At 42.9% G+C, this 232,571-nt stretch overlaps 4 protein-coding genes across 13 annotated transcripts; all 4 read right to left on the bottom strand.

Annotated features, from left to right (window-relative positions):
* Window positions 1–18,660: 18,660 nt before the first annotated feature.
* c1qtnf5 (C1q and TNF related 5) lies at window positions 18,661–27,569 on the bottom strand. The gene is made up of 3 exons (XM_052039866.1): window positions 27,029–27,569; window positions 23,438–23,681; window positions 18,661–19,385 (listed from the first exon to the last, which is right to left on the bottom strand). Exons 1-3 carry the CDS (start codon window positions 27,029–27,031, stop codon window positions 18,868–18,870), a joined length of 765 nt encoding a protein of 254 aa, XP_051895826.1. The 5' UTR covers window positions 27,032–27,569; the 3' UTR covers window positions 18,661–18,867.
* Window positions 27,570–27,711: 142 nt separating this feature from the next.
* Window positions 27,712–63,432, bottom strand: mfrp (membrane frizzled-related protein). Its single transcript, XM_052039705.1, has 13 exons — window positions 63,294–63,432; window positions 62,704–62,853; window positions 61,894–61,996; window positions 60,027–60,155; window positions 58,725–58,907; window positions 57,309–57,537; window positions 55,932–56,062; window positions 38,485–38,561; window positions 34,101–34,249; window positions 33,455–33,585; window positions 32,096–32,230; window positions 30,591–30,718; window positions 27,712–29,445 (listed from the first exon to the last, which is right to left on the bottom strand). The coding sequence occupies exons 2-13, from the start codon at window positions 62,764–62,766 to the stop codon at window positions 29,221–29,223; spliced, it is 1,683 nt and encodes a 560-aa protein (XP_051895665.1). The 5' UTR covers window positions 62,767–62,853; window positions 63,294–63,432; the 3' UTR covers window positions 27,712–29,220.
* A 5,857-nt stretch (window positions 63,433–69,289) lies between these two features.
* On the bottom strand, window positions 69,290–188,109 carry LOC127583662 (ubiquitin carboxyl-terminal hydrolase 2-like). 9 transcript variants are annotated; one of them, XM_052039876.1, is made up of 15 exons: window positions 182,145–182,331; window positions 180,866–180,934; window positions 175,917–176,230; window positions 136,855–137,594; window positions 83,197–83,247; window positions 81,055–81,178; window positions 79,270–79,381; window positions 78,992–79,102; window positions 78,107–78,171; window positions 77,826–77,929; window positions 77,283–77,363; window positions 75,883–75,961; window positions 75,088–75,195; window positions 74,339–74,459; window positions 69,290–73,571 (listed from the first exon to the last, which is right to left on the bottom strand). In XM_052039876.1, exons 3-15 carry the CDS (start codon window positions 175,927–175,929, stop codon window positions 73,484–73,486), a joined length of 1,797 nt encoding a protein of 598 aa, XP_051895836.1. In that variant the 5' UTR covers window positions 175,930–176,230; window positions 180,866–180,934; window positions 182,145–182,331; the 3' UTR covers window positions 69,290–73,483. The 9 variants fall into 9 exon arrangements, with proteins under 9 accessions (XP_051895836.1, XP_051895837.1, XP_051895835.1 ...); XM_052039877.1 differs by lacking the exons at window positions 180,866–180,934; window positions 182,145–182,331 and adding an exon at window positions 188,015–188,109; XM_052039875.1 differs by lacking the exon at window positions 175,917–176,230.
* Window positions 188,110–202,046: 13,937 nt separating this feature from the next.
* Window positions 202,047–210,074, bottom strand: LOC127583754 (thy-1 membrane glycoprotein-like). Of its 2 annotated transcripts, XM_052040059.1 has the most exons (5): window positions 209,910–210,025; window positions 206,995–207,136; window positions 206,318–206,394; window positions 204,620–204,967; window positions 202,047–202,830 (listed from the first exon to the last, which is right to left on the bottom strand). In XM_052040059.1, exons 3-5 carry the CDS (start codon window positions 206,349–206,351, stop codon window positions 202,733–202,735), a joined length of 480 nt encoding a protein of 159 aa, XP_051896019.1. In that variant the 5' UTR covers window positions 206,352–206,394; window positions 206,995–207,136; window positions 209,910–210,025; the 3' UTR covers window positions 202,047–202,732. The 2 variants fall into 2 exon arrangements, with proteins under 2 accessions (XP_051896019.1, XP_051896018.1); XM_052040058.1 differs by lacking the exon at window positions 206,995–207,136 and having other exon boundaries at window positions 209,910–210,074.
* Between the last annotated feature and the right edge of the window lie 22,497 nt (window positions 210,075–232,571).

Genomic DNA, 232,571 nt, shown 5'->3' with positions numbered 1-232,571 from the left:
GGTGGTGTCTGGTGTCAGACATGTCGACAAAGTGGCCGGTTGGGTGTCATCAGACACCAGGAATATTGGCCTCGGAGAGGAGTCTGACATTGGCTCACTTGCCCAGACATTGGTACTTCTCCAGGACTGGGGGGGTGCTGGGTTGTGCACATCTCTGAGGCAAGAGTGCTGTGATCACTGGTGCTCGATAGATCATGAGCTTAGGGCTGGGTTTGAGGTCAGTCTTTGCACACACTTTTTCTCTGTTGGCCGGGAGCCATGGAACAAAAACTAGGCATGGCAGAGACGAGAGACTTGATGCATAGTAGGCAATGTCATAGAAAGCATCCTCTCCAGGTACATCACAGCTTGGTATGGCAACAGCTCCACCCAAGAATGCAAAAAATTGCAGAGTTGTGAATGCAGCCCAGTCCATCACGGAAACCTGCCTCCCCTCCATGGACTCTGTCTACTCTTCCCGCTGCCTCAGGAAAGCAGCCAATATAATCAAAGACCCCTCCCACCCCAATCATTCTCTCTTCTTTCCACCCCCCCCCCCCCAAGTTGGACAGAAGATACGAAAGTTTAAGAATACATACTGCCAGGCCCAAGGCCAGCTTCTATCCCACCGTTATCAGAGTCTTGAATGGACCTCTTTAACGATAAATTCTTAATCTCACAATCTACCTTGTTGTGGCCCTTGCACCTTATTGTCTCCCTTCACTGCACTTTCTGTATAACTGCAACACTATATTCTGCATTCTGCTAATGTTTTCCTTGGTGTACTTGTGTGTGGAATGATCTGTCAGAGTGGCATTCAAAACAAAGCTTTTCACTGTATCTCAGTTCATGTGACAACAATAAACCAATTACCAATAGACAAGGGGCAGAGATAAGGGTCTGAACACAAGGAATAAAGAATGAGTATGGAGCAGAGGGACAGGGTGGAGAACATCTCTCTCGTCAAACTCTCTAAAACCTTGTATGTCTCAGTGATACTGCAAATAGAATGGAGATAATGACCTTGAAATGGGTCCTGTGAGGTCTTGGTCATCTGTCAATGAAGAAGGGAAGAGAATTATTGCATCTCAAGAGTCACTGACATGTTGACGGGAAGGACTGCAGGATGATGTGGTGGGAACAATGAACAAGGAAAAGAATAATTTTGATGCTAAGGTTATATTAACAAAAAATCTACTGGAATTATTTAAATGAATATCAGGAGCAGCATGCAGTCCTAACAATGTTTCAAAGCAAGTTATTGGTGATGACTAGTGGGGGTTATGTGTGCTGCTTCCGTTATGGATCGCTTTTTGTTCACTAATGGACATTAATGGGCTGCTGGGCTTGTAATTGGCACAAATGGATGGAAACTAAGGTAAATAAAAGCATTTGGCAAATCAGCATCTCGTACAACAGAACAGGCTTTATGGGGGCTTTGTTGTGCATTCATTTTATTAGTGTTGCTCAAACTTCTGAAATTAGACCGAATCCAGTAAAAGGAGAACAATACAGGACAGCAGCAGAGTACAGTCGGAGTTGGTGACTGATGGTTCAGCTGTGCACACTGTCAGAGTACAGTCAGTGTTGGTGACTGATGGTTCAGCTGTGCACACTGTCAGAGTACAGTCAGTGTTGGTAACTGGTTCAGCTGTGCACACTGTCAGAGTACAGTCTGTTGGTGACTGATGGTTCAGCTGTGCACTGTCAGAATACAGTCAGTGTTGGTAACTGATGATTTAACTGTGTTCACACCATTAGAACAGGGAGGCCATTGAGCCAAGAGATTTGTCATCTGACTATTGCTTCCCTCATGGAACAGTTCTGTTCATGCCAACTGGCTGTGCAACTCAGCACCAGGTTAGTAACCACGTACCACCATGACAGGTTTCCAATCATGACCCTGACTGGCAGCAAATGAAAACCAGTTGCTACACTGGACCCAAGGCCAAGGAGCAGAAACTGGGCTGAAGGCAAATGCTGGACCCAAGGCAGAAAGGAAAAACTGGATCAAGGCAGAGTTAAGGGGGCAGAGTGGGGAGCAGTGTAGATGCACAGTAGAGAGTGGGCATGGAGCAGGATCTGGTCTAAGAGCAGACCACTAACTGGACATTGCAGAGAGCAGAAACTGGGCATGGGGCAGAGAGCAGAGGCCGGCATGACAGAGACTAGAGGTTTAGCAGGGAGTAGAGAATGAGTACGGGACAGATTGGTTTTGGTTCATTATTGTCACGTGCACTGAGATACAGTGAAAAGCTTTTGTTTTGCGTGCCATTCAGACAGATCATGCCATACGTAATTACATCGAGCTAGTAAAAAGGAAACAGGATACAGATAAAAGACTGAACACAAGGATCAGAGAATTGGTGTAGAGAGCAGAAAGAATCCAAGCTGTTAGTCCTGCATGGCAATGGTCTTGAAAGTTGTTGGCATTGCACTCATCCAGGTTGTATTGGTTTATTATTGTCACTTGTACCGAGGTACAGTGAAAAGCTTGTCTTACAAACTGATCGTACAGGTCAATTCATTACACAGTGCAGTTACATTGAGTTAGTACAGAGTGCATTGATTTAGTACAGGTAAAAACAATAACAGTACAGAGTAAAGTGTCACAGCTACAGAGAAAGTGCAGTGCAATAAGGTGCAAGGTCACAACAAGGTAGACCGTGAAGTCATAGTCCATCTCATTGTATAAGGGAACCGTTCAATAGCCTTATCACAGTGGGGTAGAAGCTGTCCTTAAGTCTGGTGGTACGTGCCCTCAGGCTCCTGTATCTTCTACCCAATGGAAGAGGAGAGAAGAGAGAATGTCCCGGGTGGGTGTGGTCTTTGATTATGCTGGCTGCTACACCAAGACAACGAGAGGTAAAGCCAGAGTCCAAGGAGGGGAGGCTGGTGTCCGTGATGCTTGATAGCACTGTCCATGACAGCTTCCATTACCTTGCTGACTGAAAGTAGACTGACTTGGTGGTAGTTCACTGGATTGAATTTGTCCTGCTTTTTTAAACAGTATATACTTGGGCAATTTTCAACATTGTCAGGTAGATGCCAATACAGTTGTATCTGTGAGAAGAGAAACAAAGGAGATGATGCTGGAGGAGCTCAGCAGGCCAGTCAGCATCCGTGGAGAAAAGCAGGCGGTCAACGTTTCAAGTCAGGACCCTTCTTCAGGACTGAAGATAGGAAAAGGGGAAGCCCGATATAGAGGAGGGAAAAGCAGAGCAGTGATAGGTGGACAAAAGAGGGGAGGTGGGGTGGACATGGTAGTGATAAGAAGATGCAGGTAAGAGATAGTGATAGGCAGGTGTGGAGGAGGAGGAGGATATCTGTGTTGGAACAGTTAGAATTGTATTGGCTCTACCTGACAATGTGACTGGAGGTGGAGCTGGTTGTGGAGTAAGAGTTTTCTGGACCCATTGCCTTTGCTGTGTCCAGTGCTCTTAGCCATGTCTGGACACCATGAGGAATGAATCGAAATGGCTGAAGATTGCCACCTGTGACGGGTTATTCTACACTTCCAGCGGAGCTTGGTTGCGAATACTTCAGCCTTGTCTTTAGTACTCGACTCGGCCACTGTTGAGGATGGGAATGTTCTGCGCCTCCCATTAGCTGTTAATTGTCCACCATCATTCATTCCTAGATGTGGGAGAACTGCAGAACTTCAGCCTGTTGTGAGATTGGTTAGCTCTATCTTTTGCATGCCTCTTCATTGTGCTCAGCAGGAATGTGTCCCTTATCACAGCTTCATTAGGCTGCCACCTCGTTCTGTTTAGGTATGCTTGCTGCTGCTCCCAGCATGCCCATCTGCACTCACTGAGCCAGAGTTGATCCGCTGGCTTGATAGTAATGGCGAAGTGAGGGATATGCCGAGCCATGAGCTTACAGAATGTGGTGGTGTACATTTCTGCTGATCCTGATGGTCCACAGAGCTTCACAGATGTCCAGTTCTGAGATGATACCTCTGTTCTGAGTTAACCCCATTTAGCATGGTTGCAGTGATGGAAGGTGTTCTCAGTGTGAAAACAGGACTTTGTCTCCATGCAATGTCACTACTACCAGTGCTGTCAGGGACAGATGTACATTGCCACGGGTGGATTGCTGAGTGTGAGATCAAGTAGATCTGTCCCTCATTGGTTCACCCATTACCCACCACAGACCCAGTTTGGCGGCTGTGTTCCTTCAGGACTTAGCCAACTGGTTTTTGGTGCTGTCAATGGGAAGCAGAAAGGTTTGTATAATATTGAGGCTGATGAACAGCCTGAAGAGCAAGCATTAAACAGGACAGAAACCATTGTCAGCAAAAAAAAAGGTACAAGAAAAACTAGTGACCAGTAAATTGATAGGACGACCATCACAGAAGTTGACTAATGGTCATGGATTATGAAGCAGAGCAAAGTGCCATTAGCAAAAAGGACACTGAATTTGAAGAAGTTCTCCAAAGGTTCACTAAAACTCCTAAGACACAAGTAATAGGCTGTTTGGTATAATTGTGAACATGTGAAGCTAGCAGCCATAGTAGCTGACTACACCAGCAAACATGATCGTAGTGTCGTACAGCACAGAAACAGGCCCTTCGGCCCACCATGTCTGTGCCGCCCATGTACCTGTCCACACTAATCTCATTTACCTGCATTAGGTCTGTAGCCTTCCATGCCTTGCCGATCCAGGTGCATAGCTAGATGCTTCTTAAATGTTGTGGGAAAATGTCCAAGGGAAAGATTGGCTCAAAGAATTAACCGGACTGTAGGAATGTGATCAGTATAAGAGCTTTGCACCTTGACAACTTGTGAAATATGCAGATTTATTCAAAATTATTGTGCAATGATATTAAGGGGCACATGATTAAGACAGAAGTCAAGCCAATTTAATGCAAACCTAAACAGAACTAAATGAAGAAAATGTTGAAGTAGAGAAAGTGTTGAATAACCTTGAATACAACAGACTTTTAGTCAAAACTAAACAGTGTGATTGAGCAACATCCAATGTTGTGGTGGCCAAATCAGACAGAACCATCCACTTTACTGGGATTATCAAATTATCCTCGACTGAGCTGTGGATGATGACCATGTCACGGAAGGCAAGGGTTGAGGATGGTGGTCTGATCCTGTCCCATCCTTGTGCAAAATTAAATGTGGATGAAGAAACCAACATTAATGGGCAGCAGTCTTTATCTGTGCGTTGTGGCATGATATCACCACTTGAAATATTTAAGGCCACAGGGACAAGATGTTGAATATTGCCAATGCAACCAAGATGATATTTTGATTGCAATTGTCAATAGGGAAATCTCTAAATACATGAAGAGGTGTTCAGGAGGCTTCATGAGCAGAACGTTGTTTATAGAGTCAGGCAGCACAGAATGGACTCCTTGTCCCACCTCGCCATGCTGACCGTGAAGCCTATCTACGTTAGTCCTATTTGTCTGCATTAGACCTGTGTCCATCTATGCCCTTCCTATCCATGTACCTGTCCAAATGCCCTTTAAACATTGTAATTGTATCTGCCTCCACCACCACCTATGGCAGCTCAAAAGATGATTTATTTGGGTTAAGCAACGATGAAAATGCTTGGTAACTGGCCTAAGAAAAGGTTGAGGTAATTGTTAAGACTAGAAAACTCACAGATGTCATTGAAGCAATTCTTCTTAAATACACCCAGGTATTTAAATCCATCCAGCCTAATGACATTGACAGTGCTGCATCGCCGGCTGAAGAAGGAGATGCAAGAGGTGTTTGTCCTCTGCTGAGCCTTCCTTGGTGACTACAACGTTACCTTTGCCCTGAAGCCCACATGCGATGAAGATGTTGACACGGCGCAGCTTGTAGAGTCATTGCCTCACGAGGCCGGAGACCTGGGTTCAGTACTGACCTCGGGTGCTCTGTCTGAAGTTTTCAGCTTCTCCCTGTGACAACGTGAGTTCCCCTCTGAGTGCTCTGCTTTTCTCCCACACCCCAAAGGTGTGGGTTGGTGGGTTAATTGGCCATCGTAGTTTTCCCCTCGTGTGTAGGTGAGTGGTAGAATCTGGGGGAGGTGACGAGAATTTAAAAGCTATGGGATTTATGTAAATTTGGTGATGGTCGGCACAGACTCAGTGGGCTGAAGGGCCTGTTTCCATGTTGTATCTCCCTATAAACCACATTATGAAGATTGGCCATTGCATTGCACATATTAATGAAGAGTGGGAAGAATTCTTCGCAATCAAAGAAGGAGGAGGTGAGAATTATATTCAGGGTCGTAAAGTTTCATCAGTTGTTGTCAGACAGACTCTGCATGCTGGTTACCAAGCTCAAAACGTTGTTGGCCATTCCTCCTAGACTCGTCCACATTTCCCTCAACAGTGGCCTCAAGGATGTTGTGGTGGCTGTACTTTGTTCTAAGTGCTTATGACATTGAATATCCAGATACAATGGATGCATTATCATGATTGCTGTATGAAAATGCTGACACAAATTTAGAAACAAATGATGTAACACACATTAGAGGATGACTTCCCTGTACCACAGTAGAAATAGTAAGACAAATATGAGTACACTTTGAGTGGCTGGATTGATTTGAATCCATGTTTGGGTGAGAATGTAAATCCTGTTGATCACGAATGTTACAAGTAGTCTACAAATCGGGGCTACTTCAAATGGAGTTGTAGAACAATTCTACCTAAAGGACAGGTGGAAGGAAAAAAATCAGAAGAACCTTTGAGCATCGTTAACAGGAAGGAGTAGCAACTTGTGGCCTTGTAAATTGGCCAAGGACAGACAGGAATCTGGAAGAGCTTGTGGTAAATCTACAATTGTCAAGACTTCATTGTACAGACACAGCACCACTTTAGGTGTAGAAGTCACTCATGGGACCATTCCAGAAAGCCCACATCGAATGCTGTGAGGGAGGTATTGGAAGTGACGCCTTTGAGGGGTCACACTATGGATGCCACACTAGCATCTGCTGGACTCCAAGGTCAACAGAAGTAAAACTGGTACAGTTCAGAAGTTGAAAAGAATTAGAAGATTGGTTAACCACATAAGTGTTATTAAATTAGCTTCACTCTTTGTATGGAAGTGTATGTGTGATGGTATCATTGTGTGAGAGTGCACTGTCTAAGATGAACATTGAATTCTCAAGCCTCTCTTCCCGCGCAGAACCTGCAAGTTACCAAATTAAGAATTCACAAGAGTCCTTATTTTATAATCACAAGTTGCAGAACTGAAGCCAGGTGCAGAGAAGTAAGCAGTGGACTGGAAAAAAATGGGAAAAGCTGATCAATTCTCAAGGGAGGAATGAGTCACAGGGTTTGTCAACCAGCAGTGTTACTCTAGTGCCACCTATCAGATGTTGACAGAACAGCAGTACTGAGATGAAGAATGGGTGATGTTAAGGAAAAAAAACTTTCCAGTCCTGATGAAGGGTTTCGACCTGAAACGTCGACTGTCACACAGAATACTGACTTGAAAGTACATCATCAGTCATTCATCTTCACTGGGTCTAAATCCTGCAGCTTCTAACTCAACAACACGCTGGGAGTACCTTCACCACAAGGGCTGAAATGTTTAAAGGTGATGTCTCATCATCATCTTTGTATGGGCTATCAGGGATGAGTACTAAGCACTGACTTGCCAGCGTACTCACAGCCATTAGTGCTAATTGGTGGTTTAACTGTAGTGGACTCATCTATCACCTGCCATCCTGTGCTCTCCCCCTCCCCTGACCTTATTCTGGCTTCTGCCCTCTTCCTTTCCAGTCCTGATGGAGGGTCTCGACCTGAAACGTCGACTGTTTATTTCCCTTCATAGATGCTGCCTGATGAGTTCCTCCAGCATTTTGTGTGTGTGTGTTGCTCCAGATTCCAGCATCTGCAGAATCTCTTGTCTAAGATAAGATATTTATTTATTAGTCACATGTACATCAAAACTCACAGTGAAATGTGTCTTTTTGCATTACTGGGAATGTGCTGGGGCCACTCTTCTGGCGCCAACATAGCATACCCACAGCTCCTAATCTGTACATCTTTGGAATGTGGGAGGAAACCGGTGCACCCGGAGGAAACCCACGCAGACACTGGGAGAACGTACAAACTCCATACAGCAGCAGGAATTGAACCTGGGTCGCTGGTGCTGTAATAGCGTCACGCTAACCGCTACACTACCATGTGTCTGTGAACATTGGCTTTCCTTCAAGCCAGCCAGAGGGGCTCTATCTGGGTCTTCCCAAACAATCAACCCCCACCCTCCTTGTTCCTCCCAAGCAATACTCTTGAAAGGCATAGCATAAGCTCTCAAAACTTGGACACTGATGATTCTCAGCTCTGCATCTCCAGCACTTCTCGTGACCCCTTCACTAACCCAGTCCAATTGGCATCCATGTTGAATGTCAAAGCTGATCAAGTTGGGACATTGTCCATTCAGCGTCAGGAAGAATGAAGCCTTTCTATGACCAAGATTGTCCTACCTCCTGCCTCTCCCTCAGATACTCCACAACTTATAATTAACCTTGCCTCTGGATGAAACTGTTCCAATCATTTCATTGCAGCTTCATGTTCCATCAATTCCACGTTACCCAAATCCCTAACACCCATAGCACAGGCTGCATTGTGCCCAACACTGACGCACACTGGGTTTCTGACCTAAAGTAGGAATCCCTGTCCTCGTCCATAATTCTCGCCAAAGTCTGCTTGCTGCTCCCTGCCCACCAACTCTAATCTCCTCTACCTCTGTATTTCCACCCTCCCTCCCATACTCACCTTGCACCCATTCAGTTACCCCATTCACCACCCAACCTACTTGAGGAAGGACTTCTTCAACACACAGGATGCTGGAGGAACTCAGCGGGTCAAACAGCATCTGTGAAGGGAAACAATCCATGTTTCAGGTCGAGACCTTTCATCTGGACTGGAAGGTATGGGGGGAAATGGCCAGTATAAAAAGGTGGAGGGGAGGGGTGGATCCAGATGGAGGGGGAGGAGAGAATGGGAATAGTGTCAAAAGCTGGGAAGTGATAGGCTATTTTCCAGTCCAGGTGAAGGGTCTCGACCTGAACTGTCGACTGTCCATTTCCCTCCATAGACGCTGCTTGACCCGCTGAGTTCCCCCAACTTGTGTGATGCTCCAGATTCCAGTGTCAGTAGTCTCTTGTGTCTTCATCTTCATTGTCTGGCACTGGGATTCCCCCTCCCTCAGAGCTTCTACGCACAGCATCAGCTTTAGTATCCCTTCAGGGGGTGGGTGCTCATTAGAAGCTTCACTGCTTGACCCTTGCTCTCGCAGGATGAGGGTTGACGCTGAGCAGCTACATTACCCAGGGAGAGGAGACCTACCCTTACCCATACACAAGATTCCATAATCCAAATTCCATCAGTCCCTGTTGGTTCAGCAGAGAGATGATTAGGAAACTATTTCTGAATGCCGTGTTGAAGAATCAGAGATAAAGGTCACATTGCAGTAGGACCCCGGTATAGGAGCACATTTCAAAATACTTTCTTTAAATAACTTGCATACTTTCCACTAAGTAAACACTGAGCATTGTAAAGAGTTCTGGAAAAAAACCCATATGAGGTGTTACAGCCTACTCTGTCAGCAGCAAGTTGCATGTTTACATAAGAAATGTTAATTATAGCCTGTGCCTTTAATGGAACTTTTGAAGAGGAAGGCTGAGAGTGGAATGGTTGATGAATTTGGGGCTGGGGATGTCATGGTTGACTAAAGGTGGGGGTAGGGTTGACCAGGGCCTGGTTGACTAAGGCGGGGCTGGGGGTGTGATGGTTGATAAGTTGGGGGTGAGAACAAAGAGGTAAAGAAAGTCAGGGATGTGCCCAAGCCTGTGGAACAGGATGATCCTGAGGTTAAAGCAGTAGAGGAAAGTAAAGACCAGCACAGCACACCAGAAAAGGACAAGGACATGTGCAGAATGACGGAAAGTGGTGCAGTGAGTAGGCAGTAGAAAACGTTGAGACAGATTCTATCAACAGAGAAAAGCAGCCATAAGATCAGAGGGCAGAAGTGATCAATAGTGGAGTGGCTGGGGAAGGTGCTTAAAGCAAGGAAGTAGTGGGACTGGCTATGTGTGGTGCAGTACAAGACTACCAGCTCACTGGCCCAGCACAAGAATGAGAGCAGGGCATAAGTTTCAGGAAAACATTTAATTAATTTAAAGCATAAATAAGTAAATGAAGTAACAATTATGCACATTTGATTAATTATGAAGTCTTTATTCGAGATTATGCGTGACTTGTGCAGTGATGTGCCATGAATGTAGCCTGTGGATTTATGTCGAGTGCTGTGATCCAAACAATCTGCAAGCTGCATCCCCAGAATTCTAGCTCTGTTCTGGAGAGATCTAAGGAAGGAAATGCTTGCCTCGGAAAAGAACGACTCTACTGATTTCTGGAATGCCGAACCTGTGAGAGAACGAGGGGGTGAGTCTGTGTCCCCTGGAGTGTAGAAGTATGAGCGATGATGGCATTGAATCATAGAGAATTGTAAAGGGGTGTGATGGGGCGGATGCTGGGAGGATGGTTCTGTTGGTTGGGGAATCTATGTGACTCAGTCTCAAAAAAAATGAGGCCAGTTCTTTAAGGCAGTGAAAATGCATAAATCTTTGTAATTTGGCACTCCAGTGAGCAGTAGGTGCTCATTTACTGACCTTATTCAGCTTCGGAATGGATAGATTTTTAGCTACTCAGGAAATCCAGCAATTTGGGATATCAAGAGAAGGTGGAGTTGAGGTGGAGGATCAGTCTCCATCCTATTAGATGGTAGAGAAAGGACCAATGGCTGACTCCTGTTCCTATTTCTTATGTTCATAATTGTCCCTGTCTTTCTAGATGCAAAATTGCAGACAACTGAATCTTCTAGTGACCTAATAACTCAATAATCACAATAATTAGTGACCTAGTTATTGTGATTATTGAGTTATTATGCACTTGAAACAGCAAGTTAAGTTTTGATCTGTGTTGTGTTGTAACTTCAGTCATCAGCATGATCTGAGTAATTGGGTAAAAGGCATTCAAGTCTGTTAAGAGGACGTAGGGACTGATGGCTGAAGCCACTCATTCATCTTTCAATGAGCCCAAAATTGATTCAAAGGCCTTGATTCAAAGAACATACTCGATGGGCTGAATGGCCGACTTCTGCTCCTTTGTCTTGTGGTGATGCCAAGCTGAGAGGGGAAATAAGTCGCTTTGAAGAAAGGGAAATAGTTCAGAGTGTTCACAAAAAGAGTTCACAACTGAGCAAAACCAGAGCCTTGCCATAAATCATGTTCTGATATGTGTTGCGCCTCAATAGTTTTCATGCCTCGGGGGATGTTGTGAAGATGATTTTTGAACACAACAAAATAAAATGCAAAACTTCTCGTTGAGGAAATGGTTTCTGACCCCATCATTGTTTTTGAACGGACTGGGAAAAGTGTTGGGGAAAGAGTGACAGAGTAATCACGGCAGTATCAGCCACAGGCTCACAGCACCACCTGTGGGCAGGTAGTGATAATGCAGCAACTATCCTGATTTTAAAATTAAAAAATTAATCAAAGTTAAACTTGCTTTATTAAAATATTCTTTCATGTCATATTAAATCTCCCCTTTGTCTCCTGAAGACTGTTCCTGAAATTCAGCTCTTTAGTACTATTTGCATTCCAGCAACCCCAAGCTCCCATCATTCACATAGAGGCCCATTAAGAGTACCACAGTAGTAATGTGCACAGAACCCAGTGCTGTCCTCTCGTATTGTTGCAGGGGTTAATGGAACATGCTTTATTATATCTGAAAAACAGCACCTTGCAAGTAGCACTGGTATGTTGAGAGAGTAGCAATGGGAAGGATACATTACTGATAGACCGCATGGGATCCATTAGTAGTTCATGAGTCATAGATTAATACAGCATGGAAACAGGCCCTTCTGCCCAAGTGGTCCACGCTGACCAAGGTGCCCATCTAAGCCAGTCCCATTTGCCTGCATTTGGCCCATATCCCTCTAAACCCTTCCTATCCATGTACTTATCCAAATGTCTTTTAATGTTATTGTACCTGTCTCAACCACTTCCTCTGTCAGCTTGTTCCATACATGCACCACCCTCTGCGTGAAGAAGTTGCCCCTTGGGTCCCTTTTAAATCTTTCTCCTCTCACCTTAAACCTATGCCCTCTAGATTTTGGTTCCCTTTCCCCAAGAAAAAGACTGTGCGCATTCACCCTTGGTCCAACTTGATATGAATGAGTTATTTCTGCTCTATGATGCTCACGGGTTTTTCCAGATTATTTCAGTTATTCTTGATGACAGTTTAAAAACAAGAAAAAAAAATGTTTGAGATTGAGGACAAGTTTCTCAGTTATGTGATGTGGAAATATATTTGGTCTGTCACAGAGGATATTAACAGGACTGGAGCAGGTCACTGTGATAGTGGGGTGGTAGGGGGAGGTTTCATACTTGAAATTAGAAGTCAACATTAGTCAGTGTGATGGGTGAGTGAGACCTGCACATTAGGGGGCTGGCAGTGGTGTGGGTGATGTGTCAGAGTTCAGGGAGGACAGAGTATGCACGATTGCTCAGAAGACCCTTGGAATTGTTGTCTGCGGGTGACAAACATCAGGACCAATTTCAGCAGCAGATGAACAGATACTGAAATTCAAAAAAAAGTGCAGATGCTGGAAATCTAAAATAAGAACAGAAAATGCTGGAAACACTCAGCAGGTCAGGCAGCATCTCTGGAGAGAGAAACAGTTAGCGTTTCCGGTTGAATACAAAATTCTAAGGAAGGGAAGTGTTGCCCCTGTTTTTTTTCCCCCACAGACACAGCCTGATTTGCTGCATATTTCCAGCATTTTCTGTTTTTATTTTAGATGGGCAGATGCTGGCCAGATTGTAGAGATGGAAGTAAGTGACATAACTGCCCGGAGTTATATGGGAACCCAGGGTTCTAGGCTGTGGGGTTCAGTCTGAAACAGTGCTAGCAGATGTTGGCATTGGTGACAATGGAAAGGAGTTTGTGGCAGAGGCTCAAGATCATGGCTTCAGTCTTGTCCTGGTCCAGTTGGAGACAATGTTGACTCATTGACATGTTGGACAAGTAGAACCCAAGGCAATGGCACCAGGGAGGTGGTCAGATAGAGCTGAGTCTCGTCAGTATTTGTGTGGAACGTGTTCTCGGATCAACCTGCTGAGCAGTTGCAGGGACAGGAGGAAGGTGAGGGGACCCTCGGTTGGGGGGGGTGGGGTGGGGGGAGGGAGGTTGAGGGAAGCAGCTGTTGCTGCAAATGCTTTGGTGATAACTAACTAGGTAGGAGTGAAATCGGGGGAGGTTGTTTCAATTACTGGCATAATAGAGGAGGATAATTGGCTTAATTATGTTATAGGCTACAGACATGTTGAGAAGCATAAGGAGATTTTAATTATAGTGAGAGTCACATTGACTGTTATTGTATGGAAATCTGATTGGGGAGAATCACAGGCAGAGATTTGGAAGTCAATGCAATCTCAGCACTTTGGTGAGGAAAGGAAGGTTGCAACAAAAAAAATTGGTATCTAAGAAGAAAGAGCTCTTTATCATATCAGTTGGCATGAAGGCTCAAAAAGAAGTTGTGTGATCAAAATTTCCACGTGAATAGGGTCAAGAGAGCACAGATTGGGGCCCATGGACAAGATGAGCTTTGAAGGGCATTGGGAAATGGTGCAGAAAATTGACAGAGATCTTGGATCAGGTGTAGAGCCAATGGGAATCTGGGAGTTTGGCTTGATGGCGGAGAGGAGAGGAAATCAGCGGAGGATGGCCCCAGAGATGATGGCAAAGATATCTCTGAGCTCCTCACACTTGTTATTGGGGGAGGGAAGGTGGTTAGTAATGGGGGAAAAAGAAGCTGAGATTTATTTCTGTTGAGCAGGATACTCTGGAATTACTGACATGTTAGCACAGAGTCTTGATAGTACTTTTAAAATCATAAAACTTAAATGGCTTGAGATCTGAAATACAAACAGAAACACTCAGCAGGTTGGGCAGCATCTGTGGAAAGAGAAATGGGGCTAAGCAGTTTAAGGTCAAAGACCCTTCAGCAGAACTGGGAAAGAGAGAAAGGTTGCATGGCATTAGGGAAAGGTGGATATCAAAGGGAGTATCTCTGGGTTAGTCCTGAGATGTTATGGGGATTAATTGTTGATGAGATTATGTGGTCGATTGGAGAGAGGGAGAGAGAGAGAGAATGAAATACAGGCAAAAGAACCTAAAACTGTGAAGGCAGAGACATGGGGCAAGCCCAGCAGGTCAGACTGTGCTTCTGGAGAGGGAGAAACTGAGCCAATATTATTGATGCATGAACTACAACAGATCTGGCCAGTTCTGATATAAGCAGAGAAAGTGAGTTACTGGAAGTTGGTGAATTCAGTTACTGAGTGCAGAAGACTGTAATGTGCCTGGATAGAAGATGGGGTGCAGTTCCTCAAGCTGGTATGAGGGAGCCTCTGCACTGAGCTTCAGTACAGGAGGCCGTGCACAGAGGAGTCAGTGTGTGAATGGAATGGAGAGTTGAAGTGGCAGATTGGGGTCATCCCTGCAGACTGAACACTGGTGTTCCTTAATGGAGTCATACAATCCGTGTTCAGTTTAACCAATGCAGAGGAGATAGTGCACTGGATTAGAAGAAGTGCAAGTGAATCGCTGCTTCACCTGGAGTGTGTGGGTGAAGGGAAAGGAAGAGGGAAAAGGGGTGGGTATTGTATGTCCTGCGGATGCATGGGAGTGCCATGACAAGGGGAGTGCTTGGCAGAGATGAAAGAGCAAACCAGAGAGTTATGGAATAGTGAAAGAGAACGAGAGAGGAAGGATGTGTGTGGTGGAGGAATCTTGTTGAAGGTGATAGAACTCGGGTCTCACTCTGTCATGGAGATTCCCTATGTTCTATCTACCCCTCCCCCACCTCGGCAACTTAAAACTATTTTCTTTGCTTCCTTAAGCAACAAACAATCTGCTGGAAGATCTCGGCAGGTTTGGCAGCATCTGTAGGGGGAAAGGAATTGATGACATTTCAGGTTGAAACCCTACATCAGGACTCATGCAGGAATGAACTAGTAGCTTTATTGTATTTGTTAACAATGCAAGCACTTATCGCTCATCTCGAATTGCTCTTGATGAGGTGATGATAAGCCATCTTCTTGAATGGCTTTTGATGAAGAAATTCCCACATTGCTGTTGGGCAGTAAGTTCCAAGATTTAGACTTGGAAACAATAAGGGAATGCCAATATTTTTTATGTCAAGATAACGTGTAACGTGGAGGGAGCCAAATCTGCAGGTGCTGGTATCCCATGCACTTATTTTGCTTGTCTTTGGTGGGACAGGTTGCTGGTTTGCTAGCCATATTTTAAGTAGCATTGGTGAGTAACTGCAATGTATTTTGTAAATGGTTCACACTGCATCTGTGATGTGTGGTAGTGTAGGGAGTGAATCTTGGGCAGGTGCTTGAAGTACTAATCAAATGCCTGGCTTATCCTAGATTGTGTCATGTTTCATGAGTGTTGTTGGAGCTGAAATCATTAAGGCAAATGGAGATTATTTTAACACACTTCTGACTCCTGGCGTTCTGGAGGTAGAAAGGCTTTGGAAGTCAAGGGGGGAAAGGGGAAAGGTTTGGGGGGAAAGGGGAAAGGTTTAGGGGGAACATTAGGGGGAACTTTTTCACTCAAAGAGTGGTGGGAGTGTGGAACGGGCTGCCATCTTATGTAGTAAATGCGGCTCACTCTTGAGTTTTAAGAATAAATTGGATAGATACATAGATGGGAGAGGTCTGGAGGGTTATGGACTGGGTGCAGGTAAATGGGACTAGTGGAATAAAGTTTCGGCACAGACTAGAAGGGCCAAATGGCCTGTTTTCTGTGCTGTAGTGTTCTATGGTCATTCATACAACAGATTACCCAGATTCTGACCTGCACCTAGAGCCACAGCTTTTATGCACTTAGTCATAGAGTTTTGCAGCGCGAATACAGGCCCTTTGGCCCAACTGGTCCACAATGACCAAGATGCCTAACTGAGCTGGTCCCATTTGCCTGTGTTTGGCCCATTTACCTCAAAACCTTTCCTATCCATGCACCTGTCCAAATGTCTTTTAAATGCCGTAATTGTACCTACCTTTACCACTTCCTTTGACGGCTCATTTCATATATGACCCACCCTCTGCATGGAAAAAGTTGCCCCCCAGGTCCCCTTTAACCCTTTCCCCTATCATTTTAAATGTCTCCTAGTTGAGTTCCTGGTTTATGGTGACTCCGAGGATCTTGATAGTGGGGGACCCAACAAAAGTAATGCCACTGAGTGCCAAGGGTAAGTGAGTGAAGTCTGCTGGAGATAGTCCTTGCTTGACGCTTGTGTTATAGGAACATTGATTACTGCTTATCAGCCCATGCCTGAACGTCTTCCTGGTCTTGTTGCTGGCTGGTCCATTTTCTGAGGAACTGCAATTGAAATTGGTCATCATGCAATCATCAGTGACCATCCTCACCTCTGACCTTACAATGTCAAAGTTGCTGAAGGTGGTGGGCTCTGTAGCACTACCCTGAGGAACTCCTGCAGTGATGCCCAAGGACTGGCTTATTTTTGAAGCGCATTTATTATTTTAATCAGAAAAGTCAGCAATGAATTTTATAAACATCAACGTAATGACCAGATAATCAGTTCCTTTTTGTGATTTTTTTTTTGTTGTTGGTGAGATCAGTATTAACCAGGATGGATGGGGAAAAATAAGTGTGATTGGATGGAGGTGCGAGGTTATGGGTAGTAAGGGATGTAAGAAAGTGGCCAGAGATTTAGTTTTTTAAGACACTGGGAGAGGAGGGATCATAAAGATAACATGTTCTGAGGGACATGAATGGTAGAGAGAACAAACCTAGTGGAGAGAGCTCAGAGGGAGAAATTTAAATCGGAAGAAAAGGAAATGATTTCAGAGGAGAGAGGTGAGGAAAGCAGAGATGGAGACTGAAGTTAGCAACAATGAGCTATTGCTTTTTTAAGAGGCTGAGGAGAGGAGGGAACGTGGCTTAGAAAAAACTGGGGCCGAGCATTCGAAAGATAATGAGGACTACATAAGAGATGATCTTGGAGGTGGAAGAGAATGTGACTAAACTGACATGGTATTGTGATGCAACTGCTGATGTAAATCAAACCACTGGGAGGAGCTCCTACCTAAAGAAGGTTGGTCTAACAAGCTTTGATTTTGTGAAGAATTGCAAGTTTTTGAGTTTGTGAATTTACAAGTTTCATTAGTTCTTTGACGTCTATGGCTCCACATTATCACTGTCATTTTCCCCACAGTGTATTCTGGACTGGTATCAATCTGGAGTGTTGGGGGCTCCCTAAATGCTCCTATTTGGCTCCCTTTTTGGAACTTGCAAAGAAGTCCTCACACTTGTTCATTCTCATTCCCCAGCTATCTGTCCCACTCTAACCCTCACCCAATACTACTGACTGTGTTTTCATTCCAGCTTTTCCAGTGCTATAAAGACCATAGAAAGACACACACACAGAGCACAGAAACAGGCCCTTTGGTCCACTGAATCCACGCTGGCTAACAAGCACAATGTACACTAATCCTGTTACTGATCCCATTTTATTCCCCCACATTCCCATCAACTGTCCCCAGATTCTGCTACAAATGAATGTGCACAGACTGCACCAGGGGTCAGGATTGAACCCTGGTCACTGGAGCTGTGAGGCAGCAGCTCCTCCAGTTGTACTGCCCAAAGAGCAATTTCATGGCTGGATATTGAACCTGGGCTGTGGCATTGACAACACCCAATCCTAACCGCTAGATTACCAGGGAATATACCTGGTTCTGTGTCAGTAAACCATAGAATCTTAAAGCACTGAAAGAAAATATTGTCCCATCTGCCTGTATTAGGACACTGAAAGAGCTCTCCAATAGACTCCCACAGTTCAACCTTTTTCCCTGGAAAATTAGTTCTTTTCAAGGGCTTTTTGGAAGTTCTTGCTGCTTATGATTCTTCCACCATTTCAGGCACTGTTCTTGATCTTGCCAATTCTCTCTGTGGAAAAATTGCTCCTCATTTCCCCCTTTTGTTGTTTTAAATCTAAGACTTGGTGCCAGAGAAAAATTCTTCCACTTATCCTCAATTCTTCCACCTTAGCTACCTCTATTGTCCTTCATAACTTTTTCTCCGTCCTAAGGAGAACGATCCCATCTCCAGTCTCCCTACATAACTGAAGGCCTTCGCCTTTGGTATCATCCTGGTAACTCTCCTGTGTACCCTCCACAAAGTGCAGATGTCTTCCCCCAATGTGGTGTCCAGAGTTATCCACAATGCTCTGACTGAGACCCAAGTAGAGATTTTTAAAAAGGTGAAGCACAACTTTCTTGCTTGAGAACAAGGGTTAGCAACCTCCAGTTATACTGCCTGCTCAGCAAAGAGAAGGTTCAGACCCACATATCAATGGGGAGATTGAGAAGGGATGACCTTACTTTGCCTTTTTCTAATCTCCTGGTTGTGTCTGAGAGGGCTGAGCTTGTAGGAACAGAAGTGTCTCCCTGCATCCCTGCTATGACATTACCAATCATGAGCCAGATGTGGACCCCAGCTTCCTCTTCTCTGAGGAAACACTAAATATCAGCAAGAACTCCCCACCTCCTTTATCTTTGTATTGAAACTGAGCTGAACGCTGCTGAGAATAACATCAGGACCAACATACTGAGACAATGAAGTAATTGGGATTATAAAGAATTTCATTATATAAACAGACTTCAAGTCTGATGTACATTTTGGGAAAATGCTAACCCTAAAGCCAAAGACATTATGAAGAGAGATGCAGTAAATCTCTAATGATAATGTATCTAATGATAGTGTCTTTAAAATTCAGTTTGATGTTAAGTACAATCCATGCAAGGTGCAGCAGTGAGCAGAAATACTGGATATTAAACTAGTAAATGAGCATTTTTCCAGTCAGAATAGAGTAAAAACCCAGTGAAGGTACTGTCTGTCTTTGTGCTGGAGTAAATTCCATTGTACTCCCCCACTGCCACCTGCACCCACACCTGGTCCTTGGGGTCCAGGTGGATGAGGGCTCCACCTGATAGTGAGACGGGCTTTGGCCAGTTGGCGTAGTACTGGAAAAAGGAGGAGACGGTCACATTGTTCTTCATGATGTCAAACTGCAGGCTGGTTCTGAACACTGTGGAGTGAACCACGAAGTAGTAGAGGCCCGGAATCTCACAGGTGAACTTCCCTGTCGCCGGGTTGTAGTGGTGCTGATCATTGTGCAGAACCACATCGAACTGCACCGGCTCCTCAGTCAGGGGGAAGATGTGAGTCTTGGAACGTTTTGCACTGAATGCTGAGTTGTAGCTGATCACGCTATCCCCTTTGACTCCCTTCTCACCAGCTTGCCCGGGCATCCCATCATCACCCTGCTCCCCCTTAGGCCCAGGTAAGCCTGAAAAACAAAATCATGAATTAGATTATTGCAATCAAACTCTCCCTTTCTCCCCCTCCACATCTATAGCCCCATCACCACAGCTCCCATTTCCATCACCACCCCCCCCCCCACCTCATCCACAGTAAGAACAGAACAACAGTGTAGAAAAGTTGCAACAATGTTCTGTTTAATTCAGAAAGCCCACAACCACCCTACTCCTGAGAATGTTCATTGAGCTCGGCTCACTCCTCGTGACTTGGGTTAAGGTGCATCATAGAACCTTACCTCGTACCAGGAGGACATTTGGTCCATCGTAACTATGCCAGATCTCTGACAGTGCTCTCTCCATCGCTTCTGTCCATCCTGTGCAACTTTTCCTTTTCATCCACTTCTTTCAAAAGATGTTAAGAATGCTTCTAGGATTGTTTTTGATTGGATGTTTTCCTAAATTCTCCCATAATTATATTTTATTCCATTTAGTTATTGATTTACTCTCTGCTCCAGAGGAGAGTCCAAGTACCTTTTTTTTTAATCTCTCCTCATCACTGAAAGGTTTCCAGCTCTGATGCCAAGCAGTGAATGCCCAGCTCCTTTTCTGTGACTTTGACACCTTCTCAATGTGGCCAGCCAACACCTGGTTTATCCTTTTGCTGCTTTATGATGCAGGTGTTGCACTGACAATCCTTGGTCACAACTAATAGTTGACACTTACAGGTGTAGCATCACTTCTGCATTCATACTCAGCGCCCCACTGATAAATCTCAGGTCATTTATTTTAACTACTTTATTTAATCTTCAACATAGTTAGAAAAGCAGCAATGGAATTTAAAGTGGAAGTGGGACTAGATTTAGGTGGCTGCATCTTGGTACAATGGGTGGCAGGTGGAATTGAAGAGAAAACAGAGGATTTAAGAGTAATTGTAAAAAGATGAAGGTTATAAATGAGGAGCATCATTGCAACAGCTCTGTTCGTGAAGGAACAAAAAGATAAATCAGGTAAGTAGAGATTAACGAACCTCAGATCCATTGCTTAAATACTTTCAGTTCGACTGCAGCACTTTCTATTGAGACTGTGGCAGATTTTGCCTTTATATTATTGCCAATGAGAACACAAGTTGTTGAATACAAAAAAAGTTCCACTGACCAAGTTACAGTCATTTGTTTCATTCATAATGAGAACATTAAACCTATTGGGCGTACCAAGATTATTTAATACAAGTAACCATGTGAAATATTTGGACTGCTGTCTCTTTCCTCAAGTGGATGAATATCAGAGGATAAGAATTCGATTAGTTCTACCCTGTAACTTAAGCAGTGGGTTAGTTGAACTGAACATGCCTGAAACTAAGTCTTTTACCACATTCATCACTTCAAATTAAAAGCCTAACTTCTTTTAAATGCTCAGCGACTAAATACTGTATACCAGTTAATGGAGCACTGGACTGTACAGAGCAGGAATTGATAACGTTGTGTTCTTGGCCCCAACTGAATTGATATAATTATCCTAGCGCTCACAGGATTGGGGTATAAAGAGTGATTCAGGTGTGTGGTTGTTGGATATGGCCTGGGACTGGTTGTAGTGAAAATGCATTTTACAGTCAAATAGCATAAAGAAGAAACTGCAAATCAGCAGTTTGGTCAGCATGTTTAGCTCAAAGATGCATAACATTATCAGGTACGATACTCTATTAGAAAAGGGGTTGGATGTTATCTAGATCCCTATATTCATTTAAGAGCTCTGTTCTCCTTCAATCCAGTGCTCAAGTATATTGCCACTCCCTTCACCCCACCAGCAGTAATCGTGCATTCAGCTGCCTGGGCCCTAAGCTTTGGAATTCTCCCTAAATCTCTCCACCTTTCTTCCATTTAGATGCCTTTTAAAACTGCCTCTTTGGCTGAGCTTTTGGTCACCTATTCTAATCTCACTTTAGGGGACGGTGGTATCAAATCTGGTTTTACAATGCTGCTGTTGTGTGCCTTGAGACATTTTACACCATTCAGGAAAAATTATAGTTGTTGAAGTGTTAACCTGGCTTTACTGGGACTTACTGGCTAGTTGTGCTGTTTCAGAAAACCTTATTCTTATTCCCCGCCAAGGACCCCGGTAGCAGTTATTGCCTGGACATAGTTAGAGTGCTCACTGGAGCAGGGCAATGCTTCTGGAGCCTGCATCAGCAGAAGTCAGAAGCTTCAACAACAGAGAGGAGAAAACTGTATTTTCTAATGTTTAAAGTCTCTGGTTCAGTAAATCAATGAAATGTACAAATCACAGCGTCCAAGTAAAGTGTGTAGCATCATTTGAAAAACGATAGGAGCGTTTGATCAGCGTAAAAATAAATCAGTCCCAGAGGCTTTTTCTAACTTCCTTTAGAAAATAAAATAAAATTCCAGAGTTACAGTAATCACTCCTGCCAGGCCTCAGACACTTCTGCCTACCCCATTTTAAACTTCCAGCTGAATTTAATTAAGAACAGAAGCAAGCAACCTAACACTGATCAAAAGTAGGGGGATGGAAATAAGGTTTTATTTACAGAAGCAAGCTGTGAACTTGTTATGAAGTGTGGAGATGCAATCTCTGCTAATGTGTTGTGATACATCAGCAAAATATGTCCATCTCCAGTATGTGACCTCAAGAAAGCTTTGTAATTACATTGACCAAAATGAAGGACTATAGTGTTCAGGACATGCCCCATCAGCAGTGGCAGTAATAAACAAATTATTGGAACCAAACAGCCAAGGCAAGAAGCATGTGGCTGGATGTTGCACCTTACTTTGTGGTTCTGCCTTTATTCTGGGAGGAAAACTTTGCAAGGTTAAATCCTTCCAGCCAGGATTCCACTGTACCAAAATGTTCACATCAAAGTCACAAAAGTAGCTTATGAGTGTAACGAAGGTAAACTGTCCCTCAATTTCTTGAAAATCAAAATAACTGCCAAATACTGAAAATCTGAAACAAAAACAGAAAATGCCAGAAATGTTCAGCAGGTCAGGCAGTATTTGTGGAAAGAGAAATAGAGTTGACATTTCAGGTCAAAGACCCTTCATCAACATCTTGACCTGCCCGCTGCCCTTCACACAACAGACCACTCCATTTATCCTCTAATGCCTAACAACTCTTGCCAATCTGAACAGAACTGCACCTCCTGGATTAATTCTTATTTCCTCTCTGCTTTTGCTCAGTTACTTCTGTATTTCTCATCTATATGCTGCACCTCAGCAACATTGTCTGAAAACACAGCTTGTGTTTCCACATGTACGCTGAAGGCATCCAGGTCAACCTCACCTCTCCAATCTTTCACTTGTCTCTAAATTTTCAGATCAGAACTGAATGAGCAGAAATTTCTTACAACTATATATTGAATTCATGATCTTTGGGCTCTATTGCAATATCAATCCCCGTGTGCAAAACCCATCCCTCTCCTTGGCAACTGTGTGAACGTGAACCAGGCTGTCAGAAACCTTGGTGTCATATTTGATCCAAAGAACATATCCATGTCATTACTAAGTAAACCAAATACCACCTCTGCAGCATCACTTGACTTCACCCTTTCTTCAGCTCACCACTGCTGAAACATTCTTTTTGCCTTTAGAGTTGACTATTCCTGGTTGTACCCTCTGTAAACTTATTCATCCAAAACTCTGCCACCCAAGACCTAGCTCACAAAGTCCTGCCCATCCAAGTCTCCCTTTGATTTTCATCTGTTGAGGAACTCTGGCGATGAAGGGTGAAAAGCAAAGTTCAACACTTAGAACACAAAACTAACTATGGCAACCCATTCTATAGACAGTTTGAATTTTGGCTTATTTCTCTGCTCTTAATCCTGGCATTCACAGACAGTATCGTCATGTTATCTTATTCAAATGCCCTGGAGCAGGAGCACTGGCATGCAACTCATTCATGGGAAACTAGACAACCATGTTGGTCTTCATCGAAAGAAAATTCAACTACTCTGAGCCTTGTCATCTTAAAATTAATTCCTAATTCCAATTTAGGTATTGATTGTAATATAAAAGTATGATGTGACATTAGCAACCAGGAATGTCACACAATCCTCATTACTGAGGCTTACCTGGTTTCCCTGTTTCACCTCTCTCTCCCGGTGCTCCAGGCATTCCATCCCTCCCATTTCTCCCATCCCGCCCTGCCAGCCCTGGATGCCCATTCCGTCCCGGAGTTCCTGGAATTCCCGGCTGACCAGGACAAAATCCAGTAAATACGTTTTCTGCACTGTTGGGTGACGCACGTGACAGCAAGCAGAACAAAAGGAACAAGGTAATAGGAGTCATTCCGAGGCTTGTGAAGAAAGTCTGGTCCTGTAGAGATAAAAGGAGCTACAGTTAGGCCTTGGCAGGTGTACTGTTTGAACACCAGCTTCAGGAAGGATGTCAACACCCTAGAAAAGTACAGTGCAGCTTTAGAGTCATAGAGGGAAAACAAGCCCAGCCTGTCCAATCTCTCCTCATAACTAAAGTCCTCCAATCCAGACAACATCCTGATGAATCTCCTCTGCACTCTCTCCAGCAAACTGCACACAATACCCCAAGTGTGGTCTAACCAGTGTTTTGTAAAGTTGCAACATTACATCCTAACTTTTATATTCAATGCTTCAACCTCTGAAGGCAAGGGTGCCATATATGCCTTCTACCACTCTGAATAAGGTACTGTATAACAGCCTTTCATCGTGTGAGACTGGGATTGTTCTCCTTGTTACACCAAGCAGATTGAGGGAAAATTTAATAGACATTTAGAATCATTAAGGAATTTTAGAGTAAATAACAAACAAAAAGATTTCTCTTGCAGGAGGGTCCGTAACAGAAGACACAGTTTTAAGAAACCAGCAAAAGAAGCAAAGGGTTGTTGAGGTAAAATATTTTTAGCTGTCAAGTTCTTATGATCTTAAATGTGCTGCCTAAAAAGTTAGTGAAACAAATTCAATAGTTACATTCAAAAGGAAATTGGATAAATATCTGACAAGAGAAAAGAATTACAATGTTATGGGGAAAGGGCCAGGACAATATTCCCGATGCATAGCTCTTTGAACGAGCCTCGTATGACCAAACTGGCAGAACAACCTCCGTGCTGTGTGATATTGCCTCTATTTTAGTTCATTTTTGAACATTTGTTCCACAAATGTGCATCTTCACTTCCCCAATTTTCCTGAAGAATTGTGGGCTGTCAGGGTGACAGCATTAGAGTGATGGTTTGTCATGTTGTCAGAGCAATGTGGTATTGGGGGTGATAGAATAATGAAGTGTCTGGGTCTTGTGATGATGGAACATCAGTGAGACTAATTGTCACTGAAGGAATGTCATGGTGACAAGATGTGTGTCAAAGTGTCAGGATGATATTGTCAGGGTGACAGCATGTTGGTATAATGGCATCATCTTCCTGGGGTAATACGGTGTCAAGATATTGGGGTGTAATACCAAAGGTCTGATGTGTGTTGGACTGACAGGTTGACTGGATGTTAAGGTAACTTGGATTTCTATCTTATTTCTGTCAGGCAGAAGAATAAGATTACAGTATTGCCTGGAAATTCAACTGCACACTTTAAGCATTTTGCAATTGAAAGTTTATTTTCTTGAGTGAAGCATTCTAACAATGAATTCTAGGTCATTTTGTGTCGATCAAAATAAGTCAACAAGCTCTTCCTATCATGAGTCACCATTGAGTACCTGACACCTATTTCCGTGCTGGGGATGCATGAAAATGACATCATTCCCTGTGGAGCACTGTTTCTGCAGGAGAACTTGGGCCATGTTTTCCAGGGGTACAGTCACTGGGCACTCCAGGGCAATATGATGTTAAAACTGTCATGCCAGACTACAAAGCTTGCAAGGTAAGTAAATTATTTAACCAAGACCCTCCCTTCCCCACTTGCACTAAAATGACAAGCTCTAATCGATCTCCAGGCAGACCCCAGCCCCTACCATCTCCTGGGCTGAAGGCTCCTTCAACCTTGAAGTCACCCCCAATGCTGCCAGTACCGATCCTCTGCATCTGAAGCTGCATCCTATTTACTGCACCCTCCATCATCCCCCTCACCCCCTCCCCCCAAGGTGCTGCCAGGCCTCCAGTTCTAATCTTTCCTTCTAATGATGCAAATCCAATTCCTGTCCCTGCCCTCACTGTCAAGCCAGTTCCCCCCCCCCACTTACAATTCTGCCAGTCCCAAACCAGTACCAGCCCTTCTCCCCACCCTCAATGTGGGAGCCAAGCCCTTGGATGCTGCCAGTTCTGGTCCCACCTCATCCCAACCAATGCTGCTGATCCCAATTCACCACCATGATGCTGTTGACTTGAATTGCTCCCCTTCCGAACCCAGTCTGTCAATCCCACTTTGCCCAACAATCTGACAATCTCAGTCACCTTCACCTGTTCACGCCTCCCCCTCCAAAATGAATTTCCTGTTCTGATATTCCACCCTCAACAACATTGTCCCAACCTCCGATCCCCTCCTCCTACCCACAATGAACTATCCCCGGTCCATTCCCCCTCCCCACCCTCTCTACCCCCTCCATTGTGCCTGTAGCCAATGACTTTTGAGCTTAGCCTCAGAAAAGGAGGATCAAGTGGCACATGTTTGGCTGAGCAAATATGCAATGCCCGTTTGCACCTCCATTACAATGCAAGTTCGTTGTAGTGGGCCAGTGTACAAGGCAGTCACCAGCACCTTGCATCTGTGCACACTCTAAAGGCCACTTTTGAATTTCTAGAAATATTTTCTTCCACTCTTTAAGAACAGGATGGGTGGGGTGAGGAGGGGGCAGTTGGGATTCTGAAGAGAGAAAATAAGGATACTGTTAACCCTCATCATGTCATCTAAGGTACCATCTGCTTAACTAGTAATGATCTTTGTTTTATCCCACAGGATACCAATTAGTGAACATTAACAAAACAGGTTTTGGAATGCAAACAAGCTGCTCCTCATTGACCAGGGAACAGAACTGGAACCTTAACCAGAAGTTGCAGGTTAGGAGTCCTCCATTAAATGAGGTAAATGCAGCTGTCCGACAGGAAAGCTGAGGCCCTTTAATGGAAGTTCAGGGTCAGCTCTGAGAGCCTCTCATTATTTCCCAGTAGTGTTTAGAAATGTTTTGATGAAAGCAATCTCATTTCTGTTAATATAAGTTTAAACTGGATACAAAACAAACAATTAACATACATCGGCCAGCAATGAAGTTTTATAAAAATCTAGAAAACCTTTTTAATCATCTCTTTACAAACACATGCAATGAGCGAAATAGATCATTCTGACAATGTGGACATCATCCCAGTCAACACTTTCTTTGCCTCAGAAATTTAAAGTAACCATTAAAATATTCTTCATGGTGCCAACTCCAAGTCCTTTAAAACATAAACTGTCATTTCACTTAATAGTTAAGCTCTTTTCATGCTCTCAACTATTTATTACAATATACAATAGCCCTATATGATGGGAGACCATATAAGCAAAAGTTAAAACCCTCCAGACTGCACTCTAATATCTCCACAGAAAATATTTTTAACTCGACACACAGCCAACATCTGGGACACGATCTCTAACAGCTGGAGCATGTACAGGAAGTGTTCATATTGTTAATAAGATTTAAAGTTCCAATCCTCTGATCCCATGGAAACAAAAAAAGAGACCCCTCAAGAAATACGTTAAGTAACTCACCATGAACGGGTACTGTTTTACTTCTGCGAGAAGTGTGAGTGTGATGATAGCTTGTTGATGCCCACAGCGGTGTCAGTATGGCTCTTAGCAGTCCCAAAGTCTCCTGATCAGACAGCTCCACCACTCGGCTCAGTTCAAAGGGAATGAGAAAACTCTCTTGCTCATAGGCTCTGACTCCAGGAAATGGTTGATGCGCTCAGAGGCAGAGCCAGAAACAGCAGGGCAAGAAAAGACAGAGGCTGGAAACAGACTGAGTAAAGAGTGGTGTTTCAGTCTGGAATTGAATGAATAAAGAAAAAACTATTCTCACAGGGACAGTTCCTCTTTCCAGATTAATTTTTTTAAGGGTAATGTGTATTAACTAAAACAGATAATTGAAGCTGTTGTACATATATTCTAAACCCATTGTTCTCTGAGTATTCAGTCCTACTCCAAGAATCAATAACAATATTCCAAGAGAACATTATATTCCAACATGGGAGAAGTGCTACATCAACCAAAATGTTATCCTTTAAATAATGTTAAACCAGTAACCTGGGCTCACCCAAGACTATGCAAGAATGAAAAAAGTATTATTTGAAAATACCTCCCTGTCCTTGGGTCAAGATGCCATGAAAGATAGACTAGGAGTCAAATAACTTAATTTATTATGCATGATGTGTTTCTGAGAAATGTGACAAGACCCTACATAAATGCAAGACAAACACAGAAAATGCTGGAAACAGCAGGTCAGAGAGCATCTGTGGAAAATCAGAGTTAAGGTTTCAGACTGAAGACCTTTCAGGTCTTTGTTTCAGAATTCCATCATCTGTAGTTTCTTGATTTTCATATAAATGTAAGTACTTTCTAAATTATTTTATTCTACTTATTTGACAGTACAAGGGATGTCAAAATGGACAGTAACTGAACCCCACTAAAATAAAATTCATTTATATACTTAAATTGAATCAGTTATACAAATTGGTAAAATTATATGTCACACAGCTAATTTTTACTGAATATTATTTGGTGTTAAAAGTAGTCTTTGTCAAGCTATCTTTCAGTTCACCATTTTCCACAATTTTCTTCTATTGTCTCCTGACAAAGCTGACTCCTTACATAACTAAAGATAAGTTATCACTCTTCATTAGCTGACTTTGTACAGGTTTTGCATCAAACCCAGAACCTCCCTGGTCTGTGTGGCTTGGTGCTGGACTACGTTGTGCAGTCATCAGCTGAATTTTGGGGGCAGTTGATTTCAGGGTTCTGAATGACACACAAGAGGCGATTTTAATGTAAGGCACCTTTTGGGAGACAATTATGCTGGCTTTGCACTCTATGCAAGTTAAAATCATAAAATATATGGGATATCACTTGGCCAAGAAGGTGTGTGTATAGGCTTGATCAGCATTTTTTTTCTATCAGAAAGTTTTGGGGATATAAAATGTTCAAAGTAAACAGTTTATACAGGGACTGGGAAAAACCCACAGCACCCAGTCAGATGAGATAATTCCAAACTAATTCCATTTACATCCTTGAGGTATCAATTCACCTCCCTCCCCGTGATCATTTTCCCACCCCAGTCTTTCTCACCAATCATATTTACCCACACACCACAACCATAGATTTTTTTTCTGTGATCGCCATGGGATCCAAAAATGATGGGAGATCACAGAGTAAAGGTCTTTGTGGATGTTAGGATATCACAGTCTGGGAGCCTAGCACAAACTGGCATAGGCCACCATGGTAAGCCCCACCTTCACCTGTGTTTTAACAACATATTACAAATTCCATCTCAGAGTCTTCATAACTGCAAAATATGTCCTTGTTTTGGATAATAATTGGCTTTCTGAAAACTCTTTTGCTGTAGTTTGCACTGCCTTGAAACAAAAATTATTGTTCCAACACAAGTATTCCCAATTTACAGTAGCTGTGATAATCCAGCCTCACATTCATCTATCTCCAACCTTAAGGCCACTCAGATAGTCAAGGGTCTTTGTCTTGGCAAAGATAGAATAAAACTTCACATGGAAGGGACTTTAAAAAATTTCAGAGTTCTTTACTTTAACAAAGAAATGTGTAGTTAGCATTTAACGAAACTTGTCCATGTGGTCTCCCAAACGTTGTGTTATTGAGTTGCAGTTAAAACAATTTCTCTTTCTGGAGCCAAAATGGATGTCGGTATGGATTGGATTAGGGTGTTATATTTTCATCTAAGGTCTCACGCATTCAATGGGGTCATCAGAATCCGGAAAAAGGTTGCAGTTAAAAGGCCACATTATGCCTAGAGACTCCAGTGAATGCTGGCATTGTTTCTCAGCGGATAGACAGAGAGACTGGCAAGGTGGTACGACACCGCCATCCCATGTGCATTTGGGCACAAAGATGCTGCAAGTCAGCAGGCGAAGATTCTCATAGCAAACCAAGCCCGTCAGGAGCTGTTAAAATGAAAGAATGGGCTGTTAGTGATATGACATCCAAGTCACAAATAGAGCAGATCAGAGTCATCAGTACTGGGATCCTGACCGACTGGATCAAACACCCAACCATCCAGCAGAAAGCTGACAAGAGTGGAAAGGAAATGTGAAACCACGAATCACAAATAAACAGCATGAAACAGTGATTTAGCAATGTAATTTACCCCACTGAAAGGATTTGGAATAAATATCAGCTTGGGAGCAGGATCTCACCACCTTAACACTGGATCTGTGTACCTCAATAATCTTGCTTCACTGATTGAGATCATTATTCATTAGCGCCTGAAGTTACAGATCCTTAATTTTCAACTTGATTCTGTAATTTACAAACCAAGATTAACTAATATGTGATTCACCTTAAAACTTGTTCTTAACCTGACACATGGCTCTTATCCAGTTTTCCCCAAGTGGTGTGATGCAGCAATACATCTGAACCTTGCACTTCCCCATGCCCATGGAGGGATAATGTTCCCCGTGAAGAGCAGCAGCACGCAAGGGAATAACTTCAGAGGTGTGAAGATAAGTGTCTTTGATTGCCTTTGGGCATCAAGGAGCATTTGCACTGATTTTCCAATGACATTGCATCCATAAGCAGGCAAGATTGAATATTTTATCCAAATTTCATATTATTCTCAAGGTAATAAATCTGATTCTGCAAGCTGCTACAACACTGGAAGATTTCATTATGTTCCTAGGCACTTGTTTGAACAGAATCTCTCACAACTCATTGTTCACAATGTGATGTTACTTTGGGATATATCCTAATTTATTTCTTCTCCCTGCAAAAGTAGAGCATCCTGGCTTTTCATTTTCCCCTGCAAAGATCTATTACCCTTTAACACTCAGATAATTCTAATGCACAACACATTTTGTATCTCTTCAAAGTGCCGTGGGAGCTAAAATGATCAAAACAGCATTGCTGTTCTACATCAAGCTCAAAATCAACTAACTCAATGTACTTCAGAAGTTAAAAAAAGAACTAAGAGCTGTGCACTTTGACACACTGTAATGGGACAGACTGGAGGACCGTTATTTTATATTGAGAATTCTGCTGAGCAGCCAGTGTCACATCAGCAGATATAGTAGGGATAGCTGTGCTCTCTCACCTTGTAGTCCTTCAGGGTAGAAATAGCACTTTTCTGATCTGGAATTCCAAGCCAGATATTAGGGAATGAAGTTTCATTATAACTGAGTCCTTGACACATCTCCACCTCAATCTTCTCACAGGCAGTTTCTGGAAAAGAGGAGCAAAATATTCACGGCAGGTTTTGATGTTATGAAACAGCTGCATTCATCTCTGTGACCACCTTGCTCCTGGGCATATATATACTGCTGAGTATTGCCATCGATGAGAAGATGCCAGGTTGACTGTGGTATCCATAGTCCTGTTACTAGGGTATCAGTGGATACTGCAGCTCCAAAGTATCGCCATTATGGATAACCTTATCATGCAGACCGACAGAGACAAGAAGAACAGCCAGCTGGCATGGGTACGAGAGAATTCTTGAGATGATGCAGAACCATTCAGATAAATTTCAGCTTGGAACTGTGGACCAGTAGGAGCCAATGACAAAGGGAATTTGAGACAAGGGAAGGATAAATATGTCCAAACTTCTAGGTACAAAGAAATAAGTGATAAGGTTCACCATATAGTTCAAAAATAGAGAACTTAAAAAAAAAAGATACTTTATCCAAGTCCTGCAAGAATCATAAGAGCCTGATGAAACTGTAAAAAAAACTATAAATGCAAGGTTAACCTCTGGTGACCAACGTTTCCACTTATCTCTGTATCCTGGAGGCACTTATACCTCCAGATTCCAGCATCTGCAGTCGCCTGTGTCTCCACTGAACACAAGTTTACAAACATTTCTCCAGACATTTAGCTTATAAAATACATTTATAAATAAAGCAGAGACCACAACCTGCACTTGAAGGGACATTTAAAATGAATTTGCAGAAATAGTATTTCAATGAGAGCACAGTCACCCTATAGAACAAAATGTGGAAGCAGTTAGTATTGATTAATTCAAGTCCAACTCATACAGGCTTTGTCCAGGAAATTATATTTTAGGATGAGTAATGAGTGATATGAGCTACATGAGTAATTTGCCTCATAGCGATGTAGTATTATGGGAAGAACTAGTGACTTTGGAAATATGAGTTTCAAATTTCCTGCTTCCTTATGACACCCCATCAATGCCATTCCCTACTTATTCCCTCATAACCTATTTTCTCTCACATGCCCATTATCTCCTCCCACCTATACCAGGGATAATTTACTGTAATCAATGAACCTCCCTTAAGGATGTGGGAAGAAACCAGGTCGCCCAGGAGAAACCCACATGGGAAAACAAGCAAACTTCATACAGAAAGCACTGGATGTCAGGATCAAACCTATTGGCTGGAGCTGTGAGACAGTGCCTCCCTTGTTGTATGCAAATTGATTGAGATTGATTTCTACAGTAGTTGACTACTCTAACATTGCATTAAACTGCTACCAGGAATATAAATATGAACTATATGGATCTCAGTATTTTCTTGTCCAGAAATTACTAAGTTTGTTGGGCAGTTGTGTGTCCTGGTTCAATTTAAAATCCTCGCATGCACATACCATAAGGCAGATGTGTGACATTAGTGCAGTTCATCTCGTCACTCCCGTCTGAGCAGTCACTCCAGCCATCACACACCCACTGCATCGCTTCACACTGCCCATTTATACAGCTGAACTCATGAGGACTGCATGCCACTGAGAAAGAATAACAAGGAAGAATGGTCAGGGTAAGTGGTTTAATTCAGTCTGACTTCCTGAGAGCCTCCAGGCCGAGTACATGTAACTTAATTTGCTCCAAATATCATAAAATTTGAGTCAATAAGAATGTTGGATTCTGAGTCAACCCAAGTAATAACAAATCACTGACACAAACGCAAGGGATTGATTCAAAGGAAAAGGGACTCAAACTATACATTTTGTATTTCTGTTCCTCCAGCTCCTTGAACTTTGAAGCCACCGTCATGTCATACAATGGTTTTAATGTCACAAGCCATCAGCCGTTTCATTCCTGGTGGAAGCATCCTGATGAAGTCTAGCCCACTCCCTCCATTTCTGAGAACAGACCTATGTTATAAGGATCCACACTTCAAATGTACTTTATGACTGAAGAATTCTAGAGCATCTTGAGATGGTGAAGTGCAAGAAAAAAAAGGAGCTTAAAATAAAATCTTTTTCTCTTTCTCCATTTCTATTTTCCCTCTTTGACTTTCTTTCCTTTATAAAAAGGTGGATAGATAGAGAAGGGGAATTTGTGGAAAATCAAAGGGAAGTCGAAAACTCTACACTGAAACAATGTGGCATGAAATAATGATACAACATGGCAGTGTTTGAATTCCATTTGGAAATTTTAATCTATGTCTCCACCTGAAGAAATTGCTGTGAAATGGTAAGCTAATAGCTCCTCACAAAAGGCTTTACCGACCTTAACTGGTACACATAGCTCACAGCTTCATCTATCGAACGGATATTAATAATCACAACAGGAGAGGGTTGCCAGTCTTTGGAATTCACTACCTGAGAGAGTGGTGAATGCTCAATTGTTGAGTATATTCTGGGCTCAGATTACTGTATTTTTGGACTCCAAGGGACACGGGATCAGGCAGGAACATAGCTTTGTAGAAATTCAGCCATGATCTTACTCAATGGTGGAGCAGGCTTCAGGGGCTGTGGGGCCCACATCTGCTTCTGCAAGGTATTAAAGGTCACCTTTGAGGGTAACAGCACACTTATTATTACACGTCATCAGTGGTGCAGAACACGAACAGTCCTGAGAGACTTGTTTTCTTTCTCAAGCACATTGCAGAGCCAAGAAGGAAAGCAAAATATATCAAAAATAGTAAATAGAATTGATTAATAAATATAATTGCACAAAGCTTCTTTGAATGCAAGAACAGATGAAGGGGCAGCAGCATTTCTTACCTTCACTCTTGTTGACAGCCTGATAGGTGGCAAAGAACCCCACATCTGATTGTCCCTCATCAGCCACAAAAAGAACCAACATCTCATGTTGGGGGGACGTCAGAGTTGGAGGGAGGGAGTCCCCACAGTATCTTTAAAAGAAAATGATCGGTTAAACTTGGGGCCTTTTGTTTCCATTTCTTTGCCTGTGTAGTCTTATGTAACCGAGAATTCTTAAACAAATAATGTTCCTCTCCACCACCACCAACCACTGTTCTGTACCTCCCCCTCCTCCACCACCACTCAGAGTAAGCGGGTATTATGAGGCTCTAGGACTATCCATATTTCACATCCTTCTGACCATCTTTCCCCCTCCTTTTGGCTGTAAGATACTGCTCAGGGAGGACTGAAACTGAATACAATTCTAACCCTCCTCCTTCCCCATTTGAGACTGTGGGTCAGCTCGTCTGTAGATAATCCATTCCCCGTCTGAACATGGAGAATTTCTATCAGTGGTCGATTTATAACTGGATCCCAAAAGGTGCAAGGTGCTTGTCACATTGACTTTCCCATGTTGAAGATAGTTCTCTGCTCCAGTGGTGATAGGTCACTATTATACTGAATTACACCTCTTAATTCCACCTTGTAGGTAATTTGAACATATTACCTGCCCATCAGTGTGCTGGGACTACTGCTGGCTTGGTCATGTACCTCCACAAAGTCATATCGACAGTCTGCAGCAGCCTCCAGGCTGAAGTTGTGAAATAACAACTGGATCACATGACCCTGAGGAACTGAGATGTGCCACACACACATCTACACAATGACACAATACAATTAACAAATTTGATAGCCTTTAGGATTAAACCATTAATTAATGATGAATGGTACATTAAGGCAATTCCAGTCACCACTTACACTTAGAAAAGGATGTGATGGGCTCTTAGACATTTCATTATATGAATTACCAAGGCACTGTGGGAAAACATCTTTTTCTTGAAGTTAAACTGCATATCGTCACGTACATTGGTGGCACAGTGGTTAAATTTGAGGACCAGTAATGCAGAGATGTGAGTTCAAATCTCACCACAGACTTTTTATAATTACTGTCTCCATGATGGTGATCACTAAACTACTGGATTGTTGTAAAAAATCCATCATGCCTTTCAGGGGAGGAATTAGTTGTAGAAATATGATCGACTCTTAACTGCCCTTTGAACTGGCCTCGGATGCCATTGGTTGTATCGTAACGATCATACTAAAGCAGAATAAGCGTAAAACCAGAGCGATCACTTAGCATCAACTGTGGCAATGAATTTGCAGATGGCAAAGTTGTTTCTAGCCCAGATGTCCTTGCAAAACATTCCTCATGAACATCTGGTCACTGGTGTCCAATCTGGGAGAGCTGTCCCACATATTAGTCATACTTACAGAATTGCACCTTACAGGCAATGTACCAAACTCCTCCATCACAGTCCCTTGGTCCCACCAGCAAGGCAACCCCCTCAGAGTGGTATACAGGAAGGAAGGAGCAGCCTGGGTGTTTCTCAACATTCCCTCCAAGCCATGTGAAGTTTCACGGTATCAAGGTCAAACACAGGCAAGGAAACCTCCTCCTGATAGAATACCCACTGTCTGTCTTCAGCTGATTAATCACTGTACTTCTATGTTGAACCATAGCACTAAAAATAGCACGGTCACAGAATATACTCTGGGTGGGGGACATCACTATCCATTACCAAGAGTGGCCCAGTGGCACCACCACATGACACAGTGGCTGAGTCCTGAAGAACTGCTGCCAGACAGCATCTGCCTGTAGGTAGTGAATAAAACACAAGGGATAAACAGAGAACGAGAGACTGCAGACAGTGGAATCTGGAGAAACAAAAAATACTGGAGGAAGTCAGCGGGTCAGGCAGCATCTGTGGAGGGAAATGGACAGTCGATATTTCAGGTTTTGACATTCTGGACTCTTCATCTTGGACTGAGTTAAACACACTTGAGCTTGTTCTCACCAATCTTCCTGTGACAAATGCATCTGTTCATGGGGGATCTGGTAGGAGTGATCACTGCACAGTCCTTGGTGAAGATACTCCAAGGCCACCCCTATTTCATGTTACATGGCACTGCCACCATGCTTAATGGGATAAGGCTCAGAACAGGGCATCCATGAGATGCAGCGGACTAGCAGCAACAGCAACAAATACATCTCACCACAACCTGCATCCACGTCACGTGGCAAACTTCTCAGTCTATCATAAAAATTGAGCCAAGGGATGCAACTCTGGTTCAGTGAGGAAAGCAGGAGGACATTATGGAGCAGATGCACTAAAAAATTAGGTAAAGCAGTAGCACAGGACTACATGCATCTTAAACAGCAAGTACATCATGCAATAGACAGACTTAAGTTCTGCAGTTCCACCATGTCTTGCAGTGATAGTGGTGGACAATCTAACAGCCAACAAGAGGAGGCAGCTCCAAGAACATTCCCATCTTCAACGATGGTGGGGCCAAGCCTGTGAATGTGAAAGAGAAGGACTGCAAATGCTTCATCCGTCTCCAGCCAGAAGCACCTATCCCTCTTTTTCCAAGCTATTCCAGTATAATTACAACTAGAATCTACATGACATTGTGGAAAATTGCTTAGGGGAAAAAACTGTTCATAAAATGTGCAGAAAATTTGATCAGTGAAGTGAGGGAGACATCAGTGATTTCAAATGACATTTATTCACCAAGAAATTGCTCAACAACCAGTTGGGATTTTGTCAGGATCCCTCAGGTCCAGACCCCTTTCCAAACTTGGTTCAAAAATGATCCAAAGAATTGAAATTTGAGAAGTGAAGGGAGAGCAACTGCCTTGACATCAAGGAAGCACTTGACTTAGCAGGGCATCAAGATGCTCTGGGATATCAAGCAAAAACAATACTCCAATGGTTGGAGTAATGGATATGGTTCGAATCTCACTACAGCTCCTGGGGAATTCACGTTCACAATAATTAAATAATTAGGTCTGGGTAGTAGTAATCGTGAAACCACTGGATTGTTATAAAACATCTGTTCACTATTGTCCTTCAGGAAAGGACATCTGCATTCTTAACTGTCTGGTCTATATATGACCCTCTGCCACAGCCCCAGGCCTCCTTGTCTGTGACATTCTGGATCTAGCTGCAACTCTCTACTTATTTGGTTACTTTTGCAAAGCCTTGTGCAAGACCAATTCAGTTGCTCCTGATGTTCTTGGGTCTCATGGGCTATTGAATTTCCAAGTGGTGAGCTCCCAATCAAAACCATTGTTGGCATGCTGCACTACAATGTTTTAATGCACCTCTGGAGGTAATGAGGAGATCATAGACCCTTGTATTTATATAGCACTTCTACCAACTTCAGGATATCCTAAAGCATTTTACAGCCAATGATGTACTTCTGAAGTTCTGTCACTGTTGTGACAGGAGGAAATTTGGCAGCCCATTTGTGGACAACAAGATCCTGCAAATACCAATGAGGTCAATTAATGATTTTAATCTAGATGTTGATGTTGGCAGATTACCAACTGAAGCTCCTTCCACCCACCACCTCTCACCCCACAACCTCAGCTCTTGTTCAAAATGGAATGAGAAGAATCTTTACGTTCATCTGAGGGAAGAATAGATTTAACCTCTAAACCAAGACAGTCATTGCCACAATGCAATGCTGAAGTGCCATCCAGGTTCAGATAGCTCATTTTATTTCCACCAGTATAATTGGGCTCGATATCTTTGAGATGATAAGGAAGAAGCAGTCCATTTCTTCTCTATATTAGCCTATAGCATCTCTAGTAGGATGAAATGAGGGTTGAATTGCCATGCCTATCATAGTTAAATAGCCTGTCCACATTCACATCTCAGGCCCACAAAGTGGCTGTTTGATTCTGCTTGCAAACTTTCCTCCCAAAAAAATCAATGACTTCAAAAGAGAAGGGGATGGACTCAGATAACAGTTAGATCGATGGGTAAATGGAAAGAAGAGGTGAGACATTTCGGTATGGAGTAAAAAATATTATTTTTATCTTTCCATTTAGTCATATACCAGAATTGACCAGTAAGAGAAGCACTATCCAACCACACACATACTAGACCAAACAGTATGCATTAATCAAACACACATGAACATCTGGAGACTGTTTTAGTAGCATACTCCATATTATAAATTGTCGTAGTTTGCTGTAAAGAATTTGCTTCTGTCTAACACCTCCTGTCTGTTCCACCGATGCTTAGGTTGTTAAAGGCAACTTGTAGTACAGGCCACAATACCCCAGAATCAGTCGATGACTCCTGGTTATTCTCAGGGTCTACAATTGGCCATGAGACTTGGAAAAGAGACTCACCTTTGGTGCACTGACAATCAAACAGCTCGACTACAGTCAGGGGTCCCATATAGCTAACAGGGCTGAATAGGTAATGCTCTTTCCTCAATATCGAGAGATTATTTTTCATGTCCCACTCCTAAAGTAAACATTTAAATCCGGCTGACACTCCCTGTGGAATACTGAGGAATTGCTCCAATGTCAGAGGGCTATTTTCAGATTGGATGTAAACTGAATGACATTCTGCAACATTATTTCAGAAAGAGTAGAAGTTTTCCTGTAATACAGATAAATATTTATCCCTCAAAAAAAAAAAGCACAGAATTATTTATCTGGTCGTTACAAACAGTGAGATCACAAATCCCTTAATGTGCAGCAAAGCACTTTCAGCAATGGGTGGATAAGGACTCACAGATCTCATTGCACCATTCAGATGGTACTGATAAGCTCAAGGCACCAAGAGCACACAGAGCTTGTGTGAGTGGTGAAGGAGCAACTAGCGCACAAAATACCCTCCTGCCTGCCAGCTTCTGTCTTGGTGGAAGGAGACCACAGTTCTCACATGGTCCTCAATAGCCACCTCAGAATCTGGAGTGGAAGCAAATCATCTTCAATCCCGAGGAAAGGGGGTTGTCGAGCCATGCTGTGATATTTTCAGCTGAAGGATCAGTGAAATGGATGTGATCTAACTTATGTCATGGTTACATACCTGCCTGTGTGGATACTGCTCAGGGTGTTTGGGAGTGGCCAGATATCCTTCCAGAGCAGTCAGAACCCCTCCGCAATCTAAACAAAGCAATGGGATACCGGGATAATTATTAGTTACATAACATCAGAATCTCTTATTAGGGATTTATATACTGAGAAATTCTATTTACATATAAAATGAATGATAATTATAGATACAGGTCCTCCCCAGTTTACAAACACCTGACTTATGTGCAGCCTTTACCTACGAATGAGCATTAGTGAGACCGGTGGGATGGATTTGTCGGCTGCTGTGGGGCTGCAGGCATCTTCTGCTGGGTGAGAACTCAGTTCGCGGCTGCATTTCCAACTTGCGAACTGTTTGGGTTACGAACCGTTCCCGGAAACGGAACCCTGCCATAACACGGGGAGGACCTGACTATCAAATTAATCAAGTTGCTGTTCTCAGACTTTCAATTTTTGTCCTATTTTGTTCCACTGGTGGATTTTTTTTTTTACTTAGTCTGCCCTGGATCAGCCTCATATGATAATGAAAATTCTTTTCCCTGTCTGGCATTCCCATTCCCTACCTTATTATCCTTGCTGGCTCTGAATGAAGTTGACAGTTCCCAATGTGAGCTACATCCTTAAAAACACACATAAAGGGAATGTGCATCTCTGCCTCTCCTCGTCCATTCATTAGGAACAGAATCTGCTAGACATGGGACGTGGGGAGAATAAGTGTCTCAATAGGTGTGGCCCTGCATGGGGAACGTCGGTGGAAAGTATCCCTTCCTCTTCCTTGGTAAAGTGGGACCTGACCATGCTCTGTAGGTTCTGCATAGTCTGAATAAAATATTACTTTGTACTATTTTACAATAGATAATCCTCACCCCTTGGACTAACAATATACAACTACATAATGAATGTTCATACCCTGAATATACATTGACTCTGGAGAATTACGCACTGAGTAGCCCTTACCTTTAATTAACAATTACTTTGTACAGTAACACAGTAAGTACTTGTAACCCTGAATAAACGATAACTGGACAATTATACTGAGTGGCCTTTATCTTGAAGATGCAGTGACTCCCAACAGTTATACTACAAACAAAGTGACATTGCAATAGTATAATCTGTAATGTCCACTCTCAATAACTCTTACAGTGATGTAACAGTGACTCCATGCAATTATAATGTTATCATTAACCCTTAATGAACACAGACTACCAGGAAACAGCTCATACTCCTCAACCAGTGAATCAGTACAGATAAAATGAGGAACCCCTAACCCCTTGAAAAAATATCCATTTTGCATCATTCACAATAAATTCTGTGGCCAACATTGATCTAATCAAGCTGGAACCAACCAATTTTGTTTTGCATGAGGATCAAAGTATTTCAGTGGCCTGGAAAATGACATATTTCTGACACCAAGTTTGGATATCCACCATGCCCTCTGTGGAGCTTTATATCAGAGCAGATGCAGAAGAAAGCTAGTTACCGTGACGGTGAGCACAATTCACCTCATCGCTCTTGTCCAAACAATCATAAAAATTATTGCAGTTAAAACTGGCAAAAAGACCACCGGCCCCCATCACACAGAAACTCATCCCAGGCACAGCTTCTGAAAGAAAAACGGAAAGGTCATATCCTCTGTTATCATGCTAGCGCTAGTAAAAGCCAGGTAACTTCATACCAAGTTGCTTAACATTGGTGGTAATAAACACAATTGAAATCTACTCAAGAATGTAACAGAACATACAAAGGTTTCTAGAGGCAAATGCCATGTTTGATCAGCTTTGCAGAAATTTTCAAAGAAGAAATTGAACAGCAAAATGAAATAGACATAATCAGGCAGATTTTCCATTGCTCCAAAAATCACTGGCTGCATGCCCTGTACTACACTGTCTGCTTCAGCCTAGTCCTGGCACAGTCTTCCATGGGCAGCCTGGCTCTCAGCACTTCAGAGTGGTCAGGTGAAGCAGAGGTTCATCATCACTATTGCCTGGGCCACTGAATGCTTCATCAATGCTGAATCAAAGACATCCTGTAATATGAGGCATTTTGGATTATAAAAATATTTTCAAATGTTAAAAATATTAGGAAATATGTTTGTACTTTAATACATTAAAACACACACACACACAAAGTAAATGACAGTTAAAAACACTGAGTAACTCTAATTGAATAAAAACATATTATGGAAACACTGAGTAATCTCGACCATAAATAAACAGTGATTCAGAACAGATACTATGAGTAATCCCTACCCTCCTGGATAAGCATTTATATTGTATCATAGATGATACAAACAGTAGCTGGCTGCTGAAGACTCAATGGACAAACATCCCAGCCTGAAGAGCACACAGATGGCACAGCAACTCTGCAAGTATCACACAACTCCAGCAAGCCGTGTTCAATTCTGACTTCTGGTGCTGTCTGTGTGGAGTTTGCTTGTTCACTCTGTGACCACATATGTTTTTTCTAGGCACTCCAGTTTCCTTCCACGTCCCCAGGGTGCTAGTTAGTAGCATGCAATAATTTGTCCCTACTATAGGTGGGAGTAGAAGAATCAGAAACGTGTTAATGGGCACATAGAAGAGAAATAAGTTACAGGGAAATAAGTAGGAAAATGAGATTGCTCCAAGGGCCAGCATAGACTCATAGGATGAATGGACTCCTGCGTCGTGAGGAAATACAAGGAAGCTTATAGAGTTCATGCCGTCCGTTTGCATTCCACAACGAGTCCATCTGTGCAGCATAGGGGCAGGTGGTATCACCAGGTAGCAGGGTAAAAGAGAGCACATATGTCTGAGGTGTTGGAAACAAGCATGGAAGTAATGGAAATTCAGCATTAGCACTGGTGCCGTTCAGAAGTTCCAGATCAATATAATTTGGATTTCAAAAGTTCTTTGGTGAGTAGAATCATGACAAGCATATGGAGACATTGGATAAGTAGGCAGAATAAAAAGTGAGATGGCCATAGAAGGGCAAAGAACAGGGGCTAAACATGGTCACAAAAGAATGGCAAATGGTAGGAAATAATATTTTGCAAGGATTGGTTTCAGGACTACTTAGTTTTCATTACCAAAAGGATTAGCTTTTCTATAGATGAGAATGTGAGTTTACAATTTTATAAGAAAAATAGGGTTAATTATTTTGTGGGGGTAAAAGTGTAAGTGGAATGGAGGAATAGACAGATCTAGAGATACAGGTAACAAAATGTTATGGCCATTAAAACCACAGGGGTTCATTTCTAGAAGGTTAGAACTAAAAAGAACTTAAGTGTTTGCACTTGTGTAAAAACATGGTTAGACCACATTTGGAATGCAATGAATATTTCTGGTCTTGGTATTATTTAAAGTAAATATTGAAGCACAGGAGAATGATACCCAAGAGTTACACCTATCAGGAATGACTGCAGAGATTCAAATTCACTGCACAGAGCCATATATGACTGTTACTAACAAATCCAATATGAAACTCATGACAACTTCTTTACCCAGGGGAGTGGTTACATGTTAAAATTTGCTACCACAAGGGACAGTTGGAATGAAAACCGTAGAACCCGAGGGAAAGCTAGATAAACACAAATGCAAAAGGAATTGAATATGTTGATAGGGTTAGCTGAAGAGGGACAGGAAAAGATTCAGAACACAAACTGTTAAGCCTGTGCTGTACATACAATGTAATTAGTTAGTTCTTCCTCAAGAGATGCAAGACCTGTCCCACAGAATCACATCTGCCAAAGTGCAAAGAATGTAGTAATCCATCGGGACTGCCAGAACCTTTGCTAGGAGTTGACTGACTCTTCAGCACAGCACACCATCAGGAGATGGTGAGTTCTCAGGATGGGGAGTCAGTGGAAGCATTATGGTCTTCGGGCTTTTCTGATACTATACATCCTCCAAGAAAGATGCATATGTTTCATGTCAATCGCCTCACTAATAGTTCACCAGTCGATCTTTCCCACTGTCAAAGATGACAGCGATTCTCCCCAAAAAAATTGCTCGCCTGTGGATACGATGACTTCTCCATGTACTGCCCCAGATGTATGGAGTGAATACTAAGCTCTTTTGATTGATAGACCACATTGCAAAAGGGGATGTAGTCTCAGATCTGCATCAAAACTATAATGTTGTACTATACGCATCGTGTGAAAATACTACATGGAAGGGGTGATTTGAATGTAACCTTTAACTCTAAATCCCCTGAAATCATACGAGAATTTCCTTCTAATTCTTTCCAAAGCCAAATTTTGTTCACATGGCCAAGCATTAAGGAAGAAGATTGAAGGTGTGAAGCCCTGATTGAGGATGACTCATTTCCACTCCAGTTTTGTGGGTTTTGAGGTGGCTAATAAGGCCAATGTGGGAACTACAGACCCTTGCATAGATGGGGCAGGTTGTGGCTGACAAAGCAAGCAGGTGGATATTTGTGAAGTGTTGTGCTCCTTCACCACTTACACTAGGCTTCTGTGCACTCCTGATGCGTGGAGTCAACGGTCTCAATGCCATCCCGAATGTTCCTTTTCCATTTAGAGCATACGTAGATATGACAGAAGTCAGTGGGGATGCAACATTCTGTCAAGGAGCCTTCGAACACATCTTTGTATCTTTACTGCTGTTCAGCAGGAAATCTCTTCCCATGGTGCAGCTCAGCATAAAGTGGCTGACTCAGGCATCTGGTGTCAGACATGCAAACAACATGGCATGCCCAATGCAGTCAGGTGAGTACTGAATGTAATTAGGGCCTAAAAGATGCAATTTTGGGACAGGACAGTGACATTGGCTCATTTATCCTGTGAATTTGGGGGATTTTATGGAGACAGCATTAGCAATATCTTTCCAGTGCAATAAGGTGCCTGATGCAAGTCTTAGAATACAGAAGGGCAGGGATCACAGCCTTCCAGTAGACCGCGAGTTCTGCACCAAGTCTGAGGTCTCGATCTTCAATGACCCTTATCCTCAACTGACCAAAGACTGCGCTGGCACACTGAAGGCAGTGGGGAATTTCATCATTAATGTCTGCCTTCAGCAAAATGCAACTCCGGAGAGATTGGAAGTGGTCCATGTTTTTCCAGAGTCTCATCGAGAACCTTCATTGTCATATAACATCCTCCTGTACAACTGCTCTCCACCCCACCATAACTTACACAGAAGTAATTCCTAGCCTCAATTTCCACTCAATAGATACTGATATCGATTTAATTGAATTAAGTTAAGGCAACTCCATCTCAGACTTGTTTGGAACTAATGCAAAAGAAAATTAAAAAGTGCAGAAAAATAATTAAAACCTCTGCAATATTGGTGTCTCTCAAAAAGTTACAACATCTCAGCATCTACTGTTGCTGCTTTTTGTCCACACATCATGCTGTGACCAGACCAGCCCTATCTGGGATTACCCTAACCCAAATGGGAGCACCTGCCTCTGTCTTCTCACTACTGGTTGCCAACCATATGCTGGAGTGGCATGCAATTCACGTGCAGACTGCCTGAGATGTCCCTACCAATTCCTATAGGTCCACAGACCCCAAGCTTGAGAACCACTGGCATGTAAAATATCACCTTATACAAGGAACCTTTCCGTTTGCGATGACTTGGGACTGACCAAGAACTCAACATCCCACTAATATAGCGTGACACTATTACAGCGCCAGCGATCAGGGTTCAATTCCCGTTGCTGTCTGTAAGGAGTATGTATGTTCTCCCGTGTCTGCGTGGGTTTCCTCCAGGTGCTCCGGTTTCCTCCCACATTGCAAAGATGTACAGGTAGGTTAATTTGGGTTTAAAATGGGCAGTGCGGACTTGTTGGGCCAGAAGGGCCTGTTACAACACTGTGAATAAAATTTTTAAAAAATTAAAAAATATATATTTCTAGGGGCTCCAGGGTAAAACCGGACAGTTCTCATCTTAAGTTCAATTAAAAGTATGAGACAAGTTAATCCATCTCGCCTGTGACAAAAGTAATTTCTCCTGAGGACCTTCAGACAGTGTGACTGTTTATCCTTCCTCGTGCAATCTCCAAGCCTCCATCAATCTACTTTAATTGGTGACATTCAAAACAATCTGATTTCCAACATGCTGTTAAATATTTCAACCCTAAATTACCCAGAAATGTGGGTATTATCCCTCCAAAATTCCGCTTCCAACTCAGTAACTCACCCCAGGGCCTGTTTTTACTGCTGCACCAAGGAGATATGTGGTTGCAGATGAACTGATGATCAGCCTGGCTCCTAATCCCTGACTGTGGAGCTCAGGCATTCTGGGAATGTGAAGTCTGTGGATATTAAAACCACATGGAAACACAAAGAAATACCAAGACTTTAACCAGGATTTTAACCCAATGGCTTGCCGCAATCTCATTGAAATCAAAATGAAGGGAACTCCACCTTAATTATCGTTACTTGTTGACTACATTTCCGATTACAATAGCATTTACATTTCAAAAATATGCTTCAATAGATGAAAAATACTTGGATACAACCAAGGGTCACAAAAAGCATCGTAAAAATGAAATCTTTCCTTTCTTTTGAAATGTTAAACTGTCTATGTCTGTAACTGCATTGTCCAGAATGTGTCATAACAACTGACTCAGTTTCCAGAATATTCAGGCCTGTCAATTTCTGGAACATTCCTTGTTCAGAATTTCTTTTATGTTGGCCTCAGACCTGATTTTCACTGATGCAGTGAGCAACAAGGCAGAGTCTGCTGGGCAGTCTGCAGACAATTATCCAGGTCTCATTAAATAAGTAACTGGGTTGCAAGTACTGAAGGGGCATGATTGGGAAAGGGAAGGGTTACCATTAAACAGGAAAGGTGGAGGCAATCTGGGAAGGGAGAATGACAGAGAGATGGGAATGATTGGGTAAAGGAGGATAAATGGGAATGATGGGGGGAGGGGCAACTTGGTCATGATGAAGCAGCAGCTGTGGTGGGAGGAACAGCAGTTTTTGGGGGTGGGAGTGATTTGATTTTACTCATGAACTCTTCTCTAATTCCTCCGAGCTTCCAAACAATTCTCTCCTTAGACATTTTTACCACTTTGCATCCTTGCTGGCTGAAATGAGGTTACGTCTCTTGCATCATTCAAGACTGAAAAGCCTTATCCCTTCCAGTCCTTTTCATGCCATCTTCAAGCATTTAAACAATCTGCTGGAGGAACTCAGTAGGGTGAGCAGCATCTGGGGGGGGGGGGGGGGGGGGGGCGCGAGAGAGAGGGAGGAAGAGAAAGGAATTGTCGGTGTTTGGAGTCGAGACTCTGCAAGGTCTCGACCTGAAACATCAACAATTCCTTCCCCCCACCCCCCCACAGATGCTGCTCGACCCACTGAGTTCCTCCAGCAGATTGTTTGTTGCTCCAGATTCCAGTGTCTGCAGCCTCCTGTGTTTTCAAGCTTTTAAGGCTCATCTTTGTGACCTCACTCGGTACTGTAATACTTTATTTGTTTTTTAAGCTTCACTGTTTATATCATTTTGTTGGCTGATCATGGGGTTTGATGGTGCTTTAACTCCCCTGATGGTTTTACTAATATGTGAGTCACACCACGGGAGTAACTAGATAAGAAAATTTCTACATTGGAATTGTGGTTTGTTTCACAAACTGGATAATTGCCTATCATTCTAAATTTACATCATGGACCCATGAATAGAGCTTGTTCTACATCACTCTTCCAACAAACATATATGGGAAGGTACTGTACAGATTAGACACAGAGTTAAGCTCCCGTTACACTTTCCCATCAAACTTTCCCAGGGCAGGCACTAATTAGGAGTTCAGCTTCACAGAGGTTACATTTCTCTGCATGAGTTTATACCTCTTTCAAGGAGCCGTCACCACAAACTTACTGGCACAGCAGAGAGCACATTCCACATAAGAAAAATCACTATGCTGCTTAGACCAAAACTAATAGAGGCACTTCCTGAAAAACTGGGAACATTCCCAGTTAAATTATAGAGCTGAACCCTCCCTTCAGTGCCCTGTTAACCTTTTTAAAACACTTGGATGAAGATAAATTTGATTGCACCACGTGTTCTCTGCAGTTACAAAGGGACACTTCACGTCAGCTGTTGCTCCCAACAGTGCTGCAAACCCCAACACTTTACTGCAGCAGCAGAACATCAAGAGATCCCTGTAGACAGACACTCAAGCATGGGAATGAGCAATTGTCACTCCAATCTCTCTGAAGGGGAGGTGCTTGCTTTTGTTGCGATGGGTGTGGTCAGTATAAGGGGAGTAGGGCTGTGCAGAGAGAATGAATTAAAGACGATCAATTTGTGTTTGTTGATATTCCCACTTCAGTAATTTCAATGCGGAAGAACATTTCATAAACAGACCACTTGGCCCATCCTGTGGACACAGCTCAGCACATCATGGAAACCCAGCCTCCCCTCTGTGGACTCTGTCTACACTTCTCACCGCCTCTGTAAAGCAGCCAGCATAATCAAGGACCCCACCCACTCCAGACATTCTCTCTTCTCCCCCCTTCCCATCAGGCAGAAAATATAAAAGCCTGAAAGCACGTACCACCAGGCTCAAGGATAGCTTCATCCCACTGTTATAAGACTATTAAACGGTCCCCTAGTACAATAAGATGGACTCTTGACCTCACAATCTACCTCGTTGTGGCCTAGCACCTTACTGTCTACCTGCACTGCACTTTCCCTGTAACCGTAACACTTTATTCTGCATTCTTTTATTGTTTGCCCTTGTACTACCTCAATGATCTACTATGATCTGTACGGTCGACATGCAAAACAAGTTTTTCTCTGTACTTCAGCACATGTGACAATAATAAACCAATTTACCAATTCCCTGTTCATGCCTATTAAAGAGCTAAGAAGTGAATTCCAATCCCCTCTCTTCTTTCCTCAAAAGCACTACGAAATTTCCTCTTCAAATAACTAACTTCCTTTCCTCTTGCACCACACTTTCAAGCAGTAAATTACAAGTTATAATAACTCTAAATAAAAAGAATACTTATCTTTTTATTCTGATTATCTTAACCCTGTGTTCTCTGGTTATCTATGGAAACTAGTTGAACTTTCTCATTCCATCAACAATCATAATAATTAACATCTCTATTAAATATCCTCTTATTTTATCCTGCAGAAGAAAAACATTCACAGCTTCTCTATTCCCTCTAGTGGTTTACTGGAAAAAGGCTGAATCATCCAGACCACAATGTCCCAGGATTAATTCTCAATCTGATCTGTTGAATGATCCCAGCCAAGTCATCTGCAGTACCTCCAGTGTAGTGGTGTTAAAAATTGGGCAGGTTTGTCACTTGTGTGACCTTTCATGAGAACTAATTGTACAGACAACAAAGACAAGATCCAACTGGAGTGTGACGCCCCCTCCTATGGCCTAATATCCAGCTAAATCTATTCATAGTGAATTTAGGCCTATAAATGGAAGCAGGAGTGGCCATTTAGTCTCTAGAATGTCCTTCACTACTCAGTAAGACCACAGCTAATCCTACACTTTTACTACTGTCACTCAGTCCCCATTTCCTCCTACTCCCTGGGTATCCAAAAATCTATTGATTTCAGCCTTGAATATACCTAATCACTGAGCATCCACTCAGGTAGAAGAATTGCCACTTGGGTGAGATAATTGTTCTTGAAATCTTGGGGATGAAAGGAAAAGAGAAATTGTTGATATTCTTTGGGATTAACAAAACTAATCTGCAGAGCAGGTAGTGAAGCCAAGGATTCAGCAGGGTACAAGTGTGAGTCACTCTTATATTAAAGAGTACAAATTTCATTGCACAGTCCAAGATTTTTGTTTACTCAAGGTATCCGCAACTTTGGGTAGGATCCACCACCAGTCTATTACGGCATGCCTTCTACATTTTGTAACACTGAATCATGAGATTGCCCAAAGTATGAATAACGATATTAATCTTCAAACAATGCTCATTAAATGTCTGTTCTGCCACATTGAGCTGAGATTCAGAATAGCAGGTGGAAGCTCTGCAACTGTGTTATATATTGTTTGGTAGCTTGTTGGCGATTCAGTTGCAGGAGGGCTCAGTATAGCTGTCTGAGGAGCAGTAAGAATGGTGGACTTTTTTCTCCAATTACTACAGTGAAGGCTGCAAAAACATTTGGAATAAGATGGCGATGAGAAGGGCTACAGGAGTGAGATAGATCAGCTGATTGAGTGGTGTCGCAACAACAACCTTGCACTCAACGTCAGCAAGGCCAAGGAACTGACTGTGAACTTCAGGAAGGGGAAGTCAGGAGAACACACACCAGTCCTCATTGAGGATTAGCAGTGGAACAGGTGAGAAGCTTCAAAGTCCAAGGCAGCAACATCTCTATCCTGGGCCCAACACATTGATGCAATCACGAAGAAGTCAGGCCAGTGGCTTTACTTTGTTAGGAGTTTGAGAAGATTTGGTATGTCACCAAAGGCCCTTACAAATTTCTATAGATGTACGGTGGAGAGCATCCTGACTGGTTGCATCACAGCCTGGTATGGAGCTTCCAATGCACAGGATCGCAAGAGGCTGCAGAGGGTTATAGACTCAGCCAGCTCCATCACAGACACAACCCTCCCCATTAGAGGACATCTTCAAGAGGCGGTGCCTCAAGTAAGCGGCATCTATTATCAAGGACCCTCACCATCTGGGACATGACCTCTATTTTTGTAATTTATAGATTTTATGTCCTTGCACTGTACTGCTACCACAAACCAGCACATTTCACGTAATATGGCAGTGATAATAAATCTGATTCTGATTGCAGTGGCTGTATCACACATCAGACAGATTTTAGCTCACTGCTACAATCACAACATCATGGAGATTCTCTGCATAAGCAGAGTGACATGCATCTCCTTTTCCTTGAGTAGAGTGGGGTGGGTGGGGATATGCCCAGATTGTAGGCTTCCCAAAGACTCACGGAATGATAGACTGCCCACATGTAGAATTAGACGCCACATGTAAACTCTAATCTGTTCATCAACAAAAAGACCATCACTCCCCAAATGTATGGATAGTGTGAGGCTATTGTCAATAAACCCTCATGGTTCATATTTTGTGCCCTGGATGCTTGCAAGACTTTCTTCTGCTGTGCCCACCAGATTTTAGTTGCTGTACCAGAATGAAGGATAGTTTTTGGATGACTCAGGTTATTTCTTGTGCCCATGATTCCTCACTTCTGGAAGAACTGGAGGGAGACTTTACAACCAGAGTTGAGGCCAATAAATACATCGAAATGAAGTTTGTTTTCTGGACTAGACAGGAGACAGCCTGAAGTAGAACACTTTGCCATTACCTGTTGCATGCTCCACAATCTTACCATAACTCACCACAGCCCTGGCCTGTTGCTCAGCAGTAGTGGGGAGGGGGGGGGGGGGGGGGGGGGGAGAGGAAGAAGAGCAAGAAACAACCTAAGCCCCATATGGTTGTCCTTTCAGGACATACTTAATCATGTTGTGGTTCAAATGATGACCCCACCTCCCCCACCCCACCCTCCAATCCACTGAATCAAAGAATCAGAAATAGTGGCAATCTGTGTTTGCATACGAGACTTTCCCAACAAGCAGAGGACAAGGGGCATGTTACCAATACAGCACATGTGCACTTGGCAATAACCTCCTGCAACAAAAGGAGGTCTAATCAGTTCTCCTTGTAATTCCATGAGATAACCAGCACCCAGTTCCCCTTTGACAATATTAGTGACCAGAAACTGACCTGTACCAGCCACTTACCGTGACTGTAAAAACACAGCAGCTGCCACCATGTAGAAAATGAATGTCAGAAACATATAGAGGCTCTATTGCTAGAAAAGATTCAAGCTCTACCAGCCAGAAGGACTGGGGAGTATTCACTTGGGTACTCTAGCAACCATAACCAAAAAATGCAGTAAATACTCAACAGATTATGCAGCATCTGTGGAGGAAGAAACACAGTTAAACATTCCAGGTTGATAACTTTTCATCAAAGCTAGAAGTTAGAAAACAAGCATGCTTTAAGTTGCTGAGAAGAGAAGGAATGGAGAGATCAAAGGAAATATCTGCGAGAGGACAGAGGCCAAGAGAAACTGAATGACACAAGTAGTACTGGTGTTGGTTGATGAAGACTGGTTAGTTGTAGCTGATCTGTCTGTAGGGGACATAAATAGAGGGAGATGGATGATTACCGAGGAGAGTGGAAGATGATAATACTGGAACCACGAGATAAACAACATAGTAGTTGTTGGAAACCTGAAACAAAAGAGAAAGCTGGAAAAACTCAGCAGATCAGGTGACATCTGTGGAAAGAGAAAAACAGGGTTAGTGCTGCATATTGATAACTTTACAGGTTGGCATAAGCTGGAGCAATAGCATTTCATCTTCCAACCAGCACATTACAGCCCTCAGGACCCAACAATTCAGATAGAGAATCTTTCCAGTTTGTATCAGAATTGGATAGTTCTGATAAAAGGTCATCAGCCTGTAACATTAATGACCTTTTATCAGAACTATCCAATTTCTTTCTCATTCACCTTCTTCTATCTACACCTCCGCCAGACAGATCAGCAGTGAATAACAAGCCTTCATCACCCTCTTCCAGCTGCCACCAGCACCACTTGTGTCATTAAGTCTCTTTTGATCTCCACCCCCACCTCCAGCATTCCCTTTGTTCTTGCCTCCTTTGCTGCAGCTAAACCATGACTGATTTATAACTTTTCCTATTTCTGGAAAAAGGTCATTGACCCGAAACATCATCTCTGTTTCTCTCACCTCAGATGCAGTCTGACCTGCTGACTATTCCACCATTTTCAGATTTCCTGCATCTGCATTTCTTTTGCTTTTCAAATAACTACAGGGTGAATGTGAAGTCACATCCCATCCTTACTTGGAAATATAAATCTCAGCCAGGACCTGCGCAGGTGGGATTTCTTGCAGACCTTAAATGACAAATACATGAGTGTATGTTGCTGTTGAGGAGAGGTGGCAAGAACAGGGGCCTCCTCTTCTAAACCACGTGAACAATAAGTGTGTTGCTAGATGGATTAGATATGAACATATTGTTCTCTTCAGTGTTCCCTAACTACTGATGACCACATGCAGAGTGATGGCCAACCTGATTATTGCCAGGACCAAGTCCTCAGTCCTACTTAGGTTGTGAGGACAACAGGACCCCTGAATACCAGCTGCTGTTGTCAGTAGTTGCTCACCACCTTATCCTGCATAAAGGGAAGGAGGGCTATTGGTGAAAGCCTTGTGATGAGCCAACGTGACGTGCCCATATCTTAACTAAAAAACCTCAAAATTAGATCACAATTATTTTAATGTAACGTAATTGTAAATGGACATACCACAGATTGAAAGATGATAACAACCACTTCTAGGTTGTTTATGTTACTCTGGGAATCCAGCCAGGTACTTCCCAGAACATGTCATGCTTGTGTTTCTGCCAAATGCGCATCAAACTCACTGCTTCCCGTGCAACCCTCCTTGTGGGGCAACATGCGAGGCAATGTTATCCTGGAGATGGTCATTGTTGGGGACACTCAGGACAGCGGGTCCACATGCCACAAGGAAAGATGTAACTTCATCATATCTCGGCCTTCAGGCACCCTCCAAACTGGACAGACCCAGTGCCCACCCAATGATTCCCCCCACAACTCACCAAGGCTCAGATGCTGGGCCCCTCCAACCTAATCCCCTCAAAATCCCTGATGTAGGCTCCAACTCTACCCTAACTTTCTGGGGGCCTGAGAGCATCACACTCTCATGACTATTGATCATTCAGGCTAACAAAACTTGTAGGCCGAACTGTGCTTAAAGTTTTACAAACCTAAGTTTTGGAATAGTGGTAAATTTGTGTGTGTCAATTGGGGCAGTGGCAACAGGCAGTGACTCACTCACCTTTAGGGCAGCCACATAAGCATGACTTGCATCAGAAGAGGTTACTTTGCATCAGAAGAAAAATGACTCCTGCTGTTGAGGGTGATGCTAGAGGGCAATGCTCAAACACTCAAATCATTACATGTGTGCACATGAATTTTCTCTGCAATTGATGTCAGCACAAACCAGAGGTCTCCTTGCATCACCATTTTTGTGTATGGTTTCCAGCATGAGCAAATTTCTACCAAAGTCACTTGACCATGTATTACAGCACTTTAGACATGATGGGAGTGGTTATGATCTTGTGCGATAGTGATAATGAATCAGTGGTCCTTTTTATATCATTCCCACATTCAATTTATGTTCCCATTAAATTAATTTAATGGCAGGACAGAAAATGAAAACAACAAAGAGTGGACTAAAATGTTAATAGGGAAGGAAAAATATTAGAGAACAAGGTTGAGCTAGAAATGTAAAAACAGATAACATGACATTATACATATATGTTTTAAAACAAAGTGAGCAGGAGTCTTATAGAAAGTGAATCTGGAAAAATAGTAATGGAAAATAAGGAGACGGAAGATAATTCAATCTTCACTGTAGTCAATCCTCATTTTACCAAAGGGGCACATTCTGGATAATGTTTTGTTCATCAAAATTTCATAAATCAAAAAGACTAGGTCTAGGTGAAATGCATTATGAACATTTAGATGCACGGACAGTGGCACGCTATTTGTTGGATGAAAACTTGCTTTGTAAGTCAGGAATACAAACCTTAGAGTCAATGGCCTTCTAGCAGAAATTTGTATATTAAATGTTCATAGATCAAGGAATTTCCCAGAAATTGCTGTAAATTGGGAACAGGAAGACAGGGTGAAGCTCAGGAAAATTACCGTCAAGAAAGCAGTGTTGAGCAAATTGTTGGAGTTTTAAGCTGACAAGTCTCCGGGTCCAATGGACTTCCTCTTAGGATCTTAAATGAAGTAGCTAGTGATGCATTGTTTTTAACTTTTCAAAATTCCCTGGATCCAGGAAGATTCCATCAGATTGGAAAATAATAATTGTAACTCCTTATTCAAAAAGGGAGGGAGGCAGAAAACAGGATTGTACAGGCGGATAGTTTGTCATAGGAAAAGTTGCCAGAAGCTATTATTTAAGACGCAATAGCAGAACACTTAGGAAAATCCAAGATAATCAGGCGAAGTCACTGTGGTTTTGTGAAAGGTATATTACCTGATCATCTTGAATCATACAGCACAGAAACACACCCTTCGGCCCATCATATCTGTGCTGACCATCAATTACCCACCTCCACTAATCCCATTTACCAGCATTTGGTCTGTAGCCTTCTCTGCCTTGGCAACTCAGGTGTTCATCTAGATATTTCTCAAATGTTGCTGCTTCCACCACCCACTCAGGCAGTCCTTAATAGATTCCAGTACCCTTTTGGTGCAAAATTCTTCCTCAGATCCCCTCTAGATTTCTTTCCTGCTACTCTAAAATCCAGCTTTTGGGGAGACATTTCCTCCTATCTATGCCCCCTCATAATTTTGCATGCCTTAGTCAGATCCCCATAAATCTCCTCCGCTTCATGGGGAACAACCCAGCCTATCCAGTCTCTCCTCACAAGTGAAACGCTCCATCCCTAGGCAGCATCCTGGTCAATCTCCTCTGCACTCTATCCAGTGGAATCATAACTTCCTATCCTGTGGTGACCAGAACAGCATTGTGCAGTAGTCCAGCTGTGGCCCAACGTTTGTTCTTTTCTGTTTTATCTTTTCTGCTCTTGTATTCTGTGGTAATGAAGGGTAGTATCCCTCACCCCTTCTTCACCATCATCTTGACATGTGCTCCCACTTTTTTGGACCCCTGGGACTTGTATGCCAAAGTTCCTCAGTTCTTCAATATTCCCTGGGGGCCTTACCATTCCTTGTCCACGTCCTACTCTTCTTACTGTTCCCAAAGTGCATCCTCTCACACTTAGCAGGATTAAATTCCATCTAATATTCGCTCTGCCCATTTTAATAACTCATCAATATCTTCCTGTAAGCTAAGGCTATCCACCTATCAACAACACCACATATTGACCAACTTACTGGAGTTCTTTGAAGAAGTAACACATGCTGTGGATCAGGGTGAATATACTATATTTAGATTTCTAGAAGGCATTTGATAAGGTGCTGCATCAAAAGTTATTGGGCGTAAAATAAAAGTTCATGGTGTGAGGGAACATCAGTGTGGATGAAAGATTGCCTGGCAAATAGGAAGGAAGAAGCAGTAGGCAGAAATGGGCATTTTTCTGGTTGGCAAAATATAAGGCGTTGTATGCCAATAGGATCAGTGCTGAGGCCGCAACTTTTTACAATTAGGATGAAGAATCCAAAGGTAATGTTGTTAAATTTGTTGATGACACAAAAAAATAGGTGGGAAAGTAGGTTGTGAAGCGGCCACAAGGAGGCTACAAAAAATATTATATTTTTATTTATACACACACACACACACACACACATAGACAGACAGAGGGCAAATATCTGGCAAATGGGGTACAAAGTTTAAAAATGTGATGTTACCCATTTTGGCAGGAAGTGTTTTAAAAAAAGCACATTATGTGTGTGGTGAGAGGTTGCCAAGGGTAATGGGTGTCCTAACGCATAATTTGCAAATGGCTAGAATGCAGCTACAGCAAGTAATTAGGATCGCTAATGAAACGTTATTGTCTATTGCTCAGGTAATTGAATACAAAAGTAGGGAGCCAGTGCTTCAGTTATATCGAGTGAAGGTGAGATTGCAGAGTACTATGTACTCTATTGTGTCTTTATATAAGGACGGATGAAAATATGTTGGAAGCAGTTTAGAGAAGGGTTACGAGACTGATACCTGGAATAGATGAGTTTTCTTGTAAGGAAAGTTTAATCAGGCTATTTTTGTATCCACTGGCGTTTAGGAGAATGAAAGGCAACATGATTGAAACACAAGATACTGAAGGATCTCGACTAGCTGAGTGTTGGGGAGGATAATTCCTTTTCTGGGACAATCTACGTTCGGGGTCACTGTTTAAAAAGGAAGTATCATCCAGTTAAGACAAAAATGAGGTAAAACTGTTGCAATCTTTGGAGCTCTCTTCCTCAGAGGGCAGTGAAAGTAGAATATTTTATTTCAGGCAGGCGTAGATATATTTTTTGAATAGGAAGGAGTTGAACGGTTATGGGGGTAGGTGTGAATGCGAAGTTGATCTGGTCCTATTTTACTGAATGGTGGAACTGGCTCGAGGGGCCGAGTGGTCTTCCCCTGCTCCCTAATTCATAGGTTCCTGATTGATATATGCAACCACTGTTCGGCTGTCAGCATGAACTCACTGACAAGAGTTCTGGTGTATAGAGGGTTGATTGAAAAGGAGCCAAGACTTGGGAGGACTTGAGATAGCATCTTGTGGAGTAGTGGCAATTCTCAGCTTCGCCCCTGGGCATAGGGTCGCGGTTTTGACAGTGAGAATCACAATTAATTGGTGGTTCATCCCCTTCCCAGGATTACTGGCCAGACGATGAAGACGAAAACTACTCCCAACCCCTAGCGGAGAATCTTCAGGCCCACCCGAACCGTCCACTTGTATATACTACTTACTCTCACTCGGTGCGATCATCCAGTATCGCGCAATAAAGCCCCGTCCCCCAACACTCGAGTCCGACACGAAAGAAACTTTGAGCCTGCTGGTGTTGGTATTGACAGTAGGAGGCGCAACGTTCCCGCACAACCTGTTGACAGGGATAGGCACATCACAGATGGAATCCAGACAACCCCAGCTTCAAACTGAGATCTGATTCCGATCGATATGGTGCGTCGGTCCCGATGGAGCGACTGTTGCTGACCTCCTGTTATTTTATAGACTGCAGAGAAGAGCCACACCTTATAAACAACGTTGCCTGTTGCTCCACTCGCTAGAGTTGCAATGAAAGGCCAGCGCTTATCCCCATGGCATCTGAAAGCTCACAGTCCGATCATTACCCTACCCTAGTTCTTCTGGATAGAAGTCTCAACCCTCCCCAGTACTCCCCCGGACTCCAGCTTTTCCTTACACAAAGCTTCTCTTTTTTTTAAATGCACCTCCAAGGAATCTACACAGTGACCCGACAGTTCACAGGACGGGGAGTGTTGTTGGAGGGACTGATGTGCACAAAAACTCTTTTGACAGGACAAAGTGGGGGAAGGGCACAGAGTGTTGCGAGAAAAGTGAGGATCTGCGCTCCTCAACGATCGCCTGCAGATTCATGTGAGCAGGCCAGGTCACGTGTGCATTTACTGCAGAAAAAGAGAGGGGGGGGGTAGAAGAAATAAATCTCCGTCTAGACTTTACATCTGTTTACCCTTAATGCTTTAAATAAAATCCGAGCAAATTAGAACCTGGAACTAGCCAGAATTAGCAAGAGGAGAGTGTTGGACAGGACGTGGATGTTCAACCGAACCCACCTGGCAGAGAACTGACCGGATCAAGAACAATGCGAGTTCTAACACCCCGCCCAATTTTGCTCGCCTACGAAGTTAGTTCTAACATTAGCTCCTTAGTCTCGGGAGATCCCTGCACAACTATCTCAGTTAAAATCACAACGACTGCAAGTTTAGTTTTATAATCGGAGTTTTTCATCTTCCTTGGCAAATTGACACCTGACTTTGTTTATATAATATAAAAACAAAATGTTGGAAACACTCAGCAGATCAGGCGCGTCTGTGTATTCTTTTGCACGACCTCAGTTTGCTCTTTGCACCATTCCTTTTTGCCTCGACACTTTTTTGTTGTATTTATCATTACCATTTACACTGTTTACTCTGTGAGCTTCACAGGAGCAAGGAACTTCATTGCACCCTGGTGTATATGACAATAAACTAATCGGAATCCAGAAAAAGGAACAGGTTAAAGTCTCTCTGCCAGAACCGGATAACAAAATTTTAAAAAGTTGCAGAAGGTTTGGGAGGAATGGAAAGATCAACAGAACATAGTCTGACCTCGCTATCTGATGCGTATGAAACCCGTTTTCTTCTTCTTCATGAAGATCCAGGCGGTCAAAATGGCAAGGTGACTGCCCCTCGATGTTCAAGGAGTCGACTTTAAACTGGATCACGTACCCTGGTTCCACCAAGATCCACCAAACACATATCAAGTTTGCAGGGTATTGTGCTGGGTAGCGAGGGGTAGAGAACGAACCCTCAGGGTTTCGAAGGATCCCACCGCACACTGCAGTCAGAGATCACAAGAGTCAGTCGAATAAAATGGCTGGAGTAGAACGGTGGAGAAGGCTCGCCACATTCATTAGACCAAACAAAAATAAAAGGAGGAGCTCCACACTGAGACTGTTTTCCATTATTCATATATAAATATAATTAGGAATTGGGGCTCGTTGGAAATTGGAGCAAACAATTGTTGTTCCAGATTCCACATCTGCAGAATCTCTTGTGTCTCCTTGTTGAAATTGGGATGTTTGTTAAATGTTAAGCAGGATGAAGAAAGATACGTGAACATAAGTGAGCAGGAATGGCAATTGAGCAGATGCAATTCCATACAGAGCGAAGCAAGGGCTTACCATTTGGAGGAAAACAGTTGAAATGTTAAGATTACAAGTGTAATTGGAGAACAGAGGGTGACCCAATTAACAGGCCAATTAAGGTGTCACAACAAGTCAATAAGCTCATAAGCACAATTGTAGCTTGAATTGTATCAGAAGATAGAAAATAGAAAGCCAAGGAGGAGATCTTCAGGCTTCATTCAGAATATTGAGCAGCTAATTACATCAAGGATGGAACTAGGACAGGGTGGGATGTTATCAGAGTTGTGGGGGATGCAGTTCTGAAGGGAGATTTAAAGTTTGCATATTTTCATTTGGGTTGAGAAAATTCAGAGGCATCCTGACGTTGTCTCCAAGAAGGTCAATAGATTGCTTCAATTGGTTTATGAGATAGTAATGAGAGATTACAAATTTAAGATGATTTCAGAAAGATTGGCATTGCAGAAATTTTCTTCAGTGAGGGAGGCATTCTTTGTCTCACACTGTGGTTGAAGTAAAGTCGATACATGTATTGAGAGAAGAATTAGATTAGTGCTCAAGATAGAATATTATTATTGATTAGACTGACCGGTGTAATAAAAGATAATGGACTGAGGGGAGAATGGGATAGGATGGTGGGAAATTAAAAGATAAAGGGAGTGAGCAGAACTGTAGAACTAGACTATCTGGGAGACTAGAATGGAGGTAATCAGGAGAGTGAGATTAGATGGAGACACAAGAAACTGCAGATGCTGGAATCTGGAGCAACAAAACAATCTGCTGGAGGAACTCAGTGGGTTGAGCAGCAGTGAGATTAGATTAAATGTGTTTAATGGCCTGTTTAAGTGGTGGAACATTATACAGGGGTGATGACACTCACGTGGTGACGACATTGAAGTTTGTGTTGCTGAAATACCAGGAGTGAGCAGGACTATATTCTCAGAGCTGGAAGCAGTAGCAATGGGAGAGGCTGTAAAGAAGCTGACAGGAGTCTTGTTACCGTTGTTGGGCACATCAGCCATCTCCCCAGAGTGATTATTTGTTGATTTCTGAATAACCAGTTCTACAGAAAGAAAGAAGAGCATTGGATGGTTTTCAGAAATGTTAAGTCTAGCGATTATTGTGACAGGCACTTCATCCAAGGTTAAGTGGGACATTGTATTAGATTGTGAGATGGGCTATGGTTGGAACAAATTAGATTCTTCCTTGTGTTCAGTCCCAGCTTCAGATTGATGAGTCTGTAAGCAGTAGGCAGAAAACTAGGGGAAAAGGAGTGTTGTTGACAAATTGTCACTGAGCCTCTCAGAAACTAGGGTAAAAAGTTACATTCTCAGGTCTGGTATGGGTGATCATAGGTCTAACCCCAACTCTGAGACAATAGCACAAAATCAGGCTGCACTGTTGGAACTGAGACCTATGTTTTCTCTCAGATGGATGTGAAAGGTTCCGCGTCAATGTTCACAGACCTGTAAGGGAGTTCTCTCCAGTGATTTGGCCAAAATTTATCCTCAACCAACATCTAAATCCAGATTACTTTGTTATTATCAATTGCTGCTTATGGGACCTTGCTCTGTGCAAATAGGGGGTCAAGCTACGGTAATTTATTGACCACACTTCTCCTCAAGGCATCCTTAACTGGAGTTCTTTCTTTCTAATAAGGATCTTGGTTGTCACCTGCTATTTTTAGTATTGATGGTGTGGAACCAATCAACACTTACAAATACCTTGGAGGGAAAGTTCTGTTGGACTTCTTTGAAAACTCTTGATCAGAAACCTGCAAACTATCACACATTAACTTTAATATTTGTTGTTGAAGCTAGTTTTGGAGAAATATAATTTAGTATGTGGTGGAGTGAGCAGTGATTAATGTTGTCATGTAGAACAATTAGAAAGACTGTATTCAATCACCTCCAATTGAGTGATCAGTGGTAGGTGATGTTACACTGTGTTTGCATAGGGCAATCGGAAGGGACGAGTTGCTGTTTTTTTTAAATAGTGACTTGTGTCTCATACAAATATAGCTTGGCATTCTTCCCCAGCATAATGTGATGTTTAATGCTCTGAAACTGCCTGCAGGTGATCAAAGAGATTCCTGGAGGTAAGTGTGCGTCACTTCCTGTGGTGACAGCCCAGGTTAAAGACATCACTGCTGCCTTCTGCTCAAGTAGATTCAAATACTTACGGATGGTGAAGGTGATCAAACTCCCTCCAACAGTCACGGTCAGAATTACAGCCAATACTATAACTAAGAGCCACATTGGACCTGGGCATGCACCAGCTCTTCCAACAAGTGTTTCCCAGGAACCGTGTACTGGAATTGAAAAAATATTCAGAAAAAAAACTTTTACTCCCAACTCATAGCTTGCTCCTTGGTATTATACTTTTCCTCTCTCACCACCCTCCCAAATTTCTAGCAGCATTGACCAAATGCAATGATGTTTCCACTTATGGAAGAATCTCAAACAAGGAAACGTTTACAAGATTAAGAAATGATCACTGAAAACTGAGGTGGATTGGAACTTCTTTCATTTGTTAAAGGTTACAGTGCAGAGGCTGCCAGTGTTAGATCCTTTTAGGTACAGAGATTCCTTGAAATCAAAAGGCCAAAATCTATCAAGTTCACCTTTGGTGTCCTGGTTGTTAATTAATGCAACAATAGTGGAATTATTGGCTAATCATAGCAGTGAACCTCTATCAATTAATGTACAACAAACCCAGATATGAGGTGAGAAAATAAAACAGTGGAACCAAAAGACTTGGCATGCCTTCAGCTACCAAGTTCCTAAGTTCTGGAATTCCCTCCCTAAAACTCTTCCTCTCAACCTCCCTTATTGCTTAAGACATTCCAAGCTTAAACAGGCTTTTGGACATCTACATAATACCTACTTACATGGCTCAGTGCCAAATTTTATTTGATGATACTTCTGAATTATCTTGGAATACCTCATTATGTTAAAGAGGCTATGTAAATACACTCCTCCCCAACATGTTATATTTATACATCAGGGCATAGTTCGCTCATTTACTATATCCCAAAAGAATTTTTTTGAAAGGATCTGCATGGGATGAATCGATACTTTCACAACTCCCTAGAGCGTCTATTCCTAGATTGACCACTTGTTCACTGAATTAATCTTTCTGCAGATTTATTCCCTGTCCCCACTGTTCATAACTTTCTCTTTATTTGGTCATTTCTATTCAGCTGAACAGGTTTTAATAACATAAAACCCAGAGCTGTGATTTTTCACTTCCTATTAAGTATTAATATTTATAGTTAGGATTAATATTTGTATAAAGTATTAATATTAAAACTGAGTATTAATATTTAAAATTCTTTTCCAGCAGCTGCAAACCATACACTCTAGAACTCTAGGCCCAATTCCATACTTCCTTCAGTCCCTGGGTTGACAGGTTCCGAACTTCCTAATTCAAGTTCGCCCTGTCAATGTGACACAAGGTCTACATTTATAAAAAGTTTAAGTATATATGGTGTGCTGAAATTATAATCTTTTCCCAGGGTAAGTCTTACTCCAGCTTGTTTCTTTCATGGCCTAACCCTCAACACCCCAACCATTAATCAATTGTTCCTTACTTGGCCCTGACTGACATAAACATAGATCTGACCACTGCCCTCAGGATGATTTTCTCTCCTTCTTAGTGAGCAACTTGGAAGGATGGTAAAATGCAGGTTCCTCAACACCCACACCCCACTGATCAATTCCTGTAGCCCCCATACCAGCTCATTCCCATTCCCTCCCTTATCCTTCTGCTTTGTTCTCCCTTCTCCTCATCTATGTCACGGAACCCCTCAATTCCCACACAACAACCCTCCCACCTACTCCCCATAATGTTCTTTACCTTTGACCCTGCCCTATAGTAGGTATAGGGCCTTTCCCTTCCTCCCCTGCCCCACTAAACTTCCCTGACATTCTCTCTCCCCACCCTACTTCTTCCACTCACCGTGCATGCCATCATGGGGAAACCCAGAATCAAAGCTGGTCAAAGCAGGATTCGGACTTGAGAGCATGGGTGCACTGAACTGCTCTCACCTGATTCATTCTGCAGGTTAGTTTTCAAGTAGTTTCCGGTTCCCTGATCCCCCTGGTCTTCACTTCCGTAGTCTGGCTGGTAGGCTGGGTTAATGAAATCAGTCTGAAAACAAACAGACCACGAGCTCATTTTCCCACCTTTTGACATTTTGCTCAGTTTTAGTCTTTACCTATTTCATAGTATCTCATAGGCCCCAGGCCCTTCCACTAGTGTGATTAATATTAGGTTTGATGGTTGCAATGCTTTTGAAGAGTCTTGTAAATAGCAATGCTAAGTGTTTATGTACATGTATTACAGTTGTATAACCATGAGTGGGTACTATAATCAGCCTCAGTTCTGCTGGGTTACAGAGTCATGCAGCATGGAAACATGCCCTTTGGCCCAACTGATCCATGCTGACCAAGATTCCCACCTCGGCTAGTCCCATTTGCCTGCAATTGGCCCGTATCCCTCTTAACCTTTCCTATGAAAGCAAGAATCAGCCAGGCTGCTGTTTTTGATATGGCCAGTGACCTACATAAGTACTAAGGGGGTGTCAGAACTGGGAGCTCAGCTGTGGTGAATTTCCACATGGAATTGTCTGGTGACACATATTCTTTGGGTGAACACAAAAAAGATGGCCACTGGTACCAGCTGCTATTGCAGATGATGTTGGTGGAATCATCTTGAGAGGGGGAACACCAGGGAGTCCAGTTTCACTAAGACTGAATCCAAGGGACCCAAAGTATTGAGATTTAAAAATGAGTTTATAGATGGATTCCTCAGTTTAAGCATCTATCATCAGTTTGATCCCGAAGCCTTATCCTCACCTTACTGTCCTCTCTCCTGGGGTCTTCCAAAGTGATTTCCGTGAACTCCACTCTTTCCCACATGTTTGAGGAAATCCACAAACTAGCAACAACAATCAGAAACTAATGCGATTTCCTGAAAGACATTGGTCCAGTAGGACATCAGTAGATCTGGAGAAAAAATATTTTGGTCAGTTGTTTAGATTCAAGACTCTCCATAGATTGTATATTTCACCCTTTTTCCAATGTATGTTCATTGTCTCACTTTATACATGCCATATTTTCTATACATATTTATCTCCTTCTCTTTTTTTCTGTTTCCCCTTTTCGTTCTTTTTCTTTCTGCCATTCCCACCTCTTCTGTGTACACTTCTCTGTGTGTCCTCCAGCATCACGTTTCTACATCCATGTCTCACTCCCATTGTCTGGTTGTCTCTCTGTCTCTCACCCACTCCCCTGTCTCTGCTGCACCCTCTCCCTCTCTCACTATGTCTGCTTCATTTTACCTTTGTCTCTGATTGTTTTTATCTTCCCAGTGGTTTTTCTTTCTCAGTCTGCCACTCTACGTACGTATCTCCCTTTCTAATAAACTCTATTTTCAGTTTACTCACAAGTTTTCAAGCATATTAAATCCTGGATCAGCTGTCCTCTTGTTCACGTCACCACAAATTCAACATGCTGAGTGATGAAAAAAATACAAGATTCTGGGTCACGTTAAAAAAGGTTCCCACCACACTGTGTGTGTGCCAGGTACGTCTGAGCTCTGCACTCTAAAACTGAGCAGCAGTCTCTCTTTATCCTTATTCCAGTCACATGTGACACTGCAGCCAAATACCTCGAGATTTATCTTCCCCCTTTCTGAATAGCGTGGAGTTTTACTTTAATCCGAGTCAAGTTTCTTGGAGTTAGCAGAACGTGATTAGGAGAGAATTAAGGAGAGAAACGGGCTGAGAACTTGACGAGAGAGAATCAGACTGGGAAATCAAATCAAAGGCGAAACAAACCGAGGAAGAGATAGAATTAAGGAACCAGAGTGGGAGAATATGAGAGGGAATCAGAATGACCCTGAGGAGTGAATCATCCTGACATATTTAAGTGAGAGGGAATCAAATTCTTCAATGAGTGAACTCAACATAAATCAGTATGGGAGGGTAGGTAAATTGTGCAAAACTGATTCTCTCTCATTTATTCTTATTATGTAGAATTGAAATGGGGACAAAAATCCTTTCCCCCATCACTCCCACTGATTTGACTCCTAATTTAACAGAACAATGGTTCATAACTCTGTGGCTCCCCATCACTGCTCTGTGCACCTCTGGTGGCTTGTGAGGGTGGGTGGGTGGGGGGGGGAGTGGGGCAGGAGACTCTGACCAATGAAAAGTGGGCCCCACCAGCAAGTAGCCAATAATACGCATCAGAGGGTGGTACATCCGCTGACTGCTGTTGTTAGGAGCTGGGTTCTGGCCCTAGCAACGGCCAGCCGAGTGGGACAGTCAGCGCTGCAGGTGAATGCCTCGTCTTTTACGCCAACTACCCAATCTGGGGGCCGTGTCTTTCCTGGGCAAGGCCGGACCTGGAGAGGGACACCCTCCCTCTCCCTATTTACCTGGCGTGAGGCTCCTGAAGCAAGGATGGAGAATAACAGTGAGGGAGGGGAAAGAGAGTCATAGAACATAGAACACTGCAGCACAGTACAGGCCCTTCGGCCCACGATGGGAGGGGTGTGTGGGATTACTTGGGGCAATTGGGGGCCAGTGTTGGATTTGATTTCTATACCCTCCACCCCTCAGATTTCCTTCAAATTTCTCTCCTCTCACCTTAAGATTATCCTAGTTTTAAACTACCCTAGGAGAAAGTGTCTGACCCTCTATGCCCCTCATGATCTTTTCAACCTCTCTATGGTCACCTATCAGCCTCCTGCGCTACAGAGAGTACAAACCCAGCTTATCCAATGCAACAAACAATCTGCTGGAGGAACTCAATTCTTATATTCAATGCCTCAGCATTTAAAAGCAAGTATACCAGTTGTTACCTTCACTTGCTTATCCACCTGTGTCACTATTATCACAGAACCATGAACTTGCAACCCAAGGTCTCTATGTTTCAGTACTCATAATGTCCCTGCCTTTCACTGGATATATCCTGCCTTTGATATCACAAAATACATTACTTCAGTCTTGTCTGGATTAAATTCCATCTGCCACCGCTCTGCCCAATTATCCCTCTGTGTTCTTAGAAAATCTTATTCACAATCTGCAACTGCACCAATTTTTGTATCATCAGCAAACATGCTAATCAGACCACCTACACTCTCATCCAAGTCATTTGTATATGACAAGCACAGAGGTCCCAGTACTGATCCCCACAGTATACCACTTCCAGTCAGAAAAGCAACCCTCGACCACTATGCTCACCCTCCTATCACCAAGCAAACTTTGGATCCAGTTTTTGTCAACACACCTCAGATCCCATGTGCTTTAACCTTCTGAACCAGCCTACCATACAACACCTTGTCAAAAGCCTTGCTAAAGTCCATGTATACTATGTCTACCACCCTGCCTTCATCAATTTTCTTAGTTACTTCCTTAAACTCAATTAGATTTTTAGAACAGGATTTTTCCTGCACAAAACCATGTTAACTCTGCCTACTCAGTCCTTGCCTTTCCAAGTGATCATAAATCCTGTCCCTTAGAAATTTTTCCAATAATTTCCTTGCTACTAATGCAAGGTTCACTGGCCTATAGTTTCCCAGCTTATTTCTACTGCTATCCTCCAGTCTTCCACTCATAACACAGGACTAACAAAGATGGAAAAATCTAAATTAAAGCCCCAGCAATCTCCTCCCAAGTTCTCATTGCATGCTAGGATAGATCTCCTCAGGCCTTGGGGATTTATTCACCTATGTATGTGCCAATATTTTGAACATTTGCTCCTTCCTAATACATGTTCCAGAATATCAGTGTACCCTTCTCCTAGCTCTCCATCCTTCTCCCTGGTGAATACCAATGAGAAGTATTAATTTACAACCCCACACATATCCCCTTGACTCCAATACGTAGATTTCCCTTTTGGCCACTGAGGAAACTTACTCTCTCCCTAGCTATCCTCTTGCTTCTATATACTGAAAGGTTTTGGAATTCTTCTTAGTCTTGCTAGCTGAGGCTATTTCATGTCCCCTTTTCACCCTCCTAACTTTTTTCTTAGGTTCTCTCCTTTTTCTCCTGTAATGTTCAAAGGACTAATTTGATACCAATTGCCTACACCTGACATAGACTTCCCTCTTTTTCCTGACTAAACATTCAACTTATTTTGTTAACCAGGGTTCTACTTTTGATATTTGAACATCATCTGTTGGTTGAGTTTGTGCCTCTATTGTGATTATTTGTACTCTCACCTGGGAACCAAAGCACCCAATTAGTCAATAAAGATTTCATATGTAGCCTAAATAATCGGGATTATTCATTGTTAAATCCATTCACATGCACATTCCTTTCTCTGAGCTATGCCCATGTTATTTCTAAATCAGATGTTAAATTGGAACCAATTGAAAAGTTTGTGTTTAAATGATAGAATATTCCTTAGTTACAAAATAGCTCAACAAATTAATACCAGTAAAGCCTTTTTGTGTGCAAGGTTTTCTCTCTTTATTGTTATTTTGGTATGAAATTATGTTTAACAATGCTCTTGTAATTTGCCCAGGCATGTTCTCCACCCTGACCTGAAACATCAAGAATTCCTTTCTCCTCATAGATGCTGTTCAGCCCACTGAGTTCCTCGAGCAGATTGTTTGTTGCTCCATATTCCAGCATCTGCAGTCTCCTGTGTTGCCCCAGTAAAATTGAAGTGAATGGAAAACAAGGATAAAACTCTCCATGGGCTAGAGTCATACCAGACACTAAATAAGATAGCTGTAGTTGTTGGAGGTCAATCACCCAGTCCTGGTCATTAATGACAGAGTTGATTAGGATAGTCTGCTTAAGCAAACCATCTTCAGCTGTTTTACTAATGACCTCTCATGAGGTCAGAATTCAGGATGTTTACTGATGAATACACGATGTTCATTTCCCTTTCCAACTCCTCAGAAAATGAAGCAGGCCGTTTTGTAAGCTGCAAGACCTAGACAATAGCTGTTAAATGGCAAATAATGTTCGTATCACTCTAGTGCCAGGTCATGACAATTTCTACCTATCCTTCACTATTCCATGACATTATCATTGCCAACTCCCTCACAATCAATAGCCTAGAGGATTACCACTGACCAGAAGCTTAATTGTAGCAGCCATATAAATACTGTACTGTAGTTACAAAAGCAGGTTGGTATCTGGCTATCCTATTGGCAAGTGGCTCAGTCTTTTCCACCATCTACAATGCAGCAGTATGATGAAATATTCTGCAGTTGCCTCAATCAATACCACTCCACCAACATTTAACAAGTTTGGCTCTATCCAGGACAAAGGAATCAACTTGAATGGCACCCCTTCCCCTATCCAAAATTCACTCCATCAATCCATCCCCGATGCACACAGTCTGTAATGTGTATCACCCATGAAATGCATGGCAGTTACTCACCCAGATGCTGTAACAGCTGCGACCTCCACCACCAAAAAAGACAAGGGCAGTGGGAGTACAGGAACAGCTCTACTTGCAACTTCACATCCAAGTCACACAGAATACTGACTTGAAAGTACATAATCCATCCTTCATCTTCACTGGGTCTAAATCCTGCAGTTTCTAACTCAACAACACGCTGGGAGTACCTTCACCACAAGGGCTGAAATGCTTAAAGGTGATGTCTCATCATCATCCTTGTATGGGCTATTAGGGATGAGTAATAAGCACTGACTTGCCAGCGTACTCACAGCCATTAGTGCTAATGGTAGTTTAACTGTTATGGACTCATCTATCTCCTGCCATCCTGTGCTCTCCCCCTCCCCTGATCTTATTCTGGTTTCTGCCCTCTACCTTTCCAGTCCTGATGAAGGGTCTCGACCCGAAACGTTGACTGTTTATTTCCCTCCATAGATTTTGCCTGACCTGCTGAGTTCCTCCAGCATTTTGTGTGTGTTGCCCCAGATTCCAGCATCTGCAGGATCTCTTGTGTGTTAACTATAATAGTGCACAGTCAAATGGTTACAGACATTACCAGGGAAAATAAGTAGGACAAGGCACAGCTGAGGTAGACTGTTGGTGTTTCTGGAATTGTTCTATTACAAGTTGTTACATCTAGGGTTGACAATTAAATATTTTCCTTGGGGATATGGTAGTGTAACGGTTAGTGCTTTACAGCGCCAGCGACCTGGGTTCAAATCCGGCCACTGTCTGTAAGGAGGTTGTACATTCTCCCCATGTCTGCATGGGTTTCCTCCGGGTGCTCCGGTTTCCTGCCACATTCCAAAGAAGTACAGGTTAGGAAGTTGTAGGCATGCTAATGTTGGCGCTGGAAACGTGGCAACACTTGAGGGCTGCTCCCAGAACACTCTATGCAAAAAGGTGCATTTCACTGTGTGTTTCGATGTACGTGTGACTAATACAGATATCTTTTTTCACAAAGGGGCTGATTTCAAGCTTGGGCTTAGTGCCTAAGATTGGTCATTACAATATTTCGAAGGAGTAATTTTGTCAATCATTTAATTAAACTAATTATTTTCTCAGAAATAAACATTTGGTGTGAAATGAATTTTATTCATCATTGTTTCAACTGCAATAATCATAGTTACCAATCCTTCCCAGACAGGGCCAAAGGATTAACCGTGAAGTAGATCTCCCTAAACTGGAGTGCATGCTCTTGTCTGAAATCACGGTGGCAAAGTGGGTCGTCCCTGCCTGGGGAAGGGGGCTCTACCAAGGTGGAGAGGGATGAGGTTTTACTGGAATGAGTGTGTGATGAGTCTTCTGGAATGGGAATGGGACTGGATACCCTGGGTTAGCATTGGTAACATTGGTTTATTGTTGTCACGTGTGAAACAGTGAAAAACTTTTGTTTGTGCCATCCAGGCAGATCATGCCATACATAAGTACATTGAGGCAGTAAAAACAATGCAGAATATAGTGTAGCAGCTACAAAGTTCAGTGCAGGTAAATAAATAAAGTGCAAAGGTTTAAAAGGATGAGGAGAGAAAATAGCTCTCCCTAGGAAAGTGTTGGTGTGTGTGTGTGGGGTGGGGCAGGGGGTGGGGGAGGATATTGGTGCCAGTGGATCCTACGGAATAGGTTTGAGCCCAGGACTTGTTTCCAAATGTTGGTGTCATTCCATATGTCCTTCCAGAAGTGGCCCTAACACCAACTGCGGTGCCTTTATGTGCGATGTCATGACTTAGTTTGCTCAGTCTGAAGCCATCGCTTTCGAGGCATCGTCCAGCAGCAGATGAACTTTAACTGTGGCTCCCACCTCAAGAACGTTACTTCAACATACAACCGGGACCACGGAGACTGAGCGAACGGCCGCACCCGCACACATCACGTGATCAGATATCACATGACCACGTGGCCCGAACGCCGGCGGCATACATCACGTGATCAGATGTCACATGACCATGTGATCAGAAACGTCAGATCACACCTCTGAAATAATCTCAACCAGGATAGAAACGAAAGGCGTTAGTTTAATATTCAGTGTTTTATTTTTATTTTCAAAAGTGGTCTTTAAAAAATACATGCGCACGCCCTTTAGTGACCTTAAACTTACCGCATTAAACTTACTAACCATCGGTGCACCGCTTTAATAGCAAAGGGCAGATTCCGCGATTTGTTTTTTGTTACAGAACATTCCAGTTAAAAGAAAACAATACAAGAAATTAATACCGATGGTTAAGGAGTGTGGCTGAGTGTGAGGAATCTGCTGACTGTAACTTGCATTAATTTCGCGGTAATCAGTCACTGTTCACAGCTCCCCATAATCATTGCAAATCCAAGCTCCAATTCTGAGCCCCGAGGATTATATGTTGCCTCTTTCCCCCCTTCTGCCACTGTAAGAGCTAGGCGACCAAGCAATTTACGTTCCTGGTGCTCTGTAACCAAGCAGGAATAAGTGACCATCACGGGGACCCCATCTACTCATTCCCCACCCCCCGCCCCCGACAGCCTATGGACTCGATTCAGTACCAACACTTTGTATTACTGGAACATAGGAGCTTTGGTGTACAGGGGAATTCTGGAAAATTTGAGACAGAGAAGGGGAGCCATTGGATCCATCGTGTCTCTGCCGGTCAAAAAAAGTGCCAATCGGCCCAATCCCACCTTCTTGCTCCAGGTCCCAAACTGCAGGCCACGGTTCTTCAATGTACAACTGGGTGCTTTTTAAACGGGATAAGTTACACTTGTCTGCCTTATATTACACTTTCCAGGCAGTAAATTCCACATGTCTACCACTCTCTTCGTAACAAAACAAAACTAATCCTCCTACCCATGCCTTTAACTTTAGAAGGTTTAGACATTCTCCGGCAGGACAGATTCCGATTGACGGTGAAAAGATTCACATCAACAGAGAAATAAAACCCTTTTGTTTTTACACAACAGTTGCGACTATCTGTAAACTTTCCCTGGGATTTGTTTATCCGGTTTCTTTAGGTCCAGAATATAGTTTTGCTACCAAAATGTAGATTGGTTCGGGACAGTCAAAAGTCCTCTGATCAATTGCTGCGGCCAAAGCAGATGAAATGTGCCACTGCATTGGTCGTCCGCGTTTTGTCTATTATCAAATGTGCACCAGTTGATTTTGAGGATACAAGATCCACCTCCATATTCCTGTTTTGATCTTTTCTAGAGAACTTAATTCTAGAGATGTTGAGGACAACGTTGAAACTTGTTATAATATCGTGACTGAAACAGCCCGAAACAAATCAATATATTTTTTCACACGCTATTGACCTTAGGGGGAGGATCGGAATCAGATCAAGGGGATTAAAACCAAAATCCATAATGCACCGAGAAAAGCAAACCAAGTTCAACGCAGAATGCATTACCTCGCTTGGGAACAGTGCCCACAGCTGCCTGCAAACTAGCCCAAGCCACATTCTTCTGAACCCGAGAGGGTCGAGTTTCAAGAGGAACATTCTTCTTTTAAATTACACAAACACCAAACAGGTTTTCATAGGGTATCAAGGTCAAAGATCGCTGTTTAGTACCCAATCACCAGGCTGTCATCCCAAAACGTAAGTTTATATATAGATATATTTATACTGCGCATGTACACACAGCTGTTCTTCTAGATACTATATATATAGTTAATTTTTTATGTACAACTCCTCACTGTACACAATATAAAATAAATCCAGTGCTTGTTTACACGGTAAACAAGATAAATCCATAAACCCACGACATATCAAAATAGAACAGTCATCACGTCTCCATGCATTAGTTTATAGAGTTAAAAATTTGGAAACTTGAGTCTTCTTTAATAAGATCCTTATAATTAAAAAGCCCTGTTAGATGATGACTTTTGAAGGGGAGTTTGAGTAACAGGAGGGCACATTGTGTTAATGTCGACCATAAATGTGCCCCCTCTCCGACTATGAAGTTTTGGGCGGGCAGACCACGACACGGGTGAGGAGAGCAGCAATACCGCTCTGGCAGACCTGTAGCAGCGGGCAGGTGTGATTCGGGGATTGTAGAACAATCCGGGAGACTTGGAGATGGGTGGATAAACATATAGAAAGTGGAAAGAAAACGGCCGGACACACATAGTCAGTCCGAGTACAGCGAGAAACAAGAAGCGGAGAGAAGTAAGTCAATGGGGTGAAATCAGTGGATATTTTTACCCCGTTCTCCCTGATTTAAACAAATAAGACCTAGTGCTTTCCACTGCGATGACTGCTTTCTTTCCTCCCCCTTTTTTTAATATAGGGAGGGATCAAAGTGCTAGTAAGTGTCACTAGGCAGTGAGCGGGTTTCTGAAATCACCGCGGGTCGGATCAGACCTCACAACTCGGGAAGAGCAGCAAAAAAAATCTCAATCACAGAATGTCATGGAAAGGAGATGCTTCAAATCACTTCCAATACCACAATCTCTGTAATCCGTTTTAGCTGAAACTAATCTCTCTGTGATTCCATATGACCACTTGCCTCACAGATCAAATCAACATATTCACCATCAGAACGGTAAGCCACTGGAAGCAGTCAAAACCAAAGCAAATCTGTTAGGAATGCAACATTTAAATCCAGCAAAAATGACCTGATGGGACATCTGTTGCGAGTAGTTGGTTGAAACAGGAATCACGAAGGTATGCAATGCCTCAGCCCCAAGAAGTCTTGGCATAGTTAAAATGCCTACAGGAGGCCAGTACTGGCCTAATGATGTACTGGATGGAGGATATAGTTAAATCCTCAGCCCAATGCCCTATTCTCCTGAACTGAGTTGTATATTAAGGAAATGAAACCTGGTGGGTGCATTGAGGGGGGTGAAGAGTGAGGAAGAGGTGTATATCAAACAGCAAGAAAGCAAGATCAACAAACATGCAATCCTGTCTTTTTAAAAATGTGGTGCTGCATATTCTTTTAAGTAGTATGGTGGCTGGGTAACTGGGGAATGAGGGCAGAGGAGAAAGAAGGCTGCCAAAATTCAAGAGAGAGTGTCACTGTTGAGTGCTTCCCGTAATACCAAACATAGGCTTGACATGAACAAAGAAAAACTGTTTGCTTGAATTCTGTTGACCAACTACTCAATATTCTGGCTGCCGAGCTTTTCACTGGGAAGAAATGACCAAAGCTAGAACAACTGACCCAATAAAGTGGTTGTCTTGGTACCAATTTCTTAACCAGAAACTCGGGATCCTTGTTTGAAAGGGCAAAGACTTGTTATCAAGAAGGATTCTCTCTGGGAAGAGGCTAGGTCTTTGTTAACTATAATCAACTCTGTGTGATAGTTCAGCTCCAAATAGGGATCAGAGAAAATTCCCTGCAGGATTCAGAGATATAAATGATTAACTCAGGCAAATAAATGTTACTCCTGTCAGTCCACATAGATAGTCCTCTTTAGGTAACACCTAAACTTAATTCAGAGATGGTTAATTCTAACTTAAGTCTAAAATGGTATTTCAATCAATGAAGTGTGAGAAATTTTTCATATTTTAAAATGCAGGTATCACAGAAACGGTGGGAGGGAGAATGTCCCCAGTTTGAGAGAGCAGATTGGGGGCCAAGGAACACTCATCCCTCAGATGATGATGGTTCTAACCAATGTGCCACAGGCAAGTCACTGCAACAGAACCAAAAAAAATAAATAAATTTAAATATTCTCCTGAGCCCAATTTTCTTGCTTGCAACTCGGAGGATTTGAAATACCAACAAACCGTCTTTCTCCCTCTCTGTAACAATTTGTGGTTTTAATGTTTCAAAAGACTTGCAAGAAAATTTTTGCTTCTGAAAATAAACATACTCCAAGACAGTACAGAGAGGAGAGACGCTGGTGCAGAATCAGCAGCTCACTGCTGTGGGCGGCATTTCTTCAGTAAGTTGTTGATCCGAGCTTGAGTTGCTCTGCATCAGATGCTGGTGTGTACTTTGAAAAAAACTGTCAATGGCAGCAGGACTGGTGATCCCCTAATTTCAGAAACAGCCCTTTTGTGTAGCCTTCCGCCAACACGCATCCCCACCTCCACCCACTCTCCCCCTCTCAGTCCTGGTGCAATCCATCTGGACATTAGTTGGTTCAGCATCTCCTTGGGGTGGTTGCTTGTTGTAGGCAGGAACTTTGTGTTGTTTACGATATCAAGGACACAAGAGATCACTTAAAAATATCGCCATTGGTGTGAGACAGTGCTTTTAAGCTGCTTTGCTTTCCCCATTCTTTCATGTCCGGAGATCGTTATATCCGAGAGGAAGGACAGGAGAGTTCATAGAATAAAACATAGGCATCACTTGTCCTTATCTGGCTCGATGACATTGGGGTCACCCTGCAAAAAAAGAGAAGCATCTATGAGTTACACCTCTTATTTTCCTTCCTCTCCTATTGACAATGCATCTACCGAGGAAGCTTGACAACTGATGTCAATCCTGCATTAGTATCGTTACCCAGAATATAATATTTTTAATCTATTTGGTCACACAACGTAGACATCACAGACAAGGCTCATCTCCGATTGCAATGCACCAATTGGTTTGCTCGACCATTTCAAAGAGAAGCTAAATGTCAAACAAATTACAATGGGTTACCAGTTACTAAATGGACAGATGATGCGAGAGTGACAGATTCCTCCTCTGAAGGACATTAGTAAATCAGATAGGTTTTACAGCAATCCACTATTTCCATACTAGTTTTCTTCCCCAAATTTATTTAATTACTTGGACTTGTGAGCTGTCATCGGATCCAAACTCACTTCTCGTAATCCAGGCCTCTGGATGCTCAGCCAGTAGTTTAACCACTACTCTACTGTACACTACGTTCTCACCCAGTGTGTGTTTGCTACTACTTTCCAGGGCCTGTCACTGCGAATGAGGTACTAAATATTTATTTAGTAAACTTGTTTGCTTCTTTCTCTTCATTTGTTATCAAGTCAATTGGCTTCTAGCATCATAACAGGCCAGGCTGGAAGTGTGGAATTTTGGGATTTATCTTTTGTAGTATGTTGTTGAATTAGTTTTGGGGAGGTGGGGAGGGGGCAGGGGTGGGGTTGAAGGGAAGAGCGATCATGAGGATAGATATGTTGAAGTCAGAACTCACCTGGAGTCATTGAAGTTGTACCATTCTCCAGACTGAGGGTTTTTGCAATATGCAGTGTAATGGCCACCCATGGTGGTGCCCGAGTGATTGGACACTGCATAGAGATTGTAAACTGCATGAACTGTGAGGAGAAAGATTGAAAGACAAAAAAAAAAGTTTAACTATATATTTTAGCCCAACCATTCCATAGCAACTGATTCAATTTAACTAGTAACTGTGGGAAAAATATATCAGAATATTCCATGACGCAACAGTGATGGGAATAGGACTCTCACTGCCAGCTAAATCCTTTCCTTTCATGTTCTTGATTAAATTTTTATCCTTTTTCCATCTACACACAGATTGGATTCAGCAAATGCTGAACTTAATCCTTTTCGCCTCCATTTGCTGTTTCCTATCCTTGTCCTTTTACTGATAGGATCCCAAAGTAGGAAGTGTCCATTTGAAGGGACAGCTCTAAAATCAACAATTTTAGTTGGCTATAGCAAGTTTTGGAAACTGGAGAATCAAGACTAATATGTGGGTCCTCTCCAGTCACCATGCTGCCGACTCCTGACCTGACACAAGTCTCTGAACAATTGGACAATGGCATTATCGTGCCGCTGGAGGTGTAGGATTAACATAATAACGTAGCTAAGTCATGTGGTGACATATTATCGATAGACCCACGTGATGACAAGTCAGGGCCATGGTGTAACAAGCATGGATTCGGTGCAAAGAATAATGATTTAACATGCTATACAACTCACCACTGTTCTCAGAACCAAACTCTCGAAGGTCAAGATCCTTCAGGGGAAAATTTACAAAGGTAGAAAGTTTACTAGTACGAACCCGTGCTTCAGAAAATCGCTTCAAATCTATAAGAAACATCGAGTTAAGGATCGCAGATTGAAAAAAAACTGTGATGAAAAGAACAATAAAGGAAGAATGAGCAGAACTAGAGCCAAGAAACAACATTAAGCAAAAGCAAACATAAACTGGAAACCTGGTCCAGCTTCTCAGTGACCCTGAGATGATCCAGAAAGTAAATTGATGCTAGTGATCAGTGCTGTCCGAGGTGTTAGAGCATTACATTTAGCTTCATTGCTGCTGGCTCAGGAAGGAAATGAGCTAGACCTCTGATCCATGATAACAGCTTGTGGATAGCGGGTGTGATTAAGTCGGCAGGTGGCTGGGAATCACCTCAAGCATAATTGCTCTGTCTCCAGTCTCAGGCAAACAATGGCCAGTTGGTTGAGATACCAAAGACTGCCTAGCACCCTTGCCACTGTACACACAGAAAATCAGTACCCAGAACTACTCAGTCTTATTATCCTTGGACTGTCATTGGGTAGATATCAGGACCAGTTCAGTGATGACTCGAAATTAATTGAGGCCATAAGAGATTATTCCAGTTCATAGTCAATTAGGCCCACATTCTCTCTGTTCTACATTTCAGTATATGGCACGCTAAATGAGCCGTGGCTTATTTAAACACTGTGCAGAGGACTTTTCAACTGGAATACAGAAAGAACATCATGGAAATTTATATATCACAAGGATACGAAGCACAAGGATCTTCGGGAATTTCTGGATTGTGAATTTCTTGGTACATTTTCTTCGGACTTTGCATCTGTAACATGTCTGGAACACAGAATGCACTGGAGTTAGAACCAGGAATATGGGAGGAGGCAGCCTGTGATTCACTTAAAACAAAGTAGGAATCTGTAACTGAAGTCCATTCGCCACCTTTGCGCCACGATCATCATTAATCTTATTCAACCAATTTCTGTCTTGGAAGTACCAAGTGTCCCTACATCCATGGACTTTGTAGTGGAAAAAGTACCAATTTCCACTAGCTTTTGTGTGAAAAAAAATGTTAGCTGATTTCACTCTTGAATGGCCTGGTTTTAATTTCAATGTGCTTTTCCATTGTTCTGTGCTCTCCTACCAAAGAGATATTTTCTTTCTATCTACCTCATCAACACCGTCTGACATTTAAAAATTTTGATCACATCAATTAACCTTCCATATTCAGGAAATATAAACCAGACCTCATAATTGACCCCTCTAAGCCTGAGTATCATTAAATCGAGTTATTTGATCTGCCAGAAAGGGCAATGAGAAACAGTAGTTAGGGAGAGGCAAAGGGGCTAGTCATGATTGGTCATTGTTCCATGACACATGATGGCAAGGGTGAGAAGGATTTGTACAAATCTGATGATGCCCTTAGGGTAGAACTTTCATTTATACACATTTTGCTCAGTAATGAGTAGATGGTGACAGCCATACCCCAATTTTCTCAGGAAAGAAGGGGAGAAAATTCAGTACCAGGTGGAAAGCTTATTAATTTTGCTAGGAAATATATAGAAGCAGATGCTTTTTTATGATAAGAAATTTTAACATGTTGGTGTAGAGAAGGATGTGGGAATACTGCTACATGAAAATAAAAATGCAGAGACAGATACACAGACATGTACATGGCAAGGGGCTTGGAGTACAAGAATAAGGAACTCTTGTTTCAGCTCTACAGGGCTTTGGTGATATGAGTATATTGAGACAAGTATTTGTACACTAAGTGAATCAATGGTCGTGGTGGAGTAGGAGAGTTCATGATCTTACTGAATGGTGAACACACTGAGGAATTCTTTTGGCTTCTGCTTGATTTTATTTCTTGTATTTCTTTTAGGATTGTATCAATGTATTCCAGCTGCTGTGAACTATTCCTCAGAGAATAGTTCTGATTACTCTGACACCAGAAGCTGTGGTTTGTGGGTAGAACAGATTTTCCCATTCTGTGTTCTACAAATTTATGTTTCAGAATAGCTTCTTATTTTGGAATTTTTTTCCTTTATAGAGATGAAATGGAGTTTAAGACAGATAATAAACGGCTATCTTTACTTCCTAACAAATCTCACACACAGTAATGAACTCCAAGTAACCAGAATATCAAAGATCAACTTACTGGTTTTTCATCTCCATCCAGAACATCCTCTTTGGTGAACAATCGTATACAATCCATCAACGAAACTTCACCATAGCCTTTCTGCAAAACCATCAAAAATTGGGGATTAATAAGTGACTCAGACCATGTTCTATAAACTGTTGATAATGATAAAATATCAGTACAAATGCTACAACGTGATTTTATGCAATCACCAAAATAAGCTGTTAAAAGTCATGAGGGGCTTTAACCCAGGATCTGTTGGCTATTGACAAAGATGCCCCCACTATGGTCAGATTGCATCTGAATATCTGATGGAGAGTAAGCCCTTGCTGTTGCCAGACAGTGTGACCTTCTTTGTATCCCCACTTTCCCTAGTGTAAGAGTTTGTCACATCTAGAAACCTGAATTTGAACCTGATGTAACTGAATCCTGTAAAAATCCCAGTAACTTTTGGGGAGGTTTAAATCTGCAGAGAAACAGTATTGGGGTAAATGTAGAATATGAGAGAATTTTCCATCTTGCTGTGAATTTGTGGCCTGGAATTGAACTCTAGGTTCTCACCTTTGAGATGGGTAGTGACAGGTCCCAGAAGGGGTCAAAGACTGTGGAACAGTAGCCGCACTCACTGCAGGTTAGAGAGCTTTTTAATTGGCCCACAAAATGATCTGAAAAACAGAAATCAGCCAAGTCGATACTTAAGTAAGAAAAAAAATCTGAATCCCTCCGCTGTGCCATCTCTCTATTTTCATAATCTGAACAAACGCACATATTTTTCTCATCCATATAATTGGATATATCAACTTGACCAAGTGCATGTGTAAGCCTGTATGTTCTGAACTCACCTACAATCCTACTGTCTTCTCTCTCGAGGTATTTCTTCCACATTCTTCTACCTTTTTCATCATCACTAGAGGGGAACAGCAATGTTTAAACTGGGTACTTCCATTAGGTAGCAACAGTTTTCAACATAGAACAACACTAAATTATATATAATAATAAACATGGTGTACCTGATGTCCCAAATTTTAAGTTAATTATAAATGTTAACAAATTTTTGAAAAACTTGTCAGTTTACATGAGCCCACACAAAATGAGACAGCAGCAACATCAGATGGCAGTGCAAGGGAGTTAGATTTGGGTGGTATTGTTATTCACACTACTAAAATACGGGAGATTTCTGAAGCTTTTCAATAACATCAGAGAACCAAGGGACAGAAGCACATTTTAACAGCCTTTCTGCAACTGAATGAAAAATACATTCAACTGTGAAGACTGCCAAGAGAAGATTGAGAGTGCATTGACTACACTGGGGAAATAAAAAAAAGGGAAAAAGTTGGGAGAAACCTGAGGGGGTACAGGGATGGAATGGATTATAGACTTACTGGAAATCATTATGACATGGAGTAATTGGGACAAATAACTGACGCTAGATAAACATGAGGAAGAAGTGGCTGGAAAGAAACTTAGAGAAGTCAAGTTGAATGAATGTGTAAGGAGGCCCATGTAGAGGACAGTTGAGCTAAATGGCTTGTTAGGATCTCAGGAGGGAATAAAAAAGACTACCCACCCACAAAGTGAAGCTGAAAGACTGTGAACAGCATCATGGGGAATGGAACTCAACAACTTGACTCAACCAGCCACACTGGGGTTCAAGTTACTTGAAGTAATTTGTGAGCAGGTGACTTGGCATAGTAATCCAAAAAGGCTTTAATCACACGGCCACCTACTTCAGATGGTCCAAGTCCTCCACCATAGCTTTGGATCGCACTGACACTCGGTTCACTTCATTGTGAAGCCCGTCTAGCAGGAAACGGAGAAATTCCTGGGCGTCCTGTTGACTGAGTGAGTTAAAAATTTACAGGTCAGATCTAGTGAGGAATGATGGACAAACTTGCATTTTTACAACACATTTCACTACCACCAAGACTTAGAGGAGTTCAGTACAAGGAAGAAAATTGTAGTGGCTGGTTTCAGTCCTATTGTTTATATTCTGAACATCACTTACTTATAACCCACAAATCGTGGGGCGTATTTCTGGATTTGTGTTTTGAATTCAGAAGGACTGATGGGGTCGTTGCTGGGGGATGTCCAAAGAGCCTGGAGCAGCTTTGCAAATTCTGCAAGAGAGAACAGAGAGCAATGAGATTTGGTGAGATTGGTCAGTGTAGTGACATACACTCAACTTATTCTACATGTGTTCATGGAATTACTGTATATAGAATGAGAAGCTTCGGCTCATAAGGCCTGCACCAATCCCATGAAAGAGCCTTCCAATAGCTTCACTATCCTGCTTTTTCCCTAGAGCCATGATAATGAAAACATTATCTTTTCAACCATCCCTACAGGCAGTGCATTTCAAGTTACAACTTAATGAGCCATCATGGTGCCTCCAGTCCCTTTCCTGATGACTTAAATTTGTTCCCTCTGGTTATTGACCCTTTTGTCTTGGAAACACTTTCTCCTCATTTACTTTGGGTTGCAAAGTGGTACAGCTAGTTGAACTGTTGGCTCACAGTTCCAATGATCTGGGTTCACTCCTGATCTCCAATGCTGTCTGTGCCAAGTTTGCACGTTCTTCCTGTGACTGTGTGCTCCAGCTTCCACCCCACATCCTGAAGGTGTGAGGGTTGGTCATTTAAATGCCCAATGTAAATTGTCTCCAGTGTACAGGTAAGTGGTTGAAGCAGGGAGTGTCGTAGGGTGTGTGCGGAGCATAAATGGGGTTAGTGTAGGATTGTTGTAATGGGAAGTTTGATGGACAGCCTGGGCTCGGTGGGCTGATGGACCTGCTTCTGTGCTGTGTTACTCTAACACTCTGTCAGAACTCCTAAGTTTGTATCTCCCATTAAACCTTCTCTGCTCCAAGATGAACAATCCCAGTCATTTTCAAAAGACAAAACAAAAGAATCAAAGCTAAACAAAACTCCTGCCCAACGGAAAGGTGATTTTTTGGGTCAGATTATTAATGGTATATTTCCTGGTAATTACCCCACTCATGAGGAAATCTAGCCTACAGACATTGAAGGGGGTTGGACCTTGCAAGTGAGGATTTAGAGGAGGGCAAATGGAGTCATTCCCAGGAAGCCAAAAGCAAGATGAGCCTGAAATATTAATTTTAAATAACTATTTAATACTGTTTCCTTCCTTCTTCTGTCCCTTTTATCTCAGTACATATTGCCAGAGGTAGTCCAGTCACTGTGAAAATCAGTGTCAGAGGATTAATCCACAGCCTCTGCTAACCTTCCCCACACCAGCCCCATCTCATTTCATCTTCTCCTCCTTGTCCAGCTTTCTGTCCAAAAATGTTTTCTGTGCTATAACCCCCTGGAAGTGGACGGTGATAACAGCATGACAAGGGCATCGCAGCATCTGGGACCTTCAAAATTCAACGCGTATATGAAACTCAAAAGGTTGAGTGTCAGCTGTCATTTTTTCAAAGCCAATGGTGCAAATCATGGTGATTTGCATCTAGTGGGCTAACTTTCTTTTGCCATAAGCTGCTAGATGGTAAAATTTTGGAAGTAAATATGCTTCAAGAGGTATCTTCACAGTTATGGTCGATAGGCAGTAATTACAACGGTATAACTGGGGTGCAGTATTCAAGAAACCCAGGGGCTGGGTTTAGAACTGCAACACATTTTGCAATACTTCATTGTATTTGTGGCATAAAAACAGAACATGCTGGTAAAACACAGCAGGTCAGGTGGCAATTATGGGATCTCCAACTGGGGAAGCAGAGGTTTAAGGGCATTCCCATTGCTCTCAGACAACATTCATCAGGAATGCTTACCTTCCATGAGTGCTGTGTTAGTGCGACTCCGGTTGTTGAGCTCTCGCCGGTAGGTGTTCTGAATACAATAGTCTCGCAGCTCCCGGGTGTTGCTCAGACATTGCAAGATAGAGTTCATGAAGCACTGCAGCAAAAGTGGAGGCGGGAAAAGGAATGCAAACGACCAGGCACATCGGAAGCAAGAACAGGTGGAATAGCTCTGGGCCATTCTGCAAAACAATAACTTGCACTCACTGAGGCACTGCTATGGATCCCAAGGGTAGGACAACTTTGCATTCTGCGGAGACACTGGCACCAATGACTTGCTTAACTCTTAACAGCAAGAGAAACAAAAGATGGGCTGCAGTTACTAAGTGATAACTACACTCAAGAGGTGGAACAGAAAGATAAACCTAATGCAACAAATTCCAGGATATTCAGAGCATTTCTATATCATGCACTCTGTCTTCCTGTTTTCTTCCCTTCTCCTGCTCATCAATCTGATTTCCTGCCCTATGGCACCAGCCTCCGACACTGTGACAGAAACACTGTCTCAATCAGAAGACCTTGGGTTTGAACACCAAACAGCCCCAGTGAATGGAGACTGCAGCACGTCTCTGAATGCCAGATCAATATTCAGCAGAATACTTACATCTGTAAGGGTTGAGTTTGCCAAAAAAAATCTCTCAAAGGAGTTAAATTTGCTTCAGATCAAGGGAGAGACATGCTGGCATCAAATGTGAGAAAGGATAATGACACCGAGAGGCAGGTCACCCCTCCCTCCACCACCCCAAGAGCCAATGGCAGTTTCCTCTTGATTTACTTTCTTTCATTACAGTTCACTAAGCCCCACCACCACCACCGCCCCACCACCACCACCACCCCACCCCCCCACAACCTCTAGCTGAGTTTGTGCTTTTAAGAGCTGTGTTAAACATAGTTTGAATTAGCAACCTTAGCTCGTTTATACAACAGAGGCAAAAGCAGGTGTCTTGGATTCAGTTGGGTGCCTGCAAATCCTGCACCACCATTTCCACAACATGGAAACACTCAACCAGTGTTTAATCAACAAGGGCTGTTTTGGGTTTGATTCACAAGCTGTTTCAAACTTTCCCTATTTCCTGCTGTCTCACCTTGTCCACCTGATGACACAGGAATGAGAATACCCTATCCACTCCACCACTTTACAACCAAATTCATAACCCTTGAATGTATCAAATAGCAAATATGTTACTCAGGGTCACTTTAAAGAAATCCCAGCCATTGATGCCCACTCTGTTAGTTGGTGTCGGCTGGAAAGAGTATAACAATGTTACAATGATCTTCAATGCCCACAGGCTATGGGGTGGGGGGAATAAAATCAGCCAAAACTCTTGCTCCCAATTGCATCAATGACCAGAACTGGAAACTGTGTGCACATTGAATGAAATCCAAGTTTGCCTGGGAAATTCTGCCTCCACCCGTGGTGCCTGTTCTCACTCTTGCCTATTTGGGGAAGGTTTGAGCAGTCAACCCATGATCTGAATCCTGCCGTCTTCACAATGAAAATGACATACAGACCCTAACTATTTCCCTGTTTACATGTCCATGAAATCCTGCAGATTTGAAAGAGAATCGCAAAAGGAACCTTTGTTTAACAGAAATAAATTCTGAGCTCTCAATGTACAGCTGTAACAACTAACAGCGAGCTCAGCTTCTCATCAAACACTAGTGGGGCAGTTACACCACAGGTTGGATACAAAATAAAGCTTCATTTACACTTTCCCATTAAATACTCCCAAGACTAGCACAACATTGGTTTGACAGATATGATGTTTGGCCGATTTGAGAGCATGTTAGAAGCAGTGTACTTGGGAATCAAACCTACTGGGAAACAGAAATGAATCTCACAAAAGCTTGGATCATCATGTCCAGTGGATTGCTTCATTATAGGCATTTAACTAAAAAGTTATTACACTGAGGAGTCTCTCTAACAGTGCCAATTCTCTAAGACTGGCCTGGAGTTTCCAAAAATTAACCTTTAGCCTACACCCCATGTTATCCAGCACAGCCCCCCCTTTAAACCAATACAAATAACTGCAAAACACATTCTTAAGTAAGTGCCAATTTCTGGAGATTACCCAGAATCAAGTTAGTCTGTTTTCTACTGAAAATAAAACTTACAGTGTTGCCCAGATTCCGAAGTCCCACAAGCCCCTGGCTGGTTTTAGAATTCTGTAAAACAAAAGCAGGAGAAAAAAGATTAAATTGGAGATCTTAAAGGTTATGAGAAATAATAGTCTCACAGATGGGAGTCCATTTGGGCTTTGAATTAATTAGAAGTGAAAAACACAAGGGTGGAACAAACACCTTAAATCACAGTTGGAGTAAACACTAATGCTAGTAATCCCAGCACTCAATGTCCTCAGATCCTTACACATAACAAAAGAAAGCCAATTAAACATGTTCTGACATGGGTACTTACTAACCTGATGGGTGCTGAACATTTAGTTTTTATTAAAAGGAAGTTCCCTCCTTCCCTTACCCAAGCTTGTGTATACCAAGTCTCCCCGGGATATAGGTACCACTTGGACTGATTCTCCTTGGGTTGCTGGCCCAACAAGTACCACCATTTCCTGGGGTATGGGTTCCCTGGTGAAATGAGGGTTGATGAAATGCATGCGTGGCAGGATTCATATCTTGACCAAGCAACCATTGCTAGTGTGTAAACCTACACTGTATGTCACCATCCAATATTCCCTGGCCTCTTATATGTTTCTGTGACCTGGACTACATAAAGCTGGCACCTCAAGGCACTTGAAAATACCATCGCACTGGAATGATAAGCAAACCAACATCAATGTCCTCTCCTAGGCCAACTTGACCAACATTGAGGCCCAAGTTGGACTTGGTCAATGATGTTGTTGTCATCTGCATGGCCAACACCAGACTCCTGAAACCTGGTATTCTGAGTTCTCTCAAGGGAACAGATTACCACATAGACAGAAGGAAGGATCCTAGGATGTGCTCAACGCTTCCTTCAAAACATATGACGTCCCCACTGACTCCTAGGAATTTCTGGCCCATCACTGCTCAAAATGGAGGAGAAGCATTTAGGATGGTATTCAGAACCTGCATGGCCCTGCACAGGGAGCACACACCGCCCCTGTGTTAGTGGCAGAAGGTGCACATGGTGTCACAAACTACCCACCAGGCACCCCGTCAGACACTTCCTGCCCTATCTGTGGAAGCATCTGTGGTTTCCACAGTGGCCACATTAACCTCTTCAGAACTCACTAAAACAAAGCGGAAGCAAGTCACCCTTGATCCTGAGGGACACCCTCAGAAGAACAAGAATCCTAATGTAAAACAGTTACAAGTAATCAAGTTTGGGAGAAATATCCATACAAATTACTTTTGAAGTCCTGTAACTAGATTTTGTTGCTACTTTATCTGCTGTGAGAATCAACGAACAACCTGATATTGGTTGTGGGAAGAACGATGGGCAAGAATGCTGCACTTCTTGAAAGTTCAATGTGATCTCTTACATCCACCTAAAAAGGGAGATGAATTTTTGATTTACTACATTATTTAAAAGGCAACACCTCTGACTGCCTCACCGCCCCTCCTCTAACAGTACAGCACTGCCTCACCACCCCTCCTGTGAGAGTGCAGCACTGCCTCACCATCCCTCCTCTAACAGTACAGCACTGCCTCAGTATTGGTCCACCACAGTGCGCTGGTCTCTCAGTCCCTTGACAGAGAAGCACTGCCTTTGTAGCATTACCTCATAACAACTCTGAGACTCTGTGTTCTGAACTCGAGTGGGATGAGAGCACATGACCTTCAGGCTAAGAGGTGAGAGTGAGCTGTGCTGGGCTATTCTGTTGTTGGTACAGCTTGTTTACTGAAAGTGCTGCACGTGATTTGAACAAATGGATCCGGTGAGTTGTGAATTTAGCCTTGCACCATTCATTCTGACCAACCAAGTTCTAAGGCTCTGAGCTGGTTTATCAATGCTGAATTTTAATTTTTGAAATAACCTGTAATTCTAGGAACTGGGATCAATGCCCTGTGAACCAAAGCTGAGCAAATGCTGAAATTCCTCTTGAATTTGTTCTATGAATGGGCCTGATTATTCCTGCTTCTATTCCCTTTAATTCCATCTGATAACTTTCTGCACTGGCATTTTATTCCATTAACTAAACCCAGGAAATACTAATCCTTCTGTAACCAAACCACCTGTGGTGTAAGCCTACAATCCCCAGTGCCCTCTCCTGAATAAAATAAACTCTGGAGATTGCCAGGCCCTGTGGCCATTCTCTAAACAGAAGGTTCTGAAACATTGTTCGACCACATGAACATCATGACCAAGCCCAATTCTCTCCCCACACAGCAAATGTGCACAAAGCAGGAGGAACAATTTGCTTGGAGATCAGGTACAAGGACTCTGGCCAAATTATCCCCATCTGAACCATGGGAGCTGAGAGTAACTGCAATAGGGTTGACCGACTCCAGGCAATTCCTGTTCCAAACCCAATTAACCTGGTCTTAGTTCAAACTGGCCCATTCCTGATCCAAGCCCGATAAATCCTGAGTCAGTGTATAGGTTTCCAGCAGAGATTGACAACGTACGTTTTCATTTGTGAACTGATCAGGACTATGAAAGTTCTGCTGAGACCTTCACTAACCTGGGAGCCAAAGAGTTTCAGAAGACAGAAACATAACTTGAACATGTAGCTGTACCTCTGCGGCATGATATCAGTTTAAGCTTATCTATGTCCCTTGATTAGGGTGACCCTAATCTTTGTTTTCAGTTACAGGCATCTATGTGGACAGCTGGTCAGCCATAGAGGTCATAGCTCCATGCAGAAACAGATATAATGGTGTCATGTCAAACCAGGGCTATGTCTCAAAATCTATAGGAAGGGGAGCAAACTACTGCTCTTTATGGGTAGTCACCAGCAGTGGAATGATTTGGAATGAATTACCCAACAAAAAGTAAATTCCATTATGTTTACAACACCCTCCAGATGCTAGAAATCTGAAATAAAAACATGAAAAGGTGGAACTGCTCAGCAGATCATACCTGTGGGTGGAGAGAGAACACAGTTAATGTTTCAGGACAATGTCCTTTCATCAGAACCAATGAAACGTAATTGAATTTCCAAAACTAGACAGCGATTAGCATTCAAAGGATTGAAGTGGAAGTTTGTGGGTTTAAATCCTTCTCCTGAGGCCTGAGCATAAAATCAAGGTTGATGCTTTCTCACCAAGGGAGCACTGTGTGGTTAGAGGGCCAGTAGTGAAGGGGTGCTGCATTGTTGGAAGTCCAGAAGTTCTGAGGAAAAGTCATCAACCTGAAACATTCAATTTGTTTAGTCCCCATAGATGTTGCCTGATCTCTCGAATATTCCAGAAATTTCTGCTTTTATTTTAAAATTTCAATGAATGCAGTTTTTTTTACTTTTGCCCACTTCTGTTTTACTGACCTGCTGATTATTTCCATTGAGTTAAATGTTTTGGGCCAAGTGTGATTTTCCCTGCTGACAATTCAGTCAATAAACTGGTGATAGACCTTGCATCTCTACGCCCCTGGGGCCAATTTGTGAAGCTCTCTAAAGGAGATAAAAAACTGAACTTTTCCTCTTTCTCTCTGTTTGATTGCTTCTCTGTCTGCCTTACAATTGGTTTCTGGCAAATAGTAAATTTGCAGCCTGTTATTGGAAGCTCTATCCAGCGTACACGAGCTGTGTGAAAGTGATTTGCTGCAATTGCTCACCTTTCAAACAATCTCTTTAATTGCAGTTGGCCTTCCAAAACACCCCGACATCTCAGCCCTTTTACATGTCACGGAAAGCCATCAAATGCAGTTTATCACAGGTTAAAACATTACTGTGAAGTTCACTGATAAAACAACAGGCTTTTATTTTGTGAGAGTTGACTCAAGCACTTCACATTGAAGCACCTTTTATAGTTAAAAATACAGGGATATTCTTGAAGTCTATTGCCAGAAGCGTCACTGACAATATGAACATACAGTGTAAGTAATAACAAGCATACAATCCTCTGAGTTGAAGCTTGAGTTCAAATCCCACTACAGAATCCTGAGCATAAAATCAAGGCTGACACTTCTGACTAGAGGGCCAATACTCAGGGAGAGCTGCAGTGTCAGACTTCCAGTACAGAGGGTGCATTGTGCTGTCCTTCAGATGACATGTCATGTTCAAGTCAGGGAGCACCCATTCAATTCTTTTCCCAACATCATAGTGTGTTGGCTACCCTTAGCATGGATATATTTTTTCAGTCAAATGGACGAGGACAGCTGGAGAAAGAATGAGGGGCAGAGAAGACTGCAGCTGTGAGAGGGGAGGGCAAAGCAGTTGCTGGAAATCAGTAGGCCATCCACCTGAACTCAGTTTTTCTCTCTCCACAGATGCTGTCTGTTCTGCTGAGTATTTCCAGCATTCCTTTTTATTTCAGGTCGCCAGGGACTGCCCTGTTCTGCCTCTCAAGGTTCCAGTCTGTTCTTTTGGCTTTTTTTTTCGCTCTGCTTGCCCTCTCATCTATTAACCAGACAGCCCCGAAGCACTGCATCATCTTGACAACCTTGGTCCCCACTTTCCACAAACATTCCCTGTGTTCGCTCCCCCACCTCTCAGCAATCTCACTTTTCCACTTCTGATGAAGGATCACTGAACCGAAAGATTAACTTTGTTTCTCTCTTCCCACAGACATTGCCCAATCTGCTGAGTATTCCCAGCATTTTCTGCTATGTTTCTTTAGTCCCACTCCTCTTTGAATAATAAGTCCTGGCGATCGTTCTCGATTCCTACTGTCCATACAATCACCCGGGTAATGTTCACCACCAGTTTTCCCGTTGTCCCTTCTTATTTTGCTCAGTCCTGGTCCCAGAAGGGACTCTCCCATTAATCCTGACGTTCTATGCCCTGGTTACTGTCCTTTCCCATTCACAAAAGAGGCGACATCCTAAATCTGCCACCTTTAACAAATTGAATTAATCCTGGTTAGGAGATTCTTCTGTTAATACACACACCCCTGTAAAAATATGTACCTATGCCGGTGTTCATTCTTCACATGCCTCCTCGCACCTTATCCCATTTCACCGTATCAACATATACCTCCATTTCCTTCCCTCTTGTGTGTTTTTGTGGCTTCCCTTTCATTGCATCTATGCCATTCGCCTCAACCCTTGCTCCGGGTAACGAGTTCTACATTCTGATCATTCGCGATAAGAAGAAAAGTGCTTTTATTTTAAACTACTTAATGGTAGACGGCGGAAGGTCTGGAAAGTCAAATGTTATGAGGCAACCGGGTAGATATTGGACGGAGGTCAGACTGCTTCAGTCACAAGCTCCCAGGACTACTTGACCGTATCTCGCTGGAACTAAACGTGGCACATATGCACGGAACCATCACACTGGTTATGAAAAGCCACTGGCTTCTCTTTGATACCTACACAGGCAGGACACACTGCTAACCAGGCCAAGGAGATCAGAAATAGCCACCGAGATAATCTGTCGAGTGCAACTCGGCTGAGAATAGCAACACAGCCTGGATCCTTGGATAAGATGACAGCCGGCTGCAATGACGTCTCCGAGCCTTTGACGTTACACCATTTTCATTAATCGCTGTTCGCCTGCCCCTGGCTCCGTCTGGCACCATTACACCGAGCGTGACGCGCATTGCAAGGGATTTGTTTCTTTCCCCCCAATGCAAGGTGACGGACGTGGGAGTTTAATTTTTATTATCGGGTGTAAAGCGTGCTCCGGCCACCAGATCTCCACCCCACCCCCCAAACGAGTGGCCGGTCCGCTATCACCCGCTTTTCGCTCGGTGATGACATTCCCCAATCCTGGATGTGCCTGGCATTCTGAAACCAACACGGGAGAGGAAAGAGGAAGGCACACAGCCCGAGAGAAGAAGAAATAAGAGAGAGAGAGTTTCCTCGCAGGTGAATTGCTCATCGACTTCCTCCCATCACCTGCAGATGCTGCCTGATAATAGGTTGTAGGACAGAGTGCATCTCCCTCTTTAAAGTCAAACAGCAGTGAAACTTGATGCCGACCACCCGACACCTCTCTATATTAATCCTATTTAGCAGCACCCTCCTCTGAGATGGTCTCACTCTGCGGATGGGATGGGAATATGTCCTGACAATTATCCCCCAGCCGTAGAGGAAAGCGAGACCAGCGGCTACCCACATCTGTAAAATACGGCGGGTCTAATCCTCTTTGGACTGAATCTGCTTCCTCTGATAGGAACTGATTAAACCCAGATTTAGGATCCAAAATGTTCCTGACAGTATTTTGAGTGGTCCGAATTCAGATGACTACAAGAAAAGCAGCCAGATAACACATTCCCCAGATGCCTCTGCAAGTGCATATGAAAAACACACTGGGAGGGAATCAGTGCAGAGGTGTTGTGATCACTTACAGCATCCCTTTCATTTCCCTGGGAACAAGGTCAACAGTTACAGGTACACACAGGTTTTGCTCCTAGTCATGTCTGTATAGTGAATCATTTATGCTTCTTATTCCTTTTGGAAGTGGGTGAGGTACAGATTTACCTGTTTAATCTAGCTCATAAACTACAACACAAATCATCAGTCTCAAAGCTTGCCTAGTATTAACATTGCAATTGTCAGAGTGATGAATAGGAGGTGGAGTAGGAGGGCTGTGACTGGGCTTACACCTGGAATAAAAACAGAAAATGCTGGAAACACCCCACAGTTCCAGCAGCATCTGTGGAAAGTAAAACAGAGTTAATGTTTCAGGCTGAAGACCATTCATCAGAACTAGAAGCTTCAGTTTATAACTTTGGGTCTACAATTGAGCTGAGCATGTTTCTACACTCTGAGAATGGCCACATAGTGAAGCCTCAGAGCGCAAATAGTATGTCAATCTGAAATCCGCTGAGAATTTGTGCCTTCAGAGAGCAAGGTGCTTAGACTCTTGATGATTTGCCCTAAACTGGGACCAATTACTCAAGGTTCCAAGCTCCAAGGTCTCACACAGTAAGCTTTGTCATATCAGGCAGCATTCTTTTTTGGGCACATCGACATGGCCCACAGGTCTCTCAGAGGCAGGTGCAGCCTGAAGGAGAACAGGAGACCTGTACCCTATATGGAGCTGGCACTGTCGATAGAGGTCTCACAGTATGTTTGAATTAGGGTCTGCACATCTGCATGTGAACTCAGGATGGAGGAGGAACACAAGATATCCAATTCAGCGCACAAATCGGCAGAAAACAATTGCTTGCACACACAGGCTCCTTAGATCAATAGCCAGATCTCAGAGTTATTTCAGAAATGTGAACATCAACCCTACCAAAGAATCCAGCTGTACTATCATGGAACCTGCCAGCCACTGACAGATCTGCTGATCAAACACTTCAGTTCACAATTAGTGTAGAGAGAAGTGTGGGGACTCTTGAAAACCAGAATACAAGTTCCCCAAAGGGTTAAAACTATTTATCTGACTTCTGATATTAGATCTTTATGAAAATGTTTGAACAAAAATGCAGATGCTTGAAATCTGAAATAAAACAGAAAATTCTGGAAACACTCAGCAGATCAGGCAGCGGCTGTGGACAGAGAAACAGAGTTCATGTTGCAGGTTGCAGACCATTCATCAGAATTGATAATGTGAAAGAACAAGTTAGTTTTAAGTTGCAGAGAGGGTATAAGACCAAGGGTGTCTCTCCAACAACGTGAGGTCATGGGTCCTGAGGTGATCCCTATGTTTATAGAGCTACCTGATTAATAAATTGAGGGAAATTAGAGTGAGAGAATAAGGGGGGGGGGCGTATGTCAAAACCATGAAATACAGGTCCAAGCTGTCTGAGATCTGAAACCAAAGAAAGCTGGAAATGTCCAGCAGATCAGGCAGCGTCTATGGAGAGAGGAAAACTAAAAGTGAAATCACTTTATTACTTATTACACAAAATAGTAGATCAATCTTGGATCATTTAAACAGACTATCCCAATTTGTTTAGGCTGCTCTACTTTCACTAACTATTGGCAACACGCCTTATATTAAAAGTGGCATCTCTGGCTGGCTACCCACTGTAACTGGACACATGAGCAAAACTAGACTGAGCTACACCAAAGCATCAGTTGACCCTTTAAACTTAACACAAGAACAGGTTCATTGGAAGTGAGTGAGGGGGAGTGAAAAGGTATACTGTATGTTCATATAATGGAACCTACATTCATACACGGTCAGAGCTGGTGGGGGGGGGGGGTGGATAGAGATATAGAGAACAAGGGCTGGAGAGGAAGAGGATAAAGGAGGGGGCAGAAATAAAGTTAGGACAAAGATAATAGAGGAGGAAGTTACAAGCCTGGATACTAACATGTATTGATTTGCCCTAACCCAGACCTTTCCTCCATGGGATCACCAAAATGTAATGTGGGACCAATTAATCAAGGTTCCAAGCTCTAAGTAACTGTTAGGTCCATCTCACATTGTTATATCAGGCAGGTTTCTTTTTGTTTTGGAACATCAGCACCACACACAGATCTCTCAGAGGCAGGTGCATGGTGAAGCAGAGCTGAGCAAGGACAACTGAAACCAGGTTCCCCTAACCACTGAACTCAGGTGAATCAGACCAGGTTTGACCAGTTATCACCATCAGCAAGATCTGGAACAGCAGTGCGAGCAATAACAACATGGATAAAGATATCCCGCAAGGAAGTATATTCTAGGAGGGAAAGACTGGCTTCATTTCTGAAAACTACCTTCTCTGAGAATTTCCACTTCTATCCAGTCTAGTTTTGCTCCCACTTGTGTCGCCTCCTCCTCTCCTGAACGTGGGTGGCTGATGACTTTCCACAGTCTTATCGACAAACCAACAGCCGGGTTAATTATAAAATGCCAGTGTAATCGATGATGTTAAGCCAGCTCCTTGCTTCAGCTCACTGGCTCTGGATATATCACCTCCAGGGATGGGAGGTGGACGGGGATGGGGCGAGTTATAGAAAGACATACAATTTCAGAAGGTGATTGGAGAGGGGATAGATGTTTGAACTGGAAGAACAATCTCAGAGCCACGGAGAGACGGTAAGGACCAGAGAATAGTACAGACACAGTGGGACCAGCGGCCACCTCCTGGGCTATAACACTTTAATCTAATCCAAGAAGGCTCGGAAAATGGATGCATCGCAGGCATTTCACAGTCCCCAAATTCAGCGCCCACTGACAGCTTCTACCCCGTGACGGCGGCCAGGTCTCCCTGACGCTCACCTGTGACCCTACATCTCCTAATAGCAACCCGCACTGCTCTTTCGGAGGCTGACCGATCTGCCACGTTACTGGGGATGGGGAAAAATACGATTTAAAACAAAAACATTGCCACACTACTGATATTACGGTGCTGCTATAACTTCACCCGAGTGTCTCGGAACGCTGACCCCTGTCCGCAACCTCCTTACCTTAGCCTGGTTGATGAGGAGCCCGACGAAGGTAGAGACCAGCATGGATCCAGAGACGCTGGGGCTCTTCCTGCGGAGCTCCTTGCTGAAGAGACTCAGGACCGGCTCCTCGGGTACGGTCACCGTGTAGGACTGTCGCATGCTGGGCATGAGCTCGGCCGGGTGCCGCTGCACTGGAATTACTACTCCCGTCCTGGATCCTGGGATCTTTGAACACTCCCCTAAGTGGTTCCGAGCAACAAGCAGAAGCAGCCCGGATCCCAGGTTATATCTGGCCGGCCGGCCGGCCTCAGACGTCAGGTGCCAAGGCAGCCAGTGTGTGAGGGAGGTGGAGCTTGGCTCCCGTCCAATCCCTGCTCTGCACACACACTGCCCCGGCACCTTGCTTCGTCAATTTAATGTATGAAGTACAAATATCCCAACAGTACGCCAAACTGCCCGACCACCACTGAGCAGTGAATACTGAATACAACAGACAGATTACTTCAATCGTCTCCGGACAAGTGTAACGACGCTGCTGTCTCCAATCCAGTGGTTCCTGATGCAGGGTTTCAACCCGAAACGTCGACAATTCCTCCACCCCCCCACCCCCACCCCCGACCCCGCAGATGCTGCCTGACTCCGTGTTCCTCCAGCAGGCTGTTGCTCCAGCCGTATCATTCACTCCAATTCCCAACTCTAACCTCCAACGCCAACTACCAACTGCAGCATTAGCCACTAATCCTAAACTCAACCACCAACGCCAAATACAACCCCAACAACCAGCTCTCACCATATAACCACTGACATGAACATGTGGACTCCACTAACTCTACCCTGTACTGTGTCACAAGACATTGTGATCCTGTGGATATCCTGGATTGATCAACACATTGAAGCAATCATGAAGACGGCACACCAGCGGCTCTACTTCATTAGGAGTTTGAGAAGATTTGGTCGTCGTGGCTATCCCTCGAGGTCGAGAATGATGGTCTTTGTTCCGTTGAAGTAGCCCACAGAGCGAAGACGCCTGTGCGTGTATTTGTTTAATGTGTACTTGATGTTGCACTACAAAAAGCACACGATACTTCACAGATCAACCAACTGATTCCAATGGCATGGAAACCACGACAATTGGAGCTGATGGATTTGTTGCAGCCTTCATCCGCCTTTACAGCCATTGAGTTTGAAATAACTTCATCCACCTGTTCCACCATTGAGATCTTGGTTGTATTGTTCTTTGTCAGGGGCCTCACCATCGACCTCACCGCCATGGGTGACCCTACCAGGAGCATAGCTCCAGACGGCATTGTTCTCGGGATCTCAGGACCGCACAAGCTTCTCCACCACGACAAGGTGACAATCCACAGAGAAGAGGAGATTTGGTATGTCACCATGGACTCTTGCAAATTTCTACAGATGTACAGTGGAGAGCATTCTGACTAGTTGCATCACCGCCTGGTATGGAGGCTTCAATGTGCAGGATCGCGAGAGGCTGCAGAGGGTTGTAGACTCAGCCAGCTCCATCATGGGCACAACCCTCCCCGCCATCAAAGACATCTTCAAGAGGCAGTGTCTCAAGAAGGCACGGTAGCGTAGCAGTTAGTGTAATGCTATTACAGCACCAGTGATCAGGGTTAAATTCCTGCCACTGTCTGTAAGGAGTTTGTACATTCTCCTTGTGACTGCGTGGGTTTCCTCCGGGTGCTCTAGTTTCCTCCCACATTCTAAAGACGTATGGGTTAGTAGGTTAACATGGGTGTAATTTGGTGGCACGGACTCATTGGGCCAGAAGGGCCTGTTATCATGCTGTACAAATAAAATTTTAAAGGCTGTATCCATCATTAAGGACCCTCACCACCCGGGACATGCCCTCTTCATGTTACTACCATTGGGGAGGAGGCACAGGAGCCTGAAGACCCACACTCAATGTTTCAAGAAAAGCTTCTTTCTCTCTGCCATCAGACTTCTGAACCGTCCATGAACCCATGAACACTACCTCATTAATCCTCTTTTGTACTATTTATTTGTTTTTGTAACATAGTAATTTTTATGTCTCTATGTCTTGCACTGTACTGCTGCTGTAAAACAACAAATTTCACAACATATGTCAGTGATAATAAACCCGATTCTGACCCTCGATGTGATCAATCCTCATTGCAATATTGGGTGGGATCTTGCTGAATGTGGTCGATGGTTCTACAGTCATATAGTACCTCCGGCCTGCATGTCCCTGCTGACTATTATGTCTCACCTATATTATTCCCATTTATTATCACTTAGGCTACAGCCTCCTATGCCTTGGCAATTCAAATGCTCATACAGAAATTCTAATTAAAGGTTATCAAAATAAAAGTTTCTCTCGCCACAGACACCACCTGACCTGCTGAGTATTTCCAGCATTTCCTGTTTTTATTTCAGATTTTCAGCATCTGCAGCATTTACTTTTGGTTCTAAACATTCTTCCATTTAGATTGCAGCGGGTCCCACATTTACAGCATTTCCAAATAAGTCTGGGATTTGACCGATGCTGCTGCATCTGTCACTACCCGCCTTTGTTGGATATCTGGTGGAGTTCAGTGGCAGGTCCCATGGAAGCTGGGGTCCCTCAGCATCAAGTCAGACCTCATATAGGAAACCCAAGTAAAAACTTCAGATGCTGTAAATATGAAATAAAACAGAAAATGTCAGATCAGAAAATACAGGTCAGGCATGTAAACAGAGGTAATGTTTCAGGCAGATGTCCTCGCATCAGAGCTAGGAACGGTTAGAAATCAAGATTCTACTAAGCTGCAGAGAAGGCCAAGGGGTGGAGAGAACAAAAGGAATGTCTGTGAGAGAAACTGAACAACAAAAGTGGTGGCAGTGCCAGCTGAGAGCACAGTGAAGGTTTGTTAATCACAGCTGTTCTCTCCGAAGGAAATGCAAATAGATGACTGGAAACAGAGAAGGGAAAAATACTGTGGGAACCACGAGAAACAAAATTCTGTTGTTGCTGGAAATCTGAAGAGGGTGCTGGGAATACCCTGCATGTCAGTTAGCAGATATCAAACAAGAATGAACTTAGTGCTATAGGCTGATAACTTTTCAATAGTACAGTATGAGCGATGCAAATATGACTGGTCAGAAGATGGGGTGTGGCTTCATGGGCTTATGTTGGTTTTTACTGGATCACTGTAAGAGGCCAGAGGCAGAGAGGTCAGAGTGCAAGTAGGATGGAGAATTAAAGTGAAAGGCAATCAAAAGCTCAGTGTCGCCCCTGTGGACTGAACAATGATGATCTGTAAAGCCACCATCCAATCTGTGTTTGGCTTCTTCAGTGCCGAGGAGACCACATTGTGAGTGCTGAATGCATTACCATCAACTGGAAGTACAAGTGAATCGCTGCTTCACCTGAAGGAACTGTTCGGGTGCCTTGATGGTGGGAAAGGAAGAGCTAAAAAGGGCAAGTTCTGCATTTCCTGCAGATGTGTAGGAAGATGCCATGGGATGGGGAGTGTGGTGGAGATGGTAAAGTGAACCACAGAGTTAAGGAGCGAATGGTCCCTCCATAATGAGGAAGGGAAAAGTGTGTTCAGTGATGGCATCACCTTAAGAGTGATAAAAATTCTGGAGGATGTAAGGAAAAAGACCACTGGCTTCATTCAGTCTCCACCCTGACACAGTCTTTGTTCTCTCCACCCCTCTCCCTTCTTGACAAGTTAAGCCATGTTTAAATTATAACTTTTTCTTCAAAACTTTAAAAAGTAATTTCTGTTTCTCTCTTCACAGCTGCTGCCTGACATGGTGAGTATCTCCAGCATTTTCTTGTTCTTTATTTCAGAGATGGTGTAGGATTGAAGACTCTTCATTTCAACGCAGAAGCTTGGCCCATGAAATGAGATTTTTTTCCCCAAAATTATTTTACTATAATTTAAGGTTTTAGGTGATTTCTAAATGTTTTAATGAACTCTTTTCAAAAATTGTTAATAACTTTAATTTTTAAAAGTTATTTACATCAATTTTAATGGTTTTGAAATGTATTCGATATCAGACACTGAAAAACTGTGAAAAAGCCTCCAAGCTTTGACTCAGGCGCCAGCTTTGCCTTCTGTCGAAGCCTGTTTGGGGGTTCTAGGCCATCTGATGAACAGCACCTTAAGTTTGCTTGCAAGGGTGAGTGCTGCCAGGCAGTGATTGGGATCAGCAGGCTGGGTCCAGGTAGAACCAGCTGAATAGGTTCTGGGATATCTTGAGCTGGAGTTTGAGTAACAACGACATGATATAAAATAGAAACCATGACCCATTTATTGGCATCTTTCACAATCTCATCAAATCTCAAAGCACTTTGCAACCATTGGAAATGATTCAATATAGGAAACTTGGCAGCCAATTCGTGTACAACAGGATCCAATGACCAATATTGCTTAAGGGATAAATATTGGCCAAGATATCAGGAAAGACTCTCTTGCACTTCTTGGGATATAGTTCATGAAATCCATTATGCCCAACGAAGAAAGCAATCTATACTTCAGATTAACATCTCATCCAGAAAAAGCACCACCCTCTTAGTGCTACAGTGGGAGAGGCAGCCTAGATAATGTGCTTAGAGATAGTATTTTGAGCAGGATTTGAACTCGCAACCTGCTGAATTGGAAAGAATTTTTTTCTTTTTTAATTTGAACACAGAGAGTACCAAAAAAAAAGAAAATCGGTACTTTATTACGTAAATGGTACTTAAAAAAATCTGGAAATGCTCAGCAGTGCTCTAGGTCTTAAGGAGTGAGTTCTTGTGGATGGAACTTAGAAATACAGAACCAACCATTTCCACAGATACTGCCTGACTTGGTCAATCACTTCAGTGTGTCCTGTTGCTGCTTTCCACTTTCCAACCTCTGCAGCATGCAGTTTTATTTGTGCATAGCACAGTGTTGGTTAAGGCTGCAGGAAATGCTGTCTCCCCTCAGGACCTTTGCCAACGAATCCTTCACACAAGAGCTCCAGGAGGTTTGAATCTTCTGTTCTTCAGATATAAAAGTCTAATTGGTGACAGCCTAGGTTTGACCCCCAATCAGTGATGAGAACAGAAAGCAGTCAGGGTTCCTGCTCTTGAGTACTAGCCTGTAATTCCTGCAGTTGTTCATATTTGCAAGCCCTTTTAAGAGAAGATCAGGGTCAAATGCAAAGAACAACCCATTGATACCTGCTAGCTGAGTTCAATTACAATGAAAGGCTTTGGGTTAGACTTGGGGCAACAGAGGGTGGTGCTGAATTCCAGGGAAAGAGAGGACAGAAAATCAGAAGGAATGAGGTGGCAAAAGAGACTGTTTTATTACATACTAAAACACTGGCAGAGATCAAGTGGAGATAATACAGAAAGCATGCAGATACTACAATTAAGGAAGGTCCAACATCTTATGAAATGAATCAGTTTTTAAATAGAACCACATGTTATCACCCAAAACTGTCACCTTATCTATTCAAAATGTTAATCTCTTTCTCCTCACTCTTCTGCCTGTCAGTCATCAAAAGTGAGCATGTTTGCTGGTATTGTATGGTTGACCTGCTGCTGAGGGTGCTGAATGACTGGTGATTTAAAAGAATCGCTGCAAAATATACAGCACAGGGGAAGCCATTTTGTCCATCATGCCTGTGTGACCATATAAATCTATGTAAAATATACCTCGAGATCCCTTGCTCCTTTACCTAATTTAGAGTAGGACAGTCTTGAGAGGGTAAATTACTTACTCCTGTTCCTCCAGTCATGGGGACTCTAAAAAGAACTGAAAGTGTTGGAAATATTCACAGGAACTATGAAACAAGAGAAAGAGTTAATTGTTCAGGTCAATGATCTCATCTAAGAACTGGAAGGTGTTGGATCTATAACAAACTTTATAATGTAGGAGAAGGGGGAAGGGGAAAGATCAAAAGGAATGGTCTGTGAGGGAGTGGAAGACAGAAGATATTTAATGGAATTGTTCTCGTTATTTTGCAACTATATTCTAGTTTTGCAACAGTTCCAGTGTATTTCATCAAGTGATTACCTCTCCCTATTTCTCAATCTCTGAAAATGAAGGTGGCAGCAGCAGCTGTTCTCTGCTATGGTTGGGCTACATTTGGTAATGGAAGTTGAACCTTCCTTGTGCCTCAGTTGAGTGGGTTTTCTTCAGGGAAGTTTGACAATGTGGGATATCATGCACAAATTGAGGTCAGTACAAATTTACCATTCACAAACCAATAAGGAGTTGGGATTCTTGATGATTTACCCATTGGTTTGGAATAGTGATACCACCTGTGCCATCGCAAAATGCACTTAAAAAGGGCTCAGTAAGGACAAGGGATGGAACTTGGAAGTTCTTTTGTGTTTGACCTACTTTGGCTCATGGCCATGCTTTCTAATGCATCTCAAACACATCTTGTGAGTAAACAAATGTGTTGGATTCAGAAATTTGAAGTACAATTTCTAACTCTGCAGACAATACTGAACTGGAGGATGTGGTAAATAGAAAAGTTTATTGTAACAAAATATAGGAAGACAGTACAGGCGACCTCTATGTTACGGCTGTTTGGGTAATGCAAATTCATCCTTACAGAATTCACAAATCAATACACCAAAATTTGAGGCACGATATAAAATTCACTCTTACAGTTATGTGAAAAAGGTGACTAAATAACACAAAATCTAGTTTTTTTTCCCAACTCGTTTCTTGACACATGGCAGATGATGCAGCTTCACATTACAGAAAATCGTAATACAGACCATTTTCTAGGAAAGCAGCACCCCTTAGTGCGGGGGTCATCTGTAGTAGTTTGAGAACTGGCATTTCATTGGAAAATTAATTTCAATATAGGCAAGTTAAAAGATGGTATATTTTGACAAGAGGAAAGGGAGCCACACCCTCTTCAGAAAATAAGACTAAATTTGGCAGAGAAACTTGAAGATTCTATGGGTAGGTACAGATGCAGAATTGACTGAAGCCAGCAGTAGAAATCAGTAAGGCTATGAAAATAGTAAACAAACTGTTTTTGTTTCCATAGGGACAGAAACAAAAGGCAAAGAAGTTACATTGAATTTACAGAGAATTTTCACTGTACCACATTTGGAATACTGTGCATAATGCACAAAGGGAATTCGAACTATCAGGGAAATGCACAATGAGCTTATGAAGATTTTGGATGGAGAGATTATCTCCATCAGGAAATACTACAAAAAAGGAAGACCTGGTTGTGGTAGAGGAAGCAGTGGTGAACCAGGAGAACTCTTTAAAATGGTGAAAGGATTTGAAAGGGTAGATAGAGAAATTTTATTTATACATGCAAAGGAGTCACTAACTAGGGGCTATAGATAGTGGATTGTCATTAATAATTCCATCTGGGGCTTCAGATGAACCTTAACATTACAATCAAGCGAAGAACTCAGTACTGCATGGTGTATTTGCGATTAATGGCAAAGATGCATTTAAAAAAAAGCTAGCTGTACGGGGGGGAAAGGGATAGAAGTACATGTTGATAGTGTGAGATGACGAGGGCTGGGAGAAATATTGCGTGCAACACAAATGTCAACATGGAGCTGTACGACCTAATCGCATGAATTGATTTATTTGATGAAAATCCTCTTTGAGAGATCAATAGCTGATAAGCATGAGTATCAGTCTGTCTTTCAAAAAATCAGTTAATTCACCAAACAAGCATAAAAATCTTTGCTGTGGAAACAGATTCTTTTGTGTATCCAAACACCACGGCGACAAAGAAAGAAGAATGGGCTTGCTTTTATATAGTACCTAGCACAACCTTGGGATGTCGCCAACCCTCTGTAGCCACTGAAGTACTTGAACTTAATGTTGTAACAATGGAAATGTTGCAGCCAATTTGCATAGAACAAACTTCCATTAACAGCAAGGTAATGATGAGCAAATAATCTGTTTTGATGATAATGGTTAGGGAATAGATAATGACCATGGCATTAGGCACTTATGACAGTGCAACATTCTCTCTGTACTGCATGGGAATAAGAGCCTGGATTCACAGAATCACAAGAAAGTACAGTATAGAAGGCAACCAGATCTGCAGGAACTCTTTTGAAGAGCCATTGGTCCCTCTCTATCCCTCTTTTTCAATCAATTTATTCAATTTCATTCTGAAAACCACCATTGAATTGATATCCACTCTCAAGCAGGACATAACAAATTATAATCAACTGTTGCGCAGAAGTACGTTTCTCGTGATATTGTTCCTAGCTCTTTTGCTAATAATCTTAAAGCTGTGGCCCCTGCTTATGGACTCTTTATCCAGTTGAACTAGATATTCTTTATTCATTTTTCTAAATCCTGTAAGATTTTAAACATCATCAAATCTCCTCTTAGTTCTCTCTGCTCTAAGATGAGCAACACTAGTTTCTACAGACTCAGATCTTTGGAGTGATATTTGAATACACAACCAGCAGACTCAGAGATTCCCCTGCGTTTGCAGCTATTGCATGAGTGAGACTGGATTTAAACATGAAGCACAACACTGATCTTTAGACTGTCCAAAGTCCTTACTCCCATTGCAACATAATTGCACTGGCACACTGCTGACTGTTGAACTGGCAAACTATCATACAAAGGGAAATTTTATATTTAAACCCATAAAGAAATAAAACAGCCAAAACAATTTGCTGAGAGAGAGAATTTCAGCAGCCGAGCCCTGGAGGTGAAATTCCTCTCTGGCAGGTGATTGCTTCAGGGTCTGCTGCTCTTGAGCCAGAACAAAGTCAAAGATCTCACACTGGCTTGGATGGCATGTGCATTCTCCTTGTGAGCACCACCACACCACTACTGTTTCAAAAGGCTCCATGTTCCATAACCAGGATGCGATGACGTACCTGACCATGGTTGCAGGCAGTGGCATGGCTTGGGTGCTCCCAGGGTAGTGAATGGCTGTCTAGCAAAGCCAGCCTGTAACTCAGCAGTTAACATTCCCACCTCCGAGTCATAAGGTCCGGAGTTCAAGCACTGCTCCTGGCGGTCCTGCTGAGTGGAGACTGGAGCTCCAGCTTGGAATTCCACATTGACCTCATCAAGCCCACTGGTTGTGGGAGTGGATGAACTTTCCTGCTCACCCATCCCACCATCCCCATCATGTGAACTGTAGGAGGTCATATAGCCCTCCTTCTACATCATACTGCTTTGCAAGGCAAGCACATTAAGGCACAAAAATGACAACCTTGATTATAAGGACATTAAGTATGGGCAGCATCAGGCTCGACTGCAATCCAGGAAGACAGCAAAATGTCAGCAACAAGAAGTGCTTTATAACCGTTACTCAATGTTTCTCTTTCCCTTATGAATCTTGTTTTCCTTTATCAAAAAATTAGAAATTATCTTATTAAAAAAGCAGATTTACCTTCTAGAATTTAACTGTAATACCCATGGGGAGAGGAAAGGAGGAGGAGAACTTGAAGGCATTGTTGGTGATGGTGAAACAAATCAGCAAAAGTTCAAGACTACAGAATTAAAAAAAAACAAGCGGTTGTTCCAATTACACTTGCAGATGCGGCACTGGGGTTGGGCACATTTTCATTGCCTTTAATACCACCAATTCCATTCTTAATAGCAAACCCTCACGTGCACAGATTGTTAGCAGCTGAAGGGTTAACCTGAAGAGTCTGTTCTTATCTCTTTAAAGTTTTGTGGTCAAAGATCTCTTGTGTTATGTTGCAGAGTTTCAGCTGATGCAAGCAAAGCCAATGTTGGATTAGAGCAAGTTGAATAACTGGTAGAGCACATTCTCAACATTTTTTTTAATGTCTTTGTTTAAGTGATGCTCTTGGAAAATAATAAGACACAGGCAGTTGAATGACAGGGAAGTTCACGAGTTAGGCTTAGCCCCAAGGAATGGGAATGATGGTAACCTTAAGAGTTGCAGTGGCATAGTATGCTAAGATACTTTAGACTAGTGGTTTCTCCTATCCCAGGAGAGGCTACTAATGAGAAAAGGTCATCGACCAAACATATTAACTGTTTCTCTCTCCACTTATGCTGCCTGACTTGCTGAGCATTTCCAGTACTTTTACTTCCAATTTTAAGAATCTGTAGTGTTCTGCTTTTCTAATAATGATTTGATTGCTTGCCCTAATGTCTAAAATGACCAGCAGCAAGAAGACACTGCCTCTCTGCCCTTGTTCCTGCAGCATACCAATTCCACTCCTTCCTACCCGCAGTTCACGTTCTTCAAAATGTGCCTCAATACCTCTCATTCCTGAGGCAGAAGAATCTGGGTTCCACTTCAAGAATTTGAGCTTATCATCAAGGTTGTCATTCTAGAATTAAGGTAGTGCTGCACTCCTTGAGGTACACTCCCTTGGATATTAAATCAAGGCCCTTATGTGGATGCAAAATATCCCTCGGCACATTCAAAGAGAAACAGGGCAAACCTCCCTGAATCCATGCCACCATCTATGCTTCAACCAATACCACTGAAACATTATCAGGTCATTAATTACATTGCTTTTACTGAAAACTTGCTCTGCAGAAATTGGCTGCCAGGTTTCCTATATTCTAACATTGACTACACCTCCATTAATTAATTGGGTATAAGGCACTCTGGGGTGTTTTGAATAAATGACATACTAACGAAATGCAAACTCTTTCTCAAGTTTCTCTGGCTGACATGCTGTTGCCTTCACTGGGATGATGCACTCGTTCCTCCCATAAAATGTAGAACAATGGGAGTAGACGAGGGCGATAATGCTCTAGCTGTTGCTCAGAGTGGTTATTGTGTAGACAGCACTCCCATTGTGGAGTAAGGTTGGTATTTCCCAGGTTGTGACCTGGTATCAATCTCACAGTGGCAACAACATGAAGCACAGGGAAGTGGTTTTAAAACTAATCAATTGCAATCTGATTAGGGAAAGGCCAAACTGGCTGAAGTCTATCATCTTAAATGGCCAAAAAATAATAGTTATGATTTACCTTCATTGTTGGTGGAATTTGTGTAATGTTTTGGAACCCATCTTGGGAAAATAATGATTCTCAGGATATGGGTACTGCTAGCAAGACCAACATTTATTCCTGGATTTAACCAGATTGCTTGTCAGGCCACTTCAAGGATCAATTGAAGGATAACAATGCTATTTGCGGTCACAAAGGCCTACCCTGTAAGGACGGGTTTCCTTCAATAAGGGCAGTTAGGATTTAACAATAATCGGGCGGTTTCAAGGTCATTTTAATGTTACCATTTTATTTCTAGGAGGATGTGAACTCCTACTCTACAAACCACCCACTAATGTCCCGTTCCCCGGGTAGGCTGAGCCGCCTCCAAGGGCTGCAGATCTACCTCCCGCACTGCAAGCGCTGCCCGGGTTTCCAATAGCAACAGCAGGGAACCTACAACACCAGATGACAAAGTGGCTCCGATTCTTGTACCGCAGCGTCCATTGTAATGCGGCTTCCAGCGGCGGAGGCGCAGACAATTCAAAACCTCACTGGGGGCGGGGGAAAGGGGGAGAGAAAGGTAGGAAGGAGGGGGAGAGGGTGGGGAGGAGAAGCGAAGTGCACAAGGTGGGGGTGGACGGGGACGCGCGGGTTAGGGGAAACGGGATACACGAGGTGGGGGTAAGAGGGGCCGCGCAGGCGGGGGGCGGGGAGACAGCTCACGTACATCTGGGGAAAGGTGAATAGGGGCGAAGAGGGAGTGCGTTGGATTGAGGGAACAAGGCAGGGATGGAAGGGGAAAAGCAGCGAGATCAGGAAACGGGGAGAAGGGTCGGTGACTGATCCCAGTGTGCTCCCAGTTCCACGGTTGGGCCTGGGGGAACATTTGAAAGACGAGTAAAATGGTAGCAGAATGGTAGCAAGGTCAAGCAGAATGACACTGAATGGAAAAGGAAAGAGTTCCCCACTAATGCAAGAGTGCACCCTGCTGACTCCAGCAAAGACACTAATGCAAAAATCCAGATTTTTTCTTTATTTATTTAAATTTCACACTCGGTATCTCGTAAGCAATACGTCAAACAGCAAGTCTCAAGGATGCCCGAGAGAGGACGACAAGGTGATTAAAGCATCATTTAATAGGATATTTAAATTTAGTGCATCTGTCTCGAATCTTCTAATTTTGTTTAGAATCTCATACAACATACAGCCCTAAAAAAGGCCATTTGGCCCTACTCTATCTGAGCCTTCTATTTTACTACTTTAATCCTTTCACCATATCCTTTTCCCAAATGACTTATCTCCCTTCCCGTATACACCTCGTTTCCTCAGCATAGATTGTAAACTTGAAGTTTTTTCTTTAAATTTGCTTTACAGTGCCATTAGAAACCAAGAGATTATAGTTTGCTCAATATAGGGTCACTGATTCATTCTCATCACCTGGGTCAGTCCTTGGCTGCAGAATAGAGGTGAATGTTATTGTAGAGGGCAACCATAAATTAGCTGAGAAACTACATTTTTGCTAATAAAATAATGCAACTATTAGACTCTACAGTAATCCCGAGGCCAGGACCAATAATCCAGAAAGACTATGTTCAGTTCCGTCTTGAGCAGATTAAGAATTTACATTCAGTTTAAAAATCTAAAAATAAAAATCTATTATCAGTAAAAGGAGACCACAAAGCTGTCAGATTGTCATAAAAGTCAAACCGGGTTATTGATACATGAGTGTTGGACAATGTCAAAAGTCTATAAACCAGAGAAAGTTAATGCAAGAGTATTGGACAGACATGCGGAAAATACACAGGAAAACATTGAAGGCTTCCACTGCCAGCATGGTCTTTGGTCCCTGAAAATAAACCATATTCTGGAAGGAATAAGCCCAATGGCTACTCAGATCAAGAAAAGTAATAGAACAAGAATTATGGAAAACTTACAACGCAGGACACTCAGCCCATTATGTTCTTCCTCAGATCCCCTCTAAACATCTTATTCCTTATCTTAACACTATGCCCTCCAGTTTTTATGCCTCATACTAAATGAGGTTTCTGCCTCTACCATTCTTTCAGGCAGTAAGTTCCAAAAACCTATCTCCCTCTGGGTGAAAGAAACCTCCATTTCCCTTTTGACTCTTCTATCAATCACTGTAAATCAATACCCTCCTGGCTTTTGACCCCTTAGCCAGGAGAAACAGATTCTTCCTATTTAATCTGTCTAGGTCCCTCACTGTTATACAAACCAATTAGCTCTCTCCACAATCTCCTCTATTCCACCCCCCCTCCACCTCCACCTCCCCCCCCCCCCCCCCGCCCCCCACCCACCCCCCAAAATCTACCCAGTCTTCCTTCATGGCTAAAATTTTCCAGTCTGGGCAACATTTTTGTAAATCTCCTCTGTACTCTGTCCAGTGCAATCACATCTTACGTGGAAATACTCCTGAATTATATTCCTAAAAACATCAAATACAATTCTAGTTTAACCTCTCTGCTCTTTTACTCTCTGCCTTGGCTAATAAAGGAAAGTATTCTGCATGCCTTTTTAACCATCTTATCCACTGTCCTGCTAACATCAATGAAAATGTACCCCTATCCCTCTATACTTCTCAATCTCCTCCTATTAATTGTACATTCACTTTCCTTGTTGCATTATCTCATTCTTCTCTGGACTAAATTCCATTTGCTATTTTTCTGCCCAACTGACCAAACCACCCATATCCTCCTCGATGCTAAATCATTTGATATATTCAAGAAGGAGTTAGGTATAGTTCTTATGGCTAAAGAGATCTAGGGATATGAGAGGAAAGCAGGAAAAGTGTATTGAATTGAATGATTAGCTGTGCTCATATTGAATAGCTTAAGGGGGCTCGAAGAATTAAACGGCCTACTCCTACTGCTATTTTCAGTGAAGTTGAAAGCTTTCATCTTCCCTATCAACCACGTGGCCAATTCTAAGCTTTGTGGAAGCCCATAGCCTCCCATTCACAAAAACACCTGTCAATCATTATTCTCTGCTTTAGGACACTGAGCCAACTTTGGATCCAACTTGCTGCTCTCCCATGAATCCAAAATTTATTTACTTTTCTGTCATGTGAAGCCTCATCAAGAACCTCACTGAAATCCATCTGGACTAATGAAATATTGGTTGTTAGCTTAGAGGGGACTCTAATATAAAGAAGAGTAGTTCAATAGTAGGGGAGCCTTGGTCAAATCACATCTAGTATTCTGGACACTGCAGCCCAGGAAGGTTAAATTAGGCTTAGAGATTGAGTGGATTCACCAGCATGATACCCGAGGGGATGATATGTAACCCTTTTATTCTCTGGAGTTTAGAAAGTTGAGGGGTGATTCAATGGAGGTTTTTATGAAGATAGAATTTGATAAAGGAGATACGGTGAAACTATTTTCTCTGTTGAGGGAGTCCAGCTAAGGGGCTGTAACCCTCAACTTAGAGGCAGACCATTCAGAAATGAAATCAGAAAACATGAAGCGTAAACTCGAAAGACAGTGAGTGATTTTTGTTAGGGAAGGGCATCAAAGGTAAGCAGATAGAGCTGACGGACAGAACTAATATTATATTGCCATAAGTTGCTCTGCACAAATTAGACTGATTTTCTTACATTAGAACTGTGACAGCAGTTCAAAAATATTTCATTGGCTATAACCTTTTCATTGACGGTGAGCATTTCCAGAGGCACAAGCTTTAGTACAAGATTCAAAGAGCAGGGAGCAACATTGTGAATGTCACCTTGCAAAGTACACAAAGAGGGACAGGAGAGGGTAAAATATATGTATACAAAAACAGGAAAGGAAATCAGCTGCTTTATAAGCATTTCACTCTGCTTAGCAACACAATGCAGGAAAAATAAAAGGAATGGTCTGTAATTTCAATCAGAATTTTAAAGAAAAAAAATTCTTAGCTTGCAGCAGTTCAATTCTACTTAAAAATGAAACCCTTACAGCTACACTGATAAGTAAGTTCTATACATTGTGGAAATCAGGTTATTGTTTGTTGCATTCCTCATCTCTAAATGTACCCAGAACTACATGGTCAACTTTGATTTGCTTTTGATCGGATGATGGGTTAAATAAGTGGTTTACGTCAGTTGCAGTGAGCTGAGGTAATTAGTGCAGCAACTCAGGAGCAGGTGACTGATTACAGCAATGATTCATAGAAACACAGGATCAAGTGCTTTGCATAAGGAACATCCGCACAGAGGGCAACCTGCAGGGAGCAAACCTGTTCAAGGCAGAGAGAGAGTGTGTGTGTGCCTGGAGTGGAGATGGGGGTGGGGTAGTGCAGTGAGTGAGTTGGTGGAGTGAGACAGAAAAAAATAAAAATAAAATTGAAAGGCAAGGGCAGAAAGAGAGGCAGGAGCAGGGGATGAGGGACGAGGTCATAGCAGAGGAACTTCATGGGAGGCAAGGAAGAAAGTCAAAGAGAGATCTGGGAGGGGACTGGAAGGGGGTAAAGTGGGGAGGAAGGGGCTATAGAAGGGGGAAGGAGGGAACCAAAGGGGAGAGGTGTAGAATGGGGATGGTGCAGGGGGAGTAGAGTGGAGAGGACGGAGGTGGATGGGAGAGTGGGGAAAGGGGATAGGGGAACATTGGAGATGGAGGTGATGGCATAGATGGAGGAGAGGGGAAGCTGGAAAGGGGGATGTGTGAGTGGGAGGGAGGAGGGAATAGGGAGGGCAGGAAAGATGGTTGGGGGCAGAGGATTTTGGAGAGGGAGAAATGGGGGGAAAGGGGGCAGGGAAGAGAGAAAAGGTCAGAGGGAGAGAGAGAGTGCGAGAGAGAATTCATGATAGGAAAGAGAACAAAGGAAAGGGGATCCCCATGGAGTGTGGGTGGAGGAGGTTGAAAGGAGTGTAAGAGGATAAAGGTGGAAGGTAAAATTGAGAGATTACGCCACATTGAATAAGAAAGTGAGAACGAGTGAATTTTTTTGTCCTCAGACTTCCAAGCTATTGCCAACGAATTAGTTTTTGTAGACAAATTCACGTGAGGTTGTGAGGGACACTATATAAATGTAAACTTAGGAAAAGGTCATGCTTTGGATTGATACAGTAAATATTAAAGCCAAGAGGTAATGAAAACAGTAAAGCTTTTAGATCTCAGTTAACAGATCTTGTGCAATACTGACACTGTGATACAAGCAGGATATTGGGACACTACACAGGGTTCACTAGAATATAAAGACAAAAAAACCACTGGAGTCTATTGTTTCATTTATAGAAGGTGATTTCTGTTGGTGTTTGTGAAAAGGGACAAAGTTGACTGAAACAGACTGTTTCCAATATATGGGGGAGTGGGTGGGTGGTCACTTAAAGCTGAGGTGCATAGGGACTTCTTTTTGCAGAGGGTGGTGAATCTCTGGAGTTCTTCACTCCGGAATATTGTTGGAGGCTGGATTATTGGGGCTACTTAAAGAGGAAGAAGATATTTATTTTGAAAGATGAGGGAATTATGGGGTATGGGGTAATTGTACAGAATTCCCACCCCCCCTCGCATTGGGCAGAAGATACAAAAGCCTGAAAGCACGTACCACCAGGCCCAAGGATAGCTTCATCCCATGTTATAAGACTATTGAACTGTTTCCTAGTATGATAAGATGGACTCTTGACCTCACAATCTACCTCATTGTGACCTTGCACCTTATTGTCTACCCGCACCGCACTTTCTCTGTAACTGTAACACTTTATTCTGCACTCTGTTACTGTTTTAACTTTTACTACCTCAATGCATGGTTGTAATGAATTGATCTATATGAATGGTATGTAAGACAGGTTTTTCACTATACCTCGGTACATGTGACAATAATAAACCAATTTAACAAATTTACCAATCTGTGGCCTGGGGCAGATCAGCCATGATCATATTGAATGATAGGACAGGCTTGAGGGGGCCGAGTGGCCTACCCTTGGTCCAATTTTCTTATGTTCTTATGATTTATGGTTGAGGCAGAAATTTCTGCATTAGAATAGAGATGGAGATGGAGGGAATGCAGTTGAAGTAGGGCAGGGAATCATAAATGTATTTGACATGTGGAAAGTAAATGCCAAAGCGACTCATTGAGGCAAGTGACCTCTTTCTGTACTGTAACTAATGTATAATTGCACTCCAGTCACTCCTGAAATGACAGGAAGAAGACTGGAAACATATTTAAAGCAAAAAGTAAGCCACACATATTAGAATTCCTTCACCTTACTGCACTGGCACCGATTCTAGCTCCATCCAGTAAGTCTGGTGCATCAGATTGATGATGTGCTATGTCAAGAGATTTCTTTATTCATCCTGGTACAGACCACTAGAAAGCAGTTTTGCCTCTGAGCCCAGCCATTGAGTAAAATCTTCATTCAGCACAGGAAGTGGCTATTGGCCCAGAATGCCTATGTCAGCTCTTTCAAAGAGATATCCAATCAGTCCCTGATCTAATTCTCTGGCCCAAAAATATTTTTCTTTTTTTAGGATTTATTCAATTCTCTTTTGAAAGTTATTATCCTCTCTTCTGAGCACTTCATTCCAGGTCACAACTTGCTCCAGAAAAAAAATTCTTATTGTCTCAGCATTGAATGTGTGCATTCTGATTACTGATCCTCTCTCATCAAAAGGAACCTGTTTCTCCTTACTTATTTGATCAAAACTGTAATTTTGGGCATCTCTATAAATCTTCTTATAACCTTCTCTGAGCCTAGGAGAATGCAGCTTCTCAAATGTATCCACAACTGTGATAGTTTTAATTTTAAAGAAAAAATAGAAAATATTTCATTCATTCCTGTAAATACAGGTATTTCAATCACATGAAAGGATAGGAATTAGAAGGTGACTCTTAGCACTGTACTCAGCTGTGGTCATTCAAAAACTGTCACTCTCCTGCTACATAATCACTCCAGTATCAGACACACAAAAGAGTACGATTTGACATTAAAAGCTAGAATATTTATTACAATTGAAAGTTAGAATGATAATCACAATGTCCAGTATCTCATCCACATGAGTGTCCAGACAGCAAATGTAGGCATACTATTCAAGTCTGGCCTGGGGTGGTTGGACGGCAGCTGAGTCCAATCTAAACACATCTGGTACAAGGAATATCATTAGAGTGATTTAAAAGAATAGAATAATTGCAGGACTTGACTTTGAAACAAGGTTCTCACGTGACCCAGTGAACAATTCACAAAAAGGGAGAAAGGTACTGGCACCATTGAAGATTAAGAGGCATGCTCCATGTAACTTGTTCAGTCCTTTGTACAGAGACTATAGGTACAGTACCTTCACTTCCCAGCTCATTGTACTGACTGTGCTGGCTCAGCTCCATTATGTATAGCACTGACCTGTGGTTAGACTCTGCATGGACAACTGCACTGTAAACAAACAATGCCACACAAAGACACTGCAGACTTGCACCACAGAACACTGACAGAATCTCCCAGAGTATAGAAACTTGGAAGTATTTTTAATGGCTTTGTTGAGCACTTCCTTGGTAATCTCCCCTCATTTCTCTTCACCTGGAACTACTGACTCTGGCTGAAACACATCCTCATGCTGTCCTTTTGTACCCCACACAATAAACTCTTCATGTTTAAGATTAAATGAAGATGTTAACAAGCTATTCATTTGTGGAGGATCTCATAACTGACCCCCACCTTGTCCCTCACCTGTCATTCATCCATGGCTACTTTCACAGGGGTGGAGATCAAGAAACAAATAGTAGCTAGCATTTTCACATCCTTTAACCTGGGATGCCCAAGCCGACTGCACCAACCCTAGTGCAAATCCTTCCCATGCTATGTTATGGTGCTATCACTGGCTCAGTGGACAGCACACTTAATCCCAAGTTAGAAAATTGAATTGAAACTCCAGTGATTTGACCATAGTATCCATGCTGTTCCAGTACTTTACTGAGGAATTCCTTTTCCAACTTTAAATGGAGGTGAGGACAGCTGTCACATGTGGATGAAGAAGACCGAAGGTCACTATCCCAGAGGAGTAAATCTTTCCTGGCTAACATTTATTCATAAACTGAAACTTCTAGTTATATATATGTTTAATATATCAAAAATGTCCCAAGGTACTTCACAGGAGCATTACTGAATAAAAATTGATATTTACCAGTAAAATATTGGGTCAGATCTACAATCCAACACCAGGAATTATGTCCATTAGACGCAAAATTTCCAAATGTTGTTGGCCCAAAGCATCCTGCAGTCCAGTGGTGTGAAATGGATGGTAGTTGGGCCTCTGGAGCACCCACTTCCTCTCCCCTTCACATCCCCACCTCCAGCCCATCACTGAAAACTGACAGCCAGCAAAATCCAGACATGTGAAGGCTGAATATTCTTTAATATAGAGATACACATGCACATTTAAAAATTCTTAAAATCCAAGCGAATAATTTTTGCAAAGTTAATATCTTAAAAAGAAAAATATAACTACAAAATATAATTACAAACTACATAACTACAAAATATAACTACAAACATCCAAAAACATAATTAGTTAAAACGTGAAAGTGAAACAATTTTTTTAAAAAGGAACTTTCCTTCTCCTTTGCCTATTAACTTGTAGACCCACTATCCCCTTTGAAATCAACAGGGTCTCAGATCAATCAATTAGATCTAAGTGGCCACTCTCCAGCATTTTGCTGGGATTTCTCAGCAAGGTTGGGCTTTGCTACTGAACTTCATGTGGAATACAATGATAGAGCAAACTGACAGATTTGGTACTCTGAATAAAAGTCTGAGACTTCCCCATTAGTCAGGACATGGATGGAAATCCTGAGCTGTTTAAATGACTATACACTAGGGTTCCACATGAAACCATAAGTGAGGTGTAGCTAAAAGGGCCAAAGGGCCTTGTTCAAAAAGGTGATCTTTATGGAATCTCTTAAAGGAGAGAGAGACACACAGAGGTCCAGAAGATTGGGGAAAACATTCTAGAACTTAGGGCCTTGCCAGCTGAAGACCAATTGTGGAATGGTTAAATTTGCGGATGAACAGGAAGTCAGAATAGAAGAGCACAGATTACTTAAGGTTTCAAGGCTGGAGGAGACTACATAGGCCCTCAGAAAGTTGCAAGAACTAGGAAGGATTGGAAAGCAAAGGATTTTAAAATTAAGATGTTGTTTACCAAAATGCCAGTGTGAGTCAATAAGTATTGGTATGACAGAGGAATAAGATGGTCTAAGTTAGAATGAGGGCAGCTAACTTTGTATATCTAGATGTTTACAGTTAGTAGAATACGGGAGTGGACTGGAATTGTCATGTCCAGAGTAACAAATTTACGGATGATGCTCAGCAGCAGACAAGCCAAGGCAAGGGTTAACCTGACTATATTCTGCAATCAACATCATTAAGAAACAGATTATGACATGGAATTTGGTGGGATTTTGCCATGTAAATTGGCTGCTGAATTTTCCACATTACAACATTAAGGATATGAAAGGCAGTTTATGGGGCATCTCCACAATCCACCCTGCCACTGATGGCAATGTCTTCAGCTGCTTCTACTATTCTGAAATATTGTGCTTAAACCACTGCCTATCTCTCCTCCTTTGATCAAGCTCTCAGTTGCCGTTTCTCATATTTGTTTTTATTTCAGCACCCGCATTTCTTATTATTGCAGGCTGCCCCCAGAACACTCTACGCAAAAGATCTATTTCACTGTGCTTCAATGTTCATGCAACTAATAAAGATATCTGTTAGATCATCTGAATCCTGCTTACCACCAATTATATTATTATAGCTGATTCTTTAAAATAATTGGCAAAGCCCAATGCTGGAAGGTGTTTGGACAGAGAATTGGGGTTGCTGGACAATTTGGGATGCTGGCAGATGCTTGTGCCAAAAATCTTTTATTCATAGCTGCTCCACTTATGATTTCTCAGGTAACTAATACAATCCCTTCCTCCAGACTTTTACATACGCACTGCATTAACCATCCTTTTCCCCCGTCAATTGCCCCCTTGCATTCATCACCTCCCAGCCATGATTTGGTCATAGAAAACTGAATGATTATGCACCTGGATTTATGCCCTAGGTCTAAGGAAGCCAATGCTCTCTGTTAGCCAAGGACGGATAACTGCTCAGCAGAGAGTGTTACGTCATTGAGCATACTTGAGCCAAGGTCAGCGCAAGGTACTAAAGCCTCACTACTGGCCATTGCTTCCATTACATCATAGGGAAAATGTTCTGATTGTCAAGTGACAGTAAAATTCCATTCCATGTGGGGCCGATTAGGGAGCAGGAAAGACTCCTGGAATCTGTCTGGTCTCGCAGGACATTAATACAGAGTTCCTCATCACAGGCAGCAGGAATGTTTTATACTTGCGTCAAGTATATTTCCTGCTGTCCACACTTTAGAAATGTGCAGGGTAAAGCCTTGTCAATGCTGCAAAAGAGAAATAGCAGATGAATAGCTTTTAACCTGAAGGCTAGATAATAACAGCTCATCACGCTGCTTCCCAGTAAACCCTCTCAGAATCTCATTACTCTTCATTTTGTTTCTGCACCAGCCATGGTTCAGTGGGTAACATTCTTATCTGGATCAAAAGGTTGCAAGTTCAAATTCCATTCCAGATGCTTGAGTCTACAATTTCAGCTGACACTCCACAGCAGCACTGAGAAAGTGCTACATGGTCAACGATGTGGCCATTTGGATGATACATTGAACTGAGGGACCAGCCTGCCCTCAAGGGGATATACAAAAGCCACAGATGCTATTAACAGAATGGTGTGTAGGCTAACAGAATCTGTTTGGTTCAATGTTACACCCAGGTAGTTATACCAAGAACTCCCATTAATGCAAAGCAATACAAAAAAAATACAAAACAAAGAAAATATAACAATCCACAGAAAGAAAGTAAAACCATGTACCAGAAGAGTAACACAACTGGGAAGTGATGTCTTGGCACAGTTGAGGAAGTGAAGGGTTAAGAATTGCAACCATACCTATAACTGGCAAACAAGATGTATATATATGCATTTATATTTCTTTAGCAAGGACTAGCAAGCTGCTGACCCAATAGTTAGGTTGGAATGTTAAGTATGTTAACTGCCTTTGTTTCGCGTAACGAACCATTCCGATATGTCAGATGGTGGCGATACTGAGTGTAATTAACATCGAGGTGAAGACTTGGTCTGAACAATGAAGGGTGATACCTGCCTTTGAAAGCCTTGATTATAACTCAGTTATACTAAGACAAAAGGTGTGATAGCTGTCTCGGGATCTCTATAGCTTGACCAAAACTCGCGGCGCCGTTTGCATGGGATGTGCGTGACAATTCCTGTATAAATGTCTGTCTGCTCTTTGTTCGGAGAGAACTCGGGAAGCGACTCTTAGTGAGTGCTGAAGAGAATTCTCCTAGCGGTGCACTGCTAATAAAGGTATTTGTTCGAATCGACCTTGTGGCTCTGTGTTATTTACAGCGGACGGAAAGGGAAATTGATTTCGGGACGACACAGTGATGTCAAGAGGTTACTGAAGAGGTTACTGCTGGACTAGACCACCTCATTAAGCAATAAGCCTGGTTTTGGCTGGTGACATTACACCATAAAGTTAGTTCCCATGTCGCTGCCCTCCCCTCCCCCCACCACATCTGCTGCCCTCACTCATCCATTCCATAATCCTCTTCAAACCCTCTCATCTCACCTCCTTTTCCCCCTTCCTCCTTCCTGTACATGTTTACTGATATCCCCAATGCAGCTTCAAAATAAAATGAAAAGTGGCTCAAGAATTATTTTCACTGTGAGGATAAAGAGGATCAGGCAGTGAGGAATGTCTCAACAGGTGCCCCTGATTCTGAAATTTTGGAATCATTCTGTTGCATGTGTAGTGGGAATGAAGCATACTTTGCCAGCACCTTACTCACAGTCTGTGACTAATTATCTAATGGCTGCGATATAGAAACATAGAAAACCTACAGCACAATTCAGGCCCTTCGGGTCACAAAGTTGTGCTGAACATGTCCCTACCTTAGAAATTACTAGCGCTCTTACCCATAGCCCTCTATTTTTCTAAGCTCCATGTACCTATCCAAAAGTCTCTTAAAAGACCCTATCGTATCCGCCTCCACCACCGTCGCTGGCAACCCATTCCACGCACTCACCACTCTCTGAGTAAAAAACTTACCCCTGACATCTCCTCTGTACCTACTCCCCAGCACCTTAAACCTGAGTCCTCTTGTGGCAAATATTTCAGCCCTGGGAAAAATTCTCTGTCTATCCACACGATCAATGCCTCTCATCATCTTATACATCTCTATCAGGTCACCTCTCATCCTCCGTCACTCCAAGGAGAAAAGACCGAGTTCACTCAACCATGTATTCAGGCTGGGTCGAAAAATCAGCCTGGACATGGCACTTCGCGAGTCCAGCCTCTGAGGTAGTCAGAGGAGATACTTAGCAATTGCTAAGAAGAAGTACCTGTCTCCCCATTCTACCTGTGGCACCGTGATATATTAGTTCTTTTAGTACAGAACAACATGTACCATTAAGCACCAAGACTAAGCAGCCTTTACAGTGAGTACAGCTCAGGTTAAACAGGAGACTGCTGCATGATTTCATTATCTCAAAGCATACAGAGGAAAATAGCAGCCAATAAATAACATGGAAGTATAAAGACCAGGCATATATCATAAGAGAATTACTTCATAATTAACAAACAACAATGGGGCCTTTGCATGCAGCTTTAAATTGATCTGATCCCAGGGAATAACAGCCTAGTTTAATTTAAGAAAAAGGCATCCTCTTTTGTCTCCTGGTTCTCTATCACCACCTACCACACTCCTTTCCCTAATCATTATATAATGCAGCATAGAGCAAGGCCACTTGGCCCTTCAAGTCTGCTCTGGCTTCTGAAGAACATGCCAGTCACTCTCCCCTTCACTCTTTTCCTCCATATCCCTATAAGTTCTTATCAATTCCCTTTTGAAGGCCAATATTGTCAATCAGACATACCATCAGGCAGTGCATTCCAAATCATAATCACATATTGTATGTAAAGATTTTCTCTATGGTTCTGGTTCTCTAACCTTTACATATCAATGCAGTCTGAACCCTGAAGTAATGTCCTTTCTTAAAGGTAGTTATTTATTATGTATTAATGGATATTTTTTTAAATGTTAATTTTGACCTACAGTGCTACATGTCAAATTTTCTTCCCAACTCACTTCAGTTAACTCACTCACCATTTTCTCAAAATCTGTCCTCTTCTAATCTGGTGACCTTGTTTTGTACTATAATATTATTCTTTCTACTTGGACCTTAAATCTCAGCATAATACAGTGGCTGCTCAAAAAAGGCTCTTACATCTTTTGGATCTGTTACCCAAAATTAGGTGCAGCAACATCCCTCCCCTTTCAAGTCCTTATGGGCTGTTTAAAGGAAACTCTTGGACACATTTTAGGATTTTCCCTGTTCACACCATTCTCGTTAAAGTTTATTTCCAACTTTTCTACATTTCCAACTTTATTTAACAAGGTGTAATTTTGGACAGCAGTCCAAGCTTCCCTGAATACCCAGGCCCTCTTTAAATGTTTCCTTTGCCAGCTGTTTTTGTGCTGAATCTCACTGCTTTGCATGTTCTCCTGGTATTAACTCTCACTGGTGCACAGGTTTCAATTCTCACTGTGGTAATAGTGGTACCAGCACCGATTATCATTGAGGTACAGTTTCCACCAGCACAGACTACAGGCTCTCTTACTCCCCTGTCCTATTAACCTTGGTTTCCCAAGATTCTACCATAGTCTCCTTTTTCTCATCCACATGCTAGTCAATGATGTCAGAATTTACTCCACCAATTCTCGACATTAATCTGTAACTATATAGCACTGTTAACATAGTAAAAAGCTTCTGAGATAGGTTGCCAGAGCATCATCAAACTTTGACTGTGACTTAGTTAAAGGAGATAGAAAGACAGACAATCAAAAGCTTGGTGAAAGAGGTGGGTTTTAAGCAACATCTTAAAGAAACAGAGAGGGATAGAGAGACAGAGAAGTCTAGGGAGGAAATTCCAGAAATTTATGATCTCAACAGCTGACCAATAATGAGAGCAATTGAAGTTGCAGAAGCACATAATGCCAGAAGTGCAAACTGTAGAAGGTTACTGAGACAGATAATGGATAGTGGGCAAGCCATAAGGGAATGTTGGAACAATATCAAAAATTTATAAACAAAGGCAAAGAGTCAGTACACATCAATGGAGGTATGGACAATGAGTGACTGGGACTTGTTGTGAGCTAAGAAATGTGCAGCAGACTTTTAGATGGACATCTATGAGGATGGAAGAGGCGAGCCTATCCAAATGTGTGAGATCTGCAAGTAGCAGATAACGTGTGGCAGAGGTAGAGACAGGCACCATTACTTAGGTGAAAGTAAGCTGTCTTGGTAATGGCCCGGATATGTGGTTTCATGCTCACCTTAGATAAAATGCAAGATTGCAAAGAAGCTGGTTCACCCTCAGGTAGTTGCCAGGGAGAAGGATGGATTTGGTGACCAGGAGATGAGTTCTATGGCTGGACTAGAGATACTGGCTTTGGCATTCCTTAGACTTAGATGGAGGAAATATTTGCTCTTTTAATCTCACCTGTCAGACAAGCAGTCTGGGTTAAGGACAGTGGAGAGTTTGAGAAGGATTGTGACAAGGTATAGCTGGTTGTCATCAGCCCCCTTGGAAAGTGATGCTGTGTTATCAGTGATATTGTTAAAGGACACTATATTTATTTGAGGATTAGGAGGGTTCGAAGGGTAGCCTCTGTAGACAGGCTGTAGAGATAATGGTGAGAAAAATAACTGCAGGTATTTCATTTGCTACAACGGAGGCATGCTGTACTTTCAAAGGGGCAGGAGTGATACATAAAAAATGCCGGAGGAACTCAGCAGGTCAGGCAGCATCCATGGAGGGAAATAAATGAAGGCCTACTCTCCCAAGTGGGCTTAAAAGGGAAAATTCTTTTCCTGCCAAGTAACTGGCATTACTGCAGATTATGAATGAGCATGAGATATTGAGGAGATGGACAATATTTGGTATAGAATTACAGCTCATTAATGTTGAATTTTGGTGGATGATCCACAACAGGTGATTGTGTCTATTATAGAATTTTACAGTCCTAGAAATCTGTAATTAATCATTAATAAATTTTTGAAATGTAGTTAATGTTGTTTTGTAAGAATGGAAACTAATCATTGGAGACCAAGACCTCATTAACACTGATGGGAGTGCTGTATTTTGGAAGCCAAGGCCTACTCTCCCAAGTGGGCTTAAAGGGAAAATTCTTTTCCTGCCAAGTAACTAGCATTACTGCAGATTATGACTGAGTATGAGACACCAAGGAGATGGACAATATTTGGTATAGAATTACAGATCATTAATATTGAATTTTGGTGGATGATCTACAACAGGTGATGGTGTCTATGATGGAATTTTACAGTCCTAGAAATCTGTAATTAATCATTAATAAATTTTTGAAATGTAGTTAATGTTGTTTTGCAAGAATGGAAGCTAATCATTGGAGAGCAAGACCTCATTAACACTGATAGCTTTAAAGGATTTTAGGAGTTTTATTGACTAGGATATTGGGAAGATTGCCTTTACCATGTCGTCAGCCACGACCATGATCTAATTGTGCATCCTGAAGATGACACCTTTGATTGTGCAGTGCTTCCTTAGTAATGCCCAACAGAAGTGCTCATCTAACTGAGCTCCTCTGGCATTGTTGCACTCTTTCACAAGTGCTCCTCTGATTGTGCACCCTTGCTTTTGTCCCTCTGATGGCGCATTGCTCTTCAGTAATAAACTAATGACAGTAAAGCACTTTCTTAGTAACTGCCCTCTGCACCTATAGCACAATCCCTCATAACTATACTTTGAGTATATCAGAGACAATGTGGGGTAGACAACAAAGCCATCCTTGCCAGCAACCCCCTCATCACGCAAATGAAGAAAAAAAGAACCACCCAGGTTGAGCCTTAAACCAAAGGTGAGAGAGTACAAGAAACTGATCCCAACTGACATTTATAAGCATACTTAAATGAGTTCATTAACATCAATCTCTGCTATTAATTCCCCTCATCGGAATTATGAATGGAGATAAGCAAATATTGATTGGGAGTTTATCATGCACAGGAATATTCCTCACCTTCCCTCCCTTACCAACAGTTTTTGAGCCCATTAAACAGCAGTAAGTTTACTGAAACCCTGCAGGCAATGCAAAGTCTGCAACTCATTCTCTACCAGGGTGTGAGTTAATAAATAACAAGGAGCCTTGAACTCTGAGCAGCTTCACAGAAAGTGAAGCACATCAAAGAACATCGTATTCATTTAAAGTCAGCACAATTGCATATCAATAAACGATTACACCACTACTGACACACTGCCATTTCTCACCCTCGCACCCCCAAAGCTTCCAATTTGGCACTGGCCTCACAATGTGCTGTACAGCACCTGGGGCGTGAAGGACTCTTGCTACAACCTTCCAAATAGCAACTTCAATCGACCTTCACACCACATCAGTCATTTCCCCACCCAGTTGATCTGGAATGTATTTCTTTGGACAGCATCAGATGGATGGAATAAAGGAATAAAACAACCAAAAAAGAAACACAGTTTTGACCCAACTGTCTGGAATAGGAACAAATGCAGAGTGGGAGACTGTTGGTGAAAATCTGGTGCTTTGGGCTGGCTCACTGACAGATTTAACCAGTAACTGGTCTGAGGATTCTGCCTCAAACCAGATGCTGATCTTGCACAACAGTGGAAAGCAAGTTCAGAGGCTGATTTAAAAAAAAGCTTACATTTCAATAGTGTCTATCATGACCTTAAATTTATCAAAGGGCTTTACAACTAATGAAATACTTTTGCAATGTAATATGTGAAATTTGCACACAGTAAGTTTCTACAAAACAGGAATGTAATAACAACCTATGATTTTTTAATGAAATAAAAACAGAAAATGCCCAGCATATCAGGCTGTATGTATAGAGAAAGAGAAAAAAATGAGTTAACATATTAAATCTTTCATCTCTTTTAATGATGTTGGTCAGTGGATAAATATTGGCCAAGATATTAAGAGAACTCATACGACTCTTCTATGACGTGGCTTGGAATCTTTTATATTCACCTGCGATCTTTTATTTTCACCCAGAAACAATCTTAGTTTAACATCTCAAATGAAAGAAGGTCTCTCCAACCTGATTCCCTCCATCAGTACTGCCTTCAGATTAAGGGGCAATTTCACAGTGTTGGCCAGATTTTACGCTCAAGACTTTGGAGCAGAACCATGACCTTTAACTTAGAGCCACAGCTGGGACCATTGCCAAGGGCCTGCCACTGATGATGTGAAACAGATGTTTAAACATACACCTGGCTTTGTAGCAATGACAAGTCATCGCCAATAATCGGTGCTCTTCAACTTTCATTCTGGGATGTTTTTAATCCTTGCTCCAGCCAAAAATATTGATTTTGTTTTGCTTTTATTAGAAAGAAATGTGCAATGGATGAGCTTTCCTTTACCAATATCTCAATGGATTGGATCTCACTAGATCCAGCCTGCATCCCATGGGATGCCTGAGGTAGCACTTACCTTTTCCAGCTGTGCAGTTCTGAATGTCCTGCTGGCCTTGCTGCAATGACCATTCCACAAAACAAAAGCCGCAACTAGACCACAGCAGCTACCAGGCCACAGGCAACAGAAGCTATAGCTCCTCTCATGGACCACACTGATGGTCTGACAGCCATAAGCTGTGGGGCCAGATACAATTCCATTCTGCCCCTTGGATCAGTACATTATAGAATGTCCTGAACAGTAATGAGTAGAGAGGCTCAGTGGGGTCACATCAACCCAGATCTGCCCTCAAGCATGCAGGTGCAGAAATCCAGAACATGCTGTCGTACACACGGCACTTGTCCAGTGGTTCCATGGAAAATTGCCAGCTAACGTCAGCACGATCTAGTTCAATATTTGTTATTTGCACAACAGTGCAATATGGCCACTACAGACGAATTACATAACACAATCCTAGATTGATCCAATAACAAAAAGGCAATGCGTTCCCTGCAAGCCTCACCTTTATGCCATTTTAGCTTACCCAGACAAGACTGGACAATCTCAAATTGATCCACTGCTGTTTACCTACTTTCATTTGGATATTTTTGAAATAAAGTCTTTTGTCAACTATAGTTTAGTTAGACTGAACAAGTGAGTTTCATATTTGAACCTCACTGGGGCTTGAGGTTTATACACAGAATAACAGATATTCATGAAATGATTTACAAGCCTGAATATGAGATTATAGACAGTGATTACAAGCCAATGTTTTCTGCTCTCATGCAGTTTCCCATGGGCGCTCAATGTTGAACAGTCTCGGTGACTGTGTCCAGGCATTCATCGCTCAACAGTGCATGGGTGCTTACTAACATGTACGTCCATACCCTGCATGTCTATACCCACATAGCAGGGCTATGTGAATAGACACATGTGCATGAAAGATGCAAGCATGTATTTTAGGGCTGTTCGGGTATCTAGGACGTGCACGTGTGTGTGACTGGTTCACGGAATGTGCTGAATATCTTGTTCTGTGTCTTTCATGTTCCGAGGAAAGGCAGCAGGTTGTAAAATTCCACTCAAACCAAAACTGACTTAGTAAAGTTCCAAGCTTTGCGGTGCATATTTATCACCACCAAAAAAACTGAGGAAAATTTCCACATGGGTGTGGGCTTCTCCAAGTTTCTAAAATGTTGAATTCCTCTCTGCATCAGTCAAACACGTCCAAATAGCCAAATATCTTCAGGGAAAGTATGCTTGAGATGATAATCAAGTTAAGAACTGTTTGTCTCTGACACATCACATACCAGCAATCAAATGATGTATCTCAAAATTCTTGACCCAGTGTTCCATGAGTGTGCTGCATAATTTCTGAAGGTTGTAATATTTCCAAAGAGGGTGAATCTTAATAATGGGCCATCACTCTAAGTGACATTTTTGTTACATAAATTAGTTAACTGCTTCTATCATGCATCATATTGCCCATAAAAGTAACCGTCACATCTGCTGCACCATGAGGTGGATGTCTGATACAGTATAAAATTAAAACACAACCTGAATGCCATCCTGACTACAGCCAATCTCAATCTGACCCAAGCAGAGGACTTGTAATTTTTTTATATCTGATCTGACAATGCTATCCAGCTTCCCATCCTGACCCAGACACATAGCTCACACACTACACAACCCAGTATTGTATGGCATTTTAAGTCTCCACATCATGTAATAAAGTACTAATAAAGTAATAAAGTTAGAGATCTGGACGAGTACAAGGCTAAAAGGAAGGAACTTAAGAAAGAGATTAGGAGAGCCAGAAGGGGACATGAGAAGGCCTTGGCGGGCAGGATTAAGGAAAATCCCAAGGCGTTCTACAAGTATGTGAAGAGTAAGAGGATGAGATGCGAAAGGATAGGGCCTATCAAGTGCAGCAGTGGGAAAGTGCATATGGATCCGGAAGAAATAGCCGAGGTACTTAAATGAATAGTTTACGTCAGTATTCACCACGGAAAAAGATCTGGGGGATTGTAGTGGGGACTTGCACTGGCGTGAAAAGCTTGAGCCTGTAGATATTAGAAAAGAGGTGGTGCTGAAACTTTTGGAAAGCATCAAGTTAGATGAGTCGCTGGGACCAGATGAGATGTACCCCAGGTTGCTGTGGGAGGCGAGGGAGGAGATTGCAGAGCCTCTGGTGATGATCTTTTCATTGTTGATGGAGACTGGAGAGGTTCCGGAAGATTAGAGGGTTGCGGATGTTGTTCCCTTCAAGAAGGGGAGTAGGGATAGCCCCGAGACTTATAGACCGGTGAGTCTTACCTCAGTAGTTGGTAAGCTGATGGAGAAGATCCTGAGAGGCAGAATTTATGAACATTTGGAGAGGTAAAATATGATTAGGAATAGTCAGCATGGCTTTGTCAAGGGCAGGTCCTGTCTTATGAGCCTGATTGAATTTTTTGAGGATGTGACTAAGCACATCGATGAAGGGAAAGCAGTAGATGTAGTGTATATGGATTTCAGCAAGGCGTTTGATAAGGTACCCCATGCAAGGCTTATGGAGAAGGTGAGGAGACATGGGATCCAAGGGAACATTGCAGTGTGGATCTAGAACTGGCTGGCCCACAGAAGGCAAAGAGTGGTTGTTGAAGGGTCATATTCTGAGTGGAGGTTGGTGACCAGTGGTGTACCTCAGGGATCTGTACTGGGACCCTTATTCTTTGTGATTTTTATAAACGACCTGGATGATGAAGTGGAGGGTGGGTTAGTAAGTTTGCAGATGACACAAAGGTTGGGGGTGTTGTGGATAGTTTGGAGGGCTGTCAGAGGTTACAGAGGGACATAAGTAGGATGCAGAGTTGGGCTGAGAAGTGGCAGATGCAGCTCAACCCAGATAAGTGTGAAGTGGTTCATTTTGGTAGATCAAATATGTTGGCGGAATATAGTCTTAATGGTAGGACTCTTAGCGGTGTGGAGGATCAGAGGGATCTTGGGGTCAGAGTCCATAGGACGCTCAAAGCGGCTGCACAGGTTGACTCTGTAGTTAAGAAGGCACATGGTGTATTGTCCTTCATCAATCGGGGAATTGAATTTAGGAGCCGTGAGGTATCGTTGCAGCTATATAGGTCCCTGGTCAGACCCCACTTGGAGTATTGTGCTCAGTTTTGGTCGCCTCACTGCAGGAAAGATGTGGAAGCCATAGAGAGGGTGCAGAGGAGATTTACAAGGATGCTGCCTGGAATGCGGAGCATGCCTTATGAAAGCAGGTTGATGGAACTTGGCCTTTTCTCCATGGAGAGATGGAGGATGAGGGGGGACCTGATAGAGGTATATAAGATGATGAGAGGTATTGATAGGGTAGATAGTCAGAGGCTTTTCCCCAGGGCTGAATTGGTGGCCACAAGAGGACATAGGTTTAAGGTGCTGGGGAGTAGGTATAGAAGAGATGTCAGGGGTAAGTTTTTTTACTCAGAGAGTGGTGAGTGCGTGGAATGGGCTGCCGGAAACGGTGGTGGAGGCGGATGCGATAGGGTCTTTCAAGAGGCTGTTAGATAGGTACATGGAGCTGAGTAAAATAGAGGGCTATGTGTAAGCCTAGTAATTTCTAGGGTAGGGACATGTTCGGCACAGCTTTGTGGGCCGAAGGGCCTGAATTGTGCTATAGTTTTTCTATGTTTCTACTTGTTTGCAAAGCAGTGCAATTTTTTCTTAAATCCTAAGCATTAACACTTTTATCTGTAAAGAGTTGGATTTGAGTCCGAGGACTTTTGCTTTACCAAGACCAATCCGACATAAAGCTGACACACATTGTCAAGCACCACTGGTCTTGGGTCAGGTAGCCAGGCACTAGAAAGGAAGGAGGAAGCAAAGACATGGATAGCACTGGTCAGGCGAGGACTGAGTGTGTGTGGGAGAGAGTTAGAGGAAATAGAGAGAGTGGACTTGAATAGATTGGTAGGGAGCCAATGCCTCACTTATATCGGGCATTGGTGAGACCACATCTGGACGACTGTGTGCAGTGTTGGTCTCGTTATTTAAGGAAGAATGTTAATGCGTTGTAAGCAGTTCAGTTCAGAGAAGATTTATTAGAGTAATAGTTAGAATAGTTGTGTTGGTCTTATGAGGAAAGTTTGGTCAGGCTCAGCTACTGGAGTTTTGAAGAATGAGAGGGAACTTGATTGAAGCATACAAAGAAATTCCTGAGAGGTCTTGACAGGATGGATATCGAGGGGACAAGTCCTCTTGTGGGAAAATTTAAAACTTGGGATCACTGTTTAAAAATAAGGCATTGCCTATTTAAGGTAGTGATGATGCAACACTTTTTCTCCCAGAAGATTGTAAATCTTTGGAACGCTTTTCCTCAAAGTCAAATGGAAAGAGTGTCTTTGAATATCTTCAAGGCAGAGATATGTAGATATTTGATAAGCAAAGGTTACTTTAGATGTACAAGTAGTGAGGTCTTGCTACAACTCCATAAGACACTGGTGAAACCACATCTAAAGTACAATATGGTCTGCTTATTGAAGGAGAAAGATATTATAATTGGAGACAGTTCAGGGAAGGTTCACTAAGATGATCCCAGGTATGAATGGATTGTCTTATGAAGAAAGGTTGTATAGGTTTGGTCTTTACTCATTGGAGTTTAGAAGAACGAAAGGTGATCTTATTGAAACCTATAAGCTTGTTAGGGGGTAAGACAGAATGTTTCCCCTCAGTGGAGAGCCCAGGACCAGATGTCATAGTCTCAGAATAAGGAGTACCCATTTAAAACCAAGAATTTCTTCTTTCAGAATGCTATGGGTCTTTGGAATTTCTTACCTCAGAAAGCTGAGGAAGCTGAATTCCTGAATGTATTGAAATCTGCCAGATTTGTAATCAATGAGGGAACCAAGGATTATGGGGATAGGACGAGAGAGTGGACTTGAAGAAAGTTGGATCAACCACAATTTTGTTTTGAACGGTGGAGCAGGCTCAAGGGGTCAAGTGGCCTCTTACTGTTCCTATCTGTTGATATCTATGGGTTGACAGCAATGTGGAGCTGTAGATAACGTTTAGATCAACCATGATCTTAAGATAGACAAGATACCTTTATTAGTCACATGTACATCGAAATACACAGTGAAATGCGTCTTTTGCGTAGAATGTTCTGGGGGCAGTCCGCAAGTGTCGCCATGCTTCCGGTGCCAACATAGCATGCCCACCACTTCCTAACCCATACGTCTTTGGAATGTGGCAGGAAACCAGAGCACCCGGAGGAAACCCATGCAGACACGGGGAGAACATACAAACTCCTTACAGACAACAGCCGGAATTGAACCTGGGTCACTGGGGCTGTAAACTGTTACGCTGTACAGCGCCTGGGGTGTGAAGGATTCTTGCTACAACCCTACAAATAGCAACTTCAATCGACCTTCACACCACATCCATGTGGCTGGATGATCCGGCAGTGCTGACAGCAGACTGGATAGCACCTCCAGACTCCTGATGGAAACTGTAAAGGATGCCAAGTTGTGCGACACCTTCAGCACCCCTGCAGGCAGAGTGCAGCCTCAACACACCTGGTCGAGATCGGATGGCCCAGCCTGGTGCTGGATCGACTTGCTCTTCGTGTCGGAGCCAATCACGGTCAGATCCACCGCCGCCACGCCAGTGTTCTTCTCTGACCACCATCTCCTTCGGGCCACCTGTCACCTACAGGAGGACCAGAAGGCAGGCAGGGGGACATGGAAGCTGAATGTCAAGCTGCTGACCCCAGAGAGCACTGAGGAACTAAAGAGGGATTACGCAGGTTGGAGAACCGCGAAACCCCTCTGACTCCCCTATGCACTGGTGGGAAGCGACAAAGGAGAACATCAAGAGGTTCTTCATCCGCAGAGGGGTCCAGAAAGCAAGACAGAGTCAGAGAGAACTGTGCCAACTCCAGACAGACCTGCAGCAACATCTCCTTCTGCAGTCGAGGGGGGTGGATGTGACGGAGGAACTCCGAGAGGCAAAGAGCCGGCAAGCCGAGCTCCACGCCTCTGAATCCTCCAAGATTATCTTCTGATCCAGGGATCGCTCTGTGGAGCAGGATGAGACATGCTCACGTTTCTTCTTCCAAAAGGTGCACGGGGGAGCTCTATGATCCACAGCCTTAAGGAAGAGGACGGCTCAGTAACATCCTCGCAGACGGACATATTAAGGATCCTTCTATGCCAGTCTGTACGACAAAAAGGCCACAGACAGCACTGCCTCCCAGAAATTCCTGTCCTCTATCACAGAGGTCTTAGATGACAGCAAGCGGCAGAGTCTGGACCAACCACTGACCCTGGAGGAACTGACTGGCTCCGTCCGTTCCTTTGATTTGAATAAAACTCCTGGAAGTGACAGCTTACCGGTGGAGTTGTACTCGGCTCTGTGGGACTGGATGGGCCCGGACCTGCTGGAAGTGTACAATGCTATGCTTCTATCTGGCAGCATGTCAGAATCCATGAGGAAGGGCATCATTACCCTCATTTACAAGCAGAAGGGGGAGATGGCGGACATCAGAAATTGGAGACCCATCTCACTGTTGAATGTGGATTATAAGATCCTGTCCAAGGCCATCGCCAACAGGGTCAAGTCTGCTCTGGGACAGGCGATGCACCCGAACCGAACCTGTGTTGTACCTGGCAGAAAGATCTTCGACAGCCTTGTGCTGCTCAGGGACACCATCGCCTATGTGCAGGACAGAGGGATGGACACCTGCCTGGTCAGCTTAGACCAGGAGAAGGCCTTCGACAGGATATCACACACGTACATGTTGGATGTGCTCTCCAAAATGGGCTTTGGGGAGGGAATCAGGAATTGGATGCAACTGCTCTACACAGACATCAGTAGCACAGTCCAAATCAATGGGTGGGAAACAGACAGCTTCTCCATTAAGTCCGGTGTCAGGCAGGGCTGCCCTCTCTCACCTATCTTGTTCGTGTGCTGCATAGAACCCTTTGCTGAATCCATCAGGAAGGATGAGAGCATCAAAGGGGTGACGTGGCCAGGCAGTGAGAGCACCCAGGTGAAAACCTCCCTGTATATGGACGATGTCACCGTCTTCTGCTCGGACCCAAGGTCAGTTCGCAGATTGATCAACATCTGCGACCAGTTTGAGTTGGCATCAGGGGCCAGAGTTAACTGCACGAAGAGCGAGGCCATGCTCTTCGGCAACTGGCCCGACCGATCCAACATCCCCTTCACCGTCAGGCCTGACTACCCGAAGGTGCTGGGGATCTGGTTCGGAGGAACTGGGCCGTGCAACAAAAATTGGCGGGAGTGGATTGGGAAGGTGACAGAGACTGGGACAGTGGGAACAGTGCTCCCTCTCAATAACTGGGAAGAACTTGGTCATCAGGTGTGAGGCACTCTCAGGGCTGCTATACTTGGCGCAGGTGTGGCCTATTCCTCACTCCTCTGGCTCAAAAGTCACCCTTGCCGTCTTCCAGTTCCTCTGGGGATCTAAGATGGAGCGGGTCTGACAGGTCACCATGCACAAGTCCCCAGTGTCGCCCTCATCCTGATGACCACCTTCATCTGTGGCTGCATCAGGTTGTGTGTGGAACCAAAGTACGTAGGCACCAAGTGTCACTATGTGCTGAGGTTCTACCTGTCCTTGGTGTTGCGAAGGATGGGCCTGGCCCCGTTGCCGCACAACACCCCAATCAGCTGGATGTTGTCACACTACCTGTTCTTCGTGGAAAAGTTCTTCCAGACCAACACCTTTGACCACAAGTCCATCAGGCAGTGGTCAGCACGGAACATCCTGCTGACACTGCAGGAGGAGGACTTGATGGATACTGTGGGGTAGTTCCCTGAGCAGACTGTCCAGACCATCTGGTAGAATGCCTCCGCCAGAACTCACCAACAAGTACGAAGACCTCACTTGGCTGGTGGTGAGAGGAGCCCTCCCAGTCAGATCCTTCCTGCATAGTTGGAACATCACTCCCAGCACATGCTGCCCTCGGGAGGACTGCGCTGGGGACGAGACAATCGCCCACCTCTTTGCGGGCTGTGGGTTTGCGAGGAGGGTGTGGCGAAAGATGCAAGGGGTCCTTGTCACGGTTCATCCCCAGCAACTGCGTAACAGAGGATTCTCTGATCTATGGGCTGTTCGCGGGGACACACAGAGAGATGGACATCAACTGCTGCTGGAAGGTCATCAACTTGGTGAAAGACGCCCTTTGGTCGGCCCGAAACCTGTTGGTCTTCCAGCACTGCGAGATGTCCATAGGGGAATGCTGCTGACTGGCACATTCCAGGCTGCAAGAGTACATGCTGAGGGACAGACTGAAGCTGGGTGCAGCCAATGCAAGGGCTTGGTGGGGAAGCACTACAGTTTAGGGTTCTTCTGCCACTGGAGAGGGAGGGGCGGGGTCAGGTAAGAAAGCCCCTTTTAAATATTGTAAATATGGAATTGGGGTAGCACCCCAGGGAGCCACACGAGTGGCATCGGTGCTGTGTTTTTTTTATATAAAAAGGTAACACTAATGATTGATCTGTACAAGAATGTCAAGGCTTGCACTGTTTTATTATTGTATTTAGTTTGTCCTTTATTATGAATAAAGTTTATTTTGGATTAAAAAAACAAAAAAAAATACATCAGTCATTTCCCCACCCAGTTGATCTGGAATGTGTTTCTTTGGACAGCATGAGATGGAGGGAATAAAGAAATAAAACAACCAAAAAAGAAACACAGTTTTGACCCAACTGTCTGGAATAGGAACAAATGCAGAGTGGGAGACTGTTGGTGAAAATCTGGTGCTTTGGGCTGGCTCACTGACAGATTTAACCAGTAAATGGTCTGAGGATTCTGCCTCAAACCAGACGCTGATCTTGTACAATAGGGGAAAGCAAGTTCAGCTACCGATATCAGAGGCGGATTTAAAAAGAAGAGCTTGCATTTCAATAGTGTCTATCATGACCTTAAATTTATCAAAGGGCTTTACAACTAATGAAATACTTTTGCAATGTAATATGTGAAATTTGCACACAGTAAGTTTCTACAAAACAGGAATATAATAACAACCTATGATTTTTTAATGAAATAAAAACAGAAAATGCCCAGAATATCAGGCTGCATGTATAGAGAAAGAAAAAAAATGAGTTAACATATTAAATCTTTCATCTGTTTTAATGATGTTGGTCAGTGGATAAATATTGGCCAAGACATTAAGAGAACTCGTATGACTCTTCTATGACGTGGCTTGGGATCTTTTATATTCACTTGCGATCTTTTATTTTCACCCAGAAACAATCTTAGTTTAACATCTCAAATGAAAGAAGGTCTCTCCAACCTGATTCCCTCCATCAGTACTGCCTTCAGATGAAGGGGCAATCTCACAGTGTTGGCCAGATTTTCTACTCAAGACTTTGGAGCAGAACCATGACCTTTAACTTAGAGCCACAGCTGGGACCATTGCCAAGGGCCTGCCACTGATGATGTGAAACAGATGTTTAAACATACACCTGGCTTTGTAGCAATGACAAGTCATCGCCAATAATCGGTGCTCTTCAACTTTCATTCTGGGATGTTTTTAATCCTTGCTCCAGCCAAAAATATTGATTTTGTTTTGCTTTTATTAGAAAGAAGTGTGCAATGGATGAGTTTTCCTTTACCAATATCTCAATGGATTGGATCTCACCAGATCCAGCCTGCATCTCATGGGATGCCCGAGGTAGCACTTACCTTTTCCAGCTGTGTGGTTCCAACTGTCCTGCTGGCCTTGCTGCTATGACCACTCCACAAAACAAAAGCAGCAACTAAACCACAGCAGCAAGCAGACCACAGGCAACAGAAACTGAGGTTCCTCTCATGAACCACCTGATGGGCTAACAGCCATAAGCTGTGGGGCCAGATACAAGTCCATTCTGCCCCTTGGATCAGTACATCATAGTAATGAACAGTAATGAGTAGAGGGGCTCAGTGGGGTCACATCGACCCAGATCTACCCTGAAGTATGCGGGTGCAGAAATCCAGAACATGCTGTCGTACACACGACACTTGTCCAGTGGTTCCATGGAAAATTGCCAGCTGATGTCAGCATGGTCTAGTTCAACATTTGTTATTTGCACAACAGTGCAATATGGCCACTGCAAATGAATTACATAACACAACCCTAGATTGATCCAATAATAGAAAGGCAGGACATTCCCTGCAAGCCTCACCTTTATGCCATTTTAGCTTACCCAGACAAGACTGGACAATCTCAAATTGATCCACTGCTGTTTACCTATTTTCATTTGGAGATTTTTGAAATAAAGTTCATTGAAAACAATAGTTTAGTTAGACTGAACAAGTGAGTTTCATACTTGAACCTCACTGGGGCTTGAGGTTTATGCACAGAATAACAGACATTCATGAAATGATTTACAAGCCTGAATATGAGATTATAAACAGTGATTATAAGTCAATGTTTTTTCAGTGCATGGCCCGACTCAGATCCAGGGGCCTTCTTTCAGGAATTCAATTTTCCTTGCTGCCACTAAGTTAGTGCTGCCTTCTTTTACAGTGTCACTTCATTCTCGAGGCAGTCATCCTCCCTCCCTTCCATGTCTTTAATTAAGTTTTAAAACTGCACTGTTGAGTTTGAACCTTCAGTGTTTAATGGGTTGTCATTGATGTTTTAGATGTATAACTGTCCCTACCTGGTTCATCTATTAAATCATGGTGTTGTATTTTCCAGCAGTTTTGCCCTTCATCCTTCAGGAAGCATATTGTTCCAAAGAGTTATCAGTATCTCATCCAAAAAAAAATTGTGCTTTGTGTGTAAGCTCAGTGTTACATGTAACCACTGCTTTATAATGGGCCATGTGCTTGCCATTGGTGTGGTGAAGAAAATCAGGGAAGCACAAGAGGCTGAAATTGGAGGAATTGTGGAGACCAATTATTGGACTGCAGACGATTAAAGAGACCGGGAGGAGTAAGTCCATGCAGAGATATGAACGCAGATGAAACTTTTAGGTTACATCATTAGAGGTTATAAAGGCAAAGCATTCTACGTTAGATATTTCAAAAATATTAGTATGTTATTTATTGTTTACAGCTAGTAACATGACTCATTTTTAAACCTAGCAATTAATTGTGATTTTTCAAAAATTCTTTAGCCCTACCTGAATTTGTTCCCACTACCTTTCTAAGAAATGCATTCCAAGATTTCCAAGTTGCTGCAGAGAAAATTTCTCCTCTCTTCTCTGCTTCCTTTGCAATTTAACTTAAATCTGTAATCAATAACCATCCTGCCATTGGAAATAATTTTGCCATATTTAGCAAATATTCTTGATCAGCTCTGTCACATCTTCCCATAACCTCTCTAAAAAGATGTATTTCTATAAGCACCTTTGACATCCCTTTTAGGATAGCCCAAGAATTTTACAGCTTTTGAGGTACTTTTGAAGTGTAATTACTTGTAATATAGGAACCCCTGCTTCTATCATCTCTCCACTTGGATGAAACCAATGTCACTGGTTTCATTTTAGTAAATCTCTACAGTCTTCCTTGCCTTAACATCCTTCCTGAAGTGTGGTGCTAAAACTTATTCACAATATTCCTGCTGAGGCTAATCAATTAACAGAACTTCCTTGCCTTTGCACTCCATATCCCTATATCTAAAGCCAAAGATCCCAAATAGCTTCTTAAACAGTTTTCCAGACTTAACAGTCCCCTCCGTGACTTGTGTACATGAAGAATGGGCTTAGCATTTGCAGACACTTCTGTGCCCTGGACACTTCAGTAAGAGACAGACAGGCATGTTTGGCCTAGTAGAAATCCGTAGTTTGGACACCTGGCAGAGATCCACTTGAGTGATTGCCACTCACAACCCTTTGCTGTGTTTGTGTTTTGAAGCTCTCTGAAGTTCAATCTTTCAGAGTGAATAAAGAGGAGGGAGCTCAGTCACAGGATTTCACTGGAGGATCTCCAGCTGAAGGCAGTCCAGTCTGAAGGACCTGGAAGCCACAAGCTCTCATTTAGCCAGGATATCTGTGAAGAGGGGCAAGTCCAGTGATCAATTTCTCACTCTTTGGGCCACCCAAAGCCAAAATAAAATTTAACTGAAGGTTTCTTTCTGATTAAACCTGAAAGTATGCATGTGGTGGGGGGGGGGGGGGGGGGGGGGGGAGTGGTGAGATGGTTGAGGGATAGAGGGAGAGAGCTGCAGTGAACAAAACAGTCAATGCGTGGGGCCCACGTGACTGGTAAGATAATAGAGCAAGTGGATTGACATCAGCAGAGATACAGTTAATGAAACAGGGCACTAGAGGTATTTCTACTGATAGGCAGTTTGAGGGAGCAGGATTACATCAAGAGAGAAACAGTTAAGGTTCACAACTTGTGGGGAGGAAGGGGTTAACTATGAGGAAGATGGACTAACTCAAGTGAACGTTGTCAGGACGCACGCAGCATGTGGGATGGGGGGGGGTGGTTACTGGGTGAACAAGTAATTTTACCCTTATAGGCTTCAATGCATAGCATTGAAGGCTTTTTTATTAATTTGACCACAGTTAAAATACAGGGAAAACAGTCACCGAACTGGAGATAAGCAGCAGCTTCATGCTCCTCATTGCAACATAGCGACCTCTACTGGAAAGTTCCAGCGTGTCACCCACCCAGACTCATCCCTTTCTGAACTACCCTCCCCAGCAGAACCAAGAGAGGACAGAATCTTAAAGTTAGAACTAGGCCATTTAGGTTGGCACCAGGAAGTATTTTTCCACTCTAGAACATTCTCTCCTCACAAAAAGATGCTGTGAATGCTGGGGATTTATTGGAGATCAAGTCTGAAATTGATAAGAAGGGTATTTAAGAGACCTAGAGCAATGCTGGGTAAATGGAACGAGGTGGCATCAATCATCATCTAAATGAATGATGGAACCGACTCAAGGTGCTAATGCCTTTCTTTTGTTCCTTTTTGATCAAAGTAATAAAAACAGGCTGCATTAAAAGGGGTGAACAGGACTGGTTTGAACAGTTACATCTTAATGCAGTACTCAAGTCAGTGTTGGGAACATGCAGTGACATTGTAACGTCCTGCCGGTCAAACCCATATCCCTTTCCTCCCTGCTAATGAGAAACTGTGGCTGTTTTAGATTCATCAGATAGCATGCTGGAGGCACAGCTGAATGTTTAATTCATGCATGGCCATTACTGGCAGGTGAGTGATTGCCTGGAATGTGGAACAAATCAGGACAAACAGAAGCAAGTTAGATAATGCCCTTATGTCCCACACACCTGGTCACTGTCCCGCCTCCATGGTCAGAGGGAACAAGGTCTGGCTCACTGGGCAACATTTGTCTCCATGTTAAAATGCCCAGGTCACAACGCTTGAACCTGTAATTCAGGCTGACGGTAGTGCAATACTGGGAAGTGCTATGCCACTGAGATGCCACTGTGCAGGTAAGAGGTTCATTTGTGCCTGTCTGGCTTCTCAGGTGGTGTTAAAGATTCCATGCGGCTACGTGAAAAATGGGGCAGTTCTATCCAGCACCCTGACTACATTTTAAAATCCAGAAAAACAGAGTAACTTTTCTTATAAAAGAGTTTATATCAATATAAACCGGTTCACATGCACCAGTTTATATTGATATATATTACTTCTTGGTAACCCTGCTTGGAACCTCTTCCAAGGTGTTTGATTCAAAATCGAGGAATTCCACCATCTACCACATTCCCGTGGTTGATTATCCACGACCCACCCCCACATATCAGGCACCTGGGAGGAGATGCTGGAAGCTGGTGATCATGAAGTATGTAATAAAGTATGCAATTCTTTCTGTCCGGTATTCATCAGCCTATAGAATTTGGAGTTAAGGCAGAGTGGCCATGGTTGAATCTCTCACAGCAAAGCTAAACAGGAATTAAAATTTGAAATTGAAATTTTATTTCATTTTGGCAAAGATATGTCAGGATGGTTTTGAGCATTGTCCATAATATTTCTTGAAGACCAACTGCTCAGGAAGGACAAATCTGACCTCATGGGACTTTTTTCTAGGGCACTACTCAGAGTAAAATAGTCTTAGTCATACAGCATGGAAGCAGGCCCTTCAGCCCACCAGGTCTGCGCCAACCATCAACTACCCATTTACGCTCATCCTACATTAATCCCATTTCTTATTTTCCCCACAGGTAGGTAAGGTATAACATTCTGCACAATTCTCACATTAAGTACCTCAGCAAAGAATACCAAACTCCCCAGTCTCACACTTAACACTGGTCTGGATTATTTGTTTGTTCGAAGGACTGGTTTAAGTGATGGGAACACGTAACATTATGGAATAGGTCAGCCGGAAGTTACCACACAGGCAGAAGGTACCATCGGGCAGGAGGTACCACATCAATAGGTTCAAGAACAGCTACTTCCCTTCAACCACTGGTTCTTGAACCACCGTGTACAACCCTAATGCCTACCTCAGTACAGCAACACCGTGACCATTTTATCACTTTGCACTAAAATGGACTTTTTTTGTTTTTAATTGTGTACTTTCTTGTTAAAGGAACACTCATTCATCCTTGTTAAGTAAATGATTCTATTCTGTTTTGTGTTCTTCTGCTTTTTATTTATAAAAATAAATACATCTCCACATGTTGAGCTTGGCATGCAGTATAGCACTGTGACTGATTACATTCCCAACTTTTCCCTACAACTCTTGTTTGATCCTAGTTGATCTAAGCTTTCAGTCACAGTATGGAGGCCACAGTGAAGGCCACATTATATTTTGAACTTTTATGGATCCTGGAACACAATTCCCTCAATTGGAGTTAAGGACAAGTAACCCATAGACAGACCACGCACATAATGCAGGCCAGTGCAATAGAAGTCAAAGATTGTACTTTAAATTGGGCTTTATTTTGACTGTCGATGTGCCAGCTACAAGGCCAAAGCCCTGTTGAGGAAGGGAAATATTTGACAATCAATCTTTAAACTGTAACACGGTACATGTAATGAAAGACAGACTTGTGTTTATATACCACCTTTCATGTCATCGCAGGGCACTTTAAGTATAGTCACAGCTGTAATTTGGAAAGCACAACAGCCAATTTATGTATGGCCAACTCCCACAAAATGTAACAAGACATTGATTAGATAATGTTTTTCTGGTGCTGGCTAAACATTGTCAAGACACTGGGAAAATACGTTCTCTCCTCTTCTTCAACATTGTGTCATATGATCTATTACATCCACCCAAGGGCAGAGATAGCCCTGTCTTTAATGTCTCAGCCAAAAGACACCACCCCAGAGTGCAGCACTCCCTCGGTATTTACTGAAATGTCCACCAAGACTTTTATGTCCAAGTCTTTGGAATAGGATTTGAACCTACAATCTTCTGGCTAGGAGGTAAGAATGACAGCAATCGTATCACAGCTGACGAGAGCATAATACTACAGAGAGAGTCATAGAGTCTTAGACTCATACAGCACGGAAGTGGGCCCTTCAGCCCAACTGGTCCATGCCGACCAAGATTTCCACCGAAGCTAGTCTCATTTGCCCGTGTTTGGCCCATATCCTTCTAAACTGTTCCTATCCATGTACCTGTCCAAGTACCTTTTAAATGTTGTTAATGTACCAGCTGATGGAAAACAAAAATGTTGGAATTACTCAATCTGGAAGCAACAGGTTGATGTAAGGTCTCTCCACAGATGCTGCCCAACTTACTCAACATTTCAAACATCTTTTGTAGGCCCTCCTCTATGAGTCTGGTATGCCGCAGGTACACTGACTGATGGATGCCCATGGGTGCACCACTCACTCCCAGACACACCAACTTTCAGAGTGCATTCTGTAAACTGCCGAACAAAATTTTACTTTGCAAACTTGTAGGCTTCCCTCCTCCTGAAGATGTCACCTCCTAATGGAGGTAACATCTGGAATACACAGGGCAGTGAGTCCAGATTCAAAGGGGGAATCGGATGTATAGTCAAAAGGTGAAAAGTAAGAGCTAACCACATCCAATCACCCTGTGACCCTTATGCTGACCCCAACTTACTGGCGACTCTCGGACAGGTGACCCACAGCTGCTGCTGCTCCCGCTCCTCTCCCACGCTGGGCTGAAGCGGTCCGTGTTCTTGAACGAAGCTGTTATGGTCTCCTGTGTCACGCTGCGGGGCAGGGCATAAGCACCAGAGCCCTTGGTGCAGTAAGCATCTGCAGCATCACTCCTACGGGAGCCCTGGTGCGGGTCTGCGTTGTGTCGAGTAAGCGGGGGGCTCTTCACAGTGTTTATCTGGTAGGTGTCCACCATGTGGAGGTTCAGCAGGTCCCGGTTCAAGTCCGTCTGACTGATCGACTTCCTGCGACTCAGGGACCATCCAGGCGAGGTGTAGGTGGAATGGCCGCTCCCTGTGCTGTAACCGTAGGTGCTGGAATATCCACCACTTAACCCACTAGGAAAGGCCTTGAAGGGAGCCCGGCTCAAGCTCTCACTGCGCCGACTCAGTGCCTCGGGGCGAGGGAGCTGCCGGCCCCGGTCCACCTCCAAGGTATATTTGTTCGCTGCCCTCCCAGAGGTGGCGCGGGGGACGTAGCTAGTGTACCCCGGTTTGTAGAGGAGTTTGTCCTTGTCCATGTAGGTGGTGCCCAGACTGGGGTTGTAGCTGTGGTACGAAGAGCCATAGTGTGGGCTGGTGAAGGTACTGCTCGAGTAGTTCCCGATTCGCTTGGTCGTAGATGACGAGACTCGTGACATGTCCAGCTCGGCCTCACACAGAAGGCCACACCTCGCATTTACTATGGGTGAAAGAAATACACGTCAGACATTCAGAACAATTTCCCCTCACTGCCCCCACTCCCCCCTGCAGGGACCAATATTTTCAGGGTGCAGATTGTGCTGCAGCTTCCTAGGGAATGCCCATCATCTTAGAGCTTGTTTGGGGTGTTTTTCCACATCACTGTGGCAGATCTTGACCGCTCCAAAGCACATAGGTATTGAGACCTACCCAGTAATTCCCTCACAGGTATCAGGGATAGGAACATTATAGGAAGGATGTGGAAGCTTAGAAAAGGGTGCAGAGGAGATTTAAAAGATGCTGTCTGGATTGGAGAACATGTCTTACGAGGAGAGGTTGAGCAAGAGGGTTGGAAGATGAGAAGCACAGGATTAACAAAATGCTCCAACTTTGTGTGAGATTTAAAGCCCATTCAAAGGTTTCCTCTTTGGAGTGATGGAGGATGAGAGGCAACTTGATAGAGGTGTATAAGATTATGAGAGGCATAAACAGAGTGGAAACCAGCACCTTTTCCCCAGGGCAGTAATAGCTAATACTAGAGGTCACCCATTTAACGTGCGTGGAGCAAAGTTCAGGGGAGATGTCAAAGGCAGGCTTTTTTTTTTACACACAGACAATGGTGGGTGCCTGGAATGCACTGCCGGGGTGGTGGTAGGGACTGATACAATAAGGTCATTGAAGAGACTCTTCGATAAGCACATGGATGAAAGAAAAATAGAGCATTATGGGAGGTGGAGAGGGGGATAGATTGAATGTGGATATGGTTTATATAGGGCGGCACGATATCATGGGCTGAAGGGCCCGTACTATGCTGTACTGTTCCATGTTCTATCATGCTGGGTCCTCTCTGCTCTGCAGGGCTCAGCAAACAGGAGTTCATAGCAGATGGGGAATTCCAATTCAAATAATTTAATGTCTGGAATTGAGCAGTCTAACAGGGACCACGTCACTATCAGATTGTTGCAAAAACCCTCACTAATTTCTTTCAAGGAGGAAAACTGTCATCATTCTTCAACTTGGCCTTTGCGTCACCCCAGAACCAAAGCAAAGTAATTGACTCCCAACTGTCCTCCGATAGGTCCTAACAAGCCTCTCAGTTGTGAGGCAATTAGGAAGGGGCAAAAAATGTGGGACTAGCCATTGATGCCCACATCCCCAACCAAATTCAAAAACTTAGCAACATGGCGCCGGAGCGTGGCGACTCGTTGCAAGCTGCTCTCTGCAGATCGACTCATTATTTTTACTATAATTGTTCTACTCTTTTAAATTTAAATTCTATGTCACTATGTATACCTCAATGCACTGTGTAATGAATTGATCTGTACGAACAGTATGCAAGGCAAGTTTTTCACTGTACCTTGGTACAAGTGACAATAATAAACCAATGCCAATACTTCCCACACAACCTGAAGCAAGCGAGTGTTTTTGAGCCGCACAATCTGTGTGATCTTTTATTGGAGCTCCTTAAATTTCACACTGAAGTTGGAGTAAGATTGCTGGAACTAACTTTTTTTTAAAAAGAGAACATTGCAAGTATACAGAACCACAGCAGCAAGGTGACCCTCTTGGTCTATTTACTTTATCCCTCCAGCCAATCAACTTCGCTAAAGCATGGTTCGAAAACCTTTGAATGGATTTTAAAGCTCACATGAAGTTGGAGCATTTTGTTAATCCTGTGTTTCTCATCCACAGGCTAGCAATTCCAGCCCTCTCCTGGCACTAACTAGAATGCTTCTTCCCCCTCAGATGAGCTGACATTCTCCATCACAAAACAGCCTTTGCAATTTCACCTACTCTCAAAACTACCGAAACCTTTCTCCATGTTCCCCGGCTGAGCTATTCCCACATTCTCATACTTGTCTCCCACCAGCCACCTTCCCTAAACCTGAGCTCATCCGAAACTCTGCTGCCAGTCTCCGAATTCATATCAAATGCTGTTTACCCATTGTCCCTGCGGCCAGGGACCTGCAGTGGCTCCCAGATTACCAACACCTCTGTTTTAAAATTATTGCCATTGTGTTCAAATCCCGCCACAGACAAACCCTTCTAACATCAGAAGTCTCCTGCAACCCTTCAACCATATCTACACTTTCAAATTTTACCCTATGATGCATGCTGATCTTCCTCACTCTACTGATGGAAATGGAAGTGAGGAAATGGATTAACGCGCCCTACTGGATGGCTAGGATAAAAAAAATCCCAATATTCACATTTCCTTTTACATTTTGCTATTTAAGCTATCTGACAAAGTTCTACATAATAGCCTGCTCCAGAAGGTTAAGGCACATGGGATCCAATGGGAGCTGGCTAATTGGATCCAAAATTGGCTTGGTGATAGGAAGAGGGTAGAAGTGGAAGGATGCTTGTCTGATCGGAAATCTGTGACCAGTGGTGTACCACAAGGATCGGTGCTGAGACCTTTGCTGTTTGTGATAGATGTTAAAGACATGAATGTGAACCGAGGAGCTATGGTTAATAAGTTAGCAGATGACATAAAAATTATAGGAAGGATGTGATTGTGCTGGAGAGAGTACAGAGGAAATTCACCACATGCTGCCTGGGATGGAAGACTTTAGTTAGGGGAAGAGGATCGAATGGTATTGGTTTCAAAAACAAGGTTTAAGGTGAGAGCAAGGGAATCCAGGGATAATTACTTTTTTTTGACAAAGAGTGTGATATCTGGAATGTCATGCCAGAGGAAGTGCTGAAATCAGGTACAAATACTGTGTTTAAAAGGCATTTAGACAGACATTTAAATAGGCAAGGCACAGAAAGATCCCGTGCAGCCAAATGGGATTAGTATAGATGGGCAAAAAGGTGAGCATGGATGTGGTTGGCTGGAGGGCCTGTTTTGGTGCTGGACAATTCTAGGACCTTTTCTTATTAAAAGTGGGAGAAGAGCTCCCCCTGACAGCCAGATGGAGAATTGCAGCAGCCAGAACTACACTTACACTTAATGCGCAGGAGGCACTCACAGGAACAGAGTACAAATACAACTATAGCTAGAGTGAGAGAGCAAGAGAGAGAAACAGCAAGAAAAAGAGCAAGAGAGATCGAGGGAGGGGGCGAGAGAGAGAGCGAGACAGACATAGAGCAGGAAAGAGAAAGAATGAAAAAGAACGAGAGAGAGAAAGAATGGCATTACTGTCAGCACCACTGCCAGACAACTGCTGTGAATCTAGCAATGAATCATGTTTTGGTTTGTATGGAGAGTCTTGGCTACCTGAGATTGCCGATGTCACGTATTCCAGGACAAATTTGTATGATCACTCAGCGCTGAGATTTTGGGCTCAGAGCTGCACCCTGGTCACCATGGAGAGTGCGGGCATAGCTATGGACTAGCAGTACGTGCTCCATGTGTTGACAGATCACCCGCCACCTCCCTGACTGGTGTGGCCGCTTGAATACCTGGACTGCTCAATACTTGTTGCTGGTCATTGAGCTGGTTACCACTGAAAAATCTCTGGGCTGAGGAGAATGTGCATCCAAATGGAGAGAGGTGGAGACAGCATCTTCTGTAACATCCAACAGCTGGTGGTGAGAGAGACCATAGGATTCAGGTGGGCTGACACAGTGATGAAACATCTGCACACGGCTTCCCTTCTACCTCAGTGGACAGAGCCCTTGAACACATCGCACTTATTTCTTGGGCCTCAGCTCTCATAGTTCTCCTTGTGGACAATGCAAGGACAGTGTTTCCCTGGTCTTCACCTTCTTCCCACCAGCCTCTGCATTCAACAGATCATCCTTTTCCCACATTTCTGCTAACCAACAAGAGTCCATCATCAGACACCTATTTCCCCTTACTCTCCTTTCAGCAGTTCACTATTCCCTTCATGGCTCCCTGGTTTGATTTCCATCCTCATGAGCTACACCCCATATTATTGCACTTTCCCAAGTAGCTGCAGGAGGTGCAATATGTGTCCTATCACCCCTCCCCCTCTCACTATCCAGGGACCCAAACAATTCTTCCAGGTGAAGCGGTGATTGAGTTACACTTTTTCTAATCTAGTGTACTCAGCAGATTCTCCAACTCTAGGTAGCTTGGTTTCTCAGTCTGTATTGGAACTGGCCATTTCTGCTGTAAGTCATCCATCTGCGATTTTACCTCAGTTTTTCCTTCCTCATTAGTATAGCTTGCCCTGCTGGACATGTCCCACAGCCTTGCTGTTAGCAACACATAACTCGGACAAAACAGCATAATTAGATTTTAAATGCCCCTCTAACCTGTTTGACCTGGTCTCATCTCACCACAGATACTCCCCTTGTCCCATCCATTCCTCCCACCACCTTCTCTGCAACTTAAAACTATTTTTTTTCCTCTATCTTTCCAAGCAGTTCTGACAAAGGGTCTCAAACCTGAAACGTTAACTCTGTTTCTCTAAACACAGATGCAGTCTGATCTGCTGTGCGTGTCCAGCAGTTTCTGTTTTTATTTCAGATTTCCGGCACCTGCAGTATTTTCATTTCCATCACCTTTCAGTAATGCATTGGGAATGTTATTCTAGATTATGCATGCAGGAATCCAAAGTGGATCTTGAAAGCAGAACTACCTGACTCAGAGGAAGGAAAGCTACCCACCAAACCGCAGTAAGCATCTTAATAAAAATCCCCATTTGGAAACTTGGATGGCTTGGCTTGGCTTGTCTTGTCAAATGGGCAGTCAGAGAGAGGCACATGAACAGGAGGAAGGAGGAGTGTGTGCAGCAGACTGCATTTCGTTCACAGAGTTGGGAAAGGATACAGAGTTCTTTTCAAACATCCTAGATATGCAAATTTATTATGAATGGGAATGGCACATGAAGTTTCAAAATGATTATGTACAAATGGCCACTGTTACACTCAGAACTCTATGGACGACATGAGATGTTTGTAGCTCCTTCAGTTGTAGAAAAGGACTAATTCTACTCAGAGCAAATGTGCCCCCATGTGTTGGTTTAAAGCATTAAAAATATCTCTTCAACCACCAAAAAAACTGTCAAATTTATATGGTTCCAGCAATATTTTTCATCCATTTATGTGCATTGAGAAGTTTATCACAACTGTGGGAACATAGCAGCCAACTGCCTACAACCACTATCCACAAATAGCAACTTGCAAACAATGATACAATTTTTTGTGTGATGTTAAGTGAGGGCACATTGCCCAGAGCCCCGGAGATAATTCTCCAGCATTTCTTGGAAGTGGTGCTGCAAAATCTCTTAAGCCTGTCTGAGAAGGCATAACAAGCCTTAATTTAACAATTTAGTTGATGGTGCTGCTGTCAGTGCAACATTCCCTTGGATGGACAGGCACGTCAACCTAGATTTTTATGTTCTGTTCAAGTGGGATTTGAACCTTCAGCTTTGAGGGAAAGATATTACCAACTAATACATGCCCGACACCAGCAGCAAGTTCAAGTACCACAAGATAAAAAAAAAGGACAAAGGAGGATGTCAGACTTAGTTTAACACATTCGCAATGGAGCAGTCATCAGACACATCATCATAGTACTGGTTTTGATTCCCACACCCAAATATTCACCAGATGAAACACTTTTCATTAAAGTACTGTAACAAATCCTTTTAAACACCAAACACATCAATTACATCACCTTCCAATCTTCCAAGTTAACACAATTGTTCCCCACAATTTAACCCTTAGCTATCATTGCCCTGCCTGCTCACATCAGTATCAGTCTGACTTGGGGGGACCACAGAAGAGGAGAGGCGATTGATCCACTAACTTCCAAAATACAGCTGGCCAAAGAATTAAAACTCCAATGAAGCAGTTGGATTCAGGGATGAGAGGTTCAATATTTGCTGTGAGGGATCAGTGAACCAATCTTCTGAAAGCACCTTCCATCTCCAAATGCCAGGCAGACAAAGCGAGACACTATCTTGTCTTTCCGGGAATTCAAATTCACTGCTAACCAGATTGTTCAGGGAAAGGTCTCCCGTGTTGGCTCTGTGAACCAAGTGTACACGAGGGGAGCCAAGGGAAGACGACAATCAAGGCATATGTGCTGAAACCTGCCCCTTTTTAGCTGTAACATACTATGGAAAATGAGGTGAGTGGAAATACTACTAGTGCATTGGGAAGCACCAGCCTGGTGTTAGGACCACAGTTGGATCAGCGCTGATAGTGCTTTAATTTACATCTACCCCATGCTGCACCTACCCTGTTAATGTTTCTTGGAATAGTGTATCAGGAAATTTTATCTAATCTTTGTGATGTCTGCCACGAGGATGCTTAATGGGACAGTCCAGAGGGAGCTTGAGTCTAACTCAGGCTGTACCTGCCTTGGGGAGGAGTACTGGCACTGGTAAACACAGAGAAAGAATCATGCAATACAGGGCAGGAAACAGTCCTCTAGTTAATATGGAACTCTGCAGAAACACAGCACAGATTAGAGAATTTGCAGCAAGCATAGAGAGAACAAACTTCAGGATAAGGAAAACTGAACATAACAAAAAAAACCTACTTCTATTTCTCATTCTTCTCTCGATATCAGGCAACATGTTCATTATTCCCAACATAGCTGAACAGCTTCCTCTGGTCACTATGGCAACTACTTTGATTACAAATATCCCAGACTACACTGCAGGACAACACAGCATCTAGAGCTTGCAGAGAGAGGGAGTCATGTTTACAGGCAGGTCTGGGCTTGTTTGCAATAACAAAATGACCTTCTAAACATGCAAACAGAGCCAAAGACATAGGTAAATAAAGATACAATATTCAGGTATTGACACACACACATAGTAAAACAAACACAGACATGTCCACAGATACAGTATATGTACCCATGCTGTTTAAGAATGCAGATGGAGAAACAGTTTTTCTCAATATCTTCCACTCCGATGGCCTGTAATAACATATGGGTAGTGGATGAATACTGGAAGCAGCCATCTCTCCAAAGGAAACAATATAAAAGAAAAATTACTACTCACGTTGGAAATAAATAAAGTCAAATTAGCAGGAACTACCCCATGTGGAAAGAAAATATTTCAATGCAACTCAATGTCCTTTCATCAGAACTGTCACTGATCTGAAGCGGTAACTGTTTTGCTGTACATGCTGCCTGACCTGCTGCATCCTGTCAGCCTTTTCTGTTTTCTCCCCATAATATGGGTGCAGCCAGCAAAACAATCATCAAGACAGCGATTGACATCTTCTTAGCGGCGCTGCTGTGACTAGACTTGGTAAATACTGGTTTGCAAAGGGAAAGACTTCAGCTGGGCTTTTACCCCGACCACCATCCAGTGGTTCCTTGCCTGCGCGTGGAAGTATGTGAATGAACGATACAAGGTGGAAGAGCATGTGTGGTGGAATTCTGCTGGGCCTGGAAAGGGATGGGCTTTTGATATTTATTTGCAGAATATGAGCGAGATCAGACAGACTGCAATTATTGCACATTGTTTCCCAGACACTATTCAGAGTTAACCACATAGTATTTGTCTGGAGTCAAAGGCAAGCAGCATGTTCCCTCCCTTTCCTGAAGGACCTGAATGAAACAACAATACAGCCACTTCATGGTTATTTTACTCTGGTGCCATACTTGTATATATTGTTATTGAAAATAAACAGCTTTTCGGAAGTGACATTTGAAATCATGAGCCCCTGGTTTCATGACTCAACAACAAATAGACCCTCTCACAGTAAATCAGAACATCGATAAAGGCAATTTGAAAGCTGTCGGATGGTCATAAAACTCCAACTAGTTCATTAATGTATTTGGGCCTCCACTTCCAGAGCGGAGGCCAGACGCAGATTAGAGGAACAGCACCTCATATTCCACTTCGTAGTCTCCAACCTGATGGCATGAACACTGATTTCTCCAACTTCCGGTAACCACTCCCCTCTTTGTATTCCCTTGTCCTACCGGCACTTACACCCCTTCTCTTTCCCCTCCTCCACCCTCTCGATCTGCCCATCACCCACACATTCCTCCCACTGGTTCCCCTCTTCACCTCCTTCCCTTTATTCCATGGTCCATTGTCCTCTCCTATCAGATTCTGTCTTCTTCAGCCCTTTGTCACTTCCATCTATCACCTCCCAGCTTCTTACATCATTCCCACTTCCCCCCTCACCTGGATCCACCTATCACCTGCCAGCTCTTGCTGCACACTTCCCCCCGCCCTTTTATATTGACCATCTCCCCTCTTTCTTTCCCATCCTGAAGGAGGGTCTTGACCCAAAATATCGACTGTCCATTTCCCTCCAGAGATGCTGTCTGACCCGCTGAGTTCCTCCAGGATTTTGTGTCTTGCTCCACTACCAGAGTGACATGGCTGACTCAAAAGTGACCCCCGAATTGGCCAAGCAAGCAATGTAATACATCAAACTGTTATTGAGAACTATATTGCTCCCATTGTGCCTTCAAATTACTGGATTTGGAATGAGAAGGCGATTGATTAGGAGATAGGAATTCAAATTCAACCATGGCAGTTGGACCTTTAAAATTCAAGCAATTAGTTAAACATGGAAGCTAATCTTAATTTTTTTTTTCCTTTAAAAACTTGCTTCACTAATACCCTTCAGAGAAGGAAGTCTGTGAACCTTACTGGTCTATATCTAATTCCAAGGCTGAGATATAAATTTTTAATTGACAAAGAACTTAGAAATGAGGATTAGGCCAGTGGACCCCTCAACCCTGCTCCATCACTCAATAACATCACAGCTGATCTAGTCTCGACTTCAACACTACTTTCCCTTTCTCTTGCCATACTCCCTTGTATTTAAATGTCTGTCCATCATTACCTTGAATACGTTCAATGACCCCAAAAAAGGACAGGTAACCAAGTAAGAGCCGATGGGTTTCAGCAGAAAGAGAAAAGAATACATATGTCTTTTGATTACAAATTTAAACAGTTGTCACATCTACCCTGTCAAATATCATGGCCATATTCAACTTTCCTAATGATTGGGCAGCACGGTGGTGCAGCAGTTAGTGGCGCTGTCTCACAGCTCCAGGTTCAATCCTGACCTCAGGTGCTGTCTGTGCAGAGTTTGCACGCTTTTCCCCCATGACTGCATGGGTTTCTTCCCACCTCCCAAAGATATACCATTAGGTTAATTGACCACTATAAATGGTTTAGATTAATGGTAATAAGAATAAAAAGGGCATTAATGGGCATGAGTGAGAGAGAATAAATTGCAGGAATTCAATAAGGAGAGGGAGAATGGGATTAGTGGGATTGCACGGACCCAAAAAAGCTAAATGGCCTCCTTCTGTGTTGTTATAAGACTTCATTGCTGCTGTGGGTCTTTCTGTACACAGACTGGCCACCAAGTTTACTGACCACAATGGAAATCACACCTCAGACTTTATCAGCTTGACAATATCAATGTCCATTTATGGAGCAGCTTTCAGGTATTAAGCAGGATCACAGGCCTGCAAGCAAACACAATTGGCACCACACCACATGAGATAGTAGCCAGGTGACCAAAATCTTCATCAGTAGGTACGTATTAAGTAGAACCTCACAAAAAGAGAGTAAGAAAAGGAGGTTTAGGCAGGGAAATTCCAGAGGCAGCTGAAGTCACATGGTGGTGTGCAGAATGGAATTGGAAGGGCACAGATCTCTTTGACAGTGACAGGGCTGAGGAGGGTAGCAAGATAAGGAGCAGCAAAAGCCAGGGAGATGGGCGCAGGGACAAGGGTTTCAAAATTTATGGGAATTAACCTGTGTTTCAGGAGCCACCCGAGCAGCTTCAGCAATCCCATGACAACTTGAAGCGAGTCAGTCATGGCACAGGCTATCACAAGTGAAACTGAATCTTGGCATTGCCCTGGTTTGATGGAATGATATTCAGCTTGATGTTAGTGGAGCCCAGGAGTGAGCTGCAGCCAATGGGAATGTGAAACTGGAGCTTGTTCCTTTTAAAACAAGATAAGAATGATACTTCCTTACAATTAGAGGCACTGCCCAATCGATTATTGTCCAAAGAGCAACACAAAATGCTGGAGGAAGTCAGCGGGTCAGACATCATCCATGGAGGGAAATGGACAGTCGACGTTTCGGGTCGAGACCCTTCGTGAGTCCATGATCCAAATCGTTGACTGTCCATTTCCCTCCACAGATGCTGCCTGACCCGCTGACTTCCTCCAGCATTTTGTGTGTTGTTCCAGATTTCCAGCATCTGCAGTCTCTTGTGTCTCCATTATTGTTCAAAGAGTTTTTACTTTATTTTCCCAAATTTGCTCACTGTCCTATGGATGCTTGTTGGCACTTCCCACTCACTGCCCGAGGGGTACTAATGGTCAGTGGGGTATGGGTTTCACTGCTGTTTAACCCAGCTAAATATTCACTGTTTTTCATGGCATTGTACTGCGGATGGCCTAATCTTGTCCCAGACAATGGCCAAACTGTCCAGCAGAGGTTGCTGGATAACCACATTATTGTGGCATTAAGCAAAGTATAGATCATGCATCAAACCTGGGCCTGCACTCACACCACCTGATTCAATTCTTCATCTGAGCATTTAGTTTCAAGGTCCAGTGAGGGAGCTAAAGAGGAATGGATTGCAGGCATCCAAAGATGTACAGGTTAGGAAGTTATGGGCATGCTATGTTGGCGCCAGAAGCATGGCGACACTTGCAGGCTGCCCCCCAAATCACTACGCAAAAGATGTACTTCACTGTGTGTTTCGATGTACATGTGACTAATAAAGAGATCTTATCTTATCTACTCATGGAGGTTTAGTCTGAGACAATCACCCTCCCTCCGCAGGAAACACGACTGCAGAGAGTAGAGTGGTTCTGACCAGATATGGGATTGGGGTTGGGTGCCTAGGACACTCACCAAGCAAGCCCAGGGGAAACTGGTACTGCGTACAAGATTGAGAGGACAATGCGACTGTCCTTTTGAAGGTGGGGGGGGGGGGGGCTGGGGAGTACTGAGTGCTGCAAAAGAAGGGAGCGCTATACCGTGGGGTGGGACGGGTGATACTCTAGGTGAGGGGTGTGTTGGCTTTTGATGAGGGTAGAGCTGAGCTGACAACCGCTGCATTGTAAGCAGGGTAGTGCTGAGGAGCGCAGCGCTGTCAGAGGAACAGAAGTGAGAGACGTCACTTTTCCCTCTGCACCACATTACACTGACTTTTTCTCCTCCACGAGTCACCACACCCTGGAACCAGATCGTGAATGCCTGGTGACTTAGTGACCCAAGAGTGTTCTGCCTTAACCAGTGCAGCACAAACACAGTGATGCAAGTGCCCCCTGCGCAATTTCTAACCTTGATTTCACGGTGCTGATATTTCTACACCTCCGCACAGCTCCAGGACTCTGCAGTTTCCCAGCTTTAAGTAGCACAGTTTCCCTAGTTGCCGAATGCTTACCAACAGGGGAGCTGCAGCCGGCACAGGCCACGTAACCTTGGAAACAAGCTGTTGCACAGAGAGCGCGAGTCAGAAGCCAAAGTAAAGCTGCCGAAAACTGTGCACTATTGTAACACAGCCAAAAGGCTGGCATGGGACCTGGACCTGAAGTGAGAACAAACTTTTGTCAACAAGGAGACAGGATGGTGGCTGAAGACTGAAATTCTTCCTAGAACACTCCAGAAGAAAGAGCCAAGAGTCCATGCATGATTTTCAAAGGGTCACACTGGTTCCGACTGGAATTTCAAACACAACCAGTAACTGGAAGTACAGCTGAAACCTCTTGAGTGAAACAACCAGGTTCAGCTGCAAGAAAGAGCAAGAGTCTGGACGAGGCCAGGGTGCAGTGAGAGAGGCAGAGATTAAGAGAGAGAAGGCCAGAGAGTTGTAGCAGGGAAAGAGGACAAGAGAGGTGGATGAGGCAGCTGGGGAATCAGGAGTGAGGATGGATGCGGAGGAAAAATGTTGCAAGAGGGACACATGGAGATGGCAAGAGTGGAGATGGGGGAAATGGTGAGAGAGTAGAGATAGAGGGACGGTGAGCGTGGAGGGGGGAGCAGAGCAAGAGATTTTTGCCTTGCCCTATAGCCAAGAGAAGAATTTGTTGTGATGGGAGCTTGGAAGAGGGCTAGGGGAGGGGGGAAACATGGGGAGTCGGGGGAGAGACGGGGGGGGAAGGAGAGAACGGGGGAGGGGGGGAGGGGAAGTGGTAGAACGAGAGTGTCAGGGTGTGAGTGGGAAAGAAAGTGAGCGCGAGAGGGAAAGAGAAAAAGAGAGAGGGAGAAAGTGAGGTGAATAAGGAAGATGCAGTTTAAAAATAACTTCAGTGGGAACTTTTGAGTTGAGAAATAATACTGAATTCCATCATCATCTCCCAATGCTCTGCTGCAAAACATTACCTATTAATTATAATGGCTAATCCATCTCAACAAAGCTTTTGGCAATGTATCAATCTATCACTATAATAAACCTGAATATGCTGGAAATACTCAGGTGGTTAGTCAGCATCTGTGGGGGAAAAAAAAGAGAAACAGGGTCAATGTGTCGGGCTGAAAACCCTTCATCAGAACTTGGAAAGAGAGAAAACAGACACGAGACTGCAGATGCTGGAAATCTGTAGCAACACACGAGCTGGAAGAACTCAGCAGGTCAGGCAGGGCGCCCCTCCCTCACCTGCCTACCACCTTCCTCACCTGGATCCACCTATCACTTGCCAGCTCTTGCTCCACCCCTTCTCTCCACCTTTTTATACTGGCTATCTCCCATCTTTCTTTCCCGTCCTGATGAAGGGCCTCGACCCGAAACGTCAACTGTCCTTTTCCCTCCACAGATGCTGCCTGACCCGCTGAGATCCCCCAGCTGCTTTGTCTGTTGCTGCGAGAGAAACAGGTTAGTTTTAAGTTGCAGGCAGAACGTGGGTGGGATGGATAGGACAAACAATTAAGGCGAGGCCTAGGTTGCCATGGTGATGCACTATTTACAAAGCTGTCTGATTGATAGATTCCTGAGGGCTGGTAGAGAGGGAGAAAGACGAAGGACACTGAAAACTATGAACTACAAATCAGTGCTGTTGCAGAGAACAAAAACCAAAAGGAACCAAATAGAAATGGACAAGGCTGATGCTTTTGTGATTTAGTGAACAGACTTCTCTCTAACAGACCCCAAACGCCTACTCTCAGTGATCTCCTCACACGATGACCCTATCATTGAACATCAGGCCATTGTCTTCCAGATGGTCACAGATCTCATTTACTTAGGAGACTTTCCCTCAACAGCCTCCAAACTTATAGTCTCCCAACCCTGCACAGACTGTTTTGACCTCCTCGCCAAGATCCACAAGCAATACTGCTCAGGCAGATCCATTCTTTCAGCCTGCTTCTTCCCTGTCAAATTTGCTCTTTCCTACCTTGAATCCATCCTTTTTCACCTGGCCCTTTCCCTTCCCACTTACATCTCTGACAACTGTTGATTTCCTCACTAGTTTGAGTTTCTATTTTCCTGGCCCTAACCAGATCATCTTTATCATGATCATACAACCCTTCTACACCTGCATCCCACACCAGGATGGTCACCTCTGTATCTTTCATGAACAGAAGCCCAACCAATGTCTGTCTACCAACAAACTCATCTGCCTAGCTGAACTTCTTCTCACATTGAACAACTTCTCCTTTAACTCTACTCACTTTCTCCTGATCAAAGGTATAGCTTTGGGGACTTGCAATCAACTGTCTTTTTTGAGATATGTTTTCATTATATTGCTGCCAAATTTCCGCCCTGCTCTCACCTTCACATGGTTCACTTCTAACTCTTCCGTTTATGGACCTTTTCATCTCCATCTCAGGGATAAGTTAGCAAAAAACTTTCATTATAGGTCCACAAACTCCAAAAATCATCTTCACTATATTTCCTCCATCCTGAATCTGGTAATGACTTCCATTCTCCCAGTCATACTGCCCTCAAGGTATCTGCTCTGATGATGACATTTGCCACCCAGATGCCTCCAAGAAGTCCTTTTACTGTAATACGGCTTCCCCTCTACATTAGCTGACAAAGAATTCAACTGCGGCTCATCAATTTCCTCCTGGCCAGAGCAACAATGAAGTTCCCCACTCCACCAGCCTCAGCATTCAAAAGATGAACCTTTTCAATTTCTGTCACCTTCAATGAGATTCCATCACCAGACATATCTTCACCCCCACTTCCTTTCACAATTCTAAGGGACAATTTCCTTTGCAACTCCCTGGGTTCACTCTTTTCCAACAACCATTCCCCTTCTCATGGCAGGAGATGACACCTGCTCTTTTACCTTGTTCATTCCTTTCCAACATCTAGGGATCAAACAGGTCCTTTCAAGTGAAGCAATGATTCATTTTCACTTCTTCCAATTTAGTGCATTGCATTTAATGTGGTCTCCTTTGCACTGGAGAAAGCTTTGAAGCGTACCGTTGTTTAGTTCACAGGGACAACCCTGAGCCTCCAATTCCCCATCCCACTCTGGCCTTTTTTCTGTGGTGCAATTTAAGTGTGACAACAGCACCTCAGCTTCGACATGGGCATGTTGCAGCCTTCTGGACTCAAACATTAAATTCGACAAATTCAGATAACTATTCTGTTGGTTTCAGGACTGGCCAGTTCTACCGTAAGCTTATCCATTTGTATTATTAAATTGGTTTTTCCTCCCTCCACAGACACTGCCTGATATACTGTTCATTTCTAACATTTTCCTTTTGGTTTCAGTTCACTTGAAAAGCTCTGACTTTCATTTCACTGCCCTCAATAACCTATAGCCACATGGCTTTGTAAACAGTGCATCATCCTATCAAATATATTCCCTCTGTCCAATGCATCCCTCCCCCACCCTCTTCTACAACTTCCAACTAACTTGTTTTCTCATTTTTCCAGTTCCGTTGAAGCGTTTTTGACCTGACATTTTAACTGTTTTTCTTTTAACAAATGCTGCCTGACCTACTGAATGTTTTCAGAATTTTCTGTTATTTCAAATTTCCAACATCAGCAGTTTTTTTTTAAATTTAGAACTTGTTTTCTATGATAAATTGTTACCATTTTAGTACTGACATTAATATCTGCATGTTGGAAGTCATCCATTGTCGCCTTTGCTATTACTAATCCGGTTTATTTCCACATTTTAAAACACCATTCTTTAAGCAAAATGTATGTTTGATATTATAAAATATATTGCTAACACCAATTTTATTAATGTGAAAAAACCTAGATTCTGCAAGCAGATATTTGGGTGGTTCTTTGGTTATTAATATAGTTAAGACGTATTAAATTAATACAGTTGATTATAGCAACAGATCTGCACCTACTGGTAGCACTATACCCTACAGTACACCAGTTTCAGTAATAGATGTACCCCAGTATCATACAGGATAAACTCATGTTGACCAGTAAAGTACTTTAGCATTCTAACAAAAAGACCTGTATTTGCAAAGATCTCCAATCACAGCTCAATCACCTTCCCTGGCAACTGTCTTGAGGCTGAATCAGATTGTTTGTAACCATGGCATCCTCTTTGGCCCCAAAATAAATTTCAAACCACATACCTCCACCATTTTAAAACAGTCTTTTCACATCTCCAGGACCCTGAACCATTCGACCCCTCTTTTTTCCCATAAGGTACACATTTAAATCTCTCTCTCTGATCTAGCTTTTAATTAACTAATTGCTTTGGGATTTTGTATGAGTGTATGTTGCTTTACTCACTAGCACCCAGGGTTACATAGTGAATCCCCAGTACTTTACTTTAGTGTAATGCAGTATCAGACCTGCTCCCACCAGTACTGCATTGCAGTGCTGCAGAATGACTGATCAGTGTCTAACTGTTCTAAACGCTCCCAGGGCAGGTACAACATTGATTAGATGTGAAGTTAAACTTCCTCTTGATTGTACTTCTGATTCTCAGATTTATGTTATTCGTCAAATCAGCACTCTCTGCATTAATGAATAGACAATGGAGGATGTGTAGATTGAGCGAAAACCAAAGTATGAAATTAAGGAGCAAAGCAAGTTTCACAGTGGGACATACAAACTCTCACAGCTCAAGTACTTTATGTTGCGTCAAGGTAACAAGTACAAATTAAAGGGTTCTACTTATATTCCTTTTGGGGACCCGAGCAATGGTTCAGTGTCAGACTTGAGATTTCAGAAAACCAGTAACACTGAATGCAACTAATGGTGAAAGGTGTTACAGGTTGCAGCCCATCACCAAGGGACGGATATATTTATTTGTTCTGAACTCTATTTAGAGTAATTCACAGACAGCTTGTACATAAGTGACAACAGAAGTAAGTGCTGATAGGCTGGCATAGCAGTTAGTAGAGATCCAGAGACCCAGGTTCAATTGTGACCTAGGGTGCTGTTTGTGTGAAGTTTGCATGTTCTCCTTATGACCACTTGGAACCCCCCCCTCCCAGGTACTCTAATTTACTCCCACATCTCAAAGGCACATTGGTTGGTAGGTTAATGGCTACTGCAAATTAACTATAGATGGGTGTCAGGAGAATCAGGGGAAGTTGGTGGCCATGTGATAGGGAATAGGTTATAGGGAAATAAGTGTGGGAAGAGGACTGATGGGAATGCTTTGAGACCGGGCATAGACTCCATGGGTAGAATGCCTCCTCTGTCCTAAGGGAGAATGTTGAGATTACCAGGAGCAAAGCAACATAAAACAAAGAATACGATTGCAGTGCATGTTGGCCAATGATGCCCAATCCCACAGCATCAAGACATGTTCCACAAAGTAAACAAGAGGAAAGGAAATATTAGGTGCTGCAAACTACAACAATGACATCAGTTTGATTTTTTAAGTTTCCCAAGAGAGTTCCTAACTGAAATATTTAAAACTGCAAGGACACAAAAGAGTTGGGTAAAATCAGAACACGAAAGTAGTTCAGTCAGACCAACCATTCAATTCTCTTTTCTGGTTCAAAGTCTTAGTATTGACTTTGGACTGGATTTTTGTGGGTTGTTCACTGGTGATAGCTGGATATCCATACTTGCCAGGAAAGTTTGTCAGGGAAATAACATTACTGTGAAGCATTGGATAAAGACATCTACTACAGTACATCTGATCAATAACTCTGCTCCAGACAACAGGAACTACTTAAGAAAAAGGATATTTATATCTAACAAAGTTAACTTTAGCACTGAAACACAGCATCAACTCTACGTGATATTTGATTTTGAGCTCAGTTCTCATGGGTGGGCATGACTAAAGGACAGTCATCATTGCACACAATGACAGGCAAGTGGGGACATTCTGATCCAGTTTTCAGAAAATGTTTAAAGCAGTTTGATACTGATGCTTGCTTCACTCCTCTTGCTCTATTTGACACAATATAATACAAGGGATACGAGTAGCTCAAATGTCTTCATTTTTACATCGGGGACAGTGATTTTATGACCTCCCTCTCCTGCCATCAATCAAACTTCATCTGGAACAGATTGTTCAGAGAGATCCGAACAGATGTAGCTTTAGGATTCATTCCAAATCAGGACAAACATCCCAGACACATTAAACTGCAGAATCTAAGACATCAGGCAAGGGAAGGATATATTCAGATGGCTTTTAGCATCCTGTCTGATTCTTTATTTACATCAGATATGAGATTATAAAAGCACTAAATTCAGAATGCTCAGATCTAATACCAAGTATAGTACTCAGGAGCAAATTCTTGGCTCACCTCAAATCGCCTGTGCCTATTGAGACTCCAATCCTCACCAACAAAACAGGGAGTCAAGAATTAGAAGTCAATAATCACATCAAAATGGGTAAATGAAAAATAACTGTGGCAATTAAAATTTCACCAGACTCACAACCCAATAGTAGGTGAAGCACAATGAAAAGCAGGGATTCTGTCAGATTAGAGTTTGGATTCTGCAGATTGTAAACTCCAATTTAATTTTTATAAATTCAAAGTGCGCACCCTTTTTACAGGTAGAAAATAAGCACTCTATGTTGAGCAAACAGAAACTAGCTGTTTAAGTAGCCAAGTACCTTGGTTTTGAAGTCGTTACAGATATTATGATTCCCTGCATGTCAGACACCCAAAATCTGAGGTGACTAATAGCCAGAAGTGAAATACAGGTTGGATTTATTTTTAAGGGGTCTGGGTGGTTTACATATAGAATCATAAACACCCAAAGAATTAAATAGTCCGGCATTATTTGGGAAGTTTATAAAAGGATACTCTGCAGTTACACACTGGAATTTAATTGAGGAACTTTAGTAACTTACAGAATAGTAGTTTTCTGGAAGTAAGTTACATACTGTAAACAAAGAGTTTGGTTAGTTTATATTTCAGAATAAAGATAATCCAGGATATTTTGAGACCTTTATGTAGTAATCTTGAGGTCCATAATATTCATGAGATTACTCCGTCATTAATAACCTGCTGCATTTGATCACTAAGAAATCTGCATAAATCAATAGATTCAGATAAGGGGTAATTTCATTTTCCACACCTACGCTTAGAGCCAGAACAGTTCAGGGTTAGAGCAATGGATGGAAACAGGCTGCAGAGAAATAGACTGCGTGGCACCAACTGTATTATGTGCATATCTGATCAACTGTATTGTGTACACAGCCCACCAACTGTATCAGCAAAGTTAAAAATACAATCATGGTTTATTAAACATTTTTTTGAACAATTACTAGATTGTAAAGTGCAAATACAGGTAGAATCTACATCCGTTGGTAGTTAGTTCAAATTTACATTCCCTGGAGATGCACTGAGTTTAATACACCATGAGGTTTCTACTTCAAATCCCAACCTATTCTAACAAATGGATTTAGCCAAGTGACAGGAACATTCCAAGAATGATTAAAATAAAAGCTAAAAGTGACAGAGATCCCTATTGCAATGCATCAGGAACACAATTATTTGTTATGCAATAATTAATCTGATTTCAGACCAACTCAAAAGCCTACGCACAAAACCAATTCAAAATATCTCTGAATACTCCCGTATCATATCCCAACCTCTATAGTACGTCAAAGGAGGGGCAGTTAATCTAATCTCATCACCAAAATCTCTCACTTTCCATTCCCTTTTTTTAATTAAAGGGAATCCAGTAACCTATATCTGACTCACTGAACTAGTAAGTTTCTCAGTTGTGTTAGATTGCTATAGATGGCATATTGCCATGTCCTCAAGACAATTAAGGTTGGATTATATTACTGTGCAGCACAGAAGGGGACCATTCAGTTTATTACACTGTGATGACTTTTTGAAAGAGCATTCCAATTCACTTCAATTCCCTGCTCCTTCCCCCAGTCCTGCATTTGAATATACTGTATATCAGATTTTATTTTTAAAGTTACTATAGGATCTGCTTTCACCACTTTTACAGGCAGTGCAGTCTGGATCTGCACTGCCTGTAAAAGATTCATTGCAGGAAAAGAAATTCTGATCTTCTCCATGACTTTGTTTAGCAATTATCTTGCAACTGTGTCTTCAGCACTCCCACCACTGGAAAGAGTTTCACATTTACACCATGAAAACACCCCATAGTTTTGCACACCTTTAGGAAATGGGTTTTCAACCTACTCTGCTTTAAGGATACCAATCCTACAGTTTCCAGTTTCTCCTCATAATTTAAATCCTTAATTCCTGATATAAATCTAGTAAAGCTCTTTTGCATCCTTTCCAAGTCATTAACATTTTGTCTTCAGGTCTTGCTAATAATGGCCACATCACATGAATTTAGCCAAAAATGGCAATAGCTTATCAGGTTAACATGTGACAAAGCTGAGGCTAATTCCAGGTCATGGCCCTTGTCACATGCAATTTGGCCTAAGCTTCCAACCAGTGCCAAATTTGCTGGCTCACAGATCCATAATGGGCTGAGGAGATGTTCTTTGGAACAATTCATCAAACAATACCAGCACATAAATAAAATGCAAGACTCCTTCAAGAAGATTAGATTCAGTGTTATGTGCCCTTTCGCTTTATGCTTTAAATGATCAAAGGCAGAACCAATGCTTGGGCAGAGAGATAGTGACCCAGAAATTCCTTTGCAAAATTCTTTCTAAAGTTCTTCTGTGCAGCTGATAATTAGCTTAATCAGGAATAGAGCAATTTTATGCTTGTTTCCAGCTGTCTTAGTGCCCATTGGGAAATTTGATTCTTGACCTTTCATCTGCTGTAGCACCATTTTCCAGCACAGAACTCTCCCAAATGATATCAACAGTAGAGTAACAAGCAAAATTCATTTCCAGTAAAAATTTCAAGCTCACTGATCTGAAAAATAACTCACAGAACAACCAAGTTTTACTAACCCTATTTCCCCTGCTATTTAAAAGGCCAATATTCAAAACTATATTCTGAATTCTCAGTGAGATCTGACTTCCTTCAACTGCAATCACATGTTTCTTGACAGCTTTGCCCATGAAGGTCAATGTTATGGCCACTCTCAGCTTCCTAGACTTACAATGATTCTACATGCTGCTGCCAATGACTATTGCCATATTTCACAGTTTGCTGTCTAAGGGAGGTCACCAAAGTCCATATTCAGGTAGAGTAGACTTCATCTACTACTTCTTCTTCAGCATACAAGAGCAGGCAGAACAGCACAGACACTTACCTATATTGCAGACTTCTCAAAATGCACTCATGTCCTTCTAGGAATCCACCTAGCAACTTCCTGCCAGATGAGCCTGGGTGGTATCCCAGAGAATCTCTATGGCCCCCTTGCACAAAGAAGTACCTCCTGTGGGTACAGTTATTCTCCAGCTTGTTCCATTCCCTTTGACCCCTTGGGAACACTTTCTCACTACATCCTCCATTATCCAGCATCCATTCATCCAGAAGCAACACTTCCCACTAGTTGGAAGAGCCTTGCTTGCATTGTAGCATGTCCCTTTAGGAGCTGGCAGCATAGATCATACCAGCTAAGCTAAGTGCTGGCACCTGTGAGAACGTGCAATAAATCAATAGAAAGCAGTGTTGAAACTATTAACATTGCACAGGAAACAGAACAATCCTGTCACCTGAATGTTTCGGTCTTTATGTGACTTTCACCATGTTCGGGTGACCCACAATCCTGCTTTAACACCATTAAAAGTCAGTAAAGTTATTTCTTGACTGGTTTCTGTTGTCCCTCACCCTGCTCTCTTGTATCTCTCTCTCTCCATACAGCCCTCCTCTCTGCATGTTTCTATCAGATAAGAATGACATTAAAAAGTAGGGTTTGTTTTAGTAGAACTACACAAATTTATGGATGATGTGATGGAGTTTCTAAAAGTTCTGGGATCAGATAGATATAAACTGATTATTTCTGATAGTGGGCGGCCTTTCACAAAGGGGAGAGATTTGGATTACGTGTAAAAGATTTTTAACAGTGTGCAGGAGGAACAATTGCTTACAGGTTGTCGAGAACCCATATTAGCAACTGGGGACAAAAGCACATTAATATTCAAGGTTAGATTAGATTGGGAGTTAGAAAGGCGAGATAGGGAATAGGGCAGGTAAGTGTAATTAGAACTATTTGTTAGCCTCAATGTCGACATAAACTATTCAGCTGAAATAAAAGGTATTTCTATGTATTTCATTCCATTCCTTCCCCAAGTGAAATCATGATTGGGAAAACAGAATGTGGGAAAACCCAGTGTCCGTAATGCATTAATTTAAACTGTTGCACCAGTATGTGGGGTGTGGAAAAGCACCACAGTAGATGTGACAAATAGCAGACAGTGGGTAGGCTCTGCCTTTAAGTGGCCTCCTCAGCTGCTAAAACCAGTTTGTCAAATAGCCAGTCCACAATATCATTTTCTGCTTAATGATCACTAACCCAGTAAAAAGACCAACCATGCATACAGGACGTGGACGACAGGATAAAACAGATGATAAGTCTGCAGGAATCATTGCCTGCTATTCAATGTCCAGATGGTGAACTAACAGGATTTTTACTGGGCAATACAGCAGGCTCAACCACCGTTCTTTATTATCTATGTCTATTCCCTCCAAACAAGAGGTGTAATTTTATCAAAATTGAAAAAGAGGCTTTTCACTTTCCTCAGAAGAAATCCCCTTTCTTTGGTTTTGGTCCTTCACTCATAATTTGCAATATAGATCATCATAAAAAAGGGTTAAATAGAAATTATCCATGAAGACCCCCTGCATTACTGGTTGGCATATTCATGAATTCGGTTGAAATTATGAAAAGAGCATGCATTCCTAGAATGCCCTTCATGTTAGGATGTCCAAAAAGCTTTCACATCCAACAAAGTGCCTTTGGTTACTGATGTAACGTAGAAAGGGGTCAGCCCAGATAATATAGCAAGCATCCACATTAACCAATGAGGTGAATTACTAAACAATTTGTTTAAATGATAAATATTAGTAAGTTCAGTGGTTAAAATTTTCCTTCCTCTTTAAAATGTCATAAGATCTTTTAAATTCACCTGAGTGGAGGTGAATCCTCAGTTTGATGATGATCTGAAGTCAACCCCTCCAAACACCAGTTCTTCCCCAATGGATGACTGGAAATATCAGCCTGAACCTTAATATTTCCTCTGAACAGTTGACTACTCCTGCATCCTCTGTATTGGGTTCTGAGCTGCACCTTAACTCCATCATATTTCAAGAGGTTTCAGACTTGAAGAATGTGTGAATTAGATCCATCTGATACTCTGCCTTCCTAGATTCCTCCATCGTGCTACCCAACTTCCCACACTTAGTCCTCTCACACTCCCATACCCTCCACCTTCTCTCATTTTTCTTTGTACCACTCTACCCTAACCATCAACTCCTCACAATTTTCCTGGCTCCTGACTCCCCACACTTCTCCGTGGTGCCCCCATTTCCCCCACACTCTACCCCTGATTTTCTGCAGCATTCCATTCTGCGCCAGCTTCCTGTGCACCTTTACATTTCCCCGCCTCCTCATGCCTCTCCATCATGTCCCTTCATTCCTCAAACTCTTCCATTCTGCCTTCTTGCTCCCCTGCCCCCCACTCCCTAAACTCCTTTGTAACCCAGCTCATATTTACTGCTCACCACCATCTTGTTGTTGAAGAGTGTTGTGTTAATGTCATCCCTCTGATGCACACTGTTCTACAGCTGCAGCTTTGGAGAGGGGTAATGTGATGCCCTGGGTGGCTTGAGTTTTCCCCGAGATCCTGTCCTTAAACTCCATTATAAACTTAAACAAAATAATCTTTAAATTACAGCCATTTCTGAAGTGCATTTTGCTGTGTTTGTTTTGCAGACCCAGTGCATCTTCAGAATATCCGTGTTCGCACAGATATGCATCCTAAGCTCATGCCACAATTGATTTAAAATTTAAGGTTGCATTCATCCTTACTAATCCTGAATCCCCAAACTGCACAGGCATGAACAAAGGTGGCAATTTCATACAGGTTCTCTGCAGTATTCTGGTGTCAATGCTGATACTCATGTGCTTGGCAGCAAATTGAAGCCAATCAGTAACCCGAGTTCATCAATATTTTATTGGAAGTTTTTAGAAGACTATTGTGTTGCCGTTGAATCGAGGTGAATGTGACTTTCAACAGAACTCAGAGTAAATGGCAACCGCCAAAAAGCCTCAAACAGACTGGGGAAGAAAAACAACTTGCATTTATATGGAGCCTTCCAAAACCTTAAGACATCCCAGAGCACTTGAGAGGCAATGAAGTATCAAAAGATGTTGTCTGTATCTCTCATTGCCCAAGTGAAGCACCAGTGGCTTTAAATAGATTTGTGTACAGCAGGTCCAGTTACAGCAGTTAAATCTCTCGCTATTTCTTTACAAGCAGGTTTGGAGGGTTAACACTTTAAGTGCTCTTTGTATCATCCTAATAACAAGCTGACATTCTACTGCAGTTAGCACAACTCCAAGTGTGGATTGGAGCTGAAGAAGTATTTTTAATGATTAATAGCATTCTCCTCAACAAGGTTTCTTTTTCAGTCCAGTGTGCCAAGCTTGTGATCTCACCCCTGGTGCTGAAACTAACAGAGGGCAAGTGACTTTGTATAGGCAAAGGTAAGAGTGTGAAAGAGAGGGAAAACAGGAGGAGACAAAAGCAGGGCCAGTGGAGTAAATACACAGCAAAAACCTTTGAAGTACCATTTACTACAAAATAGAGTCAGCTTGGCCCGTAGCTCCTTCAGAATTTACAAGATGTGTGCATCATTTGCAACAATCAAAGGTGATGTTACAGTTTAAGCTTCAAACATAGTGCTGAAGGACTGGAGTCACATTTAGGTGAGACAGAATAAGGATCGTAGATTTCCTTCTTAAACGGACGTCATTGATTCAGATGGTATTTTATGACAATAAAATCTAATAGCTTCCTTGCTATTATTGCTAACCACAGCTATTTATTTACAAATTTCTTTTCCAAATTGAATTCCAAATCTGAATATGCCCCAGTTCACACTCTCTGGATTACTACCCTAGTAACAAAACTGCTAAATGAATGGCCATTTTTTGTGTGCCGATTACAGGTGAATACTGGCCATAACGTTTTGGTGAATGACCCTTGAAATGAGCAAAGGGAGAAAGCAAAACCTTGATTTCAATTGAAACGCTGCACCTTTGACTGGACAGTTCTGCCTCTATTCTGCACTAAACTCTCTCAAAATTATGTACTTGGAAAGTGATGTGGTAATTGAAACATGTGGTAATATCTCCTTCTGTGGCCGAATATGTGTTTAATAATCTTATGAACCACCTTGGGTCATTTTGCAATATTGCGGTTTAAATACAAGTAAAAAGATACTTGTATTTAAACCGCAATATTGCAATATGACCCAAGGTGGTTCATAAGATTATTTAACACACATTCGGCCACAGAAGGAGATATTCGGCCACATGACCAAATGCTTGATCTTAGAAGCAGGGTTTAAGGAGGAATGACATGAGGCAAGAGGTTTAGGAAGACTATTTTAAAATCTAGCACCCTGGCACCTGAACACATGGCCACCAATGGATGTTCCACCATACATTAATTAGGTAATTTAGCATAGGTTTATAGGGAACCGACTATGTGAATCAAGTATGGGTCAGGTCGAGTATACATTTTGACAAAACATTCGAGTTCAGGTTGGATCAGACCATAGTTTGTCATGCTGGCTCAGTACTTCACTTCGGTCAGGATGATATGCTTGGTAGGAAAGTAACGTTCAGGAAGTTGCTATTTTCAGTTGCACTTATTTGATATTTGATCCTCAAACAAATTAACAGACTTTTTTAGATTGTGGTATTTACAGTGATGACTGCATTAAGTATGGAAAAAATGGTAAGCTCCAGGGTTCGGGACAGATTTGGATTGTCTATTGTCTGGTCAGGATTCAACTTTATATCTCAGCAGACTACAATCTTCAGACTCAGGCTGAAAATGGTCCAATGCAACCACGCCAATTCTGTGAAAAATAAACTACAGAAAGAAGTGCAGCAAGTTTGACAGGGCTAAAATGTGAGTTTAGTATTGTCAAACTTGCTGTAATTCTACCAAATATTAGTTAAAGGAATGAAATGTAATCTCTTACTGAACAGACCCACACTGGCAACATGAGCAATGGGTTGCCTAAGGGACCTGGTGTGCAATGAATTAAACACTCACTCCTCAACCTGAAATCAAATTCTGGCATGACTAATGGACCCAAGGTATCTTCAGTCCGTTGGACATTTAAATGGAATCAGCAGAAATAAACCCCATTCTTTGCCCTCTTCAGCAGCAGTAAAAAAAAAACAGCCAGAATTTCGCATTAGATTGGTAGGGTCATAAATAGAGTCATACAGCATAGAAACAGGCCCTTTGGCCACCATGTCCATGAAACCATTGAGTACCCATCAATGCTATTCCCATTTACTGGTACTTGGCCCATGGGCTTCTATGATTTGGTGATTTAAGAGCTCTTTTATATATTTCTTAAATATTGAGAATACCTGCCTTCGGCACCTACTCAGGCAATATCTTCCAGATTCCAACCATCTCTAAGCGAAAAATTCTTCTTCATATCCCCTGTAAACTTATGCTAAGAGGAAAACTTTTCAACAAGATCCTCCTCATAAACTTCTATACTTGTGTCAGGTTCTTCTTCAGCCTCCTCTGCTCCAACAAAAGCAAATTCAGCCAACCAATCTCACCTCATAACCAAAACGTTCCATCCCAATCAACGTCCTGGTGAATCTGCTCTGCACCCTCCCCATTGCAATCGCGTCCTTCCTATAATGTGGCGACCACAACTGTGCACAGTGGAATAACCAATGTTTTATAAAGTTGTACTATGACTTCCTTGCTCTTGTATTCCATGCATTGGATAATGAAGGCAAGTATTCTTATCCACCTTATTTACCTGTGCTGCCACCTTCAGGATTCTTTGGACATACACGAAGTTCCCATTGTCCCTTGCTACTCCCTAGGGCCCTACCATTCACTGTGTATTTTCTACCCGTATTAATCTTTTCAACCTACACTTATCAGGATTAAATTCCATCTGCCATGTTCTGCCCATCTTACCAAATAATTAACATCATCCTGCAGCCTACAACTATCCTTCTCACTATCAACAACACCAACAATTTTCATGTCATCTGCAAACTTACTAATCAAACCTTCTATACTCAGGTCCAAATTGTTAATGTGTATAACAAATAGTAACAGTCACAGCAGCAATCCCTGTGGTACACCACTGGTCACAAGCTTCTAATCACCAAAGGAACTCTCCACCATCACCCACTGTCTCCTTTATCAAATGAATTTTGGATCCAATTTGCCAAATTGCCTTGGATCTCATGGGCTCTAACTTTTTTGAGCCAGTTTCCCATGTGGAACCTTGTAAAGGCCTTAGTGAAGTCCATGTAGACTACATCAACTACACTGCCATCATCAATACAAATTCCAATCAATTGATCAGATGGATTGCCCTCTAACAAAGCCACGCTGACCATCTTTAATTAATCCCTGCCTTTCCAAGTGTACATTAATCTTATCCCTCAGAACTTCCTTCCAATAACTTCCCTTCCACTGACGTCAGCCTCACAGCCCTGAATTACCTGGCTTATTCTTGATGTCCTTCTTGAATAAAGGTATCTGTCATCCAGTCATCTGGCACCTGTGGCCAGTGAAAATTTTAAAGTCTCTGTTAGGGACCCAGAAATCACTTCCCTCCCCATTCCCTCCACCACTCCCCAATCCCCCATAGCAGCCTAGGATAAACCTCATTAGGTTCTGGGATTTATCCACCTTTAAGCCCTCTAAGGCATCTAATATGTTCTTTTTAATTATTACATGTTCTAGAATTTCACTGTCCCTCTCCTTAGTGAATACAAATGAACGAGAGAAACAAAGGACTGCAGATGCTGGAATCTGGATGAAAAACACTATGATGCTGGAGGAACTCAGCAGGCCAGGCAGCATCTGTGGAGAAAAGCAGGCGGTCAACATTTCGGGTCAGGACCCTTCTTCAGGACTGAAGATAGGAAAAGGGGAAGCACAATATATAGGAGGGAAAAGAAGAACAATGATAGGTGGACAAAAGAGGGGAGGTGGGGTGGGCACAAGGCAGTGATAGGTAGAAGCAGGTAAGAGGTAGTGATAGGCAGGTGCAGGGGAGGAGGGGAGAGCAGATCCACCAGGGGATGGGTCAAAGGTAAGGAGGAAAAAAGGGTAGAAAAAAGAGATAGGCTAGGAAAGGGAAGAAAAGAAGAGGCATGGTTGGGGGGGAGGAGGGGGTTGAGGGGATTACTTAAAGTGGGAGACTTCAAATTTCATGCTGTCAGGCTGCAAGGTTCCAAAATGGAAAATAAGGTGCTGTTCCTCCAGTTTGCGCTTGGACTTCTCCTGGCAGTGGAGGAGGTCAAGGACCGACATATCAGTGATGGAGTGGGAGGGGGAGTTGAAGTGACTGGCAACGGGGAGATGCAGATTGCGGTTACAGACAGAGCGCAGGTGTTCTGCGAAATGGTCATCTAGTCTGCGTTTGGTCTCGCCAATGTAGAGGAGGCCACACTTGGAGTACCGAATGGAGTAGGGGTGGGGAGGGGAGGATGTGCTTGGAGGTGGGGTCCCATTGGAGATGGCGGAAGTGGCAGAGAATGATGTGTTGGATACATAGGCTGGTGGGATGAAATGTGAGGACAAGGGGACCCTACCCCTGTTGGGTCTAGGAGGGGTGGGGGTGAGAGCAGAGGTGCGGGAAATGGCAGAGATGCGGGTGTGAGCTCTCTCGACCACAGGAGGGGGGGGGAAGCCATGATTAGTAAAGAAGTTGATGTCCTGGAGTGGAAAGCCTCATCATGGGAGCAGATGCAGTGTAGGCGGAGAAGTTGAGAAAAAGGGATCGCGTCCTTGCAAGAGACAGGGTGGGAGGAGCTGTAATTGAGGTACTGTAGCTGTGGGCGTCAGTGGGTTTGTAGAAGATGTCAATGGATAAGAAATTTCCTGAGATGGAGATGGAAAGATCAAGGAAGGAGAGAGAGGTGTCAGAGATAATCCGAGTGAATTGGAGAGCAGGGTGAAAATTAGTGGCGAAACTTATGAAACTGTCAAGTTCTGCACGGGTGCAAGAGGTGGCACCAATGCACTCATCGATATAGCGGAGAAAGAGTTGAGGAATGGGGCCGAAATAGGCTTGGAACTGAGACTGTTCAATGTAGCCAATGAAGATTAAGACATTGCTAGGGCCCATGCGAGTGCCCATGGCTACACCCTTGGTCTGTAGAAAGTGAGAGGAATCGAAAGTGAAGTTGTATAGAGTGAGGACAAGTTCAGCTAGGCAGAGGAGAGTGTTAGTGGAAGGAGACTGGCTCTGTCTCTGGTCAAGAAAGAAGCGGAGGGTGGTGAGGCCATCATGATGGGGAATGGAGGTACATAGGGACTGGACGTCCATGGTGAAGATGAGGTTGTGCGTACCGGAGAACTTAAAGCTATGGAAGAGTTGGAGAGCATGTGATGTGTCACGGACGTAGGTGGGAAGGGATTGGACCGGGGGACAGGATAGTGTCCAGGTACAAGAATACAAACTCAGCAGGGCAAGAGCATGCGGAGACAATAGATCTGCTGGGACAATCTTTTTTGTGGATTTTGGGGAGAAGATAGAACCTAGGGCAGTCCTAGGTTGTGGGACTATCACGTTGGTAGCTGTGGGGGGAGATCTCCCGAGGTGATGAGGTTAGTGATGGTGTGGGAGATAATGTCCTGGTGGTCCTTGGTGGGGTCATGTTCAGGGGTAGGTAGGAGGAAGTGTCCGAGAGTAAATGAGTATTCTGGGTAATTTCCATATTCTATATGAGTAAATAGGTATACAAGTATTCATTTAAGCCCTCACATATATCCTCTGGTTCCTTGCACAGACTGCCACTTTGGTCCCTATTGGGCCCTACACTTTCCCTGGTTACCTTTTTGCCCTTAATATACTTACAATATGTTTTGGGATTTTCCTTAATCTTTCATTAATTAATCTCCGCCAGTGATCTTTCACGCTAGTCTTTGCTTTCCTAATTTTTTAAATATGCTCCTACACTTTAACTTGCCCCTATTTTTAGTTCTCTATACCTGCCATATGCTTCCATTTCTTCCTTTATTCAGCCCTTGATATCCAGTGTTCTTTGGACTTAATATCCTTACCTTTCACCCTTATGGGAACATGTTGGCCCTGATCTCCCATTATTTCACTTTTGAATGATTCCCACTTGTCTGATGTAGACTTACCTGCAAGCAACTAATCCCTGTCTACTTTTGCCAGGATTGGTCTTATAACAATGAATTTGGCCTTCTCCCAAATCAGGACCTTAATTTTCAGACAATTCTTATTCCTTTCAATAACTACAGAGTAATGACCACTTTCCCCAAAATGCTCTCCTAGTGATACTTCCACCACTTACTTGCCTGAATGCATTCTAGTTCAATAAGCTCTCCTGGTTGTGTTTGAAAAAATTGTACCCCAACTATGCTTTTCACGCTAAAGAGATCTCAGTTAATATCAGGGAAATTGAAAACCCCATACAACTATAACCCTATTACTTCACATTTCCCTGTGATTCGTTGACATATCTATCTCCTGACTGTTAGGAGGCCTGTAGTATACCCCCAGCTAAGTGATCATCTGCCTTTTTACCCCCAAGCTCTATCAATATAGCTTCATTTGAACAGCGTCCCAGGATATCTGCCCTCATTACCACAGTAATGGACTTCTTAAATTAAAATATTTCTAAGCTCAAATATATACATCATTCTGTAGCAAGATTGTTCAGATAATGCAGCAAGCAAAATGCACTTTGCTGTACTAATCGCTGCAATAACTACAATTTGAAGTCCGGAAAAGAATTAAAAGAATTAAATAGAAATCAAAACTTAAGGTAACTTATGATTTCATCAAAATGTACAATAAAAGAAGCACTTTTAGTCAGAATTTGAGAGGGATATTTTAAATGTCTTGCCACAGAACATATATGAAATCATTCTCTCTAAATAGGATTCTGATTCCACGAACTGCATAACATAAACTCACCAGCTCCACGTTATTCTAAATTCATGACCATTACGATGTCAGATGCCGTGAAACAAGAATGGAGATGAAGAGACTTTGCCATCTTGGATCCTCAATGCACATGAATGGTATTTTCAGCAGAAGCAACATACTTATGGGTGAAAATTTCTCTGCTGCTGACCCCCTCAGAATATGCACACAGGAATCCAACCATAAGAGTTCAAATGACAAGCACATGCCACAGCAGTGATATCACCTGAATCTGTAGTTAGAACTGTAGGATTTAGCTTAAAGAGTAGCTTTGCTCCTCTCTCTACCTCCCTACTGCTCCATGTTTCCAGCTCCTAAAGCTTGTGGTATTGCCTGTTGATTCTAGGTTACATTAGTCCCAGCTGGCTACGTAGAGAAGAGTTAACTGGGGCTTAGCTATCTCAACACAGAAAGGAATGTGAATCTAAAATTATCCTCTTCCTTCATTTCCTGATAAGGAATGCAAAATACGATGAGCCCACTCAGTGTGGCATTAACCACCAGCAGGTTCCAGGGGCAACAGCTAGTCACTCGGCAGCAGCTGGTCATTCAGTTTCCAGTCACTGTTTGTACTTGACCACATGAAGAGGCAGTGCATGGCAGACTGCCAGAGTTTGTTAATAAAATCACAGGTTTCTCCCTTCTCCTTTGAGATTTGCACAGAATAATGTAGTTGCCCCATGACTTTTTATAAAACATCTAACCAAGACTTCCAATATATAGTCACTCCCAATACTTAGTCACTATTTGTACAGTTTTAGATTCAATAGCCGAATTTCAAATATTTAACACTATAAACCAGACAAAAATATTTGAAGTCATTCAATCTTTTCCATATTATTTGATTTGTAATGTGGATTGTCCAATATTGATTCAATCAATTCCCACCAGTAACTAAGCAATCCTAAGAATAGATTTCAGGTTAAATTCCCAAACACAATCTGTACTGGCAAAGTGAAACAAGACAGAACACAAATGTCCATTGTAATATTAATTAAACTATAAACTGTCTCAACTTTCTCCTGGCTGTAAAGCAACAACCTGATTCTGCTTCCCGCACCCCCCACCAACCCCCCCCCCCCTCCAAGTACAAAGGAGGGGAGTAAATTAGATCATGGGTGATCATCTTAATGCCCGAGTTCAGTACCCTGAATATCCTTAATTAGCAAAGATCCTCAAGCTGAAATTTTAAGGAAGTTTTGAACTTCCCCATCAGAGAAAAGTTGGTACATCTAATTTCAGCCCCAGTTATTATTTTATTTATAGGGATATAGGCATTGATGGCAAGGTCAGTATCTAAGGACCTTGAGAAGGTAGGCAGTGGTGAGCCACCCCCTTGAATTGATGTAGTCCTTCTGATAAAGAGATACCCACACTGCTGTTGGATAGGGACTTCCTGGATTTAGATCTAGTGACAAGAAAGGAATATTTTCAAGTCACAATGGTGTACAACTAGGAGAAGAACTTGCAGGTGGTATTATTCCAATGTGCTTGCTGACTTTGTCCTTCACGATGATAAAGGTCATAGGTTTGTGAGGTGGCGTAGAAGCAATCTTGCTCAGTATCTGCAGTGCACTTTGTAGGTGGTACACACAGGACCATGAACATATGCATCCACAATGTGTAGACTGGCAAGGGTGAAATGCTTGTCCTAGTTCTCACTACCTGTCACAAACTCAATGTGGAAGCAAGTCCTTCAGGTCAATCAATGTTGGTGCTATCAAGCCAGTCTTGGCAATGAACAATGAAGTCCCCAAGCCAAAGTACATTTGTGCTCTGTTTCTCAGGGCTTCTTTCAAGTGTTGTCCAATAAAGAGAACAGATTCACTGATGGCATGGGACATCATGGAGTTCAGTGTAAATGCTAAGTAAGGATTTGCAGGGTCACTCCTTCTCAACTACATACCTATGTGCTCCCACAAATGGTGGATCTATCTGCCTTACTGGTTATGGCAGAAGTTCCCAGAGACCATGAATGAAAGACAGAAAGACAGTCTGCGAGGTAGCTCTCTCAATTTCGACACCAGTCTTCAGATGTTCATGTGGAGCTCTTTCTGTGGTTGATTGGGTTGAGAGTGCCTTTGCAATGTCCTAATCTAGTGCCTTAGTCAATGCCAGGTGATCTGACCAGTTTTCTTCTTATTGTGTTTTAAGGAGGAAAAAATTGATACAACTGAATTGCTTGCTAAGACATCTAAGAGTTAACCAGATTATTGTGGGTCTGGAGTCAGAAGTGGGCCAAACCAGATCAGGAATACAGATTTCCTTCTTTGAAGGACATTAGAGTAAATCAGATGGCTTTGCAAAAACCCAGTAGCTTCATAATCACCATGACAGAGGCTGTTTTTTTTTTAAACTCTAGATTATTTCACTAATCTGAATTTAAATTCCCCAGCAACCAAGGTAGGATTCGAACTAATGCATTCGAATCATTTGTTTTCACTTCTATGTCACTGCTCCCAGCTATCAAATCCTTTAATTACCTTAAAGTTGACGGCCCTTTAACCTCCAACACTCAAGGGAATACAAGTTATATATAAAGGAATATAGCAATTCTAATGTAGTAAAATATCCTAAACCTTCTACAAATCCACGCCCCCTTAATATTTCAGTGTCTGCCAATTGTCAAAAGTTCTGGCAGAACCTCACCCAGCTCTCCTCAAGTAAAACAGAAAACAGCTCACGGTTATGTGATCGAGGAAGTCCAGTTAGGTTTAAAACCGACCAGCTCGAGCCAAGGAGATTGGAGGGACCCGGGGTGCCGGCACATGAATTTACGATCATTGTCTGGAGTTACAGATTCTGCTTGGTTGTTTCTAAGATGTATAAACAAGTCAGCCTCAGAAGTAAACGTGCAGAGGCGGGAATTATGTTAAGGTCACACCCTTCGATTCAGTTCCCAGGCTACAACATCCAAAAATCTGATTCGATACCATCTCACAAAGAGCCCAAAGCTAGCAAATAAATTCCTCCATACAGCCACATTACTTTATGTTGTCATCACGTCATACAGCTCCAGGCAACCACTCCTTGGGTATCTATGCATTACTGACACCCTAGGAAAGTATGAGTTTGCCATAGAGGGAGTGGACAAAGAAGCCTTTTAAGAAGCCTTTGGATGTTTTAAACACAGTGGGAGGAACCTCAAGACTTCCTGCTAAGGAAAGGATGAAAGTCAGGCCAGGAGGGTTTGGGTTACCTGCGGTACAGATTTGAGATTTGCAACAATCAATTCTCAGAAGGTGGGGATAGTTGACTTGGAATATAGAAAGGGGGTCCTGATGATCTACATCCCAGAGTTTTGAAGGAGGTGATTTTAGAGATAGTGGATGCTCTGCTTGTCATATTCCAAGGTTCCATAGGGTGAGGAATTGTTCTTGTATATTGGAGGGTAGCAAATGTGACATTTAAGAAAGGAGAGGCAGAGAGAGAGGAGCAAAGAGGGAGAGAGGAAAAAACCAGGGAACTACTGACCTCTGAGGCCAATGTCTGTGGTGGGGAAAATTCTGGAATCTATAATCAAAGATGTAATAACAGAATATCTTAACAGCATAGTCAGGATTTATGAAAAGCAAATTGTGTTTTGACTGGCCTACTGTAGTGCTTTGAGGATGTAATTAGTAGAATAAATAAAGGGGAATCAGTGGATGTGTGCATTTGGATGTTTGAAAGGCTACCGATTAAGTTCCACACAGGAGGCTGGCCAACAAGGTTAGAGCACGTGGAACCGGAGGTAATGTACTGACATGGATAAAGAATTAGTTATCGCACAGGAAGTAAAAGAGTGGGAATGAACTGATTGTTTTTGGGTTGGCAGGCTTATAGGGATCAGTTTTTGGGCGCATTCACAATCTATATTAATGATTTAGCTGAGGGGATCAAATATATATCATTTCCAAGTTTACTGAAAATACATAACTGGGTGGAAGTGTGAGTACATAGGAATACGGAGAGGCTTTGGGGGATATTGACAAGCTGAGTAAGTGGGCAAGAATATGGCAGATGGAACATAATGTGAAAAAATGTGAGGTAATTCATTTTGATGAATGTAACAGAAAAGCAGAGCATTTGTTAAATGGTGAGAGATTGAGTAGTATTGATGTTCCAAGAGGCTGGATGTGCTTGTACAAGTCACTAAAGACCAAAAGGTGATTAGGAAGGCAACTAGTAGATTAGCCATTATAATGACAAGGTTTGATTATTGTAGTAAGGGAGTTTCATTGCAATTGGTACAGTTTTGGTCTCCTTATCTGGGAAAGGATGTATTTGCCATAGAGTGAGTGCAGAAAGGATTTACTAGACTGGTTCCAGGAATAAGGAGACTGGGACTGTACTCTCTAGAATTTGGAAGGATGAGAGGATAACTGATCAATGTTCATGTAATTGTTAAAGGGCTTAACTGGCAAGATTCAGGGAGAATGTTCCCTCTGACTGAGAAGTCCAGGACCAGGGAGTACAGTTTTAGGATAATGGGTATGCCATTTAGGACTGAGATGAGGAAAAATTTCTTCAATTAGAGAAATTGAAATTCTGTATCCAAGGAGGCTGTGGAGGCTCGGTTATCAATTTCATTCAAAACTGAGATCGATAGATTTCTGGATACTAAGGCAATCAAGACATTATGGGGACAGTGGTGGGAAATGGTACAGATGTACAAAATCAGCCATGACCTGAAGAATGGTGGAGCAAAAAACAGCCCACTCTTCCTCCATTTCATATGTTCCTATGTTCTAATGTTCTTACATCAGAGCTCTTACTTAGGGGTCACTCTCCTTTCACTCTACAGTTGGTTTCTTCTTAGGTTTTTTTTAAATCTCCTTCCCAACTTATCCTGCGGCCTCCAGTTATTTGTACACAGACATACTCTGTTTCTGCTTTAAATTGTATCCTTTACATAATATTGCTTTTCCTTGTTTTTTTTAGTATACCATAATGTTTCACTATCTTTACAAAAATAACTCTTTTTGGTATGATCATTAAGAGATATGGAATAAAGTAAGTGAAATGGAGTTGTTCTACAAACCACCCACAAGCTAATTAAATGTTCCCATTTTCCTTCCATTTCATCTGTAATTGGGAAATATTGACTGTGCATGCAGGAACCCAAGAGCTGAGACATGTCAGTGAGACAGTGATGCTAGCTATCCTTACAAAGTCAAAATAGCTAATGACTGATCCTGTAGGTGTTGAAATATTACTTACAGATCTTAATGCCCTGAAAAATGGCACCACTCAAAGAACACAGATGCTCTTGCAGAATCCAACTATTATTTATCCCTCAACTAACATAACTAAAACAGATTATCCAGTAATTATCAACTGAATGCTGCATTTCGTACATTACAGCAGTAACTAGAAGTCCTGAGATCATGAAAGGCACTACTGTATGTAACTGCAATTCTTTCTTTCACTAATGCATCACACAGCATACTACAATATCCCAAAATTTCCTCAGAAGGCTCTTTTCAGCAGTTACAATATCTAAGTCTCTCTCCTGTTGATATTTTCTGTTTACTCCATAATTGGTTCCAGGTGAAGAAAATCCCAGTGATCTTAAAATGTAGTGTAGAACAATTCAAACTGGTAGCAATCAGAATGCCCCTGGACTCTGAGAAGACCCAGCTTACCTCTCCCCACACAGTCATCACACCACAACGCACCCTACACAATAATATCCCCACAGCATTCCCTGGATTTAGCACTCACTGAACACTCTGGGTAAATGCCCCCTTTACAATGAGTACCCCAGAATACTCCAACACCATTTATAGCCCCAGGAAGGAACTCCATACAATATGAATACCCACAGTAAAGTACCTTACAACATGTGCCTCCAATAATGCAAGAGAATGTTGACAGATTGATAACCTTTAACATGATTTACAATGTGTAACACTGTGGGTGCTGTGTTTCATATAATGGGGTAGGAACGGGATGCTCTACTAGGTCCTGCATGGTGGGATTGGGGTTATCACTCTCTTCCACAGGGATAATTCAATACCAACTCAGTTTAAAGAAAAAAAACACTTGAGAAAATATCAATCAGTCCATTGCAAAAACACAAAAAATTCTGAACAGTCTAGTATAATTATCTACCCCCTACATCCTCCTCCCTGCAACCAATATAATCACAGTAAAATGGGTCAGAAAGCTAGTTGCTATAAGAGCTGAAGGCTATAAGCAACATCACTTTTACTGGAATGAATTGTTTGCAAATTTAATGCAGACTAGTTCACTTCACACTGATAATGTGCAAGTTATATACAGAAACTGTCCAGGATTCTGGTTATATGCAACAAATAAAGATCATTTCTCAATTTGTAAATTAAATCCACAGAGTCTGTGGGATATGTTTGAAATATTTTAGTTAGGATCCTATGGTTCAAGCAGGCACATTTGCACAACAAATTTATGGTAGTTATTGTAGTTAACTGTTTATACAGATAAATCCTATTTACATTGTGTTGTTTCTGCATGTATTAATTTAAATAATATAAAGCAAAGTTAAACTTGTCTGAATTGCATTATTTGATCATTATAAAGAATAAAGTTATGAAGTGAAATTCGACAAGAAATGCACAGTGATATCGCTTCATCTCTGATTAAAATTCTTTTACAGGGAACCTTGCATCTCACAGCTCTCATATTGGCCCTTTGTCTTGTTTATACTTGAAGAACTATAGGGGATAAATATTTATAAACACAACAACTACTAGAACAGCACATTCATGGCAGAACATTACCAGCCTTCATGAAGCAGCAAACATTGGTTTAAAAAAAATCCCTACTCTATAATCTATCCATACATCTTGCCTCAGACCTTCAATTACATTCACAGTTAAAGATCATTTTAAAATAATTACATTTTTGTTGCATTCCCAATACTGTAGATTATTTACAAGCTCACCCAGCATCATACAGCATTCCCCTTCTAAGTTGATGGTCATACAACTTGGTAAAACTCCATCAAATCAGGTGCTAGGAGTAACAGAGACAGCATAAAATAATTGTTTAATATACACTTTTCCAGCTGTTTGTTCATAGGAGCATTTCCACTTAGATAAGATATGTTTATTAGTCACATGTACATCGAAACACACAGTGAAATGCGCCTTTTGCGTACAGTGTTCTGGAGGCAGCCCGCAAGTGTCGCCACACTTCCGGCACCAACATAGCATGCCCACAACTTCCTAACCTGTATGTCGTTGGAATGTGGGAGAAAACCGGAGCACCCGGAGGAAACCCACGCGGACAAAAGTATCTCAGCACTTCAAACTTAATCATAACATATATCATGGTAGCTTAATATTTGGGAATCACAGAAATTTTGCCCACATTTATATGAATGCTAATTGGATTGAAAACTATCTAACACTTCATTGACACCATATTTTTACTTTATTCTGTAACAACTTCTACTAGTGCCAAAATCCATGAAAATGTGTCAGAACATTACACAATAATGAGATGCATCTTAAAAACAAAAAAAATAGATAACACAGGTATCAAAAGCTTGATCTAATTAGTAACATAAATTGCATAGATTTCCTTTTGACTTTCAGCTCTAAGGATACACATTGCTATTTGTCAGCTGTCTTGATTCATTTCATGCTGTTTCAGTCTAGTTTTGTTTAACCCCGGTTTATTTCATTCCCACATTTTTTTAATAATAAATGGAATTCAGGTGCAGGCCTTGTCTGTGAGGTTTTATTTTGGAAGGGGAGGGTGCCTTAACAATGATGTTGTTGGTCCATGTAAGGGCTGATCATACCACATCCTGTGCATGTCAATGAGACTTGCCATTGTCAGGCAGTCTCTACCTCCGTCAGGATTTCTGCAGGGTTGCCGAGGTTTGCTTAATCAGTGTGCACTGCAGCCATCACGTCTGGTCAGCAGCAAGTGAACAAGTTGGTTGTTCTGTCCCATTTTTTCTGATGGTCCATGGTCAACCTGTAATTGCTAGGTTAATATACCTTTGTTACACATCAGCAAGTGGTCCAGGGCTGCTCACTGACCTTCCAACAACCCATTCATTGTTACCGAGGCATTCTAATTCATCAGCTATCCAGGCTCTGCTGAGATTTCTCAGCACACCTAAACCAGTGAATGGTGGTAGGCCTCTGGCTGAGAGACACGCCTGGAAGGACTTGGATCAACTCAGTCTACGATTTGCCATGTGAACTATATTACAAGGCCAGATGACGTGAATTGCACCGGATCTGGATAAGGAGATCAGCCGTAGATCGGCACAAGCTCGGAAAATCAAACGGTTGTAGATGCTGGAAACCTGAAATAAAAACAGAAATTGCTGGAAACACACAGAAAGTCAAGTAGCAGCTGTGCAAAGAGAAATAGAGTTAACAATTTAGGTTGAAGACCTTTCATTAGAACTGGGAAAAAGAATTTTAAAAAAAAGTTAGCTTTGAGTTACCAAAAGGGTGAGAGAAGGGTGGATAGGACAAAGGCAATATCTCTGATATGGTGACACCAGGGTTGCAAATGGGATGAGCTACATATGAAGTAATATGGTTGATAGCTTAATGAGGACAATTAATGAGAAACATGAAACAAGGGCAATTAAAGGGAGAGACAGACAGAGGGGGAGATGGGTGGGGAGGGGGAGATGGGTGGGGAGGGGGAGAGGACACAAAGGAATGTAAATACTGCAAAATGCAGAGCAGTAGCAGATGTCTAGCAGGTCTGGCCGTGCAAGTAAGAGAGGAAGATTTACAACAGAAGTGGCCATTTTGATACAAGAAAGCAAGTTACCAGAAGTTGTAGAATTCTACACCAAGTCCAGAAGGCTGCACTGTGCCGAGACAAAATGTTGGTTGCTGTTCCTCAGCTTATGTTGCTTAATATTGCTGGAGGCCACAGACAGGTCAGTGGGAACGGGATGGAGAAATGAATTAGTAGGCAGCAGTAAACTCAGGGTCACTCCTGTGGACTGAATGCTGGTGCTCTGCAAATCAGTCACCCAATCCACGTTCAGTTTCTCCAAAGCATAGACCACATTGTGACGACTATTGCAGTACAGTAGATTCAAAGAAATGCATGTGAATCACTACTTCACCTGGAAGGACTGTGTGGTCCCTGGATGGTGAAAAGGAAAGAGGAAAAAGGAAAAAATGCATTGCAGCTCTTGCAGATGCATATGCAAGCAAGGGAATAGTTGGTGAAGTATCAATGACTGACAAATGTTATGATCTATTAATAAAGCACCTTCCAATTCAGAAGCACTGCTCAAATGAAGAGGTCTTAATAAACAATGACTGAGTACAACTTAGAGGTTAATATGACTAAGTGAAGAATAACCTTCCAAAAACAACATAAATTGAAAGACTTTTCACGTGTTCTGCAAATAGCATCATTCATTCCACTGAGTTATATATAATGAAATCGTGCAAAGTTATGAAGAATTCTTAAGATAATGAAACAATTACCCAATGGAAAATGAATTAAATTGCAAAATATTCAAAGAATTATATACTACTTTCCATTGAATTAAATCTTTGAATTTGAACAGAGTTATCCATTCACAAAAACAGAATTAAACATACATTATGATAATTATCCAGTCAATTGCTTCTACAGGCAAGCACAGGACTAAACTTACAAAACATGTTTTTTTGGGGATATGCCTTTAAAGTGGTGTCATTGGTATTTGCAAGGGCCAGTCACGTGAACGCCAATCTGTTCCAATGAGACCAGCACAGAGCATAGTTTGTCACTATGTGAACTGCCGAACTCCTAGTTCACTGTGGTCAACAGACTTTGCCAAGTGAAACACAAGACAGCTGTTCCAGCCTGCTAACAGGACTAATAATGCTAGTATTTATAAAATGGAAACAAATGTGTTTGACAATGTTATGACAATTATTGATTGGTCCCCTGCATGTCTACAAATATCCTTTCTGGCATTCAACAAGAGCACACCACCTATCGACTTTCTGTGACTCCATTCAAACAGGGAAAGTCTCATCTTCTAAGGGACCAACCATTTACTCTAATATTCTTCCTTTTTATATACCTGTAAGAGCTCTTACTACATGTTTTTATATTATTTGCTAGCTTACTTTCATAGAACCATAGAACAATACAGCACAATACAGGCCCTTCAGCCCACCATGTTGTGCTGACCTTTAAACCACGCCTAAGACTACCTAACCCCCTTCCTCCCACATATCCCTCTATTTTAAATTCCTCCATATGCTTATCTAACAATCTCTTGAACTTGACCAACGTATCAGCCTCCACCACCACTTACTTTCATATTCTATCTTCTCCCTTTTTGTAATTTTTAAACTATTTTTTGCTGCTTTCTAAAACAATCTCCAATTTTCTGGTTTATACTGACCTTGACAACATTATATGTTTTTTCTTTCAATCTGATACCATCCTTAACTTCATTAGTCAGCCACAGATGATGCATCCTTCTCGTAAAGCTTTACTTTCTCACCAGAATTTACCTTTGCTGAGAACTAAAAAACATCTCCTCAAAATGCGTGCCACTGCTGATATCATCCTGGGTTTTAATCTATTTCCCCAATTTATTTTAGCCAACTCTGTCCTCATTATAATTGCCTTTATTTAAATTTAGAATACAAGTTTATGACCCAAGTTTTGCAGTCTCAAACTGAATTTAAAACTCTACCATGCTATGATCACTCTGTCCCAGAGTATCCAAACTTATAGGATCATTAATTAATTCCATCTCATTTCAGAATTCCTGGTCTAAAATGGCCTAGTCCCTGGTTGGCTCCTCAATATTTTGCTCTAAAAAAAAAATTCCAAATACATCTTTGAGCTTGTCTTCATGGCTACCCTTACCAATTTGATTTGTCCAATCTAGACGACAATTAAAATCACACAGGATTACTGCAGTGCATGCCCCCATTACTTTTAGATTTGTAACCACTCCTATGGTATAGCTATTGTTAGGGAACTTTTATATTACACCTACCAGTGACTTCTTTCCCTTACTGTTTCTCACCTCCACCCAAACCAATTCTACATCCTGAGGTTCTGAGCCAATATCATTCTTCACCACTAGTGATCTCATTCTTTATTAACAGAGCTATCCCATCTCCATTCCCTTGCTACCTATCCCTCTCAGAAGTGTCAGATACCGTTGGATATTCAGATCCAGCCCTGGTTAACGTGTAATCACATCTCCAATAGCTATCAGATCATTACCATTTATTTCTATTTGTGCCATCATCTCACCCGTCTAGTTATGAAAGCTGCATGTATTCAGATAAAAAGCCTTTAACTTTATCTATCAAACTTCTATTTTCTGATAACAACTATTTTCTGGTGTACTCTTATGGTTGTATGATGTTCCCTTCCCATTACACACTTGTTATCATCATCTCCATCTCTGCAAATGCACAAATGTCTTTTCTTTTCCCTTTCTAAGTACTCCTTCACTGGAATCCCTATCTTCCATTTCAAATTAGCTTTTCTCCCTTCTGATACTACCCTTGGGTTCCCATCACCCCTGTCAAGCTGTTTAAATCCTCCCCAACAGCACTCACAACCCACCTCCCACCATTTTGTGAGGATATTAGTCACTTTTCTGCTAAGTTGCAACCTATCTAGCTTGTGGGGAATCACACTCCCCCCCCCCCCCCTCAGAAACAAGCCTAGTTCCTCCAAAATCTAAAACCCTCCCTTCAAACCATCTCTCCAGCCACACACTCACCTGTTTTCTCAACATACTTCTGTACTCACTAGCTGGTGGCACCAGCTGCAATCTGGAGATTTTTTAAATCCACCTGAGAAATGGTTTTAGCATCTGATCTGAATCTCATAATTCAGGAGTGCAAAACTGCAAGCAAGTTATGAACTGGGATTTGAACTCCCTAAAATCTTTCGGACTCAGAGGAGAGAGAGCTACTGCTAAGCCAGTCCCTTTCGTAATCAATCCCTCCCCTCCTATGATTCACAAGAGATCAAGCTCAGAAAGATAAGAGTTTAATATTTGAGCTGTGCCAGATCCAGTGAAGTGGCCCAACCCAGACATGATTTTTTTTCCTCAGATGTAGACAGGGCTCTGGTACATTTCTAATGTTGCTATTCACTCACACTCACTCTATATATTTGATGCACCAGCAAGCATCAACAAAAAACTTTAAATCAAGGCCAATCATTTATCACCAGCAAGCATCAACAGAAAACTTTAAATCAAGGCCAATCATTTATCACCTGCAATCAGTGGTAGAAAACATCATATCTGTGTGGCTCAAACAGTACTAAAGCCCAAAAATAGAACATTATAAAAATCCCTTCATTGGCCTTTCAAAGTTTATAGAGGGTATGAAACTCAAAGGACTTAGACTCAAGAAATGAGCAGCCACATAGCAGCAAAAGCCTTAACATAAAGGAAGCAGAAGTTATGCATATTAGGAGGAAGAAGAGGCATAATGAACCAAGCTGATAATTAATGAACTAAATATACAAACTTAAAGAGGGTGCAGGAACTGAGAGCTGTAGGGGTAAATGACCACCTATCTTTGAAGCCAGCAGTAGAATTTGTGCATGTAGTATCCATGGCATTATTAAAAGAGAAATTGAGTATTAAATGAGGGAAGGTGTTTTAAATGTTTATTTAACACTGGCAAGCCCCTTGTTTCATAAAGGTTTAGCAAAAATTATTTATTTCAATTTACAATTTGGAAGGATGTCCAGGTCTCAAAGGTGCAGAAAGATTGCCCAGCACGATGAGAGACTTCAGATACATAGAACAGTACAGCACAGGAACAGGCCCTTTGGCCAACGATGTTGTGCCAACCTAATTAAACTAGTAATTAAATGCCAAACTAAATTAACCCCTACTGCCTACACAACGTCCATATCCCTCCATTCTCTGCACATCCATGTGCCTATCTAAGAGCCTCTTAAATGCCTCTATTGTACTTACCTCCACTATCACCCTGGTTACGCATTCCAGGCACCCACCACTCTATAAAAAACTTGCCTCGCACATCTCCTTCAAACAAGGATAAATTTAATAGTGATTTTAAAATTAGCAACAATTTTAATGGGTTAACTAAAGGAAAACATCTCCATGGGCAGGCACTTAAGTAGCCAGAAGTTAGACACTTCAGTGAATTTACAAAGAACCATAGGCAAAAGGAGAAAAATAAATAACAAAGGTAAAAGCAACATGCACACATACATTTCACCCAAAAAAACATGCAGAGACGCTTTCTCAAATCCACCCCCACCACCCTGCATACACAGATCCATCCACACACACATTGCCAGGCAAACATATCAGCACATACACAGACAACTCCACGCACATACCCATACATGTGTGCAGGCACATACAACAACTCCCCTTGTCACAAATACAAACCAGCCCAAGCATGCAGAGATCGTCCCACCAAGCTCAGTACATCACAGAAGCCAGCTTCCCCTCCATGGACTCTGTCTACACTTCTTGCTGCCTCGGTAAAGCAGTCAGCATAATTAAAGATCCCACCCACGCCAGACATTCTCTCTTCTCCCCCCTCCCAAGGGACAGAAGACACAATAGCCTGAAAGCACATACCACCAGGCTCAAGGACAGCTTCTATCCTGCTGTTACAAGACCATTGAATGGTTCCCTAGTACGATAAGATGGACTCTCAACCTCACAGTCTACCTCATTGTGACCTTGCACCTTACTGTCTACCTGCACTGCACTTTCTCTGTAACTGCAACACTTTATTCTGTATTTTGTTATTGCTTTACCTTGTACTACCTCAAAGCACTGTTGTAATGAATTGATCTGTATGGATGGCATGCAAGACAAGTTTTTCACTGTACCTTGGTACATGTGACAATAATAAACCAATTTACCACCCACCACACATATACGTATACATAGGTGTCTTTTAACATATCTAAGTAGACATGCCCATATTCCCCCACACTCCACCAACATACACTTGTAACCAAAATGTACTCATCCCCACGTACACACTACACACACACAGGCACACCTAACATATTCCTGCAAACTCCATCTACTGGTGTGAACACCCACACAAACCCCTACTAATCGTACATCCCCACACCCCTTCCCATGCACACCCACCCACACTGAAAGCAATGAAATTCCATCACTAATTTGAAATGTTACATTAGACCTGATTCCATACAGGTTATAATAATACAAGGTTTGAAAACAAAACTGTAGATTTTCTACTTACAGCTTTGTTCTGTCTCTCTGCAATCATGGTTGTAATCTGCCTGGAGAAACTGAAATAAACAGTTGTGGAGAGATTCTCCATTGAGCTGGAATTAAGATCAGGATTTGATCTGCCCAAGGCCCTGCTCCCCTCCCACCATCTCCTCTCACACCGTCTTTCAGTCACTGAGCGGTTCACCCGTTCCCTCTCCTGTAACTTGATCCAGACTGAAAAAACCAAACGCTGCTAAAACTGCAGCTCTGCGTTGGCAAGTGGTCACCAGACACCGGTGTCAAGTGACCCATTAAAGAAATGAAAACCTGGTCTCTTACACTCTGGAACAGAATTTGTGGAGATCATGAACCCCACTATCACCCAGAAAATCAGCTGAGACGAGGGCTCATAAACAAGTTGTGATAAATAACAGTCTCTCAATTAAAATCCTATCCTCTGTAGCTCTGCTTACAGCCTGGTCAAAACAAATCTCCATGGCCTGTACAATTAAATTGAATTCACAGCCCAAGGTGATCCCAGACCAAATTCAACTCTACGCCACATCTGTCAGAGAGACACGAGAGACTGCAGATGCTGGAATCTGGAGTAACAAACAATCTGCTGGAGAAACTCAGCAGGTCGAGCAGCATCTGTGGGAGGAATGAATTGTCGATGTTTCGGGTCCAAACCCTGCATCAGGATATTGTAACGTAGGGTGGGGGTTATTATAAATTGCCTACAACTGGAGTAGGTTTGAAAATGATTCCTATTTCTAATCATACAAAAAAAAATTAAGTGTACAGGCACCTGAGCAGTTTCTATGGTCCCTTGGCTCTGCTCTGCCTTCAATAAATTCAAGGCTCAACTTTAACAGCCTCTCACACCTCAGTCCCATAACTCATTACTACCTGGTCATTTATCACATTGATGTTTCCTATGTGCAAAGGGCTATCACACTTCCTACAACAATGATTATATTTCAAAAGTATTCCAATGTCACCATCATGCTCTGGGCTATTCTGAGGTTGTGGGAGCCGTTTAATTGTAAGCTCTTTCTTTTTTTAGCTGGTGGCATCTTCTGGATTATAACAGAAAGGTGGTTGCAGCAACAATCTACTTGTTCAAATGTACGTCATTGTATCTGGGAGTTTGAACAGTCTGAGATACAAGGGACATCACAGACAATTCATTAACCCCAGCAAAAATCAAAGCAAGAAGGCGGCCAAAAGTATTCCTGACAAATTTTGGGAGAAAACAAGAATTCCTGACTTTTACATGAACTGGATGATATCACTAAATAAACAGCAGAATGTTGACCTCTGATATCAGTAGACCAGTTACAGGAACAAGGTCATCAGCTCTTGCTCATCACCACATATAACCTTATGAGTCGCACAAGAAGTGGGACAAGAGGCAATGGCCGAGAAATATTCCAACACCTGAGCCTGTTGACTAGATTCTAACCAGAAATTCATTCCTGGGAACCTTTTATTCTAAATGCATATATAACCCCAAAATATTTAATTAGATTCCAGCTCTGGGGTATCTATTATTTACATTTTAACCCTTCAAAGACCTTGCTCAGTTTTCAGTCAATAACTCTGTCTCTGTTAATAATCATAGAAAATTGATAACACAGGAACAGGTCATTCAGCTCTTCAAATCTGTGTTGGTTGGAAAAAAAGGTTATCCAGCCTAACCCCACCTTCCAGAACCAGCCATAGCCCTACAAGTCACAGATCTTCAAGTACATATTCAAGAAATTTTTAAAAAATGTAATGACAATTTCTGCCTCTTCTATCCTTCAGGCAGTGAATTCCAAACACATACCACCTTTTCAGATCTTTGGAGATGGAATAAGCGTTACTTCACTTGGTTCCTTCACTCAGAACATTCCACACAGATCCCGTCCAAGGCTGAGGTGATAAAGGATAAAGCATCTTTCAGGTGCACTGGATCAGCTCACCACCCTTGACTCCAGAACTGAGTTGTAGGCAACTAAAGCAATGGGAGGAAATCTATTCCTGCCAGTCAGCTACAGGAATCATACATGAAAATCATACATGTTGGGTAGTCTTAACACTGGACAAAACTGCATGGATTCTGCAAGGTCAGTCAGGAGTCACAGGAAAGCTGTAGTGAAAAGTGGAATATCAAGCATAGCGATCTGGAGTTCAGGCTGTGGGCTATAGGAAATTTTCACTGTTTAAAGCACTCAAACCAGAGCAAAAAAAAACAAGCTGCTGGAGGAACTCAGCGGGTCAGGCAGCATCTGTGGAGGGAAATGGACAATCAATGTTTTTGGTTGAGACCCTTCATCTGGGCTGAACAAGTAGAGGGGAGATAGCCAGTATAAAGGGGTGAGGAGGAGGGGTGGGGCAAGATCTGGCAAGCGATAGGTGGATCCAGGTGAGGAGGGGCTGATTGGCAGATGGAGTCAGGTGGGGTAGGGGAGGGTGGAGACAGCGACAGAGGCTGGGAGGTGATAGGTGGAGGCAACAAAGGGCTGTAGATGGTGAAATTTGATAAGAGAGGAAGACAGAGCATGGAAGCAGATAAGGGAGGGATGGAGGGCGGATGTGAAGAGTGGGGACCCAGTGGGAAGAGTGTGTGGGTGATGGGCAGATGGAGTAGGTGGAAAAGAAACTGGGCGATGGGGTGCAGTGGCTTGGAAAGAACGTATGAATACTGAATTCTCCAAGGTCAGCTAACCCACTCCCCCTCAGTCCCTTTCTCTCTCCTTCTGATCTACCCTGGCCCATCACCCCTCCCCCCACTGTTCCCATCTGCCCACCATACATCCCTTATTTGGTTCCAGTTTAGTGTTATTATTCCATAATCTGCAGCTCTTTGTTGCCTCCACCTATCACCTCCCAGCCTCTGTCATTATCTCCACCCTTCCCTCCAGCGCCTGACTCCATCTGCCGATCAGTCCCTCCTTACCTGGATCCAACTATCGCTTGCCAGATCTTGCCCCACCCTCCCCTCCCTATACCAGCTATCTCCCCTCTACCCTTTCAGTCCAGATGAAGGGTCTCAACCCACAACATTGATTATCCATTTCCCTCCACAGATGCTGCCTGACCCACTGAGTTCCTCTAGCAGCTCATTTTTTGTTCCATTTTCCAGCACCTGCAGTCTCTTGTGTCTCCAAACTCAAGCCAGATCTGAACTCACATCCAATAAATTATGTCCCATATCTTCAATTTGATGGGAATCAAAATTCCCCAGAGGTCACAATTGTAAAACTGCTCAGTAACTCCCTAAAGGGCTTATTTACTCCCAACAGAGAAAGCAGATTCAGATTGTTGCAGGCAGCACTCCCGTGAATCAGCACATCCTGGCGTAAAAACCTTGCCAGAATATAAAATATTGCCTCATGCCATATTACCTCATTCCTGCCTTGCCCCATTTTTAAACTCTAAATTGTGTGATTATCTTAAAATGTGATTTACTTTCCTTTCTCACCAACCGTGGAAACAATTTCTCATTATAGCCCACACTGTAACCGTGGAGACTTGCATCAAACTATCTGTCAACCTCCTCCAACATTCAGCACAAACAAGCTTCATTTTGGAATCTCCCTTTATTTTTCATTTTAAACTCTGGCAGATGATCCAGTGAATTCACACTTTGTTCAAAAAAAATCTACACATAGTGCTCCACCTGCAGGGTAAGGTCTAAAAAAACATTTAATGTTACAATTCCAGATCATCTCCTACCAAACTTGCATGATGTATGGAGGACATTTTTAGCTCTATGACATCTGGTTAAGCAAAGTCTGTTATTGTACAACACTAGAACACAGTACAGATCTGACAAGTTATAACATTGGGGTACAATACAACTGGGTACAGGGCTATTACAGTGTTACACTGAAGTACAGGTCCCCTGTCTGGTACAAACTTGTCCTTGTGTAGCATTGGGGCATTATGGATGCAGATTTGTCACTACAGGTTCTGAGTAGCTGTTTGAAGAAGGTACAGTACAAGTGGGTGGAGGTCTTTCACTAATACCTTGGCATGTAGGTCTATCGCTGTGCAACAATGGGGTAAAGTCCTGGTTGTTATAGGATTATCGGACCAGTCACTCTATAAAATCAGAAAATACTGCAAATACTCAGATCAAGTTATATCTGTGGTAAGGGAAACAGTTTACATTTCAGGTCAATGACCTTTCCTCAGTTAACATTCTGTCTGCATGTATGATGTGCTGAATATTTAGTGCTTTCAGTTTTTATTTTACATGTCCAGCTTTTGCAGTATTTCACTTGTCAGTGAATCATATTGAAGTGAAAATAAATGGATAGCTTTCAGTAAGCGAACACATATTCAATGGGTCATTTGAATGAGCTGCAAGGTTCAATGATGATGTTTCGGGAGAGGAGCTAGGTTTCTCAGATCATCATAACATTATTTTTATCATGGATTCAGAAAAGGGCAGGATGGCAGATTCAGCGAACACAGAAGGCACCTGCTATTGGGGTTCCATTCCAAGAAGTATCACAGCACCCAAAAGGCAGCAAATAGAAACTTCCAGACCCTTCCAACTGCAGCGAATTAATGTCATAGTCGCACATCAAAGTCATACAATTCACTTCGGTGCCAGTAAATTGGAAAGGTAAACACCAATCTGTCAGTCCACCCAAAAGGCATTGTCCTGTATCACTTTATGGAAAGAGCAGTCATAGATGGCAGATTTGGTCAGTCTCTGTTAGAATGCCTCTCATAATTAAATATCCTGATCTTACATAGACACAAAAAATTCTGCAGATGCTGGAATCTGGAGCAATACACAAGAAGTGCTGGAGGAACTCAGCAGGTCAGGCAGCATCTATGGCAGGAAATAAACAGTTGACGTTTTGGGCTGAGACCCTTCAACAGGACTGGAAAGGAAGAGGGCAGAAGCCAGGCGAGTCCAGGTGCCAGGTGGAAGAAGCCCTTTGCCTCTTCTATCTATCACCTCTCAGCTTATTACATCTTCTCCCCCACCCACCTACCTTCCCCCCCTCACCTGAACTCACCTATCACCTGCCTGTGTGTGCTCCTCCCCCTCCCCCCACCTTCTTTATTCTGGCTTCTGCCCTCTTCCTTTCCTGTCCTGATGAAGGGTTTCGGCCCAAAACGTTGACTGTTTATTTCCCTCCATGGATGCTGCCTGACCTGCTGAGTTCCTCCAGCAGTTTTTGTGTACTGATCTTACATAGTCTGGTTTATGCAAGAAGAACTACCACTTGGGTGAGATGCTTACAGCAGCTAAGGCAGGGGAATGTGTACAAACAAAAACATTAAGTTGACTGAGTAACTACCCCTGGGACTGACGACTTTCTACCATCCTGTTTCTTCTTGAAACAACTCTAACTCTGGGCACCTCCTGATCCTCATTGTGTGCCCAACCCTGCACAAACTCCTGTTCCTTGGGATGGGAATCAGGGGACATGGGGATCAGTACAGGAAAGTGGCACGATGATAAACGATCAGTTATGATTTTACTGGATGGTAGAGTAGATTTGGAGAAGCCCAATAACGAACCCCGCTCCTATTTCATACCTCCTTCCCCCCCCCCCCCCCCACTTTAGACCCAACCGTGGACACACAGCGTGGCGACCACCTCATACCCATGGCTGGACACGGACACAGACACAAGTTCCCCTCCTGTACCCAACACTGGACACGCTCCCCTTATACCAACACGGGGCAACACACCCTGTTCCTAACTTCGCCCCTTGTAGCCACCCTCGGGCACACCCCCTGTTCCCAGCCCTGAGTGCATCCCCCCCGGCCCATCTGTGTCAGGCTCGGGCTGCGTCTCTGTCACTGGCCCGGGCTCTGTGTGTACCCGGGCCCGAGTTCAGTGCACCTGCAACTACACCTGGGCCCAGACCCGCCTGCCTGTACCTGGACCGGGTCCACCTCTCGCCGTCGCCGCGCCGGCCGCTATCATGTTCCCATTTCTGCTCACTGTCACCAAATAACTGGTTAATTCCACCGTGACTCGCCTGCGGCCCGCCCTCGGAAAGCCGGTTGGCCAAAGGTGATGCCAATCAACCAGCCGGCCGCCACCATTGGCTTCGCGGTCCCGTCTCCGGGCAACACCCACAACTTGGCGGCAAAAGAGAGCCGCTTCGAATATGAGCCGGTCCTCCGCGGACACCGCCACCCGCTGGAAGCAGCGCGACACCGTGGCATTGCATCCGCGCAGGCAATCGCAGGAATGTGCCCGCATAATGAACAACTAATGAACATTAATCTTAATGGATTGGCTAGTAAATGCAGCACGTGTAATGCTAAGTTGTACCACACTTTGGAATCATAAATGTCTTTAACTGAGAAAAACCGTTGCATTTTACAGGGGTAAAGCAAATTGGACAGATTTTAGGATTGATAACTGCCCTGTGTTCAGTTAGCTAATCTCAGTCGTAATTAAGTTCTTTGCTGTTGCATTTTTATTTAGGATATTACCATATTGAGATGCCGCTGAGCGAAAACGAGGAACACCACAGCCCCCAATATAAGTAATTCAATTTAGCCGGCATGGCCCCGATAACGCTGCATTGGTAATTTCTGGATATCGCCAATTCGCAACTGCTGGGTTCAGAAAAACCGTTTGTTCCTGGCAATACGTGCGACCTCTGTTCGAAGGTACAACCAGTTGAAAGTAAAAAACTGCTATATTTTCCATGATCATTCAATGATTCAGTCCCTGCATTAAACAGTGAAGGAACTGAGACTGAATTATTAATGAGCAATTGAGAAAAAAATTTGCAAGTAATGGCCGTGAAGGGAATCTCTCCGCTAAGTTCTGAGCAATGAGACTGAACTTGCACACCACATCCATTACAGATACATTTCACGCCAGGACAACAACACAACCTGGATTTACACATGAACATTAAACAAAAAAAGCTGCAGATGCTGGAAATATGAAATGAAAACAGAAAATGCTGGAAACGCTCAGCAGGTCAGGCAGCATCTGTGGGAACAAAAACAGTTAACGTTTCAAATTGAAAATCCTTTGTCAGATCAGGGAAAGAGAGAAAAACAAAGTAGTTTTAAGTTGCAGTGAAAATGAGTGGGGGGGGGGGGAGCAGCAGGATGGATGGATGGGACAAAGGGAATATCACCGATAGGGTAAGGTCAGCAGGGTTGAATTGGAGAGGTCCTCTGGTCCATTGGGTTAATGGGGACAGTTAGAGGCTGATAATCAAATCTCAAGTCGAGTTTATGGTCATGTGCACAAATACAGTGAGGTATGGTACAATGAAAAATGTGCTTGCAGCAGCATCACAGGCACATAGGTGCAGACAATACACAAAACATAAATTATACATACATTATACAAGACAGTGAGGAAGAAAGTTTACACAAAGAAGTGTAATGTGTTGCAAATAGTAGGGCTTTGGGAAATGCCTAGAAGATCACGCTGTAATAACTGAACCAATATCACAGTATAACTTGCCGGTTCCGATACAAACAGAAAAAGCGTATCACCTTAAGTTGCTGAATTTCATATTGAGTCCAGAAGGCTGCATTATGGCCAGATGGAAGATGAGGTGCTGTTCGTCAAGCTTGTGTGGGGCATTGTTACAAGAGTGCAGGAGGCCGAAGACAGATAGGTCATAGTGGGAGTGAAATGGAGAATTAAAGTGGTAGGTAACAGGAAGCTTAGGGTCGTTCCTGTGGACTGAATACAGGTGCTCTGTAAAGCGGTCATCCAATCTGTATTTGCTTCTCCATTGCAGAAGAGACCACCTTGTGAACACCGAATCCAGTACGCTAGATTGGAAGAAGTGCAAGTGGATCACGGCTCTAACTGAAAGGACTGTTTGTGTCCCTGGAATGTGGGAAAGGAAGAGGTGAAAGGATAGATGTTGCATCTCCTGTGTTGTAAGATGCAGTGTGGTTGATGGGGATGGAAGAGCAGAGCACAACTCATGTGGAGAGGCCACCTGTGCACGTGTTGACACACCACCAGGATCCTATGGTCTCTCTCCTTACCTTATTTTGGAAATGATAAAAGCTGCTGCCTCACTCTCCCTAGCTCTCCCCAACCTGAAGCTTTCTCTATGGTAACAAGCTCAATGGCCAGCAACCATCATTGAGCTGGTTACCATAGAGGGCAAGGTTTCATGCCAGGTTCCCAGCAAAGCAGTGCTGTCAGTAACAAGTTTCTATATATAATTCTATAATGACACCTTTTAATGTTGATTCAGTTAATGTTGTCATCCTGAGCATTAAGTGAGGCTCCAGTGTACAGCAAGTAAGGAGGCAAACACTATGCTATGCCTTATTGCAATAAGATTTGATTAAAAGTTATGACATCTTACTGGAGTTATTTAGGGTTCTGAAGGGAAAGTACCTGGAATATTATGTACAGGTCTCAGCTCACAACCTAAGAAAGGATATGCTTGCGGTGGAAGACGTGCAGCAGATTGATTCCAGACTTGTGGGTTTTGTACTATGAGGAAAGATTAAGGAGACTGGATACATATGCTTTTGAGTTTAGAGCAAGGAGAAGAGATTTAATTGAAACATAGAAAATTCTCAAGGGCTTGACAGTGTAGTGGATGTTAATATTTCCCCTGGCTGGGATATGTAGATATGTCTTAAGATAAATGGTCAGCCATTCAGGACTGACTTGAGAAAAAAAAATCTTTGTACAAAGGAAGTGAATGTTTGGATTTCTCTACCCATACAGGCTGTGGAATTGCTAAGTACATCCAATAGATTCTTGGATATCAAGGGAAAGGGGGGTAGTGCAGGAAAGTGGCGCAGGGGTGATAGATGATCCATGATCTAACAGAATGGAAGAGCAGACACAAGGGGCTGAATTAAATCCTCTTGATTCGGTGTCTTCTGGTCTTATGTTTTTATGTACATTGAACAAAGTAGGACACCCCAAGGCACTTCACTGAAAGTTTCATCAAACAAAATTCGCCACCAGGCCATTTGAGAGGTGGTGTGCATTCATGCTGGTCTCCAGAGTGAAGCCTGCCATTCTGCACACTCATCCTGTCTCTTCTCCTCATCACTTGTGCTTGCGTCACTGAGAATTTTTCAGTATTGGATATGCACACATGGTGATGTCATTCACTGTGAAGTACTTGTTTAGAGTGTTATAGAGTCATGGAGGGGTGGAAGCAGACCTTCAGTCAACAGAGGCTGCACCAGCCCTCAAGTACCCATTTAACACTAAGCCTATCCCAACCTATTTTATCCTTCCCATATTCTATCAACTCCTCCCCAAATTCTACCACTCATCTGCACACTAGGGGCAATTTAGAGTGGCCAATTAATCTGCCAATGCATAAATTTTTGGGATGTGGGAGGAAACCTGACCTCTCCCCCCCCCCCCCCCCCCCCCCCCCAGAGGAAACCCATACAGTCACAGAGAGAATGTGTGAATGCTACACAGGCATCACCCGAAGTCAGGATTGAACCTGGGTCACTGGGGCCGTGAAGCTGCAGCTCTACCAGCTGGGCCAATACGCCACCCAGTGTTGTCAGGAAAAACTAATTCATGTCATTCTGTAGTGCACTAGTGATTGAGCATTCCTACCTCTGGAAACCTGACATATTTACTTACCTGCTCTCCTTGGATGATCCCAAACCCTTCACAAGGTAACAACTCCACACCTGGCAAGCACATGACCTTCAACGAACATTACCCCGACCCACCAACCTCCCAACCTGCACACCCTGATTCCATGGGCCCAGACCCCAGTTACCTAATTTGACCCCCAACTGCTGCTCTTGGGACTTGCTCAGTGACCCCCCCACCCTTTACAATTTCCCCCTCCACTCCTCCACTCACTGTTACTAAATTCCTTTTCATCCTCCCATGTTGTAGACTTAAAATATTTGTTTTGTCACCTTCACCAAGATCTGTGTTAGGTGCCACAATAACATCCTGAATGCCTTGCAATGCCCTCTGCGGTTAGTTGTTCAGTTTATTTTGCACGGTCATGGAATTCAATCTTGCTCAATTTTAGTAACTACTTCCTTTACCTCTCGTTCATGTTTTCCTTACATTTCTGTGTTTGAAAAGAAGTAGGAAACAACATATTACCATCACTGTTAGATAAATGGTCAAGAAGCTTTGGGCAAGTAACTAAATCTTGTTTATTGATCAATACAGAATCTTCACTGGGGTTGGTTCTAGGATATTATTGGAGGAGACATTCTGTACAGTCTCTTGAGGTATAAGCGGCTGAAGAATTGGTTGCTACTGGTAGAGAAGAGGGATTTGGAGGAACCAAAGACCAATATTAAAGATGCACAGAAGGATCACAAAGAACTTGTAGTGTTGTTGGAGAGAAGGAATTTAGAGACATTGGGAGGGGCAGAGCCTGTGGAAGGATTTGAATGAAGATGGGAATCTTAAAATCTATGCATTAGTGAAATAGGTTTAAGGCTCGATGGGCAATGGGGGAAATGTATGGTCCTAGTACATGCTTAAATTAGGTGATGGAGTTGGAAGCTCAGCATTGGTTGAAATATGAGGCAAAGGTTGCACACGATCCAGTGCTGCCTCACACAGGGGATGGGGTTGGTGGCAAAGGAATGGAACTTCCAATAGAGGTAAAGATAACTCCTTTGGAATTCCTGATACTTAATTGGAGGGAATTGCCCTGCTTCCTGGACTGGATGTTGGACAAGCAGCAGACAGGATCAGAAGCTGTGCAAGTATTGATAGAGGTCGTGCTAAAGTGGAGCTGGGAATCTTCATCACATTAGTAGAAATTTTAACCAACCCACACTCCCTGCACCCCCTCCCACTCCACTCCCCCGAGGGATGGGAGAAGGATAGGTGTGTTAAAATTTTCAGAAATATGAAAGTCTACACCAACGCACCTAACTCCAGGAGGTGACTTGTGGAGGAAGGTGATAATTACAACATACTAATGTTTCTGTGCTTCAAATTTTAAGAAGTATTTCAGATTTAAGATCTTCTTGCTGGGTTTCTTAGGGTTAAGTATCTAAAGAGAAGGAAGAAATACTAACTGCAGTGGATGCACTTCTCCAGAACTGCTGGAAGACCAGAAGGAACTGGAGGCCTTCTCTCCAGATCTTACACAAGGCTGTTTTCCTCCTCAAAAGCTTTCAGCAACTAATCCAACCCACAATAGTAGATTTCCCCACATCTCCATTTCTCCAGCTAGTTCTTCCAAATGTAGGCTAACTCGTCTCTCAGTTGGTATGGCTGTTATTCTGGAAAAGTGTTTTGGCTGCCACATTGTCCATCAATTTCCATCACTAATTCTCTCTTTTTTTACAATTTTCCTCTGTAGTTCTCCTAGAACCCTCACTCACTGTCTATACCTTCATTCAATTCCCCCTTGTGTACTCTTGTGTTCTCTGCCATCCCAAATCCCAAACCCAAACATTCACTACCCATCAACTTTCCTACTTCTCTGCCATTGTTCTGGGCTTGAATGAAACTGGGATAAACCTCTGGTTTCCCTTTTCACCTCTCTTGTTATCTTCTGACGGGTCCATCAAGACACTATTCACTATCTTGCTATGAGCACCAACTTCAGCGGTTGCATCTTTTTATTCACCTTCTGAACTAAATACGATCTAGGAATAATCTTACCAGTTTTCTTCACATCCAACTTATCCCTTCTATGTTGATCCTGTGAACACTTCCAACACTGCTAATTGCCTCCATGGTCCTTAAGCAGGGTCTCGACCCGAAATGTTAACCGTCCCTTTGCCTCCATGGATGTTGCTTGATTTCTGAGTTCTTCCAACAGTTTATCTTTTACAGCCAATTGCTGTTGAAAACAGGGCTGAGGGGAATAGAACCCTTCCTTGCATGAGGCTGGAGAAGTTGAACACAGCACCTAACTATTACCATTTGCCTCTGCAGACATCCCCTCATTTTTTATCTTGCCACGTTTCACCCTTTGATCCATCATTTAAGATACTTGTTCCTTAGCAACCACCTTTGTATATAAAAATATTCTGGCTGAGATAGCTTCACTGCTTTCCTCCCTCAGCCTCTGCACCAGGCAAGTTTTCTTCCTTGATGATTTCAGCATTGATCTCAATTTGCTTGTCCAATGTTCAATTTCGTTCACAGCTCCTCAGTAAATGAGGCAGTCCATACCTGCATATTACAAGACCTGGACAATACTCTGGCATGGTCTTATTAGCGTTGTAACATTCACATGACAAAATTATTTGGCAATGACCATCTCCAAAATGAGAGAGTCTAACCATCTTCTTTTGGCATTCATTTGAATTACTATTGTTGAAGACCACATCGTCAAAAAAACTGGAATTGAACAGGAACAGCCACATGAATACTACAGTTGCAAGACCAGTAAAAAACTGGTCATCCTGGAGAGACAGACTCTCCTCCTGACACCACAAAGCCTTTTCATCATCTACAAAGCACAGGTCAGGACAGCAATGGAATATTCTCCCCTTGCCTGGATGAATGCTGCTCCTGCAACTTTAAGAGGCTAGACAATAACCATGACAAAGCAGTCTGCTTGAGTGGCACCCTATCCACCAGCCACAACATTTACACCCTCCATCGTTAGTGCACAGCGACTGCAGTTTGTACATTTACAAAATACATTGCAGTTACTTGCCTAGACTGATCCAGGAGCATCTCCCAAACTTGCAGCTGCTCCCACTGGATGCACCTGGCCAGCAGGCACATGAGGACACCACAAATTGCAGGTTGTCCTTCAGGTCACACACCATTGTGACTTGGAAAATTATTGCATTATGACTGTGGGGGAATGTGGACCAGAAGAACCGCAGCAGTTTGAGTGAGGGGCTTACCATCACCTTAAAGACCATTAGAGCTGGGTAGTTAGCCAACAGCAATATCCACATCCTGTGAAGGGACAAATAAAACCCAATGACGCTCTCTATCTCCTCTGAGTTCACTGTCCTCTTAACTTCCCTTAATCTCTCCAAGTACAATTCACAGCCCACATTCACAGCCACCCCTTGATTTTGCCAGTTTTCCTGGCCTCATTACTCGCAATATCTCAATCATAGATAAGACTTCCCCAGATCACTGTCTCATTTTGCTCTCCACTCACTTCACCCTTTACCTACCCACAATGGAAGAAGCCCTCTCTCAACAGCTAAACTTCCAGCCCTCCATTCCCGGCAATATTTCTGTAGCTTCTGATCTGCAGAACCACACGTTCACTTTTTATATCCTAACCCCTAACCAAACCATCACTCTCTCCTCTTCTGGTAAAGTTGTTACCTCTGCTTCTTTAAATGCACAGGTCCAGCAATAAAATCTGGAATGAATATACCAGGTAATGTATTTAGGGAAGTGCAGCAAAGCTAGGGAATTCATAATCAGTGGGAGAACACTGAGAGGAATAAAGAAACAGAAGAACCTTGGAATGCGTGTCCATAAAAGCAGCAGTACACATCAGTAAGTGGTTAAGTAGGCATACAAGATTCTTTCTTTTATGAATGGAGACAGAGAACATTAGAGCTCGGAGGTCATGCTGAAACTGTATACACAACATGAAGGCCGTAGCTTGAGGACTGTGCACAGTTCTAATCATCACATCACAAGAAGATGTGACTGCACTTGAAAGAAGACAGAAATCTATGACGATATTTGCAAAGACTGGAAAATTTTAGAAATGAGGAAAGATTGGATAGGCCAGGGTTGTTTACTTTGAAACAGAGAAAGCTAAGCAGGTACTTAATTGAGGAGCCTAAAATTATGAGGCGCCTAGAAAGAGTTAATAGGAAGGTCCTATTCCCCTTAACAGAGGAATCAAAGGCCAGAGGGGCATAGTTTATTTTAAAAAATGGTAGAAGGATCAGAAGTGAGATGAGGAAATATTTTTCACCCGGAAGAAGGTTGGAGGTCTGGAACTCTTGGAAGGCGGTGGAGGCAGAAACCCATATCATGTTTAAAAGTACTTTGATGTGTACTTGAAGAGCCGTGACCTGGTGCTGGAAGTTCCAGTTATACTGAGCGGGTCTTTTCCAATGGGAGTGAACACAAAGGTGTGAATGGTCTCCTTAGAACATAGAACTGTACAGCACAGGAACAGGCCCTTCAGCCCACAATGTTGTGCTGAACCAATTACATTAGTAATAAAATGCCCAACTAAACTAATCCCTTCTGCCTACACAATGTCCATATCCTACCATTTCCCTCACATTCACGTGCCTATCTAAGAGCTTCTTGAACACTCCTACCGTATTTGCCTCCACCACCACCCCAGGCAGCGCATTCCAGGCACCCACCACTCTCTGTGTAAAAAACTTGCCCCACACATTTCCTTTGAACATACCCCCTATCACCTTAAATGCATGCCCTCTGGTATTAGACATTTCAATGCTGGGGAAAAGGTACTGGCTGTCTACTCTATCTATGCGTCTCATAACCTTATAAACACATATCAGATCTCCCCTCAGCCTCCGCCGCTCCAGAGAGAACAACCCAAGTTTGTCCAACCTATCCTCATAGCACATGCTGTCTAATCCAGGCAGCATCTTGGTAAACCTCTTCTGCCCCCTCTCCAAAGCCTCGACATCCTCCCTGTAACAGGGTGACCAGAACTGAATGCAATACTCCAGATGTGGCCTAACTGAAGTTTTATAAAGCTACAGCATAACTCCCTGACTATTGAACTCAATGCCTCGATTAATGAAGGCAAGCATGCATATGCCTCCTTTACCAGTCTATCAACCTGTGTAGCCACTTTCAGGGAGCTATGGACTTGGATCCCAAGATCTCTCTGCTTATCCACACTGTTAAGGGTCTTGCCATTAATAGTGTACTGTCTCTTTACATTTGATCTCCCAAGGTGCAACACTTCACATTTGGCCAGGTTGAACTCCATCTGCCATTTCTCCGCCCATATCTATATCCCGCTGTATCCTTTGCCAGTCTTCTACACTATCCACACCACCACCAATCTTCATATCATCTGCAAACTTACTACCCACCCATGTACATTTTCATCCAGGTCATATATATACATCACAAACAGCAGAGGTCCCAGTACGGATCCCTGAGGAACACCACTAGTCACAGACCTCCAGCTAGAATAAGTCCCATCGACCACTACCCTCTGTCTTCTATGGGCAAGCCAGTTCTGAATCCAAACGACCAATTCGCCATGGATCCCATGCATCTTAGTCTTCTGGATGAGCCTCCCATGTGGGACCTTGTCAAACGCCTTACTAAAATCCATGTAGACAACATCCACAGCTCTGCCTTCATCAGTCACCCTCATCACCTCGTTAAAAAACTCAATCAAGTTAGTAAGGCACGACTTGCCCTGCACAAAGCCATGCTGACTGTCCCTAATTAGGCTATGGTTTTCCAAATGTTCATAAATCCTATCCCTAAGAATCCTCCCCAGTAACTTCCCTACTGCTGACGTGAGGCTCACCAGTCTATAGTTACCAGGATTATCCCTGTTTTCCTTCTTGAATAATGGAACAACATTAGCTACTCGCTAGTCCTCCAGTACTTTGCCTGTGGCTAGAGAGGACACGAAGATATTGGTCAAGGCCCCAGCAATCTCATCTCTTGCCTCTCTCAATAACCTTTTGTATCTTATGAGTCTACTGTATATGATTCTATGCTGGACAACTGATTTAGCTACTCACTGTTGGATCCAGCTAGACTACATAAAGCATTGCTGGGTGCTCCTCTTGTCTGTCAAAACTGTGTACGCTTCTAGGATATTCTTGGAATGCAAATCTAACCCTTGGCTTTTTATTTGCAGTCAGATGCTTAAACCATTCTGTCTGGTTTCCTCTGTCCTCACTTCCAATAGCGGACAAGGAGCCGATGGACTTCCTTGTCATTAAGACTGAGTCTGTCTGATCAGTCGGCCCTTCTGATTTCCTACCTTTCCCTGGCCATACTTCTTCCAAAGCTCCGCCAGGACTTGTACTTGTCCTCTCTCTTCTCATAGTGTCTCCAAGTTCATCTTGTCCATAAAGCCCACTTTCCTCTCCCTTGACCCTATTCCCTCTAAACTGTTGAATTCCTAGTTACCGTTCCGCTTCCACATGGGCTGGTTTTTCTCCTGTCTTTTTGCTTCAAATCTGCTCCCATTGGTCCACTCCCCAAATAACCCACCCATGAATCCTCCAGGCTTGAAACTGCCACCTTATCTCTAGTCTCCCTTAACTCTCCAAATTCTTTCCTTTACAGAGCTTAATATTTAAAGCCCTTCAGTCTGGCTTCCACTGATGCTATAGCTGTAAAAGTAGCTCTCATCAAGCACATGTTACATCCCGTCTGACTATAACAAAGATCAGCTACAAAACCTTGCCCTCAGCAGACAGTCTGCAGCCTTCAACACAACTGACCACACCGTCCTTCCGCAGAGTCACACTTCCATCATCCAACAAAGTGGGACTGGTTTCTCATTGACCTAGTCAGAGCATTACTGACAATGGTCTCTGAATCCTCTTTCAAATGCTTGACTTCCTATTTCTCATTTAAGTGCTACTCTCAGCAACTTTATTAAAAATACACTTGCTTCTAGATATATGCTGATGATACCAAACTCTACAACACCTTTGCTTCTCCTGAGCCTTCTACCATTACTAAATTGCACAGGCTGAACAGAAATGTCTCCAGCTGGATAAAGGGAAGATTGAAAACATTACCTTTGGTCTCTGCCAGAAACTATGTCCCTAGCCACCCTTCTATCTAGCAACTTTCTTAGGCTGAAATAGATTGTTCAAAACTTAGAGTTCCAAGATGAGGTTTGGAATACTGTTTAGGCAACCTTAGTGTCCATAGAACCATAGAACCATAGAACAATACAGCACAATACAGGCCCTTCGGCCCACCATGTTGCGCCGCCCTTCAAACCACACCTATGACTATCTAATCCCTTCCTCCCACATATTAAACTTAAATTCCTCCATATGCTTATCTAACAATCTCTTGAACTTGTCCAATGTATCAGCCTCCACCACCACCCCAGGCAGCGCATTCCATGCACCAACCACTCTCTGGGTGAAAAACCTCCCTCTGACATCACCCTTGAACTTCCCACCCCAATACCTTAAAGCCATGTCCTCTTGTTTTGAGCATTGGCGCCCTGGGAAAGAGGCGCTGGCTGTCCAGGTTACTGACTTGGCTGTCCCAACATGAGTTGTGGTCTACAGGTTTGTGCCATCATTAGGAACGTTTATTTCTTCCTTGGTGACATCCCTGAACTCTGTCATATCCTTAGCTCACCTGCTGCCGAAACCCTCATCTGTGCTTCATTACCTCTCCATTCGAATTTGCAGAGCTCTGTTGGCTGGTCTTCTTCATTGCACCTTCCGTAAACTTAAGATCATCCAAAATTCTGCCATCTTAACTAGTGCAGATCCATTCACCCATCACCTTCTATGCGCTTTTGAGGCACACCTCAATTTCATCATTCTTAGCTGTGTTTCATGAACCCACAATGGTCTCCTCTCTACCTCTATAATTTTCTGAGAGATATTTCCACTGCTCCAGTTCTGGCTCTTGGACATCACCAATCTTTGACTGACCCAGCAATGGCATGGTTTCACCAGCCAAGCTCTCAGATACTTTCCCTATATTTCTCTGCTTCCTTACCCTCCTTTGATTTTTCTCAAAATCTCCCCCCTTTGACCAAGCTACTTTTCACCGGCCCATATCTACTTCTGTGCCTCAGTATGATATTTTGTTTGATAAAACTTCTTGAAACACCTTGAGATATTTTATACTTCAAAAGCACAAATTGTTTTCATAAATATCTGTAATAATCTGTATCACCACTGGATGGCGTCAGGTACTATATATTCCTTCTTCAAGCCTCCCATTCACACCACTTCTCTAAAACTTCCATTTGCTCAATGTCAAATTTTGTTTGATTTTGAAGTTCCTTGGCATATTTTCTGTGTTAGAGCTATATAAAAGCAAATTATCATAACAAATTCTGAATGTTCCTCCATTTTAATATGATGTTTCCACTAAGATTGCATTGTTCTATGACTCTATGACTGAGAGTGAAAACAGAAGATTGGTCATGGTAAAGTGAAGGAAGAGTGGAGGGGTGACCCTGGAAGCCGTCTAAGATAGTTCACAGGAGCTGAGGAGGTGTGAGATTGGGTGGGGAGGGGCATTGAAGGAAAATGCTGGGCAGGTGCCAAAGAACAGAACCAGCACCAGCAATGAGAGGGTGCAGGAAGATGGAGAAAATCAGGAGGTCTTGGAGGAGAGAGGCCAAGTTTTGCATTTTAAATGGATTGATGAAGAGACAAAAGCTTGAGGGAGATGAGCAGCCAATTTGTTGAGTGGTGTGGTGAGTTTAAATCTCTATGCTGGGTACAATAAGCCATTGACATTATAACTTCTGGCCCACTCAGTAATCGTTGATGGGTGGTCAGCTCACCAAACAGCCACACATCCTAGACAATAAGCTGTCATTTTGTATATTGGTTCCATACACTCCTCAATTAGATTCCAGTGCCTACCTCACTTGTGGTATCTGATACCCTCCTCATTCTCCAGTGCCTGTCATTCTGGTCACTCGCTGTTCAAAGCGTCACGAACCACTGGTGAGTCAGGTCACCGGAACAAATGCTTCACATTTTCACCTGGGGCCACAGCTTGGAGTGGGCAGTTGGTCAGATAAGGCCAAGGGTCAAAGGGTAACTGCAATTGTGATGTCCTGAACGGAGTCATGTGTCTGATGATGTCATTGCTTCACAATAGTTTTTCGCCCATAATCACAAAGGCATTCCAACAATGAGACCAATGTCCAACCACTATCAGATAACCCAATGTGAAGAATCCCATTCCTCACTGCGGGGAATTAACAGAGTCCATCTGGATACCAGTCTTTGAATTCCCAGTTTGAGCATAGTGCTCCATGCTCTATTAAATTCTTGGTTACAACATCGATCATTATGCCTCAGGCCATGCGGTGCTCCCCCATTGATGCCCTCCAATGGGGCAGCAATCTCTCAGTAACCCATAAGGAACATCAGCCTGTCCTGTGTGTTTGTCTCTGGGGTGCATCCTTGCCCTTCAGGAATGAGAATGCTGTCCACTGAGCAAGAGTCCAGTTTGGGTTTAGGTTTATGATCCGTTACCACCCCTGAGCACTCTGGGGTGGATCTGAAGCCAAAAGCCGGAGTTAAAAGTTGTAATTCTGGCCCTTCGTAGGGAGACCTCGGAGTTACTGCCTGGTATTTCATGGAGGTAAACCCCTCCACTGTGCTGACCCATCTGCAATAGGGTCTGGAAATTCAGCTGACAAGGAGCCTTTTAAACCTCCAACAGTGTGGTTAGAGCATGAGCAGAAGCAGACTGTCCACCATTTACTCCAACATGGCCTCGTCCTCAACTCCAAACCAGTCACCACCCAGTCAGTCCTCCTTCCTCATATACTCAAGAGCTGGTGAAGTGTCTGCCGTTGCCTCACCCTGTTCCTGGACCTTGCTGGCCACCGTCTGCTGCTCTCTACAGCTTACTACTTCCATAAAAATGAACTTTTTCCAATAATGAAAGATCCGCAATGCTCACTATTCGAACACAGGGTCCAGTTCCCACCACGTGCCCAATAGTATCTGTATCCAAATTTCCATCATAAAAGTAACAGCCACAGAGACTACCCACTCTCTCAACTCCCACTTCATCACAAGGCCCATAGATACCATGCAAGACCAGGACTGAGCTTGACTGGAATGCTCCCCTCAAATGATTGGGTTCTACCAACTCATTGAGCTCCACTTACAGATTGGCCACAGACTTAAGTTACTCAGGCTTGTGCTGTGGTTGAGAGATTATAGATCTAATCCCCCCTTCATCATGGCAAAACCAGATAGGGCTAGGGTGTCAGTGGTGATGTGGGTGGTACAGGATGTGAGCAGATAAACTGGAGCTATTGGGTGAAAGAGGAATAGTTCTGCACAAAACAAAATTACAGAATTCACATTTTCTGTTTGAGAAAAGAAAATGAACATTTATTGGGTATTGGCAATTAAAAATATCTGACACACAGTATTCAGCCTACATAGAAAATATATTCAGAGCTGGATTCCTCAATATATACAGTAACTGGTATGTACCTGAGCAGGCTAGCATTACATTCAATAGAAGCCAAAGCACTTATATTGATACTTTATTTTGCTTTGTTCGAAAGAGTCACAGTCAGTGTTGGAGCAGATCCTGGCTCAGGTCTTGGAGAATCAGTCAGGCTCTAACATCTCCTGGAACCGTGAACCTAAATGGTTCACTATTGCTCCCCCTGCCCTTATCCCTTGCTGTACCCCCACAATGAGGTGATTATGAGAACCCTTCAACCTAGATATTACTTCATGGCCTTGAAAACTTTCTGAAGGGTGACCATGTGCCAACACCACCACCGATACCACCTTAAGGTCAACAGAACTTGAGAGTGGAGCTTGCCGGAAGCTCCAGGGTCTATGCACGTGACTGTGACTGACTTATCGAAACCATGTTTCTGCTTGAAGTGACTGACATGACAGAAAATTAACATAAAATAAACAAGAATGCCAGGGGGAAAGAAATCAGCAGAACAATCACTCATTCCTTAGAGGAGATGCAGTCATGCCTGTTCTTTCTAAGTTGCTAATTAGTTCATTTTGAATTCCACAGGTCTAGACATCCAGGGATTGAATAACAGGAAACAAGAGTAGACTCAGCATCCAAGGAGTGTTCAGCAGAAGCCCAGAGGCGCCGCACGTTTGAACAGTTGCTGCAAAGACATTAAGTGAAACAGAAAAATAGATAGACAATTAGAAAGTTTGTCCTTGTACCTGCCCATGACAAGAGGCAGTAAGACAGTCACTATTTCCTATCCAATAAAAAACTGTTGATGAGGAATCCTAAGTTTCATCTTGAGATATAAATGTATGTGAGCTTCTCCAATGAACAAATGCTTTCCATTTGAGCAGATTTCAAAGTGTGTTTCTGGTCTCAACTTTGTGCCTGTTGTGTAAAATAGGTGACAGCAGTCATTTTTCATTGAAGTCACCAGTAACGAAAATGGGGGAATATACAAAACGTTTAATGATTCTCAATTGCCTGTCATACACATCTGGAAAACACTAAGCTGAATCCATTTGAGTTTCCTGTAATAGCCCAGTCTGTCAATTCTGTAATGAGTTAGTAGGTTTCATCGATGAACACTGCACATAAGCTCCCATTTACATGACACCTTTCACATTGTAAGTCATCTCAGCAGCATAATCATTTAGAACCATAGAACCATAGAACCATACAGCACAAAACAGGCCCTTCGGCCCACCATGTTGTGCCGTCCATCAAACCACCCTCACACTATCTAACCCTTTCCTCCCGCATATCCCTCCATCTCACATTCCTCCATATGCCTATCCAACAAACTCTTGAACCTGTCCAATGTATCTGCCTCCACCACCACCCCAGGCAGTGCATTCCATGCACCAACCACTCTCTGGGTGAAAAACCTCCCCCTGACATCTCCCCTGAACCTCCCACCCGTAACCTTAAAGCCATGCCCTCTTGTCTTGAGCATTGGTGCCCTGGGAAGGAGGCGCTGGCTGTCTACTCTATCTATTCCTCTCAATATTTTATATACCTCTATTATGTCTCTTCTCATCCTCCTCCTTTCCAGTGAATAAAGCCCTAGCACCTTAAGCCTTTCCTCATATTCATACACTCCAATCCAGGCAGCATCCTGGTAAATCTCCTCTGCACCCTCTCCAAGGCCTCCACATCCTTCCTATAATGCGGCGACATAACGCACAATCTGAGACAGGCAAGGTCACAAAGATGTGTATTAAGGAACATCTTGTAGAGGAAGAGGTAGAGTGGCAGATGTTTAGTTAAAGAACTGCCAATCCCAAGGTTGATTAGAAGGGCGTGAAGATTTGTAGGGTTGAGAGTACAACTGGGATAGAGAGGGAACTAAGTGCCCTTAGATTAGAGAATAAACTTGGGTTCCTGTTTCTGATTGACATTGAGTCTTACGATTCACCAAAACTGAACCAACTTCTCTCGTCACACAACATTCATCCACTCATTCCCTCATACCTCCTGCTCACTGGATAGCAATTGGGCTTGGGATCACCAGATGTCAGCTCATAGAGCACAATCTGGGGATGGAGATAGTGTTAGGGGTGAGCAAGGTGGGGCTGAGCATTAGAAGTGTTCGGAACAAAGTAAAATTCTCCTCAGAATGTCCCATCAAACACTTTCAGGGCAGGTACAATGTGTTAGGTACAGAATAACGCTCCATCTACATTGTCCTAGTCCCTCTGAGTAAGAAGGATATAGTACTTCGATTGATTTATAATGTTACCAAGGACCACTGGCTGGCCAAATTTGTTTGTGGTCTCTACAACTAACAGAAAGAAAGCCACTGCAGTGATAGTGTACCAAACCCTCCACAGTGGTACCTAGACTGTTCTCGAAAGGGTAAGTCCATGGGATTTGAAACTGCCAGGCCTTTTCAGAGACTCTTCACATTGAAGTTCTTAATGTTCTGATGAAAATATCCTTACCTTTCATAACTGAAATCGTTTTGTTGTACTCTGGCATTGTATCACCACTGGGAAAAAGATGACAAGTATACTTGCCATCGTCAGCAGTGCCAAACCCAGTCAAGGTGACAGTTAGTTGAGAATCTGTCTTGGTTACTTTTGCCCGATTCTTGTAAACTGGTGCCACGCTGTTTGGATGCATTGAGCTTGCGAGCACCAGTGTTTGGTTCTTTGCCGTGAGGACACTCCACTCATAGTAGATGGTCCCAGTGCTCTTTTTCTTGTAGTTGCAGTTAAGATTCAAATCGTTGGTCGCACTGGTGCAGGCAGTCAGACTTGTGATTTCTTGGCCTTCCATCAAAGGCAACACTGAAAACAGAAATAAAACAAACCTCGTGATATTTCAGTGGTGCATTTTAAACATGCAACTTCTGCATTCTCACAACTAACGAAGGGATGATAATGAGCTTCCTGAGTATCGCTGAAGCTGCGTTCATCCAGGCACACAGAAAGCCTTCCATCGCATCTGAGTCTTAAAGGCTTTGGGAAGTCAGGAGATGATCCACTTACTGCAGAATATCGGGCTTCAACCTGCTCAAATTGCCACAGGATTTATGTAGCTGAAAATCAAAATACTGCAGGTTCAGGAAATCTGCAACAAAAGCAGGAAATTCTAGACCATTCAGCAGATCAGAGAGCATCCATACATACCACCTGACCCAGGTGCTTTTTTTTGTTTTACATTTATGAGTTTCTGCTCAAAGTTAATGGTGGAAATTCCAGTGTTGGTAATGTCAATGATGGTCACTAGAGGTGGTTGACTTCTCTCCAGCTAAATGACAATCATTACCAGCCATTTAGTGACTCTCTTCTTCCCCACTTATAAATTAGCAGCACATGCTTACACTTAAGTACTTTTTTTTTACTCACTTTTATACATTATTAGAGAAAGGAAGATAGATACAGTCTAGACCCTTGTCAATTTTTAATGATGCACCATCTGGATGCTTCACAGCTTGGTGTGGCAACTGCTCTGCCAAGACCACAAGAGACTGTTTCTGCTGCCTAGAAAAAGCAGCCAACATAATCAATGACTCCTCCCTCCCTGGTCATTCTCTCTTCTCCCCGCTCCCATCAGGCAGAAGATACAAAAGCCTGAGAACAGGTACAACCAGGTTCAAGGACAACTTCTACCCTGCTGTTATAAGACTTTTGAATGGACCTCTTATACAATAAGGAGAAACTCTTGATCTTCCAATCTACCTCATCATGGCCTGTGCACTTTGTCTACCTGCACTGCACTTTTTCTGTAACTGTAGCACTCTATTTTGCATTCTGTTTTTTCTTCCTTTTGTACTACCTCCATGTACTTATCTATGGAATGATCTGTTTGGATGACATGCAAACAAAATCTTTTCACTGTGTCTTGGTGCATCTGACAATCATAAACCAATTACCAATAACCTACAATCGATAGTTTATATTCCTTTATTTCCCAAAGCAGTGTTTAAGAGTCAGGAAAGCAGGAGATGTGTTTACCATTTCAAAAATTATAGCGATACCCAGCAGTTTGAGATATTTGCAAATACATTTTCATTTGTTGTGGCTCATGACTTAACTGTCTGTAGGTCCTGCAGACTCTGAGTAAACTGGCATAAATGGAGTATACGTTAATGATGTTCATTCAAGAGTAAATCAAATTTCCTGAGGAACACATACCTGCCAGGACAGACAGTATGAGCAAGTGGTTCATCTTTAGTCTAGGCCAGGAGCCTCCTATAATCCAATACCAGTGCCTGAAAAATAAACAAAAATTGTGTCAGAGTTATCCTGAACCCTGGGTCTATTTTGATGATGTGTTATTTCCCAAAGCAAATGAAAAAAAAAATGCTCCTTTCCAGGATAGACAAATACAATGCAGATAATCATGTTGGCCTCAACATTTGCAAATGTTTTCCATTCTGGCTCCATTTCACTTGGTCAATGACTCTCACCAGCCTTGTCTCAATAAGTAGCTCTTTCATGGCTGAGTCACATTTGGAGGTTTCCGCTCACTCTACGTATTCAGGCACACAATCCCGGCGGACACTCCTGAGGTGGTGAAGCATGCCCTACTGGGTGGATGTGAAAGATCCCACAACACCATTCAAAAAGGACAAAGAAACTTAAGACATACAATTTTTTTTTCTCTCTCTCAACTTACACTAATGTTGTTATGTTTAATTTGTTTATTTTGTCATGTAAATTATGTAAAATTTATGTTAATTTAAGCTTATGTTAACTTATGTTTGTAATGTACAGTGCTCAAAAAGCTTCTTTTCATGGCATTTATACCCTGCGTGTGTATGCCCATGACAATAAACTTGAACTTGGAAAAAGAACAGATTAATATTTACCTTTTGACCAACCTCACTAGCAGAGTTCATCTGGTCATTATTTCAATAGTGGGATCCTGCTGTGCACAGATTGGTCACTGTGATTCCTAGGTTATATCAGTGACAATGGTTCAAATCATGTCCCTTGAGCTTTTTGAATGGCCTAAGATTGTGAAAAATGCTTTAAAAATAGAAGTTATAAATGAAAAAAATAATCTTCCCTTCACATCAGCAGGTAGATAAAAACATACAAAAGAAAGAGCAGGCCATATGCCCCTCGAACTTGCTCTGCTATTCAACTCCATTTTCCTGTCTGAGCTCCATTACGCTTGATCCTCCTGCAGTGCAAAAATCTATCCCCACATTGAGTATAATAGTTGAGCTAATGGCCAAAATCCTCTGTGTAACTGCCACAGAATGCATCAGGTTTAAGCAATTCCAACAAACTCAAGGGGCAAGTTGATCAAACCAAAACCCTCATCTCAAGCCACGTCACATCTGCACAATTGCCTTCCCATCAGTATCACTTTGTGTTAGCATAAAAGCTGCACCATAATGTGGGAAACAATACTGAAATAACTGATCAAAATTAAAACATTTCTAAAGGCAAGAATGAATGTCCTGTTCAAATCCAACCAACATTGGCCAAGAATGTATTCCTTGCACTAGATGATACAGTTACAACACTTGAGAGGTACAAATAAGTTCAAAGGAACCCCAAGCAGTCAGGAAGCAACAACTGCAGATGCTGGAATCCTGAAACAATAACTTAAATGCTGGAAATCCTGAGCACATCTGCAGCAAGAGAGCCAGAATGAATGTTTCAGGAGGATGATCTTACATCAAGTGCAACACTAACTCTTGTTTCTCTCTCCACAGATTCTGCCTGACCTGCTGCAGTTTTGGCTTGCACTGCTTTCTGCAATATTGGTTCTCGCCAGCAGGGTTACCATGTTGATTGGGTGTGGCACCTCCTATCAAGAGAAATAAGCTGAAAATTCTTCATTGTCAAATTGTGACCCATTTTATAATTCATTCCCATTCAATAATTCTTGTTTTCTTCAAAACGGAAAGCCAATTTCAAAGGCGAGTTGATGTTCCCATTGTGAACCTTGTCCCTTCCTGTATGATAATATGACACAGGATCAAAAACTACATGACTTTCTTAGATTGCAGAAGGCTGAAATGCTCACTAGACACCTCCAACAGAAGCAGAAATATAAAGCAAGTGTTTACAAGACATTAAAGAGCTATTTGGGATTAATAATATATAAGGAATGTAGACAAAAAGACTTTTGCAGAACTTCTGGAGGGAGACTTAATCAAAATTCTAACCTATTACATCAAATCTGAGTCACCATAGGGTCAGGACTGATCCAGGTGTGAGGGGGTGGTTTAGAATACTGGTCAGGGCTCTCTGAATGGGAATCGGTAGGAAGACTTGCTAGGAAAAGGGAAGAAGGGCAGAGCCACTTGGGATGAGTATCTCAGGGTGGGAGATAGGGATGGTGGGTGGTGTGGGGGTAGATAGAGAGAGCTGGAAAAGAGGTGGGGGTGACAAGAGTTTGGCTGGGCTTGCGGGGTATTGGAGGTGAGAGGAAGGGGTGGGGTTGGCGGATGGGGTAAGAGAGCTGGCCCAACCCCCCCCCCCCCCCCCCCGGCTGAGGTGGGGTTTCAGAACCCAGCGCGGGATGGCAGGGCCAAGTAGGTGGAGGATCGAGAGTCTCCGTTGCCCAGGGTGGGGATGGAGGGAGATAAGTTGACACAGCCCAGGGCCAGAGGGGAGAGAGTGAAGGGATGGGAGGTGGGGTGGAGGTGCAGTAATTCTGACACAGGAGACTGCAGATGTTGCTCGACTTGGCTGAATTCCTCCAACAGTTTGTCTTTTGCTGTTGAACTGAACCCGAATCCGAATCATTATCACTGATTTATATGACGTGAACTTTGTTGTTTCACGGCAGCAGCGCTGTGCAAAGACATAAAATTACTATAAATTACAAATAAACAAGTAGTGCAAAACAAGGAACTGCTACTTTTGGGTGTGGTGATCTCCGTGAGAGGACGGGGGGGGGGGGGAGGTGGCGTGCGGAGCCTTACATCGGAGAGAGAGCTGCGTTTGGTATGGGGGATTGGGGTGTGATTGCGACTCGGGCACAGACTGCAGAGAGACAAGGACGTTAAAAGAATGCAGGGAGGTTGGCCGGACTGAGAGGCGGGGAGGGTACCTCCCGGACAGGTTGCCCCTCGGAATTTATTTCCCAGTATCACTCGTTCGTTTATAGCCACAATTCACATTTTGTCCCGTTTCATCCCCCCCCCCCCCCCCCCCCCCAACAGCTTTATCCTGCTCAATATACATCGAGAGTCCGCCGCAACTTTGAATCAGAGCCGACAGTCCGGTACTGCTGATCTCTCCCCGAGACTGTAAACACAACCCCGCGTTTAACCTGCACTAGTTTTACATTTAAAATGTGTTCTTTCCCAACCGACGCCGTTGGATTGATTTCCTTCGACTCTGCCTGCATATGATTAAAGATTTTTTTCATCGTTTCAAGATTAAATATCTCGCTGGCTACAGTACTGCTGAATATGTCGCTCTCGATTCTTAATTCATCTCCCTCTCTCTCCCCTTCCTCTCCTCTCTCTCCCCCTTCCTCTCCTCTCTCCCCTCCCCCTCTTCCCTCTCTCCCTCTCTCTCCCCTCCCCTTCCTCTCTCCCCCTCTCTACCTCTTCCCTTGCCTTTCCCCCTTTCCTCCATTGTCTCTTCTTATCTCTCTGCTTCCCTCTCTCCCACCCTCCTCTGAATGTTCTCCGCTGTAATTCGCACCCCCTTTTCATCCCCGATGGGTACTTGCAGTCCAGTGATACCCACTGCCTCTCCTTTCTCCACTGCAGTCGCCGCCCCTCTCTCAGCTTTGGGCTCACTCCTTCCTTACCTGCAGCGACCTCGCCTCCTGCGCTACTGAGGGCTCAGCTTCTTCTGCCCTTCTCTGTAATAGTGAAATCTGAAGGGAGTCTGTGCAATCGTGAGGATCCTGTAGAGAATTTAAAGGCTGCTGGAACGGTTCCTCACTGCAGCACTGACTGCAGTATCAGCTGATACACAGCACGCCCCCTTCTTGCGAGAATATTAAGTGACCGCTCCCCTCCGCCTCTCAGACACTGTTACCAGACAACGTCTGGGTTCGGGAGCACCGTTGGGATCTTCCCGGTGTTCTCCACACTCCTCCATCCGATGCATTCCTGCGCATTCAGAACTAACGCACTGCAAAAAACGAACAGAAAATGCCAGAAACTCTCGGCAGATCAGGTAGCATCAGTGGAAAGAGAAACAGTCAACGTCCCGGGTTCTGTGACCCTGCGCCCGCCCATCACTGGTGAGGATTTGACTGAGTTCTGGCCGGGACAGAGCCCGGTGGGCCACACACACACACACACACACCGGTGTTAGGCACCGATACACCCGCTCCCCTCTCCGTGGGCCGTGCTCTGTCTGAACCAGCCACTCTAAAGATTTATTTATCCATACAATGCTCAGTGGCAGATTGAATATGGAGCATGACGGATTAAAAATAACACTGCATACGGGTGTGAGTGATGGGTTAACAGACTACAGAGCTGAAGGGTTAACACTCTCAGCCCACGGGTGCTGTTCAGCCTAATGTTTCCAGCACCTTTCTGGTTTCTCAGTATCTGCAGTGTTTTGGTGAATAAAGTGCTGGCCCCCATCAGTGAGGTGGGGTGGGCGAGAGGCTTAAATGTTCCACCTCACTCAGTGGTGAGGTGGGGTGGGTGAAGGGGGATAGATTTTAGACCTCATTCATTAGAGTCATAGAGTCAAGCAGCACAGAAACAGGCCCTCTGGCTGAATTGGTCCATGCCAAACAAGGTGCCCATCCAAGCTTGTCCCATCTGCCCACCTTTGGCCCACATCCTTCACGGTAGTGAGGTGGGCGGGTGAGGGGGTAAATGTGAGTAGGCTGTCCCATTGTTTAACAGTGGAGATGCTCATAACGTTACTGATGCTTTAGTCATTTCCTAACCAGTCATTGAGGCCTCCGTGTCCACTCTACACTCTCACTCTGGGAGAAGAGTGCCTTCCTTCTTAGTTCCTATGGCAATGGGAGGACACTTTATTCTTCACTTTGAAAGCCAGGCAGACTCAGGGGAAGGTGCTGGTCTGCATTTTATGGAGCAGTACTGCAAAAATGAAATTCTGCAGATTCTGGAAATTGGAAATAAAACCAGAAAATTTTGGAAATACTCAGCAGGTCAAGCAGCATCTGTGCAGCAACAAACAAATCAATAATCTAAAACAGTAATTGGATATTACTTATATCATTTGGAAATATGCCAATCACTTGCTATAAAATGAAATCACTTGATAATCACTTGACATACTTGATATGAAATCACTTGCCTATATCACTTGGAAGTAGTAATGCAAAAGGGAAGAAAAGCTAAAGGGCTTTAATTGGATGTCATTCATGGCTGAGCCTCACGGCTCAGGAGGAATCATTGGAATTGCTGCACTGAAGATTCACCAGAATGATATTACAGTTGAAAGGGTTAAATAATGAAGCCCCATTACAGAACTGGGCTTATATTGCCTGGAGTTTGGAGAATTAAAGGGTTATCTAATTAAAAGGCTTAAGGTATTCAAAATCAGAGAGATTCAATAGAGTCTCTGGCAGAAGAGACTGGGATAAGAGGGATGTTCTTAAAATTAGTGAAAATGCCTTTTCACGCAGAAGTTAATTTATATCTGAAAAACTCTCCATCAAAAGTTTCAGATTCTGGGGGCAACTAGCATTTTTAAGACTGAAGTTGCTATTTTTTTTTGTTTGGTAAGCGCACCAACAAAAATGAAACAAAGGTGGACAACTTGTAAGATACAGTTTGGCCGTGAGCTGAGAGAGTAGTAGAACGGGCTTGGGGAGTTGTATCTATGCTCATGTACTGGAAGTGACTAGTATGCCTTTCCATTACATTGTCTCAGATAAGCTAAAAGCAATGATTAACAAAGGCAATATCCATAGAGGCAAGTATAACATTTAATGGATTCTCGAACAGCCAAGCTATCTAGAGACTGAATTCAAGCTCCAAACCTGATGAGGTCAGCGAGAAAATGGATCAATAAATATCAATCTTGTCAGAGCATAACAGAAAAAGTGAGCACAGACTGCGTGAAATATCATTGACATTAAACACTGAAAGACCTAAGCCAGAAACCCAAGCACATAAGTAGTGTTGCTGTCTGCCTGTTCCGCAATAAGTAGTAATCTGTGGTACTTTTAGTGCATAATCAACATAAGTGACCATTAATGTGTGAGTCAGAAAGATTTGGTTTCTAATTCTACTCCACCGAAATGAATACAAATGTCATGGTTGGCTCCCAGTATAGTACAATATTAAAGGAGTGCTGTACTGTCAGAGAAGCTGCATTTCCCCCTCAGTCACAATATGTTAAACTATGTTTTCCTATTTTCCATTTATCCATACTCTAATTAACACTGTGTGTTTCCACATCCATTATATTGCTCATCTTTGTCCCTGCCTCAGATCGTCTGCTGTGAATCTTCAGCCAGATGTTACCTCTATGCCTGACTTCTCTAATGCGTTTCTGGTCTGCCTCAGTCTGTTCTCCATAAACATGTGATACAAACTATGACTGCTTGTCTCCTAACATGCACTAAGACACCCCCTGACCTACGCTGGCTCCCTGACCCCCTGCTTCCTGACCTACACTGGCTCCCTGACCTACTGCTTCCTGACCTACACTGGCTCCCAGGAATGTTACAAATTAAGAATTCTCACCCTTGATCTTAATCCATCTAATATCTTACCACTTCCCACTCCTCCAGCCCTGTGACTGAGATATCTACACACCTCTAATTCTGGTTTGTTATTCGCTCTGGAATTCTTAACCCTTTCCACCTTTACTTCTTTTTCTGCCTTTAAGACACTTTGAAGCCTATTTGTTTGACCATCCTTTTGTTCATCTGCCCCAATATCTCCCTGCATTGTTCAGTGTAATTTTTTGTTTGATATTCCTCCTGCGATGTGCCTCAGGATATTTTGCTAATTTGAAAGCAGTATATAAATGGAAGTTTCTTGTATTGGAATATCCAAAGGTTGTGAAAGTCAATGGAGAAATGCAAGACTTCCTTCCATTTGTGTTGAATCACATTTCCTCCAACGTTAGTTACTTTCTGTGTCTTGCTTCAATTGCTCCCATTCCTGAGTTTGTTCAAAGGTTGTGAGTTTGTGTTTCACTTGTTTTCATGCCTGATTGGTTCTCAGTGTAGCAGAGAGACTCCTGTCCTTCAGATAAGGTGCTAAATTGAAGCTTTTGGCATTAAGGACCCTTGACCTAAGTCAGCAAAGAGCAGAGAAGAATCCAGGACCCTGGCTATCATTTTTCCTTTGGTCACTACCAGCAACACCAGGTTATTTGATTCTCATTACAGTGCTCTCTGTTGGATCTTGCTATGTTCAAATGGTTGCTGGGCTTGCATACTTAACATTTAATAAGTCAATAATCAATGTATGAAGTGTTTCAGTGGTTGTAAGATATGTAATGAGATTTATTATAAAGCCTTTCTTTCAATATTTACAACTCTTAAGCCCAGCAGCATCACAATTTGCATTTATATGGGGCCTTGTTCAGGTCACTGGAGTAAGTGGAACAACCCTTGCAATTCATAACCTGTATCAGATCAGCAATTATCTAGAGCACGATGATCAGAAAATATGAGGACAAAAGAACCAAGGTTAAAGCAAATGTGAGAATAGGACCCTGAGGGGCAACTTTTTCACCCAGAGGGTGGTCAGTATATGGAATGAGCTGCTGAGGAAGTAGTTGAGGCAGGTACATTAACAACATTTAAAAGGCACTTGAACAGGTACATGGCTAAGAAAGGGTTAGAGGGATATGAGCCAAGTACAGGGAAATGGGAATTGCTTAGATGAGAATCTTGGCCAGCTTGGTCTGGTTGGGCAGAAGAGGCTGTTTCTGTGTTGTGTGACTCTATGACTCTAAATTGTATCAGTGATGACTTATGTAGCATTATCTGCATATTGAGCATGGTATGAAATAGAGATATAAGAGAGCGCAGATGCTGGAATCTGGAGCAAAAAACAATCTGCTGGAGGAACTCAGCAGGTTGAGCAGCATCTGGGGGGGAAGAAGGAATTGTTGATGTTTTGGCAAAACCCTGCTTTGGGGCAAGCAGATGGAGTATGAAGATGGAGTACAATGAATATGGAGCAAGTTGTGTGTGAGAAGTAGTAATGTGCGAGGTGTGTGTGAGGAGCCACATGTGATGAACATTGCATATATATGGAGAACAATGTGAAAGAACTGTGTGGGAAACTGTGTAGAAGATTAGCATGCAAGGAATGAGCAGGAAACAATGTGTGAGAAGGTGCTCAAACAGCAGTGTGCAACAATCAGTGTGGGTGTAGCACCAAGACTGAACACAAGACCAAAAGTGGGAGTGAAAGTATAAAGAAGTCATTAAAACTTCCGATATAGAAGTGAGGACAGATTTCCTTGGTGATGATGTAAGAACCAGTTGCCACATGGAGTGGCTGAGTGGCAAAACAGTGCAGATACAATTTAGGAGAAGCTAGATGCACAGATAAAGGGAGAGTGAGCAGGGGAAAGAGGGAGGGAGAGTGTAACATGCTGGAGAGGAGGAGAGTGGGAAAGTGGGAGAGAGGAGTGGTAAAATCCTGAGTGGGGTAGAGGTGAAGGGGAGACTAAGAGTGGAAGACTTGGTTTGAAGAGGGGGGCAAGGGAGGAGAAGGAGGGCGAGATGGACAACTGGAAAGAAAGAGATTGTAAGCAGGGAAGATAGAAAGGAAGATGAGAGAGAGGAAGAGAACGATGGCTTGGAAGGTTTTACAGCTTTGTAGGTCAAAACATGTGATGGACTATAACAGGCCCTGAGCCACAAAGTGCTGGGATCATCACAACAACTACCGGTAGTTTCTGTGCCCAGCAAACCACAGGCATATGCCACAGATTTTTTTTAATATTTAAAAAATAAACTTTATTCATAATAAACATATATACAAATGAAGAAACAGTGCAAAACTTCTTCATTCATGGTCATTACATTCAGTAAGTGTTAACTTATTTTATTAAAACCATATCACCATTACCACTCATGTGGCCCCCTGGGGCGATACACTCTTTCATTGTTTGGGGGACTTCACCATCCAACTCAGCCCCTCCATGTGCGGTAGTAGAAGGAGCTGAGACTGTGGTCCTTCCCCAAAGAGCCTTTGCATTGGCTGCACCGAGCTTCAGTGTGTCCCTCAGCATGTGACACAAGTGCCACTCTCCAGAGAATGGTATTGAAGCTGCTCCCAGAGCTTGAACGCAGAGGCCTTCACACTGTCCTCTTACACTGTAGATGGCTGTTGGTCATCATGAACCTGTCAGACAAAATGGTCTCTTTCACTGCTATTAATGCTTTTGAGATACTTCTAAAAATAAAACCTTCAATGTATGAAAATGATACCAAGCTCTGCGCCCACTCCCCACTTCTACACCCACTTCTATTTCAAAACACCTGGATGTCAGGAGAACTCAGTTCTGCAAAAGTCAACTTCTCAAACACACTACCAGTTAATTTACTCAGAATCACTATACTAATGTCAATGTCCTGCCAATCATCACTTCAATTAAAGGACAACTCAATGCCAGATCTTGATGAGATTAATGGTGTTGGATGGCATGATGGTTGGGAGATGGGGAAGGAGAAACAAATATTGATGCCACTTATATTACTTTGTTCTCTTCTATATCAGAGGAAAACTATCTTTACAAATAGATAGTCTTAATCAGGAGAAAATAGCAGGACTGAAGAGAAGGGCTTCCTTGGCAGGCAAAGAGCAAGGCTGGGGAATAGCAGTAACAGAAAGTTGTTAAACCCAGAGCAATGCTTATTATAGCAAGTTTCAATTTCACATTATTTGAAAGAAAGTGTGTGCATTTATATTGCACCTATCACAACCTCAGAGTGTCACAAAGAACTTGAAGTACTTTTGATGTGTTGTCAATGTGATAATGTAGGGAACAAAATGATAATTTGCATTCAGCAAAACAAACCAACTTAGAATCAGAATCAGAATTATTATCACTGACTTATATGCTGTGAAATGTGTTGTTTTGCAGCAGCAGTACAGTGACAAGATATAAAATTACTATAAATAACAAAAATAAGTAAATCATGAAAAAAAAGGAATAACGAGGTAGTGTTCATGGGTTCATGGACTGTTCAGAAATCTGATGGTGGAGGGGAAGAAGCTGTTCCTGAATCATTGAGTGTGGATCTTCAGGCTCCTGCACCTCCTCCCTGATGGTAGTATTGAGAAGAGAGGATGTCCTGGATGGTGAGGGTCCTTCGTGATGGATGCCACCATCTTGAGGCACTGCCTCTTGAAGATGTCTTCGATGGCAGGGAGCATTGTGCCCGTGAGGGAGCTGCAGCCTCTTGTGATCCTGTGCATTGGAAGCTCCATACCAGGCTGTGATGCAACCAGTCAGAATGCTCTCCACTGTACATCTGTGGAAATTTGTAAGAGTCTATGGTGACATACCAAATCTCCTCAAACTCCTAATGAATTTCCCTTTGATGTTGAGTGCTAAGTACTGGTAAAGAAACCAGGAGAAGCTCTTACGTTCTTCTTCAAATGGTGCCGTGAACACATTCATGTTTGAGTATGGATGGGACTAAAGTTTAGCATCACCCTTAGTACTGAATTGTACTGGACTATCAACCAGGACTCTAGTCATGGCTTTGCTTTGGAAATCCATGGTCATTCTAATTTGGAAGTAAGAGTGGAACTCACAGAACCAATATCTGATGACAGCTGGTGCAATGTTCTAATCACCTCCCATTAATTTCTCAAGAGCATTGCTTCCTGTTTTCAACTGTCAGCACATCTCCTCCCCCACCCCCCACCCCCAGAACATTTTACTTCTGCCCAATGTAGAGAAATCCAGTCAGATATTAACTGAATCACCATTGAATGATAGCATGGGTGGGGAAGAGAGGACGGAGAGTGGTAGGGATGGAGAGTAGAAAATAGAGGGAGAGAGGGGATGGAAGGAGGGAAGGTATTGGAAAGGAGAAGGATTTAGGTCTGGTTCCTCAGAAATCCTAAGCCCAGAACCATCCATCAGCACTATTCCAGCCACATTGAATGCTTTCTCAGGGAATTACCTGAGGAATACTAATTAGAACTTCGAGAAGTTAGAAAACAAGTGTGTGCTTAATTGTAGAGAGTGGGGAGGGCTGGGGGGGGGGGGAACAAAGGAGATGTCTCTGATAGGGTTGAGATCTAGTGAGGTTGAAGGATGCATATCTGGAGGTGCTGGATCCAAGAGAGTGGTGAAAGTTTGTTAATTGCAGTTAGAGTCACAGCATCATGGAGCCATACAGCACAGAAACAGGCCCTTCAGCCCACTGAGTCCATGCCGACCATCAGCCACCCATTTAGGCTAATCCTACACTAATCCCGTATTTTATTTATTCTCCCCACATTCCCATCAACTGTCCCAGATTCTACCACTCATCTACACTAGGGGCAATTTACAGAGGCCCAATTAACCTACCAACCTGCATATTTTTTGAGATGTGGGTCGAGGGTTGAGAGCTTCAAGTTCCTAGGAGTGAACATCACCAGTAGCCTGTCCTGGTCCAACCACATTGATGCAAGGGCCAAGAAAGCTCACCAGCGCCTCTACTTCCTCAGGAGGCTAAAGAAATTTGGCATGTCCCCTTTGGCCCTCACCAATTTTTATGAACACACCATAGAAAGCATCCCATTCGGATGCATCGTGGCTTGGTATAGCAACTGCCCTGCCCGTGACCGCAAGAAGCTGAAGAGAGTTGTGGACACAGTTCAGCACATTACAGAAACCAGCCTCCTCTTCATGGACTCTGTCTATACTTCTCACTGCTGCGGAAAGCAGCCAACATAATCAAAGACTGCACCCACATTGGACATTCTCTCTTATCCCCCCCTCCCATTGGGCAGAAGCTACAGAAGCCTGAAAGCATGTACCACCAGGCTCAAGGGCAGCTTTTATCCTGCTGTAATAAGACTATTGAACAGTTCCCTAATATGATAAGATGGACTCTTGACCTCATAATCTACCTCATTATGACCTTGCACCTCATTGTCTACCTGCACTGCACTTTCTCTGTAACTATAACACTTTATTCTGCATTCTGTTTTGTTTTACCTTCTACTACCTCAATGTACTGTGTGATTGATCTGTATGAACAGTATGCAAGACAAATTTTTCACTGTACCTCTGTACATGTGACAATAATAATAATAACAACCAATATACCAATGAAACCCACAGGGGGAACATGCAAACCTCTCACAGACAGCACCAGTGGACAGGAGTGAGCCCAGGTTTCAGGAGCTGTGAGGCAGCAGCATTACCTGTGGTGCCACTGTGCTGTTGATCTGTGTGGAGGAGACGCAAATTGAGGGAGATGTATGAGGGTAGCAGAGAAAGAACCAAAGCAGAGATACAGAACATGCTGTATCACATGAACGATACATGAATGTATCATGCCACATGAATGATAGAAAAATGGAGGTCTATGTGGAAGGAAAGGGTTAGATAGATATTAGAGCAGGACAAAGTGTCGGCACAACATCGTGGGCTGAAGGGCCTGTACTGTGCTGTAATGGTCTATGTTCTATGTTTATGCTGGAAGTCCAAAATAAAGGAGAATGCTTTGGGCTGCAGTGGAATCACGCAAGAACCAAAAACATTAAGAGCAGAGTGAAATAGAGAATTAAAGTGACAGGCAACTAAGAGGTCAGGTTCCCCATTGCATATGGAACTGAGGTGTTATATGTTTAGTTTCTCCACTTTAGAGGAGATTATATTCTGAGCAGCGAATGCAGTACACTCAATCAGAAGTACAAGCAAATTGCTGCTTTCCTGGAAAGAGTGTTTGATTCCTGGATGGTGGGAATGGAAGAGGTAAAAGGGCAGGGGTTGCATCTCCTGAGGTGGCATGGGAATATGGTGTGGAAAGAGGAATGGATGTTGGTGGAGATAGAAGAGTGAACCAGGAGGGATCGATCCCTTCAGAATGCTGGAAGGGGAAGGGAGGGGAAGGTGTCTCTGGTGTGGTATTCCTTTGCTGCATGATTCAGTGAATGTGGAAGCTGGTGGGGTAGAAGGTTAGGAGAAGAAGAGTGTATCCTTGCTCTGGGTGGGGGGATGAGTGGGAAAGCAGAAATGCAGGAAATAGAACAGACATGGTTGAAAACTTAGTCAACTATATGGAGAGGAAGCCATGATTAAGGAAAGAGAAGACACTTTTGAAGCACTGGTGTAGAAAGTGTCATCAGCAGAACAGATACAATGGACTTGCCAAAGGTTCCTTGATAGAAACTCTAAAACCTGCGACCTTTTGGAAGAACTTGCACTTTTTTCCAGTTCAGTATATTGTGTTTGGTGCTCATGATGTGGCCTCCTCTACATGGGAGAAACCAAATGCAGATTGGGTGGTCACCCTCAAGGAACACCTCGTTCAGCCTGCAAGGGTGACCCTGAGCTTTATAGGGTGACCTGCCATTCAGTTCTCCCTCCGTTCCCACTCTGTTCCCTCTCTCTTTGGCCTTTACACTTTTCCAACAAAGTCCAACGCAAGCACAAACAAAGGCACCTCATCCTCTGTCCAGGCACGTGGCAGCCCTCAGGACTCAACAGCAAATTCAGTAATTCAGATAAGCATCTTTTCCTGTTTGTAGCAGAATGGCCAGTTCAAGGTCATCCACATAACATTAATTTCTATTTTTCTCTCCCCACAGATGTTACTTAACCTGCTGAGGATTTCTAGCATTCTCTTCTATTTCAGATGTCCAATAACTGCTGTGTTCCACATCTCACTGTCCCAGTGTGCTTCTTCTCTCTCTACTGTCCTCATCTTCTACTTATGCTCCTTCAGGCAGACCAGCTCCCTCTCTTAGACAACAATGAAAACAATTGGGTCACACTGACGATCTTGGATTCCACCCTAACACAAACACTCTCTCCACTCTCTGTATCCCTCTCCCTCTCAGCAACTTAAAACATACTTGTTTTCTCACTTTTCTAGTTCCGGTGAAGGGTCTTCGACCTGAAAAGTTGACTCTTTCTCTGTCTGTCACGAACCAGCAACAAAAGAAACACACTGAGCATGATTTAGTGTTAAAAACTATTTTATTAATTACTACTTATGATAATACGTAAAATAAAAGTAAAAATGTTAGTATGTTAGAATTCAAATATGTTAAACCTTGAACGTTAACCCCAAAACTAAACTCTTCGTGTGTGTGTGTGTGTGTGGCAAAGTCCAAAACTCCCAGTTCCGGAATGGTTCTTAAAGTTCAGTTCCGCAAGCCATAAGGTGAAACATGAGCAAGGGCTTCTTCAACAACCACCGTTGTCAGAAGATAAGACGTAGATGTAGAGAACATAGGGAGAGTAAATACGAAATCCAAATGTTCCACGATGGAACCCCAAACGACACTTCAGTGTTTACTCAGTAGTGACTTCCTCACCCCGAAAAGCATCCGAACCGTGGTTGTCCACACACAAATACCTGTTTCCTTCTACAGGTCAGCAACAAAGTGAACACCGGATTACTTCCAACTTCCATACATGGATTTCAGTGGCAAACACAGTTATTGTTTCTCATCCATCGATAGAGAAAACTAGCAGGCTGGTGTCTCTCTCCCTTCTCTCTCTCTCTCCTTCTTCTAACTTCTTCAACGATGTCATTACGTCCTTTGTCTTCTATTGACGTAAGCACGCCCCACACACGCATACACACACACTCTCTATCTTAAAGGGACTTTCACTGAGTCTGTAACATGTCCACGAATGCTTTCTGACTTGCTAGGTATCCCCAGCATTTCCTGTTTCCATTTCAGATCTCCAGGATCTGGTGTTTTTCACTTTTCAAGGAGAGCAGATTCGTGGGGACACTCACGACGTTCCTCTGGAAATCTGCACTTCCTCTCTTAGAAATATTTTGTTACTTCTTCATTGTAGCAGGTTAGCTGGGAAACAGGCCCTTCAGCCCACTGGGTCTGTGCCAACTACCAACCACCCATTTACACTAATCCTGTATTACTGCCATTGTTATTCTTCCCACATTCTCATCAACTCCCCCCAGATTTTACCACTCACATACACACTACAGGCAATTTACAGTGGCCAATTAACCTGCTAACTTGCAACCCTTTGAGATATGTGGGAGGAAACCCACTTGGTCACAGGGAGAATGTGCAAACTCCATACAGACAGCACCGCAGGTCAGGATTGAACCCAGGTCTCAGGTGCTGTGAGACTGTGGCTTTACTAGCTGGCCACTCTGCTGCCCTTAATGGATCACTACTACCTTCCCAAACCAATTTGAATGGGTAGTAAGTGTTGGACTTGCCAGTGATGCTCATATCTGCTTCCCATGAATGCTTAATAAATTTTTTGTGCCCCAATATACAGGCTCTATTTATATCCTGGGGTATTCCATTGTACACGTTGCATGTTACATGCCTACTTAAGCATATCATCCATAAAAGTCAATGGAAGTAAAAATTTGGAGGGATCAATCCTAGGCTGACAGAATGGGTGAGGGATCCATTTTACATTGTCCTCAAAAATGTAACTCTTTACCGGTAAAGGAACACAAAGATCTTAAAAACTGGTAATGGCTAAGGTTAGAGCACTGGCATGATGCAGAATAGGGAAGGTAATTTCACCATATCCTTTATTACTCTACAACTTCTGGGTGCACCAAACTTCCTCTGACATAAAGTAAAACTCTGCTTTGACCACATCATGCATCAACAACTTCCACAATCTCATGTACTTAATTTGATATATTACTAACTTACATTTATGCCCCTTGTTCTGAACTATTCCATGGTTTCTCTCCACAGCCCCCTATGAAACTCCTCAGTAATTTTAGAAACCCCAATCCTGAATTCGTTTTGTCTTCTTAGGAAAGCGCCACCCCACTCAATCTTCCCCGATAGCTGCATTATCTCTATTTTATGGGAATCTTTCCTGCACTTTCTGCAATGTTTAAATAACTTGTCTGTAGTATGGAGATAAGTGAAAACTAACTGATAAAATTCTTGGCCTGCTTATATGTTTTATCTCTCTGGAAATGACTCCCAGCAGACGTAATTGCTCACTTAATGGCTTTATCATTGTGTTCTGTTATTATATTTAATTCAGCTGTGGTTGTCATTCTCTTTGCTTCTCTACCTCAGTAATTTCCTTGCACTCCAAGAATGCGGCAGCTTTATACCTCTTATCACACTCCTGGATTTTCTTCTGAATAACTGTCCATTTTACTCCCTTGCAGGAAGAAATGTGCATTATAAGGACATCAGTTAAGCTGAAGGCACTAGATCAGTGGTCAGCGATGTCCAGGTGACCAAGGCACTGAGGATCATGAACATATTCTTTCATCGTGGGTACTTCTGCGAAAGACCTGGTTATTTGTGTGTTAAGGTTAAGGTTTCAACTGGACAACTTTAAACAAGCAAATACAGGGCTGATACAGGGTGACTCATCACTCACTGCTTGTAAATATTTTTCTGAGAAAAACATGCTGAAACATTGCAGCATCTGCACAGAGACGATAGGTACCATTTCCTGCAATCTAAACATTAAGCAAGTTCCTGAACATATTAAGAAGAAAGAGAGAAGCTGGTAATTGGTTCAATGAGCTGGAAACTCCCATCTGTGATCTCCCACACTATTCTGTGCAAATTTCAGGAACCGGATCCTACCTTGCTCTGTTCTGCCTGGAGGGAAGTTGATGTGTTGGAACAGGTCTATCTGTTTGGACAGTATATTTAGGGAAAAAATGCTTGATCAGTACACTGTGCTGTTGAGGAGCTGGTTTCCATACAATGATGACACTATTATGTAACTCCCTTTGCAGATAGACTAATTCAGATTTTAGGCTTCATGAATTTATAGTTTGATTTTAAATATATGGCATTTTGATGACCTTTCATCCTGAAGAATCTTTCATACCATGATTTACATATGACCTCAGAACACCTCATGAAACCTTTTGCATACAGTAATATACTTTCCTGAAATATGATCTATGCTGTAAGGTAACAATTCCTGTTTGCACACTAAGCCTTCAAGAAGAGCAGGAGATAAATGACCAGACTTCCTTTTATATAGGAATGTGGAAAACCAAAGGAGACGGAGAGGGAAAAAAGTGCAGAACATAGAAAAAAGAAAAAGAACAAAATGCCAGTTGGAAAGAATGAAAACTCAATAGAGTTCTACCAAGTTCAATATGGTTCTGTCAGACTCAAAGCAGACGCTCTCTTTCCCTAACAGATCTCTGAATCTGACCAGCTGAGCGGACAACCTCTCAACACTGACATGTCCCACCCTTTTCTTCCTGTGGCAACATAAATTACAATTTGTTAAATTCGATGTGCAGCAATTTACAGATTGCTTCACACAGAGCTGATCATTTAACCAGTCTCCTGCTTCCTATTAAACAATTTACAGACTATCCAATACATCATCACCTCCTTCACATCACAGTGAGCTGTTTGCATCTAGACCTGACATCACCTAACAGAAAATCTAAGAAACATCAGGTTCTGTTTCTTGTCTGAATTTCTAACTAATCTAAACCAGATCTCTCTTCTTTAAACAGAAATCCATTCGCTCAGTATAGTGTCCCAAAGCATTGAATTATTAATTTTACAGTTACTTGCGGCATAATACTTCTTAAACACTCAATAAATTGTCATTGGCATCTTTGTAAACCCTGAAAGTCAACCCAAGGGCATGTGCGGCCTCACTGCAGTTTTTGAAAATGGCACCAGCATTTAGTCTCTGACAAAGAAGCAGAAAGTGGGGGTTAGGTATTGAGTAAATTGTAAAATGACACAGGCAGAGTGTCAGATTTATGCAGGATGGTACAACTCACAGAATCACAATATGGTTACAGCACAGAAGGAGGCAATTTGTCCCATCAAATCCACACTAGCTCTTAGTTCTATCCAGTTTGTCCCTTGCCCTTGTCTTCTCCCCAGTGCCTTGCAAATTCTTTTCAGATTGTTATCCAGCTTCCTTTTGAACCCTATAATTGAATGGCTCCATTTGTAGCCCTGGCAAAGTGTTCCAGACCCTAATGATTTGTTTTATGGAGTCATAGAGTCATAAAGCACAGAAAGGGCCCTTTGGCCCAACTGGTCCATGCCAACCAGGATTCCCATCTAAACTAGTCGCATTTGCACGTGTTTGGCCCATATCCCTCTAAACCATTCGTATCCATGTACCTGTCTAAGTACCTTTTAGATGTTGTTGATATACCTGCCTCAATCACTTCCTCTGGCAGCTCGTTCCATATACGGACCACCCTCTCGATGAAAAGCTTTTCTTTTCTATAGTTTATGTCATACAGCACAGAAACTGGCCCTTCGGCCCACCATTTCCATGCTGACCATCAAGTACCCATCTGTACTAAACCCATTTATCAGCACTAGATCCATAGCCTTCAATATCTCTGTGATTCAAGTGCTTGTTTAAATACTTAGAATCATAGAAACGTAGAGTACAAAACCAGGCCATTTCAGCCCACCTCCATGCCAACCATGATGCCTATCTATACTAATCCCATCTGCCCACATTAGGCTTGTATCCCTCTACACCTTTTCTATCTCAGTACCTGTCCAAACACCTTTTAAATGTTGTAATTGTATTGGCCTCCATCACTTCCTCTGGTGTCTCGTTCCAGATATTCACCACCCTCTGTGTGATAAACATACCCCTCAGATCTCCTTTAAATTTCTCCCCTCTTACCTAACCCTGTGCTCTCCAGTTCTAGACTGCCTTGCCCTGGGAAAAAGACTCTACCCTATGTCCTTCATACTTATATAAATTCCTGTGTGGTCACTCCTCAGCCTCCTATGTTCCAGTGAGAATAAATCCAGCCTATCTAATCTCTCCTTATAAAAACAGCGCTCCATTCCTGGCAACATCCTGATGAACCTTCCTGCTCTCTCTCCATCAATACCACATCTTTTCTGTCGTGTGGTGACCAGAGCTGTACACAATACTCCAAGTGTAGTAAAACCAATGTTTGGTACAATGGCAATGTTAAATGTTGAGGGAATTTCTGCCTCCACCACCCTCTAAGGCAGTCGGTTCCAGATCTGAATCACCCTCTGGATGAAAAAGTTCCTCCTCAGATCCCTTTTAAATCTCCTACCAGTTCCCATAAACCTATGCCCTCTGGGTTTAGACACCACTGCTATGGAGAAATGTTTCTACTATCTACCCTATCCATGCCCCTCATAGTTTTGTATACCTCTTTCAGGTACCCTTTCAGCCTCCTCCGCTCCAGGGAAAACAAACCCAGCCTATTCAGCCTCTCCTCCTAACTTTCCATCCCAGGCAATATCCCAGTGAATCCCCTCTGCACTCTGAACAGTGCAGTCACATCCTTCCTACAGTGTGGTGACCAGAACTGCACACAGTACTCCAGCTTGGCCTAACCAATGTTTATAAACCATAACCATGGAATGCTCTTACATTCTATGTCCCGTCTAATGAAGGCAAGTATGCCTTATGCCTTCTTCACCACCTTATCAACCTGTGCTGCTACCTTCAAGGATTTTTGAACTTGTACACTGAGGTGCCTCTGTTCATCAATACTCCCCAGGGCCCTACCGTTCATTGTATATTCCCAACCCTTCTTAGTCCTCACAAAGTGCATCATCTCGCACTTATCGGGATTAAATTCCATCTGCCATTGCTCTGCTTATTTTGCCAACTAATCAATATCATCCTGTAGCCTATGACTCTCCTCCTTACTATCAACAACACCATGTGCTCTCTGCAAACCTATGAATCATTTATGCTACATTCATATCCAAACCATTAATGTACATAACAAACATTAAGAGTCCCAGCACCGATCCCTGTGGTACACCGGTGGTCACAGGCTTCCAATCACAAAAGCAACTCTTCAGCATCACTCTCTGCCAACTTGCCTTACATTCCATGTGGAACCTTGTCAAAGGCCTCACTGAAGTTCATGTAGACGACAACAACAGCAATGCCCTTATCAATAAATTGTGTCACCTCTTTGAAACATTCATTTAAATTGGTCAGACAGGATCTTCCCCAATAAAGCCATACAATCTTTGATTAATCTCTGCTTTTCCAAGTGTGGATTAATCCAATAACTTCCCTACCACTGAAGTTAGAGTCACTTTGGTACTTTTGCCAAACACATTCATTTTCCTTATCCAAGTTCTTGACCCCTCCACCACCGGGAAAAATGTTTTTCTCTTTACCCTGTCTATACCCTTCACAATTTTAAACAGTTCCATCAAATCTTCTTGTGACTTCCCCTGCACCAGGGAGAACAATCCCAGCCTTTCTGATCTGTCCACTAAATTAAAGCCCCTCATTCCCGAAATCACTTTGGTAAATTGCTTTCACTCTCCTCTCCAAAGTCTTCACATCTTTCCTAAAGTGTGATGCCCTAAATTGGCCACAAGATTCTTGTTGTGGCCAATCCATAATCTTCAATGTTTATGATGAGTCTATCAAGTGGCAACTTATCAAATGCATTTTTGGAAGTCCACAAATACCATATCTTTTCCATTTCCCTCTTAGACCCTCTCTGTTATTTCATCAGAAAACTCTATTGAGTTAATGATTTGCCTTTAACAAGCCCAGGATGTCTTTCTCTAATCAACCCACACCTATCCAAGTGACTGCTAGTTCTGTCCCTAATTATTGTTTCCAGAACATTCCCTAACAGTCAGTCTTACTGGTCTGTAGTTACTTGGTTTATCTCTGTACCCTTTGTTGTACAAGATTCTAAAAACACAAGAGGTGAAATTGAATTTCAAATTTAAAATCCAGTCTCAATTTCACATGCCAGATCCATATCTGAATCACATACAGAGATTCATTGGACAACAGAAGCAGTTAAAAATAAATTTAACCTTTCAAATATCGCTATGGATTGAGGAATATGGAACTAAAACATTACTGGTCAGTAAATAAAACCATTCACGGTTTAGAACAAATATATCTGTGTGGACCGAAGAATGATCACCTTGTCTTAGAGGTGAGAGCTCATTTCAGGAATGTGATCTCACAGTTTGTGGCTGTGATTGGAACTCCCCATGAACAAGCAAACTAATCCTGTGGCTAGCAGTTGTAGGGGAGGGATTGGTGACATAAGGGTTTAGAATGCTGTTTGACTGCACAAACTTCACCAGCTTTAGACTTTTATTCATGCCTAAACCAAGAGCTCTGCAGAAGATTGGGTGATGTTAATGATCAGCTCACAGACCCACCAGATCTGGAACCTTGGTTCTAATCCAGCCCATACCACTGGCACCAGGATCTCTCTTTCAGGTTGCTGAGGGCGTCCCAACTAAATGAGCTTCAGTTTCAACTCAATTTCTACTGGCATGGAAACAAGAGACAAGCACAATTATAATATGTGATCTCACGCAGAGTCTAAAAACCCAGAAAAGTGTGGGACATGGGCCATTTAATTGTACATACATTGGCACATTGCTACAAGCAAGCAGAAAGCCCACACCACGTTTGGAACTGATTTACAGGATGTAAGTGCTGTTGATAAGGCAAGCTTTTAATGGCCTTTTCTAAGTGCTCTTGAGAAGGTGTGACGAGCAGTGTTATTGAACCACTGCTTTCTTTGTGCTGCTGTCCATGTGTTCCAGGATTTTGACTCAGTGACGGTGAAGGAATGGAGATATATTTTCAAGTGAAGATTATGTTTGACATGGAGGGGAACTCGCTGGTGTTGTTGTCTCCAAGTGCTTGCTGCCCTTGGGCATCTGGGCAGTAGAGGTCGTGGGTTTGGGAAGTGCTATTAAAGGATGTTTTGGTGAGATATTGCAGTGCACCTTGTAATGCATAGAAATCGCAGAGTTGGCATGCCTGCATAGAGGACGTAATGTTTCGGGTGGTGGATGGAGTGTCAGTCAAGCAATCTATTTATCCAGCTGTACTTGTCCTGGCAGATGCAGTATTCAATACACTGCTGACTTGTCCCTTGTAGATGTCTTTGAGGAGTCAGGGGGCAAGTTACTGGGTTACTTAGTCTCTGACTTGCACTTGTAGGCATAGCTTACATGTCCCTGTTCCATTTAATTTTCTATCAATTGTGATGATGGAAGATTCAAAAATATTTAAGCCATTGTATGTTCCCTCCCTTGTAGCAAATGTCATTGTTTGGCTCATGGATGGCATAAATGTTTTTTCCCATTGGTCAGCAAGAGTCTGATGCATGGGGTCAGATGCATTTAGGTCTTGATGCACGAGGTCATGGATTACTTCATATCTGAACAGCCGCAAAAGCAATTGATCACTTTCCAATGATCAGCAAACATCTCCATTTCTAGCCTCTTGATGAAGAGAGGGCTGTTGTTGAAACAGTTGAAGGTGATGGGGCTCAAAATACTGACCTGGGAGTTGAGATGATATCTGCTACAACCATCTTCTTTTGTGTTTAGTATGATTTCTGCAGTGGAGAGTTGTCCCGATGATTCCTATTGACTTAGTCTCACCAAGGCTCCTCGAAATCAATAGCTGTCATTCTCTTCCCGCCTCTGGAATTCGCTCCTTTGTTCATGTATGGATTGCGGCTGTAACATAGTCCAGAGCTGAGTTGCTCTGGTCGATGCTAAACTGAGCATTAATGAGCAGCTTGTTGGTAAATGTTGCTTCATGGGTTCCATCACTTTTCTCATCACTGATGATGCAGTGTTAGCCAGATTTGATTTATCGTGCTTGTGGACAAGATGTACCTGTCAATTTTTCTCAGTCATTAACATTGTTATAGTTGTACCGGCTTAGTTCGGTAAGAGACACAGCTAATCCCAAAGCAGATATTTTAAATGTTATAACCACGACGCGCAAAATCACAGAACCTTTTCTTTACCCTGTAAGAGCCATTCTTCATGTCTTGTGGAATGGATCAATTTGCCAGGAAGCCAAGAAGGAATTATGCATGGCCCTTCTAGCTGAAGAGGACTGCAAATACTATTTGCCCCTCAAGTGCTGCACTCTGCCATGATTAGAGGTGGGCAGGTTCATCGAGTCTTCTTTTCCTATTAAATTTTAAATTTAAATTTTATTTACAGCGTGGTAACAGGCCCTTCTGGCCCAACGAGTCCGCGCCGCCCATTTTAAACCCCAAATTAACCTACCTGTACGTCTTTAGAATAGCTGTGTAATAGTCCGTCCCCATTTACAACTGAATGTGGCAGGACTGCAGTGCTTTGTGTTGAATTGCTAAGCTCTGTCTATCACATACTCCTTCCACCATTGAGTGTGATGCCCTGTATTGTAGCTTCACCCAGTCTGTCACCTCATTTTTATGTATGTCTGGTGCTGCCCCTCAACACTCCACACCAAATCAGGGTTGGTCCTCTGGCTTGACAGGAGAGAGGAGTGTGTGATGTGTGATGTGTGATGGAATAAAATTCTTGTACAAAATCTATTGCTTAGCACAATGGCAACACCATACAACTCAGTGAAGTGTGTCCTCACTATGAAGATGGGATTTTGGAGAGAAGTTTATACTTGGTCTTTTGCTTTAAGTGCACAATGTAGCTCATTGTACAATGCTTCCATGGATCTGAATTTTGGAAGTGGAGTGCGATGCTCACCATCTCCTGCAGACTCCGTCAACTATGAATTTCAGATCTCAATCAGCTCAGTCACCAACAACTTACCGCTTCACCCCAACACCAAGACACATGCATTCCATCCATTCTGACACTGACACACATGTTTTTCATTCAGATAGGAGTGAAACTGTAGAAACAGTAAGAGAGAAAAAATATAACCCAATGATTCAATAATTCACTCCATAGTGTTGAGTGGCACTAAAAATGCTAACTGTGTCTCAGAACAGATCTGGAAACTCAGACCTGGACATCCACGAGGCACTATGAACCAGCAGTAGATATGTACACCACCACAATCTGTAAACTCATGGCTCAGTATATCCCTCACTCCACCGTTATTATCAACCAAGGAATCAATCCTGGTTCAATGAGGAGTGCAGGAGTGCAGGAGTGCAGGAGTGCAGGAGTGAGTGCAGGAGTGCAGGAGTGCAGGAGTGCAGGACTGCAGGAGTGAGTGCAGGAGTGCAGGAGTGCAGGAGTGAGTGCAGGAGTGCAGGAGTGCAGGAGTGCAGGAGTGCAGGAGTGAGTGCAGGAGTGCAGGAGTGCAGGAGTGCAGGAGTGAGTGCAGGAGTGCAGGAGTGCAGGAGTGCAGGAGTGCAGGAGTGAGTGCAGGAGTGCAGGAGTGCAGGAGTGCAGGAGTGCAGGAGTGAGTGCAGGAGTGCAGGAGTGCAGGAGTGCAGGAGTGAGTGCAGGAGTGCAGGAGTGCAGGAGTGCAGGAGTGCAGGAGTGCAGGAGTGAGTGCAGGAGTGCAGGAGTGCAGGAGTGAGTGCAGGAGTGAGTGCAGGAGTGCAGGAGTGCAGGAGTGCAGGAGTGCAGGAGTGAGTGCAGGAGTGCAGGAGTGCAGGAGTGCAGGAGTGCAGGAGTGAGTGCAGGAGTGCAGGAGTGCAGGAGTGCAGGAGTGAGTGCAGGAGTGCAGGAGTGCAGGAGTGCAGGAGTGCAGGAGTGCAGGAGTGAGTGCAGGAGTGCAGGAGTGCAGGAGTGAGTGCAGGAGTGAGTGCAGGAGTGCAGGAGTGCAGGAGTGCAGGAGTGCAGGAGTGCATGTCAGGAACAGCAGCAGGAATACCTACATGCATGTTAAACAGCAAAAACATCATGCAATGGCTAAATCACAGCTAAGTGATTTCACAGCTGGTGGATGAGATCAGAGCTCTGCAGTCCTACCACAACTAGCTGTGAATGGTGGTGGACAATTAATTGTTACTAAACAATAACAATTATTGTTAGAGACTTCTTTATAATTATATAAAAATTATTTTGTTTTACTTTTTTCCTTCTGGTGTATTTTCTTCACAGTCTCTTCCCCTTATCTTTCTTTTGTTTGCGGTATCTGGTGACATCGTGTTAAATTACTGGAGGAGGAGGAGGCTCCACCAATATCCCCATCCTCAGTGATGGTGCTACTCAGTGTGTGAGTGCGAAACAAAATGATGAAACAATCACAATCACGTTCAGCAGGAAATGCTGAACAGATAACCCATCTCGGCTTCCTCGAGGTTCCCACCATGATAGAAGTCAGCATCCAGCCAATTTGATTCATTCCATGTGATATCAAGAAAGTGACTTGCCTCCTGACACTTCAAGACCTTTCCACCATCTACAAGGTACAAGTCAGGAATGTGAAAGAATACCCTCAATGCACCTGGATAAGTGTAGTGCCAACAACTCACAAGAAGCTTGACACCATCTAGGACAAAGCATCCCATATGACTAGCAACCCACTATCTTAAACATTTATTCCAAACACTGCCAATCCACAGTGGCTGCCGAGTGTATCATCTACAAAATGGACTGCAGTTACTCGCCCGACTGCTCCAACAGAATCTCCTAAACCCAACACCTAGAAGCACAAGAGCAGCAAACCCACGAGAGCTCCACCATATGTAGGTTCCCCTTCCACCATCTTGACTTGGACGTATATTGCTGGTCCTTCATTTTCACTGGATTTAAATCCTGGAACTCCGTGACCAACTGTACTGTGGGAGAACTTTCACCAGAAGGACTTCAATGCTTCAAGAAGGCAGCTCAAGGGTGATTAGTGATGGGCAATCAGTGCTGGCAGCAGTGTCCAGATCTGGGAAATCAATTAAAAAAATACTCATGGAGTTTCCTACTTTTGGTTATCACATTAAGGTGGCTCAGTGAATAATCAGCCCCATCAGAAATCCTGTTGCATATCAGAAAAAGGTCACATCGTACATCAACAGAACAAATCCAGATCATACAGACTGTCCTTGGGTTAAGAACGCCTGACTTATGGAAATCCCTACATATGAAAGCCCTACATATGAATGAGCTCCCGTATTATTAAATTCAAAAGTCCGAAGTAAGTACGTATGTTCGTTCAACTAACATCAGAATTAGTTTCCTCTTCTTTTAGTAATTATTTCTTTCTTTCAGTTTTATGTGCTTTTGGTGCCATTCTCTAAACCCTGTAGAGGTATGGTTACCAATAACAAGTGATAGTGTGTATTTTCTGACTTACGGATAAAATTGACTTATAGACATCTGGAAAAACAGAATCCGTGTGTTACCCTGGGACGGCCTGTATATACATTTCAAACAGATCTTTGATTATATCTGTCCAGTAGAAAACAGTCTGATAATGACAGAAATCCTGTGGTTTGCAACGATGAGATGCTTGCATTATATAGCACACAATCTGATCACTTTGTAAATGAAGAAATAACAGTGGATAGAGATTCTGTAGGTATTTCTGTAAAGATAAGAATGTGGTTGACAGTGATCACCTATATTTATGCATGAATTCAACACACATGTACATTTACATACAGAAATCCAGAAGCTGCTGATGGAGATCCATAATTTCA

The sequence above is a fragment of the Pristis pectinata genome, chromosome 27, assembly GCF_009764475.1.
Source record: "Pristis pectinata isolate sPriPec2 chromosome 27, sPriPec2.1.pri, whole genome shotgun sequence".
NCBI lineage: Eukaryota > Metazoa > Chordata > Chondrichthyes > Rhinopristiformes > Pristidae > Pristis > Pristis pectinata.
Note: the sequence above shows the minus strand (reverse complement) of the source record. Positions and strands in the feature narration are given on the sequence as shown.

Bases quoted from the DNA above. Each gene is read 5' to 3' on its own strand.
- LOC127583754 (XM_052040058.1), bottom strand. From the start codon at position 206,351: ATGAACCACTTGCTCATACTGTCTGTCCTGGCAG. The intron at 204,968-206,317 runs GTATGTGTTCCT...TTCTGTTTTCAG, and splicing joins CATACTGTCTGTCCTGGCAG to TGTTGCCTTTGATGGAAGGC. The intron at 202,831-204,619 runs GTAAGGATATTT...ATGTCTTTGCAG, and splicing joins AACGATTTCAGTTATGAAAG to CAACTGTTCAAACGTGCGGC.
- LOC127583662 (XM_052039873.1), bottom strand. From the start codon at position 188,060: ATGATAGCGGCCGGCGCGGCGACGGCGAGAGGTGGACCCGGTCCAG. The intron at 77,364-77,825 runs GTGAGAACCTAG...ATGGTTTTGCAG, and splicing joins TGTCACTACCCATCTCAAAG to AAAGGCTATGGTGAAGTTTC. The intron at 74,460-75,087 runs GTGAGTTGTATA...TTCTCCTCACAG, and splicing joins GTTTGGTTCTGAGAACAGTG to TTCATGCAGTTTACAATCTC.
- c1qtnf5 (XM_052039866.1), bottom strand. The intron at 19,386-23,437 runs GTAAGCCTCAGT...TTTGTTTTTCAG, and splicing joins AGGTGAAACAGGGAAACCAG to GCTTACCTGGGCCTAAGGGG.
- mfrp (XM_052039705.1), bottom strand. From the start codon at position 62,766: ATGTGGGAAAGAGTGGAGTTCACGGAAATCACTTTGGAAGACCCCAGG. The intron at 60,156-61,893 runs GTGAGAGCAGTT...TTTCAATTCCAG, and splicing joins TAACCTGCAGAATGAATCAG to TACACGGTTCCTGGGAAACA. The intron at 58,908-60,026 runs GTAAGTATTTGA...TTCTTTCTGTAG, and splicing joins TTTGATCACCTTCACCATCC to AACTGGTTATTCAGAAATCA.